Below are 256875 nucleotides of genomic sequence, written 5' to 3'. Positions count from 1 at the left end.
TGCTTGGCCACAGCAATGGGGCTGGGAAGCCCCTCAGTGGGTTCCCAACCAGCTCAGAAAACAGCCCCTCACTTTCCAGGGCAGGATTAGACCCGCCAAGACCAGGCACACGGAAAGCGGGAGGGAAGGGCTGGGGCAGCACGAGTGCAGCAGAGCAATTCCCCTTCGCCTCTGCACTGTACAATAAAAGCATCTTCAAGAGAAAGCGTTTCTTGCACTAGATGCTTTGAAGCGCAAGTAAAAGCTGGTGACCTTGGATGAATGAGACTCTCTCTATTGTGCCTTGGAAACCCACATGATACATTTATGTAAGCGGCAGGGGGATAATGGAGCCAGGAACAATAGGTGGTGGGAGCCAGGGAAGAACGAAGAATGACGGCGGAACTCAATCACTTCCTTGCACTAAACACAGCATCAATGGGAGGTTAACCTGACAGCGCTGCCCGTCAGCTCCCCTTCCCTGCCCCAATGGCACACAGGCCAGGCAGCCTCCACCAGTGTCCCCACACCGGCAGCGCTGGGCTTTGTGCTGCGAGGCTGGAGATGGCTGCTGGAGCGGGCACGGGTCCAGCGGGGCTCTATAGAGAGGCTGTTGGCTCTGCCAGACACCCCCAGCCAAGCCTGCAAGGGAAGGAGGATGCTCAGACACAGCGCAGGGATGCTGCTTCCCATAGGCACCATGGGCGGCTGGGAAAGGCTGGATGCAAGCTATAGCTCTGCCCTAGGAAGGGCACATCGCACATGCCACGGTCAGGCATGGGCACTGCACACAGCGGGGCAGAGCAGGAGCAGGGCAAAGAGCTTGAGAGGTCTAGGGCAGCCACGCTGCAAAGGCACAACTGGGGGAGGGCGCAGACAGCATCCATCAATGGTACAGTGAGCACCCATCAATGGCACAGACAGCACCCATCAATGGTACAGTGAGCACCCATCAATGGTACAGTGAGCACCCATCAATGGCACAGAGAGCACCCATCAATGGCACAGTGAGCACCCACCAGTGGGAGCAGGCACTCACCACCTAACCCAGCCCAAGCCTGCATTTCCTCTGGCCCTTCCAGGCACTCCCAGCCTCTTCATTAGGAGCCTGTTTCCCTTTGGAGCGCATTAAACTCAAAGAGAGATCAGGTGCCCATACGCCCTGGCCTCACTTGAATGACCCAGATGCAGGTGGGGATCAGCCCCAGCTTTCCTCTTGTAGCTCTTTAACCAAACACCCTGCAAGGCCTCACCCCTGCATCCCCCTGGGCTTTGAAGGATGAGTCCAGCCAGGCTCCTCATTACACCGCAGGGCATTTCCCCTCCTTCCTTCCACCAGCAACCCCGGAACAGCTCTGAGCATCCTAAAATTAACTCCAAAATAAAAGGAATAAGAAATGTTTGCGCTATTAAATTAGCAGCACTGGTGGCGTGTGGGCAGAAGGGGGGCTGTGATCATTACAACAAGAAGCCTCTCTCCTGGCATACCTTGCGGAGACATCAGCGAGCCAATTAAGCAATTGGCTCAGTTAATGGAGGCTCCGAGGAATAGACTTCCCTGCTATAGAATAACTGTGCCATAATAAATTGTCTCATAAATAAACAGCCTGGAAAAGCATTACAAGATACCCAGGAAAAGCAGCATTATACATAAGCAGAAATTAAACCTTACATTTCTAGCGTGGCATTGCCAGTGCTTCCCTAAAGCTGGGCTGCGAGGAGCTATGGGGCACAGGCAGCCCCTCCTGCCCTCCCTATCCTGAGCCATTGGGGTGGCCACAGCCATACTCTAGAAACAGCACCCCCAGAGCCCCAGCAGATGCTGCCTTCCCTGCCATGGCAATAAATGCCACCCCAGGTTATTTACAGCCCAGCAATAGCATGGGGCTCTGCCAGCTTCAGATGTTTGCACTCAAATGGGTACAATAAACTGTAGTGAGTCCTGGGATGGGGACAGAGGAACAGGGACCCGGAGGGAGGAAATAAGATAGAATAAACCGATCTCTTCTTTAGAGCGCTCTCCTTCCAGGATTTGAGGGGTTTGGTTGGGTTTTAATGACACAAAACGGCTGAGTCTGGGCTTCCCCCCACTCCCCTGCACCAGGGCTGCAAACAAGGCTCTCCCCAAGGCTGTGAGGTCCCCAGCACCCCTCATTGCACCCAGCTCCACAGCCCTACAACAGCCCCCAGCACCCCTCAAGGCCCAAACCCCTGGGAAACCAGAGAGGGACCTACCTGGCTCGGAGGCAGGTGGGGATGCTCAGCACCTAACCCTGCCTTCTGCTTTATCCTCTCCCATGCTTAAAGGGCCCAAACTCCTCATCACCTCCTGTCCCTAGGCTTTGATTCTGGGGGTGACCCAGGTCCCTGCCCTGGGTGAGCACTTGCTGTGGGTGCTCAGCCTCTGCCAAGGGACAAGGTGACCGGGGGGGGTGAAGCTTTGTATGAAGGAGAGGGAAAGGAGAATTGGTTTGAACTGGGATTCACTGTTAACCTGCTCCCCAAAGGAGGGAGCAGAAAGCTGGGGCTGCCCTGCAGCTGCACCGATGCTGTCCATAGACATTGAGTTCCCTCCCCGTGCTGCGGTGCTGCGGTGCTGCTCCAGCCCTTGCCCGGCTCCCGGGGCTCCTGCGAACGCACAGAATCAATGGTTACCTCTGCAAGTGTTCATTATCACTCGAGAGGCGATAAACAAAGGCCACGAGTGCCCTCTATTCATGGCACTTGAGAAGCACGGAGCAATTATTCCCTCGACTAAGCCAGCCCTGCCTGGCAGGAGGGGGGCTCTCCAGCACGGCTGCCTCCTGCAGGGTCCTCTTGCCTCGGCCAGGGAGGAGGAGGAGGAGGAAGAAGGGCTCCTTGCTTAAAGTAACCCTTGCAGCTGAGATGTGAGCCCCCGATGTGATGCACAGCTCCGATATGGATGCAGATGGATGCTGAGTGGGTCTGGCCATGGGGCTGCTTGGGCAGAGGGGCTGGGAGATGCTCAGCGGGGCTGGATCCAAGCTGGTTTTCCCAGAAGGGTGGTGTGGAATGGGCTGCAGGGCAGGGAAGCAGCAATGGCCATGGGACAGCGTGCAGCATCACATGTCAAACCCTTTGGAGGGCGGTGGGCAGCTGAGCAGCTCCACGCTGCTGCTGCAGCATCTTTACCTCAGTAAATGCATCTTGAAGTCGAACTGTTGCAAAAGGGTGTTCATCACCATCCTAATGGTGGGAAATACCTGGTTTATGGCTCTTTCCCTCCCATTGAAAGGCTCCTGGCCAGCCCCATAACCCCGGGCACAACCTGGGGTCCCCCCTCTGCCTGTCCCCACTGCCAGGTACATCCAAGAACAAGACACTTGTGAAGGGAATGGGCTGATAGCTGGCCTCCCCTGGTTTGAGGGTGCCCACATCCCCTCCATCAGCGCTGGCTCCACTGTCCCTTTGCATCCCTTGAGGAGGAAGGGGGGAACCTGCAGGCTTGGGGTGCGTGGTGGGAGCAGCACCAGCGCTGGGTGTCCCCCCCAGCATGCAGGACACCCCCAGCCAGGCCCGGGCTGCCTTGCAGTGGTCCCAGGATGCCTCTCCATCATCTCCAGATGGAGACTGGGCACTTGCCAAGCCCCTGCATCACCCTCCTGGAGAAGAGCACCCAACGAGGGTATCTCCCACCCGGGCTTTCTGTGCCGCCTCCCCCGAGGTACCCAGATTCCCTGTTGGCACAAGGGGTTCTGCCGCTCTCCTGCCCATGCATCCTCTCCAGCAAAAGCACTTTTCCCTCCTCGCTCACCTACCAAAGCCATCCAGCCCTGATGTTTAGGCAGCACAAGATGAAAAGGCACAGAGAACAGATAAGTGCCAGCGCTCGCAGGCAAAGCCATTTGCAGCTGCCGGAAAGAGGGGAATGAAAGGGCAGGCGCGGAGGGGAAGCAGCAAAGCCAGACCACAGCCTTTTCTTCCCTTTGGCTCTAAGAAAGCTCCAGAGCGAGAAGGGGGATGGAGGGATGGAGATGAAAACCCCGTTTCCCCCTGCGAGCCGCAGTGGCCGTGGCGCTGAGCCTGCCCCTGGGGACCATGCGGCAAAGCCGAGCAGCGCTGCGGCTCCGAGTGCCACTGCCCAAAGGTCACAGCGGCTGATGGGGATGGGTGATGCAGGGGCTGCAGTGTCCCGGCAGGAGAGGCAGGGCCCAGATTGACAGCAAGCGGAGGAAAGCCCTTACTGGGGTGCCAGCAGCCTGAAGATGCACGCAGGAGACGGGCAAGGTGAAACGCAGTCTGCCCTCCTCCTCATCGCCTTCCCTGCCTGGCACCTAGCAGCCACGACCACACAAGCAGCTCTGTTGCCTGGGGGGGTAATTACTAGCTAGCAAACTGGATCCCAGCCTCCAGCTTGGGATCTGGCTGGAATTGGGGATCCAGGATGCTCAACGTAAGTTTGTGCTGCAGAGATGGAAGGTTTTTGCTTCCAGCTTGGGAAGGGTGGGATGGGCCGGACCCGGGGTTCATGTCCTCCTCCAAGCTGGCACCAGGATTTTCCCATTCCCAGCTCACTGAGATCCCAGTGCCAGCACCTCCCTGTGCCTGGCTGTGCCTCACTGCATGAATCCAAACCAGGGCAGGAGGAAGTTTGGTTTCCCCAAAGTGCATCAGCTTTAAAACCCCACTGGGCTCAGCACCCCTCACCATTCCTCATCCTCCCTGGCTACAAGAGCCCGTACCCCCATAGAGCTGAGATCCGGATGAAGAGGGACGAGCTACAATCCCTGCTCTTTCAGTCTGGGCTCAGACCTCAAAACTCATTTCACACCATGAAGCCTCCTTCCCAAACCCACCAGGGATGGGGAAAACACTGCCCAAGAACCAGAGATGTGGCCACAAAGCCAAAGCTGTTTAACCAAGCCTGCCTGGGGTGCACCTATGGGGTGAGCATCACTGTGCCATCACTGGAGGCTTTTTCCCCCCTTCTGGATCACTGCACTGCAGCAGCAGCCATGGGCAGAGGACCCTTGTTCTGCCATGCAGGGCTGCACGTGCCATAGGGGAATGAAGCAGGAGGGAGCCAAGTGTCACGTTCCAGCTTTTATGGACTATTGCTTATAATGGAGAGGAACAAAAATGCTGTAAAGTAAAGCACTTGAGGCCATCAGCCTGAGCATTAAATGGGCTCAAGAGCTGCTCCGACTGGGAAAGCTTCCTGATTCGGATCAGAGGCATTGCCTTGCTTGTGAGAAAGCCAGGGGGCCAGGCAGCACCATCGCAGGGCAAGGCTATTGTTCTCCAAGAGGGATGCTCCTACCTCAGCTCCCTCACCCCAGTGCCTCAGGGGAGCACCCAGACCCCTAAATCCGAGGCTTCGCATCCCTGTGGAGCAGCAGAGCACGGGGAGCCTTTTGCCATGTTAAAGGCAGCACAATTGCTGCTAAGTGAACTTCCCTGCTCCGAGAACAAAGGGAGGGCTTTCGGAGCAGGCACTGCCCATTAAGAGGCACTAATGAAACAGGAAAACGTTTTACTCCGCTGTCCCTTCGTACAGGTTCGAGCCCAGCCGCAGCTGCAGCCGTGTCCCATCGGTGCCTAATTTAAGCACCGATTAAACAGGGCTAAATTACAGCGGCAGGAACTGATTCTGACAAGGGATGTGGCCAGGAGCCCCCAGTCTTGCTGACCTTGCTGCCACTGGGCAGGCTGGTTTGCAAGCCAGGACCAAGAGCTGCTGGAGAGCTGGTGGGGATTTGTGCTTCCTTTAGGGTGAAGGAAGGAATGAAACACCTAAAGGCTGCTGTGTGCCCACTGGTTTCCCCTTTGTAGCATCCCGAGCAGGGCTGGTCCTGGCTCCCTTTAGCAGGGATGGAGTCCAAATGCAGTGTGAGTGTGCCACAGCCTTGGGTTTTGGTTTAGGGTGCAGAACTGGCTCTCAGCACTTTAGGGTTGGTTTTGGTTAGCTGATGATAGCTTTAGGCTTTGTTCCAGCAAGGATAGCTCAGAGGGCTTCCAAAGAGCTTTTCCTAGTGCCTCCACACATAGATATGGGAGCAGGGGTGACTGAGGCATCATGCGCTGCCCATCAAACAGCCGAGGCTGATGGGGAAGTGACCCCCATCCTCTCCCTGCCAAAACACCCCCCTCAGTTCCTCACCTTGGGTCCTACCCCCCCTGAGCCCCTTGGCTGGCACAGAGCCCATCACAGCCCCTCTGCTGCTGCTGCCTCTTGGAGCAGCGTTAACCAGGCCATGCCTCATCAGCTCCAATTAGCACACAGGTCCTTTCCATCAGCCGTTATCAGGCTCCAGTGCCCACCATAGGGTGAGTGATAGCCCAGGGGAAGCAGGGCTGGTTCTGCCATCTCCTGTGGATGCTGGTCCAGCACCCGATGGGCACAGATCCCACTGCTGCACCCGGGGACAGAGCCCCCCAGCACAGCTGCTGGCTCCTCTCTCATTAATCTAATTACAGCATTGCCTTGGCAGCACAACCAGTGGCTTAACTGCAGTTTGCTCCAGGTAAATGGTAGGCAGAAAATGCTCCTGCGTTCAAACGGGCTCCGTGTTTGCTACTGACTATGAGAAGCCGGCATCACACCCAGCTGATGAGGAAACCAGTCCTGCCACCACCAGCATTACCCTCACTGGGAGACTCCTGCAGAGCCCTCAAGTTGCTCCCGAAAACCAAAGGCTGAAAAAGCAAAGATGAGGGGGACGATGATAGGAACAGGAGGTTGCTTGCTCTTCAATATATATATATGTTTTAATAAAATAGAAAGGGGTTTATTGGGAATAACTGGTCAGACTGCCTGCAAGTGTCAGGAGCAAGCAGATGCTGGTCACGATTCAGCGCTTGTTAAGGAAGAAGGATTCATTTCACATGCGTGATTACCTCCTGGCCACTGATGAGTTACACAGCAGACCATCAGAAGAGGATTAATTACTCCACACATCAGGCTGCTGCCAGCCTGGCCCCTGTCCTTGCCAGTGCTTGCCCATGGCACAGCCTGTGGTCCCCATGACCAGGGCCCCATAGCCTGCATCGGGCTGTGCGTGCCTGCTCCTGTCCCCCCATGTGCCCGCTGTCACCTGGCACCACGAGGACCTCCTCGGGCATTGCTGTGTTCAGTGTGGAAGGGGTTTTGTGCTGCTGTCAGCTCCCTGACCCCCAGGCCCATAATGTCCTCTGTTAGCAGTGATTAACCCAGGGAAGGGCTCTCTTTGCTTGACACCTTTTGTTTCCTTTGCAAAAGGAAGACTGATGGAGCGCTGGCTGTAACAAACGCCCGCTGTGACTGAAGGAAGGAACTCCACTCCCTCTACCTGATTTATTGGTTAATACAGTCCCCTTTTGATCTTGTCTTAATTAAATTAGGAGCTGTGAATCAACACCCTGGCACTAGGAAGATGCTCTGCCTCGCTTGCTTCCAAACCCTGTGACAGGGAATTGCTGAGGGTGACATGAAACACCAGCTCTGCTCTGCTCTGCTGGGGTTTATGAGCAGCATAAAACCCTATGTGCTCACAGAGAGCAAACTTGAGCCCCCAGCACTGGGGTGCAGAGCAGGGCGTGATTTCTTTGCAGCCACCCTGTGTCCTTAGTGGGTGATGGGGCAGCTGAGGGACCATGGCCCCATCCCAGCATCACTCTCCTGCTGTCTCCTAGCCCCAAGGAGGGGAAAGCCATGCCAGGAACAGCATCAGGGCTCTGCAGGGCTTGTCCATCATTGTGAGTCCTCAAAGCTCCCCCAGCACTCACCTGCTCCAGCGCTCAGCTCATCCTCAAGCATCCCCAGCGCACATGGTGCATCCCTGCCATGCCGGCAGCATCCCTCCTGTGCCATGGCACCCCAGTGTCCATGGGCTCTCCTGCACCTTCCCTGCCTGCTCTGAAACCAGGGAAGGGAGCCCACCGAGGGAAAAGCAGATGTCAGGCCCCTCACAGAGCAGAGCCCTTGGCCAAGCACCACCAGCCCATCATCTGACGTGCATCACCACGGCTGCTGTGCGGGGAACCGTGTGTCACTGGGAGCGTAATGGCCTCATAACTCTTTCCTGTGCAGTCTGGGTGATGACAGAGCTTTTAATGGAGGATAATGGTGTTTTGCATTTAAATCTACTGCGCTGTTGACTCATGACTGCAGCAGCCCCGGGACAGGAGGAGTAAATCAGAGAGGGCTCCTGGCAATGGTTGGAGCCTCATCCCGCTGGAGGCATCGCTGCAGCACCCCATGATGGAGGGGGGGGGTGGCAGAGACACCCTCTGCCTCCTCCCTCACCAAGTGCAAATGAGCCTGGTGCTGATTTAATGAACTTCTGATGATTATCACCTTTAAGTCTGAACCCCTGCAGGAGTCACCTTCAGCAGGGAAACGCAGCACCCCCCCGGGGGGGATCAGTTGATTGCCTGTGTCTGATTAGCAATTACACTTCCCAGTGAACGCTGTCACCCTGGGCTGGGGATGAGGTGATGGCAGACTGGGGGGGTCCCCGCAGAGGCGGGGATGCTGGGGGAAACGGGAGCTCACAGGGATGCGATGGGAGCATCGGCATCTGGATGGTGCTGGCACCCACTCTGGGCTCGCAGCCTGCAGTGCGGAGCAGGAGGCCACCAGAACCTCCCAGCTGGAGGGAACAGGCCCTGGAACCACCAGGGATGAACCCGCCGCCTCTCCTTCCCCAGGGATAACTGTGTCCTGCTCCCGAAGCGCCGGGCTGGTGCTCGGAGGCGTGTATGAGTGGTGTCTTTAATATGGTGCTGCAATATTTGCCCTATAAATTCTTAAGAACAGATTTATAGCTGAGCCATTACTGACATTACAGACTATTAATAAATCTGTTAAACCCACAGGGTAAACGCATTCCCTCCCTTTATGTTGGCACAATAAACATAAGGAAGGGCAGGGAGCAGCGCTGCAGCAGGGGGTGGTGATGCCTGTCCATGTGCTGTGTCCCCTGGACCACTTACCCTTCCCTGGAAGCCAGCAGCCATCCTTCCCTGCGGGAATGTGGGGGCCACATGGCTGAGCGAGCCTGTCAGCAAAGCTGAGCATCCCGAGCTGGGACACAAGCACCGGGACACACAGAGCCCTGGCACATCCCGTTGTGTCCTGGGGGAAGCGGAGGGTTTCTGCATGCTGGAGGGATGCTCCTGTGTGTCCGGAGGTGAGCTCTTAGCAGAGCTCCCTGTATGGAGGCTATTTCTGGAAGAGCCTTGATGGGGAAAATCCATCTGGAGACAGGCAGCAGCGCAGCCGTGTCCCCGGGAGCAGCTGGTCCTGCAGCGGGATCGGATGGGTTGAGAGAGCTCTGGTGTCCCATCCGCAGCCACCAGCTGGGCGTCAGGGGGTGCTTTACCCCCTAATTCAGAGCCAGTGAAACCCAGTGGCTTTATCCCCTCTCCCACCCTTGCCCGGGGCTGTTTCCAGCCTGGGATGATGCTCAGCTTCCGCATCACTGAGGGTCACAACGGGTCTATAATTCAGGCAGACAAGGTAAGACCTGGGTACGCTGTAAGAGCAACTGCTGGTGCTGTTGTGGGTGGTGGGAGGTGTGGTGGGAGGTGGGGTGGAGGGCTTGAATCCAACACAAGCTCCTGGGATGGGAGCACCAAGTGAGACCCTCTTCCTGCAAAGAAAGGGGCTGAGGAGATGGCTGAGTGAATGAGGACAGCCCCACCGGGACACATGGCCAAGGAGAAGGGCTGGGATGTGGTGGCCAGCAGTGGTCCTGCTGCAGTGGCCAGCGTGATGCTCCAGTTAACAACAGGGCAAAGCCCATGTGCTATAGTGCCATTGGAGCATGAGGAGCCCCAGGGAGAGCCAGGGTGTCTCCAAGGGAGAGGAACAAATAAAGATGCATTATTTCCCCCTGCCACCACGGCTCCATCAGTGCTGGCTGGCTTTGATTAAACCTCGCATTTATTACATTTGGGAACAGGATAATTGAGCTACCAGATTAAAAGCAAATCAGACCCAGATAAAGGGTCCCAGCGCATCCGTTTCCCCATAGCCGCCATGTGCTATGTCAGGACGGGCTGGGGGTGACAGCAGCACCTTGGGGTACCCTCAGCATCCCTACTGCCAGCTCTGGGCACGACCTTGTGACTCTAGCATTGCATGGGGGGGGCCTTCCCTGGGCATTGCAGACAAGGGGCACCATGCAGCCAAGGAGGGGACTTGCTCCTCCAGCAGGCAGGGACATCAGGACCCATCACTTGGTGAAAGGAGACCCATGGGCCACAGCCACCCAACAATGATCTGCCCATGCTGGTGAGCTGGAGCATCCCGGGACGCACTGCATCCCTGGAGCAGCCGATGTGGTCCCATCCCTGATCCAACCCAGAGCAGCTGCTGGAAGAAGCCCTGCTCTCCCAGATCATCTGCATACAGCCTGTTCAATAGGCACACACAAGGCTGTTGTCCTGGCAAGCTTTCAGCTCTTTGCTTATTACTTTTAGATGAGCTGGCTATTTAAACAGCACTTATGTATTACAACCGCTGGGCTGTAAAGTGTCCCTGTGACATGAGCCCCTGTTCCCAGGCAGGATAAAAGCCTCTGTGTAAAAGGAATTAATAACAAAGCAAACTGTACTCAAACAGCTTCTGGGGAGGTAAAGCAGCCATGGAGGAGCAGGAAGGGGGGGAGAGCAGTTGAACCTCCCCTCCTGCACACCCCAGCCAGAGAGGGCTGATGCCATCTTCAGGGCATCACAAAATGAAGTCAGGTTAAGAGCAAAATGGGCTGAGGGGTCACTGCTGCTGCTGCTGGAATCGGGTGTCTGATGGCACAATGTCAGACACTGCTTTGCAAGCTGGCTGCTTCCTGTTCCCAGCCCAGCGTTTGGAAGCCAGGAGGGATGGAGCTGCCTCCTGATGCCGGAAGGGTTTTGGTTGGGTCTCACCCAGCAGCCAGCAATTGATGCTCAACCCATGGCCAATGGAGCTGCCCTTGATCCTGGTGAGGATGGAGGAGGGAAACCCATGGCTTTAAAAGATGCAGGATTGTGAGGGACAACCACGATCACTGCCCGCTCTGTGGACACAAACAAGAGGCTGGCATGGAGAAAGAGCATCTCCCGTGGGCTTCGATCCAGAGGGGCACACTGTTTCTGCCCAGTGTTTGGCTGGAGCTTGCAGGGAGCAGAGTGCTGTATCCCTGCCTGGGGAAGCAGCAGCGATGGGAGCTGGTGTCACAGCTCCCGCAGACACCACGCAGCCATGGGGGTGATGAGATGTCTGAGCTGTCACTGCAGCGTGGCCGTGAGAGGGCAGGATAAAGACAGGCTCCTGCTGGCATCTGACTGCTCAGACAGGGAGCATCCATCCTACAGCTGGACCTCGCCTCAGCCGCATCCTTCCCAAGCACCGTTTTGCTCCTTATTCCTGAGGGATTTGCCTGGCAGGGACCCGAGGCAGGAGCTGCTCCAGCCTGCCCAGGGAGAGCAAGTCCATGCCATTGTGGGATTTTGCCTCCAAATCCCTCTGACAAGAGCAGAAATCACCCGCTCAGCCTTCAAACAGCAGTTCAAAGCCTGTACAGCACTCTCAAGATTAATTAGTAGCTAAATAATACGGGATAAGCCTTATCAAGGCATGAGAACCGAGACATGGGCAGGGATGTGGGGGATCCGAGGCAAGAGAAATCTTTATGTTCCTGGTTAAATCCACGCAGCCTCTTCCCATCAGAAAGAGCAGTGTCAGGAGCTAACCCTCACCACAGGAGCAGCTCAAAGAGGAGGCTCTGTTTGCTTTACCTCTGCTGGAGGAGGGAGAGGAGCAGCAGAGCTCTGGTCACCATTGGCCAAGCCAAGCACCAAGGCAACATGTGGCTGGCCCTATAGAACACAGGTTATGGGTGGCACAGAGCTGATGGTCAGGCAGGTGCTGGGCAGGAGGCTAAGGAGAGAGGCAGCTGAGGATGCCCATTAAATACAGGGACACTCCATCAGACCTGGGACATCCTCATATGCAAACAGCAGCAAGCAGAGAAGAGGCTCTGGGGGATGCCTGTGATTCCTCTATCCCGTTCTTACGTGCCATGGCTGGGCACTGAGTCCATGGGTGTCCAGCATGGCCAGAATGGCTGATGTCCTGCTCCAGTGACCATCGCTTCAGGGTGCTCCCCAAGCCATGGGTGAAACCCTCACAGCCCCACCAGCCTGGAGCTGCCATTCCTGTATTGCCAACCTCCCTTTCCCCAGGCACCTCCAACCACCAGGAAGGAAAGAAATATGGAATTGGCTGCAGCAAACTGCTGGAACCAGACCATTTATTTCATAGAATGCATCATTTATTTTCAATTATCGTGGTCCTTTCCCCCTGCCTCCATCTCTCCCTCCCCACACGCTTGGAGATCACTGGGGGGAAGTCTGCAGAGCTGCAGAAGAGCTGTGGCAGGAGGAGCAGCTCCGTAGCAAAGCAAAGGGGCAGACGTGGTGGGGACAGCACCAGCACCTCTTACAGCAGCTCAGGGCTGGGGGGAGGATGGCAGCCCATGGGAATGGGGTAAGGATGAGCACTGTGGGGCCGTGGGTCAGACGAGATGTCCTGGCCGTCAGCTCACCTCCAACTGATGCGATGGCAGTGAAGCAGAGGTGGAAAGTGGGATGAGAGCACCATTATGGGCATCTTCACCCCCGAGACACTGTTTCATACTCCCAGCCCCAGCCAAGCACTGACCTTGGCTTCCTTTCCTTTCTCTCAATGCCTTGCAAGCTGGAGCTCAGGGATAGAGCCAAATCAACCTCCAGCTCGCAGATGCCCAAGCCTGACCTCTGGGATGCAGCTCCAGGTGTGGTTTCCATAGAGCTGGCAGCTGAAAAGCCCAAGCCCACTCCAAGTGCTCCAGGCAGGACCAGAGCTGTGTGTGGGACCAGCACGTCCCGCAGCATCCCCATCCCACGGTGCTGCTGCTCTCGCTGTCTCTGCCCCATTCCTGCACACCACCGAGCTGGTTTAGCTCCAGCTGCATCTCAGGCCAAGCCATTTGAAGAACCCTGGTGCCCACGAAGGATTTTCTAATGGGGTTCAGCAGACTTTAAGATTTATATCAAAAAGCCTCAATTTATTGAATTAATGCTGCAGAGCAAAACCATGGCTGCTTAACTGGAGTATCAGTATTTTACAGGAACATAACTAATAAGGCCATTAATACCAACTGGGCTCACTCCTGACATTTATATCACTGTAAATCTCTCTCTCAGCACTGGAATTATTTATGCCATCCCAGGCACTCGAGGAGCGCTGTCATCCTTTATCAGGCTGAAAGATTTAAGCGGAGAAAGGATGGATATAAACACACTAAACACGAAAGGGAGCTTGAGGAGAGCTGGGACAAGCCCTTGATGCAAGCACAGCGCTGCCCTTTGCGTTCCAGCAGGGATGGGATGAGAGATACCTGCAATCCAGGCAGGTCCCTTGGGACTGAGCCCATCCGATGTATGTGGCAGATGAGGGCTTCATGGATAAACGTGATGGAGCGCAGGCAGGCACAGGGAGCAATTAGGGGCTGCGGTGGCAGTGCAGGGACATGGGGACAGTAATTAGGTGCTGAGCCTGTCCCTGCTGGGCTCTGTGTTGCTCGCTGCCTCCTCATTGACAACGGGCTGGAGCTGCAGTCATTGGTGATCTGTCATAGCAGGGCCTTGTTAAACCATCACCTGTGCTGGTTTAATTAGGAGATAAAGCCGGGCTTGGTACTGCAAAGCAAATGCAGGGGGGACAATGGGCTTGAAGCCACACTTTGAGTCCATTGTGATCGACGTGAAGGAACCCGAGAGGCAGGAGGATGGGGAAAGCCCTTGGTCTGCAGGTGGCATTTACCCCCAGATCCATTCCCCCTACACACTGCCTGTGCTGGCACCAGTTAGAGCCGTTTCCCATTCCCATCATCTCCTTCCTGCGCATCTCCTCCTCTCGATCACTCAAGCAGAAGGGAGCTCTCATGGTTTCCTCCAAGGTGATGAAGTGCTGCTTCTGCTGCAATTCCTGTCCAGAGCATGAGCTTCCCTGCAGCCAGCGAGCAGGCAGGGCATGGACAGGAGCTGCCCAGGGTCTGCATGGGACCCACTCCTCACCCTGGGTTTACACCAATGCAACCTTTCTCCAGACCCGCCTGGTAACAGCAGTGACTTGCTCTGCTTGGCAAGGAGGATCCAAAAGCAAGATTTCCATAGGCTATGGGCTGTTCATTATCTACCCAGAGGTCCCCTGGAACTGCCCAAGTGAGGATTAATGAGTTACTTAAATAACAGCTAAATTGAGAGTCTGAAGGAGTTTGGGTTCCAAACTAAAGGCTGGGGATTACCCAGCCTGCCCCTCCGTTTCCCTGTGCCACCCTCAGGACGTTTGTCTCTTTCTCAGGAAAGGGCCATTGATCAAACCAGCTGACGATGCTTCCCAACGCTGGGACAGGCTGGGAAAAGGCAAAAAGGAGGAGGAGGAGGAAGCAATCACCCCCAAGGGTTAGGAAAACCATCCCTAAAGCCAGCGAGGAGCAATTCCAGAGGCCATCTCCACAGGAAAGGCTGGACCTGTTCACCTCACAGGACACGAGCAACATCTCCTGTGACAAGCAGCACCAGCAGCAGAAGTAATTGTCTGTCTCTAAAGCAAATTCCCTGCACTAATCCCGGAGGCAGGGATTTGTGTCTCCAGGCTCACCCAAGGCAGATGTCCGAGCTGTCACTGCCTGCCAAAGCTTTCACCCATGAGTGAGCCACACACGTGTAGGACTCGCTCCTGCATGTCCCTGGGGTGCGTGCATCTGGGTTTATCCCTCTCCCATCCATAGGAACACCTCTGTGTAGGAACATCTCCCGTCAGCACTGGTGACAGCTCTGCTGGCACACGTACAGGTGCACAAAGATGGCATTCCATGTCTTGTTCCCTGGGAGAAGGAGCCCCCACTGCTCCCTTTATCCCTGGGCATCCAACCATATCCTGGGGATGGCATCACCCATGGGCACAGCACGGAGCCTGCAAAACACCTTCACAGCAGGCATCCACACAGGCAGGACCTTGTGCTCTCCCAGCCCATGGGGACAGGCACTCTGAGGCAGCAGTTCCGTGTCACAGTGGCCCCATCGATCACAGCAACCAAAGCAAAACCAGATGGAATCATAAAGGAAAATCCTGTTTCCTCTTGTCAGCTTTGTGATTCGTGTCCTTGGATGTGTTTCTGGAGCTGAAAACGCCTGGCATTGCAGGGGAATAACTGTTAGTGCTATTCAGTTCAGGGTGAGCACAGGGAATAGAGCAGAATGGAATGGAATGGAATGGAATAGAGAGGCGTCGGATGGAATAGAATAGAATGTGAATGGAACGGAAAGGAAATCAAATGGAATGGGATTGAGACACATGGAATGTAGAGCCATAGGATGGAATTGACAGGCACGGAATGGAATAGAATGTAGAGACAGAATGGAATGGAACGGGTTTGAAAGGCATGGAATGGAATCCTCAAGACAGGTGATACGCTCTCACTTTATACTGCCCATCAGCAGGATCAGACCTCAGTGGCTCGTTGCACTACAGAGAGGGTTTAAGCAGTGCTCAGAGGAGAGATCCTATTAGATAAGAGGGTGCAGCACACACGCCCACAGTAGAGGGAAGCCGCTACATCTCCAGGAGCCTTGGGTTTGGGTTACTTGTGTGCTGCGCTGCTGCAGTGCCTGAACTGGACAAGTCACTCCCACCATGGGCAAGAGGAGCCAAGTGGAAGCCATCTCTGCAGCCGTCACCCTGAGGTTTCATCCTTTGCCCACTGTGAGTAAAGAACCCACAGTGAGAGGGGCAGCCCCTCAGCCCAGCCTCCATCACCATCTCCAAACCCCTTCTCTGGCCAGGGGAAAGCGCTGCTGGATGAGGGCAGAAACTGAGCCAGCCTGGAGCCTGCCTTGGGTGCGCTGCTGCTTGTGAGCAAGGGAGGAAAGAGAAATCCGGATTTCCTGCCCCCAATCTGCTGACTCATTGATGACTCAAGGGGCTAAATTTAGCTCTCGAAGCATCAGTGTGAGCGGCTGTTGGCCTCTCCTTAACCTCCTTATCAGAGCTTCTAAGTAAAGCCTTCTCCAGCCCAGGCGAGATTCTGCTCACGATCCAAGGGGATTATAACCCACCTCTGAAAGGTGGAATACAGAACATCTACACACTGAGGCACACACAGCTTTCTGGTGGCGATGCAAGACCCGGGAGAGGAGAGACAGCACTGTGCGCATCACCGCGTGCTGAGTCGTCATGGCAACGGGGGATTTTACACACCATTAAGTGTGGGTTCATCTGCATCACACCCAGGGATGTCAAACAGCCCGGGATGGATGCGGACATGGTTCAGGCATGGTGGCACTGCCCAGACATAAAAGGCAGAGCCTGAATGGGTTTGCAAGGCAGGCTCAGCATGGCCTAAAGAGAGAGGTCCCTGTGCTGCAAGCCAGCCTGCTCATGGACCAGGGGGCAACACTTTCCAGCTGAAGAACACTGTATGTTTCTAACAAGGAGCAGCATCATCTGCAATACAGCCAGACCTGGCTGCAAGCTGAGCATGGTCCTGGGCTTTCATAAGCCCTGTTCCTGTAAGGTCAAGCATCAAATAACCTCCCACAGAACCTCCATCAACCGCTTCCCAGAGCATCCCATCCCAGGGAGCAGCTCAGGACTCAGCCAAAACAGCGCGTGTGATGCAGGGCAGGAGCCGAGGGACCCTGCCTGCTCCAAGCTGCCCATGTTTCCCAAACTTCCACTCTCTGTCACTCGGGCTGAAGGCCCCATCCTTTCTCCATGGGTAGCAAGCACCTCTACACCCTCTGCTTGTCCAATTCCAATAGCATCACTAGAAGCCTTTTTCTCCCCCCCCCCATGCTAAAAATCAGTTCCTCCTCCTCACTGCTAGAAACTCCTCTGAAGTTCCCATCAATCTTTTCACTCCCCTTCACAATTCCTACATTTTCCAGGCTCCAGGCTGGAGGAACTGCTGTTGATTCCCAATTTACCCTTCTACAGACACATTTTCTGCTCACTGTGGCCACTGCCTGCAATCACTTCTTTGGCTGGCCCTGACTGCTGCTAAAGCATGGGCAGTGCTGTGTTCATGCCCTATTTAGCATCCAACCTCTTATCTGTGGGTAGAGAAGGGGCTGTAGCACTTACTAAAGGCTGGGCTGGCTGCTGCCCCCGGAGTGGCAATAGAGGGGGGTAACACATCTGCAGAGGGGAGATAAGGTAATCAATTGGGCACTCAAACACCTGGGATCTTATTATTGGCTGGCAAGGCCCTATTGCTGCACAGGGATAGCTGGGACTGCAGCCTCACTGCAACATGAACCAGAACAAACTGAATGAGAGGGGTGGTCAGGCTGGGGGACAGTCCATAGGGACAGTACAGTCCCCAGGCCTCTTCCACCAGTGCCCTTCATCCCAGGGGCAGTGTGGCTGGGAGGAAGCACCACAGGGAGCTGATGAGCAGCTCCATGGAGCTGTTACTGGAGCACAGGTGAAGCTCTGGTTGCCAGCTCCCTTCTTTTCCTGCTTGTCCCTACACCTGGGAGCCTGATTTATCCCAAAAGCCATCCTGTGCAGCCCATTCCTCTTGGGAACAAGCTCGTTGCTCTTGGGGCAGGCAGCAGACACTGCCCACGCCAGGCCAATAGAAGCAGACCCAGTGCCACATCCTCCTTGCTGCCCAGGCAAAGCTGGTGAAGGGGGTTCGGGGAGCACTCAGAGCCTCACCAAGGGCAGGGACAGCAGCAAACAAGCTTGGAGCAGTTATTGCACACTTTGTGTCAGATTAAACTTGATGGAAGCCACTGGAAGAACAGCAATAACTCCTTCCCCCTCCCCTCCAAAGGGAAGGCAGGAGAGCAGGAGCCTGCTCTAAGCTCTCCAAGGAAGCAGAAGAGGATGCAGCCTCCGGGTACCCACCACGCTCCTGGGAACAGCCTGAGTCATGGGGAGCTTGGTGCCACCTCCACCCAGCCACGGGAACAAAAGGAGCCTCCTCATCCTCATCATCATCCTCATCCTCCTCATCATCATCCTCATCCTCCCGGTGCATCAGGGGGGAAGGAGGTGCCTCTGCTCATGGGGAAGAGGAGGGAGCAGATAGAGCCCCACAGGCAGGAGCGTGGGCAGAGCATGACAGCATCTCCCCCATGGGGGCTCTGCTCCGGGAGGAGCCGTTCCTGGCAGCAGTTGGGAATGAGGAGAGCACTGCTGGACTCGGGGCAGCAGAGAGAGGAGAGGCCGAGCCCTGCAGCAGGGAGCAGACACAGCCATCAGTGGCAGAGCCACCGCATCCCTGCAGGGATGCTCAGAGAGGCACAGCAATCTCAGGAAGGGGGGGGACAGACAGCAGTGATGATTGTGGAGGAGCAGGCACAGGGAGGCAGGCCCAGATGCACCAAAGCCACAGATGCAGGATGCTTCCATCGGCTCCTCTCTGTAAATGCCACTCTGGAATCACTGCGCTGGGGGTCACAGCACGAAAACATCAACACGGGGGCAAACACGGACCTGGGAGGGAATAAAGCATCAAATCACCCTGCAAAGCATGTCTGTGTGTTCCCCCTGTAGGGCTGACAGCTTGAGATAATACCTTGTGCTTCTCAAGACGGGATGAGTACAGAGGGCCAGAGCATCATTTAAAGCAGCCCCGCTGCTTCTTGACTCCACAGTTCCTCACCCAGAGTCAGCTCATTAGCTCAGGCACCTCTGCATCGCACGGAGCTGGAGGCAAGGAAGCCCCTCTGGCTGAAACAGAGACCTGGAAACCTTTGCATGATGCTGGAGGAGACATTACCGCCTATTACCCACAGCGGAAAAGATGCTACCTGATTTAACCAGGGCAACCACTCGCTGCATCGATCAGTGTGCACTGACAGCAGTGGTGTAGGAGAGGTAACCAGAGTGCTGCTGCAGAAGAGACGGGAAAAGGAAGGAGGTGAAAGTGCTGACAAGCCAGCCTCATCTACAGTAAGCAGGAACAAGGGCTGACATACAGCTGGAACAACATCTGAGCTAACACAATAAAGGAACAGAAAAAGCTCAGGGGATTAAGGAAGTAATCAGTTTCCTTTATAATTGATGAACATCCACAATGTGATGCTCTTGGACTTCACAGCATGAGCATATGGCAAGGTAAAGGGGCAGGGGTGGAGTAACTCTGACAGCAGGTGCTGGGAAAGGAGCTCCACACAGCCTATTGAAATCAGTTCCCTCTGTGGGTCTACAGCTGCCCCGATGTCCCTGCCTTGCCATATGAGGGCACCAGGGATATTCGGGCATTTAAGGATGGCAGCAAGTGCAGGGCAGCTCTGGCTTGGTAACAAGCTTTGCTTTGTACTGCATTAACCCAGAGGAGATTATCTTGTACACCCCTATATTTCAGCTAACAGAATGCACAATACAACCAGCAAGCAGCAGGCAACAGACCCTTTTACTGCAACCCCTCTGCTGCTGCTGAGCGGAGCCCTGGGTACCCCAGATGCTGCTGCCTTCAGCCTGTGGCTGGGTGAAGAGGAGCAGCCACTGCTCCTCATGGAGCTCCCCGCTGGGTAAGGAAGGAGAATTCTGTTTGAAGGAGTCAGAGCCTTTCAAGCTCACCTCCCTTGGAAAGGAAAAACCCATCTAAATGCAACTTTCCAGAATGAGAGCTTTTAACCTGTTGGCCTCCTGCAGCCGTTGTCTGGCGCTCCAAGAGCTGTTTCTCTGGAGGTTCCAATGGTAACCAATTGCTGTTTGAAGGCTTTCCTCCTGCGCAGCGGAGCGGGGCAGCAGCCTTGGGATGCCCACTCCATGCCCTGGCTGCTCTCTATACAACAGGCTTCCCAGGCCATTTCTCCATCACTCCCTCCCCTTCCTTACCCTCCCGAGCACCATGGAGACAGCCACATCAGCCCTGTCTATGGGGCTAAGTGTTGAGCCAGCATCCCCTTCCCAGCACAGCATCAGTAGGGTAGGGTGTGCAGGGGAAGGCAGTGCAGTCAGGCAGCAAATCCCCCCTTTTCCCAGCACAGAGGGAGCAGCATCCTGCATTAACACAGAGCTCCCAGCACCCTGGGATGCCTACATAACCCTCCCCAAGGAGGAACAGGGTCTGGCCCCCCTCACAGCCCCATGCAGGGTGATGAACAGCTCTTTCTCCTCAGTTTATCCCCTAGGCAAGCAGGATGTAAAACATTTCCCTGCAGAAGGCACCCTAGGGAAGGTGCAAAGGGGGAACTGCTGGGGACACACGGGGACTGACGGCTCCATTTCAACTGGAGGAAAAGCCAGTCTGATCTAGCATCGGGTAGATGTGCGTTTTGCATGAGCTGGGGAGAAGAGCAGGTTGTCAGGAGGCAGAACGGGCGTTCTAGTGACAGCTCTTGCTAAAGGCTCCTCTTTTAAAGTAATTGCTTCACCTCATGGAAACGTAACATGCCTCTTCAGGAGCCGAGCTGATTTTCCTTCACGAAATCCTTGAGGTTCGGCGTTTCCATCGAACGGGAACGGGAGCAGGGCTGGGGAGCAGCGTGGCACAGCACTGCCCTCTTTGGGTACCAGCCACCCGCAGGTCCCGCAGGCACAAGCGGCCTTGCCCCCTGCCGCCGCTGGAGATGCACACGCACAGCGGATGCGGGTCCTGCAGGCTTCACCCTCACCACAGAGCCCGTCCTCTGCCACGAGGCACCCGAATCCCGCTTCCATCCAAGCTCTGCCGTGCCAATGCATTGCTGCGGGGATCTGCTCCAGAAGCGTTGATCCAGGATCTGCTCCAGAAGCGTTGATCCAGGATCTGCTCCAGAAGCGTTCATCCAGGATCTGCTCCAGAAGCGTTTTCCCTGCTGTGCTGCCCTCACACCCCAGCCAGGAGGGGATCTCACAGCAGCAAAGAGCAGCAAGGACTCAAGGATGCTCAATGAGCATCCTTCTTCGCTGCCCTCTTTCCACGTGCCTTGGGCTTGTGCTGAAGCACAAGGAAGCAGCACCAGGAGGGCGAGATAAGGACATTAAACAAATGCCAGACCTAGGGAAAAGCAAGGCACTGGTGGGTTGTCCACTGTTCCCAGGGACAGAATGGGGAAGAAGGGGCTGTGTGCAGGAGCAGCATTAGAAATCATGCTGAGAGGGAGCAGGAACGTTAGAAACACGTGTGCCTACAAACCAACCTAAGCAGAAGCACAGCAAGAGCATTGAACAGCCTAGTGCAGAGCTACAAGCACTGCAGCTCGTTTTAGATACATAAAAGAGCCCAAACTATAGGCAGGATTGCTGTGAGGCTTTGGGAGAGGAATGGATCCAACACATTTCCCTTGAGGCCAAGGGAAAGCTCAGTGTCTTAGGAGAAAAATGAGGGAGGAAACACTCAATTTAGGCAATTTAAGAGGAAAGCAACTCTGCAACCCCCAAACTCACCCCATGGGACTCCATCGTCTACTCCCTTGGCTGCCCCACATTCATCACAGCTCTCCTGAGAAGCTGTTCTGTTGTCCCAGAGGAGGTGGTCAGCATCCTCCTCCCCTCTGCCGGGTTATTTGCTCAAGGGGCCATGGATCTGAAGGCTTGAATCCTGCTGTTTGTACCTGTAATAAACTGGGATGCTGTATCTCTTCTATATGAAAGGACTTGCAGGAGCACAGGGTAGAAAGCACATCCTGGGGCATGGTGGAGACGAGTGGAGGACAGAGGATGCTTGGCTGCTGCAGATGTGTTGCAGTGGTGAGCAACACTGACATGTCCTTTATCGGGGAGGATGGGGTTTATCCGGTTACCTGTGCAGAAGCAAGGAAAGGATTTCATTGGAAGAATGCCCTTAAGCCTGGAAGGAAAGGCCTAGGGAAGGAACAACCGCTTCAGTCTGCTCCAGCATCCCACTGGGACAAAACACAGGCATTATGCATCCATACCATGCCCCTGCAGCGTGACTCACACTTCTGGATGGGCGATGCTCCTTCAGCCTTGTTCTGCTCCGGCCCTTCCCAGTTGCAGCTCTGGTTGGGCTTCCCAAGCCACCTGCCTCTTGGCTGCGTTTGGATGGAGCCTGTTTTATGCCCCACTGTGAGCGGTCACTTTGGAGGTGACTGACAGGAGACTGTTCAGCAGGGCCTCTGGAGGAGCAGGATTTCCTTTCCTCCACATTAAGTGCTATTAGGACCACTCTGATGGGTTTTGACATGGCAGCAGCCCCGCGATGCTGTCCATCACACCACTACAGGCAATAACAGCGGGTCCATTGCAGGAGAGGAGGGGCGACCTGCAGAGACCTGCAAGGAGCAGAGAAAGCAGTCATAAGAGCAAGAACAAGGTTAGAAATTGCAGCTATAGCAGCAACTCCGGAAGTCACAGCCTTGCTTGTGCCCACAGCAATACACCCCATGGTATTAGGGTCAGTGCTGGCCACAGCCATCTCTCTGCTCGTGCTCCTGTAGATTTCATAGGGACAAGGGATGTCTTGGAGCTCTAAGAGGGACCACAAAGAGAGAGGAGTTACAGCCAAGGAGAGTGCTCTCTGCAGTGCAATGTGAGTGCTTGCTTGCAGAAAGGACCTGGCTCCTCTGTCCCGGAGCTTTGCAGGTGTTTGTTTAAGAGGCTGCATAACTTGAAGCTAATCACAGCTCGGGCAGGTGCCGAGGAGCCAGCAGGACACAGGCACGCTTATCTCCAGTGCAAGCTGATGGAGCTGCTCCCGACGGGCAGAGCTGATCCATTCAGCCGCAGACGGAGCAGCCGGGCTCTCACGCCTGCAGCAGCACAGGGGAGAGGGGGAGGACGGGGTCTGAATGGGATTAGTGTGGAGGGGAGGGGGGATTCAGGGCTGTGCTTTGGCTGCTGCCAGGGATGCACTTGGGAAGGGCCTGCCTTGGACGTCCCTGTGATGCTGAGGGCTGGGATGGAGGCCAGGGATGGCCCCTTGGGTCTGGTGGAGGAGTGAATGCAGCCCCAGCCTCATGTCCCTGCCAGCACAATGCAGGGGAGACAGGCACTAGAGGCAGCAAAGCCAGCGTGCACATAGAATCATAGAATAGTTGGGGTTGGAAAGGACCTCAAGATCATCCAGTTCCAACCCCCCTGCCATGGGCAGGGACACCTCACACTAAACCGTATTACCCAAGGCCTCATCCAACCTGGCCTTGAACACTGCCAGGGATGGAGCATTCACAGCCTCCCTGGGCAACCCATTCCAGTGCCTCACACCCTAACAGGAAAGAATTTCCTCCTTAGATCCAATCTAAACTTCCCCTGTTTCAGTTTTAACCCATTACCCCTTATCCTGTCACTACAGTCCCTAATGAAGAGTCCATCCCCAGCATCCCTATAGGCCCCCTTCAGATACTGGAAGGCTGGTATCAGGTCTCCACGCAGCCTTCTCTTCTCCATCCCACCTTGCTTCCATCTGGAGGGGAGGTGTGCCACAGGGAACGGGCACGGCACAAAGGGAACCAAGCACCACTGATGAACAGACCATTCAGATCTTCTTTACACAGCCCAACATGCATAAAGATGTGAATTATCCACCTAAAGCATAACTGTGTCGTGACCCCAGACTGCTCCAGCGCAGGAGGCAGTGCCATTCCCTAAAAGCACAGTGGATTTCCTGGCTCCATTCACCCACAGCTCTTTGTGACAGGGGACAAGGAGGAGGCAGGGGCTCGGCAGCAGTGGGTACCACTGGGCACAAGTGCTTGTGCCTTGGGAGGGAGTGCTGGGTAGGTCCCTTACCCAGGCATCCCCAAGGCTCTCTGCAAGCACCCCTTGGCCCAATGGACCATCCACCTTCACCCACTGCCACCATTTCACAGGAGAGGATGCTCTGCATTGCCTGTGTGCACACAACTCGAAACCAAGGGGAAAAGGCAGAAAGAGGCAAAGTCCTGCTCTCCACCCCTCTGCTAGACCATGACATCCACTGTGACCTCCCTGCCTCCTCACTGCATCTGCAGCCCTTGCTCCTCAGCCTCCTGCTTGACCCAGAAGGTGGTGACAAGTCATCCATCCTGCTTCCTTAAGGCCAGGTCCTCAGCCCATGCTGCCCGCTGGGGCCCTGCTTCCCAAGGGCTGGCAGAGCCATCACAGGGAGCAGCCCCTGCGTCCCTCCTGCCCTCTGGCTCCATGGGCATGCACTAAAACATCACCTGCAGGTGATCTCCTGGAGCTGCCCCGCTCAGCCCCTGAACACAGACCTGCAAAGGGCAGGGGATGCTCCGGGGCCAGACCCCTGCTCTGCAGCCATGCAGAGAGGAGGCCGTTCCCCACAGCCCCTGCTTGCTGCATCACAACACATCACCAGCGCACAAGGGAGAGGTCAGGTGTAAGAAACAAAACCTGAAGCCCCTCTGGCAGCATCCTGGCACGCTCAGCCTGGGAAGAAGCAGGTTGTGCTTCTCCATGGATACCTGGACCAGGATGCTCAAGAGGAACAGCAGAGCAGGCAGGCAGCTGTGCAGTGTGTATGTGAGGAGCCAGGGCTGCAATGAGGAATCCTCCCAGCAGCACAGGGGCTCTTCCTGCAGGATCCTTGGTAACAAACAGCCCAGCAGCATGCCAGGTGGCCAATAAATCCAGCCTGCACGCACCATCCAAGAGCTGACGGCTTCCTGTGCCTGCAGACAGGCATTGTAGATCACCCTCACCTGGGTGTGATGGCTATATCTGTTCTGTAGAACAACTGCTTCAGCAGGAGGCTGAGCTGGGGCCGTGCGCAGGGAGGTGGGAGGTAAACCAGGGCTGGTTTGCACTAAGAATCCAAGCCTGCACAGAACATCAGGTTACAGCAGAGCCTCTGGAGCTGGACCAAGACAAGGACCTCATCACTTGTAACCACACGAACTCAGCCCCCCTGCCCTGCGCAAGGAGAAAACAAGCATCTCTACAGAGCCCTTTTCAGATGGTCCTTGGGAAGTCTAAGGAGGTGAAGCCCCTGGATGAAACACCTGCATCAACCTCCATCATCCCTCCCCAAAGATGCTGCTGGTCCAGAGAGCAAGATGCAGTTCACGGGCACTGGTTCATGCACACAAGGGAGAGCGCTTCTCCATCCCCAGCACAGGGGCTGCCCCCACAGCCACAAAGGGAGGACAGGCACTGCTGCCCTGCGGCCCGGCCCCATGCCCTAGTGCACTAATTCAGACCCAGCAGTACTGAGGACACCTGAGGACATCCCTACCTGTTGTGTGTGCTCCTGCTCCAACACCAGGATACACGCCAGGGTCAAACTCCCCCTGCCAGCAGAGCAGCTCTGTTGCAAATGGCTTTTAAATACCAAGCTTCTAAGGGATACAAGAGAATCAAAGCAGATAGCATCAGTCAAGCCTGGGCCCTAGTGCATGAAGCAGAGCCCAGTGTCATTCAGTATTTGCAGTGGATGAAGGTCAGCGCTGCTCTTCTCCTCCTCCCCATGGCTTTCAGCCCTTTGGCGTGCCCCAGCACTGATGGGAAGCAGGTATGGACATGCTGTGGTCATTGGGAATGAGCTGTGTGAAGGGACCATTCTGCTTCAGCCTTTGGGCTGCAGCTCTCTCCCATGCTAGTCTGTGCTCCAGCCTTCCAACAATCTGTCCCCAAGGAGGGAGCAATGCATTGGCCACATCTTCCCTTGCCCGGAGCACACATGGACTCCATGCAAAGAAAGCCTGGATGCATTCATGCCTCTGGGTGATGCTGGGCTGTTGATGTCCTGCAGTTACTCCATCTGCCCCCCAGGCACCTCAGTGTTCCCGAGGGACTCCATCCCGCAGCCTGTCAATGGGAGATCAGGAGGCAGGGAACTGGCACAGGAGTGGCCTCCACACCTCCGGCTCACTGCAGCTTCTGCCCCGGTCCTCACCGAGCACCCCTCGGTGATGGGCACAGGGCCCCCCTTGCTGTCGGTGCCCTGCAGGGGCAGCACTGCTGCGGAGCCAGCATCCCGCTCCATACACAGGGATCCTGACCGGGAAAGCAATAACCCCCTCTTCCCACCCCACCAACACATCCAGGCGAGCAGCACACAGCCACAGAGCACTGCCTTCTCTCTCCTCTGACTCCTGGCGGGGATAGCACGTAGGAGCCTTTACTGAATGTGACCCAACTCCAGCACAGAGCAGCTCCACTGCTTGATGCAGAGCTTAATTTGATTTCTCACTTGAATAGCTGAGACATCCTTGATACGCTCCCTTCAGCTCCTTCCAGAGCAACCTGCTTCATACAGCCAGCAGCAGGAGCCACCCGCATCCCACCAGCCCTCCCTTTAAATCCGCTCCAGCCTCTACCTGCATCTCCCAAGGCTGCAAAGCAACCCCAGAGTTTGGAAAGGGCTTTCTTGTGTTCACCTTCCTCTAGCAAGGGGAAAGCTAAGGTTGAACAGTGGCCGGCATGGACCCGAGGTGATGAGCAGGCAGAGGGCAGGGCAGGTCCCCCCCAGCCATCTCTGCAGCACAGTCACTGGCAGCAGCATCTCTTCCTACCCCAAGCCGTTGTGTTCTTCCACTGCAGAAGCTGTATTTCAGCAGCAAGGCTTGTGTCAGCCGTGCAGCACTGCGGGAACAGCAGAGGACAATGCCTTAAAACAGGCAGCAACCGCTGTGATTGATACGAAAACAAGGGAAGCACACATGGGACCGTGTGAGTATAGGCAAAGGTTGTGCCCGAGACTCAAGAGCCCCTTGGGGCTGCAGCAGGTTTCTGTCTGGTTCAAACCCCACAACCAGCATTGGCTTGGCTGAGCCTGTTCCCTTCCCAAACCTCTGGAGCACAGGAGCTGATTGGGAAGCCTTAGAGCACACAGTGGGGAGTGAAGGATGGATTTGCAGACGTTAAAGCCCCAGACCAAGGAGCAGACAGACGCCTTTGATTGAGAAATCAATGCCTTGGGTTTATAGCATTTCACACTGAGCAGCAGCAGGGAAGAGCCCTGCATGCACATCAGACCTCCCGGGCAGGGGTAGAAACCACCAAAGAGCAGAGAAGCTGCTGATGCTCCCCATAGTCTTACCGAGGCCAGAACAGGCTTTGGGGTCCTTTGGTCCATGGGGCACAATGTGTTTTCTAAAGAGATCCCTCAGGTGATAAACTGATAGGGAAGGGTTCATTCCATGCCTCTTCCAGGTTGTGCCCAGGTTGGGGAGCACCTGAGCATCACACCGAGGAGCCCAGCAGACTGATGCATCCCAGCGCAGCAGACAGGAGCTGCTGCTGCTCTGCTCTGCTCTGCCCTGCTGCAAAAAGGTTGGCCTAGAAAGGGAAGAATTGAGGGGAGAAAAGATGCAGAGACTGGGATTGATGAAGGCACCGGAGGGAAGGAGCAAGTCCTGAAGGGAAGAGGAAGAACAAGTCCCGCACCCAACAGGGGTGCTGTGAGCAAGAGACACATGCTGACAAATTAAACCAGACCACGAGAACCCCTGGCAATTGTAAAGCCCTTTCTTTCTCTTGGCTTTCTTCCTCTCCTTTGTACGGTGAAAATTCATCTCCAATTGCAATCACAAAGCTCCCATAGGGAAAAATACCCCAGCACAAGGCAGACTTCCCCCTAGGCAACGTGAATGCACGTTACCGCAGTAGAAAGGCTTCCACCTCCTCATCATTGCCTTCCAGAGCACTTGACCCAAAAGGAAGACTTTATTTCTATAAGCTTGCTTTCTCCACCTCCCATGGCCTCAGAAGGGAGCTCTTCAGCAGTGTTCAGAGCCCTTCCCTTGCCTACAGCAGCAGCCGGTGCTGGGTCAGCCCCACAAGGGAACCTGGCACTGATGGGGCAGGCATCAGCCCCACTCTTGCGGCAGCAGAGCACACAGCCTCAGGGACCCCCCTTCTCCCCATAGAGCTTCTCTGCCCCAGCCAGGAGACAGTGGCAAAGGGAGGAGACCTTTCTCCTATGGCACCCATCCTTCACCAGGAGCCAACACTTGCAGTTGTTGATGCCTGACTTGGTCCCCATCGGATGCTCTCGGTCACAGTCAAGTGCTCAGGTCCTTATGGACAGCTCATTGGTGCCACACACTGTGCACGCGGTGGAGCGGGGACCTGGGGACACTGCTGCTGCCCAGGGAGCTGTGAGACACCGCAGGGGTGTCCCATTGAGACACCCACACCTGGAAAGGAGGGGGTAAAACAGCGTTAGCAGCTGAGGAAGAGGAAGGAGAAGAGCTTCAGATCCTGCCACTGACAAGGAGCTCCCAGCCCAGCACAGTCATTGCCTGGATGCTGCAGGCCACTGCTCCATGGGTGACAGGACAAGCTGAACACGTACACCCCTGCTGTCCTACAGGGCACTGAACACCAGCCAGCCTCGCTCATGTGGGACACAGCTCAGCAGCACAACCTTTTACTCAGTAATGCTCTCATCCATCAAAAGTCACTGCTTCAATGCTGAGCTTTGCAGTACTTGATGCGCAGCTTTAAAGGCCCAGCCGTGGGTCAGGGAAAAGACAACAGGGCCCTTGGTTTACAGCTTCTACCCCTTCAAGCTCAGGAGAACTCAAACCCCAGCCCCCTGTGCTGAAAATCCCAGGGGTTCCCAAGGCTACAGGAGAGCTTCAGTAATTCCATGGGGTTTGGGCATCACTTGGGGCTGTTTCAAGGGCCAGTTGTTGGGAACCCTGCGAACAGCTCTGCTCTCTCCTCAACAGCACACCCAGCATCCACATGTAACAGGAGTTGGCCATCCTGGAGGGAACAGATCTATCAGGCAGGACTAGCAATAAAGACAACGGCCTCGGTGATGATTCCTTGAGCTGAATTGCTCACTGTGCACCGGGAGGTGGTATCCAGTGCAGGATACAGCAAAGTCTGATAGAATAAATACAACCTGCTCCAATTTATAGGAACCATCTCTGCAGAAACATTAAAACCCACCAGTGTGGCACTAACAGGGAGGAAACAGGGGACAGGATACCTGAATTGCCTTTCCAGGAGGATGCAGGCTGTTGGAGGCACCGTTTGTACAGCAGGCGAAGGCAGCATGCACACATCGGGGTACCTCACTACATCAGGAGTGCTTCATTACATCGGGGTACGTCGTTACATCAGGGGTACACTACTACATTGGGGTACATCCCTATGTCAGGGGTACATCACTGCATCAGGGGTACAACCACTGCATCAGGGGTACAACCACTGCATCAGGGGTACATCATTACATAAGGGGTACCTCACTGCATCGGGATGTAGCAGCTTGAGCATCACAAGTCGATACCATTGCCTGTGGAGGCTCAGCACGCACTGACACAGCCCAGCAGCACACAGGGTGGGTTCAGGGTGAGTCTCTGAGGACAGTGCTCGGCCCCAGCTCATGGCTCTGCACAAAGCAAACCCACTGCAGCTCTTTCTGCAGGCACAGCCACACAGAAACCCAGCTCCCACTTCCCATCCTGGATATGCTCCGCATACCAGGCCATCAGGAACACATTCCCACTGCATATGAATTAGCAGCACATACAAACAAACCTGCTTCCTTCCAGGCTGGAGCAGAGACCCTGTGCAGGGTGAGGAGCCTGGTTCTCTGCTGAGCAGCAGGTTGAGCAGCAGATACAACAGCGTTTTACCTGCTCCATCCATGCTCCTGCAGAGGCTCAGGTGGGGGACAGCTATTTCAAACTGGGCTGATTCCAGTGTGCCTTCAGGGGGGAGCTTTCTTGTGTTTAGAAGCTCTCCATCCCCTTCACTGCTCCCAGCCCCCCTTTTCTGTGCACCCCAAGGAAAAGGCAATGAAAACCTTTAAGGAAGATAACTTCCAGTGTTCTCAGAGATGGAAAGGTCACTGTTGGACTGATGTGGGGGACAGCATGGGGGGCACTGAACAGGAAACTTAAGCTACACAGACTACAGTGGACACTTATCTATTAAAGCAGTGGATGCCATCAGGGAAGTGAGCAATGTCCTGTGAACCAGCAGAGCCAGATGCGTGTCTGCTAAAGCACATCTGTCCTGCCTGCCTGGCCCCAGCAGCCCAGCTCTAATGGTGCCATTCACCCCATTGCCCTGTTGGCTGCCCCATGGCACATTTGGGCAGCAAACAGAACTGTGTGAATGCATTTCTGGAGGCTGCAGGGCAGCCATGGGGCCGTTCAGGAGGCAGGCAGGGGGATGCAGAAGGCAAGGCTAAAGGATGGGGGAACATCACAGCCCTGTCCTGCCACCGATGACACAGGAGGCAAGGGTTACGAGGCAAAGCAGCACTTGGTCAAAGTCACCCTTTTCAGGAGCCTGAGCTCTGACTGTCTCCCCACTGTGCTTCATTCAGGTCAGCAGCTAGGAAGCATCTGCAGAGGTGTGAAGTTAAGACGGCTCCAAGCCTGGTCCGTGCCGTGCTGAGCTCCCATCTTCCCTTTCCCACATCGCCTCTGAGCTGGGCCCAGGCCTGCCAGCACAGCGTGAGAGCAGGCAAGAGGTGTCACAGCAAGAAACAGAAGGGAAAGCTCTGAACACCCTGAAGCAGTTCCCTCACATGGCTGATGGCCAGACCTCGGCTCTTCCACCCCGGGGCATCTGACAGCCTCTCCCCTCCAGCATCCCCTATGAGCACACCCGCTGCCTGCACCCAAGGCTGAGCTGCTGCACGACAGCTCACGGGGCCCTGTGATTGCTTGGGGTAAAAACAGGAGGCCCCAAATCTCACTGAGTTTTGGTCCCAGGGCATCTCCTAGAGGCTGCAGTGGAGTTCAAGTGTCAGCATTCCCCCTGAGCCCCAAGGCCAGCCCATCTGAGGCACCGCCAGCACAGCCCCCTCCTCTTCCTCCTTTCCTCCAGCTCTCTCTGGGTGCTGGCATCCCTCCTGCTCTAACGGGCTTTGGGCATCACTGAAGCACAGCTGAACAGAAATCTTCCTCAGAAAGGGGATGTATATATATAGGTACAGATATATCTGTATATTCCAGCCTTAGAGCCATGCTTCTAATATCCTGTTTTCATTTTTCTGCCAGAAGAAAGCAAATTCCTTATGTTGGCTGTGCTGCAATCTCACCCCCTGCCTCAGCCAGCCCTGGCTGCCAGCCCCTGCAGGCAGATGGTGAATGCAAGCCTCGCATCCCCTCCACACAACCCCTTCTGCTCCTGCATCCCCCCGGTGCTGGTCAGGCTGGACCAGGCACAGAACCCGAAGCAATTGAAGATATTGCCCTGCACTGAGCACCATGGGACACCCCAATAGACCCCCTGTGGTGGGGAAAGGTGACAGGTCAGAAGCCACCAGGCCACCCCAGTGACATCTGTCAATCACTGCCATTAAGCTCTGTCTCAAAGCCCCCGTCCCACACACAAACTGTCCATCAAGCATCACCCGCCTCAAGCCAAGCTGTATTTTAACTCTAACGCCTGTTAAGTGTTTTGGCTTTCAATTACTGTGCAGCCCCACTCGGTTCAGCAGCGCTTCCCTGTCTAGACAGCACAATCTTGTTGTCAGTGTAACAGATTCACCCTGACATCCCATGGCACGCAGCGATGCGGTTGCTGTTCTGGAGAAAGGATGAGAGCTAAAAAGCTCTTTCTCGTACAGTTTTGAAACATGATCCCCATCCATTCAACTTCAAACAAACACCTCGATAAATAATCCTGCTGTCTTTGATGTCATCTGTCTCTGTTAGGAGCCGGCATGGATGGAGAAATTGGGAACAGCTCAGCATCCGTGCGATGTGATGCGATGCCTCCCAGTGCTGCTTGCAGTGTGCCTGCCCTCCTGCGAGGAAGGGATCCATTCCTGTCCTGCTCTACCTGCTTTGGCTCTCAGCTCCGGGCTGCAGAGTGAGGGCTGCAGTGTGGAGAGCCTATGGCATCCCTCTGCAACAGCGAGATCCCTGCTCCCAGACACAGACCCTGCCTGAAAGAGACATTAAACCAAACCAAAATGCATTTTTTACACATCAGCTTTGACCCCAGCCCTCTGCCAGCTTGGAAGACTGCAGATGAGAGACTGCAAATGCTTCTGTTATGATTTAAAGAGCTCTTCTCCCCCATGCACCAAGGGAAACCAGAGCGAGCGCTTGGCAACACTCTGTGTCTTGTTCACTCCACTGCAGCCTGTGGTGCTCAGAGACAGGAACCTGACCAAACCAAGACCACCACAGTTCCCCTTTTAATCCATCAGTGACCGGTCCTTGACACCTGCAGCAAAGCAACAAATACCCATTGCAGACCTTCCCATCTCCTCTCCCAGTAATACACAGCCTCAGCACTGAGCCCACTGCACACGCACACCATCGCACAGGAACAGAGGCTCCTCCATCACAAGAGCTCAGCCCCAAGGATGCCTCGAGGGTACTTGTGGTGAGGTGCAGGTGGAAAAGAGCCTGAATGCACCAGGAGGCACATACACAGCATTGCAAAGGGGCATATTACACAGCTGGGCTTATTCCCCCAGTGCCTATGGACCCCAGAAGCTGCCTGGTTCAGCGCAGACTCTATCAGCACACTGGCAGCAACACTTAATCCTAGCGCTGGAGCATCACGCAGTAAACCAGCTGAAGCTGTACTACAGAGAAAGAGACACTTGCCTCTAAATATTCCAGCAGAACAATGCCTCTACGTGTTCAAACAGGGAAAACCAAATCAGGAAGCAAGGACTTGCTGTTTGCACGTCCAGCAGCGTAATGGGGAGAGAGATGCTTCAGGCCACCGCCGCATGCTGCATCATTTATAACCTGATGGATTCACCCTTTCCTGACCTCCACAGAGGTGTTAACCCACTCACAGGAGTAATCAGATGCTTCCCCCTGGCTCTGCCCTGTAAGGAGAGCCCTGCCTGGGTGCCTGCTTCTGTGCAAGAGCCAAAGCTGCTCCTGGCACAGCCCCAGCACCTCCACCACCAGCCAGGAGCCGCAGCAGATGGGCCGGGGATCCAGAGAGGCAAGGCAGGATCTCAGCATCCTGGAGATGCGCTGCTCAGAACCAAAGGACTGACTGTACCAAGGGAACAGCATAGAGGTACTGGCCCTTCCCTGGGTGCACTGAGAACATCCGACACCAGGTTCTCCACAAGCACATAACCTGATCCCTTAGCTGGCTGGAGAGCATCCTGCAGCAGCAGGTTCCACCTTGCGCCTCTTCTTACCTAACAGCATCGCTTTATCAGAATATGATATTTTATCAGTATATTTATAATGGTATTATTTTATCTCTTTATTTCAGTGGGAAGGTTTTGCCATGTCTGGGCTATGAGCTCCCTGGTGATGGAGAACAGAGCCGGCTTGCTGGGAACACAGCTTCTCTCCTCACCCCCTCTGCCTGCACCAGCCCTGTTGATGCCCAGATACATAATAAAAGGAGTTACAGTACCAGCAGTGTTCACTGTCCTCCTGGGATGGAGAGTGGTGATGCATGGGCTGTGGGGGAGCGGGGTGGTGAAAAATGAAGCACAAAAAGCCTCAGTATCGCATCCTCAATAGCCCTGGAACAACTGTGAGGGTTCTGTCAGTTCTCCTCCCCCTGGGTCATAAGGAGCTGGTCCCATCTGCCCCGTTCCTCACCAGAGCCGGTGGCCATCCAAGCCCAGCAGGCACCTCAGCACCTCTGCTCTAAAGCACCCAGCTCCAGGAGGGGCCACTGCCATCAAGCATCAGGTTTAACTCCTCTACGCTGCAATAGGTGGCCCCTGCCTCAGTTTCCCACCCACCTCGGTAAAGATCCCTTGGTTTCAGTTTCTGTTGTGCACTCACAGAGCTTCTTAAGGTCCTTCCCCACCCCGAACCGCTCTGTGATCCTGGGTCAGCTCTCCAACACCAAACAGCTCCGCTCTCAATGCAGATTTGACTGAAGGAGCAAAGACCTGGGGCAAACCCTTCCCAGCGTGTCCTGGGTCAGGATGGAGGCACTCAGCCACGACAGAGCGGCTGCACCTTCAAGCACTGAATCCCAGTTCCACTTTCCATGGCACCTGCACTGAAGGGATTTGATGATTCCCAAGGAATGCCAAGCCAGGATGCTTTCAAGAGCTGCTGAGCTGCTCTTTTAGGAGGCAGGGGACATGTGCAACTAATCCAGTCTTCAAACTAACGATTTAATTTACCTTAGAAGCAAACCAGCATAAATTAATGTCTCCCAGTAGTATAGCACAAGCATGCTGTACCTGGAGATGATGCTGATTAAATCATCAAGTGCCATAATCTTCCTACCTCAGTAAGATGGGGACAGGAAAAAAACCACCCTAAAAACACAAATACAGCCTTGTAAAGCACAGGAGGGAACTGCACATTCATCCTTCTTCAGCAGAGTGTGCACACAGGACTTGCCACCCTGGAAGAAGCTGGTGTGGTGCTAAGAGGTACAATGAACCTGTGTGTTCAGAGCTGAGATGCCAGGAGATGGAGGAGCTCAGGGGCAGCACAGCAGTTACACTGATGGGGTTTCAACTCTGCAGACACACCTGAAGAGATCAGATCTTTCTCCAGGTTATCTGTCAGTCACACAGGCTGGAAATGGAAGCGGTTCAGATCCACCATGTGGGAGATGTGCCTTAGGAGAGGGGAGGGAAACAGAAGCCCGTTTAGAACATCTTCCTCCTGCCTCCCCAGTGCCACATCCCCCTGTCCCACCTCTTTTGCGCTGTGCTGAAACAGAGGACAAAGCCACCTGCCTTGATGGGTGAAGCACAGGACCTGCCTTGACTTCGCCCAGCAGAGCTGTCACCCGCTGAGGGCCGTTTTCCAGACAAAGCCCATTCCCGTGGGACTCTACAAACACTCCTTGTGCCAGGTCCATCCCTCCTTTGTCCGCTGGCTGTTTGCATGGCAGTGGAGTGCTCTGCAGCCCCTTTCATTCAAAGCCCATTCAAAACCACAGTCGTGAGCTTGAAAGCTGCTCTGGAGGATGACAAAGGATCTCGGTGAGCTCGTGGAGAACAAAAGGGATCGAAGGCCAAAAGGGAGAACTCTTAACAACAGAAAGCTCCCGAAAAAGCCACGTTTATGAAAGAGGTGGATATTGTGCAGGAAGGGCAATGAACAGAGGTGGGTTTATTTGCTTATTGGAAAGCAGAAAGCTTCTGCCCTCAGTGCTGAGCATGGGCTGCAGCAGCCGCAGTTCCCTGCCTCATAAATGCGATGGTCACTGGTCCCGGGTTATGCTCCTATTCCATTATTCATCTCTGTGGTCCTGTGATGCTGCACAGGGATTCACAGAGCAGAGCTTGTTTCAAACTCAGACCCAAGCCCCTTTCTCACCCAGAAGCAATGCACAAAGCGTTACAATATAAAACTGGCTTCCATAAAATGATTTGGGTGGGGAAATAAGATTTCAGACTGATTCTTCACATCCTTCTGATGCAGCTTTACAGTAGAAATAACCTGTTCTGACCCTCTTCCTCCAGTGTCTCTGCCTTCCTTCCCTGCTGTGAGCAGCATCTCCCTTCTGGGCTTTGTGACCTCCTCAGTTCAACTCAAAGGGCTCCTGAGAGGCTGGGGACTTCAGGACTGCTGAATGAAACATCTCCAAACACATAAATGCCATTCGTCTTCTGCAGGACCCCTGCTCTAGACACAGCTGACCTTCTGACAGCACCTTCACCATCGTTTTCCCCCAGTAAAGGCACCATTACCCAAAGTCTCATGTTTAGGATGGTGAGAAAACCTCTCCCTCTGAGTAAACACCAGACAAACATCTACACAGGGCATGGAATTACACATCAAGCCACTCAATAAAAACAACTTCTCTGCCAGGAACAAGCCTGACAAATCCTTGGTACAGATGCCTTTCTCCCCCTGCTTTCTACTGCACATGGAGTCCTCACAGTTTAGAGGAAGGGAGGGCTTTCCACTCATTGCTCATCCTGCCAGCACCATGGGCTCGTGCTTCACCCTCCTGCTGAGATGCTGCCTCTGGGAAGGCAGGTTTTGAGGAGATATAAAGGGAAAAGCGGTGTGAAAAGCAGGCACAGATGCTCCTTCCCTTCTGCCTCACACGCAGGGCTCCAGGGGCACTGGAGATCAAGTGCTGCATGCAAACACCGCCTTGACCGTGTCTCCTGGCAGCGCAGACCCAGGAGGATGCTCAGCTCCTCAGTGGCACAGCCATCAGGTCACATCATCCTGCTGCTGCTCACTCACAGCACCTCAGCCTTGTCTAAGGAGAAATCTCCGCTGAGGGGCTTGCTCATTACTGCAGGGCTGCTGACAAACAAGACCTGCAAGTGGCTGCTGCTGCTTTGAATGCCTTGCTCCTCTGCCCAAGCTGGGGGCACAGAGTCTTTACAGCAGATCAAAGCCTACAGGAAGCTTTTCTTCCTTCCTTTTGCAGGCCCTTAGCTCCATGGTGCTGCAGGAAAGCAGAAGGTAGTAAGCAGAAAGCCTGTGGCTCCCCAGCAAGATGGACTTCACTGTCTCTAGCTAGTGAGACCCACCTTGGAGGGAGAGATCCTCCTTTCCAGGGAGCTCAGGGCCGTCCTAACCTGTCTCACACAGACTCCTGCTGGGGTCTCTACAGATGCCATCGTTCCACACCTAACATCCTGTGGGAGCAAGTGATTAATTGATCCCAGTGAGCTGCCATCTGCCAGCTGATCATGGACAGCTCTGATGAACAGCCCAGCCCCATGGTCTCCACCTACTGCAAAGCAAAACAAACTCTTCCAATGGCTTGTGCTGACACATTCTTACTGCACATTTGCACCCAGCTTCTCAAAGTCCACTACTAAATGTAGGAGTAACTCATTATTCAGATGTCTTGTGGTCATCTGCCTTGGCCTGTCCAAGCTGGATGGAGAAGAGACAAGAAGGTGATGCTGAAGGGATTCCTGATGAGAGGTGTGGATCAAGTTCTGACATAGCTGAAGCCCTAGAGCAAAACGTTACGGAAGGTTAAGTTGCCCTGAAGTCCAGGGAATAAGCTAAGTTATAGGAGGAGAAGGGTATTTCTGGCTGAATAACAGACACAGCTCTCAGTCTTTGGTAGACCATCACACATCTATGCCTTAGCCTCCCCAGCTGAGTGACCACTATGTTCTCATTCACTTGTCTCTATAGAAACCTTCAGCATCTACATATCAAAACCATTCTAGGGGTAAAATCACTGCCAAGACAGGCAGCAGCAGGCACTGGATGCCCTTCACAGCCCTGACCACAGGCAAAGCAAGATGCTCTTGCACTGATGCTGGCTTCTCCCCCCCTCTCTGCTCAGCATCAGTCAAGGTTCCCACAGCAACAGGAGATGCAGGAGGAAATACTTTCCTGCATCTTAGTGCTTTTTAGTGGCTTCACAGAAGAGTTTGTTTACAAATAAGTCAATAGCATGTCTGTGTGGAACTGGGGATGAAAGCAGACGGCAGCACGGTGAGCAAAGCACAGGGCTGGAGGAGATGAACCTCACAGCTTCCCCTGAGCGAGGCGCAGATGCAGAGACCTGAGGGAGAATGTGCGGGATCTCAGCGTTAATCAACTCCATTGACTGAGCAAAGGAAACCCTTTTCACTAATGCAAACAGCCTCCTGGTGGCTGTCAGGGGGCTGGAGGAGCCTCTGCCTCCAGAACACCCATGAGCTGCATCTTCTGTGCTCCCCTTAGGAAGAAAAGACCAGAGCACCCATAATGGCTGCTTTGCTTCCCACTGCTGCTCCATCAGCACAGGCACATAACCAGACAGGAACAGGGGTAATGCAGGAGAGGGAGGTCTGCCCCTAAGCAATTCAAGAGGCTCATCAAACCAGTGCAGGAGCACTGACACTGTGCTGCAGCGTTTCCAGAGCCCTTTGTAAGGAGATCCCAAGAGACTTGAGCACTGAGCTTGGGCGCTGTGTAGCACCTCAAGAGCTCACCCAACCAAGCCTCTCCCAGTTGAGCAAGGTGAGCAAGCAGGTAGGTGCAACTGTCCCTCCTCCACAGCACCCTGTTACCTCAGGCACATCAGTGGGCACCAAGGGACAAACGTCCTCCATCATCATCCTCACACAGAACCACACTCGTCTTCATCTGAGACACTGTGCTGATCCAACAAGGTATTTGGCAATAAGGATATCCAGAAGCAGGGAAGCTGCTCACTGTAATGAGATCCTTTTTAAAACAAGAAGAGTAGCAACACCTCAGGATTGCAGTAAATATGCAACAACAGCACTGACACAGGGGGCTGTAGCAAGGCACAGTCGGCTGGAAGGGCCATAAGGAGACTCCTTGGCTGTAGCCATCAATTAGATCCCCATTACAGAGGGGAAATGCACCCAGCAGGAGCACCAGGAATGTGACAGATACACCTCAGCTCTTTGTTGTAATTGAGATGAAGTGGCTGTCAGGTGTTCTGATGGAAAGGGAGAAACTCCTCTCTGCCCAGAGGCTTTGTGGATTAATACCTTTAGTCACATCAAACCATCAACAGGAACTTGCTTGTGCCTTGCGAAGGCTACAGCCAGTATTAGAGGTCGTTCACATCCATTACAAGGCAAGTCTACTGGTATGGTCCCCAAGGTCTTTAGCACTTGGGTAGCAGAGGGCAGCCACATGCAGACAAGCCAGTCCCAAACACGTGCTGCTGCATCCTCTATGGTCTCTATGGCTCTCAAAGTATTTCAGAGCAAACTAAACCCTTGGGCTTCTCTGAGCAAGGCAGCCTCAGAACAGAGAGGTGCCAAACCTTGCTACATGCTCCACAAACTCCTTATTACACCAATCCCAGCCATTCCCCCCAAGAACAGCTCAGAGATCCATCTTCCCACAAGCCCCACTTCCCTGGCCCAGACACACCACAGCAGTGGTCCAGGGAAGACAGCACCAACACAGCAGCTTTGCACCCCAGAATATCTGCTAAATACTCCCCTCTGCAGCACCTGGGAAGGACAAGCAAGCACTCACATCTCCTCAGATGGAAGGAATCCTCAGTGAGCAAAGCCCTGCCCCTTGTTGGATTGCCAGTGGGTTTTCCTCCTCAAAATAGCTATTTCTATGAAAGGGGAAACAAATCAACAGTTTGGAATCCTATTAGGGAAGAAGAGGACCAACGGAATGAGGCAGGGCTGGTTACTCTCCTGCCCTGAACTGCAAAACTTCATAGCTGGTACCAAATGAGACCTGATCAATACTCCAGTGCTGAAACACTATTATGGAGCATGCATTCTTGGGTCCCAAGTTACATATGAAACTCTTCTGCCATGTTTTACTGTCTTCAGGAGAGCCTTAAAGCCAGGGCTTTAGTAACTCTTGAGGTCAGTGGATCCCATGTTTAAGCTAATGTTGTGCAACTAGATGATGTGATTTAGTACCAGTAGGACTCTTCAATAACTCTTCAATATGAGGAACCTGACATGATCGGCAGCTACCTTCACTTATTTGTTTCAAGAGAAATCAACTCATTGCCTATGAAACTCCCATTTTTTTTCCCTAAAAAAACAACCAACCAAACCCAAAGCAACACCAGAACCCCACCAAATCCCTGCACCTACCTCTTCATTCAATAACAGAAGCAGACCCGGAGCTCCATCCATATGTCCTGTGCCAACCACACATCAAACCCAGGTTAGTCAGGGCAGTCAATCTGCTCCCTTCTGTCACCAATTTCAAACAGGATTTGAACCATCAAGCAGAAACCTTGATGTAAAGACACCAATTTTAACCTTCATTTGCACTCGTATTTATTTTCATTAAAGATCACTGGCTTTCATTAACTGGGACAGCCATTAAAACAGCAGAGATCTGTGGGCAATCATCACTATCAGTACATTCACTCCCAGCTCAATAAAACCAAGGAACATTAATAAAGTGAGATGAGAAATGCATGTTTCATCCCTATTCTGATTATTTTTTCCTCTCAAGATTAGGGGCAGAACACATGGATGCAAATTAGAGTCAAACGAAATATGATGAAGCTCAGGAATACAGGGCAACCGATATGTTTCATGTTTAAGACTGATTAAATAGCTCAGTAGCTGCTTCCTATGGGTTAGATCTCCAGTTTCCAAAGCCCTAACACCAATTGGCTTTGCTCAAAGCATTGCTACCTTACAAACAAAGGCTTCAGTAACTCTTCCCTTGTTGCTGTTTCTTGTTCCTACAAAAGGAGTTGAGACACCATTGAAAAGACTTCGCATTGATGCCTTTTGCCACCTGAATGTTATTTACATCTTGGTCCCAAGGTTTCTCAGTGAGGTAATATCAACCCAAACAGTTCTTCACACATATTAACTAGACTGTAACCAGTATCTTAGAGAAAAGCACTCTTGCATATAAAGGAGGGATGGAAATAACCAGCACTGGCTCCACTGTACTTAAAGCATGGCAAGATAATTGTGGCATCTCGAAAGTTAGAGCTGATCTTAAATGTTAAAGGTGATTCCCAGCTTCACATTAAAATAGTGGAATCAACCCAGTGGATGACCCACAATGTTTTGATGACAATGGTTTTCAATAAATCACAGAAAAATTGAAACATTTCCTTTGCTTTCTACATACTGCAAAATACATTGAATTTTTAGTTTGACACTTGGACAAACTGAAACTGGTAACAACAAACCTTCGACACCCATTCAGATTGTCCTAAACCGTTTAGTGTTTGCTATTTGCTTCTGTGGAACAAGAACCCAAAAGGTGTCTTCAGTTCTGAAAGAGGAAGAACCTCAGCTAGTCACAAAGGTCACAGGACTTTCCTGCTCTTTTAGGTTTTAGCTTTCTAAATCCCCCAGGAATGTCCAAAGCCTGCGAAGAATCAAGGCTGCTGCTGGTAAATCAGTTTATCCTTTTGAGCTCACGTGCTCTGTCTGGAACACTGTAATATGAGTCAATAACCAACTACAATTTAACCCTCAATAAGTCTCATTTGGCAGACATTTTGCCTGTCTTTACAATTACTCTAAATGGGGGTTAAAGCCATTTCTTAAATTCACTTTAAATGCTGCTCATAATGTGGATTAAACCTCTCCATACGTGTAGCAAAGATGCTTCTGGTCACTGAGGGTTTGAATTCTTGATGAGACTGATGCTCGACAGGCAAATAGCAGCCCTCAAAAGCCAATTTTCTCCTAGCATTTAAGCAAGACCTTGCCCATCTCCTCAAGTAACTTGTCTCTGTTTTCCAGCCAGTGGCAGGAAATCTTCATTTCCACAGCTGATGTCTGTGCTCTTGAACTCCACATGCGTCATCCTCGCCCCAACACATTTGGAGCATCTTTCTAGGATTAAAATGTACTGTGCTTCCCCGAGTGCACAATAAGACACTGCAGCTTTATCACTTCCAGCCTTGTAAATGGCACAGGCCATTATAGAACAGCCTGCCTGAGAAAAATCAGGGTATGACATTCATGTACTTTGTCAGAGGAGACAGATCTACTTTTTATAGTGATGGACAGCAAGAGACTTCTACTAAGAAACAAAGGATGAAGTAGCCTTTAAACAAAATACCTTCAGTTTAGTAGCAAATTTTGAGCAAAGGCTGTAACTCAGGACTGTCAAAAGCAGAAATCATAGTTCACAGGTTGGTCCAGGGTGTCCTGGGCCCAGCAGTAGCTGCTATTTTTCTCCTTCTTAGTAGCTGGTGCAGTGCTGCTTTTGACTTTAGCCTGAGAACAGTGCTGGTAACACCAGTGGTTTTAGCTGCTAAATAATGCTTGCTCCAATCAAGGACTTTCCAGTCTCATGCTCTGCCAGCAAGGAGGGGCACAGGAAGCTGGGAGGAAGCAGAGACACCTGACCCAAAACTAGCCAAAGGGGTATTCCATACCACAGCATGTCATGCCCAGGATAGAAACTGAAGGGAGGTACCCAGAAGGCCCAGATAGCTGCTCAGGTCGGGCTGGGTATCGGTGAGTGGGTGGTGAGTGATTGCACTGTGCATCACTTGTGCTTATTGTTTGCTTTTCCTTTTCCCCTTTCAGTTTTATATTCTCACCCCTTGTTATTTCCCTTATCATTATTATTATTGGTGGTAGCAGTAGTGTTTTTGTGTTATACCTTAGTTACTGGACTGCTCTTATCCCAGCCCGTGGGATTTACACTTTGGATTCTCCTCCCCATCCCCTGGGAGCAGCGGGGAAGAAGAGCGAGGAGCAAGCAGCTGTGTGGTTCTCAGTTACCAGTTGGCCTTAAACCTTGACACAGGGGCACTGGGAACCTGGCAGTGGACATGGAACTCTGGCAGAAGGAAGTTGTACAAACCTCAGGCACCATCTGCGCTCTAAGACCGGCGTGAAGAGTTTGAGATCAGGTCTGACAACTTCCATGCTGAAGCAGTGCCCTCAAATCAGTATCACTTCACCTAACCCATCTCTCCAGTCACTACAACAGCACACTTCAATTTCCTCCTTCTCACCCTGACCACTCACTGGACTCATTCTTTCTCAGCTTGCACGCTCCTTGATCATCTGCAACAACACAAGATGACTCCTTATGATGACAGGAACCTTCTCACCAGCTGAGGGTCCACAGGGGGGTTACAGAAGAGGGAAATGGTGCAACAGTCCCATAGGTATTCACTTTCAAGATGTCCTAAATTCCGATTATGACATGAACCAGGAATGTGTGTCCCACCCCACCTCCCCTTCCAACACCTGCAAGGTAAGACCACAGCTGATGGAAAGACAGGCTTTTGGCTGCAACAGCAGCTATTCTTTCCCTGCTTCTGCCAAGGAATAAGCATGGTGAGCAGATGATGTTGGTCCACATTAAGATGTGGTGTTGAAGCTATACAATTAAGCTTAGACAATGTGCATCTATCCCTTGCCTGGCTTGAAGACAGCCGCTGCACTTCCACACTTGTACCATTACCTTTAAAGTTACCCCACATCGGACATCACCACAGCAGCAGAGATCACCAGGCTGGCAAGGCATCATCCCAACACTGAACAAGCTGCTTCCCCAAACATATAGATTAATAAAATAATACAGGGAGGAAAGTAAATCCTGCTATTTACTTAGCACTTTTTTATTATAAGAACTATGACGTTCGTTTTAAGGCTCAGTGACAAATCCCATTTGGTACATCATCACCTTGTTAAAAACCTGTCACACGTGCAGAGAATGTGAAGTTACATTAAGTATGCTGTTAACTTGACAAAACACAGCCTGCTGCTTTCCACCTGACTAACGCTGCAGCAAAAGTGGCACATTTTAAAGGGGTGGGAAAGAGACACCCTCTCCTTTCCTCATCAAAGCTTCAGATCCAGTTGAAACTCTAAACACTGTAAAAATCGGTGCCTCAGCTGCAAAGGCAACCCATCAGAAACTCAGCCATAACACTCCACTCCAGATCCACGTACATGCATCAGTTATTGGGATGTGACTGCCACCCAACTGCAGTAAAGGAAAAGAAATGGAAGCAGTCATTTCAAATACTCCATTTATCCAGACAGGAAAGAAAGGCTCGACTGACACTGAACAAACCAAAAAATGCCTCAAAGTGACACATGTTGAGAAAGCCAGAAATTACAGTTTCTTGTCCAGGAATCAAAAGGAGCACAAAGTTCTTTCGCACGGAAGGCAAAGATGTGACAGCACTGCCGGGGAGTGCACTGTGTCCTTCGTGCCAATGCAGTTACACATGGTATTGGTGGATTCAGCCATCAGCAAAAGACTGGGAATAATGAAAGAATGACAGAGTCAGATCCTTAAGCATCTTGGGAGTACGTTTACATCATTACTTGAGCGTTCTCACTTGTGCTATTGAAGGGCAAGTGTAAAACCAGTTATCTTTAGTATTTAAAATACCTTTCAAAGAGAAACCTTTGTGTGGTATTTTAGGGAATGAAGGTTTCAGCTACACACCAAGAGCATATCAATGCTGCTTCCTACTTTGTAGCAAGCTCCTTTGGACGATGCAACAGATCTGGTATCTTCTGTCAGCAGGATTCCAGCATAACCTGTTACTCTTAAGCATCTGTGATGAAAGTGGAATTTACCTTTCATTTCTCTACATATGCAAGTGATTATACTCATCCATACAGTCTCACTATCTGCAAAGTCCAGTCAATTAATCTTTTGGTTTACTCTCATCTGCCTATTTCAGGTAACAGACATACTCTTTGCTTGTTCATTGAAGGGTTTTTTTAATCTGAAGAGAAAGGGAAGCTTCTGATTAACCAAGTGTGGCTGCTTAACCACATTAAAATCAACTGGACTTGCAGCACTTCTAAGCTGTTCGCACTCTCCTAAAATAGCCTCCACACTCAAGTCCTTAAACAGTTCATCCAATAAAGCTAATGTCAGATACAAGGTATTATGGATGCATCTCAGCTGCAGCTGAAGCCTGGGAAGATTAATCTCCTTTTGCCCAACATCCCGAGCCTTGAAGGATAACAAACCCAAAACCAGTAACTAACCGCAGGTCTTGACAAGCAAAGCTTCTTCCATGGTCTTATTCAAAACATAAATGCGACGTCTTCAACATACGAGTCCCATCTGTGCACCATGAAACAATGCTGAAAAAAAGTATGATGCAAAGTCTTCTTAAATAGCCCAAATATAAAGAAAGCATACGGAAGCTTGATGCAAAATCCAGGTAGGAGTCCAGGGCAGTGCTTTTGTATCACTAAAGATTTAAGGACTACTGGGGATTATGTGGCCAGCCACAAACTGTCTTGTAAGGGGTCATGACAGTGTCCTCTGCTGCTGAGTGGACAGACTGCCATTCCCCATCAGAGGTTTAAAAAAGAGAAGACCAAGGAAGAGCAGAGTCATGCAGCCGATCGCCGACGAATGACAAAGACTCCCCGCTGCAGCTGTCCCAGATAGATTCTCATCTTTGTGCTGTCACTGGTTTTCCTCACCCAGATCTGCATGAAAAGAAAAGGGGGGGGAATAAAGGCAGCAGGGAGATACATTGTGGGGAGAACAAGGGAAAATCCACAGTAAGCAAGACATAAATAAGACAAGGTATTCTTATCGTCAGATCTCTCTTACTCAAGGGTGCCCAGATGATTTAGCTTTATCCCTTCTCCCTCCACACAAGACCTTTGCAACCCAAGTAGACAGCCAAATAAGGTTTCCAACTTTATCACCTTAACTTCCTGCTCCAGCCATCAAGAAATACTACTCTTCCCAAGCATTACAGAATCATCAGAAAAGCAGGTTTCCTTCTGTTACAGTTAGCAACAGAACTCTGGCATTAAGCTTCACCTAATCAAGAAGAAGTCCCTCTAGATCCACAGATCATAAAATTATCTATCCTGGGATTTGCCCAGACAAGTAACTATGAGTCAAATGCAAAGCTTATTCTGATTTTGTTCAGTGAAGCATTTCTCACAGTATATGGAATAAATTGTATCTGAAGATAAAAATGCCTTTTTCTTTTTAACACCTGCATGGAAAAAGTATTTTTGTTTCCAGTATTTCCTACTGCAAAGAATTATAAAGTTAATGATGGCATGTGATTTGGGGATTTCTTTAGATATATTCAGATCTATCCAGATATATCGGCTGCAGTCCTGGCACAGTAGATTGATTTAACTTTATTTTAATTATAAATAGACTTCACCAACACAAGCCCTTAACATATTTAATATTTGCCTGCATTTGTACTTCAGTTATTTCCCCAGAGCAATCAAAATCCACAGTCATTGATATTCATCTCTCTACTGCAACACTCCCAAGAATTTGGCATGTTTTACTAACCAGCACTCCAGAACCTACAAACTCTGAGCAGCTGTAGAGAACAACCACCACGTACAGTTTGACACTGTACCACTAAACCAACTGTCCCACTATAGAGTGGATTAATGCCATGGTAATTAACAGATTACATCCCCATCAGGTTTCAGGTAAGATGTTCCCAAAAGATGGAGTTTTCATGTAGTAAGTTAAAAGTGATAACTTTGATCCAATTAGGAGTACTACATCTTTAACACATCCACATCCATCAGCACGCCACTACTACTTGAGATAAATAATCACGCATTGATCTTAACAACTGTTACCACAAGGGGAACAGTTGTGGTACAAAGCATCAGCCATATGCAACCCATTTTGTTGAAAAGAAAATATTTTCCCTTAGCTGCCAAGCCAAATTAAAGTTACTTTACTGGCTGATTGAAGAGAAATGCATTCAAGTCTAACATCTCTTTCCTTGAAGTGTCTGGAATCTGGAAGCAAAGAAACTGCTCCCTTTGCCTGACTGATGCACTGCTCAAGGACTGAGATTCTTTTGTAGCAAGATTCACATCAATTTTGGGCACACACCTCCCTTCACCTGCTCCTCTAAGCTTTAATCATTAGCTACAAGACAACTGTCTCAGAGCAATGACTCACCTGCCCTAGCTCCCACATAGGTGATGAACGCTGCCAGTTTACAGCACACATACTCGGGTTAAAGGAAGAATTTCCTCCACTTGTAACAACTAAATTTGGTGACAACGTTTTTCCTAATCCTCTTCTCAATTCCCAATGGGATATTTTGTATTTTATGATTTTTGCATTAACAACTCTATGTTCTTGAAATACTGAAAATGGAACTGACGGAAGGCAGTTCGAATGAAATGCAACACATCAGTTCTCCTCATTTTTCCTGCCTGCCAAACTACTACTTGCAAAGTGTAAGATCACTCTCTAGAAAGAGAGCGAGTCTCTTCCCATCTCAATTGCTCAGCTTGGTTTTATCTTGGATTTAGATTCTTTATACACCCAGACAGCTACATCTTTCCTGAAAGCAATACTGATTTCATCTTTGTCCTTAACTACCTGCCCACACTGCCCCACCACACCTTTCCCCACTCCCCTGAAAACCAAAGCAGCCCACTACCTCATTGGCACCCACAGAACTGATCACACAGCTGATCTTAGTGTTCTCCTTAGATTCCAGATAAATGGCCTGGCTCTTGTGGTACCTGCAAAGAGAAAGAACAAAAAACCCACAGGAAACACACGAAACCATTAGTTGCTTAAAGACTGAGAAAAGAAACGAGTAGTAAGATTGATAAAGCTAGGATTCTACAAGCATTTGGATAGAGTAAATATGAAGTCTGTCTTTCCACACCACTTTCCCCATCTTCACAACTTGGCGGGTTGATTCTACACACACTTTGCATTTAAATGATACTCTGAAATGCATGAAGCTCTCAATTCACAGTCCACTCTATATGCAATTACTGAAAACATTTCACACTGAAAGAGGGGCAGAGCCTCAAACCCCAGACAGGAGAACACTCGCCGACAGTAAGCCAGTAAGCCCATGATTCACAAGTTAATCAAACTGGCCTTTCACATGTCAAAGAACAGATTTCAGAAGGCAACTCCATATTGTGCCTGATAAGACAGAGCATACCACAGATGCTCAAAAGTTACCCACATTCCTCAACCCGAAGTTACTAGTGCACCACCACCAAAATGAATTTACTCAGTCAATGAAGTCTATGTGTTGTTTAAACATAGACTTCAAGCTTGTAATACTGTTATATGTTGTGAAAACACCCAAAATGTAAGTGGTGTGTAATTGGCTCTGTAAGAAGCTGTATATACCTGCCATATAGGAAGAGGCTTGTGTCTAAGCATATGCATTTTTGCCCCTGGTATGTATTTCTCTTGGTGTTACTTTGTACAGAACAAAGGAAAGACTTTGAATCACTTGATTTCAGTCTTGTCTTCTCCACAGACCATGTTTCTGGGAAGTGCTGCAAAGCGTGCTGGACAAAACAGCCCAGTCTCAGTTTCTTCTCTTTCATAGGCAGAACTAATTACACTGAAACAAGTCACTTGCAAGCAAATAATCAGAGCACCAAAATCCTTTACAGTTATAAAAGCAGATTTCCACCTTTACCTAAATCATGATGTGCTTCAGATTTAACTGAGCAATTCAAGTTGCAGAGTCACTGTACACGTTTCCCCTCAGTATGCAACTCCCTGCAGTCTGATTGGCTTAAAGCCACGTCAAAATGCACAGATCTGCATAATCTTTACCATCATTCCTACAAAAACCATGCTGTAAATATGGAATTCTTCCAATGGTTTATTCCACAATCTCTTCCTACTGGCTCATCTACTCATACTGCTTGCCAGTTACGAGAAGGATAGAGGCAGCTTTCAGCCTTCCAAACACACTAATTACAATGGGCTGGGTAAGGTAATGAAACCTCCCAGATCCTGCTTCCTTTAGACACCTGTGCCCAACCACAACCCCTTCTCCCTCATTTTAACAGAGAGGATATCAGTGGGATGCAGGATAATGCAATAGCAACGATCACCGAAGCCAAAAATCTGTTTGCTGAGCCCAGATGTCATTAATGGATCTTAAGGAATGGTTTAATCTACTACAAAACCCAGACCTCACTAAGATAAGACATAAAAGTCTCAGCCCAGCAGTGTTCTTACACCATGCTGTGTGTGCTTAAGCAAGGAGAATTGACGATCTTGATACCATCAGCGCACAAGCTACCGAGTGCAGAAGATGCCACTACAAACAACAACTCTCCAGTGTTATCTGTGCCTGCAGTTAATGAAAATCTTCCAGTCAAAGCTGTGAATGTCAGCATTAATGCAGGATCTCACATTACAAGTTACAATCCCTCAGTAAACCTGTGTTAGCTGTGGACAGCAGAAGCAAGGTAACAAGTTGGTTCAGCACTTTTTCATTGAAGACCTGTCTCGAGTGTCTCTGTGCACACAGAGATGGGTCAGCTGAAGGTACAGTAGCCTGGTACACCTGTACACTGGTACAGCTGCATGTTCTTGTCTCAGCCTTTTGACATGTTTCTATATACAAGGAGTACAGAGAAGTGGAACTAAGAATACTTCTGATGAAAAACATAACGGAATTGAAGTTGGCTTTCAAGAGCAGGAAAATGCCAAACAGCTCTTGCTTTTGCAGTAGATAAAATGCACTGCAATACTGAGGCAAGCAGGAATAATTCCACTTTCTGCTACAAAATATTTTGGTGAAAGGCCAAGATTTTCAACTGCATCTCCCTCAGAAGATCGAAAGAAATCACTCAGCATTAGAGTATGCAGAAAAAGCTAAAAGCAGAACGACAGCGAACTGTATTTCAGGATCTGATGGGGGGCATGGAGCAAACTGAGGATAACAAACCTGAAGTCTAATTACACATCCATCTGAAACTCCCTAAACAAAGACTCCACTTTGGAAACATGGTTGTGAAATGTCTCTGCAAGACCTTGGCAAGCCCACTACTAGCCTTAAACATTCTCTGTTTTGAGATAATGGTCTTTCATGGCTAACAGAAAGGAGTCGCTCCTGAGCTGTCAGCTTTATTATTGCTGGTGCACACCAGCAGCTACAGTCTTAATACACCTTAGGAAAAATTACCCTCCCATTATCAAGAGTTACTTCATTCTTTTAAACTACCAGCTACTTTGCACAAGTACTATTGCTATCAACCAAAAATAATCTCTTAAACCAGCATAAGAACAAGGCAGACAGGAAAGGTCCTGACTGGAATTTCTGGCAGTGAGACCTCCCATGACAACTGAATTCAGCATGGTGAAAATAATTTATGTGGCTTACATTCCAACTAGCTACCTTTCAGAGAGAGGTGATGCTACTGAGAGGTTCACCTGGGCTCATGGAAGCTCTCCCAGGTTTGAATTTGGTGGGAGCTTTACTGACAAGTTACTTCAGATTCCATCTTCCCTTTTCTTTTTAAACTAGATTAAGTTTATATTTGTGCAACACTTTTCAGTACTACACATGCTTAAAGTTCTAAGGAACAGCTTAGTCGTCTAAGTCACTTTATACACACAGACAAATGTATGAAAGCTAAAAAACAACTTCATGTATCTGTGAAACAAGCAGCCCTTCAGTTCATGCCTGCTTTATGCTTCATGGAAGTTTACTCTCTATGCAGCAGCTTCTCTCAGAGCTGTGTATATAGAGCCTTTGATGAAACTTCACTATCAGACCAGAAGTTAAAACTGACCAAATGTACAAGGTGGCTGTTGTTTAGAAAGCAAGCTTCACACCTAACCTGTGATAAAACTACAACTTTGTCACTTCTTATTTTGGGCCACTAGAACACTAAAATAAGCTACAAATAAGCATACAACTTGCAAATGGCTTTCTACTCAAGGAGTACTATACTGTCCCCTTGATGATCCAGTTTTGCACATCTCAAATTTAAAACCTAAGAAGATTTCTCTGCAGAAATTAGTATTTTCCTTGCATTTTGTGAGGCTTGTACAGCTATATGGCCATAACATTCCACAGAGCTAAAACCAGCCAGCAATTCTGAAGTTGCTTCTCCCATCTGGGTTTGATCTTTAAAGGTTATTTGGATTTATTAGAAACATTTTTCATTCTGCTCAGCTGGTCCATGACATTTCTTCTGCCACCTTGTGGAACGATGGGCTGCTGTTCTACAAAACTGAGCACCAGGACTGCAAATCCATCACTGTACCTGCAATCACAAAGTATCTGTATCACAGCTGAGTGGCTTTGCTGCTGCATCGCGCTGTGTCTGCTGGTACCTCTCTTACCCAACATTAGGTTTGACAAAAACCATTTCCCAAGCACCACTGGCTCCATGGGAAAGATTTACGTGTCCTTTTATTCAAGCCTGTAGTGATTCCTGAAAGTCTATGAGGTCTAAACACCCCATTATCACTTCTGATTTACCCAACTCACATGATTACCCTCAGAGGAAGTGGCTAGCCTCTGCCCAAAAGGGTTTTGTCTTTACATTCTTTTATTAAAGCAATTTCTCTCTGCAGTCTGTGTCTCCTCACTATGCTACACTCAAAACTGATAAACCAGAACTTACCATCTCTTATCATAGTAGAGTTTTCCATCTTCTATTCGGGCCTCAAACCGCTGTGCTGGAGACTCTGCTGGTGTAGCTGGGAGGTGCTCAGGAGAGGAGGGAGAGGCTGAGAACAGGAGAGAGACTATTTAAAGACCACCATACAAGCAGCACATCCGACTGCAGAACTGCAATTAGTAAAGTCATATTAAGCAGAAATAATAAGCCATAAACTGAAATTTTCCATCAGAAAAATATTCTCTATTAGGATGAATACTTCATCCCGACTCTGCCTTGAATATATAAATTGTAAGTCACTGAAATGTAACATTTATCTGAACAGAATGTTGATAGGGAGGTGATAGATATCCTTGATTTTAATTCTCATCCATAGTAGTTATATAGGGTCAGATTTACTTAGGCAAGTCAGTACCATTGTCCTGAAGTAGTGTGCAGACACATTTAGAGAGCTAAAGGCATGGAACCCAAATTTCTCAACACCTCCATCTACCTGACCGGCAGGCAAGCTGTCCAAATGCATCCAAATATAACAGAAACACCTCTTTACACACATTGTTCCATGCCCAAATGTTTCAGCCACTAAAAGATACACATGCCTCCCTTTCCAACCCTGACAAGCTTCAGAACAGGAGAGACTTCACACAGCATCCATTTGCTGCAGTAGCTGCACAAAGAACAGCAATTACACAGTCAAAACAATTATACAGTCAAATTCCACAGTCAGCAATTATATAGTCAAACAGCCTACAATATAGTTGGTCTATTCAACTGTGAACAAGTTGCAATGCAACTGCTAACTCACCTGGTCTCTTGGGTGATTTAAGCTGCATGGGAAGAAAGCAAAGAAGTGTTAGAGATTTGATGTAAGCTATACAAGTCTGCAGGTATAATTTCAGATAGCCTTATTTTAAATGCTTTTTAAAATGTACCATTAAATGATATAACAAGACCGGCATGCTGTAAACTGCCAGAGGTGTAGATGATCAATACCATGATACAAAAGGTCTGCAAACTTCAGAGAATTCAGATAATCCACTAAAGACAAAACCAAACCCATTTAACGCTGTTTTTTTAACATGATCCAACATTTCTCAGGGTACATGAAATACAGGAGATAAATCACTAGAGACACCTCAACAGCTGGCACAAAGCACATGCTCCACCACCATCCTCAAATGCCTCTATTAGAAGAAATCAGATAAGCCTTAAAGTGGTTAGCAAGAAAGCAGTAAGTTAATCCAATCCAGAAAAACCATCAACTGCACCCAGTGCAGTTTGCTGAAGTATTGTGATAGTGGGGAGAAAAAGGAAAACAGGAAAAACCCACCCCACATTAAGGCCTGGAACAAAGGCAGCCTCTGATCACAAAGAGAAACACAGCAACATCAGCTCAGCCATGCAGAGGAAGAAGCTCCTTAAGGCAGCTCTTCATTTGGCTCAGACAAAAGGTAACATTTTCAGATGACAGTCATTTTAATTAGGTTAATTAAACCTCTTGAAGCAAAAGGGAGGAGATACCATCTAGCTAAATCTTTATTATTTCTGAAAGCCTACTGGGATGAAAAAGCCCATCTCAAGGAGGAACACAAACCAGAAAGCTCTGTTCTCTTCAGGGGAAGGCATTAGCTTTCTCTTTCAAAAACAGAAATCCAAATCAAGCCATCAGCCCTACCTTGTTCAGTGTTCTCAGGTCCTCCATTATTTGCTCATCAGTCAACAAGTAATTTAGCTGAGGTATCCAGAATTAAGGTTCCCATAAGCTCTTGACAAGCAAGGTTAAATTAAAGGTCAATGACGTTCATTTCACTTGACTAAATGTAAGCCAAAAGGATTCCCTAAAGTTGCATACGATTGTAGGAAGTGCCATATTTGAGCTTTTTTTGTCATATGAGTTAATAAAAGTTCATCTCCACAGAGATTCCGATTTAGCAGCAAACAGAGTGCAAAATCATTTTAACTTATGCAGACATAACCATCAATGGAAAACCTTTAGTGCATTGACATTTACTTTATGGAGGCATCATCACTGGTGTTTTCCATGGGTTTCCTCTTTGCATTTCTGCAGAGAACAATGTGGGAGCTGGAACAGAACAGACTTGCTTCACGTTCTGTCCAATGAAGCCAAATCCCACCCAAACCTGGGAAAAGAAACCTGGCACTTTACAACTGAGAATGCAGAAATAGAGAGTTAGGGGAAAGAGGTAAAAGATCCACCAGAAAATAAGAACCAGAAAATAAAGCCAGATGCAAAACACGTCCTTGTGTGGATGAGGACGAATGGGAGTCTACCAGTGACCTGAAAACCAACCCAAAATCACAGAACACAACACTTACTATATTAGAGCTCTGCTGACATTTTGTGTACTTGCACACTCACATCTTCCTTCTTCCTTTGTCTACTGCTCCTCTGTCACTTCCCCACTAGAAGAACCTAAGAACACAGGAGGACAACACCACCCAGCAGTGGACCTCCCTCCAGCTTTAATCTACACTGCTTCTTCAAAACAGCCCTTAAGTCAAAAGTTTTCAAAGCAGTAAAGTCAACAATTGCTGGGCTGCATTTTAAGGCTTTTAGTTCTGATAAGACTTTAATCCTCTCCTCAGAGAGGAAAGGCAGACTTTGTTTCATGCTGTGGCTGCCGTATCATGCTCCATTACAAAGTCATGTTCACTGGGAAACTCATTTACTTTGGATGAAATAGGGGCACTAATAGATTGATTTTTGGGTTTCCTGAAAGAGTGAACAGAATCTCCAACCAGAAAGAGGTTAATTAAAACTGGTGACGCTTGTGAGCACCCCACATGAATGACAGAGTTCAAGGTGTGAGACTGCCTTAGAAAGTGAGAGTCACTCAGAAGTTGCAATATAAGGTTTTCTTAATCTGATTTAAGCCATATAAGTTTGGAAGCTAACAATAAGCCTCTGCAAGGCAAATATCACTGCCCTCCTCTCCAGGTGAACTTAAAATACAAAAAGTGCCTAGCATCACAGTGGAGCTAAAAACATACTTTCAGAAGCTAAGGAACATTTTACTTCTAAGAAACATGCAGTAAGGCAGCAGGATTACACATACGTGTTTCTCTCTTATGCATGATATATAAAAACAAGATGGATTTTCATGCTTCTTTATTCAAAGAACAAAGCTAGTCGTCATTGCTTTTGCTATGCATCTCTCCGGATTAGAGATCTGAAGCCTTTATCAGCAATGGAAAAACTAGTTTGCTATGACAAACATGAGCTTTCTGGCAAACATTTTATCACATCTTGAAATGAGAAAAGCTTTGGCTCATGTAGAAAGCCATTTATTATCAATGGAATCCATTTCCTCAGCATTTATGTTTAATGCTCTTCTAAAGTTTTTCCTTTGTGAAAAGAATTGCCTGAAGAATTGAAAGCGTTCTCACTAACAAAACAAATAACCTAATGAAATAAGTTATCTCATGGCACTGTGAAGCTGAAGTCAGGATACCAAGTGATCGCCAAAGACTGGTTGCGTTATAGTCGTTTATCACACATTATAGAGGACAAATTGTGCTTCAGTATTTCCTGGATTAAAATCTGCTCCAAGCACCTAATTTCATTTTCCTTGCTGTACAGAACACCAGAGGTGCAGTACAACACCCTCCAATGGCACTGTGAAAGGATATCAGGGGCAGGTTTCCTCCTCTTGTCTGGGATAGGAACTGGATCATTTGGTCGCCGCCTCAGTTTTCTTGTCATAATAGGCTTCACTTCCATTGAGTCTGTAGAGCAATGAAGTTGGAGAGCTGATAAGACCAGAGGGAAGGGACTAAGAAGCAGCAGCTTTCTACACAAGGCACTAGGAAAATAAATCTGCCCTCTTTCATATAGAAAATTGATTTTTTACTTTTGTGATAGCTTCCAGCATCCCGGCTGGAACTGCTGACAGCAAACACAAGTTCTCTTTCACACCAGGTCACTGTTTCACACACTGCAATGCCACAGTTACAGCTCTCATTTACAGGTGCAAATAAAGAGCAGAACGATGCTACAAGGATTCAGGGCAAATTTCTTTAAGGTTAAGCTGCTACCTGCTTTTGAACACATCATTTAAAAGGCAAAGTTCACAGAGTCCTTTGATAACAAAACTTGGACAGTTAATAGCATGGAAAACATTAGCTACAAATCCATTGCTCTTTTTCTTGTCTTCAAGCTGGAAAACTAGCTTTTTATCCAGGGAAAACAGATAATTACTGCTTTCAAGCCTGAGACAAGTCTGCTGGAGTCATTTTAAACACAATATTTCAATTCAGATAATCTGAAAATGTTTCAAATTATGATTAATGAAATGAAGCTAATTAATAACATGCAGAGCAGCAGTTGACAGGAACTAAACTGTAGCATATGCACTGGGAAAGAAGAAAACATCTGTTTAACATTGAAACACAAGTCTCATCACCAAGTAATTATGTGAAATTACAGTTTGTCCAAATGTCTACAGACAGTCTTAACTGAGCTACTTCAACCCTCACAAATCATTCCTTAATTTATGAAGATATCTTCAACTGGCAACCAAGAGACCACATCTTAAATGTTAAACACATCATCTCACCTCTCTATGTGCTGAGAAGTATTTGCTCATCTTGAAACACACCTGAATCACATCCTAAGCAGCACTTACGTCTATGAAGCCTCTTTGGCTGCCTCTAGATGCTGAAACCTTGAGCAGATACATATGTTCAAAACACAGCAGATGGGTTTTTTTCCTTATGGCATATGTGAACAAGAATGACCACGCTACACATCAAGGGAACAAATGCCACAATAAAAGCTTTAAACAATAATAAGATGAGATGCAACTAAGTGTATGCCAAAGGAAACCTGAACTCTAGGACTCAAACTTGCATCTGAAAAACACCAAACATTAACAGCCCTGCAAGACACTCACTGTGTTGAGTTGAATATAAACCACTCTCCCCATCTGTTAAGACCAACTTACAAGAGCCTAGGAAGAGGGGTTTAAAGAGTGTACTCAAGGTGATACACAACCAAGTCAAGACATTTTTTTCTCCTTAAAAACAAGCCTCAAATGAGTTGTCAAAGCAGCTCTCTATATTGCTTAAAATGTGAATAAGGTAGAGATCAGTTTTCTTCTTTATCTTAGCATCTTGAATGTCTTATATTTACTGATGAAAATTTGCAGAACTTCAAGCCTCGAGAGATTCATCAAAACTTCCTAAAGGAACTTTTGAAGAGTGACATCAACAGATTTAACCTGAAACACAGCCTTGCATGAGGCTTAAGAGTTAAGAACCACAGCATGTAATGCTCCAGAATGGCAGGCAACCACTGCAACCTAATGAAACTGCTGTGCTCTCCATTCTCACAGATGAGCCTCTTCATTAAAATTCATTAAGTTTAATGGGTTTAAACTTAAACAGCGGAAGTTGAATATAATGAAGAAGTTCTTTACTGTGAGAGTGGCCAGGTGCTAGAACAGATCACCCAGAGAAGTGGTAAATGCTCCATCCCTGGCAGTGTTCAAGGGCAGGTTGCACAGAGCTTTGGGTGATATGGTCTAGGGTGAATTCTCCCTGCACATCGCAGGGTGTTGGAACTGGATAATCTTAAGCTCCTTTCCAACCCAAACCATTCTATGATTCCATGATTCATCAGGTTGCTAACTTGTATCCTTGCATATGCTGAGCTTCCATAGGTTCTAAAACCCATCAAGTCCACACCAGTTCCAGCAGTTTTACTTCCTAGCCTCCAGGGCTTGTTCACAACAAAATCCCACTGCACTTCTGCTAGCCTGGAAGGAAGGAGGTGAGAGAGGGCTAACATACAGAGAATGAATTTCTTCTCCACAGTTACCTACCTGCCTTTACCTAGAGCTGTATTTGATGAAACAGCTCATCTCTGCAGGACATGTTTCCCTGAAGAGGACTAACCTGGTCCCCAAATCAGACTATTAAATACTTCTTCCTCCTCAGTCTCCCTTTAACATCAGAATTTGGATCTGCAGAGTTAACAGCTGATAGAGAAACTGAATTCCTTTAGACTCCTAAAACATTGGTATGCACACTTCCAAAGGCAAGATCTAGTCAAATTCTGATCTGGAGAACCTTTAAAGCCTTCACACTAGCTGTCTGTATAAACAGCATTGCTACCCTGATATCTTTCTTTTCTAAGCAGCAGCAGAGTGAACAAGACAAAAGGCAGAAGCCTCTCTTGTTTTTACCTCCTGTTAATTCCATGGTTAGCTTTTCATTCTCAATCATCTTCTTTTTCTCTTCCAACTCTGCGATCAGGTTTTCCTTAAGCTCAATTTTCTTATCTTCAAACTCCTTTGCTGCTGCCTTCTTTTCCTTGACATAATTCTTCTCCACCTGATCTGTCTAACGCAAACCAAAAGAACAAAAAAGTTAACTAAGGAACCAATAACGAGTTAATGATACCACAACAGCTTCTTTCAACTGCTGTATTGATTAGCTTTTCAGTTCATAACTGTAGCCAGTTCTAAAGATTATCAATATTCATAATCAACAGAAAACCATCTAAAAATTACTTAAGTTAGCAGGACTATATTGGCAAATGAATTATTTTAAGAAGAAAACATTCTAATGTTGCATAAAAAAGAGCCTCTCGCAGAGCTCTTCAGGTTTATAAACAGCACTATCATTTATCACCTGAAACAAGCCACATGCACAGCCAGCACACAACAGCCCAAAAGCAAATAATGCTTTTCATTCTATTTTAATGGGAAAGTACAGAAATTACCCATGGCAATACCAGAAGTAGACTGTAATACATTGCAAGTGTAACAGTGCTAGCTAGAGGAAGATTTAAGCCTTCTGGGAACTACTAGTTGATGAAACAGGAGGTTGATACCTCTCCCATCTAGTTAACATTGATTTTGATAAATTAGAGAGTACTTACTTCCAGCTGGAGGAACAGTTCTGAAAGACAAGACAGACATTATTTGTTAGCTTCAAAGATACACAAAATGACTTGCCTAACATTTTAAGTCATCGAATATCGCAGCCAAGAGTGGCAGTAAACCAAATCAGGTACATACTCATCTGACCTCTACTCTCACTTGGCAGTTTTAGGCTGAAAATAGAGTAACTATGAAAAAATCCCACAAAAATACATTGCTAATTGAAGTTTTCTACTGATTGTCAAGCAGATTTGCAAAGCTTACATTGCAGTGTTCCATAATACTCAGTTTAGCTTCTAGTCCCAGTGGTACTAAGCATATAGTCCATCTTTCTTGCAGTTTGATTACAATCAGTTATTACTAGATACAAACCCCCCAAGCAGAAGCTTGAATCACAGAGCTGAATGTGTGGCTGGCAAAAAAATAAAATCATAGTTTAAGCCAACTTCATGAAGTTCAGCAATGACCAGTTCAGGAATCATCCTGCAGCTGCTGGAAGATTCATCTGCTCAACTCACGTCTCATTTCAGGCTCTGTATCACTGAAGATTTAAGTTCTAACACAGGGCAATGTGTTAGAGTCAAGTCATACTTATGGATGAGGCAAATGGATTTCTGATGTCAAACAGTCCTGCTATTGATGGATGTGCAACTCCTACCAGCTTGAAGTTAAGAAGGACGGGACCCTTCCTGTGTTTCCTGGAGGACATAATGCCCAAAACAAAGCTTTCATTCAAGACAGTGGCAAGAAAAGCCAACTAAGGCACCTGATCAGTCCCCAAGGAACCATATTTCACCAGCATATTAAGCTTTAGCAAAACCTGAACTAGTAAAAACTGTGAAGATCACAGGTTTCAGGTATCTTGGTGCTGCTACAAAAGGCTGTAGTAGCAACACTGTACTACCGTGCCTTTTTATATACAACTTTAAAAACCACGATCATAGATACCAAAGATGATAATGGCCAAATTAAAAATAAAAAATAAATCAAACCTTTGCAAAAAGGCTCTATAAGTTGCACATGGAAGCAGTATTATGAAGGTAATCAAATACAGGTAAATCTGAATCTGTTGCTTTATATCTGCGAATTCTCAAACAAAATTCAACACCAAGCCCAAAACACACACACAAAAAACCAACCACCCAAACAAACAAAACCAAAACAAACCCAAAAGCTCAACACGGGAAGAACATAAAGAGATCGTTCTTCCTGCAGTACCAGGCAGAAAGTGATCCTCATCTGCCCTCCTGTGGAGGAAACAAGGAGCTGCAGCACCGGTCTTTGCCATCCAGAACTACAAGTTTGCAGTTAAATCTTATTTCATCAAAATAACCCAGTCTTGCAAGAATGCAGCTCTAGGGCACCAGGAATTCATCTCAGAAGAGACTTCTGTTAACAAAAAGTAGTTCAATTCGCTTCAACTCCTCAAGCAAATCCTTTACTATTACAAGCACTTTCAGAAAGACACAACTGACACTACTCCAAGGTTGGAGTTATGTCAGCTATCAGAAAAGTGCCACTGCCTCCCTGTCCTATTTACCAGAATAATGGCCCAGGCATTACAGGATTCATCCCTTTTTCTAAAGGAGGAACAGCTACATTTCCTGTTTGTACTTAACAGCTTCTATAAAAGGCCCTGATTCAGTATTTGAGAAAAGAAGCTACTAGAAAGAGAAGAAGAAAAAGGGAGAGTAAGAAAATGGATCTGATTTCTATGCCATTTCTCTCCAGTAACACAATAAAGGCTACCCAGAAAGGCTGAGAGTTAGGCACCTTAACTTAGGCCTTTGCTCCTGAAACACAGCAGAACACAAAGTGCAGGCAGCCCAGTCAATGGCACAGCTATACAGACTACCAGTTGCAGCAGCAAAACCTCTGCAGTCATTGTTCCAGGGCACAATCCCAATCTTTGGGAAAGCATGTAGTCCTAACCTGAAAGGAACAGCCCAGAAGGCTTTGGGCAAGCTGCACAAAAGAACAAGCTAAAGAGGGGGACTAGGGCAGGCAAAGTGCCAGATAAAAACAAAATCATTGTACTTGTGCTTTTTCACATAAATGAAGACTAAAACTCCTTATCAAGCATTTAGGAAACAATCAAACAATGCTGATGAAAGGTAAAAAAACCCCATCAAGATAGATCCAGTACACTCAAAAAGCCCTACACTATACCCTCAGAAGCAGAACCACCCTTTGCTCCACTAAGTTCCTTCTCTTTGAAGGACAGAACTATCATGATTTTCCTTCAGGTGTCATAAAACCCATTACATTTGTGTACAGTGTCTTAGAAGACAATTCAGCTTACCTGCATTTCGTATCCTTTCTTTGTACTGCTGGTCCAACTTCTTCATTCTCTTCTGATACTCCTGAAGAGTACCTAGTTGAAATCAATTTGTTGGAAGCAATGTTACATTTTCTCAAGGAGCCATACACCACTTGAAACACAAATACTAATGTCTGGAATCAGAAAACTACAGTTCTAGCTTAGCTTATTTTGATAAGCACATTCCCTGGTTTCTTGATTCACAAAGCGAATATTAAGAAATGCTTTAGCATACAGAGGCTTTAGTATACAGACTTAACTACAAGCGTTTATAGGGCAAAAGGATGAGAACTGGCAGTCCAATATCTGAAGCAGACCTACAACGATGCTAGAGAGGGGCTCTTCATCAGGGACTGTAGTGATAAGTGATGGGTTCAAACAGGGGAAGCTGAGGTTAGATATAAGGAAGAAGCTCTTTACTGTGAGGGTGGTGAGGTGCTGGCACAGGGTGCCCAGAGAAGTGGTAAATGTTCCACCCCTGGCAGTGTTCAAGGCCAGGTTGGACAGAGCCTTGGGTGACATGGTCTAGGGTGAATTGTCCCTGCCCACGGCAGCCGGCTGGAACTGAATGATCTTAAGGTCCTTTCCAACCCAGACCATTCTGTGATTCTATGACTTTTTCACTCAGCAGCATGACAGAGAGACGCCATTCAACAAAGGATCCTGCTTACATCTTTCAACCCCCTCATCCTTTTGTGACCTTTGCAAAGTGCTGAGAAGCGTTCAGGAATAAAAAAGCTCCCAACTTCAAAGCTCACCTTCCTGCAGTTGTTGCAACTGCCTCTTAAGAGATGCCAGTTTGTCCTGATACATCCTGCAAAGAGAGACAGCATGCAGCTTTACTCTCAGAAACAAGCATAGAGAGCTTATTTCACCATCTGTTTAAGTTACAACATGTTTACATGGAATTAAAAACCTTTCAGCAGATCTTCAGGAAACAAACAACAACTAGAAGAATATGATTCAAAAGAAAGGTTAACATTCTCTCTACAAACCCTGCCAACCCCACTGGTTGTACAACGCACCCAACCAATTATTTTGGGAGCAGTTCAGGGCAAAATAGGATTTTACTTATTTTTTTTTATGTTGACATCTAAAATGACATTTAGATCTACAGATGCCAGAAACTTTACACCAGAATCATTCTGCCACTTTGTCAAGCCTTAATAATTTGTGTGTTAGCTCCCTACCTATAAAACAGAAGATGTTTCCTCACATAGGTCTTGACATTATAAAAGACTCCAAAGCCTATTCCTGGTGCTGTTGCAAACTTGTGTTTCCTTCACCACATAGCCATACTTTAACACAGGCCAAGTCTTCCTGACCTGTCTAAAAACATGCCTCTGCCAGCTAGCAAGAGCACAAAATACTGCAAATACACCTGAATACCAAGGGAAGCTATTTCAAGTCACCCAAAACCCCATCATCTTGGGCAGCATTCTGTTGTTTAAGGGGTTTTAATAGGCATCTTGCTTTTTGCTTGGCTTATATAAAGTAGATACTTTATTTTATTTAAAGGATCTGTCTGCAGCAGGATTCATTTGCAGCAAAACTCAGCTGCTCCCAGAAACTCCTATTCCTGTGTCCAAAACAGCAGCGGCATTTGGTTTCTTGAATACATATGGTACAGAGAAAGTAACTGAGAAGATACACAAGTATATGGCCTCGTTAGCTATCGCATTGGGCTAGGCACTTAAAACCCCTCCATCTTGGCCCAAAACTTTGCAAAGCTGTATTAAAAACAAAACCCAAACCAAAACCCATCAACCAAATAAACAGATTACCTTACTTTTGATTACAACGGGTTACTTACTGCTCTTTCATTTCTACAAAGTCCTCTTCCTCATGCTTTGCCAGGTCGGTTTCACTGGCATCCTCAGTGTCTAAATGAGGTAAAGAAATGACTTGTTAAAAAAACCCCAAAGTAGTTTTATTTACAAACAAACTCCCCAAACCTCAGGCAGTTTAACCTCAAATACACAACCAGCTAGATGGGCCTCTGCAGAGATGAATTCAGAGGTGAAACGAATCTCTTGTCTCTCCTGGAAGGTAACCAATCTAAATCCTCTGGTAGTTCTGCAATGAACTGTTACACTGAGTCTAAGCAACCTCAGTTTAAGATAGTCTGGCAATTTCTTTGTGGTTTAAGACAGCAGGTTCTACATTAAGGCTCACATGCAAATGTGAGACAGAACAGTCTGAAGAGTTTGAAAACCAGTTCACAGGTTTCTTCCTATAGGTTCACCCAACATATCCGGAAGGCAATGACTGAAACAGCTGTAACTAATTCCGCATCTTGACCTGGACAAACACACTCCAACTGTTAGGGCTGACCATAAAGGTCTCATTAAAGGTAACAAAGTGACTTGATGGGACCTGAATTTGGCTTCTCAGCTACATGTCACACAGAAGTACTTCACCATTTACACACAAAGACAAGCACTACCATAGATAGCCCCAATTTTATGAATAGGTAATATAAACTACAACCAAATCAGACCAGTATGGGACTCCTAGTTTTCTGCTATGCCTTTTCAGGCTCTTATTTATAAGACGTGGGTAGCCACTAATGAATCAGCTTTCCTCCAGAACGACAGGTCTGTGCTTCCAGCTTGGAGAAGCTGTGGCAGGCACGGTACAGCTGTAAAGCCTGAACTACAGCTACATTCCCTACACATGGACAAGGGGGACTGGCCCCTTAAATCAAATCTTACTTGGTTTTCTTTAAAGATAGGAACAAATGCGTTTAAACTTAGAAGTATTACAATTCTATTTTATACACCAAAGATAAATCAAAAAGTTTTAGCTGCAAAACAAAAAAATATACTTAAATGTCCAAGTTACCATAAAGGGCTTTGGTTTATTCCCCATGGAGCTGCACACTGCTGTCCTTCAGAGAGATCAACAGGTCTGGCTTTGAGACCTCGTTCCTGAATGTCCCAGACGCAGTGAAGGACTGGCTGACAGAGCAGCAGGCACTGTCCAAGGGCCCTTCTTCATCTCCCTTGTTATTTTATGCATCCCACACCACAGGACACTCCGGGTTTTACTTCCATTGCCCCTTCTGCACCGCTGTCCTGGTTCTTCTACAAAGCCCCTCTTCCCTCTAACATCTTGCACTACCTTCTCTGCACACCTTAACTGCCTCCTTTCCCCTTCCCACGGCAGTTATCTCCCCAAGCTCCACACCCCGGCCTTCTCCACCCCTGTTGTCCCACACCCCCAGTCCCACCTCCTCAGTGGCCTCCTCCTCACCTGGGTAAACGGTTTCCATCCCACCTCTGCACCCGCTTTGCTGTTCTCCTCCTCCACAGGGAGCCCCAGCAACCTAACCCTCCGCGTGCTCTCCAAACCGCTCCCTCGCCGCTCCCGCACCCTGCCAGGCCACCACAGCCCAGCCCGCCGCGCCACCAACCCTCATCGGAGTCGCGGGCCCGAGCGCTCCGCTCGCCGTCCTCCTCCTCGGCGCTCTCCAGCTCCTCCTCCTCGTAGTAGTCGGGGCCGGGGGGCATGGCAGCGGCGGCGGGCGCCCCGGGCGGGGTGGGGGCCGGCGGCGTGGCGGACACCAGCCCAGCCGCGCTCATAGCGACGGGACGAGGCCGCCGCCGCGGGGTCGGCGCTCCGGTAACGCCGCCACAGCCCGCGCCGGCACTTCCGCTTCCGGGCGGACGTACCGCTGCCGGGGCGCTGCAGACCGGCGAATGCGGCGGGCACCTAAAGAGGTCCTGGGGGGGGGGGAGTGGAACGGATGGAGACGCTGGTTCGAGTCCCGGCCCCGCCGGACAAGGGCTGAGCAGCGCTCGCTCCGGGCTCTTGGTGCCAGGCTTCGGGATAAAGGGGCTTTGCCCCGGCCTCCGGAGACCGCGTTCTCCCTTTTTGCCACCAGGATGGCCCCATCTGCTATGAGAAGCCGGTACTGCAGGATGCAAACCCCCGCCAAGTATAAGGACGGTGGCGTAACTTGTAAGGACACTTAACTCCCCTCCTGTGGGTTGCTTTTAATACAGGAATTAACTCCTGTTCCTCCGCACTCTCAACAAAGCCCCGTCGCCATTCTGTGACCACGGAAAGTAGCAGCTTAACGCCAAGTAACAGCAGCTTTTGCAGAAGCGGGAACAGGTTATCCCCCTGACCAGGCACTGCCACACATTTAAGGACCAAGATACAGATCCTGCGGCGAGACTCACACACAGGAACCCTTCCAACCAGGATCCCACCCCATATGTAAATACCTCCCATTCAGTACTCATTCCCATTTCAGGCTGAATGTCTCATTTAGCCCCTTTCCTGAAGATCTAAGTCACCAGAGAGGAACTAAGTAGCTTTGCTGCCTCCAGCAGAACCATGCTAGAACTTCCCTTAAACAGTTGCGAGGTGCCTTCCTCAAATGAACAACTTGCTCACTGGGACACTATAAACACCTCACCAGGGAAAGAAAAGAGGTTTTATCTAAAGCAGGACTGAGCTCAAAAGCATTGCCACCCTTTTACAGGCTCTCTGAACCAGGCATTCAGCAGCTGCGAGGAGCTCCAGGTCACACTCCTTGTTCTGGAAAGACTCGTAACAACACAGTGTAGGCACTTTGCTTCCCTGCAGCTCGCCCCAAAGATCTGCCAAGCATGGTCAAAACCACCTTTTCCAGGAGAAGGGGCCAAAAGCCAACACCACTGAGGGCACCTCCCAGTACTCAGTGTCTGATTTAAAGCAACCCTTCACCTTTCCCCTTGGTCAGGGCTGCCCACAGCCGAGGGGAGAACAGGAAAGGGAGTGGCAGCAGCTGCCACATGGCACCAGTGAGCTGACTGGATGCCCACACTGCACCCAGTGCCCATGGGGCTGTCCTCTCCCCACCTGGCTCCAATTGTTCAAATAACTTTCTCAAGTCATAGGGTCACACAGGTAAAAACAGCAATGGGACTGGCTAAAGCCCTCTCTCAAAACTAACCAGAGCCCCCTTAGTGCTTTATAAACACTATTTCCCCCAGTTCATCCCCATTTCCTGCCTGCATCTCTTCCATCTTTCCAACATAAGAACATGGAGCTGTTGGAGCAAGCCCAGAGGAGGCTATGAAGATGCTCCTGCAAGCCTGGTTTGTACCACTGTGGATACCAAACTAGTTGCAGCTGTGTCTGAACCAAGGCTACTCTTGTGAGGTTAATTTACCCCACATGACACTGCCTCAGCACTCTGCAGAAGCTGATTTATCCCCTGAGAACATCACATAAAGGGCTAGTGCATTTACTAATGGGAGGGCACACAGGAACCCTTTGAACCGAAGGAGCTGTGTGCAGCCACTAACAAAGTGCACACAGCTGCTGATGCAAAGGTTTTAGCTCATTCTGTGGTCAGCAATGGAACTGCACTTGCTGCTACTCCCTCTGGACTAATTCCTCATGTTTAATATTAGCCTTCTGGAGACACCCTCTACTGTCATCTCTCAGGCATCCAGTGGGAACCCAAGGGAGGAGGTTCAGCTTTAAGGAATGCCCTGTTTCCCTTACAAATGCAAAATCTTAACTGTCTACACCCCAACGAGCTATCAGGGGAAGCTGGAACTTCTCTGGCAAGCTGTTGCTCTTGGCTCATGTTTTCATTAAAGCTGGTTCTCTCACCCCAACTTGTTCATTGCTTTATGTACATTTAGTCTGAAGAAAGATTCCTCCCTCCTGCTTTGTCAGCAGCAGCTATTCACAGAGCAGCTGACAGAGAAGTCACTGTCTTTTTCCTTCCATTTGTGAGAAAAAAAACAGAGAAAAAAAGAGTTACGAAGCTCAGCTTATAAACAGAGATCGTGGCAACTCATTTATTGTATAAATTAGATGACTGCAATGAGGAAACACGTAATACAGTACCTTGGCCTTTGAAGCACATAATGCATACCAACACCACCAACACCCTTTGCCTGGAACACATAGCTTTCAAGTTTCTGTACCTTAGGTTTCAAAAGGCTGTATGATGATGGTGTTACGAGAACAGCTGTTAGAAACAAGTAGTAGAGTGAGGTTGCATGAGGTGCTGATAGAAGATAAAGATCTGCTCCTTCAGTTTTCTTTAGCAGAAAAAGGCAAGCCATTAAAAAAGAACTAAAAGGAAATAAACCACTGTGAGTCTCTAACAGCTATAAAGAACTGTTTGCGTCTAGATTCAGAGGCTGTAGAGGAACACAGTGTGGCAGAAATCGCATTAAACCACCTTACCCTGTCTCTTCTCTGAGCTAAAACCAGACCTCTCAACCACTGCTAATGCTCCTTCTTCTCCTTTGGGGCTTTTCCTCCTTAAGGAAACATCACTGCTAAGTGAGACCAGAGCTTTCTGGGTGGGTTTTTTTGTTACTAGGAGTCTCCTGCTGTAACCCACCACAGCACCCACCGGCATTGCCGGAGCTCTCCTCACCCTCTTAGCAACTATTTAAAGCCTCAGAGCAGCCTTTTCATTGCGCCCAACACCACTCTTCACACACCTGATGCTGCCACAGACCCCTCACGTACCTCAGCGCGCTGTGGGCCCCGACACCACCCCACACGCACAAACCGGCCCCGTTATGAACTCGGACACCACCCGCCTCAGGCCCTGACGGGGCTCATCTGAGGGGCGGCCCCATGGCGGCCGTTAACGGGGCATGCGCAGGCCGCTGGGTCGAGTGCCGATACCCCATCGATGCGGCGGTGCCGCTCCACCGCCTCCCCTGCGTAGCCGAGCGCCGATGGCTGCTCCCTCCCTCCTTCCCTCCCTCCCCTCCCGCCCGCGGTGGGCAGGCCGTGGAGCCGATCGCCGAGTGCTTGGGCGCGCCTGGCAGGGGGAGCCGCACCTCAGGCGGCGGCGGGGCCGTGGCAGGAAGCGGCGGGACGGGCGCAGCTCCGTTCCGTTCCCCTCCCCTTCTCCTCTCCTCACGCCTCTCTCCGGACGTGTCCGCTGCCGCTGGCCGGCTCCAGGTGAGAGGCAGCGCGGAGGAACCGGCTGACAGGCGGGTCCCACCGGGGAGGGGGGGGCAGTGGTTTTTGGGACTAAAGAACCACTTTGCTACTGCCGGGTCGGGGGGGACCGGGTGTCCGGCAGTGCCTCCCGGCGCAGTCCGTCAGGGTTGTGCCTGCGGTGGGGGTCCCCCGAGGCTGCAGGCTGGGCATGGGGGGCAGCGGTGGTGGCTGCAGGAGGAGCGGCTCCGTGCGGTGCTGTCCCGGGTTCGCTGAGCGCGCTGTGGGAAGTTGGAGGTACCGGACAGCAGAGGGTAGACGTGAAGAGAAGGGAGGGGAACGCGTTTCTTTCAGCTGCAAACCGAGGACACTGCCCCAGCTCGGATAAACGGCGTTTGTTCATTGGGGTTATCCCTCGGATGTGTTCGCGAGCGAGGCGTTTGAACGGCGCCGGTATCGGCCTAGTGAAACTCCAGCGCGCAGGGGAGCTCGGTTGCTGTCAGCTTTCCCGAGGCTGAGTTGGAAGTAACTGCGTAGGTCTGGTGCTGGCAGATGTGCCTGTCCTTTTAATGACATCGAGAAGTGATTTGCTGTAGGTGCTGAATGTCATCTAGTAGTACTCGAGTTTGTGTGGCAAGAAGTAGGCAAGTACGAAGCCCTTCGTATTTCGTTTCATATATATATATAATCGTGTTTTCCCTCATGAATATAAGCAGAATTAACTCCCTAATCCTATAGCTGATACTTCTCAAGCATAGTAGCCCCTGAGCAGTAGCTTTCAGGTCTCTTCCTCAGCCCGGGCAGAGCAGTTCGCTGTGGGGTTTGCTGTCCATACCCAGCGGCCTCCCTTGGGCTGGGCTCCGGCGCTTGAACCCTGAGCTCGTAGGTGTGCTGTGCTGTGCTGTGCTCAGCTCCGCTCCGCACACATCCAGCGCCAGCTGCCATGTTTGCTTACAAACAGCCGCACAGGAGGTGCTGGTGTGGGCTCCTCGCTGGGGTTCACCCATAGGAGAGCTGTGCTCAGTTCCACTTCGTGGCCGAGAGGCTTTCGAACAGCCCCCCCCGCCGTACAGTGATCTAAAGCAGAAGCTGGGGGCTGTGGATGGATGCTCCTCACCTTTCCTGTTTTAATCACGCAGCCTCATTAAAAGTGAACTGGGTAAGAGCGCAGCAGGGCTGTTAGATTCTGCCACTGTCGTTTCCATGATAAACGCTGGCAGGTATGGTTCCTGCTGTTAGATTGGATATAAGGAAGAAATTCTTTCCTGTTAGGGTGGTGAGGCACTGGAATGGGTTGCCCAGGGAGGTTGTGAATGCTCCATCCCTGGCAGTGTTCAAGGCCAGGCTGGATGAAGCCTTGGGTGCCATGGTTTAGTGTGAGGAGTCCCTGCCCATGGCAGGGGGTTGGAACTTGGATGATCTTAAGGTCCTTTCCAACCCTAAACATTCTATGATTCTAGGGCTGCAGTTTATGGTGCTCCTGTTTGGGTGAGGGTAAGCAGGCTCCACGGTCCATTTACGTATCTTCAACGAGTGTTTTAAGTGCTGCAGTGTCATGTAGCTTATTTTGCTAGTGGTCATTAGTTTAATGTATCTTGTGTTAGATTTATTAGTGCACACGTGTTGGTATTGCTCCATTGATAATGGGTTGCTTGTGAAGTAATACACCACGCTTGTTCATCTCTGTTGATGTCTTTAAAACTGTGTTGTTTCTGGTAGCTAGCTAATTCTGAGCTCCCAGGGCATAATGTAACAATACAGAGAGTGCTTTAAATCTAAATACCTGTTCACAAACTCTTCTTTAACATTGAAATTCATACAAATATCTGACAGATACCTTTTCTGCACTCACAGTGAGGCTGCAAACTGTTAGTATCTTCATTAATGTGTGGTTTGTAGTTTGTCAAATCAAGTTGTCTTGTGTATAACTTTCTCTGGCATCTGATTCGAGGAAAACTTGAGCTAGGCTGTTTCCATCTTCCCAATAGGAGGCTTTTCAGGTTGCAAATGAATGTATGTGTATTCTTTACAGTGATTCTCTGTAGGTACTTTTGCTTTGTTGCATTCATTATCAGTTAAAAAGGATCCTTGTGAGTCAACACTTCAAAATGAGCTGTTTCTCCTCATGTGCATTCTCAATATGGACCTTGTGTCAAGAGGCTTTTGCTATTCAGTGTGTGTTGCAGGATGGGGTGGTTGTTCGACAGAAGTGGACTCAAATCAGCTGCCTTGCCTGTAGGAGAAAACCTTGGTATGGAGCTGGGCTGGAGTCTGTTGAGCTGACAGAGGCTGCTGAGGAACCCCTGAGGTGGGGAGGAGAGGGGCAGCAGTGTCTGCTGCACAAGGGGCAGGGGCAGTGACTTGGGACCAGGAACACAGGTTAGTTGTTTGCTCCAGGTTATTCTGCAGCCTCATGAAATGCTGCAGCGTTCAGGCTCTGAGAAATGACAGCGGAGGAGATGTTCGTGAATCACTTTTCCATTTTACTTATTTGTTGATTGTGCAGGAAAAAAGCTTAGTGTCTAAGGTTGGTGTTTTTAAATAGAAAAGTGACCTTTTGCTCTGAAAGTTCAGATTCTTTCAGCAGAACCACTCTGTGGTGCAGGCACAGCATTTACAGCAAACTGTGTTTGAATTCAAGTACAATTTTGATATCCCAGCTATTCAATTAGTAGACTTTTATGGAATTATACTTCAGCACATGCTCAGCTTTTTTAACAGATGTGCTTTCACACAACAGAGGGGGGAGGAAACAGAAAAAGTAAACCTAAAAGAGTGCTTTAAGCTTACGATTTTCAAACTACTTCCTTATTTGAAGATCATTGATTGAACCAGCCTGATTTGATTGCCGCTGGCTTAGTGCTGTGTAATAAACATTGAGCAAGTGCATTTCAGCTGCTTGTTCAGGAGTTCTTTGCAGGGTAGCTCAGGGAGTTTTCCTGACGCTGTCCTGTTATCGCTCTCTGAAGTCACTGGGTAGGTTTGTTTGACTTTATTGAGTGAAACATACTGTAGAAAGTATTGATCTGATAAAACTGGGGTTCCATGGATACTCTGGGTATGAAAGAGGAAACATCTCTTCCTATTTTTCCATAGGTAGGACACATTCTGGTGTTTCCCTTGGATCTGCTGCGTGCGTTCGCAGCACATGCAGTGTGATCGTACACTGCACACTATGTAAAATCATCATGGGTATTGCACACCAGGAACTGTGATCTGTGAGAACCTCAGCTCCTGATTAATGAGCAGGAAAGCTGAAACAGAAATTAAGGTAAATTAATTGGGTGTGGTCATCCAGCTCCTGAAGGATGCTGGAAATCCCACTGCCCTCCTGGTTGGTTGTGATACTGTGGCAGCTTCTCTTGACTCTTTGTAAAGCTCCACTTAGCAGCATTAAAGAGCAATGCTTCTAACATGGCATCTTCTCCTTATTCTGTAGAGCTATTACATCAGTATTTTGTTTTTACTTCCCCCTGGAAATATGAATTTTTATGTTTTCAAGCTGAGAAAGTTGGGGCTGTTCAGCCTGGAGAAGAGAAGCTGCGTGGGGACCTCGGAGCAGCTTCCAGTGTCTGAAGGGGGCTACAAGGATGCTGGAGAGGGACTCTTCATCAGGGACTGTAGCAATAGGACAAGGGGTGATGGGTTCAGACTTAAAAAGGGGAAGTTTAGGTTAAATATAAGCTAGAAGCTCTTCCCTGTGAGGGTGCTGAGGCGCTGGGACAGGGTGCCCAGAGAAGCTGTGGCTGCCCCACCCTTGGCAGTGTTCAAGGCCAGGTTGGACACAGGGGCTTGGAGCAAGCTGCTCCAGTGGAAGTTGTCCCTGCCCATGGCAGGGAGTTGGAACGGCATGAGCTTAAGGCCCTTTCCAGCCCAAACCATTCTATGATTCTATGTTTATAAAGGACCATAGGTTTTGCTGTCAGATAGAAGTAGCCTGGAGTACAGCTAATATTTGTTGTTGGGTTTTTTTTAAAGAAGAGAATGCAAAGAAGTTATTGAAATGAGGTGGGCTGGGTGGCTTGGGTAAGCTCATTCTTACTGAAGATGGCAAGGAATGCATGGGATTTGGGCAGTCTGGAAGTTGGCTTGTTTATATCCTCAGCCTTGTGTTTGTGTTGTTCTTACTGGACTTTCCCTTTGTGTCAAAAATTGTTCATTTGATTTGTAAGGGCAGGGAAATTTCATATTTAATCTAGGCAGCTTACAAAACAAGTTTGTCTGAGCTGTTAATGAAGCACTTATGCCCTTGAACAGGTAATAGCTTGATGTGGATGTAATTACTGTTTTTTCCCCAACCTTGAATATTAGGTTAAAATGGACTCTGGTTTCTGTCGAGTTTAATGAAGCCAGTAGTGAAGTGGGAACGTGTAGTTGCGTGTCTTCCTCCTGAGCTACAAAAGGCTTTCAAATAAGGACATTAAGTTCAAAATTAAGCTTAATTTCAGTCTGTCTTTCTGCATATTAATATAATGGGTCATGGTTGGATAGTGGGGGTTAATTGGGCAAAATCTCGAGAACATAACTCATTCAGCTGAACAAATCTTCATCGGGTTGCATTTAAAGTTTGTAACTAGTGAACCCCCCCCATCTGCACATCGTTTTTGCTGTCATTCTGTTAATTCTGATGCTGGGTTGCCCAAGAGACCAAGTTATTCCTCAGAAGAAGGGCACTTGGTGACCTTGGCGTGCCGTGCCTTCAGGCCTTTGTGACTGATTCAGCACAAGCAGCAGTGGCTTTGGGAAGAGAGAGAAAGCTGTTTGTCACTTTAAGAGTGGAGATGTTAACCCCCAAAGTCCTGCATAAACTTCTCTGTAGGAAGCTACCCACTGCCTGCTGTGTTTCCCTATAGCCTGACATGCAAACATGGGTTTGTTTTGGCTTTGTTTGGGTTTTTTACTTTTCTTACAAACTCCTCTCCAGAATGGCTGTGATGCAGAACATGGCAAATGCCATGTTCCAGAGTAGCTGCTTTGCAGCACTGGGAGGAATGAATCTTGTATGTAGTGTACATATTTTCACAGACATTAAGCAGTTTAGATGAAAGGTGTTATGACTACCAGATATTATCATTTTATGAGCAGGATGTCATTATTAGATTGGAATTGATAAATGGGTGCCAAATTTTGTGCTTGGTGAGGCTGCTTCTGGAGAGATGCAAATAGTGTGCTTACTCCTACATTAAAGCTCTTTTTTTCCCCTTAATTTTAACTAAATGATCTGCAATTCTGGTACACAGAATCTGGCCTAAAATTGAGCAGATTTATTTGGGGTTGCCTTTGAGCGCTGTGAGAGTTTAAGCCAGATTTACAGAATATAGTCACTGATGATTCATGTTGAGATGATGTTTTTCTTCCCTGTAATGGAACATATGGGACCACATAGCATATGGTGCTGCTGAAAATTGTTAAACGCAGAGCACTGATTTATTACACAGCAAAAAGAGTTTGGATTTTCAGTCTAACACTGAGCAGAAAGCTTTGTAAACAGCTCTGGCTGTTGCTGTGTGGTAGATGCACTCCTGTGTGCTAGCGGTAAATCTGCAAAGAATTCCTTTAAGTAAATTCAACTGGGGCTCTTCCAAAAGTTGTGGATGTGCCCATTGCACTGGGGTGAATATGGGAACTCACTGGGTGTTTCATTAAACATCTAGATGGGGGGTTTGTCTTTACAGGACTTCTGGAGGGGTTTTTGTGGTGAGGCAGGTGGAGGAAGAAAACTTACACCCTGATCCTTCCAGTGCACAGGGGAAAGCAGTAAAGTGCAGGTACAGAGAGCATAAATACCTATTTCCTTGTGCTCTCCTGTGTTTCTTAACTATTCATCTTTTAGATGATGCTAATCTCTTCAGAGCAGGCATCACTCCTGCTGTGGCTTTGTAGGTCTTACTGAAGCACACAGGTGCTGTAGTAATATAGATAATAAACAGTTGTTCATAAGGGTACACTGAGTAAGCTTTATCAAAAAGGATTTAAGCAACAACAGGAACCTTCATTTAAATCTTAGAATGGGGTTTGTCTCTTTTATTCTAGTAAAAACTTGACTGCAGTTTGTGAACAGTAAATCCCTGGTTAAAACATATTTATGCCAAATTTGGTGGTACTTTTTGGTGGTAAGAAGGTATGGAAATCCTCTCGTAACTCAGGGTTTTGCATATAAATCAGATGAGTCTATTTACTTCTTGGTTTGTGACAATCTGCCTTTCAGTTCAGGGCTTCTTGTATGTTCCTTGATGCTTCTTTTGACTGGTTCAGGTAAAGTTTATGCTGTATCCTTAAGGAAAAAAGTATGTGACAGCACAAAAATGTGCTGTTATTTAATAAAAGGAAGTAGTATCTATTGCTGAGGGAATTAACTAATGACCTCTTGTTGCCATCGCCTTCAGGATCTTAGATCCTCCCTTTGCTTGCCTCATTCTTAGTCATAGATTGGAAAAGGAAAACAGGCTATTTTTTTCTCCCCTCCCAACTCTTGAGCAGTTTGTCAACTTCAGATGAACTGATCGTTGACCTAAAGCATGCAAATGAACTGAAATCAAGAAAATCCTCCCTTTCCACTTGCAGAACATCTTAGTCTTGAATGAATTTTAACTTATTTTTAATCTGAACGTTAGTTGTCGTGTCAGTTTTAACACCAAGCTGCTTTCAAAAGAAGGGGGGGGGGGGGCATTTCTTATCTGGCAAGTATGCGAGTGGCAGAGCAGATAAGATAATGGAGCCCTAAATGTGACCTGGGATGGAAACAGTCTCTGTTAACAGGTCTCATCCGCTTTGCCCCAGTCAGGCGGTGCTTTACTGCATACTAATGCAAACAGTTTTGGCATCCTGGGGAGAACGCACTGAGTTTTTTACTCTGCTGCTTCTGCATGAAAAGGCCTGATCCTGAAGTGGGAGAGCCTCATGTTTTCATACCCAGGAGGTTTGGGTCATTTGGGAAGCAGACAGCCAAAACCAGGTGGGTTTTATGTACCCATAAAAAAGCCTCGAACCACATTTTGCTGCTCCAGCGAGGAACAGAAATAAAAGAAACATTCCACCTCCTTGTTCCGTTCAGGCAGCTGTTTCTCAATTTCTTGTGTGCATTTCCGTGTGGTGTCTTGTCTCTGTGGAGGATCCCCTTGGAAGATAACAAGCTTTCCATTTCCAGCTCTTCCCAGAGACTAAAAGATCCTGTTACAGTTGTAATAGGTCGTGTGTTTCAGCACTTCAGTAATGGCCCAGGTAGGTGGGAGGTAGTACTGCAGGTATCTAAAACCAAAATAACTACTGGAATTACTTTTTTAACCTCACAAAGTCTTATTTAACTTTTACTCTGCTTTTGCAGTTTTCTGTGTTGTATTTTAGGGGGTTTCCTTGCCAGGAATATGTAATTTCAAATGAAGTTAGACTCTTACAGAAGCACAGGAGAGGCTTCTTTTTTGTTACAAAATCCGTATTGGGTTTAGTATTTTGCTGCAGGAAATGTAGTCCAGGAATTAGCCCTGCTGCAGAAAAGAACCTGCTTCTTTTTAGCGCTCTATTAACATGAAATAAATCAAAATACATTGAACTCATGCATTCGAGAGCAGGAGAAATTGCAAGTAAATGTGTGATAGCCAATAGCAGCAGTTCAGATCATAAAGGCTGACCAAAATGCTCCAAAATCAAGGTCTGTTGGGGACCTTTTCTGTGTTTCATGCTTCCAGCTGCATGGTACAGTGAGATTTCTGCCGGGCTGGCTATGATCGTTCAGTGCCTCAGAATAAAGTAGCAGCAAGTTGCTGACTAAGGCCTGGTTCTTTTTCCTGCTACCTGAGTATTTTAGAACAACATTGTATCTTTGAGCAGTCTTCCTGTTTCTTGATGTGCTGAGCCCAAACCAGCCAGCAGTGGTCAGATGAGGTTGTGGTCTGATCTGTTGCGTGGTTTGGATCAGATTCAGGCTCTGGAGCCATCCAGAGAGACAGAGGGACAAGAACCCCGGACTAGTGACATGTAAGCTGGTGACTGGAGCCACAGGCTACCAGTGCAGCTCTGCTGGTGTTTTAAGGTCAGCTCCTTGCAAATACTTTAGGCAGGCTTATATTCAAATGCTATTTATAAGACCAGACTAATTTCTTTCTTCATAATGATGGCCTTTTGGCTGATGACAGGGCTGGAATCTGGAAGATCTGGATCCTGCATGGCACCAGTCAGCTGGGTATCCACAGGCAAGTCGTTTGCTAGCTTTTGCCTCAGTTTTTTATCTGTATTTAAATGAAAGGAGAAAAAAAAGATTGAGTAATCTCTGCCTCACAAGGCTGTGAGAGCACAGTTAGTAGCTTCATGCTGTGAGATCTTTGGAAAACACTATAGGAATGTTCAAGGGGCTTATTATGGTTAAGGCCCTCGCAATGAGAGAACTGGTTATGCCTGGGTTATTGTTAGACCATTCATTAAGGAGCTTTAATAGCTTCAGCTATGATAGGAGCTGTTCCTGGCTTCACCTGCAATTACTCTGGGTAGATACAGGCTGCTGCAGTACTGGAGCACAGTGCTCTGGAGCAGAACTGGAGCATCTGCATTCATGTTGGAGTCTGCCTTGAGCATTTCATTTCTGCTTCATGGCTGGGTTTGCATGCAGGTCATGCTGCAGCCTGAGTGAATTTTGGCAGTTTAGCAGCATGATGATTACTTATTCTGCCACTGGTGAGCCCTTAGCACTTTCTTGCCAGAAGAATAACTATCTGTTCAGCTGAAATTTCCCTGTGTATCTGCCTGGCTCTTTTAATCTGCCCTGTTTGCACTTTGTAAATTGAACTAAATGTTAAATACAGTAGGCAAGAGACATTTTAGAGCACAGTATTAGAATCAGCCACGTTGGAAAAGACCTTTAAGATCATCAAGTCCAACCTTTACCCCAGGACTCCAGATACACCACAAAACCATGTCACTAAAAGTGTATGAAAAGGTGTAAACCAAATGTTAAAAGCCTCTTAAGGGTTGGTGATGTTCAAGCTCTGGTTGTCTTTTGAGAAGCTGTGAAACTTCTCTGTGAATGCTCATGTCGTAGTTGTTAAAACCTCCTTTGACAGTGTGTTTATAAAGTACCTGTTAGAATTTGATCTCCTGGCCAGCAGTTAGGCAAGAAAAGGAGAAAAACCCCATTTTAGGAAGCACACAGGCTCGATATCAGGGTTTTCTAAAACTAAACCTTGTCATTAGCAGTGGTACCTCATTACACTTTAATGACACTCAAAACTCAGCAGTGCCACTCTCATGTACTTGAAAGTCAAGATGCAGCCTTGACAACTGAGGTCTAAACGCAGCCATTTTCATTTGCCTTTGGAGTTTGCTCTCTTCATGATTGTATCAGTAAGTTGTTTTCTGTGTCTTGACAGATCTGGAATGTATTGACTGAAGGAAAAACACAAACTCGTGTTCCTGTTGAAACACAGGGCTTGAGGAGGTTGGGATCAGGGGTTTGGGAGCATGGAATCAATTGTGAATGAACAGGAATTTTAAGGTGACTTAAACTCAGCTGTTACTTTGGCCTCTGCTTCCTCCCACTGAGTTGGGCTGGCAGAGACCTTTAGAGTGTGATACAGGTGAGAAAACTAATCCAGCTGCAGAATAGTTACCTGTAGTAAAGGCAGGGATCTGGGGTAGGGACAGATGGGGAATGAGGATGGGGCTGGAAGGCAGAAGCTTCCTGCTGAGGAAGTAGGGGCAGCACTGCTCAGTTACACTGTGAGTAGTCTTTCTTACAGAAATAAAGCACTATCTATCACAAAACCCACTGTGGAGTTTAAGTTAATGAGTAAACCAGCAAGTTTCACTTTCTGTTTCCTGTGCCCTAGTTGGGTCTAACAGCACTTGTGTCTTCCCCTGCAGTTTGGAGCCCAAGGTGATGTGAATCACACTTAAAACATCTCCTTTCCCTGTGTTTTACCTTATTTTCTGATCAGTGTTTTAGGGAACCCAGGTTTGGTGCTTTTCGTTCTTTGCACATGCTTTTACTTTAAAATGGGTCTGTGTTTAGATATGTGATACAAACAGGGAAGGACTTTGTGAGAGGTTGATGTATTTTGCTGTGCGTGAGTTGTTCAGTGTTTTTATAGTCCACATATAACGATATCCCTGCCTTAAGAAGTGGGGGGAAAACCCCAAGCAGAATGCTTGTCTCATAGGCACTGAAATACTGACTGGAAGGTGATGCCATGTAAGCAAATGGGTGTTGCCAGACACAAAGGTTTATTTCCTACCCAGATATGCAGTTGTAAAACATCTGCTTATGGCACCCTATGACAGGAATCATGTGAAGGTGAAAAGTTATTTCTTAAGTCCTATTTATTCTTGAGGTGTGAGAATTACTTGCAGTGTATAACCAAGAACCTACAATTAGACTGGGAAGCACCAATGCATGTTAATTTTGCTCAAATGGACTGTTTCATTAATGGAAATGAGGAAGGTTTCTGTTTGCTTGCTTTCTTTTCGGCAGATCTTTAGTTGAGCTGAGCAGTGCAGCACCAGAGAAACCTTCTTGAGCACTGCTGAGCTTCCAAAGCCATCCAGGGAACTGGAACCATGATGATGGCTTCTGGTGGCAGGGCCTCCCCATCCAAAAGGCATTTGCAGCTGCTCTCAGTGAAGTTGTGGGTGAAGTCTCAAGGGTGCATAGAGAGGAAGTCAAAGAACTTTCATGTTCATGATGTCTGTCTTCCTGGTTGCCTGAAACAAAAAAGGCAGCTTCATTTGTGCCATCATTCATAAGTTAAGAACACTTGTGAAGCTCAGCTGAGTGTCCGGATGAAATTCCCTGTGCTTTTGTACTGCTGCAGCTCGGAAGCTGTGTGGAAGCTGGTCAGAGTGTGGATGTGAAGAGGTATCTTCATCTTGGCTGCCTGGCAGGAGGAACTTCCTAGTGCTGACGTTGCAGAACCACAACTGCTTGCTAGTACTATTAGTAGAAGGGGGATGGAGGGTGGAATCTACCTACCTCCAGATGAGGTCTGACTTGAGAGGGCTGTGCAAAGCTCAGAACGACCTAATGAAGCGGATGGCAGCCACAGGGGGTCTATCCTGGTTGGAACAACAAGCAGGTTGGTTAGGTTGGTTTTTAAAAGCCAGGGTATTTAACCCTGTTTTTTTGCACTTTGATGGTTAACTGGTGCCCATTGCATGCAGTAAGGAAGGTGTTGGTTACTGGTTGGGTTTGTGGCACACCCTGCCCAGGCTGCTGGGCCCCATGGGGCTGTGTTCTCTCTTGGAGGTGGGTTAACATGAGCTGTGTGACCTGGAGCCATCTCAGTGGGTTTCCAGTCGCTGCTTTTAGTGCAAGGGTATCAGTGGAGCACAATCTTTTGGGTAACTGGAGTGTGATTTATTCTGTCTTAGGAGGAAGCTGTATATGATGTAAGGGGGGGTTATATTCCTGTGTTGGCGTGTGCTGCCCCTTTGTTAGGGCAGCTCAGAGGAGAGCACTGCCTTTTTTAGTGGAAGCTTGCAAAGACTTTGGAGGATCTTTGCTGCTTTTGTACATCCCTGTCATGTCCAGAGCCACCTTCTGAGTGGGACATGTGCACAAGGGAGTTTTACTTCTGTATTTTCCTAGGTTTCCTGTGTTTTTTCTCCTTCCCCCACTATCCCTGTCCTCCTTCATGCTTCACATTCAAAAACGAAGATGAAATACACCTCAAATGTTCTCCTTAATAGGCTGCATGTTTGGAGGGGGTTGATCCCCGTGTGATGAACGTGCTGATGTTCTGCGGTGAGGTTTAGTGACACATCTGGGTGGAGGGAGCAGACCTCAGAAATGAAAATTGCTTTTCTATTTTATGAGCAGTCAGGCCACTTTGGCATGAAAAGCAAAATGGAAGTGGAGTAAATTAATTGTCTTTTTTTTTTTTTTCTCTTAACCACTTGTACCAGGAGCTTATTTTATGTAATTACTGGGGTGTGACTTTAAATCCTGGGCAGGACTTTGCGGCTTGGTTAACATCAAGTGCAGCTTCTGATGTTGCAATGAAGAAGGAAGTGAGTGTGTGTGTGTGTGTGTGCTTGGGGAGGGGGACAAAGCAGCACTTCTGCCTCGTTGCATAAGGTGGGAATTGCAGCTGCCTGCTTATTTTTAGCTCCCAACTCTCTCATTGTCAATGTGAATCTTTTTCTTTCTTTTTAAGCAGCATATTTGGTAAATGGAGTTGTTGGTTACTGTTCTGAAGACTCTTTCGTACCAACATGCACTACACATAGGTAACGTCTTCCCCCCAGTTTAATTCATTCCACACAGAGGTCTGTTGAAAGCCCCAGAGCGGCGGGACTGCGTGTGATGCATTTCACAAGTGTCTGTTTGCTGTTGATTTTTTACAGCCCTACATCCATAGCTTAGAATATAAGCAGAGTAGGGATCTCCAGAAAGGGGAGACCTTGTGGATCTAGATGGAGACACAGGAGCTTAATTAAAGGAAATAAAGTAAAATTAATGGATGGTTTTGATTATTTTTCATCCATTTTGATTATTCATTATCTGTTTTGATCAATGGATCTTAGTGATTTTTCTCCCCCCTTGCAAAAAACATGCAGCAACGTGCTCATAAGGACGTTTTCATGGGTAGGAGTGAGAGGCAAAAGATAGCATCAGTTTCCATCAGTGTGTTTTCCAGTCACTGGCTGTAGTAGTGATGCAGTTTCATTTGGTGGCTCATCCTGAAGAGGCACATACAGAATGTTTCCATTTTAACCTCTCCAGCACACAAAGTCTGTTGTTTTTTGCCACAATGGGTGAACTCTTCTTCCTGGGATCAGGTTTGCTGCACTGGCCTGAACTCTTCACCCTCTGACAGCTCTTGGTGTGCTAGCAGAACAGGGAGGGAAGAAGCTGTTCTGAGCAACGAGTTTCAGGGTTGCTGATCTGAAAATGCACTGTTTAACAAGTTTTCCTGGCTCCCTGCCTCTTCCCCCCCATGTTAGATGCTACCAAAACTCAGCATTTCCTAAATGAAGTGCATAGCCATGTATTAGCATTAGTAGTGTGTATTCCAAGCTTAAAGAAAGCAAAGGAAGCTTTTCATAGCTGGAAACGCTCTGCCTGCCATAGTAAGTACCATGAGTAGTGCACGTGTGTGTTTCTGTATCCTTCAGCTTGTGGTAACAAGAGAGAGCCTGGGGATCCTGAGTTAGCTCCTGGTGTTTGGATAGGCCCAATTGTGTTGATGCTGATTGTGAGGAATAGCTGTGAACCCAGAAAGGCTTGTGAACAGTGCCTGTCTGTATCTGCTGCCCTGTCACAACAGCTCTTCAATCCAGCAGTGACCAGAAGAGGTGAAAGCTTTCTGTGTGCAGGGGAAGGTACCCTGCTATAGTTTTGGGTGTGAAGGAGCAGAGGTAGATGCGGCTCATGGTAACCTTTAATAGTGTGGTGCTGACATGACAGTGAAATGCTGCCACATTATCATAGAATGGTTTGGGTTGGAAAGGACCTTAGGGGTACCATTTCCATCCTTATTTACTCTTAATGTGTCTTGGGATTACTTTAATGCTGCATTAAGCTGTTTCATGCTGTCTGGCTGTGAAAGTCTGAACACTGACAATCTGGAGCAGGGTTTCTTCTCTCAGCTGAACAGGTACATTCTAGGTACTGTCTTTTCCTCTGTGTCAGTCTTGCTGGTTCTGCTGCTCTCACTGTCTTTGTCTTTCCTCAAAGATCATTTCATTCCCTAAGCTCATGTTAGGCTCCATCAGCCTTTGCAGATACGTTTGTGGTGGCTCTTTTGTGTCTTTGTGAAGAAGCTGCATTGAAATCTACTGTGTCTGATAGCAAATGAGAGAGACCTGATGGAGAATGCTTTCAATTGCTGCTTGCATAAACCAGCTCTAGAAGGAAGTACAGGGCCAGGAGGCATTTCCAGGCCAGCAAGTGCAGGAGTGTATGTAACAGTAGCTAAATTCCTAAACTGTAGCAATTCCAGAATATTTATATAGTAATCTGGGCATATTCCACTGTTTTCAGAAGCAGCTTTAAAATTGCATCCTCCCTCCTTAATTTTGTGCCAAATGATGCGTTTACTGAATTGAAACAGAAACTTCTGGTGGTTCAAAAGGGAATCTTGAACCCATGTGTAGGACTGGCACGTTTATCTGCTGAAGTGTGTAACTCACAGCAGGTAGTTAAGCAGCTCTGCTGTCTGTCTTGGGACTGACTTAAGCCCAGATCCCAGCCCCTCAAGGCTTCCAAAGACAACGGCACACCAGAGAACAAACCAGGTTTTGCTGTGCAATATGTGTGAATAGCTTCTGAGCACTGGAACATTGCTGGCCTCTAATTAATTTTATGATGTCTTTTGATTTGCTGTCACAGATGTACTTCAGATGATTTCAGTGCCTTTCCTTTTTGTGCCGCTCATCTTGTTCCTCATCCCTGTGCTCTGGCTGTCCTGTTTCGGAAAGCAGAACAGCCTTTTGAAGGACACTTTGGCTTCTGTGTAGCCTTTAGACTCTACCAGGTTTGTTTAGCATTTGTCTTGGATTACCCTTTGAGATTAACACAACATTTGGTGTTTGTTTTGACTGTTCATTTATCTCACTTTTTTTATAAGTCCTGTTTTTTGGTGATGCATGATAAGGATGGGAGGATTAGGATGTCCCTGGAGCCTCAACTTGGAATGCTGCACTTCAAGGTGCTGGCTTGGATTCTTTTTCCCTTAGGCTTTGTGTTGAGCGTATGATTGAAAGGACCATAATGTGATTATAGAAATGAAATAAATGGTTAAATGTCTTATTTAGATGTGATGTTGCTGCTTGAACTTCCCTTAGAGCTTCAGGGTATGGGCCCATCTTTGGTGACAAAATCCTTACAGTTCTGCTCCTGGTAGTGGTGGGGCTTCCTCTGCTTGGCTCATTTATGAACTTTTAAGCTTGACACTGACATTTCAGTTGCAGGTTTGAAACTATTTTACACTCTGCAGGTATAAACATCCCTGGTCATATTTACAGTGTAGTGGTTGGTTGATAAATACACCCATGGTGAGCTGTGGGGCGATTGCCTGCTGAGTTATTCTTAACATGCCATGGAAGTGCTTCTGGCTTCCTGAGTAACACTCATACAGCAATAATGTACATGAAATGTGTCTTAAAACACTTTTAAAATGCCAGTGCTCATATTCAGCTGTTGTCTGGATTGAGGAATGATGCAGTGCTGAGAGTTGGTGGTCTTTGAACTGAAGGATTCATGCAGATGCACTGGGTTTTTAAGAGCATTTTGAAGCTACATGTTCTGCATGTGGATAATAGGGTGTCTGAGTTGTACTTTATGGAGAAGACCAGCTTGAATCTACTTATTCATGCAATACCAGCACAAGTAAAATCTCTGGGTCCTCCCTTTATCCAGACAAAGTGAATATAGAGCTGCAGTGTAGGATTTCTGATGTCTGTTGGTGCCATTTATCCTAGACTTACTGAGCTCTTCCTGCATCCTGCAAGAGCCCCTCGGGGATGCTGTGCTGAGTGAGCACTGTCAGCTGGAAATGACATTGGAGCAACCACATCACTAGATGGATTCTGTAGATATTCTTCAGGTGGAACTCATTTTGGTGGCTGACATCAATGTTACTGCTTGGAGGTAATGCCCAGCCTCAAACCTTCTTGGTTCTGGAAAACCAGTTCTCGTGAATGAGGGGAGCATCCATAATTGTGCTTACAGTATAGACACTCCTTGTACCAATACCAACTCTTCTGCATGCAGTTGAGGCTGGCATTTTGGTGAGCAGGTTTCCTGGAACAGCCACCTGTGAGCTCTGCTTCAGACTCCCAGAGATCTTTTTGACAGATCTTGGGTTTGTTCTGGTTTGTGTTTCAGTAGTGCTTCCTGTAGCATAGCTTACCATACGTTAGGGCAGGTTTTTGCCTCCCTATCTCATGTGTTTTCCTGTTGCTTGAGGGAATTTGGATTTGTGGGATAGTTTTGCAAAACAGGAGGGACCTGGGTTTTGAATGGATTTACATATGTAAAAGTTTTGGTTATAATCCTGAGATTTTGTATCTTCATCTTGTCTATGTAGTGCTAATTAGAGCTAGAAACAAGATCCCGGATATACTAATATGTTTGTATTGATACCTTTTCATTCTGCTTTGATACTGAATGAGGGCTGCTCTGCAAGTGAAGGCCACGTCATGTGTGGAAAGAGAAGAAATACTGATCCAGTTGATACTCTCCTTCAGAACTAAACCCAGCTATGGGCTGCTGCAGTGCAGGGCTGCACCTTTGTTACTACCAACTGTAGTGATCTGGCACTCCAGCAAAAACCCATAGTAAATACTTGTAAAGAATTCCAGCTGGTTTATATCAGGTTCAACACAATGGATGGGGGTAAACGTCTTCTTGAGGTACATCTCATGTAGGTGAGGGGGTTCTGTGAGTGCTGGCACAAGATCTGTGTGGTGTTATAGTCACCTCTATCACCTGATACAGAAGATTTGCTTATGCAGCTTTAAATAAAGTTTAGACTAAACTTTATAATGAGGTGAAAGCTTCTATTTGCTGCTTTGAACTTGCTCTTACACTTCTCTTTACAGTGCTGCTGTGGTAATTAAACCCTTGTCAGCAGCCAAGTACTAAGTAATTCTCTTTGTCCTTGTACACATACTACTGCTAATTCATTACAGTAGCATTAAAGACTACATTTAGCTAAGGAATATATATTTAAGTTCATGCTTGGAGAAATCCAGTGTAACTATTGCAGATAAATGGGGTCTGTCCCATCTTAGAATCATAGAATAGTTAGGGTTGGAAAAGACCTCAAGATCATCCAGTTCCAGCCCCACTGTCATGGGCAGGGACACCTCCCACTAAACCATGGCACCCAAGACTCTGTCCAGCCTGGTCTTGAACACTGCCAGGGATGGAGCATTCACAACCTCCCTGGGCAACCCATTCCAGTGCCTCACCACCCTAACAGGAAAGAATTTCCTCCTTATATCCAATCTAAACTTCCCCTGTTTCAGTTTTAACCCATTACTCCTTGTCCCATCACTACAGCCCCTAATGAAGAGTCCCTCCCCAGCATCCCTATAGGCCCCCTTCAGATACTGGAAGGTCTCCCCGCAGCCTTCTCTCCTCCAGGCTGAACAGCCCCAACTTTCTCAGCCTGTCTCCATACAGGAGGTGCTCCAGTCCCCTGATCATCCTCGTGGCCTCCTCTGGACTTGTTCCAACAGCTCCATGTCCTTTTTATGTTGAGGACACCAGAACTGTACACAGTACTCCAGGTGAGGTCTCACAAGAGCAGAGCAGAGGGACAGCATCCCCTCCTTTGACCTGTTGCTCATGCTCCTTTTGATGCAGCCCAGGATACGTCCCAGGATCTAACAAGTGTCTTGTCTAATGCCTGGTCCATGGTTGTGCAGGAAGCTTCTGACTCAGAACTAAGTCTCAGTAAGTCCAAACTCCCACTTACGGATTACTGTTTGGAGCAGTAAGTAGGTTTTTGTACTCAGATGTAGCTCTGCAGCCACTCTGATGGTGAAGAGTGATGCATGTTACTCTGCTCAGTGCTCTGGTATGAGCAGCTGTTCTTCCAAGCACTTCAACCTATTGGGATAAGATGTTGCTGGTGTGTGGTGGATTCAAGTTCACTCCACCTACAGATGAGGATGTAACTTTCAGGTATCCTAAAAGGAGGTGGAATTTCTCTTTTGTCCTACTGGATTTTTATCAAGAGTCCTGGTAATTCAAGAAGGGCATCTTGCACACTCTCTGACAGTGAGGCTACTGCATTCAGTAACTCTAGGAGCCTGAAGGCTTATCTGGAAGTGTTATTAGTTTGCTACTTTCACACAGATGTTTGAGCTCTTGTTATCATGTTAGAAGTCAACCCTCAAAATGTGTCACAGCTGGAAGTACACATCCAGTGCTCCAACAGTATAACTGTGCCTTCATCGAAATCCCTTCTCCTCCCAGCTGACCATGGAGTAAAAGTGTTGGAATTGGCTTGAACAACATAAAATAACTTCATAAAACGTTGGGCTGGATCTTGAATTTGTGCCTGGCGAAAGACTCATCTCCTCAGTACCTACTAAAGCAAAACCAATCCTGTGTTGTCAGTGGAGTTGGATTCCTTCACTAGAAGGTAGCTTGACCTGACTTTTACAGTCCTTGTAGTTCTGTCTGACCAACCTCACACCTAGAACTTGGATAAAGACAGATTCTGCACATCCCAGTCCCTCTCTTGTAGAGGGCAGGGGCAGACTGTTTGGGAAGCAAGAGAGGGAAACATAACCAGGTTGCTGTTAAGGTCAGGACTGCTTGGGGTTTACTACTGAGGCCAGTCTAGAGGCGGCCGCTGCTGTGGATGTGTCCTTGGAGGGGTTTCCGAGGGGCTTGTCAAGCATCTCAGAGGAGGAACAGAATGAACCAGCTCTGCAGTGTGAAGGATCTGGCTGTCAGCAGAGGAAATGAGAAGTGTCTCTGTGATAGGGGTCGTGTGGGGACAGGGTAAGGAGTGTGCCTGTAGAAAACGAGGCTTTTCTAATGTAGGGTTTTGGAGTGGAAAGAAGCTGAAAGTGAGAAGGAGCTTGGTCCTTTGTAGTGTTGGACAAACCAGGAGCTGTGGGCAGGGAGCTGAGATGTTTTAAAGCTTGGGGAGGGACAGATGTGCTAAAAGATTGCACAGTTAATGTTGCAGTAGTGAAAATGGAGGCAAGTGCTGTGGGGTATTTACTTTCCTCCTTCATATCTTCAAATCCATTCATTTAAATGAGTTTTTCTTCCAATTTCCTCTGTCCTTTCCCGTATCCTGACAAAATTTATGTGGCATTCAGATTAAACTGGAATGTTTTCCCAAAAGGATTTTTCCAATTCTAATCTGTAGTCAGATGTTAAATATAATGTGCAGTTACTGATAGAAGCTATTTCTTCTCATTTGTGTGGGTGCATTACAGAGTCAGATCCCTGCTTCAGTCTTTGCCTGCCTAACTGGTCCCTAGAAAATACAGGGAATTTCCTATCGTGACTCATCTTACAAGTAGCAGATGCTTCGTGCTCTCAAACTATGGCAGTTTCTGGACTCTCAATAAATACAGTTGAGTGCTGGAGGCTCAAAACCATCTTGGATGACCTTCACGACCACACAGTGCTCCTATGGCTCCCTTTTTAATGAGGGCACTCAAGCGAGATCTTTCTGAAGGTGATTTCTTCCATTCCTGGGCTTTAGCACTGTTGTGAAAGTGTGTTTCCACTTTGAGGTTTTGTTTTCAGCCTCCTGTCACCAGGGAGCAGCTCTGGTCTTAGCACTGAACAGGTCTGAGAGACAGGAGACCTTCCCCATCTTTTCTTTCTTTATCTCATTTCTTCTACACCCTTTAACCCCAGGGGTTAAAGTGACTCTTGAGCCTTATGCCACTCACAAGCAATTGAAGCCCAAGTCCCTTGTCAGAAGTAGATCATGTCGCTGGCAATGGGTCTGTGTTGCTCTGAAGTTTATGGGTAGCTGCACATCTCAGGTACAGGAGTGAGCCTGCACATGCTGTGCCATTGCCTCTGCGGGGCTGAAGAGCATCTTGTGCTGTAGCTTCACGTTTGGTGTGCTCATGTCAGGGTGAATCAGAGACAAGGAGCTGCTTGGGCTCCAGAGAGGAAGCTCCATCCTGTAGCAGATGATGGGGATGCAGCCCTGGAACACATCTTCCCCCAGTTCTGCCATGTGAAGAGGCAGAGTGAGAAGAGAGGGTGGAGGAGGAGAGGACGGAGGCGGTTTGAAGGGATATCTAAGGGAGTGGCTCTCCTGCAAGCTGAACGTGCAAGATACAGAGCCTTCTTAGAGCCCCTAACAGGGCTGTTAGGATGCAGGGCTCTGATGATGCCCTTGCCTAGCTCCTTTGTGGAGGAGAAGCTATGAGACCTGGAGACGCGTGGCCTTCTCATGTTTAGGGAGTATCCCCTGAATTTGCTCCCGTGGCTATCCAGGACCTGCGGTATTTGTCTTCCTGATGTGTGTTAGGAATGTATTGTAATGTGGGGCAGCTCAGGTTAGGAAGGTTGCCCATCCTTGTGCTGGTAGCTAACATGGAAGTGGACAGAGGAACATCGGCTGGGCTTTCTCAGCCGCTGATGTTGGGTGCAGTGTTGTTAAGAGGGCAGCTCTTCTGTTCAGCAACACTAAGTGAGCACAGTGAGTACCTTATCTTGGGCACACAGTATCTAAGGAAGGATGGAATTATGTTGTTACTTGATGGCTTTCATGTGAAACAGACACGTCCTTTTAAGTGCTTTTCCTACTACCAATCCTACTGATTTTGCCTCCTCTGGACTGCAGAAATGGGCTTTTCCTGTAGCTGCAATAGAGCCAACAAGCAGCAAGCAGTTCTGGGTGGAAACCTGGGATGTTCCATTCATAACAAGGAGCCAGTTTTGCAGAGCAAGACACAGTTCCTGGCCCGTTACTGCTCTGGGAGATGGAGCAGGGAGGAAAAGGAGGAAGATGGGAAGCCTGGAGCTGCTCCTTGCAGCTGCAATTGCACTTCCTTAGCAGAGCGAGATGAGGAGGAGGAGGTTCCTCTGTTTGGCTTCATGTATGGTTAACAGAGTTTAAGCACAGTGTAAGGTTTGCTCTGTAACTTCTTCACGCTCTCTCATTCTTTGCCAAAGTTTGTTTCTGGTCAAGGGAAGATGCATTTGTGTGTTTTCAGCAGTGTCTGCATGCAGCATGGTTTCAGGTGGTTTGGAGCACCTTGTTTGTGTGTGCAGGATAACTAATGTGGTTATATATTGCAGTGGGATTGTTTCTTCTTGAGTCACAATAGACTGAATTTCAGCCAGGTTAGAAACGGGCAGCTCTGATGCACATCATTTGTATCCAAATATTTGGTGCTTCTCTTTGTAGTTACACTTCTGGAAGTGTTGATTTTTTTTCCAGCATTATGAATATTATGAGGAGAAACCCACAAAACTCTGTTATTTGGTATAAAAAGATTGACCAGAAGAGTTCAGTGCAGCTTCCCCTGAAGGGGAAGACTCCTTGGAGGCAACTGCTTTCAAACTGTAAGATATATTTGATATATTAAGTTGGATGGAGCTTGGAGCAACCTGTTCTAGTGGAAGATGTTCCTGCCCATGGCACAGGGTTGGAACTCGGTGAGTTTTAAGCTCCCTTCCAATTCCAGGCTGGGGTTCTATGATATACATGTAGAATTCATGGTTGGTCTGATAATCCTTATTAAGGCCTTCATTCTTATCATGTTAGACCTAGTTACACATTTATAGGATATATACATTACCTAGGAAGACCCAGAAAGTAGTTTTCCCTCAGTCTTTTTGTCTAGAGGCTGCTTTCCCTATGGGAGGCATCACTGGGTGCTCCAGTACAGCACTGACCATGGTACGAGCGCTTTTGAACTCATTTAGGATTTTTGAGCTGACAATAAAACATTGAACTGTGCTGAATTTAGTAGTTAATGATAGAATTTGTCCTTTTAATTCCTGGCATTATGCCCCAGTGTGCAAAAACCCGGACTTCATTCATAGAGCATCTCAAAGAAGTGCTTAAAATGAACCAGATCAAGCTAATGGGTGTTCCAAGCTAACCTGTGACTGAGAAGCTGCCCCTGGTGGAACATACTCATCACTTATACAATATAGTGTGTAGAAAACACAGAGTTATCTTTCAGTGTTTCAGTCAGCTTTGTGTATCTTGCTTAATATAGGAATATGTATGGAAACATAACTGAACTATGATCTTTTGGATGAGTTACGGATTGGATTCTTTCATTGTTTTGCTGCTACTATGCCCTTTGGTTCATTATGCCTTAGATGCTGAATCCATAAAGTAGGCCTGTTAATACATACATGAGGCAGCAAGAGCTAAAATAGTGCTGGAGCCTTCCAAAACCTGATAATTCCTTGATTTATTCATCAAGCAGGGAGCAGAACTGCTGAAAATTTGATCAGGTGCCAGTTCCTTCAGTAGCCACTCGAGTCAGAAACCTTTTTATAGCTGTGCTACATCTCTGAGCGCTGCTGGGCTTAATGAATGTTTAAGACTCTTGAACAGAACATGTCGTGGAAAGGGAAGCTTTTCTAAGGGAGCACAGGGAAGCAGGCAGGAGGTTTGCTAAGGGGATGGCAAAGGATGTACCAGCATCTGGGTAAGGTTGCGTCTATTCTCTCCCTTTAAAATATCCTGTTTGTGTTGGGCTTAGGGGCTTTCTGTTACTTGGGGTGTTCAGGTGATGGGTTGTGTGCAGAATCCTTCATGGGGACTTTTATATAGCTAAAGGCAATTCTAGCATTAAAAATTACCCAGATTGGCCTTGACAGAAGTATGGACCCCTCACAAAAAGCTCCTTTTCTGTGGTGTGAGTATGGCTAAAGCCTGATAAAATGGTCATGAAACTGCTCAGAGTCAGGCAGAGCATTTCCATATCTCCTACCTGCAAACCAAGGTAGTACTTACATTCTCTGAAGGGTGAAGTGTGGGAACCCTTATCTGGAAAACCGAGCATCTGGTGCATAAACCTGTTAGGAAAAAATGCTCATTTTGGGATCCATGAACACTGTTGTTTTCCTGCACAAATGCCTTCAGTGCAGTGCATTATCAAGCAGCTGAAAACCTTTATCCTGTGAGGTTGTGTGATGTTCTTTATCAGTAGAAGATTGTATTTCCTTGTGTTGAAAGGAACCGAGCACTCAAATCTTGTTCCTCTGCTCTTCCTCCTCGGCACATTCCCCCCAAAGTCTGAATTATGGATGGCAAAATATCAAATGGAAAAGAAACTAATCACAAGATAGGGATGTTTGCAGGGATGTGTATATAAATTTAACATGGGGAAGGGAAAAGTTGGATTATTTCTGAAGCATTTGCCTTAATTTTATGAAGGGTGTGTTTTGTGGTTGTCTTAGACCCCTGTATCCCACACAGGCACGTTTCTTAGGAACTGAAACTGTGATCCATACCCAAACAGGTGAAAGTCTGGCATCATGAACTGAGAAGAAAATGGCATGTGGGCATACAGGCGTTTTACCCAGCATTCGGATGGGTAAAGGACCTTGGTTTGACTTGATGGGAAGCAGAACTGGAAGAGACTGACAGAAATGCCTGACTTCTTCTGGTTTAAGTCCAGCACCATTGCCTGCAGGGGAGAATTCTCTTGGCAAAGAAGTTCCTAGTGATGAAAGCTTTACTGGAGCAGTTAAGCTTAGTTGTCTTTAGATAAAAACCTCATGTATTATTTAACCTTCATTCAGGCTCTTTTTTTTCTCCTGGTTGAAAAGGTAACAAGTAGGGCATTGAGATCCTATCAGTGAATGAACTTTAGATGTTTTATTCAGCAAAAAGCCCATTTTGGTTTCTGTTAGAAAAGTTTAATGGCTTCATTGCATGAGCTTTAAGATCATTTTACTACACTAAGGTTCTTCTTCAGCCTTCAAAGGCTGCTTTGTTTCCTGTTGCTGCCAAGGCAAGGTTTGTAGAAAAATGTACTGGAGGAGATTTTTTTAATCGAAAATGGACATTTTCCTGGCAAAAATCAAGCTCTGTTGTGTAGGCTTAAAATAAAGGATGTTCAGTCCTATCTGGTGGGCCTGATCTCCTCCAAAGACAGCCTGCCTACAGCGAAGCATGTAAATAAGCTATTTATAGCTAGGGCCTTGCTCACACAGTGATGTTAGCTTGCTGTTTTACCTCAATATCCAAATAAACAAAGCTTTAAGTGCTCAAGTGATGTCCCTTGAAACCATTAGGCTACTCATAACTACTCAAGTGGCTGTGTTTTAACCCAGAAGAAGGATGGAGCTAGGTCTGTGTGGTTTGTATACACAGGGAACCTTGCACCATGTCTGCTCTTAGTCAAGCAAAGCTGATGCTGAAGAATGAGGAGGAACAAGATGCTGCAGTGTGGACCCATCCCTCCTGGGTGCAGCTGCTCCTCTCTGCTTAGCTCCACATCAACATCATTTGGGAGAAAGTTGTGTAGCTTGTGGAGCACTGGGATGCTGAATCACAGCATCCTAGCCTGGTTTGGGTTGAAAGGGACCTTAAAACTCCTCCAGTTCCAAGCCCCTGTGTCCAACCTGGCCTTGAACACTGCCAAGGATGGGGCAGCCACAGCTCCTCTGGGCACCCTGTGCCAGTGCCTCAGCACCCTCATGTTAGTGTTCAATGGCTTTCATTTCAGGATGACCTTATTTCTATCCTTTTAGCTTTGGCAATGGTCAAATGTAGCTGTTTGCCACTGGGGACCAGTAGGTGAGGCCCAGTACTGAGCTGAAGCCTTGCAGGGGACAGGATCTGTGTAATCCTGCCTTATATGTTACGCTTCTACCTTGCATTTTGATTTTAATGTTTTATCCATAGTAACCAAACTTCAGGCAATAACTCTTATTCCCAGACCATCCTTGGAATAAGTTTGACAGCTCCAAGGAGCCTTAGAAAGTGTAACTGGAACTGGTCCATGAGATGAAAACAGATCTACAAAAGCTTTTCCTTTCCTTGTGTATCTAAAAGCTGGTGCCCAGGGATTTGCCATAGAAATGATGAAGAAATGGTCTGTTTCCCGTCTCTAGTTGTTGGCAAACCTGAATAGGCTTTAGAGCTTAAAATACACCTGCTTGTAGCATCTAACTCCAAACTTCTTGTTAACCTGACCAGTAACGAAAACTGGGTTTGCCTATGGAGGGGGCAGAAGTAGGTGACCTACAGTGGAGGTGCTCCTGGGTGTCTGCCCTGACCCTGGTCCTGGGCAGGCTGCAGCTGTCCCCTCGCTGAGGTGGAAGTGTTCTGTTTCAACTGTCTTTTATCAGAGCTTTTAATTCTGAGCTTTGCACTCAGTATTCCAAGTCACTGAATTCATTACTTGAGAAGGTCTTGATTCTGTATTCAGTTACAGGAACACATATTTTTGTGTCTGTCTGAATTGACTGTTGTATTTTTAAGTTGAAACTTGTCACTTCTTGGCTCTGTTCCTTGCTCTCTTCTCAGAAGGCAGAAGAAAGGGGACAGCCTTGTGTGCTCTTCACTCATTTTGTTGAATGCATCATTACCCTTTCTACTTGTCCCCTGTGTAAGCTGGCTTTATTTTCAGTTTACCTTTATTCCCTTACATCTAATGCTTCTTTTTCTCTCTCTGCTTTATTTCTGCACCCTTTTTCATGTAGGTTATTGTAGTTGGGTAATACAATAGCTTTCATCTTTAATTTCTGTTGCGACATTAGGACTTTTGGCATGGCTTTCTGCCACTGTATTTACACATCCCACACTCCATTGGCCTTTCTGAGTGCCTCTGCACATGGAGCAGATGTTTGCAGCAAGCCCCAGGTCTTTTTCCTCTGTGATTACAATTAATGTACAGTTCTGAAGTGTGTGCAAGTAGCTGAAAATATTACTACAACTGTGTGTTACCCTGCTGCTGTGATAAGTGCATTTATCAGCTGCTGCTCTGCTTCTGGCTCCTCTCAGGTCTGAGCTGCTCAAGCTGGACCTGTTTGGGGTTAACCTAACCATCACCTTTGCTATGAATGAATGTGACCTGTAAGTGACTGAAACCTATATGGTGGGGGTAAGTGTAATGTATACACATCTATGTCATTCCTCTAGATGCCTACTCAAAAAATAGCAAACAACTAAATGGCTTTCTTGGTGGCAATTCAAAATAGTGAATTATCATTAGAGCAAAAATAAACCTCAATCCTATCTTACAGCAGTTTCCCAATGGGCTCTTCCTATGCAGTGTTGCCCCATAAGCCTGGGTGTTGTTGCTGATTAGTCGTTGAACACACACATTCCACCATCAGCTGCCAGTTCCTTGGCTGCTGCTTCTACAGAAATATAGATACTTCTAAATAGTTCTTTAGGTTATGATGGTTTTTCATTTTCTTTGTTACCCATTTAGTTGTATTTTCTTGCTTTAGTGATGTCTCTGACCTGAATTTCTCTTGTCTGTCCCTTCCTGCCCTCAGATGCCCCTGTAAATGTCAGTGTCACCCAGAGAGAGACCTCTCTGGAGTGCTCCTTTGTCCCTTTAGCCACCCTGCCAAGTGCTGTCACCTCTTATTCTTGTGCAGATGGGCAATACTCTGATGTGACTGGGGTTCCTTGGGTAGGTGTTGGGCCAGCAGTAAGTCTGACCTTCCCCTCATCGCAGCTTTCTCTCACTGACTGTGTGAGTCTTCAGATGTCTTCATCAGGCAACCCAGCCACCAGAAAGCTGAATTTAAGCCATAATAATCAGTTCTGTTCCCTATCCAGTATCAGCATCAGTTTTTCAGTATCAGAAGTGACAGCAAACAGAAATGCACCCCCTGTTTTTGCTAAAAGCTTCTCTATTTGGTGCAGGAGGAGCGCTTTTTGCCTTATCTGTTATGTTCATAGCACATTGCACTACTAAAGCATCTCATAAAATACTCTGTTGCCATGGTGATCTACCTTCCCTTTGCCTAAAAGAACCCAGTAGGTCCTGGGAGACTGAGTCTCCTTTCTTTGCCTGTGAGAAGATGAGTCCCATCCCTTATTTTACCCTTATTTCTACCTTGTTTTCTTGAGAGCAACAAGCAGGTTTTGTTTACTGATCCTTTTCTTTAGCATTCAGAAACATTAAATCTTAGTACTTGCAAGCTCAGCTGCGGATCTGCCTGTACAGGAGGAGGCAGTGCTGGAACTTGCATTTTTGTATTTCACATGGGGAAAATCCCATTTATTCATTTAAAATTGGAATCAGTGTCAGTTCAAACAGTGTATTGGTCCTCCATGACTGCAAAAAGAGTATGCTGAGGGGACAGGCACTTGCCAGCTTCCATCTCCTAACCCAGGTGGCTGCTTCTATTCTCCTCTCCTGCCTCTGCTGGTGCCCCTTGGGTTGGAACCAGCATCTTTGCCTGAGGAAGGCACGTGCAGTGTTAGCTGTTCACCAGTGGAGTTGACTTTAAACATCCCATTCCATTGCCCAGAGGAGCAAACTCCTCCATCCCCCAGGTCTAATGTAAAGCTTTTCTTAGTTAAAGCTGCTAAAAATGTACATTAAAGCAACATTAAGGGCCTATTCTGCAGCAAGAAAATAAGACTTTTATGGCTGAAACAGAGCTGGACCTCTCGGTTGTCCAGTTATTGAAAGAGTCTGAGTGCTGTCATTGTCATGAGGATGTTAAAATAGCACCAGAGAATGGTGGAACAATGTGCTGGGATATCATTTCAGTCTGACCCAAGAATTGTTTTATCTGCTAAAGCAAAATAGTTGCTGCAGTTCAGCAGTTTTACTCCGGAACTTGGAATTGATGTGCTTGACAATATACTGAGCTGTTGGGAGGTTGTGTTTTTGTGTGATCTCCATTATTCTCTCCCAGCTGATAAGGAGTGCTCATCATTCCTGATTATATCCCTGGCTCAAAAGTGGCACCATTCACTGCAGGTTTTCTTCCTGCCTCAACAGCCTGCTCTGCAAGTTGGAGAATAGAGGATTTCCAACTTCAGGGTTGTCTTTGAGACAATTCATGTACCCTGGTGTCTTATACACTAGCAGCCTATTAGCAACACAATTAGCTTCTCAGCTTACTTGTCAAGTACAAGCAATGAGGAAAAGGTGGTAACAGTATATTGATTATAGGAAAATACAGTTGTCCCCTGGAGGGGTGACTGCAGCACTGCAGAACTGAGCTGCCAGAGTCATCCATAACCATCCAGGAGGCTCCTCCTGGAGAGGAAATGAAGTGTGAGAAGGCTTCAGGATGAGGGATTGACTTTAATTATATTTTGATAAATGGGTGGCCAAAAATTGCCACTTTCCTGGAAGGCCTCAGTGACTGAAACCTGCTGGAGATGTTCTGGTAGGAGTTACTTCAGCGTTTGTCTGATGCTGAGGGTACTCAGGGATGAGTAAATCACTCCGGCTTGTAGTGCTGAGGTACTGTGGAATACCTTGGAAAGGTTACATGTATTTATACATTTCATACACTTGCTTGGTTGTATTCAGATCTTTAAGGGAGGTAGGGTGGTTTATCCCTGCCTCATGCACCAAGCAACTCTCAGCTTCCCTGAGCCTGGGAAGGCTGCGTGGAGACCTCCTAGCAGCCTTCCGGTATCTGAAGGAGGCCTATAGGGATGCTGGGGAGGGACTCTTCATCAGGGACTGTAGTGGTAGGACAAGGGGTAATGGGTTAAAACTGAAACAGGGGAAGTTTAGATTGGATATAAGGAAGAAATTCTTTCCTGTTAGAGTGGTGAGACACTGGAATGGGTTGCCCAGGGAGGTTGTGAATGCTCCATCCCTGGCAGTGTTCAAGGCTAGGTTGGACGAAGCCTTGGGTGATATTATTTAGTGTGAGGTGTCCCTGCCCATGGCAGGGGGGTTGGAGCTTGATGATCTTAAGGTCCTTTCCAACCCCAACTATTCTATGATTCTATGATTCAGTGCCTATGGATGTGAAACAGACTGTTGGACCATTTTATAAGTGTAAAGCTGGATGCTCTTAGGGTGCATGGTGCTGTTTATGAGTGGTTTACTGGGTTGCGACAGATAAAAACGTATTTGGTACTTTCATGACTCTGTGATAACTGCTATGTGTCAGTAATTGCTGTCATTGTCATGAGGGTGTTAAAATCATAGCACCAGAGCATGGTTTGGGGTGGAAGGGACCTTAAAGCTCCTCCAGCTCCAACCCCTGCCACGGGCAGGGACCCCTTCCACTGGAGCAGCTTGCTCCAAGCCCCTGTGTCCAACCTGGCCTTGAACACTGCCAGGGATGGGGCATGATCCTTGAAAATGATCCTGAAGAGGAGTTATCCATGAAAGAGCCGTCTCAGAAGCACATTCAATGGCTGATAGAGCGAACTCCATTCTGTCTGGGTGTTGAATAAGAGCAGCACACTGCCTTTTCTTCTTACTGGATTTTGAGCCATCCAGTGCTCTTTTCATAGAGAATAATCATTCTCTTCTCGTACATAAGTTGATAATAAGGATGCTTTGGACGTTAGACATCCATATTTCACTTCTATGTGTCTTTTTTTAGCCATAAAAAATACATATGTTAGAAAAGAATCAACTTAGAAAGCCAGTGGTTAACTCATGTAATATTAATGACTGCTTCTTTCTCAGCTGCTATGCACTGGATTAAATTTGTCACGGTTTAATAACAGTATTCCCATATGAAATTGACTTTTTGTGGATTTTCTGTGTTTAATTCCACTCTTGAAGCACACTTGGAACACCTGAAAGTGGATGTTTTTAAGGACGTGTAGAAGACATTGCTGTTGTACATGGCAGTGGTTGTGGTTGTGCCTATAAATAGGTCAGGAAGAGAGCTGGATGTGCTGGAGTCGCTGTCACTGGGGGTGGACCAAGCTACAGTGATAAACCCGAGTAGACAAAAAGGCCATTTCCCAAAGTGTTACCTCTGGCTGGCACTAAGGGGCAGGAAGGAAGGAGCTCTGTAAAACAAGTGTGTGGTAGGGAGAGATTCATGGGGCAAAGAAAGGGGGAAAGTGTAACCCAGTGAAAACTGCGCTTTTGGGGGGCAGTCCAGTGGGGTGCTGTGGCTTCTGAAACCAGCAGCAGTGCAAGGTGAGGGTTCAGAAGCCTTTCTCTGTAAAGCCTGTCAATGGAGAGAGCAAACGTGATACACTGCGCAACTCTTTAGGAATTAGGAAGTTGGGGTTTTTAATAGTAAGCTCATAATGAAGATCCATGGATTTGCTTGGAGTCTTGAAGAGCGTGCATCCCTCTTGACTTCCCCTGTCTCTTCAAACAGAAGGAAATGATTAAAATCAGTTTGGTTTCTGGTGAGAGGTACTCTGCCCCCTGTCTACATCCATTCCCTTACTTATTGCTAAGGACCCTTTTGGCCACTTCTGTTGTCTTTTATTGTCCAGAGGAGGCCACGAGGATGATCAGGGGCTGGAGCACCTCCTGTACGAAGACAGGCTGAGAACATTGGGGCTGTTCAGCCTGGAGAGGAGAAGCTGTGTGGAGACCTCAGAGCAGCTTCCAGTGTCTGAAGGAGGCTACAAGGGGCTCTTTGTCAGGGACTGCAGTGATAGGACAAGGGGTGATGGGTTCAAACTGAAACAGGGCAAGTTCAGGTTGGAGATACGGAAGCTCTTCCCTGTGAGGGTGCTGAGGCACTGGCACAGGGTGCCCAGAGAAGCTGTGGCTGCCCCATCCCTGGCAGTGTTCAAGGCCAGGTTGGACACAGGGGCTTGGAGCAAGCTGCTCCAGTGGAAGGGGTCTCTGCCTGTGGCAGGGGTTGGAGCTGGATGATCTTAAGGTCCTTTCCCATGCAAACCATTCTATGATTCTACCATTTTGTTGCAGTCTAGCTTCTGGAAAGCTACATTCAGAGCCTGAGTTACATTTTCATGCAAAAAGAGAATAAACAGGTATTAAATAGAAAAGTACTTTTCCAAAGGCAGCTGGCATTGTGACAGAAGCTATGTGGCTACACTAGGACATTGTGACACAGAGGGTCTCACTCATTCTCTTGCACTTTACACAATGGAATTGTTTCTTGCCCCAAATGATATCACAGGCTTTTCGTATCTAAATGTCCCTGCACTGAAACACACCTTTTCCTTGAGTAGCACCAAGTAGCAAAGTTACACATGAACCTGAATTAGTTAAATCTCTTTCCTGCAGTTTTTTATGTGCTCTTAAGGAACAAATCAAAATCATGGCATCTAAGGTAAGGATAGCTAAATTACAGAATTGGAATTACAGAGAATCATAGAATTACAGCAATTCTTCACTTTCCTTTTTGTGTTCAGAGTTACTGGAACAGTCACTTCCTGTGTTTGAGGAAAACTGAGCTTGAAACGGAGATAGAGGCATGCTGCAGCCTCCTGACATGTTTACTATTGAAATGGGATTGTGTGATGGTCCAAAAATAAACTTTTTAGAGATACCTAAAAATAGCTTTCCACCACAAAATGGATACAGCTTTTTGGGAGCCGTTACATTACTAGGTAGGAAACTCTGAGTGTGCTGGTGTCTCCTCAGGCTTTCATAAACAAATGTGATGACTTATTTTTGCCTCCGAGTAGCTCACAGTGTAATACTTCTGAATCTCTGACTGGAGCTCCCTGCCTCTTCAGCAGTGTGATGCAGAGCCTGATAAAACCCTACACAAAAAATCTGATGCAAGCAGGGAGGCAATTTCCTCAATGTCATGACCCAGATGTGATGTGTTAGAGATGCTTTGATGAGAGGAGCTGATGAAGTTGCTGTTTCTTGGTGTCGTGCTATTTGGGCCTCTGTACATTAGGATTTAAAATGATTCATGTCTCTTTTCTCCCTTCCAGAGGCACTGCTGAACTATTTCAAGTGTGCCTTAGATTGGATATAAGGAGGAAATTCTTTCCTGTTAGGGTGGTGAGGCACTGGAATGGGTTGCCCAGGGAGGTTGTGAATGCTCCATCCCTGGCAGTGTTCAAGGCTATGTTGGACAAGGCCTTGGGTAATATGGTTTAGAGCGAGGTGTCCCTGCCCATGGCAGGGGGGATTGGAACTGGATGATCTTAAGGTCCTTTCCAACCCTAACTATTCTATGATTCAATGAAATACTAGGCAATGTTGTTCAGAGCAAGGGAAGTGTTCTTTCAGTTACTAACTCCACAACATTTGTATCGTGACTTCAAGTTTTGAACCTTGTCAAACCTGAAAAGCCATAATAATACAGTCTAGATTTTATGGTGGTCTAAGAGATGTAATAGAATCATGGACTCAGAATGATTTGGGTTGGAAATGACCTTAAGATCACCCAGTTCCAGCCCTGTGCCGTAGGCAGGGACACCTCACACTAGCCCATGTCACCCAAGGCTCTGTCCAACGGTGTTAATTTCTCCTTAAACAAAAAAAGGGCATACATATTTTCATTAAGTTGTTTAAAATTTAACTGGAAAAGCATGGGGAAGCATCACCCAGTGTCTCCTGCTGTGTAGGTTTGCTTTCTTATTTCATACCTAATGCGAAAATGATGCTGACTTCTTAAATAAAGCCCAGGCTTTACCTCCTGATCTTGGGTACTACTTTTAGACACAGTTCATAAAGAGAGAAGGTAAAGTTCTTGCCTTTTGCCTGTAAGACACTTGTCTAGGTACTAAGAGATGCCAGCATACCTTTTATTTCAGTTCATTCTGAAAACACCACTTGCAGACAACATTTGGGAGCTGTTGACTCCCAAAGCTGTTGTTGGGCCCATCACCTGAGGCTTTAACTCATTCACACTTTCCTCACTGTTTTGGCATGGAAGTGATTTGCTGACTTGTGAGTTCTGTGGGTATCAGGGAATGCTGCCTGATACTGACTTTGTTACGGATATTCCTTGAAGAGAAAACCCAAACCAACCCCTCAACTTGTGATTTATGGACAACAGCAAAGCAGGGCTGCTCCTGGCAGTAGTTTTGAAGCCCTGTTGGGGAACCCATCTAAAAAGGCACAGGAATTTTGAACTGGAATACTGTCTGACACTACATTTCCTTCTGTTTGTGCTGTTCCTATGCTGTGAACACAGCAGGTCATGTTATCAGTATCTGCTTCATAGGTAATGAAAATACTGGAGGTGTATAAAGCCCTTAGTAATTAGGTGGTTTTTGTTCATCCAGGGGGGAAAAAGGCCCCACTGTTACAACATGGTCTGTAGGGGCATGTTATTGGGGGAGACCACTTTGGTTGTCAGGTTTCTTTACCTGCCTTCAGAGGGATTTGTGGATCTGAAGGGGTGGTTACTATAGGGAAAAATTACAGATACCCTTTTCAAGCTGGGTTTAATGCTTCAGAAGAGCTGTACAGGGCTCAGAAGTAGGTATGAGATTAAGGTTTATGCTTGTGTTGACCTAAATGACTCTATCAGAAGCATCATAGCTATGTCTCCTTGTTCTCTTCCTGCTTCTTTAAAGAACCATTGGATGAAAATGTAAAAGGCAACACCGAAATGAAGCATTGCTGTTTCCCAGGCTTTAAAATTCTATGGAGTTGCATGAAGCAAATTGCAGTAGGACCAACAGTGCTGGTCCTTATGGAAATACTCATTGAGTTGTGAGCTTTGGATCAGGTGCTGAGTAGAGATGGCACTTTGCCTTTGAGCAGCAGGTTTGGGAGAGGCTGTTGCTCTCAGGGTGTTACCTCCATCAGCTGCTAACCTGGGACACAGCTGATGTTCACAAAGGACATAAACTTGCTGGGACAGAAGCATGGTGTCAGGATTTGGGGGATCAATGGTTGCAGCTCTTCATGGCGCAGGCTGCTGTGTGCCTTTGTGCTGTGGTTGCTGGATTCCTGTGTGTGCTGTTTAGTTCCTAGGGTATCTCCACAGCACAATTTGGAGTAATGCTACTCTTAGGAAGTATCTGACACTTTCCCATAGGATGCTCATAAACAAGAGCATAAACTAATTCTTTTTAATTGTAATTGCTGTCTGGCTGCAGGTGAAGGTAGATCAGTGCTGCAAGTGCTACTAGTTCCTCTTTTCAGTGCCTGAGCATCATTCTGCAGTTACTGGAGCTTAATACATCAGCCATAAGGCCTTTTTGGAGAGCAAGGAGAAAGTGTATCTATGGTTTTGATGCATTTACATTCTGCCAGGTCTTACAGTATCCCTAAGCTTGCAGTTGCTGGTGTGTCTTTGCCAGTGGATGCAGCTGGTAGATTCCTTCAGAACCCTGGTGTGTTGCTTGACTTCATACTTGTAGGTACGTTACCTATGACTAAACCAAGTTGTTTCTTGACTTTAAGCCCACTGGTTTTATGTTTTTAGTTTTTTAATAAGTTTATAGTCTTCGCATTACATATGAGACATAAATCCTGGTCGTAGAGGAGTTGCAGATGGAACATTTCCTTTAAAACTCCTGCTTTTAATGAGGAGAAAAAGTTGCTTCAAGGAAGGTGTGTGTCTACAGCAAGACCTGCAAGTTATTCATCAAATTTCATATCCCAGGGGCACTGTGCACTGGGATCACCTTAGTCTGTAAAGCTCTGATTCAGGGGTTTTTATTAGCATGAGTAATCTCATTTGTTAACACTCCGTGACCTGATGCTGGAGAGCACTGACTCAGCGTATCAGGATGATACTCCAGATGGGATGCTGAGCACGCAGCATTCTTGCAGTTCTTTGTAGAAGTTCTAGGTGGCGAGGAGCTGTGATTGCATCCAGATATCATGGAACCACAGACTGGTTTGGGTTGGAAAAGACCTTAAGATCATCCAGTTCCAACTCCTCTACCATGGGCTGCCCAAGGCTCTGTCCATCCTGGCCTTGAACGCTGCACTCACCACTTCTCTGGGCAGCCTGTCCCAGTGCCTCACCGCCCTCACAGTAATGTACTTCTTCCTTAGATCTAACCTGAGCCTCCCCTGTTCAGATTTAAACCTATCACCCATTAAATATTACTCAAATGTTAATAAAAATGGAGCATGGGATTAACTCGAACGGTCTAAGTGATTTGTTTGAAAAGCAGAGCAGAAAAAGTAAGGTTTGAGGAACTAGGAGGTGAGCTTCAGCTGCTAAGCATGTATCTAGGCACCTTTTGTGCTTATGTTCCCGTTCCGTTATCCAGCTTTCCTAGCAGACTGTGTCCTGATTCCTGAACCTGCTCCCCCGGCTGTGTGCCCTTGGGGAGAGCGATCCTGATTGCTGCCGAGCGCTTCCAAATGCTCAAACCCCATTTTCTGTGCTGCTGAAGGTCACCTTCCCTTTCTATTATGTACAAATTGGTTCATTTTGCTCCTTAAAAACTGCAGCAAGGACATGAGAGGACTTGCTGCTTCCAGACCAAAGTGCAGCCTTTTGTGAGTGTCTTGGAATCGGTGATTGATGTGAGCAAGCAAAGGCTGTACCATACGCTGTCAGCTAACTTGTAAGTAGCTGGAATTAATATACCAGATATGTGTATCTGACTGGTTTAAGCATTAAAGTAAATGAAGTGCTCATATACTAGGAAAAACCATGTATGGTGCTTTGCTACCTAGTGCTAGCTGGAAAAGTAATTCTGAGCAGTCAAAGAACTAACAGAGAAGCTTAAAATACAGAGGTTGAAGAGCCTGGCTTTAAAAGCCAGAGTACCACAGTGATGGACTGCAGTCTGCAGGGGAGGGAGGTAGCTGCAGAAGCACTTGGATGGAGGGGTTGTGTACAGCCATGGTAGCTGGCCAGATGTGGCTGTTAAAGGGAAGGGAAAAAGCTCCTGCTACTTAAAACACACACACACATCCCCCAAATCAAAGGAAAAAATATAAGCTCCTCTGTGAGGACTGCAGTGGAACTTGGAGCTTGAAGCTCAAATGGTTTCTTATTTGGGACAGCTTTTATCAGCTGAATTGATGGGCTTATTTCCTTCTTAATGTTGTATTCCAGGTTTCTTCGTTGGGACTGGACTGAAGAAAGGGGATTCTGTGTTTGTTGTGCTTGGGAAAAAGGATTTTGGTGTGAAATTATTCCCCCAAAATATCAGTCTAAAAATGAACGTGTGATTCGCGTCGCTCCTCCTATGAGTGGAATCTGCTGCTGTTCCACCCTGCTTCCTGTAGTTTGTTTTGCTGCTTGAAAGTGGAAAACTTTGGTCCTTGTTTTGGGAAGCTCCCTGGTGGTGGTAGGAGCTCCGGTGAATTTTGTGTGTTTCTGTAGGCATTTGAAACAGGCCCGTAGTGCTGTGAGGCACAAGTTAGGCTGTGTTTTACACACACCTGAACTTCATGAGAGGGAAATGGAAATGCTTGTAGGGAATGGAAACTCTGCCATGTGTGGAATCATAGAATCACAGACTCGTTTGGGTTGTAAAGGACCTTAAGATCATTCAGTTCCAACCCCCTGCCATGAGCAGGGACACCTCACACTAAACCATGGCACCGAAGATTCTGTCCAACCTGGCTCTGAACACTGGCAGGGATGGAGCATTTACCCCTTCTTTGGACAGCTTGTGCCATTGCCTCACCACCCTGACAGTAAAGAACTTTTTCCTTGTATCCAATCTAAACTTCCCCTGCTTCAGTCTGAACCCATCACCCCTTGTCCTGTCACTACAGTCCCTGATGAAGAGTCCCTCTCCAGCATCCTTGTAGCCCCCTTCAGATACTGGAAGGCTGCTATGAGGTCTCCACGCATCCTTCTCTTCTCCAGGCTGAACAGCCCCAACTTTCTCAGCCTGTATTTGAATGTCTTCGCCTGTGTGTTGAATGTGCTGTGGGCTACAGATGTGGGGCAGGTTCCTGGGTGTTTAGTGACCTGGATAAAGAAAGAAGTAAATACCTTGACTCTTCTGATGCCATGCTCTGACAAGACATCTCATTAGCAGCTGCAGAATAGGGCTCCTCAAGTATAACTCCCTTCTCCTCAAGCATAACTCCCTTCTTATACACGGATGTATCTTTAGGTCCATGGGATATTTGGAAATGTAAGTAGTCCAGCTGCTCTTATGGGCACTTCCAGTTATGTTTTGTTGCTTCCTTTGTATTCAGGTCAAGGTCTCTTCTGTGTTATTAATGCAGCACATGGAGGTCCTAATTGGCAGCAGGAGAATTCTTATACAAGCCTATGTAGGCAAAGAAAATGTATTCATTGTTTATTAATGTGAGGGCTGCTTATGAGTGAGGAGACTTTGCTTTTCTGTCAGCTGTTGGAAAAACACTTGTTTGGTGTAGCAGTGAGACCTGTTACAGCATTATCCAGGGCTCAGTCTATGAGGAGTCCTCACAACCCATCGCTAGTGTGTGTTATTCCTCATTCCATGCTGTACCTGCTTCCAGGCATGGCTGGTCCATACTCCCTACCCTCATTTTCTGGTGAAACTCCCATGGTGAGACCTGCTGTCCTCTTGCCACAGCCACTCAAACAACACTTTTTTGTGCTATTTAAAGTAAATGAAGAGTAGAGACTCTTTAAAACACTATGAGCTGATGGCAATGGGCCAGAACCATGGCAAAACCAACACACTCCATCGAGAGGGCTTCGCTTCGGCTGGGTTTTGCTTCTGAGCTGCTGTGTTTGAATGGGGGGAGAGGAGGGAGCAGTGCAGCAAACTGCTCCCAGCAGAGTTGCTGTGGTGGTTTAAGAGCATCCTCACCTCGCACAGGTAGTGTTCAGTGCAGCATTTCACTCCTGCTTTGGGCAATTCTGTGCTGGGCAGGCCACAGGTTGCTTGGTGCATTTCCCATAACAAACTGGATTTTAAAGTAAGTAGGGATTTTGCTTTCCTCTGCCTGTGCCATTACTGGGAAGCTGAGATGTTACCATATAGATGTGTCCAACATGGCAGTGTTTTCCCTATTACAGCTGGTGTAATCGTTGGCCATTAGGAAACTATTTGCTTTCTGTTTTTCACAGTGTGTTCTTTAAGTCTTCATTAGAGAATCCTTTAAATATTCTTGTTAGTATCATTTCTGCTGCTGAACTTACTCTCAAGAATTTAGCTTGGTTTTCCTCTTGCAGTATCTCAGAAATGGGGCACAAACACTTTTTCCTCCAAGATGGGGATTTCTCACTAGGAACTGTGGGTTGAGAGCTTTCATCTCGAGGTGAGCAGTGTGGGGCATCTCCAAATGGCATTGCTGAGCTAAATGCTGATCTCACAACTCTGAACACATGGAGTCACTCGTCACTTCCATAGCTCACCACCAGTGTGATTAATGCTGTTCTCACTGGAGAAGATGCAGAGCCTCAGATGCTGCTTTAGGTGCTTTTTGAAGGATGAAGAGTAGAAATCAGGCTTCTGATAGCAGTTGTTTCTTGATGTGTTAATTCAGTAGTTTGGTGAACGAAAGAACTTGTTTGAATTGATCATACCTTGAACTTGAGGTGCTTTTGTAGTAATAGTATTTGATTCCTGTAATGCTCTGCCATTATCACAGAATCCCAGCCTGGTTTGGGTTGGAAGGGACCCTAAAGCTCCCCCAGCTCCAACCCCTGCCATGGGCAGGGACCCCTTCCACTGGAGCAGCTTGCTCCAAGCCCCTGTGTCCAACCTGGCCTTGAGCACTGCCAGGGATGGGGCAGCCACAGCTTCTCTGGGCACCCTGTGCCAGCGCCTCAGCACCCTCACAGGGAAGAGCTTCTGCCTAAGAGCTCAGCTCAGTCTCCCCTCGGGCAGGTTCAAGCCATTCCCCTTGGCCTGTCCCTACAGGCCCTTGTCCCAAGCCCCTCTCCAGCTTTCCTGCAGCCCCTTTAGGCACTGGAGCTGCTCTAAGGTCTCCCCTTCAGGAGCCTTCTCTTCTCCAGGCTGCCCCAGCCCAGCTCTCTCAGCCTGGCTCCAGAGCAGAGCTGCTCCAGCCCTCGCAGCATCTCCATTTAAACATCTTTATTTCAGCCTTCACATACCTAGAAGAGAGTTGTGATATCAAGAACTCGTGACCTTACCAGTGTGCCTCAAAGGGGTGGGATGTTTCATGCTGCAATGTGGTTGAGCAAAGGATTCCCAGCGTTGGTACCAAGAAGCACTGCAGGCACTATGGCATCATGTGGAGGGGTTGGTGATTATGTCCAAATCAACAGGACTCAAGTTACTTTTGCTACTTTCCATCCAAAGTTTTCCTGATAACCATTACTGGGAAACAGCAGCCCTACTGAGAAGATATTCTTATCATATGGCCTCATTATGTATGTTTGTCCTAACAGACATTCTTACTAAGGCTTTTAAGTATTGACACTTAGTTTCCCATTTAAAATACTGATTTACCCTGGAACATTAGAGCTGCCCAGACTTTGTTGAAGGCAGAGAAGTTAATTTGACTGGAGATGGATAAATTGTTTTCTTCATCTGTTTGGTTTTATTGCTCCAAAGCCAAATGGGTTTTTCACTCCCCTGAAGAATGCCAGACCTGAACTGCTGCATTCTTTGTCCCTGGCTGCAGGCATGGAGTAAATATAGCACCTTTGGGTGAGGCCGTTCAGCTGAGGATGAATAATCCTGTCATTCATCTGGCTTTTGTTAGGAATTGAGATGGGGTTTTAGGCCTAATGTTGTAGGACTCTTTTTTATGGAGCTCTTCAAATAGCTTCTGACCAGCTCAGTGGTACTGTCCTGTGTGGAGAGGAGGAGACAAAAATACCTGGTTTTGGTAATGCTGCCCACTAGCAGGAAGACATCTGCTCGTGTATTATTTCCTAATAAGTGAGATGAGTTAACCTGTTTGTCATGAATTCAGGGTTTTGGCAATATAACTATTGCAGTGTACTTTCCTTGTAAGCATTTTTACTGTAGGTGTGGCTACATGATTAACTACATCCCCTTTTCTCTGAGGGCAAGCTCATCTCAACTCTGACTTCAGTGAGAGGACAGCTCTGGCTGCGAGGGGTCCCTTGCTTACACCAGTAGGAATGAGCGAGTGCAGTGAGTTGCATCCTTAGCTGTGAGCAGTCTAGACCCGATCTCAGCTGGTGGAGCTAACTGATTAACCTTTTTCATTCTTTCATTGCTCATTCTCTCCCTGGTTCAGTCCAACAGTGTTTGAGAACCAGTGCTGTGCCTTGTGTCCTGTTTTGTATGTCCTCAGGTACAGCGTGCTGCATGAAGTAATAGACTCAGCTTTGTGAGGTTTGTCCTTCTTATGGGCAATCTAAAATTGTAGTCTGAGAGCAAACTTTCCTGCTCCTCCTACACCTCAGCAAGTGTAAGAGTGTAAAAGTCAAAGAACTTTGGCATTTAACCTCTTTTCCTGGTTTCCTGTCATATAATGACATATAGTCCAAGGGCTATGGAATGCTGGGAGTGTATGCTTCACCTGAAAATACACCATTCACAGCCAGTACTCCTTTGAACTCTGCTTTCAAATGGTACCTTGATAACTGGTCTTTTCTAGCTGTAGTATTTTTGAGTATTACAACAGGATGTAAAACTTACTGCTTTCTCTCAACTCTGGTACTTGTTTTCCTTTGCAGAATAAAAGAGTGCAGAGAGTCTGGAGGGACAGGAGAGAGCACGGTACGATGCTGCTGAGAGGAATCTGAGCCACAGAGCATGCTTCGTGCTGCAGGGACCCAGGTACGCTCCAGCCAGCAGAGCACTGTGCACCTCTAGGCAACCAAAGCTGGTCGTGCTTGGTACTTATCCTGAGCTAAGGAGTCTCAGCAGCAGGCCGAAACTCTGCCCTGGTTTGATTGTGCCACCTGAATGGCACTTGTGGTCTGAAACCTCCTAAAATAAAATTACAAATAAATAAAATTTTGGGGATGAGCATTGAAAACCTTCGTTTAGATGCAGCTCAGTGCTGCCTGGTTATATGCTTATGCTAAAGAAAGATACCCAGGAGGTAAAGATGTGCCGTATGTGATGGAGTCTAGGATCTTTCAGAAGCAATGCTGTGACCTGGGAGCCATCCCAATCCAGTCACACTGTCTTATAGCTCTGACTAAATGGAAATCAAATGACTGTGAAGTGTTCCTGTGGAACAGAAGCTAACTCTTCTGCGAGCACCAGCTGGCAAGTGGGAGTAGAGAAACAAAGCAAACAGCAGAGAAAAGTAGGAGGGACAATAGTGGCAGTCTAAAAACTGACACATTAGGAGACCAGCATGAAGAACAACAAACTCGTGTCACAGGATGTTTTGCATGGCAACAGGACTCTTGTCTGCAAGTGGACTTTCGTGTAACTGCAGCACTTGTTTCCTGTATGAGATAAAGAGCTGTTGTACTCTGAATGCATTTTAATCTCTCTATCTAAATTGGACTAATAATTAAAAAGAACCAGCTGAAGGAAACAATAGTGAATTCTATTGCTCCTGAAAGTGTTTCCTTTGATTTTGCTGTCAGAGGAATGAGAACAGAAACATGCCTAAAGGAAACAGATTAAAGGTGAACTTTTTCCCCAGGTGCTGAATGCTGTCTACAAACTACTTTGTCGATGAAGGAAGAAACTGATTGGGAATTGAAAGCACAAACTAGTTTGTGATCCTGTTCAACATGCGCAAAGGGGTGCCAAAGGACCCAGAAATAGCTGACCTCTTCTACAAAGATGATCCTGAAGAAATATTTGTGGGTTTACATGAAATTGGACATGGAAGTTTTGGAGCCGTTTACTTTGTGAGTATAGTTCTTGACCTCCTTTGTGGAAAACAAGAAAGCAGTGCATGTGTGTTTAGAGGGATAACTATATAGTTCCTTAATGTGTAATCTGGTAGTAATGATGCTAAACAGGAGGAAGGGGGTGCGTGTTCTGCTCTTGTGATTGATGACAGTGGGACAGGCACTTCTAGATGTTAGAGTGACATGTTGGTGAAAGTATAATGTTAAATGTACTACATGTGTAAGAGGATGGGGCTGCAGGGCTTGCAATGCATGTTGATCCACTCCATAAGAGGAGCAAGCAGGTTTTTAGATGGAATAGGGAGGCACTAGCCAGTGTTTTCCAAAACCACTTATGCTTTAGGGTAAAGGTGAAGTAGTGAAAGTGCCATCTTCATCATTCAGCTTTGGTGTTCAGAAGTTCCTCATGCTTCCAGGGGAAGAGAGCAAGGTATGACAAAGGTCCAGCCTCCCAACAGCTTACAACTGAGAAGCCACTATGGTTAGGTAGAATACTTGTGATTCCCCAGTGATTCCCTTCTCTTCCTCCTTTCCCTGGATGCTTTCTTTAACTGGTCCATGCCTTGAACACCTTGGAGTACTTAGCCAGACTGCAGCTTCCTTCAGTACCCTTGCAGCACTGCATCCTCCAAGCCTGATGGTTATTGCAGTTATGCTTGTAGTAATCTTACTGTAGTAACACAGCAATTAGGTGCATCACCACTTTCCTGTAATACATCCACACCTCTTTGCCACTGTTTGAAGCTTAAGCTTTCTTTCCTGTTGCAGGAATCACTTGGCACCCAGTAAATTGTTCTTTGGTGTCTTATCCCAGGTTCCGTTCTTTCACCTGAGGAAGGCCTCTAGCTCTAGCCTGCTTTCTACAGGTCAGGCCAGAGCTCTTCCCTGGCACACAGGGATGCTGTCTGTCTTTGGTTTGGTTTTCCTCCTTTTGAATGGCTTTTGTAGCTTGTCCTACATCTTGATTCTTATGCATCTTATACATGTAAGGCAGGGGCTGTGAATGCAATCTCTGATCATCATGGCAGGATTACAGGGATCCTGATGTGCTTGGAATCAAGAGGAAAATATGTTAAAAAAAAATCACCTTTGAAGGGACAGTGCTTTCTAAGTCATCCAGAAGAATGGGGAAGAGACATCAGATGCATACAAAGGGGCAGGGCAGGGATTATTATGCCATTGCTGCATCTTTTTGCCCTTTCTCCTTAGATTGGTACTGACACTACTATAAACAGCAGATACATAGATGCTATTGTCACTGCTATTGTGGATTAATATGGTTATTCTAGTATAAACTTTAATGTAAGCTCCATTTTTGCAAGCTGTTTTGTTTTCCTGTGTACTGTTGCCAAGGTTTGGCAAGATGGTTTGAAACTGCCTTTCTTGCTTGGAAGAAATACCTCACATAGCAGAGAGCTAAGAAAAGAACACATTAGTCCTCACAGACTGATGCTGACTTGCCTTGAAATCAACTAATTTCAGATTTTACTTGAGAAAAAGAGTTTTCCTCAAAGCCAACCTACTTATATCGATGTTAGGGATACAGATGAGTGATAAAGCAGATGAGGGCAGTGGAAAGGAGGTTTTGCAAGCTAAATGTGCTTGTTTTCTGCCAAGCTTTTCATTAAAGATCTACAAGTATGGCCAAAAGCACTTCAGCAGGTGAATATTTCTGTCAAGTGTGCTTGTACAGCCCTTTGAGTTATTTCAGCCAAGAGGATCCCAAGCATTTGGTACAGCAGGAACTTCACCGGCACCTATGAGAGCATGTAACAGCCAGAAATACTTGGAAATTCCTTTGGAATACCAGTGTGAATTCATCTATCTGAGTAAAATACTCTTGTTCTTTTGGGTGCTGAATCAAGTTGGTGAGTGGTTGGGAAGGGTTTTGCCTTATCCAAAAGTTACTTGTTTTCAGCTTTCTCTAACTCATGTGAGGAGGCGTGTGCCCTGGGAAGAGTAAGTGTGTTAGCACCCTCTAGTAATTCCTGAGCTCTCTTGCTTCACCCAACATCATTTTTCTTTGAAGTCACTGTATATCTCATGAAATGTCTTCCATTCAGTATAGTACTCATCCTCTCAAACAGCTGAAGGAAGGATTTACCACACTTGGCTTCTGTTGTGTTCTAAGCTTTTAACTGTCACTAACTTTTTATCTCCAGTATGGTGACAGGTTGGAGGTAACAGGGTTTTCAGCACCTCTTTAAAGCTAAAACCTTCAAGTTTTCTATCCCTAACATGCAGAAATGAGGGCAGTGCTAATCCAAGCAAGTAGGGCTCATTCTAAAACTGACTTTTCAGCTTCCTGTCACCATCCCTGTATCATCCAGGCTGTAGAAAAGTGTGATGATAGAGGCATATTCATTGCAAAACTGAGATCTGGTGAAAGGAAAGTTTCTTCTTTGGACTGAGATAAATCCCATAATGAGGCATCCTCTTGAAACTGAGAAGTCAAATAGCTGTTTAAGAATATCAATGTTGTATGAGGGTTTTGGATGAAATGGTAAAGATTTTGATCCACCACTTTGTTTCTTTGGAAATCACTTTCCCAAAGGTTTATCTGAAACTATTTACTGCAATTCCAATCAAACTGCTCTGCATGTTCTCAGGAGGTGCAATATTGGGCCTTGGTTTGGGTGTCAATAGAGAGGTAGCAAGTGCAATGAGGGCTGAGGGAGGAAGAGCAGGTATGGACAGATGGGTAAAGTCAGGGAAAAGTGTCCTAATAACTTGCTGGTGAATCTTATCACAAGGAGGATGCCTCTGAAGTAGAGGAGCCTGTGGGGATGCAGACAGCCTGCACTTGCCAAGGCACAGCTCACTCCATGGGGAGGACAAAAAAGGAAGTTCTTTCAGTGTGTTTCATTCTCCCTTTTCCAGGCTACAAATTCCCACACGAACGAGGTGGTGGCAGTCAAGAAGATGTCCTACAGTGGAAAGCAAACGAATGAGGTAAAGAGGAATAAAGACAATTCCGAATGCAGAGCTGTTGTAACCATCATGTAAATCTGAACACTGGAATTAGCTGTGTATTTCATGTGACCATGGCAGGACAGGTTTTAATGTGAAAGTGTTGCTGTCTTCTATAGAAAGCATGGGGGGAAAATGAGTTGATGCAAATTTTGACAAGTAGCTCAGTTTAAGGCAGGGAATGGGAATTCAGAATGCTGCTATGGTGGTTTATGCAGTAATAATTTCATTACTGAGTGCATTAAGAGCTGCTGGCACCATAACCACAACTCTCCAGCTGAAATGTTTAGCTGACGTGAATGCTTTTCAGGATCTGTGATCTAAAATTGCATAGACCTTGTATTCAGAATATCAGGCTCACTTCAACTGCTGCCTGTTAGATGCTCCCCTTATTTTTGTGTTGTGGTGCTTTGGACTTGGATTGCCCCTGTTCAGTCAGACTGTGTTGATATGCAGTGGAGAATGTGTTTCTTAAGAGCAAACAGGGATGTTTAAATTCATTTTTCCATGCTTACCTCTTGGTCTCCCACATATGCTGAGGTGTTAACACCCTCTAGTAATTCCTGAGCTCTCTTGCTTCACCCAACATCATTTTTCTTTGAAGTCACTGTATATATCATGGAATGTCTTCCATTAAGCCATTCCTTGAAAGTATAGTACTCATCCTCTCAAGACTGTCAGTGGCTTTGTGCTGTGCTATAGAAGGAAGAGAAGGAGTGGAAGAGTACCATAGGGATCCAGACAGCTGACATACAGTTGTGCTTTTGCAGCTCTGACTCTTACCATCTTCACATTGTCAAATTGTTTTATGGCTGCTTTTAAGACTATGCTACAGTGTGTAGTGTGTGAGTTAAGCAGAGAATGTATTTATATCTTTCTGCCATTTCTGTTTTACTAGAAATGGCAGGATATCATCAAAGAAGTCAAGTTTCTACAACAGCTGAAGCACCCCAACACCATAGAGTATAAGGGCTGTTACCTGAAGGAGCATACAGCATGGGTGAGTGATGTGCCATTTGGAGGTCTTCATGAGCAGGAAATGCACAGAACAACAGTCAGATACTCAGCACACAGTGCTTTTTGCATGCAGCAGTAGGCATCCCATGCTGCCTGTAGTCCCTTTCATCTGAAGAAGCTTCCAGGGAATTTCAAGGGAGTACTTAGGATACAGGAATAAATCCTGGCTTCTCTGAGGCAGGCCTCTGTGTTCCTGCAGATTAAATAAGTATTATGGGACATCTTTGCAGTATCTCACCACAAACTTGTCAGTGCTAAACCTTCACACGAATGTCTTTCCAAGGTGGAATGTTTGGAGCTTTTTATTTTGTTCATCACTTGTTGCATTTCTTGCAACTTCACGTTTGATGTGCTGCTTCTGTTTGGCAGCCCCTCAGGTAGTAACTGCTTGGGGGGCAGTGTCTACCCTGGTGTTTAAAAGCATGCTTTTTCTTGCAGCTGGTTATGGAGTACTGTTTAGGATCAGCTTCTGATTTGCTAGAGGGTAAGTTTTATATAGTCTTTGATTTTCTGTTTGCTGATGCCCCTTCTGAGTATAGTGGGAGGCTGTTTTCTCACAGACTGGTATTGTGCAGATGGTGGAGGCAGTCTGTCTGCACTACTCCATTCTGCTGCTAGAATGCCTGTGTTTGTGATACCAAGGGTAAGCTGAGACTTTCTCAGGAGGCCAGTGCTACGTATAGTTGGCATGCACATGTATGTGTTGTAAAATGAAGGTGTGAATGTATATAGCTGTGTTCCTGTAATCCGTGCCTTCGAGGTGACTGAACCAGGCTGGCTGTTTTCTGAATATCCATGACAAAAACCTGCAGAGATCCCTTTTGTCCTTGCCCTGCAGTTTGGAGGAATAATTACAGATGGGTTTATGGAACAAGAAACTGATACGACCTCAAAACTAGAACAGCAGCACCTGCAGAGGAACAGGGAATCTAAGCCAAACGAGTCTTCTTTGTGAGCCATATCTTTTGTATCAAAGATGTGGTCAGCCAAAGACACGTGCTGATCATATTTAGGCATATATGGAAGCTTTGGGGTATCTCTTTTATAGCTGATATTCCTCATTTTTCTGTTTTTTTGGCTATTGGGGAAAAGCCAGTGGGAAGTTTTCCTTTCTAAGCATCAAATGAGCATTTCAGATACACTGGCAAGCTGCCCTTAGCCATACCTCCTGGTATTAACAGTTGGCCCTAGCAGGAATGTGAAGAAAACCTTGGTTTCCTATGCTGTGAAATACACAGGCTGTGATAGACTTGAACTAATGGCCATCAGGAAACTAATCTGGTGATGATGCTCACCTCCTGGCTGCAAACTTGGCAGCGTTTCTTCTCTTTAAAAGCACTTTCTCAATAAAAGATCACTCCTACTTATGGCTTTTCTTCATCTTTTTCCCCCTAGTTCACAAGAAACCACTTCAGGAAGTGGAGATTGCTGCCATCACCCATGGTGCCTTGCAGGGGCTGGCCTACCTGCACTCTCATTGCAAGATCCATAGGTGAGCCTAGAGCTTGGTGATGCTCCATGTCCTTCCATCTTCCCCTCTCTGGAGTCTGCAAATTGCCTGCTGTGTTTAAGCAACTTTGGTAAAGGTTATTCTAGCTAAAGTTTCTCTAATAGACAAGTCAGTACCCCTAATGGTAGGGTAGATGTGCAGCTAAAAGCTGTTGTTAAGGAGTGTGTTTGTTTCAGTAGCTCCATGTGGCTGTATCTTGTGCTGAGTTCTCTTCCATGTTAGCAGGAAAATATCCCCCTCAATTTGGCAAATAAAGAGAAGTGATAAAGCTGGTCTGGTCTCAAAACTAGACACTGTGAGAAGCTTTACATGGGAGTAAGTAAAATTTGATGCTTTTAGAAATCAGTCAATGAAAGCATAAGGAGTAAAACCACCATGGGAGAAATTGGAGCACACAGGTAGAAGATTCATATAGGAGGCTGCTCATGGAGGCAGTTCCCTGATTTGGCTTTCATAATGGGGTGTTTTTCAGGGGTTTAGCTGTATTTTTTTTGGCTGCTATGTCAGTCATGTGGTACCTTGTCATTTTATGGGGTTTGTTAGTTTGTCTTTGGTTTGTTTGGGTTTCTGTCTGAGTTGGGGTGTACTGGTATGTCAGGGCCTTGTGCGATGCCCGAGAACCAAGTTAGTGTAATGAGTGGGGAGTCATCACAATGAGGCAACTTGAGAGTAATTCAGGGGGCTAAAGGCCTCTATAGGCAAGCTTGAGCCAGAGAACTGGTGTATCTGAGGCTGAGGTGAGGGATTTTGAGACACAAATTGCTTGTCCCTTGTTAGAATAACTATTTGGGGCATATCTACACGTGGTTAGGAAATCAATTTTAAGTGAAACAGTAATTGAAATACAAATGCCAATTTATAAAATGAAAATAAGATGATTTTTGAGCAGCCCTTTGCAATATATGCTCTTATTTGAGCTTGAAAGTACCTGTTCTGAAATATTTTTCATGCTTTCAGAGTGCATTGAATTGTTATTTATAGGAAATGACTCCGTGTATGGATGCTGAGAATTGTTTTTTCTCAGTACTCATTAGGAGTTTCTAACATGTGTTGTAAATTCAGCTGTTTCACATCCTGAACACTAGCTGCTCTGTATGAGCTGTTCAGTAGCATGCTTACTGCATATTAGAAACAGAGCTGGCTCTTTCAAACTGGAACAAGTTACTTCGCTGTTGCTGCTTGCAGCGTAAGGACAGTCACTACTAGAAGCACCACGCACATGATTCTCATCTATCAGCTTTCCTTTCAAGGGGTTTCCTGCCTTTTAACTTGTGAAATGGGATGGCAAGCCCTCTCTTTTAGGAAAAGAGGACCATTGGGAGATCCTAGTTTCCCGGTAGAAGTTATGCCTTAAAAAGGAGAGGTGAGAGAGCCCTTTCCTAGCTTCCTAGTTTGCTCAGCTGCCCTGATGGGTGCAGCTACAGGGACAAGGTCCAGCAGCACTAAGAAAAGTAAAGCTGAATGAGAAGGGCTCAAAGCTGGCGGCTGGGACAGCTTTGGTCTCCCTTGCCCCACAGCAAGGAAGGCGAACCGAGGACCTGGAATGGAGGGACACCTTGTGGAGATGCACGACAGAGCAAGGCTCTCAGCTCTCCTGAGCTCAGTTAGCTCTAACATCACGCTGCGGGATGGCAAAGGATGAGGTTGTTATGTTTAGTTGCAGGCACAAGACAAAACAAAGTTCACAAGTATGTTTGCTGATACCTAACGTGGCTACCGAGTCCTTTGTAGGTTGCTGTGCAGTGGAGATGATAGCAAAGGGGATGCCTGTGCTGTCTCTTCTGTACTTTTGAGGTGTTCATTCTTGCATATACAAGACACCTTTAGCCCTTGTCCTCCTGCAGAAGTGACAGATGCACAGACCCAAACCATCAAGACATGTCAGGATGTATTTGGGTAGCAATAATTCCATAATGCTAGTTTTGAGTGGGAATGGGGGACTGGAGGTTCTTATGCTGGCTGTGCTGCTGCAGTACTGTAAGTACATGTCTGTCTCTGTGTTTCTCTTTGTCCCAGCTTTTCCTATCCTGTATATTGCCCTTTGGAGACAAAGGCACCTCACCAGGGTTTGTATTGTGTTAAATTTAAAGTGTCTTTCAGCTTAGCTGTTCTTTCAGTCTACAGTGATACCCAATTTGTGTTTGAGGCACAAATCATCCTGCTTCAGGAGTTGTTTGACCATCCAACATGGGCTCTTCCTCTGCAGCACATAGACAGCTTTGATTGCCTCCCCGTTTATCCAGTTAGCTCACTTTACACAGGGTCACAGTACAAGTGCATTTGGCAATACAGAGTAACTTGCTTGTGATCTTGAGGTCTGCCACTGCTGATAAGTGCCTTTGGTGTTTAAGAATTTAAGTTGAATACCATATTCATATTCATACAAGAAATTAAATTCATCTTCATACCACATAAGAAGAGCTGACATTTTTCTTGATGTATTGTTTGTATAAAGATGTCTTAGTTTTGGAAGAGATGGCAAAGAGACATTCCTGACTGTATGGTGTATACAGCCTGGCTGACAGGAACCTCTTACATGTATTCTGTTTATGTTGAGGGTCTGCTTTTGCAAAAGCCAGTACCTTTCCCCATGTAAAGACATCTGTGGTGTACTTCATGTGCAGTTGTCCCTTTGGTAGTGAAGTGCTGTATCAGGATCATAAGGAACTTTCACTATACTGTGATTTCAGCTGGCAGTGTGTGGGTAACTTGAATTCCTTAAAGCAATCATTTTTCTGTGTCAGGTGTTTTGGATATAACTGACAAGTTTGTCTCAGGCTTTGAGCAGGGTCATTGCCAAGAGCCTTGGAAGTGATGAGTTAACAGTTCTCAGCATTCCATGGGCAGCTAATTTGGAATTATCTCACTCACTACAGGAATTGACAAACTTTCTGGTGCAGAATGTGTTGTGCCTTTTGTATTTTAGTAGTGTCATTCCTGTTAATCTCTGAAAGGTGGGAATTGCCTGAGAGCTCTAGGAACGCTCACGCATCATTTGAAAGATGAAAACGATGTCTGGTGTTTGTTGTGTAAGGGATTAGGATACAGCTCTCCTGGATCCCAGGTTGAAGCCTCAACCTTGCAACCATGGTTCACCTCTTCCTTCTGTGCTTCTTGGGTACAGCCAGGCTTCCATTCCCCAGACCCTATGTATCTGATTTCTCCAGCTTTCTGTAATATTAGACTTCTGAATATTCTCAGGTTCTTAGGACTGAGAAGTCAGTGGGCTTCTCTGGGATTGAAAATCTTTGACTGTTATTCTACTGTAACCATAAGTATACTTTCCTCTTTTCTTTTAAAGGGATATTAAAGCTGGAAATATTCTTCTAACAGAACCAGGTCAAGTGAAACTAGCTGATTTTGGGTCTGCATCTATAGTCTCCCCTGCCAATTCTTTTGTGGGAACGCCTTACTGGTGAGTCCAGCCTTCAGTACTTCACTCCTTTACAAGCTTGCTCCCCCATTTCCAGCCTTTCCCAACCTGAATATCATATCTGGCATCAAAACTTTATTAACCAAGCAGATTTCTTAAAATCCCTGTGTCCAGCTCTTCAGGAAATGCATTCTTCCTCAAGGACCATAAGTAAAGGCCGTCCAGCACTTTGGAATGGCACCAGTTACTGTTTTGACTGGTATGATGCCATTGGCTTAAAAATTGCTAACACATACCATAGGTAATGGAACTACGACACGGAGAAAGGGAATCCTGTTAATCTGGTACACTGGATCTACTTAGAATCATAGAATCAGCTGGGTTGGGAAAGACCTTTAAGATAAAGTCCAACCATTCCCCAGCACTGCCAAGGCCACCCCTAACCCATGGCACTGAGGGGCCCATGGCACTGAGGGGCTCATCTACACAGTGTGTGACCACTTGCAGGGACGGTGCCTGCAGCCCTGCCCTGGGCAGCCTGTTCCAATGCCTGAGCACCCTCTGGGGCAGGAATTGTTCCTCAGCTCCAGACTACACCTCCCCTGTGCAGTTTGAGGCTGTTTCCTCTTGTCCTATTCCTTATTACTTGGGAGAAGGGACCGACCCCACCTCACTACTACATCCTGTCAGGTAGCTGCAGAGAGCAATAACACTGATGCTCTCTTTGGAAGAAACTTGCTCAAGGGTCACTGCAGTTGCTTGGCATTCCTCACATAGTGGACCAGCATAGCTTTATGCTCCATTTATTCTGTGGCAGACGCCCTGGGCATTGATGAGAGGTCACCAATAGCCTGAGCTCTGAACAAGCCCATTTGGCAGGAAGCCTCCTTCATTGTTGAAGAATAAAAGTGAAGAGGCTGTATTTTTGCAGCCTGGGCCCTCTGCTTCTTCCTGCCTTCTTCTCCCCTCCATCCCGTTATCCTAGACCACTGCATTTCCCCACTGTTCCAGATTTCCCTGTTCCTTTCATAGCTACACTCGTAGGCTGCATATATCTGCTGGAAAATTCTCCTGGTGTGCCAATGGAAAACCCACCATCTCTGGTGAGAGTACATGTGATGCCTTTAGGACTCTCCCTGCCCCTGCTGTCTGCCTGCAGGTACTATACCTTTGAAATTGGTCTAGGACTCCCATGTGCCAGCATGTGCTAACACCAAGATGGTCAGGTTGGCCTCTTACTTTCCTTTCTTAAACTGCCTCTTGAAAGAGATGCTAGCGCAGGCAAGCCTTGTTCCATTTCATCACGGCTTTACTGAGCTCCCTGCTGGCTCTTTCAGTTCTGCTGAAGATGATGAAACCATCTCATTTGAAGTTATGTGCTGGAACTCACAGTTTGTACCCCCTAACCCCCATGTTTTGCTCTGTGCTTGGTAGGATGGCACCAGAGGTGATCCTTGCGATGGATGAGGGACAGTACGATGGAAAGGTGGATGTCTGGTCTCTTGGGATCACATGTATTGAGTTAGGTGAGTAAATACTTGGCAAAGTTAATACTTGGATAATTCACTGTCTGCAATATTGGTTAGGAATCCTGAAAAACCTGAAGATTCATATTCCTCATAAGTTTGTTTGGGTTTTTCTTCATAAAGCCTGACTTGGGAAGCACTGACAGTTAAGTTAAATCTTTTACTCACTGGCAAATCATGAGCAAGCCACTGCTGCTGTGCTTTAATGTTATCTGGTGTGCTTAGTTATTCCCAGAATAACTAGAGGATTCTAGTCTTGTATGAGAGGAAGCTGTGGTCTGTATTTTCCAAGCTGGATTTGGAGAAGGATGTTCCAGCTGTTGTGTCAAGGGCACTGGTGTCCTAAGACTTGTGTGTCACAAGGGCCCTACACTGATTTTTCAGTTCCTTTTACTTCCCCACTCTCTGAAACCAAAACTCTTCCATCTCAGCTGGAAGTTTGTGACATGAATCAACATGAACAGGTTCTTTACATGAGAAGAAAAGCAGTGCAAAGGGCAAGTGACAGACATCCACACAACCTGAAACAGATGCAGATGTGAATAGCAGGTACAGAGAGCACACGTGTGCATTTTCAGTTTAACTGTTGACATTGCATGTGCTGAGCAGATTATAGTCAGAAATAGCTTTGATATGGATTATAGTTACCTTAACAGCAGTACATCAAGGACTTATTGTGAGGGCAAGCGCACCAAAAATGTTACTTATAAAGGTTTAAGCAGCAGAAATACATATAACAAAGAGGGGAACATACAGAATGTTGACCCCAATATGGATATGGTAACAGTGCAGATGAGTATTAACTTCCAGTGTTGTTTCATGTGCCAGCGCTACTGCCTTGCTGACACAGTCTGTATTTTGATGTAAAGAATACCCAAATCAGAAGTTTTAAACCTCTGTTCTTCCACATGATGTTTATTTGTGTATGTGTGTGGAGTTCAGGAGTGTTACAGCCTCTCAAGGAGTGAATCACAGTAGTAGAACAGATGCTACACTACCCTATGTAGGCACTGAGTTTTGATAGCAGAAGTCCAATGGCTCTTTTCCATCAAGAACCTCAAAGCCATTTGACATAGTTGAGGGGTTGACTTTTTAATATTACCTTTTGAGAAGTATTAAACTTCTTCTTTGGAAAGAACTTTAAACTTTGCCTTTGCGGGAGTCCAAATCTGAATATGGGGTCAGGTAGCAGTGGGAGGAAATGTCTTACTGAGCACCACTTGGCTTTCTTTCAATGCTGATGTCTTCTTGTCTAGCCAAAAGCAGTGTTTAAGGAAAAGAAAATGTGGTGGTTTGCATGCATGCTGTAGGTCAAGGACAGGTGATTGCTCTGGCCTGACGTGACCTTAGAAGTCCTGGCATCGTTGGCTGATGGGCATGACTGACCTTAGCTGGGGAAAACCAGCCTTTCTCCATCTCTGTGTGTGCTCTGCTGCACCCCTGCAAGGTCAGGGGCTGGGAGGGACATGGAAGGACTAGGAAGAAGTTTAGTTAGGGGGAGTGGATGGCACATCTGGCAAACTGCCCCACGTGCAGGTGACTGCCAATGCCAAATGAAGCAGGCAGCCACTCTTGCCCCTTAATTCAGATGCTACAGCAGCGCACCAGAGATCCAGAGGGGTTAATATGTACATTTTCTAGCCCTGATGTGCTCTGTTCTAGTCAGCTTCTGCTGAATTTACCACAGCAGCTCAGGTGCGAAATGTGGCAGTTAAGGTAAAAATTGCTGGAAACTTTTCCTTACAATTTGCATCCTGTTCTCCTTGGATTTCATCATCCCCTCTTCAAGTGAATAGCAGCTTTCCTGGAGTGGTTGTCCTGGTCTAACCTAGAGTATTAAAATAATTAGCTTAAATGTGATGACAACAGTAATGAGCTACTCATTGATTTAGCAGTGATACCCTGCTCATGCTTCCATATCTTTCTCCTTTTCTTTCCAGACTGCCTTATCACACCTTTCTCTTCTCTTTCTAGCTGAAAGGAAGCCTCCACTTTTCAACATGAATGCAATGAGTGCCTTATATCATATAGCGCAGAACGATTCCCCTACGTTACAGTCAAATGAATGGTAAGAGAGCTATTACCAGATATTCTTTGTTTTATTTCCCTGAAAAGGCTCTGTGACACTCTGCATGATTAAAGTCTGACAAGAAAAGTGTTTGTTGCAGGGTAGTGATTTGACTGCGTTCTCAGAAATGCTCCTGTGTAGGCAGGTTCAATTTTGACCTTCTGTCACTTTGGCTATGCTACAATCTGAATGTGTGGAGGTGTTAATTATGGGGCTGTAGATGCTGTAGGAATTACAATCTTCTTGGATGCATTAAACCCGCTGTAGCTCAGCATCAGCAAAGTTCCCAGCTGCACAAGATCCCTGGCAGAATTGTTAGCGTTGTAGTGCAGCTGAAATGTGGAGAGAAGGGAAGAGGGATGCAGATTATAGAGGTAATTAGATTTCTTTCTTTTTTTTCAGTGAGTGACTTCAAAAGTCATCAGAGCTCTGTGGCCAGTAAATGCTCCCCATGCTACAGGCTTGGTCCAGAATGGTACAAGAATGCTTTGTTATTGTGTGGGAGCCAAGGGTTTCCCTGATTCCTGTTCTCTGTGCCCAAGAGGGGAATGTAACTATGGAGTGATGCTTGGCAGAGTCTGCACGTGGCTTGAAGCAATAGCTCCTGACGAGGTGTGGAGTTCCCCCAGTTACACTGCTAGGCAGTGAAGCAGCATAATTATTTCATTGCTAATCATTTTCTCAAACCCACTCTGCTTCAGTTTCCTTATTTCATCATCTCTGTTTTTGTCCATTCTTCAAGAGTCAAACAACCTGGTCTCACATCAGCACCCATGTTCTGTGCAGAGTTTGCAATGCAGAGTAGAGGCATCTTGTGAATACAATGTGAGAATCATACTCTTGATTGCAAGCAGTTTGGTTAGAGTCACCTGTTTGCTCTCTGTGGCTTTGAGAACACAGGGAATAAGAACGGTGCCTTTTTTGCTCCTTCAGAGTTCAGTGGCACCTAGATCATCAGTTTTCTTTCTAGTTGGGGTACTACCTCATATACAGTTTAAAGTCATGTTAAACTAGGCATTGTAGCAAGGTGCTGTAGTGAGTCAGGGTTACAAGCAGTGGGAAGCTTCCAGAGAATAGAGTGCTAAGGCAACAAACGTGTTTCTGGAGTTACCAACAACTTCAGTGCCATCTATTTTTAAGTAGTCAAAGTCAAATTGAAACCAGTGACTGGTACACACAGTTCCTGCTTGGTTTTCGGTTTGTGGCTGGGGATAATTGGGCGTCCATGGTTGTTTCAACAGTCTTTAACTGGTGAGAGAACTGATGGCATCGACTTACTCGGAGTTTAGAGAAGTCCAGTTGATTTCTCTGCCCTAGAACTTAAGGACAACTCAGTCCAGGTTTTTCTTTTGCTTTGCACTGATAAGTTTGTGTCTGTTCCAGCTCCTGAGCTGCCCTTTCATTTAGAACTTTTGTTTCCTTTATTTGTTTTGTTTCTTTTTGATTTACAGGTCAGACTCCTTTAGGGGATTTGTTGATTACTGCTTACAGAAAATACCTCAGGAAAGGCCATCATCCACAGATCTCTTACGGGTAACTTTTCATGTCTTTTCCAGAAAGTTGGAAAAAAACCCTATTTGTCTGCCAAAAGAGTTGTACAGATGGGGAACAAATACTTACCCCTTCCAAAAGAAAGATTGGTTGGCTTTCAGTTGAATCAACAGAGTTTTGGGGTCTTCTAAAGTGTATTTTGGGCTGAAGTAACTTTGTTTCCTGACTTTGCTTGTTAGGGCAATCACAGTTGTCTTTATGTGATGCTTGAGTCAAACTACTGGGAAGAGTCGAGATAGGTTATGTGGTAGAACAGAGACACTATGAGTGAGGAGTTACTCAGGGTAGCATCCAAACACACCGCTCCTGTTACACCCCAGAGATCTGCAGAGCTTATACCTGTGTTAGAGAGCTTGCAAGCCTCATGGGATACTACTGTGAGTAACAGGGGGGGGGTTAGCTGAAGGAAGGACCTGTCAGCATGAGGGGAGAGAAGGATTTAATCTTGATTCTTATTTTTTAATGTGTTTCTTCCAAGACAATCCTGTACATACTTTACCTGAAAGTCTTATAAAGGACAAGCAGGTCCAGAGCTGGCTGTCCTGCAGAAGTGAATTCCAACCAACAGTTCTCTGTGAAGGCAGGATGGAGGAGTGTGTTTCCTCCTGCTGTGATGAAGGAGGTTTGGCCAGCCCCTCTGCTGCACTGAGCTGTCAGTAGGATGCCCTGAGTTGTGACTGTGCTGCACTATGTGGTCTCTGAACAAGCAGACAGAAATAAGGGATGAAACTGCAGGTGACCCCGTTTGCAGGGCAGAGGGAGTGAGGAAACTAACTTGGTGCAGCCTGTGTGAAAGCCAAGACCCTTTTGGAGCAGTTACACACTTTGGTGTACAGTAATGTAACTACCAACTTGCTAATGTTCCTTTCTATTCTTTAGCCCTGCTTACCTTCTCCAGTAAGGAAGAATGTTACTTTTCTCTTGTGTAACAGGCAGTGCTTGCTACCAAGCTTACATGTAATTAAGCATTATTATAATTACATTATATATGTAATGTACTACAAGCTTTCTGTGTGGAAGTGATAGAAAACCTAAAAAGTCCTTTTAATTGCTACTTAAAGTCTAGACTTAACCAGGCTTCACAAGATGCCTGGGCAATATCAGCTCTTCTGCAGAGCTGGTAGTACTTGGAGCACTGTTCCACATGAGCAGATCATTGAGCTCTTAATAAGGATTTACAGGTAGTGGCTGATTATTTAAAGGAATGTGGGTGTTAGAGATGAGAAGAGACTGCATGAGTTAAGTTTATCTCCTGGCAATGCAGGACTGTGCTGTGTGGGGTGCTCTGAACTGCCCTGTCCTGTCTTTTGGGGGCTTTTTATAGGGTTCTCTTCTGACAGACACAGGTGATGCTCAGGAAGGTTGTCTTGGCCCATTTCTTTAGTAATGCTGATGTAAGCATGGTGAATTCTTTATTCATACCTTTTGAGTATGTATCTTCTAATGATTCTCAGTTCAGCCCTTGGTTTTGCTCTATTGTAAATCACTCATTTGGGCCCTTCTGATGCACTTTTTGGTTTAGTGGGGGGTTTTGTCTGTAGTTCCTGTGGGTACATGGGTGCTTCTGGCACTACTATGCAGATAGTGAGCTGGGCCAGGCTGGCTCTGCTCTGTGGTGTTACAGGAGGAGGTCCTGATGCTGTGTTCTTCTGATTGCTGTCTGGTGCCCATGTCCTGACTGATTTATTGGTTAGTGCCAACTGTAGTTCCCTCCTCATGTTATTACTTACCAAGCATACTCTGCATCTCTCTTTTTGCATTGTGTGTTTCCAGGCATCACACTCTTTAAGCTGCTTTCTGGTCATGTAGCACTGTATTTTCATCTGTGTTTCTGGTCTCCATTTTCCAATGATTTTTTTTTTGTCCTAGATGCATTTTGAGCAATTCCTCTTGATTCATTAACATCCTGTAACATGCTTGCTTCTGTTCTCTGTTCATATATTTATCTGTTAAAAGCAGCACTAACAGTTTAGGTCTAGGTTAGCATCTTCCCCTAATCGAACCACCATAAGCAAAAGTTGTTTATATCCCATTAATAGGCTCTATACTGAACCAAATTAATTAGGATTTGGTTTGACAGTAACAGCATGGTTTTGGAAAGTGCCTTGTACAGGTTCATGATAGCCAAGAGCATGTAGGAGGGGGACCTGTGCTGGGAGTGCCAAAGCTTTGTCTCAGTGGACCATGAACAAGTTCCAGTTGAAGTCATTTGGTTTCAGTTTACCTGAGAATCAGAGAATGGTTTGGGTTGGAAAGGACCTTAAGATCATCCAGTTCCAACCCCCTGCCATGAAGCATAGGAGCTGCTTATAACTCCAAGTGTTTTGTGTTAGGGAAATTGAGGAGCTGCCTTCCTTGAGAAGGTGAGGATGTGTGAAATCCCATCCAGCCCCTTTTCCATCAGGCTTTAAGTGTTTCCTTTCTTTGGAATGGATGAGTGCCCCTGCTATTCCTCTGCTTGCTGCATGGCATGCTGCTGTTCCACACCATCTAAACAGGAATCAGAGCTGCCTTAAACATTCGAGCAGAGGAATTGCTGCTTCCATCGGGTGTTCCGCTTCATTTCCACAGTAGGTTAGATTGCTGCTCAGTGTCTACCTGACAGCCTTTTCATGCTGATTTCTGTTCTAAGGCTACCATTCAGCCTTTGTTTTATGGCTTCTCTTGTTGCTCTTTCAGCTCAGTAAAATGCATTTTCATGGATGTTTCTGAGGCTCTTGAGGAGAGAACTCGAAGCCCTGCGCTCTTTACTGAACAGCTAGCTGTGCGCTCGCTTCTGTCCTTGCTTTAAGCCTGGACCACAGGGAATATTTAACACTCAGGCCTTCACTCTCCAGGTAAAGGCTGATGAACGAGCTCATTTGTACTCCCTCTTCAGCTCCTGGTGTATTTCTTGTCCTGTGATGCATTTGTGCTGTGGCACAGCACCAGCGTTTTGTTCGCTGGTTCTGCTTGCAGCACCCTGACAATCTGACCAGCTAATAGGTTTGTGTTGTGGCTTTCAGGAATGATTCATTCATGTGGATTGGCAGCCTCTCTTGCTCTCTAGGAACAGTGTGAGTTCACTGAAGGATATGATTTCATGAGTACCTTAGGTTGGAGCCTGTACAAACAATTGGGGCCGAGATCTTAAATCATGTATATTCAGTCTCTTTAGTTGGTTTTAGGTTTTCAGAACAGTAGCCAAGATGTTCCCTCCTGCAGTAGCTCTCCTTACAGCTTCTTAGATGAGAAGATTCATGATGGTTTGTCCTCTGAGAGCTTTCCACTTGCATGCAGTAAATGGGGATAAATCAATTTTTTTGGGGGGGGGCACCTTTTCTTAAAGGAAACTGAATTTTAAATGATGTGTTTGAAAATTAATCCCATTTCAATTCCCTGTCCTGGATGGAAGCAGTCAGATGGTTGTGGGGAGATGAAAACGCAGTTGACATTTAAAACTCACAACCAAAAACTCTCACTAATGGTTTTCCCTTTTAAAATTAAAAGTAGTTATAACACTTGCATGAAGCACTTTTTTTTCCTCCTATTTTCCTCAGCTTGCATGACATTGCCAAGAGATGTGTGTTACTCACTCAGCCACCATAGGATCACAGAAGGGTTTGGGTTGGAAAGGACCTTAAGATCATCCAGTTCCAACCCCCTGCCATGGGCAGGGACACCTCACACTAAACCATGGCACCCAAGGCTCTGTCCAGCTTGGCCTTGAACACTGCCAGGGATGGAGCGTTCACCAGTTTCCATGTGGCTCCTTCTAATACTTGAGTAGTGTTTGAATATGAAGCAAATCCTCTTTCCAGTTAAATGAGTATTTACACTGTTAAAGAATCCACATAACCAAGCAGACACTGCACATACAGGATGGATTTAAGTACAGGGTTCTTGATCCAAATGCATTACTGCTTTCTAAATATTATCTATAGTGAGATAAAGCTGAATACCTTTTCTAATCATAAATAAGCTGCAGATTGTTGCTCTTTACAGAGAAATACACGCTGATTTATCTGCATTGAGGAGCAGAAATGATTCATTTTGCTTCTGTGTGAAATGATGTTTAGAACTTTGAGCTACAATTCAAACATCAACACCACCACTACTAGCAAAAAGAAATGGCTAGAAAAGGCTAGCAGCCTTCCAGTATCTGAAGGGGGCTTGTAGAGATGCTGGGGAGGGACTCTGCATTAGGGACTGTAGTGACAGGACAAGGGGTAATGGGTTAAAACTGAAACAGGGGAAGTTTAGATTGGATATAAAGAGGAAATTCTTTCCTGTTAGGGTGGTGAGGCACTGGAATGGGTTGCCCAGGGAGGTTGTGAATGCTCCATCCCTGGCAGTGTTCAAGACCAGGTTGGATGAAGCTTTGGGTGCCATGGTTTAGTGTGAGGTGTCCCTGCCCATGGCAGGGGGTTGGAACTGGATGATCTTAAGGTCCTTTCCAACCCCAACTATTCTATGATTCTATAAGGGGTGAGCTGTCCCCATTAGCAAAACAGTCTGAATTCATTTAAAAGCAAGAAATAAGCCTGTGGCATGATACTTTCCATGTTTATTTGGAAATCACTGCAAGATCATCAGCTCATCCCTTTAGGTGCTTTGTACACCTGACTCCTGGTCTTAGGTGGGCTGGGCTCATGGAGTGGTTGCTCCAGCTACTGTTGGATGTATCAGCTCCTCAACTGGAGGGATGGCCACACACTGAGGGTAGAAATGCTTTTTCCTGTCCTATGAGGCCATGAGCACACGGAAGAGCCAGAGTAGAGAACAGGTTTTTCCCACATTTCTTTCTTTCATTGTTCATGTTTCTAGAAATGTTTCTAGAAGATGTTTCTAGAACATCTGATGTTTCTAGAAGATGTTTGTGCCTTAAGGCTATCTCACCTGGTACACACTAGGCAACATACCCAACTCTACTGATGCCATGTCAAAGATTGGCAAGTGTGTGCTTGGGCTGTCTATAATCAAGTCAGAGGTTAAATGGGAAAGCTGTGAGGCTTTCATGCTCTGCTGCCAGTGCAGGAGAATGTCTCTGATAAGAGAACAGCTTTTAACTGTGTACTTTAATTCCATTGAAGAATTCATTGTTACGTCTGCACCTAAAACCTGGGCTTAAAGTCCATCCTTAGCAGTTCCATCCTTAGTACATCCTTAGCAGGATGTACTAGAAATCAGGTAAGAACCTGACTTTATTTTAACTCTGCCTACAAATTATGCTTCAAGTTGTGTATATAACTAAACCTTGTAGTCTTCTTACTGGCTTTATGTATGCATTGGGATAGAGAGATGTAGGATAAATCTCTGCATGTAGCTTAGGCGGGTAGACTTGAATACTTAAGGTTGATCCATCTTTGTCCTTCAAGTGTTTTGTTCATTCTGAAGTCCTTTGTAAGGTTTGAAGCGGCACCATCTTGTACCTACTATCATAAAGTCATGGAATGGTTTGTAGTGGAAGAGACCTTAAAGCTCATCCAGCTCCAACCTCATGCCACAGGCAGGGACCCGTTCCACTGGAGCAGCTTGCTCCAAGCCCCTGTGTCCAACCTGGCCTTGAACACTGCCAGGGATGGGGCAGCCACAGCTTCTCTGGGCACCCTGTGCCAGCGCCTCAGCACCCTCACAGGGAACAGCTTCTGCCTAAGAGCTCAGCTCAGTCTTCCTCTGGCAGGTTCAAGCCATTCCCCTTGGCCTATCAGTTGCTTCAAGTGAATGAACTCATTCATCAGCTGCATTGTCTGGAGAGCTCAGAAAACCTGACCCTGCTCCAAACTGTTCCACTTGAGACAGAAAAGTGCACTGGGGAGTCAGGACTAGAGGAAGCTCGCAAAGGGTCAGCCAGGTCTCTGCCTCTCCATCCAGTACCCAGCTTCTCCATGTTCTTCTCTACACACACATGGGTTTCAAGTAGCAAAGGGATTTTGCCTTCACGTCTCTGTACTCTGCCTTTGGCTTCAGTTCTGTGCTTAAGGGACCTTCTGAATCCTACACTTCAAAACTCAGTGTGTGGCGTGATCAGTTTGGTTATTTGCCATAGTGATGAGCACAGGCAGTGTACTCAGTGCTCAATGTGTTTGAGCTCTTTCTTCATGACTATCAGTAACTATTGAATATGAACAGCCCAATTACTGAACAGGAGCTGTCATTGCAGGTGTCTCAAGTCACTGTGTTCCTGTTTTGACATCAAACATACCTGTGCCATGTCTGAAGTGATGCCTTTTCCTTTCATCCAGCACGATTTTGTCCGCCGGGACCGACCACCGCGGGTGCTCATAGACCTCATCCAAAGGACAAAAGATGCGGTGCGTGAGCTGGACAACCTGCAGTACCGGAAAATGAAGAAGATCCTTTTCCAGGAGACCCGGAATGGGCCCCTCACGGAGTCTCAGGAGGAGGAGGAGGTACTTTGAGTTTGTTCCCCCATTTGCGCTGTTAGAAATGATGTCCAGGCAAGTGAGATGTTCCTTAATGGGGCAGAACAAGCACAGCCTAGGAGAGGCTGCAGTCCATGCCAAGAGACAGCATAACCTGAGTTAGTAGCCCTTTTACTCACTGTTAGCTGTACATTTAACAGCAGCTTTGAAACTCTGGATGTTTTTCCAGTGGTGGCCTTTCTTCTGAAAGCTTTAGGGAAGAAACTCATCTGGAGGGAGAATGAAGTGGCTCACAGCCTGTGTGAAGGAGGGTCTGTGACAGCCCGAGCTTTCCTTGCTCATAGGTGCAGGCAAGGCCACTTGGTTAGTGTTTTTTCACTTGCCATAACTTTACTATAAGGTGATTGGTCTCTCAGGAGCTGAAAAGCAAATCACCAAAGTAGGAAGACTTCTTCTTTTAAGTTCTTTAATGTTAAAGAAAAAGGTTAAAGACGTAAAATTTAGCTTCAGTTTTGATCTTGTAATAACCAACCCACTTAATCAGTGTGTGATAAGTGACACTAACTGTGGCTTAGAGGAGGAGCCAGTCATTTTACAGTGTCACTTCATGCAGGCACCTTGGATAAATAAATCTGTGCCTGCTTCTCCACAGAATTGACAGGCAAATTGATGCTTGTATTTCTTTTTGCTCAAAATGGCCAGATAATATACAGTGAGATGTCCAAGCTCAGCATATATACAGGGACTTGGTTTTGAGGTTTGTGGATGGCAGCTGTTCCTTTAAAGTTAAACTAGAGCTCTGGTTTAAGAAATGGGTGAGCCTGGGTGTCAGATGCAGAAGGAGGGGACTGACACTTAGCACTGTCCTTCACTTTGGAGGAGATGCCCAGGAGTAAGAACAGCAACCACTGTGATCAAAGCTACAAAGGGCTTCTGTTCCAACCCTCCAGATAGCCAACTTCTAAACCTCCAGCTGAGTTGTGGGATGGGAGGATAGGCAGACTTCTGCACTGAAACCTTCAAGCTTTCTCTATCCATGTGTGAAAAGCTGTGGGGGGTGACAGGGTATAAAAGCCCAAGGGAATGTATTTCCCACTTGGCTGTTGGTCCAAGCTCAACAGCGAAGTGGGATACATGTGGTAGTAGTTGACTTCAAGATGTATTTTCTTCTGTTCTTCCTGTCCCTGCTCCTCCAATAAAGAGGGGGAAAGATATTGTATCTCCAGGAATTAACACTAATGAAGCTCACACTACTCTGCATGTGCACAGCATGCTCTGCACTGTTTTACCACCGAGCTTGTGGACCATGAAAGGAAGTTGTATTGCTCATGTTTATCACTAACTTGGCAGTGAAAATGAAACATAGCACGTGCTTCAGTTACTACTGAATGGGTTAACAGAAGCTGCTGAGCTGCAAGTGCGATGAAACAGTGCCTTTTTCAACTTCAGGCTTTCTAAGGTGGGAAAGGAGCATTACAAATCTGTAACACTTAAAATATTACTAATGCTTTCCTCAGTTCTTGCAAGAAACTTAAGGTCATTTGGAAAGGATTCAAGTCAGGAAGCCAGTGTTAAGGTCGGACATGTGATATCATCCCTGTCCTTTGTGCATATACTCATCAATTACAGAGCCATATCCTCATCTTGGATGCTTGGTTATTTCTTCTGCAACTGCATATAAGCATCCTGGAAATACTTTAATTCTCATGTGGCCACGTTCTCTATAAACCAGTGCTCTTGGATTTGAAGTACTCTCACACAGGCTCTGATGATCTGCTGATTGCTTCAAAAATAATCACACAATCAAATTCAGATCTGTCAGTTTGAGCTTTCTCTCAGTGCCCAACAAAATGAGTTCCCTGTTAAGTGATTTGTAATGTGATTCTCCCCAAGCTCACTCTGGAGGCCAGGACAGTCTGGGTGCAGTAGCAGGCCATTCATTTTGGTGAATTGGAGCTATTTCGGGCCTGAAGGATGCTGAAGGATGGTTGGACTTCTTGGTCCTCACTGTGAATTCCTTGCAAGCCTCTTCAGTGCCACTAGTTAATCACAGAACTCCATAAATTCTCCTAAATCAGGCCGGATTAAGTGCATACTCTGGGATTACTGTGCTTGTACGAGTATGCAACAAGAAAAAAAGCTGCTAACTTCTGATGTTTGTCTGTAGAATCAAAGCTATATATATTTACAACAGTTTCAATGCAGGCTCTTCTGAGTCAGCTGCTTAAAGGTGGATGAAGAATTTATCTTGCCTAAAAACACAAGGCTAAAGGGGTTTTTAGCGTGACAAAATGTAATTGCTGACTGCTTGGGATATGGAGGTTAAAACCTCTGCGCCTGTTAAGCACCACGTGCTATTTATCAAGTAAGAAACCAAACGGATTCATTGTCTTTTGTGTTTTCTGAAGCACAAGATGTGTTGTAGCTTCTCCTGACTTGGAATATTGTTTTAATACAAGCTTAAATCACTCCTTTTAATTATAAGACTCCTTCCACCAGCCATCCAGTATTCCTGGATCTCTCCTTTTCAAGCCAAAATCCATGCCCAGACTTATTGATACATGAAAAGAACTGGCTTGAAGCCTGATGCAGTAAGATTACAGGGGAAAAGGCAAAAGCTAACTGCCCCACGTGGAGTGTTTCATAACCCAAGCAGCTTTGGGAAATGTAGTTGCCAAAATAATGAGCAAAGAACGTGTAACTCTGCAGAGTCACCTGTAAAAGAAGCTCTGGGCACTGCAGGCACGTGCTGGGCAGGTGATCTCCTGCAGTGTTTGTAACTGATGCCCCTTGTTTCATAGGACAGTGAGCATGGATCAAACCTGAGTAGGAAGATGGACAGTCTGGGCAGCAACCATTCCATCCCAAGTATGTCTGTGAGCACAGGCAGTCAGAGCAGCAGTGTGAGCAGCATGCAGGAGGTCCTGGATGAGAGCAGCCCCGAACTGGTCATGATGCATAGTGATGAGAGCACAATTAATTCCACTTCCTCCGTTGTTCATAAGAAGGTATGTTCTCTGGTGCTCTCTGTAGCTTCCTGCAGTCCCTGCTATTGCTTGTGTTGGCTCGCCTGCATAGGGCCCAAGCATCAGTGTGTTGTGGTCTTGTGCTGAGCCATCTGCTGGGAGCAGGAGCTGGTGCTGGGCTTGCCAGAATCAAGTTCTGTGGTTGGGTTTTTTCCTGTTTAAAAGCTAAACTGCATTTAAATAACCTCTGGAAGTAAACCAGAGGTCATTAATGAAAGGTAGTGCTCTCAGCATCTAGGCAGGGTCACACTGCATGCCTCCTTACCCAGCCCTGCATGTGCACTACTTCACCTCTGCTTGTAACAACAGTCCTTGTTTCCTTGTGAATGATTGTACTGCATTATGTAGTATGGTGACAAGTGGTCGTAGCAGCTAACTGTTTACCAGTCACAATGTGTGATTAAAATCTCCTTGCACTTGGATTCCCCTCATGAGAAGTGGAAGTGTGCAGAGCTTTGGACCCTTCCCACGAGGTATGTTTTGGTCAAGTTCCACTCAGTGCCTTTCTGCTCCTTTGCTGCATGTTGTGATCTGTTGCCTTTCATTTCCTTAGTGTTAGATAGCAATCTGAAGTTGTCTAGTTGGTAAGTTGGCATCTAATCTAAGGTCATTGGACTAAAATAGTTTTGGCTTGGCCTTAGCGGTGTCATTTGCTAGCGGGCAGTAAAATGTAAGTCGTTTGTGTGATTGCATATTGCAAAGAGCTTCAGAGCGTACATGTGCTTTATGCCAGAGGAATTAAAACATCCCAGCAGCAGGAAAAGTATGAATTTCTCATTTGTAAGGTTCCAGTGAAGCCTGGCTTTAACTAACAAGTATTTGTAAGCAATTTTTCCTCCTGAAACAGCGTTTGTGTAATTGAATATTGAAATGCTTATAAAAGGGATTACCTTTTTTGCCAAAAGCTTCCCTTTCATATTTAAAGATACTGGCAGATCAGCTGCATAGTTCTGAGGGCTTTACATCTTCCTGAAATACACTTGTAATAGCATTTTCAGAGAAGACTTTATTTCCACTTTTCTGAAGAAAACAGTGAGTCCAAACTGCCAACCCAACAGCATCCTTAAGTGAAGAGCAGTGCAACTGATTTGATGCTCTGGGTGATGGTAGCTGGAGCTCCTTCTCATTCTGTGTAGGCTTCAGAAACCCACATTAACTTTGATTTTACGTTGTTAAGTAGTCATATGCATTAAAATAGAAGCTTGAGGGACTGATTTACACAGGAGTCATACATTGTGCTGTTACTGGGTGCTCAGTATAGCTCTCATCAGTGTCATGACAGTTGGTGAAAACAGAATGTGAGCCACTCTCATCAGACATTAATTGTATTGGGGAAAGAAGTAGAGTTCCTGCTTGGTTTAAGGATAGGATTTTGTTCCATAGTGGTTGTATGACACTTCTAAAGTACAAATACAGGGACATTCCTGAGGCTACAAACTCAGGCCTCTTTGGCTTCTGCATAACTGCTGTTTTCTTGAGGTTAAGACGTTCAGTTGAGGAGAATGCATCAGCATGACCCCACATGGAAGCTTTTGTCAGCTGGTGTAAAAAAAACAGGGTCTCCTGCACACTCCAAACCGAAGTATTGTAAAAGAAATCACCTGTAGATCTCTTAACACAGGTTTCTTAGGGTAATTTGGGAGCAGAAACCCCAGTTCTGTACTGATGGCCTTTACAAAACAGTTAATAACTGGCTGTGCTTACCAGTTCCTGCAGTGGAGCAGGTACCTTCTCAATTGGCAAATGTCACCTTCCAGCATATAGATGTGTAAGGCAGATTTGGACTGTGAGTAGCATGACATTCCAGTCTGTAAACATATTGCTTTAATTTAGTATGTGCTTTCTGTATTTTATCTTATTCTCAGTTACTTTGGGGACTGCCATTTTAAATGGAAAGTAGCTTCGTGTATATATTAACACACATGAAAGGCCTAAAATCAGAGCAGGACACTTGAGGGGGTTTAAATACACATACATCCCGCCCTGGTTTTAAGATGAAGTTTCTTATTCTGAAGACATTTCAGTTTGTGCTTGCTTTAACTGGTGGAGCTGCTCCACACAACTTGGTTTTGTTCTAGCAGGTGAGGAGTAGGAAGATTGGTAGCACTCTGGAGCCTAATCCCAAACCAAATGGAAAGAACCTGAGGTTCAGGTTTAAATTAAGCTTGTGATTTGTGTTTAATCAGCCTTTAAAGGCCAAAAGGAAAACACTGATGCACATACTTAGTCAACTGTTTGCATTATGTGGGCGTATTGGTGATGATGCTTTGATTTTTGCCTGATGGAGAATAGCGTTTGTGATAAACCCTCCATAAAAAGCAGGTACAGCCTCACCCCTTCCATAATACAGAGGCTTTGGGGCAGCAGTAATGCTCTATGTTTATAAACTTGTACTTAGAATAAAGGTGATGCCCACCTGTCAGCAGAGTAAAACTTGTAGATAGGAAGAAAAATCACTGGACAGAAAGAAAATACTCATAAGGCATAAGTGAATGTGTAGCTTTTTGTATAACCTAGTTTATAGCTATGTCCTAAACTCCTGGGAGAAAGAGAATTGCTATAATGTCTGCTGCTGTGGCATCTTTCCTTTCTGGAGTCCCAGTCCATCCTTAGGATGTTTCTTCAGGAGGATGCCTTAATCACCAGCAAGTTCTTTACAGGAAGTTCAGGCGCCCAACTTGGATGAGCTGTCCTCCTGTCCTGCTCAATGCTTTTCCTTGCCCCTTTGCAGGTTTCACATTGGTGACCTCCTCCATGTAAGTCCCAATACGCTCAGTGTAAGAGCTCTGGTTTTCTACCATTTGTCTTCTGAAGACAGTTAACTGTGCTCCTCCATCCAGGGGTCATTTTTCCTATGGATAGACATTCTCATGTCCATCTCCTGTTGAGAGCTAATTCAGCTGTTCAGCTACACAGGTTAAGAACTAAAGAGTAGATTGAAGAGTAGATGACAGCTCTAATGCAAACTCAATTGTATCACAGAGCAAAGAAAACAAAGACAAAACAGGGCAGGGACTTAACCTCCAAATACACTGTGCGTGCTTCAAAGACACATAACTCAGCTTTAAAAACTAGATAGGTATCAGTTAATTCATCTTAAAGTGAGGGTGAAGATTTTGGCTCCCTAAGAGTATAAGCATCAGTTGATGCGTCACAGGTAGTTTGCCATCTGCTTTGTTCAACTGCTGGTACATGTCAGTGGGTGTACAGGTGGCTTCCCAGAACTCCTGTTTCGTTGTCCTAAACGAATATGCCAAGTGGTAAGATGGAGAATGCTCCTCCATTGTGTCCTTTCATTTCCATAAAACTTTATACTAGTAAAAAGGTTGTTCTCCTTTACTCTAAACAGAAGGCCCCTGTGGTATGGCTTTGTTCAACTGCAGTACAGACTTGTTGGGGTTAATTTGATCTTAAAATGATCACTACTTAAAAGCATGAAATTTGGGCAATAAAAATGTCAGGGAATCATAGAGTAGCTAGATTGGAAAGGACCTTAAGGTCATGCAGTTCCAACCCTGCTCCCACTGAACCATGGCACCCAAGGCTCTGTCCAGCCTGGCCTTGAACACTGCCAGGGATGGAGCATTCACAACCTCCCTGGGCAACCCATTCCAGTGCCTCACCACCCTCACAGGAAAGAATTTCCTCCTTATATCCAATCTAAACTTCCCCTGTTTAAGTTTTAACCCGTTACCCCTTGTCCTGTAACTACAGTCCCTAATGAAGAGTCCCTCCCCAGCATCCCTATAGGCCCCCTTCAGATACTGGAAGTTGCTATGAGGTCTCCACGCAGCCTTCTCTCCTCCAGGCTGAACAGCCCCAACTTTCTCAGCCCATATTCATACGGGAGGTGCTCCAGTCCCCTGATCATCCTTGTGGCCTCCTCTGGACTTGTTCCAACAGTTCCATGTCCTTCTTATGCTGAGGACACCAGAACTGCACACAGTGCTGCAAGTGGGGTCTCACAAGAGCAGAGCAGAGGGGCAGGATCCCCTCCTTCAACCTGCTGGTCACGCTCCTTTTGATGTCAGGGAATCCTCTGATTAAAATCTAGTTTAGAACAGAAAGATGTAAAGAGGATTTTCATAGAATGGTTTGGGTTGGAAAGGACCTCAAGATCATCCAGAACCGACCCCCTGCCATGGGCAGGGACACCTCACACTAAACCATGGCACCCAAGGCTCTGTCCAGCCTGGCCTTGAACACTGCCAGGGGTTACAGTTGATCATCACAAATTCTTGCCCAGTGTCTGTCATACAAGCATCCTTCTGTAATAACTGGTGGATGCTGGGTGACTTTCCAAACCCATTGAATTAACCTGCACGTGTCACCTATCACTGCTGTAGGTAATGTGCAGCACTTGCACTCAGTTGGAGAGGACTCTGGCACAGCAGCTCCACATAAGTTACAGCTGAGGCAAAGCTGAGGGTGTTTTCCTCCATACCAACGCTTGTGATTCATACATGCAAAAGATGTTGTTTTTATGAGATGTAAAGGAGATTTAGGTAATGATGGGGTGAGTTTTGGCTCACGTGTGCCAGCAGTGATGATCCTTCACGGACCCTCTGGAATGATGTCAGGCAGGTTGGTGACATGAAGCCCTTTCTTGAAAGACTCCCAGTTCTTAGACCTCTCTGTAGATTATCCAGGCATTTAGTGCCATGTGTTAAAGTGAGCAGTAGCACACTGTTGTTCTCCTTGCTCTTTAAATCCTTAGAAGGAAGGGATTTGCTGCAATTCCATTAAAGTCCTTACTATGGCTCAGAAATTGCCTTTCCTGTTTGTCTAGGAGACTGGCAACCCTTTCCTGTTAGGGAATCCTCTTGTGTAAACAGTGTTTGTGATGGTTTTTCTTCGGTGTGCATAACAGAAACTGCAGTGTGCAAATGAATGTTGCCTTTGAGGTGGAAGTTGAGATGTTTCAGCTTCGGGATAGTCCAGTGTGCTCAGAGTTTGAGGTTGAGGTCTCTAAATCAGCTGCTGAAGGTGACGGGACTGCTTCCTCTGCTTTGTTAACTTGTTTGATGCTCTGTCAGTACAAGGAGTTGCTGCAGCTATATGGCAGTGTGATGTACTGAAAAATGTAAATACCAAATGCAGTTTATAGATGTGTCTGCCTGGTTTTGGTGTGATGAAAGAGCCAAAATCCTCATTGATTTTTCCCATAGGAAAACAAGCAACTCCTATCTACCTACTGAAATGTTTTCTGGTTGCTTCCATAGCTTGCTTGTTGCAGTTGTCCTCTGAGCAGGTACTGTATTCACCTAGAGGGTTTTGTTGAAGCAATGAGTTTGTGTGGGGTGGTTTCCCCCCTAAAATTCCTTGGGACAAGCTACTTCTTGCTCTGAAACCAAACCCCCAAATTCCCTGCTCGGTGTAATTGTTGAGGTTTATCAGGAAGGCATCTGGTCAGAATATCTTGAACATAAAATGAACGTGCTGTTGGCAACATGCTGTTAGTGTTGCTCTTACAAATGCATGGCAGTGGTGGTGAGCAGATCTTCCTCAAGTGCTGTGCTGAGGGCAGGACGTGGTGAAGGCTTTTTTCACTGAGGAGGATGGAAAGATGTGGGTAGAACTGGCAGGGGACTCCAGGGAGGAAGGTCCAGGTTCTTACTCTGTAGACTGACACTGGGGCAAGACTCATGGGTTTGAGCATCTTCCATGTGCGTTGGAAGATGCTCCAACAATGCACCAGCAGTAGCCATTTAGATATCTAGGTGGCAGCTTTTATATCCAGCTTTTAGATATCCAGGGATTAACTGCCACAGGAACAGGTTTTAGTTACTTGTTTATTTTAGCTTCTTAATCCACAATCCATGCAGGGGCACATGGCGGGGTTTTACTGGTTTTGAGTGACTTGCTCTTTAGCATCACTTCAGTAACTGGAAGCTCCCCCAGGGCTCTGAGCAGTGCCTAAAGGGACCTACAGGAAACCTGGAGAGGGGCTTGGGACAAGGGCCTGTAGGGACAGGCCAAGGGGAATGGCTTGAACCTGCCCGAGGGGAGACTGAGCTGAGCTCTTAGGCAGAAGCTCTTCCCTGTGAGGGTGCTGAGGCGCTGGCACAGGGTGCCCAGAGAAGCTGTGGCTGCCCCATCCCTGGCAGTGCTCAAGGCCAGGTTGGACACAGGGGCTTGGAGCAAGCTGCTCCAGTGGAAGGTGTCAGGGACTTGGAGCTGGAGGAGCTTTAAGGCCCCTTCCAACCCAAACCAGGCTGTGGGTCTTTGAATGTGTGTGTCCAGGTGGGAAGCAGCTGGAAATTCAGGACAGTATAGAAGGAAGCAGGGGCCTGTAGAGTGGGAAAAGCGCATCAGTGTGACAGCAGTGTCATGGTAGGGATGCTCCTCCATACCAGCTGGTTTGTCACTATAGGGATTTCTGACCTTACTGCACTGGCATGGCAGGGTGGCAAAGCTGCTTCTGCTCACCAGCAAACCCCCAGTGCACAGGGGTTGGTGCCTCTCTGCCTTCAGACATAGGCACTTGCAGCCTTGATTGTGCACCTCTGACAGCTGGGATCTTGATTTCAGTCAGGGAGGATCTGGTTTTTGTCACGTTGTTTTAGGAGCTTGAGGATGGGAGTCATGCAGCTGCCTGTGGCAGATGTGCCAGCACTGGGTACCACTGCTGCTACCCCATGGAGCCCACGCCGCTGGGCCGGCTGCGGGTGTCCAGAGGCTTGCTCCATGCTCAGGGTGTAACCTGTGGATGCGCTGACTTTTGGCAGTCGCTGTTTGAAGCAGGAAGCTGGAGGTGGTGTTTTTCAGTGCCCTTTGTGGTCGGGGTCTCTCCTTTCTGTGCCTGGTGAGAGCTTTGTTCCATTGCAGAGCTGGTTTGGCAGATGCAGAGCCGCTCCTCGCGCTGCTGTGCAGGGAGCAGGAGGCAGGTTGGACCGGGAACCGTTCCTGCTAAAACCTGGGAGCTGTTGCTTTAAAAGGGGGGAAAAGAATTAAATCCTTTGTGGGCTGTGGAGAGAAAGTGCTAGAACTGTGCAGGATCATGACTGGAAAGCAGGATCCCTGAGTGGTCACGGAGGCTTTCCTGGTGCTCTCCAGCCTGCCATGCTTTTAGCCAGAATGCTCGTCCTCCACGGCAGATAGCAAACGAGAGACAAAGAAACCCAGTCACTCGGCAAAGGGAATGAGGCAGGATGTTGCTCTGGTGTTAAAAGGGAACAGCACCTTCTTTGCTAGACATGGGAATCACGTTTGTGCTGGGATCGCTGGGTTGCAGTGCTTGAACCCGACCTCTCCGAGGAGTCCGACCGCTCTGCATCGCTTCCCGCTTCTCCATCCTTTGGGGCTCTGCACCTATGTAACCCTGGAGGGTTAGAGCAGAGCCAGAGCCCCACGCCAGCCCCAGCGAGGGACTCGGAAGCCTCCCGATCAGCTGACGTGCCGAGCCTGCAATGTGTTGCTTATTCATTTCGTACGGTGGGAGCTGCCGGGGCTAGCAGAGAGCTGAACTATGCCTCTCCAACCGCCGCGCTTGTGCAGACAGAGGGGTGAGAGCGAGGCAGCCGCCGCGGGAAGAGCACAGCCGGACTTTCTCCTTGTTTTTATCCATTTCTGCAGGATCATGTATTTATAAGGGATGAGGTGGGCCACAGGGATCGCAGGCCTGAGGTGCGGCCTACCCAGTCAGTGCAGAATCAGGCCCTCCACTACCGGAACCGAGAGCGCTTTGCCACAATCAAATCAGCATCTTTGGTAAGCAGCCACCGCACCCCTCATCCCCTCTCCCGCTGCAAACGGGTCAGCGATTCCCTGGCTTTCCTCTCCTAATATGTGCTCTTTCCCTGTTGTTGGCATAGCAACGAGATATTGCACTGAAAGATGCTTTAGCTCCGTGTGTGTGAGATGTAAAATGTGATCTCTGTCTCATTTCCCTGTGTGTTTCCAATACGCGCGAGAGAAGCCACCTTCCAGGGTGAAGTTGATATCCCCCATCCTCCACACCCCTTCCCACTTATCCCTTTTTGTTCATGTGTTTATCTGCATGTGCATAAAGTGTGTCTCTGTGCTCGTGTGGGATCTGATCTGCTTCAGTGCCGTGGGGATGCAGATGCCGGTGGGGTTTCAAACAATGAGCTTGCTGCTGCCGCCACCGCCGCCTGGGTTTTCATTCATTCATTTCTTTCCAGCAGCTCTGGCTGCGTTTTTGAGCCGGATCCCTAGGCAGGATCCCTGGGTTGGGATAAGGGAAGCGGGGCTGTGGGCTTACAAAGAGAGAGGAGGGGGATGGGGTGAATCCATCAGGATTTGTACTATTGCAAATGTGATTGCTGTGGATGCCTTTGTAGTAGGGAAAGGGGTGTGTGCCGGAAGAGTTAGTTGCCGTGCCGCCTCCCCCTGGGCACGGGCTGCAGTGGGCAGCAGCCTTTCGGCAGCGAAAGGAGCGGAAAATGGGGTTTTAAAGCCAAAAGAGATGTCACGGTCGGCACTCGAGGGTGCTGGGATTAGAGGTCAGATGGACGGGGAGCGGCAGAAAGTACCCACGGCTCGGCCATGGCACTTGCTCAGTGCTATGACATCATCCCAGACCAACCCCGAAACTCCACCAGCAAGCCCTCCCCTTCTTGTCTCACCCTGCCTCGGCGCTGGGGTGTTTCCTCCTCCACCACCATTTCTCCAGCCCCCAAAGCGCTTCCCGTTCCTCCATGCACCAGGCTCAGTGTATGCGTGACTGTGAGGGAGTGCAAGGGGAAAAGGCAGCAGCAGCGGTGCCAGAAGCCCCGGTTTCCCCTGCGTGGTTTTGCTGCCGATGCTGTGGCATTCGGGGGTCTGGGCAGAGGCTTCCATTTGAGCCCCATGTTTTATTGCAGGTGTACCCTGCGTGCTCCTCGGGCTGCTGTCCTCTGCTCCCCCTTCCCTCCCCAGCTTAAAGAGTGACCTAGAAACGTGTGCATTAGAGGGCTTGGTGCAGCAGACCTGACCCGGGCAGGATCCCTGTGCTCCTGGAGCCCCTCTGCCTTGTGTGTGTCTGTGTGTGTGCATGCACCCAGTGCAGTGCCCACACTGCTGAATGCACTGAGCAAAGAAGTGTCAGATCCAGTTAGGTTAACTGGAGGGAAGAAATGATGAATGACTCAAGTGTTGTACTCCAAACAGATATCCAATGGGATGGATAAGTAGATATGCACCTTGAATGTATTCATCTTCTTTTATTCCATGGGGAAAGCTGCTGCACCTTCTCCCCTGCCTTCAGCAGCAGAGTCCATAGCTCCTGTTCTCCTTGAGCATGTCTGCTTGGGTGGCTTGAAGGGGTTGCATGGCAAAGGCCCCCGGGGAGCTGATGGGAGGTGTTGCTATGAAGGTACAGACTGTGAGGTCTTCCCGCACCTCTGAGCTCTGGGGAAGGCAGCTGATGTCCCAAGGTCACTCCTGAATCCCACAGCAGCCTCCTGTGGGGCTGGGACTGGGATTTAATTCCCTGCACACTTGGGTTTGCTACATCTCTCTGCTTCAGTGACCCAATACTGCTAAAGGGAACACTAATACAGGGTGGGGAAGATGGTTGGCTTCCTGGAGAACTTCTCTTTTGGGTTTCTATGGAACATGCTCTGATAGGTAGCGTGTCTGGGATCGTGCTGGGAGGACTTAGGGTGAGCAGTACATGCATAGCTATGGGGGGAGAGGGGAATCCCACTCCTAAGCTCACTGTGTCAGCCAACAGGTCTTTGGAGAAGCACGTGGGGGTATGTGTCACGTCAAAGCTCTGCTGTCCTCAGCCTGTGCTCACACATCCTCTTCCCAGTGTAGAGGGAGGTTCCACAGCACCACCTTGGTGTGCTCCAGGAGGTGTTACCACATCCATAGGCTCTGGGAGAGAACAGAAATGTTCCATTTGATTTCAGTGAACCTTGCGGTGGGCCTTCCCTTTAATAACCTTCCATTCCCACCTCTTTGTGTTCCAAACTGGAAATCTAGGGGGGGAAGCTGACTTGAAACCTAATTGCCCAGGAGGTGAACACCACCAGGACCCATGATGGGATTGAGTGCTGGTGTGGCTGGCTCACACTTTGCCACCATGCATTCAGTACTGGGTGATGCTGGTGGGCTTCTCCCATGCCTGCCCCCTTAGCACCCATGGGGAGGTACGGGCAGCCGTGATACAGGGACCCAAATGTGGGAATTCAGGCTTTATTTCCCTCCCTGTGTTAATTTACTCTTTCAGCAGCATCTTGAAAAGAGTAATCCTGTAGGAATGTGAGCACCAGAGCCCACAGTGTTCAAAGCTAAGCAAACCAGCATGTCCTGATGTTCCTGACCATCAGTTGGTTCCTCAGCGGCTGGGTGCTGCTTCCTGGCCACAGAAAGGGTATGCAGTTGAGAACATCCAGTGATTTGTGTTGCAGAGAACCAGAAAGTGGGAGTTCTGGCCCCAAATTCAACAGTATGGAGTAATATTTGGGTGGAAAAGCTTGTGTTTGTGGGATTTGCTGAACACCATCCCTCAACATGAGAGCAGGACAAAGCACTGAGGTTAGGGGCCGGGGCTGTGCATGTTGCTGTTCTTACTGGTGGAGTCCAGAGTCTTGGGCTCTTCAATCCTTGTTATTCCCCCTTAGATCAGGATGCTGCAGAGGGGGGAGAGGCTGCATTGCTGGAAGGGTGCTCTCAGTTCTGAAGCTGAGTCTCTTTCCAAAACCAAGCTTGAGTCGTTGCAGTAAGTGCAGGGGTCACAGGAGAGCTCCATCAGAAGCTCTACACTGCACATGCCCCAGTGGTTTTTAAGTGTGATTCCACTGCCCTGTTGCTCTGCAAAAGCATCATGTGAAGAGTGAGGGAACCGGACAGGATTCCAGGTGAAATAATGAGATAAGGTGGGAATGTTCTTGTCTTTCAGTGATGCTTTGGAGTTAGGTTAAAACCAATGATAATGGCAAAATGAGCCCATGCAGCTAAGAAAGCTGAAGGAGCTTACCTCTGGTTTTCATTCAGGCAACAGTTTTAATAGCCACTCTTGTCTGGACCACCTTTCTCTGCTCTTTGTGCAGACCAACGTCCCCTCCCCTCTTATTCCTCCTTGTTTTATGGCACTCCCTTGGCACTGGTGAGCATCACTCCCTTGGAACAGTGGTGGAAAACCTGCTGCATGTTCCTGCTGTTGCAGGGGAAGTTGCTGTCTGAAATGGAGATCAGGTACCTGCTGCATCTCCATGTTGTTTTGCAGACTCTCACTGATCCACCCATTGTAAGCTAGGAACTAGAAATCTAAGCCTTGGAGCTTAAAGAGTTGTTGAGAAAGGAAGGTGCAGGTTCTTCTGCATGGTAAGACTGCACCCCTCACTGTCTCTAAGTGAAAGGTGTGCTGTAAATAAGTGCAGTTTCTGGTTGCCTTTCATGCTTTGACCCCTTCCCTCCCCAGCACCTCATGCGTTTCCTCAATAGCTGCTTTGACAGCTCTCAAATGAACTGATCTCACAGTTAACATTTCATAGAAAGATCGAACAGGGGGGACTCTACCAAAGGCCTTGGCATCCTCTTTGACATCCACATGCCAGCAAGAGAATTGTGTCATCTCCTCTAGGAACCACAAAGCCACATGTCTAGGTTGGTGTGAGCAGGTCTGACTCCATAACCAGGTACATCCACACGATGGCTGTTCTCTTGCACCCTCTCCTGCTGAAGCAGTGACAGTTTATTCCAGATGGCTGAGTTTCTCCCAATGGATTCCCCTGGCTGCTGCCTTTATAGTGCTCTAAAGGTACTGAGCTTGTTCTTTCTCATCTCAAAGTTCTCCTGCTGTGAGAGGCTCCTGGAGGCGTCTCACTCAGTGCTCTGCTTCATCCAGCAGAAAGGAGCTCAGTGTTTCGTTTGGTGATGGAGAGGTGAGAACAGCCATGCTCTAGGAAAGAGGTCAGTATCCTGGTTAAACAGTGCAGGGAAAGGAGCTCTGAGGAACTGCTGGTTTGGAGGAGCTAAACCCAACTTCCTTATGTAAAGCACAACTCTTGGAGAGGTGGAAGGGAGGAAGTTTGGATTTCATGGCAAGGGATCTGCCTGTGGGAGTTGATTGGAAAAGACATCTCTCTTCTCAGCTCTGTGTGTGCCAAAGACAGAGAGGTAAGAAGCTGAGAAGACGTCATACCTCAATAAAACCCCTTCTGTTTGGTACAGATATTTTGGGTCTGCTGATAACCTGATGGATTATTGCATGCTGCAGAAAGAGCTGCAGGGTTCTGCTTCAAAGCATCCCAACATTTTCCTGGTGATGTGGACAACAAATGTGCAGTGAGCAATTCCATTGTCATCTTTCTTTTCCATGATAACCACTGGGATTATGTTTGTGAAAGGCTTCATCCAGTTCCAAGTACCTTTGTCCAAGAGCAAACTGGATCACTGGAACTTACCCACATGCTTTCTAACATGGTTGCTCAAGCTGTTCAGTCATTAGGGGCTTAATCTGTACCCCTGTAGTCCTTTATCCATTCATGTGCTGCCATGCTCAAGTACTTCTCTGGCACTGAACTGCTCATATTCAATCACTAGAGTTAATTTCTCCCAGTTTCCTCCTTGCCCTGAGATCATCATCTGGAGACCTTGTCCCAAGAGATGGAGTTCTGAACACTCTTGGTCTTGAGTGGAGATTATGGTGACAAATGAGGTCCATAGCTGAGCATGCTGAATGCAGACATTACATCTACACGATGCCCAGTGAGGCTCCTGTTCTCCTTCTTGCCTATCTTTGGGAATGGAATGCTGCTTTTGGTTTTCCTTTGGCTTTTTCATGTCCCATCTTCTTCTGTGACTGGCAAGTTTTACCAGCCAGTGTTACAAAGAGTAATTGCATCCTATTGCTGGGGATAAATATCCCAGACTGAGTGTGAAACCTTTCAAAGGTGGAATTCTTGTCGTGGTAGGGATGAGCAGAACTGGAAGTGAGATACACGCTTTGGAGCAGCCAGGGCCAGCAAGGGTAGAAGTTGAATGGTGTAAATAAAAGGTGCATGTTCTAACTCTGATCAGAGGTGAGACCAAAGGGGAGAATGGCAGAGTCGCTGGTGGGTTCTTACATTCAGTTTTTCAGATGCTCTCACTGTTTGCTTTGTTCTGCCAACGTGTTGGGATGGAGCGTGCCCTGCAGGAGGTCCCATGGATCACAGAATGGCTGCAAACCTGCAGAGCCCATGCTGCATGATGCTTACCACGTCTCCATGTCCCCAACCAAGGCTGTTCTCTCCAAGTCACATCTCATTCAATATAGGAAATGCTGGGGGTTTGCCTTGCCCTGGATGACTTCTCAGAGGAGCTCTCATCACCTGGAAGCTGCTGGCAAAGATCTAACTCTTGCTGAACTTGACTGGAATGGTTGAGTTCAGGATGGGTGTCACTGGTTGAGCTACAGCAATACACAGGGCTAATGCTGGGTGTACATTCTGCACTCGCTTCTGCAGCCTGACTTACCACGGTATCTGCCTTAGATCTGTTTAATTACCTTGTCTCAAGCGTTTGAAGGTTGCTCTATCACCAGTTGCTGAGGTGTAGGTACGGATTTAACCCAGCTGCCTTCAAAATAGCATCCCAGCCTTCCTTGTACAAGGAGGATGTCATCAGTCCATGTTGGACTTTGCTGATGTGGTGAAGCCACCGTCACCCCTTCCTGGTGCTGGAGTCAGACACAGCACTGGAGACAGGCTTTGCAGTCAGATGTTCCCTTTGCTCTCTGGGGTTGTCTTTGGAAGGGGCAGAGGGAAGACAGAGCCTGTGCACTTCAGTACCTTCATCCTTTCACCTCTTGTTTCTGTTCTGGACTCTGGCTACAATCTTGGTAACCATTTACTGTGAATTGCTGTTAACCTGTTTCAAGGTGAAGGCTTTGGAAGGCTCCTCCTCATCTCTCTTCACACTGCTCCCAGGTGTTGGAGCTCTTGATCGCTGCTTCCCATCAGCACAGGGCTGCTGGTGAGTGTTGAACTCGAGGTCTGTGGGTCCATCCCATCCTGCATCTGAACCTCGAATTGCTCTGACAAACAGCCTTCCAATGCCTGTGGTGGGGGCCTCTTCCTTCTCTGGGCTCTCATGGAAGGGTTTTGCAGGTCTGTTGGCTCATACAGCTCCAGTGATCACCCTCCAAGGGCTGAGCTCTTCGCTTCACACTGAAGTGTGAAAGGAGAGACCCAGAAGGAGTCTCTGCACACGTTCTGTGGCTCCCAGCACTCTCGCACAGGAGATCAGGTCTTTATACGTGAAGTTCCTGGCGCTGCATGAGAAAGAAAACCCCGTTTTGGCCCCTTTCCTTCTAGAATGGGAGCATTCCCATTCAAACTCCTGACCATTCTTGGCACAGCTTAACTGGATTTTGTGCCTTCCTTTCACAAGGCCACGCTTGGGCATGGAAATGAACATGGAAACTTGTGAGTTTGGTTCGGCTGAGCGGGGTTTAAAACCTGCTTGAACCATCTGATCAGTGCTGTTCAGAGCACACAGCTCCAGGAGGGTGTTCCCGTGTTGGGAATCTCCCAGTTCTGGTAGGGAATGAGCTCTGCTGCCATCTTCTTGGGTTTTCAGAAGCCATTTCTTAGGAGGAATGCAGGGGATGGGTATTGACTTGGAACCGTGGGAGGGGTCTTAGAACGGATGCAGACTTTAAGTCCGTGTCACCCTCAGGGTGTGAGTCTGGATCCACAGAAGGTTGCCCAGCAGCCACCTCTGTTCCCAGATCTGCTCTGGTGCCTCCAGCAGTGATCAGTAACCTGCTGCTTCCTTTAGCTGTGCCGTGGCACCGGCAACACCCATGGAATCCATGGGGACAAGACCGGGGTCGAGATCAGGAGAGGGAACCCGCGGTGGCCTCATGGGTGATGTTGAACAGCAGCACCCTCTGACACCTGGAACAGCCGGTTCCTAGGGTCTGCTGTGCGGGTAAGCAGTGGACATGGAGCCCCCGTGTCCATGACGAAGGCCCTGTAGCACTTGTCCCCCTTTTCCCACCCTCAGGTTACAAGACAGATCCATGAGCATGAGCAGGAGAACGAGTTGCGGGAACAGATGTCAGGATATAAGCGGATGCGGCGCCAGCACCAGAAGCAGCTGATCGCCCTGGAGAACAAGCTGAAGGCCGAGATGGACGAGCACCGCCTCAAGCTGCAGAAGGAGGTGGAGACCCATGCCAACAACTCGTCCATCGAGCTGGAGAAGCTGGCCAAGAAGCAAGTGGCTGTGATGGAGAAAGAGGTGAGGAGGCTCCTTTAAGCGTCCATGAAGGCAGGGGGAGAGGGGTGAAGCAGAGCTCTAAGAGAAGGCAGTGGATGTACTGCTTAAAGCTCCCTGCATGGTCTCTGTGTGGAGCTGCCTTGGCCAGTTCCATGCAGGAGCTTCCCAGCTCCAAGCCTCATGGCTCCATGAGCATTGATTGATGCTGCAGCCAAGCGATGGCTAAAAGAGACTGACAGGCCCTGTGGAGGCCTCAGAGGGAGCTGCTGCCTCCTGGCTGAGGACAGGTCAAAGCTTGCCTCTGTTAGTGGGCCTGTTTAGAGCTCAACGTGTGAATCCATATGGTAAAGCAGTGGGGTTTCAGCCTCTGGGCTGGTTTTGGTGCAGAGAGGTAAGAAGCATGAGGGAACTCTTAAAGGCATGTGGGCATTATGGGGGTTTTGTGCAAGCAGCTTTCGTGTGGCTGAATACTCAACGTGGCTTTGGCTAGCACAGTGCTGGGAGAATGGCAGCCCCTAAAGCACCACCGAGCACTGATTTGGGCTGGATTCCTGACCTGCTTCCTCACCCTCTGTGGTTGCTTCCTCTTTCCCCCCCCCTCTCTCTGTGCCTCGCAGGCAAAGGCAGCTGCAGCAGATGAAAAGAAATTCCAGCAACAGATTCTGGCTCAGCAAAAGAAAGACCTGGCGACCTTTTTAGAAAGTCAGAAGAAACAATACAAGCTTTGCAAGGAGAAGATTAAAGAGGCAAGAAACCATCATTTCCAGGGCTTGACGGGGTGTGGAATGAACAAGAAGCAGCCTTTCCTTCTGATAAACCTGGGCCAGCCCAGGGGTTTAAGGGACACTCTCAGGCTTGGAAGCAGATGTAGGTTCCTGAACCAGTCCCTGAGTGTGTGCTGGAGGTGCCTTCACATCCTGCTGTAGAGCAGGAGCTTTGGAGCCAAGGGGAAATGGGACTTCACAGAGTTCTTCCTCCCCTTTTTCCTCATCTGTTTTTGGGGGGGTTTGAGGCTTTTCTGCTCAAGCTGTAAGTGAAGAGCACCCATTTGGGTGCCATTTAATGGTTCACTTACAGGGATCAGACAAAGTAGTAACTAAGTTTATAGCTTATCTGTCCAAAACTGCATCAATGAAGTCCAGCATCCCAGCACACACACAAATCACTTGCTGTTCAGAGCATAAAGGTGAGCAAATGAACAGCAAGGAGCCCCATTGGGTACCTGCTTCAGTAGAGAACTGAGCATCAGTCCTGCTGAAATAAAGCTGAAGCCCAGCTGGGCTCCTGTGTAGAACAGGGGCAGAGAAGGGAGGGGAACCCAGTCTCTTTCCTGGACAACCAGAGGGTGCTGATGTTGTTTTGCTGCTGCCCATGGGATGTTTAATCAGGACTTCGTCCTCCTCCTCCTCCTCTTGCATTTGAACAGAGCTCTGGAGGCAGCAGGGCTGGGCATGGCCAGGGATGAGCCTGGTTCTGGTGGTGGAGTTGGGGTTTTAGTGTCCTTTCATGAGCAGAGGAGGGGCAGTGAGCACAGGTCTCAGCCCTGTGTCACTGATCCTAAGGGAAGGCTATTTTTGTGCGGCAGGAAATGAATGAGGACCACAGCACGCCGAAGAAAGAGAAGCAGGAAAGGATATCCAAACACAAGGAGAACCTGCAGCACACACAGGCTGAAGAGGAGGCCCATCTTCTCAGCCAGCAGAGACTCTACTACGACAAAAACTGCCGTTTCTTCAAGAGAAAAACCATGATCAAGAGGCACGAGATGGAGCAGCAGAACATTCGGGAAGTAAGGCATTCCTCCCTGCCTTCCCCAGGCACTGCAGCAAGGGGTTCAGCTTCACGGCTGCAAAGCATGGGCATGAGGTTTGGGGGGGGTTCTTCTGTCACAACCCAGGGCACTTTGTGCCATGGTGGGTGCCACCCAGTGGGAATGGCTGGAAAGGTACCATGGGAGGGGGTTCTGCTTGGTGGCTGAAGGGGAGTAACGCAGGTGAAACCTGTGCTGAACCAGTGATGGTGATAAGGGGCAAGGAGGAAGTGTCAGAAACACCAGTTCAGTCCTGTGTGTCTGCATCCATCACCCTCAGATGCAGCCAAGATCTTCCTTTGCCACTGGGCTCTGCTCAAGGTGGTGCACAGAATGGGGATAGCTTTTAGTGGGAAGCTGTTCACCATCCTGCTTGGGTTCCTCCTTGCCTCAGTGGCTGCCTGCAGTCAAAGCCCACCTTGGGGAAGGAATTGTCACTTGTAGTGACATCACGATAGTGTTTCAGTTCTTCGTTGATGTTAGCTTTGGATAAAGACTGTTCTAGTGAAGGCTGAGAATGAGTGAGTGGTCACAAACCTCTCCTGATCATGTACTTGGTCTGCCACTGTCCCATTTGCCTGCATACACCTAACACTGCCCTGCATTTTACCTGCTTGGAGCTATCCCACCCTGACATCAGCTCAGACACCCTGAAAATGAGGGGCTCTGAAAAGTCAGATGTAGGCACCCTTATCACAGTGTGTAAGCCCTGTGGCATGGATGAGAACAGAAAGCAGGTACCTGCCGTGTGTTTTAACCAGGAAACACTCCCCTGAGCTCCTGCATTGAAGCTCTTCAAAGAGACCTGATGTTCACAGTGATCCAAGTGTTTATCTCCTGGAACTAACACCCCTACTGACCTGTTCTAGCTGGATCAGACACCTGAAGTAAATCACAGCATCCCAGACTGGTGTGGGTTGGAAGGGGCCTTAAAGCTCATCTAGCTCCAAGTCCCTGACACCTTCCACTGGAGCAGCTTGCTCCAAGCCCCTGTGTCCAACCTGGCCTTGAGCACTGCCAGGGATGGGGCAGCCACAGCTTCTCTGGGCACCCTGTGCCAGCGCCTCAGCACCCTCACAGGGAAGAGCTTCTGCCTAAGAGCTCAGCTCAGTCTCCCTCTGGCAGGTTCAAGCCATTCCCCTTGGCCTGGCCCTACAGGCCCTGATAAACCCCAAACCTTTTTGAAAGCCTCTTTTTTTCCTTCCTATTTTAAGCAATCCCAGAGGTTCTTCCAGTGGAAAAGTGTTCTGAGGGCAGTGCCCTGTTTGTTCCCACTGTGTGAGCTGACCATGGTGTTCCCATGGGGATCGGCACACAAGAGGCTGCTGCCCTGCTGTAGGTGAAGGCACACAAGCTGTATCTCTCCCCATGGGTCCCTTGTGCCTCTGTGTGAGCAGGGATCCGTTCCAGCACACCAGCAGGACTGATTTATGACCCAAGGTGGTGTTTTGCGTAAATGAAACGTGTGCAGCATCCTCACAGCTGAGAACAGGGACAAGACCTGGCCCTGTCTCCTTCCCTGCCCTCCTCCCTAAACCTCTCACAGGCACAACAGCCACAGGGGCTGAAGAGCCTGCTTCCAGGTGCTGGTGGTGTTGAGGGTTACACCAGGATGACAACATGCAAGCAGCAGCTCAGAGTAGAGAATAGATTCAGAGCAGCCCTGTGGGGAAGGACTTGGGGGTGCTGGTCGATGAGAAAATGAACATGAGCAGGCTTCAGTGTGCGCTTGCAGCCCAGAAAGCAACCGTATCCTGGGCTGCATCAAAAGGAGTGTGACCAGCAGGTCGAAGGAGGTGATCCTGCCCCTCTGCTCTGCTCTCGTGAGACCTCACCTGGAGCATTGTGTGCAGTTCTGGTGTCCTCAACATAAAAAGGACATGGAACTGTTGGAACAAGTCCAGAGGAGGCCACGAGGATGATCAGGGGCTGGAGCACCTCCTGTATGAAGATAGGCTGAGAAAGTTGGGGCTGTTCAGCCTGGAGAAGAGAAGGCTGCGTGGAGACCTCATAGCAGCCTTCCAGTATCTGAAGGGGGCCTATAGGGATGCTGGGGAGGGACTCTTCATTAGGGACTGTAGTGACAGGACAAGGGGTAATGGGTTAAAACTGAAACAGGGGAAGTTTAGATTGGATATAAGGAGGAAATTCTTTCCTGTGAGGGTGCTGAGGCACTGGAATGGGTTGCCCAGGGAGGTTGTGAATGCTCCATCCCTGGCAGTGTTCAAGGCCAGGTTGGACACAGCACTGGGTGCCATGGTTTAGTGTGAGGTGTCCCTGCCTGTGGCAGGGGGTTGGAACTGGATGATCTTAAGGTCCTTTCCAACCCTAATTATTCTGTGATTGTATGATTCTAATCACACCTTTATTGGCTTCCACTCATGGGACTGAGCCAGTGCGGGGCCTTCCCTGTGCTGGGCACTGTGTGTGTGCGAGGCCTGTCCTGTGTCACTGTATGAATACGTGGTCTGTGAACTCTTCCAGGGATGCTGATTCCAGCACTGCCCTCCTCCTTGGCTTGCAAGGAAGGGTTTCCTTCCCCCATGCAGTGAGCTGGGGCTCTTCACCTCTGCTTTGGCCATTCCAGTACCAGTGATAGGAGGGAAGCCTCATCTCACAGTGCCTGCCAGGGGCTTGGGGTGATTTACAGCAGGCAACCAGGAGCCCCAAACAAACACATCACCCCAGGATGTGTGTGTTCACAACTGCTGACCCCCGGCAGTCACAGAGGGCTCATGTGTGGTCCCAGTGCCACCTGCTGGAGACTCCGTGGGGCAGCCAGGAGCTGGGTACAGGGATGGATGGATGGATGGGATGGATGGATGGATGGATGGATGATGGACAGACGGATGGATGATGGATGGATGGATGGATGGATGAATGCATGATGGACGGATGGATGGGTCATAGAATCAACTAGGTTGGAAAAGCCCTTTAAGCTCACCCAGCCCTGCCAAGACCACCCCTAACCCATGGCACTGAGGCCTCGTCTCCACGCTGTGTGAACACTTGCAGGGACGGTGCCTGCAGCCCTGCCCTGGGCAGCCTGTTCCAATGCCTGAGCACCCTCTGGGGCAGGAATTGTTCCTCAGCTCCATCTAACCCTGCCCTGGTGCAGCTTGAGGCCGGTTCCTCTTGTCCTGTCCCTAGGGATGGACGGATGGATGGTGGTCACTTCACCATTCCCCTCGTGCTGCTGGGTTTGTTTCCCCGTGGCACATGGAAGCCCTCGGTGTTGCCTATGGGCACCAGCTCCACAAACCCCAGCACTGCTGAGCTGTGTCCCCGTGTCCCGCCCTGCGCAGGAGCTGAACAAGAAGCGGACGCAGAAGGAGATGGAGCACGCCATGCTGATCCGGCACGACGAGTCCACGCGCGAGCTGGAGTACCGGCAGCTGCACACGCTGCAGAAGCTGCGCATGGACCTCATCCGGCTGCAGCACCAGACCGAGCTCGAGAACCAGCTGGAATACAACAAGCGGCGGGAGCGGGAGCTGCACAGGAAGCATTTCATGGAGCTCCGGCAGCAACCAAAGAACCTGAAGGTGCCGGGAGCTTTCCTTCCTCCTCCGCCAGCCCCTGGGCCTGCTGCCTCCTGCCTTGCACAGGGCCTCTCTGGTGTGAGGAAGCTGGGAGATCTTAGAGCAAAGAGCTCGCTGAGGGCTTTTAAGTGCTGTGCTGGTTGAGGCTGCTGGGTGAAACCAAGCTCATCCCCAGCAGATGGTTCAGTGTTGGCTTCTGATGAGCTGTGTTTTCCTCAGGCCCTGCTGGTATCAGCATGTAAACCTTGATAGGGAATGGGGTTGGGGGATGCTTCCTGCTCTCAAAGGGAAGAGAGAGCATGGGTGTGCTGAGCGCTGTGCTCTGTCCCAGCCTGGCTCCAGGTGGATCAGAGCCCTCTGAGCTGCTTGTTGTGGGGATGCCTGTTCCTCCTGTGAACACCCAAAGGCACACTGCTTCTGTCTGCTTGTCTCCCCCTCACCTGCAGTCAGCTCCACACCCTGTGTACCCCAGGGCTGAGATGGAGAGACAGCAAAACTTGGGGGAACACTTTTGGAGGGCAGGAGGCAGGGTGATGGGCTGGGACCCAACCCACCCATTGGGATGCCCCGGAACCTCTCCATTCCCAACGCTCTTCACACCGTTCCTTCCTTGGCAGGCTATGGAAATGCAGATCAAAAAGCAGTTCCAGGACACATGCAAAGTGCAGACGAAGCAGTACAAAGCACTGAAGAATCACCAGCTGGAAGTAACTCCAAAGAGTGAGCACAAGACAATTCTGAAGAGTCTGAAGGACGAGCAGACGAGGAAGCTCGCCATCCTGGCCGAGCAGTACGAGCAGAGCATCAACGAGATGATGGCCTCACAGGCGGTAGGTGCAGCATCCTGCTCGGGGGGGGGGGTCTCATGGATGTGGGTACAGTCAATCCATCCATCCCTGCAGCATGTGGTGTGGTTGGGTTGGTAACAACTGCTTTGTAGTGCACCAGGACACGTTTTCCCCCTTGTAACAAGCACTTCCCAGAATACACATCCATTCCCAGCTGGGGATTTAGGAATGGGTCTGCTTTGAGGCTCCTGCCTCTGTGTGTGCAGTAGCTGCAGTAGCACCAGAGGCTCTGGTGCTGAGAAGGAAGGGGCACTCCGAGAAGGCAGAGCCGCGTGTCCCTGCTGTCAGAGCAGGGAAGTTACACGTGGAGATCCCAACGTTGTTTTCCCAACGCTCCCACAGCTGCGACTGGATGAGGCCCAAGAAGCAGAATGCCAAGCCCTGAGACTGCAACTGCAGCAGGAGATGGAGCTGCTCAACGCGTATCAGAGCAAAATCAAGATGCAGACAGAAGCACAGCACGAAAGGGAGCTCCAGAAGCTGGAGCAGCGGGTGTCGCTGCGCAGGGCCCATCTCGAGCAGAAGGTACGGGCTGGGGGGTGCCTGGCTGCGGCCGTGGGGTCGGGGTGGTGGTGCTGTGCTAAGGGGGCTGCTGCCTCTGCTTCCTGCAGATCGAGGAGGAGCTGGCAGCCCTGCAGAAGGAACGCAGCGAGAGGATCAAGTTTCTCTTGGAAAGGCAGGAGCGAGAGATTGAGACGTTTGACATGGAGAGCTTGCGGATGGGCTTTGGGAATTTGGTCACGTTAGAATACCCCAAGGAGGACTATAGATGAGATTAGATTGCTTTATGCCATTGAGAACACACACACACACACACAAAAAAGACAACAAAAAAAGAGGCAAAACCAAGGAGCAAACTTGCAAACCCAACATTCCCCATGTCACCGGGAGTGCTCTCTCTCTTTCTGTCTCTCTTCCTGACATCGTGTCGGACTTAGTGCCTGTATCTCCTTCCACCACCGGGGCCCGTGTCCCAGCCCGGTGCAGGACAGCTCCTGGTGGTTCTTCTCCATAGTATGTCCCAGTATTGATGTCTCTGTGCAATGATTCAAAATGTGACAATTTTAATGGCAAAAAAAAAGCAAAAAAACCCACAAAAAAAAGGCTATAAACCCCCTCCCCACCCCCCCAAGTGGATGTTTGTTGCTTTTGAGCAATCACTCATTTTACCACCAATCGATGAAAGTACAAAGCAAAAAAAGCACCCAACTCGGTTCGAATGGCAAGCTCCAAGCCCAGGGGGAGAGAGACAAATCCGCAGCCTTACCTGAACCAGCTGCTGCATAATTTAATTTTAGTCTTTATTTTTTTGGTATTTATTCATCAGGAATAATTAAATAATAAAAAATTTTATTAAAGTTGAAAAAAAGAAAAAAAAAAAAAGAAAAAAAAAAAAGATTTGATACATTTTACAGGACAAGGAAACCACACAAAACCTTAACTCCTGCTGTACATATCAGTGGTGACATTGAGACTCTGGGGACGGGGCGGGGAGGGGGCAGACGTGGTGATTTTTAGCAGCGCCGAGGCGGGGACGGGGCCTCGCTCCTCGGCATCAGCTCTTTGATTGTATCATAAACCCTTTTCTGCTGTCGCAGAGAATGGGAATTGACACTTCAGAAAAGGAGCCCACAGGATTCCCGGTAGCACAAATTGGGCTTTGTCAAATCGTGTATTTTGTGTATAGAAGGAAAAATTTAAGGAGAGCTTTTACTTATTTTCATATTGTATTTTAACTGGTTCTCTGATCAGGACTTTTTTTACTTCTTTCCCCCCTTTCCCCTCTTCCCCTCCCAGCGCTCGGGGCTCGACCCCGGCCTCTCGGCTCATCCCCAGCCCCTTTCTGTTCTCTGCTTTACTTTTGGCTTTCTTTGCTTTTAGTTCTTGGGTTCTCTTTCTTTGTCCCTGCCCCCAGCCCACCCCCCCCCCGATCTTGGTCACGAATCTTGCATTCTCCACACTTTCAAACTGTGTATTTTCTTACAATAAAAAGAGAAAAAAACAAGGCTTTACTTCTTTTGCATGCACTTTAAGAATAAAAGAGAAGAAAATGAAACAAAAAAACACCCCCCCCCCCCCCCCCAACGCCCCCATTTTTCAGGTTCCGAGAAGAGCATGAATTAACTGTCAGAGCTTTTACTTATATTTGTAAATAAAAGTGTTCATCACAACGCGTGCCTGTGTCATTGTGGGGCCCGGCCCAGTGCCATGGGTGTTGGGAGCACAGGGAGGTCACCCCCCCACCAAACCTGCTGCTCCAGGCAGTGAAAGGGTTGAGGTTGGGTTTAGTCCCAGGATGGATGAGCTGATGGGTCCCTGCTGCCTGATCCGCTTGGTCATGGGGATGTTGGGCTGGAGCTGGTGGAGATGTTTCCCCTCTGGATTGCCTGGTTTAATGGCTGGGTTGACAAATTGCCTTGGGGTAGAAACCAAGCCTCTTCCTCAGTTCCAGACTCGCTTCCTTTGAGGAAGGGACCAGTTTGAAGCTTTGAGTTCCATGAGGTAGGATATCACAGCATCCCAGCCTGGTTTGGGTTGGAAGGGACCTTAAAGCTCATCCAGTTTCAAGTCCCTGCCACCTTCCACTGGAGCAGCTTGCTCCAAGCCCCTGTGTCCAACCTGGCCGTGAGCACTGCCAGGGATGGGGCAGCCACAGCTCCTCTGGGAATGACACTGGCCCCATCTTTTAACCTTTATAAGATGCCAGACTGGACCAAAGGCTCGTTCTCCACTTTAAGCGCTCAGGAGGCAGCACCAGGCCTCACTGCTGGCGCATCAGGAGGACAACCAGGATGCTGGAGCCTGGCTGCAGGTCAGTAAAGCTGGTGGAGCCTCCTGCCGTGGTGCTGTGGCCTCCAGTTCTGCACCCATGTGGGACAGCCCAGGGGTCACCTCTGCAGGTGGAGGGGCTCATCAGCTGCACAGGTTCAAGGTTGGTGATGGAAGGTTCTCAGGGGGTCAGTCACCCTGCTGATGAGTTAGAGCGGCTTCAGCAGCACCCTGAGAAGTGTCCTCTGCAGCTGTAAAGCCAGCACTGTTTGCTGTGACAGCAACCTGAGCCTCCAGGTGAGTGGATACAGATTAAACGGATCTAAACAAGTTGTTGGATAGGACGTGGCTGCTTGGAGCTGCACTCCTCCAGCACCTCCAGTTCTAGGGTGCCCTGCCAGGAGGCTGCATCCCCACTGCACACCAGGAGGAAAGGAATGGTGACACCATTCCCCCCCACACCCCCCCAAGACAACAACCACACCGTCCACCTTGGTACGTTTTTAATTGCACTGTGAGCAAACAGCACACTGACATCGGGTCACAACAGAACTCCAACAAAGGAAGTGGTCTCTCAGCTTCGAGTGGCAACAGAGAACAGAAGGCAGTGCTATAAATCAGCTTAGCTGCACCCTCGCTACTTTAGTGGTTCGCTGCAGTGGATGCACTGGCCAAAGGCTTGAGGGTAAAAGGAATACAAGACAGAAATGAGGGTTTCCCTTCACCTGCCCCCTCCTATACTGGAAAAGGGAGACTTACGCAGCCAGCACCACCCCAGAAGTGGTTCTGTACCCACACCACCTTCAGTCCAGCAGGGACATAACGCAGGTCTGGTCAGCCTGGGGGTGGTAGCCCTTACAGTGATCACCTGGACGTGCAGGAGCCAGCAGAAGCGCAGCACAGGGCTGGAGCACACCGCCACGGAGCAGGCTCAGGCAGGACAGGGGCAGGGGCAGGTTACAGCTCCAGAACGGGAGCAGTTAGGTTGGATTCACTAACGAAACACAACTACAGCCACGTGCTGCGACCAGCCCGGTCCCTGCGGTGCCGCACAGTGCTTCCTCCTCCCCGCCCCGCGCCCTACTTGCCCGAGAGCTGCTCGTACAGCTTGGGCACGTAGTCATCCCACTCGGCCTGGTAGCACGTGCCAGCCACCGGCACCCCCAGCTCGTACTTGCTGCGGAAAGAGGCCACCTTGAACTTGCCTCGCTTGTCCCCGGAGCGGTTGGAGAGGATGGGCTCGTTGCAGGACAGCGGCTTGGGCTGCTCGTACACCAGCCACACGTAGCGGTGCAGCCCTGCGGGGAGCAACACAGCGTTACCATGCAATTCCCAGGGCCAGGTCTGCTCTGAAGTGACCCTGGGAACGCTGGGGAATGGATGCCTGCATTCCCCGTTCTTGGAATGCAGCCTGAGTATGCTGTAACTGTGATGGCCTTGAACCAGGCAGCTATTCATAGCGTCCATGGCCACATGCAGCCATTGTGCTGTGTGGGCCATTCCTGCAGCATGGCATGTGCCAAGCAGGCAGCCAGTTCCCTGCAGAGCTCCCACCCTCCTCTCTGCATCTGATCCACACAGCACCACTGTGCCTGGAGCATGGGAATTGCCACATGGAAGTACCAACCTGTCCCTTTGGGAGGGCCGGAGCCGACGTAATCCGACAGCACAGTCCCGCTGCTCACATTGTTGCCTTTCATGTTGGTCACCAGGAAGTGATGCCATTCCCTGGAAGGAGAACGGCAAAAAGCACTGAGGGTGCAAGACCCTTCACTGCCCCAGGCTGCTGCTCTGCTGCAGTCAGCGCAGGGTAACTGCAGCTGAAGAGCTGCCCCTCCTCGTCTGCCAGTCCTAGAGCAGGGTCTGCCCCCCTGCCCTGTGGCTGTGTGATACCCAGAGCCTGGCTTGAGAAGGGCGAGCTGGCCCCAGGTTGAAGCCTGCACTGCCGCCACAGACAGCCCTAATTCTAACTTGCACACACACCAAATTAAAGCAAGCAGATGATGTGCTTCTCTAAGCTACAAGAGACCTTCAACCACCCCTGGCAAAAGCAGCTGCTCCTCCCCATGCTGTCCCTGTCTCAAGGAGAGATACAAGGGCACAGACTCGCTGCTGCACCTTAGCTGGAGCACATTCCTGACCCCCTGCTCGGACCAAGAGGGATGCTCCACTTTCCCCACTCACCCCAGGGAGCTGCCCCGTCCCCGTTACCTGAACTTTGGGTCCTTCCTGCTGGGCGCATCTGGGTCTGTGAGAACCAGGGTGTAAAGCTTCTGGGGATCACATCCATCCCACTCAATGCTGGTGGGGCGATTCTGCACCTGGAGGGAGGGCAGCGTTAGCAGCTCCACGCCAGCCCTACTGCACGCACGTCTGCCCATCGCAGGCACCAACAACCGCGCAGTTCAAGGCCGTTCCTGACGGCTCAGGCCCATTAGGGCCGCCGGGGTTTCTCCGGCAGCACGGAGCGGGGCCGGACCGCGCCACCCCGCTACAAGAGCCGGCAGCAAAGCTCAGCACCCGGTGAGGCTCCCATAGGAGCTACCACAGAGGAGGCCCAATAGACCCGGCCACCTTCCGCCATTTTGCCGCGCCCCCCTGCACCACAGGCCGGGCCCTCACTCACCTGAGTGGGTGTGAGCACCTTGCCCAGCTCGTCTATCTCCACGGAGCCATACTTGACCCGCAAGGGCTGCGCCGGCTTCTGCTCCACCTCGGTGAGGCTCAGCGGCCCGCTCCACAGCGCCAGGTCCACGGGCATGGCTCCTGCTGCACCGCGCTGCGCACTCTGCCCCCGCCGCCCGCCTCCCCGCTCCCATTGGCGGAGGCGCCGCCACGCTCCGCTCCCATTGGTGGAGACGCTCCAGCTGTTAGGGCGCCCCCAGGCGGTGCCGCCCGAAGTTGGCGCAGGGCGGGAGGAGCCGAGCTCCGCTGCCCGTGTTAATTAGGTTATTAATGATGAGGCGCGGAGCTGGTCCTTTAGGACCCTGCCTAGGCGGTCCTAAAGGAACCCGAGGACACCAGTTGCAGTGGTAACACCAGGCAGCGCCACTGGGGTCACCTGGCATCGCTTAGCACAGAAACCTATATACTGGGACGATTTCTCCTCAAGCATCCACTGCTTTAAGTTAGCAGCACGCTGGCTGTGCTGTTACCTTCACATCCAAGGGACGCCTTTAAACATGACAGCAGTCGTATCTTTCCTGGTCGCCTCTGTCCTTGGGATCCCTCCAGCTGCAGAGCAGCTCATCCTTTGCCCTTTCCACCTGCTTCCTACTCCGTGCTCTGCTGCTGTCCACTTTTGCCTCAACCTGTTACCTGCCTCTTTTTCAACCCCATCCCCAAGAACCACACAGTTTGAGGCGAGGCTCACAGCCATTTACCTCAGTGCTTCCTGCTCCCGTTGCTCTTGGGGTGTCTCTAAGCGGTTGAATTAACGGCAGATCCTCTGGGGGGGGGGGTTCGCTTACTACCTGTGCTTCGCTTTGCTGTGGAAGCACCATCCTCCTTGTGTTAACCATCCGCGGCCATACCCCGGCTCCCCGGGCAGCAGAACCGGCCCCGGGCCCCCCTGAGGAGGGGTACCCAAGATGGCGGGCGTGGCCTTGGGGGGCGCCCAAGATGGCGGCCTCTAAGATGGCGGGCTGAGGCGGCGGGGTCTGATCCAGGACCCCCGGCCCCGGCCGGCGCAGAGGGAGGCGGGCGGGCCCGTCCGGAGCTGCCCGCCTTCTTCCCCTGCCCGTTCGCCGGGGCGGGGGCCGGGCAGCACCGCCTCTCCGAGGCGGGAGGCTCGTTGCGGCGGCGATGCGGTTCCCCGGCGGGACCCCGCCAGCGCGGTTCTTCCTCGCCCTTTGTGTGTGGAGGCTGGTGCCGCGGCGGGACGCCACAGGTAGCGGGGGCTGAGGGGAGGAGAGCTGCGAGCGCCGGGCGGTGGCCATGACAGCCCTTACCTCAGCCCGGCACGCACCTGAGGGCCGGCCCCGGTGCGGGTTTCTCGGTTTAAAAAGGACTTTTTTTGGTGCATAAAATAACACAATTCCCATTGGAAACAAGCGGGGCGGATGCTGAGGGGGGTGGTGGAAGGGGGGACTGCTGCAGAGCCCTGGGGGGTGCCATTTGGCAGAGGAAGGTAGGAAAAGTATGGGGGGCTGTCAGCAGTTCCTGAGTTTTCCATCAGTTTTCCAACAGTTTTCCATCTCCGTCATCACCAATATTGGTTGGGGTGGCTTTTGTCTCCTTTTCGGAGCCTGAGCTCTTGCAGGGATGCGGCTGCATGGGCAAGTGGTCTCCAGAACATGTGCCAAGCGTGGCCATTGCTGTTGGCTGTATTGATGCGCAAACACCGCTCTCCTTTGGGTCTCTGGGTCAGAAATGCTTGGTTCTTGCTTTCCTGCTGGGTCTTTTGAGCTGTGTCCCTCCTCTTGGCCATGGCTACAGTGAACATCGGTAGTTGCCAAATGGGTATTGGGGATAGTTTGGCAGCAGGGCCCCTAACAAGTGCCTCAGATGGTTGGTATGTGTCACAGAGACCTGGACAGATACCACGTCTTTGTGTAGGTATATATGTATCTCATATATATATACACACACAGGTCTTTGTGTATAATATATAACATATAGATATACAGGTCTTTGCATATATATCATATATATATATATACAGGTCCTTGTGTATAATATATATCATATATACATATGTACAGGTCTTTGTGTATAATATATATCATATGTATACAGGCTTTGCGTGTACTATATATCATATATATGTATACAGGTCTGTATATAATATATATATCATATATATGTAAACAGGTCTGCATATAATATATATATACAGGTCTGTGTGTGTAATATATATCATACATACATATGTACAGGTCTTTGCATATAATATATATATGTATACAGGTTGCATATAATATATATACAGGTCTTTGTGTATAATATATATCATACATACATGTACAAGTCTTTGTGTATAATATATATCATATATATGTATAGAGGTCTTTGCGTATAATATATATCATATATATATGATATTGATGTAGATAGATAGATAGATAGGGGTCTTTGCTGTCAGAAGAGGGCTTTGCCGGCTCCCTACATCCCTAACACTGCCCCTTCCATTTTGCAGGAACAGAGGAAGTGGTCTTCGGGAAGGTTGGAGGAAGCATCCTCCTTTTGTGCCGCAATGTCTCCAAAGAAGCCACCGAGGTGCTGTGGTTCCAAGGGGATCCACGCTCTTTCCCCCCACTCTTCTCCTCAAGGGTCGCCTTCCCCCCGGATGTCCGCTTCTCCCTGGTTGACAACAGCTCTCTGAGCATCACAGAGCTGCGTGCTCAGGATGAAGGCAACTACACCTGCAGGGAGGTGCTGAACAAGACGGACCATGAGCACAGGGTCCAGCTCCTGGTAGCCAGTAAGTTTGTCCTGCATCTTGAATTCCCTCCCCTCAGTCCCGCAGGAGCCCACATTCATTTGCAGTGCTGGAAAAGCAGTGTCAAATAGGGCAAGGTGGCCACATGGAGCAAGACCTGTAGGCAGGCTGGTGCTGCTCTGTTACAGGTTCACTCACAAGCACCAGGATGTGTATCTGTAAGGTCTGTCAAGGACCAGTTGTGTGTGATGCTGAGGATGAAGCGCCATCAGTGAGCTCTTCACTGTGTCTCTTCAGCTCCTTCCTCGTTGGTGATGATGAACTAGTTTTTGGACTGATCTTTCATGTCCTGTGCCTCAGAACATGGCTGACTTGAGCCTTCATCTGTCTTAGGATGGGGGCTGCTGCTCACTGCCTTAAAGACTGTTTGAAATCGGTGTGCTGTGCTGTTCATTTCAGTGAGAGAATGGAGGAACCTCAGCTCAGAAGTTGTCTGTGCCAGGTCTGAGAGTGCAGCCTTCCAAATTTGATGGAAACACCCCATTCCTTAATTTCCTGCTGGGAGCGTGCCAGCCTTTTGGTCCTGTTGTGTGTTTTGGTGCTCTCTCCCACCTCTGTTTCATTCATTCATCCCCTTTGAACCCTTCACAAGCACAGGCTGGAGAGCTCTCAAGTTGCATTGCACACTGCTGGTGCAGGACCATTATCCTCCTTGGGTGCCTCATCTCTTCTGTGGAACAGCCTCATCCAGATTAGGAGGTCCTGTGGCTGGTGCCATTCTTGGACCCTTCCCCAGGTCAAATCAGCTGTGAGCTGGGCTCTGAGCTGCTGGCCTCTGTGCCAGCCGAGTCCATGTTACAGGGCTGAGGAGAGGGAAGGGCTGTTGTCAGTCTGTTTTGGTGACACTCCGTGCTCTCTAACCCCTTCCTTTCGTGCTGGGCTTTCTGTCACTGCCTGCTGTATGTGAGAGGTGTTTTCTGTTTGCATTCAGGGTGCTCCTTCCTCCGTGGTGTTTGTGAAAGTTGTGCCTGTTCTGTAAAGATTCAAGCTCGGAAAGGTCACATTCATTCCTGTGTCAGGGCACTTGCAGGCAAGCTTTGCAGGGTCACAGAGAGCTGGAGTGAGGGACTCAAAGCCCAGATTGCTTCAGAGGATATATATGTGTAGGCACAGCACTGGGGAGGGTGCCAAACCCACATGAGCAAAAGACACCTATGGCATGCCAAGTGTTGATGCTGCGTCTGAGCTTCAATGATTGGCCTGGAATTAATGTGTAAATTCATTTCCAAAGGTGATCTGGGACACTGGTATGTCCTGAAATAGGCAAGAGAGGTGTTTCTGGCAGTGCTTTAGATCAGCAGAAGCAGCATCAGCAAACACTGGAGGTTGAAGCTTCTCAGCTGTCTCATGGGTCGTACTAAACGTTCTCTGTTTGCTCAGCACTGCATTTAAACCCCCCCCCCCAGCAGTAGAGTGAACGTTCTAGCAACACATCAAAGGTGCAGCCCTGCCTTGAGCTGCTGGTCTATGTTTGTTCTGAATGGGAAACTCATGGTGTGAATTGCACACCTCCAAGGGATTCCTTGGTATGGTTGTGTCCAATGTGATACAAGCTGCTGTGGGCATGAGATCCTTTTTGCTGGTGTTTTGTGAGGGTTTTTGGTTGAGGGAGATTGGAGGTTTTTAGGTGTTTATGGTTTGTTAACCCTTTGGGAACAGATCTCTGTTGGCATTTAGGCACTGGAGTTGTACTGGGAGAGCCTGGGAGTCCAGGATGGGAAGCATGTTCCTCCTGTGCTGGGTCTGCCTCTCGAAGTGGGGTGGTTTGTGGTGGTCAAGGCTGACAGGTTGCTGTTGTTATCCACAGCCAGGGTTTGGGGTCAGCTGTGATCCCCCCAGAGCTGAGGCAGAGGAAGTGGTGTCGAGAAATTCCTTGCCAAAGCTGGGTGGTTTCAAAGATTATACGAGCTGGGTGTCTGTAGTTCCTGGAGAGCCAAGCCCCAGGAAGGTACGAGTGGAGCTCACAGGGGTTTTGCCATGATGATGAGTCGTTTCCTTTGCCATTTGGAACTCACTTGAGTAAACACTCCACAAAATAGACCCCAGGCATCCCTCTGACACCTCCTGTGTGGGGCTGAGCTCTCAGTGGTGCCTGCTTGGCTCAGGTAAGCCAGCCACAGGGGCACAGTGTGCTCATGCTGCCTGGATCAGAGTCCAGAATCCCTGTGGCTGTTGAACGGACACGTGTGTCTGTCTGAGCATGGGAGTGTGCCTATGAAACCATCCCATGGGACACACTCAGGAACTGCTGCTGCATCAAGCCCTGCTCTGCCTGAGGGCTTGCTCTTGGGTTTCTATTGGCTTCTGACCTGCTCCTGAGGGCATGTCATGGTTCCTGTATTTAAATAACAAACACAGTCGTTGGGGTGGTGAGGTGGCCCTGGCACAAGGCCAGTGGTGACTTACCCTGCTTCTGTTCTCTGCTGGAGTTTGTCCCCGCTGCTGCAGCATGGTGTGGACACAGTGTGCTGTGCAGGTGAGCAATACCATGTGGCAGTGACAGTGGTGGTGGGCAGGAGCAGAGCACGCTTGCTTTGGCTTCAGTGGCACGTATCTGTGGCCCTGCAAGCTGGAGTCACACTGTGGGGAGAGCATCTTGTACACTAGGAACAGCCTCTGCCTTCAGCATGGACTGGGGAAGTGCTCCAGCTTGGAGCTGGTGGGTTGTCCCTGGGCAAGGGCCCTGGTGCTTTCCTTGTTCCCTTGAGAAATCTTAATGCTTGTCTCAGTGATGGGGACAGGTAGAGCCTTGTCATCAGGTAGTGTGAATCGGTGTCACCTGTTTGTAGCTGTGGCATGAGGACCAAGGGCAGGGTGGAGATTTGGTTCTCCCACTGTGGTTTTAGGTGCTTGTCTTGTGCTTTAGGTGCTCCATTGGATAAAGCTGTGGCAGTCATCTTTTTCCTCCCTGTGCAATAGTCCCTCAAGGCTTGGCTGTGGCTGCTGTGACAGCCCCTGCTTGGTCCCTGTTGGCTGTCATTCAGAGCTGTGCTCTCCTGGGGCTGTGGGACACAGGTCAGGGAGAAGATAAGCAGGGAAACCAGGAAGGTTTTCAAGGGGAATGATGTCAAACACCAGCCCTTGGGGGCGTTCCAGCCCCTGGGACACCAAGAGCTGTGACCTGAAAGTGTCTCTAACCACGTGCTGTCCTTTCTGATAGATCCACCACAGTCAACCCCAAAGTGCTGGGCTCAGACCTCCGCATCGGGGCTGATGCTGCAGCTGGTCTGCAGCTGGCCTGGGGGTTATCCCCACCCCACCCTGCACTGGAGAGAAGAGGGACAGGACCTGGAGAACTCGAGCTGGGTCCTCAGCTCCACGAGCTCCTCGGACACCCATGTGGAAACGCTCAACAGCTCCCACCTCTCCCACCGCAAAGTGTTCAAGTGTGTGGGGAGCCACGTGGTCAGGCAGGAGGAGCCCACGTGCACTGTGGAGATAAGTGAGTTCTCTTGCCCACCTTAATGGCCATTCATGAGCCTGCTGGTGGTGGGGCAGGCACCAACCCTGGTCACCCTCTGCCCTCCAGAGCACTAAAGCAGGGCTCAGGCAAGACAGGCTTGCAGGCACTTGCCCGCTGCAGGGGGTGATGCTAGGAGTAGCAGGGCTGGGCTTGTGCAGAGGTGACTGCCCAAGGCATGGAAGTCGTGCAGCTGAGATCCATCAGTTGTGTTTTGGGTACATCTTCAGGGGCTGAATGGCCCCACATGAAGCTTTTCACCTGTGCAAGCACTGTGAGAAAGTGGGAGGTGGTTTTAATGCCTTGCTCAGCTTGACATTAAGTTTGGTAGGGCTGGGTTTAGGGGAGGAAGGTCATGGATGTCCCCAGAGACCCCCATCAGGCATCTGAGGGATCTGACTAAAGCTGCTTTGGGAAACCTGAGCTGTATTTATCCTCCTTTGTCAGAGCTACACAAGAGCTCTGCTGATCCCACGGAACAATCCTGGCCTTTCTCCTCTCTGCCATCTTCCCACTGGCAGATGTAAATCTGTATATCCCACTGGGGGTACAAAGATGGGTGTCAGAAAAGCAATGCTCAGATTGTCCTTGGGAGGCTGCTGCAGTCCTGTGGGTGAGCTGAATGCCAAACCCTCAGTGCTCAAGCCCAGACTCCTGCCTGACCTCCTCCTGTTAATGATTATGAATCAGTCAGATGCTGATTGCTCCTTCTGTTAAACCCCTCCATTCCCTCCCTGCCTCTTTCCTTGTTCCTCTTGCCTGGGGCTGCTCAGCAATCCCTTCACTGGAATCAGATCCCCCAAAGACCTGCTTTGTGGGTGACAGCGTGACCCTGACGTGCCGAGTGACCGAGAGCACCCCCTCAGCGAGGCTCACGTGGCTGCGGGGCATCGCACAGCCAGGGGCAGAGGCAGAGATCCAGCCCGGAGGCAGGTACCTCATCACCCAGGAGGACAACGTGTCCCGGCTCACCATCCAGAACTGCTCCCAGGCCACCGACGGGAGCTGCTACGTCTGCAAGGCTCAGAACCCCGTGGGGCTGAGGGAGCTCTTCGTCTGCCTCACAGTGAAGGGTGAGTGGGGACTGTGGGGACACAGCTCACTGGGGCTGTTTGCCACTGAGAAAGACTGAGGGAGCTGGGTCTCTATAGTTTGGAGAAGAGGAGATTGAGGGGTGACCTTATTAGTGTATATAAATATATAAAGGGGGAGTGTCACGAGGATGGAGCCAGGCTCTTCTCAGTGGCAAACAATGATAGGGACAAGGGGCAATGGGTACAAACTGGAACACAAGAGGTTCCACTTAAACTTGAGAAGAAACTTCTTCTCAGTGAGGGTGACAGAACACTGGAACAGGCTGCCCAGGGAGGTTGTGGAGTCTCCTTCTCTGGAGACATTCAAAACCCACCTGGACACGTTCCTGTGTAACCTTATCTAGGTGTTCCTGCTCCGGCAGGGGGATTGGACTAGATGATCTTTTGAGCTCCCTTCCAATCTCTAACATACTGTGATACTGTGATACTATGCCTTCCATACATCCTTTGGTGCATGGAGCCGGCCTTTGATGCTTCCCATGCTCTTGTGGCAAGTGTTAATGCAGGGCTGGCTCCCTTCAGCCCAGGGTGAAAAGGACCAATTCCCCTCACCTCAGAGCAGAGAGGTACATCCTTGATGCTTGGGGGGCTTGTGGACTCAGAGGAGCACCTCCAAGAGCCAAGCTGCTCGAGGTGCAGTGGGCAGGGGTTGATTCACTGTCACTAAATGTATGTGGGCACAAAACCAGTGGCTGCACTGGTCACTTCTTTCTAAGTCAGTGAAGCTTGAGTGGCCGAAACCCTCACCCTTTGTGCTGGTGAGACTGTTGCTGGGATGGGAAACGGGAGCTGGGACCTGCTGTGTTACTTGCACTGAATATTCCTCACCCATCCATGTCTCTGACAAGCTGACCTCCTGTGTCTCCTCTCCACAGAGCCAGTGAACATTGTTGGGGTCGTGGGTGCTGTGGTGGTCCTGTCCCTGCTGGCTGTCCTCACTGTCACCGGCGTTGTCCTGTACTACAGTCCCCTGCTGTGCCTCAGAGGTAGGAGCTCTGCTCTGCACAGGGATGGGGTTGATCTGGTTTTATCCCCAACCTGCTTGTCCTTCTTGGTGTGCTGGAGTCAGCCACTGATGGTCACCTCAGCCCTTGGGCCTCACCCTGCTCCTGGTCATAAACCCTTTTGGATGGGTTTGAAACAGCAGCTCTGTTCTTCCCCTCGCCTTCTCCAGGAGCTGGACTGTGGTGGGCCTTCTCCCCTTTCCTTGTGACCCCTCTGATGCTGCTGTTGCATACATGGGCAGGTCACCTTCCTGTCTGAGCCTCCACGTGTGGCTGCCAGGGGCCATCCTGCTCCAGGCAGGATAGACAGGGCTTGTGCAGTAAAACCAGTACTGCCCTGGGCTGGTTTCTAATGCTCTTTTCCCTTGCCTTCTCTCCCATTCAGGTGCTGCTTTCAGGTAAGTGCTGATGTTCCTCAGCCCAGTCCCAAGAGGCCTCACTAGTGATCCACCTCTGAGGCAGGAGCCATTCCCAGAGCAAAGCTGTTCTGACCTGGGAGCTGTGCCTGTGCAAGGGGGTGGTGGGGCTGGCATGGGTGCAGGAGCCAGAGCTTGAGGTGAGAGAGGGGGATGCTTGGCATCAGAGCAGCAGCAGGATCCCAGTCACTTTGGGATTGCACAGGGACAGTGCAGTTGAGGAGTAACCGGTCTGCACCATGTCCTTATCCCCTCAGGAAGGATGCACATGAACAAGTGGCACCTTGGGGTTTGGGTGCACCACATTCCTTCCCCGCTTCCAGCTTGCACTCCTCCTGGCCCTGCTCCTTCCCTTGCCCCTCTTCCCACAGCTCTGGAGCTGTGGCATGGGAAGTCTCTTCTGGGTGCCATCATTTCCCCATCCGTACAGGAGGGAAGACAGCTCCTCTCTGGAGGGGCTGGTGAAGTGTAGTACATGAATGTTTGTGAACTGGTTGGAGGACTTGGGAAGTGAATGGGAAGCAGTGCAGAATGTGCTGATGGTCTGAAAGCAGCTGGTTTTGCCCATGGTTAGTGCAGGATTGGAGGAGTCCATCAACATTGGTCATTTTGGGGTAGAGGCTGGTCAAAGCCCAGGGGGCACAGGCTGTCCTCAGCCTTTTAGCATCTGCGTGCTCTGCTCCTCACAGGAATCAAGACTCAGATGATGTCCTAGTGCTGGTGGACTCAGATGATGACGATGGGAATGGGGAAGAAGACGCCATGAGCAGCTCTGCCAAACAGGAGGTGCTGGCACTGGTCAATGGGAGCAGCATTCCAGCTCCTTATCCCAACTGCCTTATGGAAGGTGAGCCCTGGTGCCTTCTGCAGCCTGTGCCTGCTGGGAGGGAGGAATTCCTGTTCTCTGGCTCCTTGGCTCCTCTGAGATGCTGCTGCTCTGTGCCCTGTGCAGGTGACGATGGCGAGCAGCATGGCAGGGGCTCTGCAGAGGAAATGAGGGGAGAGGAGACACAAGGCTCATAGTTCCATGAAGCAGAAGCACACAGAGCTCCAGCTGGATGCCCAGCGCCAGGCACATCCTTGCTGTGTGGCTGAGCACAGGCTGTCCTCAGCGGGCTGGATCGGTCAGAGCATCCTCACTGCCTTCTCCACTCACCCCTTTCCCAGCCACGTGTCTCCATTTCCCCTTTCACCTTCCTCCTTGCCTCAGGTGCCTTTTGAACAAGGTGGCACCCAGTGCAGAAAGAGCTCACAAGTGGGTGTCTGTAGCCTGCTCCCCTTGATGGACTCAGATACCAGTATGGGGCCGTGGCTTGGTCCCCATGACCAGTGCTGGGGTTGCAGGAGTGCGATGGAGAAAGTCACTGCGGGGCCACAATGGTCCTGGGATGACAGAGGAAACAAGTGGTGCATGGGCAGGACGTGGGTGCTGCTGACTATAGGGGCCTTTATTGGTTTTATTATAAACATTTTTCCCTAATCCTTCTGGAATGCTGCTCCATGTCTAAGTTGGGAGTTAGCTGGCAGTGGTTTTGAGGGGGATGCCTGGCTGTGGTGGGAAGCACAGAAGGAACTCACACAGGGAGGGGATGAGGGGAGCAGGATCCGCATGGAGAGGAGCAGAGGGCTCTGCAGGAGGGGACCAGCAATAATCAGCTGTGTGAAGTGGGGATGATGGAGAAGGGAGGGCACCTGAGGACATCTGAAGGGTAATGGGGGGGATGAAGGGGATCTGATGGAACATGGGGGAATGAAGGGGATGTGATGGCACATGGGGTGGAAAGGGGAGGTGTTCTGGGCACACAGAGAGGAGGTGAAGTGTGCTGAGAGCAGTGAGAGATAGATGGAGGCGGGATGGGGACACCCCTGAGCGCTCCGTGGGGCAGTGGATGGGATCTGTTCATGTGCGGTGCTCTCTGAAGGGGCGATGGAGGCTGGGGCAAGGTCTGAGGGCTGGGGCCCTGCAGTGCAGGGTGGGTTTAGAGGCCTGCAGGTGTCCCCAGGAGCCTCAGTGCAGTCCCTGTGCTTGGAGCCAGGCCCGGAAAACCCCAGGGAGCGGCCGGAGCCTCCGGCTGCCCTTGGCAACGGTGTTGTGCTGCCGCCATCCCAGCTGCCTCCAGTCCTCCGTGCTGGGAAGGCACCAGCAGGGATGGCCTTGGACCTGGAGGAGCATTTGAGCAGGGCTTTCCGGGACAAGCTGCGGCTGCCGTGAGTGAGATCCCCCGGGATGGGCAGAGGTGCATTCCCCCTGCTCCAGGAGCACAGCTCCTGCTGCCTCCCTTGGAAGGAGGGATGTGCAGAGCTGCTGCCCTGCTGTGGGCTATGGGGAGGCAGAGGGGGATGCCCCAGGGTCTAACCAGAGAGCTGAGGCTGTGCCAATGCCCACCCCCTTCCTTGGAACGCTGCTCCAAGTGGGGTGAGGCTGAAGCGGGGAGGGAGGGTGGATGATAACCAGGCAGGCAGGGATAACACCACCACCACCAACTCCTTCATGGAAAAGCAGGCCTGGCTCCCGGTGCTGAGCCCAGGCAGGCAGCGGTGGCCCCTGGGGGTGCTGCTCCCCCCTCCTGGGCACGGTGAGCTCCACACAGCCCATGGCAGGATGGTGCCGGTGCCGGTGCTGGGCAGTGTCGCACCGCAGCCCTCCATGCGCTTGCTGCTGAAGAGACGGGAGGTGGCAGAGGTGGAACAGGCGCTGCAGAGGCAGCGGGAGGTAAGGGCAGACCCCAGCCTCTCCATGTGTCCCCTGCCCGAGTGCTGCACCCCTGGCACAGCACGGGCTGTCCATGGGATGCTGCCACCCCCAGTGTTCCCGCAGGAGTTCCGGCAGAGGATGGAGCGCCTGGAACAGCGCCGGCAGGAGCTGGACCAGAGGGAACAGCGGCTCCGGGATGTTGCCCTCAAGTTCGCTGCCTTCCTCAAGGTGCTGTGCAGGGGTTGGGGCTGGGGTGGCCATGGGGGTCCTGCTGACCCCATCCCCACCCCACAGGCTTCAGCAGCGAGGCAGGAGCGGGTGCAGCAGCGCGCAGCAGAGGCGCAGGCACAGGCAGCAGAGCAGGATGCTAAGGCCGCCCGCCTGCACCAGCAGCTTGCAGGGCTGCGGCAGCACAGGGACCACCTAGCCCAACGCCTCCGGAGCCTCCAGCGCTTCCATGGCTACCTGCAGGATGTGCTGGCCAGGATGGGGCAGGTGAGCGCGTCCCCAGGCTCCTTGTGTGGGGCGCAGCGGCCCCCATACCCCTGCAGGCTCTGAGCCCCCTCTCGCTGCCCAGTTCCAGGATGTCCCGTCCATGCTGGCCCATTTCAAGGCACTGTTGGCCCTGCGGGCAGCCCTGGCGCAGGAGGCAGAAGCGGGGCAGGAGCGGCTGGCACGGGGCTGGGCACGGCTCCGGGGGTACCGTGAGGAGACCCTCAGTGAGCTCCTGTGCATCGCCACCGAGCGGGCCCAGCTCCACGCGTGCCTGGAGGCTGCCCACCGTGAGGTGCTGCAGGGGGTAAGGAGGGACGTGGAGGGGGGCAGCAGAAGGACCCACACCTCATGGTGAGGGGAATGCCCAGTGTGGTGGTGGTGGGAAGCTGGCTTGCATCCACTTGGCTGAGCCAGCGCTCCCCATGCACCCATAAAGCAGCATCAGCTGTGCATGGGGGAGACACAGCCAGGACCCCCGGGTGTCCCTGTCCCATCAGGGGAGGGGTTGCAGGGGATGTGGATGGAAAGGGGGCAAGGGCTCTCTGCTGTTCTGTGCCCAGGAGTCCTGCTGGGCCCATGCCCAAAGCACGGCCACCGAGAAGACCCTGGTGCTGGCGCAGATCAAGCTGGCAGTGCTCAACCTCTTCCACCTCGCTACTGCACCGCTCAAGGTCTGCACAGACGTGGCCCTGGAGGACACCGAGGCGCAGCTGGACACGGTCAGTGCAGCCTCTCCCCTGCGCAGGGGCACACGGGGCTGTCCCTGTCCTCGGATGGCTGTGGCATGAGGCTCCTGTCCGCAGGTGCTGCTCTGCATGCAGGACCTGGCTGCCATCTGCACCGAGCTGCGCCCCAGGCAGCCGGGGCCGTGTCCTGCAGCCACCAGTGTGCATCACAGGGGTGCAGAGGTGCCACCGAGCCACCAGTAACCCCCTGGGACTGCTGCCATGGCCAGCACGGAGCCACAGCACTGGGAATGGGGGTCACTGCCTGACACGTCTGGGACCCCTCCCAAGAGGCAGCAGGGGTGGCAGTGGCACAGACACAGTGGGTTGGCACTGCACTGGGGTAGGGGATGGGACACCCCATGGCAGAGCCTGACCCTCCGGGGTACCCTCCTGCTGCTCATGTTCAGGCATCTCCCATCAAAATATATTCCCCATCCCTGGCAGTGCTCAAGGCCAGGTTGGACACAGGGGCTTGAAGCAAGCTGCTCCAGTGGAAGGGGTCCCTGCCCATGGCAGGGGTTAGAGCTGGGTGAGCTTGAAGGTCCCTTCAACCCAAGCCATTCCATTATAACCCAGCCACATACCCGCAACACTTGATTTAGGACTGCACCTGGTGGTGGCCCAAAGCAGGAATCACCCCATGCACAGTGCTTTTAGCAAGGACAAAGAGGACCCCACATCCTCCAAACCAGCCCCGTATTTAATGCCCCTTTCCCCAGTGTCCAGCCCAGGTGAGGGGGGAGCCACCGGGGCTCAGCCCCCACCCCTACACCCTCTTCCTCATCTTGCCCTTCTTGGTGCCCTGCACCCTGCGCCCGAAGGCCATCTGCCGCAGCTCCTGCACGCGCTGCCGGTTGCGGGCCTTGAGGCGCTTCAGCCCCCCGCTCTGCAGGAACCGCTGCTTGGCCGCTCTCTTGCGCTGCTTCAGGATCTGCTGCTTGTTCTTCAGCTCCGAGCGCACCCGGGCCGGGGCCTGCGTGGGCCCTGCAGGGGGTGGCTTGGGGTGAGGCAATGGGGGGGATGATGGGGGGGCCTTCACCCCTTGCTCCGGGTACTCACCATGTCCACGCCGGTGCTTCCCGCGGAACTGCCCTCGGCTGTGCCCCTCTTCCTCATCTTCATCCCGCTCATCAACCTTGTACTTCTGCTTCCACTTCTCATAGCTGGCCCGGTGCGTTAAGGGGACGTGCAGTGACTCCCCACTGCGGTGTCTGACCAGCCTCCCCCCCACCCCGCCGCGGGTAGGGGATGGCCCCACAGTCGCAGGGCACAATCACAGACAGGATACAGGTTGTTCTTGTAGGAGCTGCTGATGTAGCGCCCGCTCTCCGTCTTCACCTTCTTCTTGTCCTCCTGTCCTGTCTGCCCCACAAAACGCTTCTTCTTACGGTCCCTGTGAGAGAGGAGAGGGCGGTAGAACCCCCCCCCCCAAGCCTTCATCCCACCCTCCATCCCATAGACAGTCCCCACTCACCACTTGAGCAGCTGCTTGCTCTTGTTGAGGTTGTGGTTTTCATCACCCATGAGATCCAGCACTGCTCCGGCCGCCTGCTGCTCGAAGGGGCTGCCCTCGCCACCAACACTCAGCCTGCAAAGGGCGGGCGGTGAGAGCGGCCCCGCTGGGGCAGGGCAGCAGCAGGAGCCCCCCCAGACTCACCCCCTCTCGCTCTCGAAGTCCTTGGGTCTGTAGGGGATGTAGAAGTCCTTGTCCTGCTGTGCCGACTGCTGCAGCTTCTTCCTGGGGCCACCTTCTCCTCCTCGGCCTCGCTTTCTCTTCTGGCCTGAGACGTTGGAGAACACGTCCTGGAAGGGATCAAGGACACTGCAAACCCCTGCATCAGCCCCCAGCACAGCCCAGAGCTCCCACGGGCATCCCCTATCCCTGCCCCATTACCTGGAGGTCTTCCTCCTGGTTGCCTTCTCCTTCTCCCTCCTCAGGGGCAGGGGGGGCCGGGCATAGCCCCTGCCCTTTGAGAGCTGCTGCCCGCTTCTCCTGCTGCCCGCGCTGGTACTTCTCAATGAGGGCATGGTCGTGGCGCCGCTTGGAGCGCATCACGGTGCTGGCCAGCGTGCGGGACGTGGCGTTGATCTCAAAGATGGTCTGATCCCAGAGCGGGAATGGGATGAGCGGCACGGCCCTTCCCTCCCCCCCAGCTCAGACACAGAACGGGTCTCCACTCACCGCCTTGGACTTGTAGCTTTTAATGCTGTCCACAAACTTCAGCCTCTCCAGCTCCGTGTCTTCAAAGCGAGCGCCTGAGGACCACAGTGGGGGAGAGGGGCACAGATCAGCTCCCTGGTGATGGGAATGGGGGTCCCCTCCCTCAGTGTCCCCAAAGCAACTCACTGAAGAGCGGGTGGATGCCAAGCTGGGACACGTCCATGTCTTTCGCCCTCTTGATGGACTCGGGCGAGGGGCCGGGCCGGGACCTCAGGTACTGCTTGTGGGCATTGTCAGCCACACGGCGCAGGCTCCGCAGCTCCAGAGAGGCCTCGTGGTCCGTGAGCAGCAGGCACTCCTCATCGTCCACCAGGCTCTGGGGGACACGGCCCAGGACCCCACCAGCATCTGCAGTGCCAGGAGACACCATGTCAATGCACTGGCATGGCAGCAGTATAGGATTTAATAGAGCAAATAGCCATGGAGAGCTCAGTGGTGTTGAATCAGCATCCCCAACAGGCCTGGGGAAACATATCCCTCCATGAAAGGGATAAAACCAGTGTCCCAGTTTGGTCCTTACCAGCAGGCATCTCCTGGGTACCAGCGAGGACAAGCGGGTGCCCCAGGAAGAGATGGAGGTCAAAGACATAGGGCATCTCATCGGGAGCCACCAGTGAGTAGGCAGTGCCACTCCGGCCAGCTCGGGCCACACGACCTGGGAAGGGATGGAGCAGAGTGGGAAAGCAGAGCTGAAGCCTGATGGAAGCCCAGCAGGGACTTACTGGTGCCATTGGGAGCACATGCATGTGACATTTACTAGGTGGGCATGGGTGGCAAGGGGCTGTGGGTTGTTGGGAAGGGGGAAAAGGGGAGCTCATCCTGGTGCCATAAAGGGAAGGCACCAACCCTGCTCCAAGAGTCGAGGGGGGGAGATCAGGGATGTTTCTGACACTGCTTTGTCCCCTGATGTCACCTCCTGCCCCAGAGATAACCCCATCGAGGCAGGATCAGCAGAGCCAGCCTAACAGGCAACAGGGACAAGGGGTTCAAACTGAAACAGGGGAAGTTTAGATTGGATATAAGGAGGAAATTCCTTCCTGTTAGGGTGCTGAGGCACTGGAATGGGTTGCCCAGGGAGGTTGTGAATGCTCCATCCCTGGCAGTGTTCAAAGCCAGGTTGGACAGAGCCTTGGGTGCCACGGTTTAGTGTGAGGTGTCCCTGCCCATGGCAGGGGTTGGAACTGGATGATCTTAAGGTCCTTTCCAACCCAAACCATTCTGTGATTCTATGGGGACAAGGGACTCGCACCCTCCTTGTCACCACGAGGGACCCCCGGGTTGCAATGCACCCTGCACGGGGCACCAGCACCCACCGACACGATGCAGGAAGAGCTTGGCCTTGGCGGGGAAGCTGTAGTTGATGACATTGTCCAGCATGGGGATGTCGAGCCCGCGGGCGGCCACGTCGGTGACCAGCAGCACCGGGCACTTGCCGTGGGAGAACTTGGCGATGTTGATCTTGCGGGCGGTCTGATCCAGCGAGCTGTAGATGTGCGTGCAGCGGATGCCCTGCGCCGTCAGCAGCTGCGGAGCGGGGAACAGGGGTCACGTCCCACCAGGGAGAGCACCCACAGGCAAGAGACAGGGCTCAGGGTGCCCACCCAGACCCCACATCCAAGGGGTAAGTGGATGCAGCACCTCCATGGTATCACATCATGGGATTTATCCTGCAACCCAGCAAAACAGAGGCAGAGGCTCCAGCGAGGACATGCCCAGGGAGGTTGTGAATGCTCCATCCCTGGCAGTGTTCAAGGCCAGCCTCGACAGAGCCTTGTGTGCCATGGTTTAGTGTGAGGTGTCCCTGCCCATGCCATGGATTGGAACTGGACGATCTTCAGGTCCTTTCCAACCCAAACCATTCTACGGTTCTATGCCCACCAATGCAGACCCCATGTGGGCCTGGGAATGGTCCCAGCCCCCTGCCCTTTAACAGGGGTACAGGCTCTGCACCCCCAAATGCCACTTGCCTCCTTGAGATACTCCGTGTGGTGCTTGGTGGCCACGAAGACGACCGTCTGGTCCTGGGGCTTCACCACCGTGCGGAGCAGATGGAGCAGCACGGCCGGCTTGTCATCCCCGCGCACGTGGAAGAAAGCCAGCTGCAGAGGGGGGGCCACAGCTCAGCCCCATTGCAACCCCACACCACACACTGCCCCTCTGTCCCCTCCTCGCAGGGGCTGGGGGCACAAAGCCCATCTCACCTTGAGCTGCTCGCTCAGCTTGGACTCCACATCCAGCCGGATCAGCATGGGCTCGGTGAGGCCTGCGGGATGCGGTGCCACACGGGGCACGTGTCACACGTGGGATGCGCCACCAGGACCAGCCCCACTGCTCTACTCAGGGACACCCGCTTGCCCCAGCGCTATCCCAGCTCTGTTTTGGCAGCCCTGGCCCCATCCCTGTGCTCTCACCAGCGCGGGCAAACTCCACGAGCAGCTTGGGCAGCGTGGCGGAGAAGAGCACGGTCTGGTGGCAATCGGGGAGCCGGGCGATGATCTCCTGGAGCTGCTCGGCAAAGCCCATCTCGAAGAGCCTGCAGGGAGCAGACCCGGGACATGGCAGCGCCCGTTGGGTCCCCCTGTGCCCAGTTCACCCCACGGTGGGGACCCCACTGCGGACCTGTCGGCCTCGTCGAACACCACGTACTCCACCGTGTGCAGCTTCAGTTTCATCTCCACCGCCACGTGCACCAGGCGCCCAGGAGTGGCAATGATGCTGCAGGGACAGAGCTGGTGACGGGAGCGGGTTTGGGGGGCACAGAGTCCCAAATCCAACCCAATCCAGACTCCGCTGTCCCCCATGGGGAGCCAAAGATGCTCCAAGGGAACACCAGGATGCATCCATCAGGCGTGCTGGCTGTAAGCACCACTGATGTCCCCGGATGGCTCTCGGGGTCACTTCCCCACTGTGTCCCCTCCCCACGGCCCCACTCACATGTCGGGGTTCTCATGCAGGGCAGCGAACTGGTCCTCCATCCTGCGGGAGCGGGGAGAGGCTGGGATACAGCGGGTGGTACGGGGCAGCTCAGCCCCTCGCCAGGCTCCGGGGAGGCTTTAGTGGGGACATGGGGACAACTCACTTGTCTCCTCCCAGGATCAGGGCTGTCTTCAGGCCTGTGAACTTGCCCAGCTGTGGGGTGAGAAATAAAAGTGTTGGGGGGGGGTTAAACCAAACCCCTTCCCCTCGTTGTCCTCATTCACCCCATTCACCCTGTTGTTGTCCCCATTCACCCTGTTGTCGTCCCCATTCACCCTGTTGTCGTCCCCATTCACCCTGTTGTCGTCCCCATTCACCCTGTTGTCATCCCCATTCACCCTGTTGTTGTCCCCATTCACCCCGCTGTTGTCCCCATTCACCCTATTGTTATCCCCATTCACCCCACTCTTATCTCCATTCACCCCGTTGCTGTCGCCATTCACCCTATTGTTATCCCCATTCACCCCATTATTGTCCCCATTCACCCCATTGTTGTCCCCATTCACCCTATCGTTATGCCCATTGACCCCGTTGTTGTCCCCGTTCCCCCGTTTTTGTCCCCATTCACCCTGTTGTTGTCCCCATTCCCCCTGTTGTCCCCATTCACCCTACTGTTATCCCCATTGACCCCGTTGTCCCCATTCATCCCGTTGTTGTCCCCGTTCCCCCCGTTGTTGTCCCCATTCACCCCGTTGTTGTCCCCATTCCCCCTGTTGTCCCCATTCGTTGTTGTCCCCACTCACCCTGTTGTTGACTCCATTCACCCCGCTGTTCTCCCCATTCACCCCACTGACCCCATTCACCCTGCTGTTGTCCCCATTCACCCCATTGTTGACCCCATTCACCCCATTGTTGTCCCCATACCTCTTTGGTGAACTTGAGGGTCTGCAGGGCCAGCTCCCGGGTGGGTGACAGGATGAGGGCGCGCGCCCCGGCCTGGCTGGGTGCCTTGAGGCGCTCGAACATGGGGATGAGGAAGCACGCCGTCTTCCCGCTGCCCGTCCGCGCCATCGCCACCACGTCCCGGCCGCGCAGGATGGCGGGGATGCTCTGCGGGACACGGCTCCGTCACCGTCCCCATCCCCGTCCCCATCCCCATCCCCATCCCATGGTGGGGACCCACCGCACTCACCTTCCTCTGGATGGGGGTGGGCACCTTGTAGCCCTTCTTCATGATGCCCTTGAAGACGGGGTAGCTGAGGCCTGCGGGGATGGGGATGGGTGAAGGGGCGCAGGTGAGGGTTGGTCCCCACTTGGGTACCGCTGCCCCCGGCCCCGCACGCACCCATTGACTGGAAGCCACCGGATTTCTTCTTCTTCTGGTTCTGGGCCCGCACCAGGGCCCGTGTGTCCGGCACGGCATCAGCATCGGCATCAGCATCATCCTCCTCCTTGGTGCTGGGGAAGGCGGGCAGCGGAGACACAGGGACCTGGGCATGGGGGGGACATGGCTGCAGCTCTGCATTGCCAGCATGGAGGGCACAGACACTGGTACTGGGGACATTGATACTGGGACAGCAATACTGGGGATACTGGCATTGGGACAGCAGGGTGGGAGGCATCAGTATTAGGAATGGTTACTTACACTGGTAATGGGGATATCAGTTCTGGGACACTGGGACTGGGACACCAGTATGGGGGCTATCAGTACTGGGACACTGGTACTGGGACACCAGTACAAGAGACAGCAATACTGGGACACCAGTAGGGGGATATCAGTACTGGGACACTGATACTGGGGATACTGGCACTGGGTCAGCAGCATGGGAGACATCAGTAGTGGGAATGGTTACTTACACTGATAATGGGGATATCAGTACTGAGACACCAGTCCGGGGGCCATCAGTACTGGGACATTGGTACTGGGACACCAGTACGGAGCATATCAGTACTGGGATACCAGTACAAGGGACACTGGCACTGGGACACTGGCACTGGGATACCAGTACGGGGGATATCAGTACTGGGATACCAGTACAAGGGACACTGGCACTGGGACACCAGTACGGGGGATATCAGTACTGGGATACCAGTACAAGGGAAACTGGCACTGAGACACCTGTATGGGGGACATCAGTACTGGGACATCGGTACTGGGACACCAGCACAGGGCACACTGGTACTGGGGACCCCGGTACCAGGCCCGGCAGCACGCGGTGGCCGCGGAACACGTGCACCGGAAACACGTGGCGCGGTACCGCCGGCGCGGGGGACGCGGGAACGCGCGCGCCGTGGCCCCCCCCTCCCTTTCCCGTTTCCCCCTCCCCCTCCCCGGTACCGGCGCTTCCCGGGTCTGTCGGCGGGCACGCGCAGGCGCCATGTTGGTAACGGCGGCGGAAGCGGAACTAACCCCACGCACGGCCCCGTTCCGCTCCGCCCCGCCCCTTCCGGCGGAGAGGAACGGTGCCATGCGTGCAGCGGCTGCCCCCCGCCGCCGCCGTCCTCGGGCATCCTTCGTGGACGAGTCCTTGTTCGGGACCCCTGCGGGCGCTCGTCCCCCTCCGCCCGCATTCCCCCCTCCATGGGCCGATGCTCCAGGTACCGGCTCCAGGCCGAGCGGGCAGCGCAGGTGAGCGGGGCCCCGGGGGCTGCGGGTGTCGCTCTATAGGAACGGTTGTACCGGTACCGGATCTCTCCGAGCCGGCTCGTGGGTGATGTGTGTTCGTTGTGGACATAGGCCTTATAATGCCATGGAGTGCCCGCCCGCTGCCGTTCTTCCGTCATTCGGGTGCATAAGGGTGGTGTGAATTGGAAGAGTGGTCTCCCGGTGCTCTTATGGAATTCCGTTAGTTAAGGACATCGGGATGTGTGTTTGGGTACAGAGGCACAGCCTGGTTTGGGTTGGAAGGGACCTTAAAGCTCCTCCAGCTCCAAGTCCCTGCCGCCTTCCACTGGAGCAGCTTGCTCCAAGCCTGTGTCCAACCTGGCCTTGAGCACTGCCAGGGATGGGGCAGCCACAGCTTCTCTGGGCACCCTGTGCCAGCGCCTCAGCACCCTCACAGGGAAGAGCTTCTGCCTTATCTCCAACCTGAACTTGCCCTGTTTCACTTTGAACCCATCACCCCTTGTCCTGTTGCTGCAGTCCCTGATGAGCTCTTGCCAGATTAAGTGCATATCCTTGTGTGGGCTGATTTACAACCCTGAGAGGCTCCTGGAGCTGTTTCTTTCACAGCCATTTACCTATGTGTAAGGCTCATCAACAGGAGGAACCTGCACTGGTTTGAGAGGAGACACCTGGTCCTGGTGTTGCAGCTCTGTGTCTTCTATACACAGTAAAACCCTAGCTCAGGAATTCCTATAACCTCGCCTGAGTTTCTATATTCAGATCCAGGGGTGGGCGAGTGGCTCTCAGGAGGGTCCTGGGTGACCCTGATGCTTCCCCGTGTGCAGTGCCCGGTCCTGGTGCATGGTTCCTGTGTCCCGCAGGCTGCGAGGCCACACTCCATCCTTCTGCGATGAGTCCCTGTTCGGCCCTACCCACGCCGCTCCTCGCATGACCAAGGAGGATGTAGCCAAGCTCCAGCCACTGCTCTGGAGCCCCCCGCCTGCCCCCCGCGCCCAGCCTGGCCTCTCCCGCTGCTGCAGGGGCTCCCCGGTAAGCGCTGCCCCTCCACCGGCCGCAGCGGGCTCGGGGGTGTCGCGACAGGACACATCCTGTGTGTGGAAGCGTCCCGAGAGCGAGCCTCGCTCCACAGGCAGAGCACGACCCCAGTCTCTGGGCTGGCCCAGCACCCCCTTGGATGGGCCCTGCCGGGCTTTGGACAACCCCAAGCCAGGAAGGTGTAAAAACGGGGGTCCCTCAACAGCCCCCACAACCCCTTGGGTGCTGGGTCGGTCACAGCGTGTGTCCGGACCTCCTTTGGCCAGGAGCAGCACGGCAGAGGGTACCTGCAAGGCCAGGCCTCCCTGGAAGTGAAGCCACACATCCCTGTGGATGCCTACCCAAGACCTCCTGATGGGCAAGTCCATAGGGACCCTGCACCTTTCCATGGCTGGACGTGAAGGATGGGGCTGCTCTGTGCTGGGAGCTGTGCATGCCCACAGTGCCAAGCAGGCAGTGACCTCCCTGTGCAGGGCACACTCCTGCAGCACCGGAGCGGGACAGCCTTGGTGGTGACAGCAGCTTCCATCGACTGCCCGGTGGCCATCAGAGGTGCGGTACTGGATCAGGTTCCTTCTGACTGGGAAGTCCAGCTGGGAAGCTGGAGCAGGAGGAGACAGGACTGCCTGCAGCGTGGAGGCCAGAAGGACCAGGCACAGGTACTGCTATAACAGCGGAGCGTGGTGGGGACGGGCAGGGACAGAGCTAAGGGCAGGTGAGGGTCCTGATGGCACCTCCACTGGCCAGCTCCAGGAGAGGCGTCCTTCATCCTCCCTCATGCGTACAGCCACAGCATCGCTCATGCTCAACAGGCCTGCAGGAGATCTCTAGTCCAACCTGCTCAAGCAGGTGACTGGGCTTGGGCTGCTCTCCTGTCAGTGAGGTGTGGGAAACCTCAAGAACAGAGGGGCAGGCACAACCTCCGACCCTACTTGATTGTCCTTGGGGTGAAAAGTCTCCCTTGATATCCAGGCAGAGCCTTTCTTGATCCGATTTGTGTCTGTTCTCATTCTGCTCTGCACAGAGCTTGCTCAGTCCTCATGGTCACCTCCTCTTCACAGGTAGAGGCTGCTCTGGAGCCCCCCAGAACCATCCCTGCTCCAGGCTGAACGAGCCCCAATCCCTCAGCCCCTGTGCACAGGATGTGCTCCAGCCCTGGCCAACCTGGGGGCTCTCTGCTGGCCTTTTACCAACGCTTTAATGGTCTCCTCTGGCAAGGAAGGAGAAGGTGAGGACTGGCATCACCCTGCGTCCTGCTGCTGGTGGGATGCCCCGGGACTGGGTGGAGAAGGATCTTCCACAGGGATTTCAGCAGCTTCTGGTGATGAGGACGTGCTGAGTGAACGCGTGATCCTGCGGGGTGTACTGAGGGTCTCAAGGTGCTCTCACAGCAACACCACGCTCATCACCAAATAAATGGTTCAAGGCAAATCTGCTGCACCTTGTGTTTGGACCACGGGCTGCTGCTGTGTGATCTGCACACAGGCAGTGTGTCCAGAGGCTGGCTGAGCAGAGCAGCTCCTCCGTGTCCATTCCTGAGGTGGGGAAGTGCAGCTCGGTCTGAGGGAATGCAGGTAGGGAGGCACATAAAGGACATGGGCTGGGTGACCTGGGGGCTGCTCCCCTGGGCAGGGAGGATGAAGGGAAATCACTGGGAACTTGGTAACTCCCACACAAAGGGAACCCTTCCCTCAAGTTCACCCAAGGACAAACCCAGCCAGGGTAAGGGCATCACTCTGCCCCCAGGAATGCCTTTATTGCCACCTTGAGCAGCAGCAGGACTGGGGTTAGACCCACCTGAGCACACAAAGGGCACTGGAGCTCAGCCAGCCAGGGACCTGTGTTTCTGGTCCAGCTTGTTGGCAAGAAGGGTTATTCTTGCTCTTGAAAGGCAAGCGAGCTCAAGGTGAAACAGTGAGTCTTGGCATGCCACTGCTCTAGTGTCCTCCCAGCCAGCCCTGGCAGGCTCTGCCTTAGTGCAAGTGCTGTCCAGATGGGTAAAGACTGCAGGGACACGAAGGCAACTGGAGCATCAGGGGATGCTGATGGGGCTGAGGCTGTTCAGCTTCGTGTGGGTGCCAGCACGGTGCCAAACAAGCCTGCAGGTGTCTCAAGTGGGCTGGGAGAGAAACCGAAGTGTGATTTGGACACTAGGTGGAGACAAGAGGGTTAAGGATTGACACAAGAGCCAGAGCCCTGTTCCCTATCAGTGTGTGGATGAATGGGATCCACTGAGGGGAGTCAGGAGCAATCTGGGCTAACTGCCCCAAAATGTGAGCCGTGGATAACGTCTCACTCCTTACACCACAAGGACCGTATTGCTTACAGCATAAATGGGTTGTATGGATTTTGTCCTGTGGTTCTCACTCACATTTGACTCTACTGCTGCCCTGTCCTCTTGTTCTACCGGAGCTGTGATCCATCACATGAGCCAAAGCTGCTCGGTTACTGCTTTGTGCTGCCAACACCAAGCGTTCATTAATGAGGCTGGGGTTGGAACTAGGTGATCTGAAGGTGCTTTCCAACCCTATCTATTCTGTGATCCTGTGATTCAGATTCACCCTGCCCATTGCCACTGATGCTCAGTTACAGATGGGGTTCTGCCTGCTGCTGCTCTTAGTTCTCATTCCCCATCTGCTCAGCACCCTCTGCACCACTGACTCAACCCTGGCTCCTTGCCTTGTGTCTCAGCAAAGCACCACTCATTCTGAGGGCTGCTTAGCTTCCCAGTCCAGCTGTGCCCAGCCCTGGTGCCGCACTCAGCTGTAACGGATGGCTTTATGTGTGGTCAGTGTTACCTGTGCGCTCTCAGCCTGCACCGGCTCCCGTGTCTCTCAGCACCTACCTCACCTGATCCACAGCAGCCTCACTGCTCTGTGTCCGGAGGACCACGCAGCCTCTCCATGCTGTGAGGAAACTGCTTGCTCGGTGGCTGCAGTTGTGATGGTGGAGGGTTGCTTTCCACTGAAGCCAGTACTGTAATGAACAGCATGTGCAGCCTGCAGGAGCCAGGTAATTGTCCTTATGGTGGCCAGCGGCCTGACATGAGAGCATGGCGGCCGGTTCCTCCTCCTCTGTGGGCCCGGCGCCGCGCCGCACCGTTGCTAGGCGACCGCTCCTCGGGGTCCTCAGCGTAGCCAATGGCAGCCAGCGCCCCTGTCCCCGAGAGCCCGCCTCTTCCTCCCACCGCCGCACCCTGGAGCCAATCAGCATCCTCGCTTGGCCGGACTGACAGCTCCGCTACCCAATGACGAGGCCAAGCGCGCGTGTGATGGGGAGGCGGGAATAATTCAGCGCCTCTCGACGGGGCCCAGGGCCGGCGGTGGGCGGAGCGAAGCGTGCGCGGAGTGTGGATTGGCTGGAGGGAGAGACCCGCGCTGCCCGCCGCCAATGAGAGGCGGAGGGGCGGGGCCGCGCGCACCGGGCGCTGAGGAGAGGTGTCGCAGCGGGCGCCGGTTCGGCGGGGCCGGGTTGCGGTGTACTGGGGTTCGGGGCCGTGCCTGAGGTCCGGCGGCGGGAGGCGCTGCCCGGGGTGGGCTCCGCAGGGAGAGGGGGAAAAGGACGGGATGGAGCCGGTTTGCGCGGGCCGGAGGCGGCGGGGCCTCGGGGAGGGCTGAGGAGGGGAGCGCGGCCCCCACAGCGCGGTGCCAGCCCCGTCTCGGTGTCCCTGTCTCCCGCAGGCCGCGGTCCCGGCAGCTCCGGGAGTTGTCCGCCGCGAAGCCGCACGTCCGGTGCCCCGGGGGGGCTCGGCCTGTTGCTGAAAGGATGCGGCCTCCGCCGTGACGGAGATGGGAGAGTGACGGCAGCGCGGCGGCACCGGTTGTGGAGCGTCCCGTGACGCTGTCCAGGCCCTGCTTGAGTTTTCTCTTCCTCCATCTCTTAAAGAGACCCGAGACCTTGTGCCAGTGGCATCCCCCAGTAGGAAAGCCCCCCGGAACTTCATGTGTGCGGCCTCAACCCGGCCTCTTTCCCCTCCCCACCTGGAGCTGAGGCGCTTTGGCATGGCAGGGGCCAGAGCCGTGTGTGATGGTGACACTTAGCATCATGCTGGCTCTGGATGCGTCACTCCCGCTCGCTTCCTGCGCCGAGCGCTCAGGAGTTTGTCAAGAAGCACTTTCTTTTGCTTCCGTGCTGCGGTGCGAGCTGTGTGCTGACAGGAGCAGCCTGGACCTGGCTTTCTGCGTTTAGCTTTAGCATAAATCCTGCCGTTGGGTCTGGTGGCCTGTGCTGCCTTTTGAAAGCAAATCTAGATCCTTTTTGAGCTGTGGTCAAGAAATGGGTCCGCATACCTTTGTGTTCTTACGTACAGAAGACACCCCTGATGGAGGAATCCCTGGGGAGAGCTTTTGACATCAATGTTACAAGTGGAACTGAAACAGGCATCATTTAAAGTGCTTGGAGCACGGGCCTCTGAAGGGAGAGGATGGCTGTGAGCATGGATGATGACGTTCCCCTTATCCTCACCCTGGATGACAGTGGAAGCAGCGCCTCAGCCCCCCTCGATGATGCTGACCGGGAGGAGCTGCCCAATGAAAGTAAGATCACTTTGTCGTTGTTTCCTGCCTGCTGTGCTGGCCTCTGCTGCTTTCCCTCTTTGTGGTGGCTGCTTTGTAGTGCTTGCCAGGCCCTGAACCTCTGGGAGCTGTCACTCAGCGTCCCGGCCGCCTGCCTGGGAAAACCAGATCAGGAAGTTGCTTATTGTGTTGCTTGTTTACTCCCAGCACCGAGGGGAAGGACACTGGGTAGACAGGTCCTTCAGTGCTGTTTCTGACACACATTTTTGTGGTTTCCATTTAATAACCTGGGACCTCATTATCCTTAAGCTCAAATCTCCTGCACACTGGCATCCCCTTTCCTCAGCAGTGGCCACTGTGCTGTACCTGTGGCCTGAGCTGGCAGATACAGTGGCTCTGATGATGTTCTGGAGTATCTTCCTATTCCTTTGCAACTCTTGTTTTGCCTGTTTCTAGTTTATGCTCTGATTTTTGCAGCCAGGAAAGTGGTACATGGTGCTAAATCACTTTGACATCTTTAGTGTGTTCTTATCAAAGAAGCTGGAGTACTTTTAGACAATACACTTGTGTTAGCCCCAAGGTATTCAGTGGGACAGCGCCAGGCTGTGCCTGTCAGGAGGGGGGGAAACACAAGCCCATCTCTTGGAAGCATTGCTTTCTCCTCAGCATATCTCTATGGAAGCCATGGTCCTGCACTGGGAGAGATGGGAACAGCAGATGTGGTTGTGCACATTCAGTGAGTTTCTGGTTTATGTTATACCTCACTGTATGTATTTGAACAGTTTGGCTCAACAGATCCCCTGACTTCCAATCTACATTGCAGGTGTATGCGCAGGTCTCGTGAGCCTGTTCAAGCCCTTGCTGCCACGAGCTTAACATTTGTAACACATAAATAATTTCCTGGGTTGGCATCCCTTTCCCTCCATTACACCTCTAATCCACGCTGCCTCTGTGATCCTGTGCTGTGATTCCTCTATCACAACCGTGTGGCTTCTCTTTCTCCTCCTGCAACTTCCTGAGCCAGGGGCTGGCTCCTAACAATCAAGATTCCTTTTCCCTCCTCTCCTCTCCCACCTCTCCAGTACCCATCCCTGGCTAAATTGCCCAGTTGACTTTCTCTCAGCTCTGCTGCATCTTTGCTCCATTACATCTCTTTGTCTTTCAAAGTTTAGCTCTCTAATTTAAAGTTAAATGGGAGAGAGAATGCTTCCTCACCCCACTGGTGTATTTATAGGCTTTCTTGTGAGTAATTTTAATCCCTCTTCACTCATCTTTTTCTTCCACCCACCTCCCATCTCTTTAACCCAGTGATAAACCTCACACTACTTCTTTAAAGCCACCATGTTAAAGCACAAGTGTGAGCATGAGCATATCAATAAATAAAACTGTTCCAGTTTGCTTCACTTGAAATACAGCGAAACTGTTTAGGGACCAATTTTGTGCTGCTTGAAAGATTGCTGTGTGGTTTTTGAGAACTCATTTCCTGGGATTCTTTGCATAAAGGGTCTTTTGGCGTTGAAGAAGTTTTGCTGTGTTTTAATCACTGTTCGAGTTGAATTTGCTGAGAAATTACAAAGCTTACTCTGTGCAAGGGATACTGGGTGATACAGAGCCCTGTGAAGCCAGGGAGTACTGGGAGACAGGGATGAGAGATTAGAAGGGGAAAGCTGGAGAAACAACTTGAAAGGCACACTTATTTATCTCTGAGAAGCGGGAAGCTTGAATTAGTGAGTGAACAGGCTGATGCCATTGCTCGCAAAGTAAGCTTGTTTAGGAAGCAGAATGTGTGGTCCAGCTTTCCTCTTCGCCTGCAAAGGAAATCCACTGTGAAATGCACAATGTCCCATGGAGGCTGGGAGCAATTCAAACGTTTCCCTTCTGTTCTGCCTCCACTCCTCTGCTGAGGACTGAAATGGCATTAACAGAGCTGTGTGATTTCACGTTTTTATGCAGCTTGTCTTTTTCAGGGATGTGAGAAGCCCTTTTCAGGAGAGGGAGTGCTGCCAGGGTGATGATGAAGGCATGGGACAGGGCTGTTTCCTTCTCGTTCTGTGTTCCTTATGCCTAAACTCTCATGGTTCAGCCAGCATTTGGAGGAATAGCTCACTTGTTACTGTGCCCAGCCATCAGCTCTTGGGGATGTGGTGGCAGGTGAAACACAAAGCTGTTACTGAAGTCTCTTCCCAGATGCTAGCTGGGACTGTTTGCAGTGAAGGACCCACCAGCCTCTTCCCAGGTGACACGGAGGGAAAGACAAAGTGAAGTGGGTGTACAGGTGTGAAGCTCTGTTAAATCACACACCCAGAGCTGATAAGAACCAAGCTGTTTTGTGTTGCTGTGTCAATGAACCTCTCTAAATACTGATCCATATTCCATCCTGAGCACTATGTATCTGTGTGATTTCAGTGTCTCAGCTCTCATGGCTTTTAAGGAACTTCTTTTGCTTTAGAAGTCAAACAAACAACTTGATCCATAATGTGGCTTTGTTACAGTCGGGTCCTTGGATAAATGAATTTATAGTTTTGGACTCTTGATGTTGATTGTCAATGCAGACAAGTTGCAGTAAATAATAACAGGGCTTTTTGAAAACAAGTCTGTTGTTGATGTCTAAAGAAAGCACTGAAGTGCGAGAGTGAACCTTGCAGAAGAGTCCTCTTCTGGGTAAGTGAGTGTCTTGGGTTAGAATAAATGAAAGCTAAAGGAGAAAACTGGGTGGAAAATTATGTTCTTAAATAAAATGTCCAGCTGCAAAAAATAATCTCCCTAATCACACTTAGCAGGAGAAAATCCTTGCATGGAGAGGAATAGTAAAGCTCTGCCTTGATTTGTGCTGGAGACACCTGTTCCAGGGAGCTCCCATTTATAGCCACAGCAGGTCAGAATCCTGTAAAGGTGATGGGAATTCAGACCACATCCAGAAAACCATGGTCCTTGTGGTGCTGATGGTTTTCTGACTACAACACATAGGACTGTGGTGCTGGGTAGTTTTCCGTTCAAGCTCCAGCAGCTGAAGGAGACAGAGGGAAGTGCTTTCATCACTTGAATCCATGCTAATGATGCTGCCCTTCCCTAATCCATTTTACCTGAAAATCTCCAAGTGCTGCACACACTCTAATTAAGCTTTCCAGCACCTCTCTGGGTGAATGACCAACAGGAACTGCATTTCTGTAGAAGGCAGACCCAAGGGATGCAATGCTGTGTGACTTCTCCCAAAACGATGTGCTGAAACCAGTGAGAAGCAGCCAGGGTTTAGTGACTCCCATCCCTCACCCACACTCCTGGGAAGCATTCAGATGGGGTTCTCAACAGATCTCCAATGTTTTCCCTAGACAAAGGCAGCATGGATAGCCTTGAAACTCTAGGACAGTGTCTCTCCTTGAGCTGATGGGAACTAGAAGCAATAAATGAGTGCACATTGATTTAGCCTGTATTAGATCGGATACAAGATCCTCCTTTGCCTCCCGCATGGAAATTGCTGTAGCCTCAAGTGGAGTTTCAGTGTGTTCAGAGCAGAAAGTACAGCTCAAAGTGTCATACAGGGAACAATACAATATTGTCTGTTTCTCCCACACAATGGATTATGGCAAGTGGAAGAAGTCATCTTTAAACTCTGGGTTTTTACAAGAAAGCAGCTGCATCTGCTGTTGAGGTAAAAATGAATTATTGGACATGGGGAGGGGAGGGAGCAACTGCAACAGCCAGGTGAGATGCTTTCTAGAAGGGATGTTGGAACATGGGAAGTTAAAACTTGGAAGGCTGAAGTTTCAGCTGAACCTTTGTGATCTCAGGGTCTGCTGCCTGAGGAGTGAATTGTCAGGACTAGAGCTAGCCTGCCCTTTTGGGTAGGGGGAGTGTTGTTAGTGTGCATTGCTGCAGAAGAGCAAGAGGCCCAGAGTCCTTGGTGAGGAATGTGGCTGTGGGTAAGGAAAGCAGTGACTGCCCCAGAGCCTGTGGGTTGTGTCTGTGGAGCAGTGTGTGTGGTGTGTGCTGTGCTGTTGGAGCTCCTGAAGGAGGCCTCCCCCTCGGCCCCATGCTGTGATGGGATGTGTGAAGAGGCTTCCAGCAAAGCTGTTCTTTGTGGAGGTGGCTGATGGAAAATCATGTTTCTGGACACAGAGTCTAATTACAGCATTAATGGGTTCTCTATACAACAGACAATTCATCTCCCAGTCCACAGGTAGACATTTGTACATGGATCGAGGGCAGTTAATGCTGTTCTTTTGAGACATGGATATGTTGACATGTGCAGTGACCAATGCAACCTGAAGTGATGCAATTCTCTTCTGTATTGGATCAGGGTCCAGAACATGTTTGTATCAGCACTGAGGGAAAGTAAGTCTGTCCTGGTAACCCGCAGATCACCTGGGCAATGAGTCCCTGCTCCAGAAACATCTCTGTTGCCTCATTCCTCCCACTGCTTCCTATAGTGCCATCCGAGGATGAAAGAGCTCTCCAGGTGTAAAACAAGTGTGTTTTCTGATGGACTGAGGGAACAGAGCATAAATACCTGACCTCTGGGGAGATGCTGCAGCCACACAAACTCAGTAGCTGTGCTTGCGGAGCCGCTTTAGTTGCTGTGAAAGCATCCTGGCTTTGCTGCCTGTGAAGGAAAACAGGCATTTTAAATGTCAGCCATCTAACAGATTTAATGAATCCTTCAGGATCTTGTGGGAAAGTGAGGATTTCAAAGCTGATGTGGACTTGGGCTCTGATTATGAAACGCTGCAGCTAATTGGTGTGAAGAAATAGGGATGAGGGAACAAGTGAAGGCTTGCAATGGAGCTGGATCTCTCACAGCCAGGCTCTCCAGCAGCCTCTTTGGTTATCTGGCTTCCTTGGATGCTGGGCAGGATATTTTCCCACCTCATTGCTCCTAGGCTCGACTGATTTGCCTTTAATTAGTCCCAGTAGCAGTGCTTCCATTGGAGCCTGTAGGGGTGAAGCATGGCCAGAGATCTCAGTTTTGGAAGCAGTCTGGTTCTGCTGTTGAAGCTGCTCCTCCTCATACCTAGGTATGTCAGTTAACGTCAGTGTGGTCAGCATGTCTCATCCATAAAGCACGGATGACACCTCCCTGGAAGTGGGCAGGAAGCCTGGAAGTGGGCAGGAAGCCTTCATGACCTGGTTCTGACAAGGTGCTGCTTTGCATTGCTGTGCATGATTTGCTTTTCTTAATATATACCTGCTTAAAATGTATAGAGAGAAGAATCTTCTGCTGAAGCACAAGTGGTAGCTGGGTGTTGGATTGCTGTTTATGCTTCTGAAAGTCTCATTTCTCTCACCTAACAGCCTTGTTGCATTTTGCATCTTCTGCCAGTGCTTTTCTAATCCTTTCCTGGCCTCGATGACTTGTAATGAGTGTTTTAAGCAAGCAAAGCAAAGCAGAGCTGCCTCTGAGATGAGTGAGGGGTGAAGATGTTGGAAAGGGATGTGAGCACCCAAAACATAAGCAGATTATTGTTTTCTCCTTCAGTACAATTTGTTTCCCTGGGTGATGAGCTCTGGGTACTCAGAGGAAGGGGGTAAATGCTGCTTTTTAGATGTTGGGTATCTTTCAAACAATGTTAGAAACAGTGGAAAATACGTTTCTGCTTTTAAGTTCCAAATGGATCACCCTCTGGAATGTCATTTATCCTGAGAATTCAGGGGTTTTTAAGGCAGGACCAACCACCTCAGCTATGCTTTAAGTACTTGTACAGAGAGGGTAGAGCTGGTACCTTTGATGCAAGAGAAACAACACAGTGTTGTCCAGACCTCACAAAAGTATTTGTATCGAGATCTTCTCAACAGGACTCTGTAAATGTGGTACCTAGAGAAGGTGCAGAGTAAAGTACCAGGAGGGATTGGGGGCTGCAGTCATCATGTGTGTGTTTTTTCCAAGGCTGCCTTGTTTTCCTCGCCCTGCAGGAGATGGGTTGGCACAATGCACACATTGTGTGTTTCACAGTAGGAAGCTTTGTCCTACAGAATCTCTGCACTGTTGACTCTTTACTGCAGTAAGATATAAGAAGTCCAAGTGATTTGGTCTTGAATGCCCCATGCTGTTCAAATGTGAGTGAGTAAAAGAGGATACAAGGTAAAGAAGACTTGGGTTAGTGTTCTGTTATCCTGCAGTCAAATGGGTCTTTCTCCTTTGTCATCTCCCAGAGCCCTAGCAATGAATATCATCCTTCAAACATTCTCACTGTAAATTAGGGAGGATGCTGTGGAGTGGGGCAAGGAGTCTGGAAGCTGCTTCTCCTTTGGTGAACACAGGGGTAATGACCTTGATGCTTTGAGGTGGGAGCCCCTTCCTTTTGTGTGCCTCTTCTGTACTACATCTTTTTGGTGTGAGAGCAGAACAGGCAGAGCCAAGTGGTTTCTCCCCAAGGTGATGGCTTTAGTTGGAAGATGCTGAGATAAGGGCATGTGCTGTGGCGTCGGAGGGCTCCGCTTTTGGAACAGGCAGTCCTGGAACTATAAAAGATGTTAAAGAGCTTGAAAGTGTTCAAGCTGCAATTTAAAACCCACAACTTTCCAGCTCTAACCGGTCACTCCTCAGCCACTGCAGCTGACTTGGGAACATTTGGCTCGGGAAGCGGAACAGCAGTTGGAAGCAAACAGTGATGAGTTTTTTCATGGCTTCCCAGGGAACGCATCAGTTTGTTCATTTTGGTGATTCCTGTGGATTTTTAAGGCACTGTAGATGCAGGATGTTCAGTTTAGCCAAGCTTGCTTAGTGGCAGATTAAAATGAGCAAAGGCTGAGCACGCTGAGTTCACTCATCATAACCAATATGATGCTTCTCAGAACTTCCTTTGCCCTTGGTATCTTCAGCGAGGAATCCTGCCTGCTGCCGTCAGCCCCCCTGCGTTGAAATCCCATTTTACCCATTTGAATGCTGTAAGAAGTGCTGTATAAACTAAACAGGAGCATCTGTGAAGTGGTTAGAGTTGTTGTTGATTGCCTTTTCCTTATTGCCTTCGGGGGGATTTAAGCTTGAATTTGCTGGAAGTAGAATTTATGAGCCAGAACGCTCCATTTCTGATCCTTAAGCTGGGAAAAGTGCGGTGAATTTGATAGGTCTTTCTCTTGCCTCCAACCTCTCTGGCTTTTGATCTGGACCTTGCAGGGCTCTCCCTGTGTCTTTAGCATAATTGCTTTTTGCATGTGGAGAAGAAGCCTGGTTTTTACATGGCTGCTTTCTTTACAGGGAGCTTTAGGAGTTCATCCATCTGCTGCCGGTGCGCGGTTCAGCTGGAAGCTCACGCACCACCACTGCTGGTGTTTGCATCTGGGAGAGGGGGAGGCAGGAAAGGTGTGTTCGTGTGGATCCACCACAGCACTGTGCAGCTGACAAAAGATCCTGAGGGTGACAAGAGGAGCGTGATGTGATTCGGATCATAGTGGGGTGGGTTGGAGCTTGTATCCAGAGCTGCCTTTATAATAGAATCATAGAATCCCAGCCCGGTTTGAGTTGGAAAGGACCTTAAAGCTCCTCCATTTCCAATCCCCTGCCACGGGCAGGGACCCCTTCCACTGGAGCAGCTTGCTCCAAGCCCCTGTGTCCAACCTGGCCTTGAACACTGCCAGGGATGGGGCAGCCACAGCTTCTCTGGGCACCCTGTGCCAGCGCCTCAGCACCCTCACAGGGAAGAGCTTCTGCCTAAGAGCTCAGCTCAGTCTCCCCTCGGGCAGGTTCAAGCCATTCCCCTTGGCCTGTCCCTACAGGCCCTTGTCCCAAGCCCCTCTCCAGCTTTCCTGCAGCCCCTTTAGGCACTGGAGCTGCTCTAAGGTCTCCCCTTCAGGAGCCTTCTCTTCTCCAGGCTGCCCCAGCCCAGCTCTCTCAGCCTGGCTCCAGAGCAGAGCTGCTCCAGCCCTCACAGCATCTCCATGGCCTCCTCTGGCCTCAAAGATTATTGATTATTATTGTTATCTGTAGTCACAATCTGGTGGTGTCTGCTTGGAACAAAAGGCTTTTCCTTTCCCAGTTATGTGGGGGAATGAAATTTAGGATGTATCTCTCTGCACAGCCTTGTTAAAGCCCCTTATTCTATGGGGCTGGACTCTCTTGCATTTCCTACATGACTGCCTTGCACACGTGTGTGCATACATTGTCAGCTGGGATATCTCATCATCTGTGTTTTATTCCAACTGTAAGTGATTTTCCGAGAGCACTCTCACTATCCTCAGTGGGTTTGGGAAAGTTCATTGTACAAAAGCAGTGTAGCTGCTAAAGGATTGCACTAGAATGCACAAATACATTCCTGCTTTTTGTTAACTAAATGAAGAAATGCCTGTAGAATTAAGCTGAAGTGATCAATCCTGCAAGTGGGAGCACTGGGTCAAAATGTACTGGTGACCTGGCCATGCCTTTATAGGGTAATCAGACATGGGAGAAGGAAGGAATGCCACCCTCCAGAGTAAGTGCTTTGGGGCTGCTGGCTGGGGGTATGAGGCTCTAAAGGAAGTATTTCCATGTTCCGTCCCCTTTTTCCTGTGGCATACTCAGCCTGGCTGGGGGCATCCATGCCTGGTGAGAGGCACAAGCGCTGCTGTGTAATCCCTCTTGTCAATGCAGTGTTCCTGCACCACCTCCCAGTGATGTCCAGCTGGTTATTCACTTAGCTCATGGTGAGTCACTGCAGAAATAGGAAAACACTGCTGGGCTTGTTTTCATGGTGCTGAGGGGAACATTGTTTTGCCAGGGTGCTGAGCAGAACACAAGTACTGGAAATGGGATTGAGGAGAGGAATTCTTGCTGACTGCCTTGCTCTGTGTCTCTGCCTTACTGCCTGCAAGTAGTAATAAGTGGTGTCCTTTTTCTGACCTGCTGCAGGTGCTTTGGTCCTGCCGGTAAAAGCTTCCAAGCAAGTTCCTAAGGAGGAGTTTGGCCTCGGGGTCAGGAAGGGGGAAGTGAGCAAGGCAAAGCCCCTTCCTTTCAAACACAAAGCTGGTGGCAGGACCTTATCTCTGGTGGCTGCAAAGGGGAAGACTTCAAAACATGGATAATTACTGATGTACTTTGAGAGAGCACAACTAAATGCTCGTGGAAGCTTTAAAGCTATTGGAGAGGTAGCAAAACATGGTACAGACATGCCTGTGGTGGCTGCACTGCTGTACAGCAAAGGAAGAAACAGGAACTGGGAGTGGAAGAAAATCATGGAGAGACATGGGAAGTTCAGGTCGGATGTAGGGAGGGATCTCTTCCCTGTGAGGTTGCTGAGGCGCTGGCACAGCGTGCCCAGAGAAGCTGTGGCTGCCCCATCCCTGGCAGTGTTCAAGGCCAGGTTGGACACAGGGGCTTGGAGCAAGCTGCTCCAGTGGAAGGTGGCAGGGGCTGGAGCTGGATGAACTTTAAGGTCCTTTCCATCCCATTCTGTAATTCTATGACTTCAAGGTGCTTTAAAGGACTTGAGAAATGTGAAGCGATACTGACCTGGTAGGAATTCAAGGTTGACCACTGGTCAGTAATGCTATGGAGAAGCTCAAGAAGTCCTCTATATAGTGTGTATTTGTTGTGAAACCAGATAACCTGGTCATTGTGTGATCTGTTCTTCCATTCCTGCAGTAAATAGAGTTTAAACAGCTGAATCTAGAGGTAGGCATTTAAAAGCAGCAAATCACTTGTTATTCTCCCTTAGGTCTGCAGTGTGAATATTGCTGTGATAAAGACTTCCTTCTAGCCCCCAAAGAGATTTTGCACCAGGCAGGACATTGCAGCCAAACAGGGTTTCCAGGCAAAATAATGGGAAACCAGCAACAGCTCTTCTAAGATCTGGACTTACAGGGCAGTTCTCCATGTTGGCCTGTGTGGGTTTATGGAAGGGTGAGTGCCATATGGACCTGAACCCATGCTCCGACTTATTTGGTGAGGTTACAAGAGAGCTTGATGCTGTTGTGAGAAGATATTTACTTTGGCACCCACGCTGCATTTGGATTGAGGAAGTGAACAGTACAAATCAACACCGTGTAGGCAGTGACTCTGCAAAGAGGCTGAGGAGCAGGTCTCCAAATCCAGCTGGTTGTTAGGACTGGTTAGTGAATAGGTGTGTTATTAGCAGGGGCTGTCACAGGGGTTACGTGTTGTCCCTGTGCCAACTGCAACATTCCTTGCACGATCAACTGAGCTGAAAGTGAGCATGTGGGACACTTGTCCAGTGTGTATATGGGGTGTGTATTCCTCAGACCTTACAACTAGAATCATGTTTAGGGTAGGCAGGTGATGGTGCCATTGTATTCATGCTTGGTGTGGTTCTAAGTGCCCTTGCTCCTGCTCATCCAAGACCCATGAGGCTTGGAGGTAGTTTCAGTAACTGGGTAACAGTGAAATTGTGTCTGTTGGAATAAGCACCTATTTGACAGTGTTTGGAATCGCTTCCTGAGAGTTGGAGAGGGTTCTGCAGTGCTGGAAGACCTTAGACATCAAAATTACCCCTTTTCTGAAGATAGGGTTAAGTATGAGAACTGCAGCACCTGGGTAAGGACCAGTTGAGGGAAAGCCCCCTGGCTGCTGGTTTGCAGGTGTTTAACTCCTTCTTTCCTTCCTCACTAATGGTTTAACTCCTTCCTTCCTCTACAGCCATGTAACCTCTTCAGTTCCTGCCACATGTGCAGAGATCTCTTACCAGAGGGCAGTTACACAGCACCAGAGACTGGGGGTTTCCCCATTCCTTTATGTGCAGCTTCCTCTGAAGTTGGCAGCTTCTCCTTCCTGGCTGAGGCACGATGGTGAGGCAGAGGAGATGTGGTTGTGTTATCATTGAGAACCAGTGTGGTGGAGTTGTGTTCTGACACCACAAAACACAATTACCTTCTTCTCCCTACTGTACCACAACAAATAACTGCCATCAGTCTCAGTTTGTCATGGCAAGGCGTTGGAGTTTTGCCATAATCTTGTTATTTAACTGCATTTATCTCATTTTCTTGCTATCCCTCTCTCTTTAGGGCGGTATGGCACATGCCTTACTGCTGCCTACTCTGTTCTAGTCCTGTTCCAGCTCTGGGTGGTCATCCAGGAGGTTTTTGCCCAAACTAATACTGGTTTCCTCACATAAGGAAAGTCCTTCCCATTGCTAACTGTGACTTCCCTGGAGGGCTGGAGCTGGCAGTGGGACCTGGCAGCACAGTGCTTTGGGTAAAAAGGCCAGATTGCAGCTAAATCAAGCATCTTTCCAAACGGCATCAGGCAGATCCAAAGGCTCTGCATTGGAGAATTGAAATGAGGAACGTGCTTTTAAAATGCTGACATTGTTGTTACTGGTGCTAAAGGAGATCTTTTAATGTCTTAAAACCACGAGGCATCAGTTTCCCTTTTTGGTACAAAAAGAGGAAATTCCTTCATGTAACAGGATACGTTAAAGAACTGCTCTATCTGAGAGATTCGGATATTGTGTCTTTCTGTTGCTTCCTCCAACAGCATGCATTAGGATTTGTGTGTATTTCATGTCTGGCCTCTCATGAGCCATACCCTTTGAGCTTCTCTCTTTGTTTTGGGGGGTGGTAAGTAAAAACTTTATTATATGCAATTGTTTTTATTCCATTCTAAATCAGCTGTATCATAAAGCCCCTCAGTGGCTCGGGTATTTAATTCCAGTTCTATTTCTGTGTCTGTAAAGCCTTTGTTGCTGTGATAGGATCAGCCTGACAAGATTACGGCGCATATAAAATGATCGGTGATGTAAGGTGGTAGATGATCCTTCTGTTGTGGTTTTGACTTCTCCTTTTTTGTGGTATGGAGGTTTGCTTGTGAAGATCAGAAATAAAGGATATGAAACAGGCAGCAGTTTGCTTTAACACACTAGCAAGGTTCTTAATTGTATTTTCCTAACACAGCCTTTTATGTGAGTATTACAGAATAAAACTGCTGTGGTTGGACTTTGCAGCTCTCTTAAGAAGCAGGTACTCTGGTGTTACACAGTCTTAGCTTGTGGAATGTCAGGTTCTGGCTCTCTTATGGTATTTCATGGACTTTCTCATGCAGGAGGATTTAGTCACACATCTGGCAGAAAGCAGCTTTGTGGAAGAGGGCTTATGCATGCAGTGGTTTGTGTGAGCTGCCTGAAGAAGATGCAGTTGAGGAGCAAGAGCTGGTAAGGCAGGTAATGTTATTGCAGGATGCAGCTCTGGGACACAAGGAGGGATCCTCCTTTTTAGGAGGCTTTTGGTCTGGTGTGTATCAGTGAGCTATGGGAGGCTTAGAGGGGTCAGGGCTGGCCTCTGTAAGGGTGACAAAGCATCTGTCAGTTCATCTCCAGCCACTGAAGCCTCTCACTAACCTGAGTGTGGATCCCAGGCATCCTGAGTGGAAGAGATCTGTCCCTCTGCCTCTTGCTGCTACATGTTCAAGAGTGACAATTGGCCAGCAATCAAGCATTTTCTGCTCAAAACTCCCAACATAGCAAGAGGAAAAAGAATCAAGCCCAGAGTGAGTCAGTGTTGAGATCAAAGGAGGGTGGGTGCCCTAAGAGACAAGGCAGTGAGCTGCATAGATGAGGATCTCCAACTAACTGATCCCTTATCCTTATTTTCTTAGAAGCCTTTTGCTTTTTCTTCTTCCTTACAAATGTCCCTTTTTTCCCAGTAGGGTGGTGCAGGAAGTAAATGTCCAAGCGAATTGTCATAGCTCATCCCTCATTGAATGGTGAGTGAGCTGCAAAGCAAAGGGTTAACTAACTATTGGCTCTCACCCATTCAGAGCAATTGCTGGCTGGAGCCATGGCTTCTGCTGAGACAAAACAGTTTCCTCCCAGGTTTTAGCTGCTCTGTCCTTGCATTCAGCTTGTGCATCAGAGTTGTTACATGCGTACAGTGCAGATGTTAGCAAGGATGCAGTGGTCCTCTAATTAAACAACACAGGGCTTAAGTTGTCTTCGCTGTAAGACGATAGGCAGCACAACTGATATAAGGCAATAATAGATAAGAAGTGGCTTACCATGCTGAGGGACATCTGCTCCTCCTTCATGTGGATTCAGCTCCCTGGAGTGTGGTGGATGATAACATGAAGGGAGCTCGTGTTGATGCTGTAGGAACGAAGGTGAGGTCAGTGCTTCAGTCGCTTCGTACCACTGACAGGAAGTGGCAACATCCATATTTTTACCAATAAACTTTTCTGTGTTAAATAGGAAGCAGAAGTGACTTTATTCGTTGAGCTTCACAGCAAGTGAGTGCTGTGAGGGTATAGTAAGACAAAGAGCCCTGAGGCCTTTGCATATATTTCTGCTCTGCAGTCGTCTCTAAGGAAGAGCGTGACTCAGTTACACTGACTTGAAACACTCACAAGTAAATGATTTCTCTTGCAGCAGAAGGGCTTGGCACTGTACTCTGGAGCTGCCCTGCTTTTCCTAGGCAACAAACAGCTAGTAAATTGTTTCCACTTCCCCATAACATCTCCTGAAAGCAGGACAGGCGCTGGGATGTGCTGAGCTGCAGAGCTCGCTCCTGCGATGCTGAACTGGCAATCAGGCACTGAAGGCAGTGATTTCGCTGTCTGTATCTCTCACCTCTGAGATGTGTGGCCGAATGCCAAACCAGCTGTGCTTTCCAGGCAGCTTCCAGCTTTTGTTCCTCCTGGGTAGGTGAGTCTGGCCTTGAAGAAGCCAAATGCACACATGTTCATGCTTCAGCACTTGAAAAGGAGCAGTTTCTTATCAGCTGCAATGGAGCGGGGAGATAAATCCTCTGGAGGTGAAGCTACATGGCATGTAAGCAGTTGGAAGGGAAAATGCCATGGTTGGTGCTGGTACAGCTCCAGCATACTTGACTAATATCTTGGCTTTGGGACTGCAGGCGCCTGTACAGCTTGTGTAGGGTAGGCATCTACTTCATTTCCATGGTTTTTCATGGATTTGTGTCTTCTGTGTGGGCACCTCATGGAGTTCCTGGCTTTCCAGGAGAGAGGAGTGCTGCTGCTTGTCTTCATAGATAAATGCTGTCCTCCTCCTGCAGCCTTCTTCATCCTCACTGCAGCCTCAGAGAGCTGGCAGCTTGAGCCAGCATGGGCATCCTGCACTGGGACAGGTCAGGAGGTCCAGGAAAGCATCTTTGATCCTGTTGGGATCTGCCTTCTTCCATGGCCTTCCAGCATTGCTGGGTGCCTGGTTGAGTTTCCTTTTAATGGAAAGCTTGAGCTCTGTGAGTTAGGGTAGTTGGGTACAAATACAGTCAAGAGGGATGGTGTTAAGAACAGAGGTGGTGTGATGAAGGCAAAGCCTGAGAAGAACAGCTCTGGTTAAATGGTGCAGCAGTGATGGTGATGAGGGACTGAAGCCAGGTCACTCTCAGCCTGCTTCATGCCCTTTCGCTGCTTGCAGAGGGGTTGAAGCCTCCCAGTGAGACCTTAGTGGTGCTTACACATCCATATGGACTCTTACAGCAGACTTGGGAAGCATTTGCTCAGCTCTAGGGAGCCACATTTGCCTTGGACAGCCTGCACTCTTGGAAGTGTGTCCAGCTCCAACAGGAAAAGACAGTGCTCCTGTGAAGAAACAGGTGGCAAGTGTGTTCTGTAACAGGGCTCGTGAAGAACAAATTATGACTGTAAGGGTAGGGGTAAATGCAAGACAGTTCTTACAAACAAGATTGAAAGAAAGGACAAAGTTGGTACTAGGTTGTATTTAATGAAGAAGGGCCACAGAGATGCTGTGAGGGCTGGAGCAGCTCTGCCCTGGAGCCAGGCTGAGAGAGCTGGGTTGGGGCAGCCTGGAGAAGAGAAGGCTCCTGAAGGGGAGACCTTAGAGCAGCTCCAGTGCCTAAAGGGGGTGCAGGAAAGCTGGAGAGGGGCTTGGGACAAGGGCCTGTATGGACAGGCCAAGGGGAATGGCTTGAACCTGCCCGAGGGGAGACTGAGCTGAGCTCTTAGGCAGAAGCTCTTCCCTGTGAGGGTGCTGAGGCGCTGGCACAGGGTGCCCAGAGAAGCTGCTGATGTCAGGCTGAATGACAGATTGAACTGTAAGGATATTTTTGCTGCATTATGTCACTTGCTCTGCCTTCCACACAGCTTGCAGAGTTCTGTTATCACAGGTATACGTGCTAAAATAGCATTATCCTGGCAGGATGGCAACGAGCAGCTCCATCAAGACCTTCCTCAGCCTTGCAGGAGAAAGCCCTGGTGAGTCCAGTAAAGGCACATGGCTTTGGAGGCAGGCGAGGTAATTAGAAGCATCTCAGTCTGTTTCAGTGTAATGCCATAAAAAGCGTGTGCTATCTAGAAAGCAGAACATCTGGCAAACAGGCTAATGAGAGCCAGACTGGGAGAGCTCGGAGGCAAATGGGAGAGCTACCCTGTAGAGTTTGTTTATAACTCTTTGAATCTCTAGGAGGTTAGTAGTTTGGATTAAAAAATACATATATATTATCGATTAAAACAGATGCAGACACCAAAGAGCAAACAATGAGAGTCTGAATTGACTTAGTTTGACACGTAATAGCCTGGCTGGGAGGGTGGTGTATTCCTGGGAATGTGTTCTGTCCCTTCTTCCCCTTCCAGCCCTGCTCTCGAGATCCCCCATGAGCATCTCCGAACCAGAGGAGTGTATTTGCTCTCTGAGCCAAAGGAGACTTTTCCCTTCCCTTAAGCAGGGAATTTGTTTTGCAAAGGGAAAAATTTGGGCTCTGCAAAGTTTCTGCTCCTGCTCTTTTTCTTTCTCTTTTCTTGGTTGTTTTTTTTGTGGTTTTGTTTTTTATTGTAATGATGACATATGGAAACTATTTACACAGGAGCATGCTCTGCTGCACTGAATGGGAATGTTGGAGTCCCGGCAGTATCGTTCCGGATGCCTTGTGTAAGCAGCCAGCTGGTTTTGCTTTTCCTTTTTTTCCTTCCCCCCCCCCCCTTTCCTTCCCTCTCTCCCTTTTCAGGGAACGCCTGGGATAAGTTACACCAGTGTGGAAGGAAGCTTTGCCATCTGTGAGCAGCTCAGTTCGTTTACTTTGTCATGCCCCTTGTACTGCGAGCTCCACAAATATCTGTTTTCCTTGCTCGCTGGGGGCAGGGGGGAGGCTCCTCGCTGTGAGCAGTCAGCACTTGGACTCCTTTCCCCTTAGCTGCTCACGTTCAGTGGTGAGCAAGCTCTTGCTCTATTCCAAAAGAAGAGAGCGTGGCACACGAAACCTGGCTTCCCCACCACGGTCATGCTTAAAAGCTCTTTGTCCCGCAGCTAAGCCTCCCAACAACTTGCACTTAGAAACATCCTGCTGCTTAGACAGCGATAGGGAAACGATTTCACTGAAGTCTGAGCCACCTTCCTCAGAGGGGAGGGGAGAAAACGTTTAGTTCTGCAGAGAGCAGAGGAAAACCTTCTGTGCTTTCTGTAGCTTCTTCAGGAGAAAGCTCTGCAGCTCTCCCCTTGAAGGAGCTGCGAGCTGAGGATCGGCGTTCGGAGGGGAGGGAGGGAGGAACTTCACAATCTGACTTGTCTCCCTGGCCCCATCCCTGAAGCCAAGCGTGCCTGCTTCCCGATGTGGGAGCTGCCATGCAGTGGAGAGAGCAGCCTGCCATCTACTTCGAGGATTACGGGAGTCCTGTGGAGAGATCCTCCTATCTCATTGAGCTCCATACTAATGGTAAATGCCGTCGGGGATGTTCTGCAGCACGAGCGGAGCGGAGTTGGAGGTTGCATTAGTCTGTGTCATTGTTATCATGGGAGCAGCTGAGGAAATTAGCTAGCTGGAGGGCTGCCAAACAAACAGGCAGAGGGTTGCTTTTCAAATGTATTATTATTTTTATTATTATTTATTATCCAGATGATGCTCTTGCCTCAGGGATGCTAGATCAACCTTCTGGTACCTGATGGGGAAGGAGCTGAGCCACAAAACGCAGCTCCCCACTTCAGTGCATTTTCTGTGCCTAGAAAGATGATGCCTGCTTGAGACAGGAGGAAAACATCTTGGGTTTCTAGAGTTATTTTTTGTTGCTGATTTGCATCTCTGAGTGCTGTTTTGTGTTCACAACCTTGATCTCATGGGACATCTCTTCTGTTTCAGCTGCGAGTCCTCTGTGTGAAGTGCAGAAAGGGGACCTGGGTTTTTGCTGGGGTGTCTCTTTTCCTAGTGTTGATCCTTTTCAAAGAGAGGTTGGTCTGTGTGAAAAAGGGTAAAGGTGTTTTTGGCATCTTTTGATTTAATGCTTGATTTGTTTAATGCCACAGACCTTCACTGATTTGACCAGAGTATGCTTTGGTGTTCTACTGTAATGCTCCAATAACATGGTAATATTGTAAGGACCTGCTTAATATGTCCCTCCTCCCCAAAATTGCTGGTGCAGCCAAGGTGTGGATTCTGTGCTATTTCAGTGTCTCCTGAATGCCCCCCCTGCAGCCCTGATCCAGCTCTGGGGCAGCAGCACAAGAGGGATGTGGAGCTGTTGGAGTGAGTCCAGAGGAGGCCATGGAGATGCTGCGAGGGCTGGAGCAGCTCTGCTCTGGAGCCAGGCTGAGAGAGCTGGGCTGGGGCAGCCTGGAGAAGAGAAGGCTCCTGAAGGGGAGACCTTAGAGCAGCTCCAGTGCCTAAAGGGGCCCAAAAGAAAGCTGGAGAGGGGCTTGGGACAAGGGCCTGTAGGGACAGGACAAGGGGAATGGCTTGAACCTGCCCGAGGGGAGACTGAGCTGAGCTCTTAGGCAGAAGCTCTTCCCTGTGAGGGTGCTGAGGCGCTGGCACAGGGTGCCCAGAGAAGCTGTGGCTGCCCCATGCCTGGCAGTGCTCAAGGCCAGGTTGGACACAGGGGCTTGGAGCAAGCTGCTCCAGTGGAAGGTGTCCCTGCCCGTGGCAGGGGTTGGAGCTGGATGAGCTTTAGGGTCCCTTTTAACCCAAACCAGTCTGGGATTCTGTGATTCTATGACAGAAGGAGCACTGAAAATGCAGAAGGGTTTTTGCTGTCAGGCTGCAGTCTGTCTCTTTGAAACACACACGTGGTAAAAGCCTCACAAATACTAATATTTCAGAACTCTTTCGAGCTCACAATATAATGCGTGTTGCTGACATCTTTGAATTACAAAGCAAACAAACCCAGAAGATTCCAGTCCTGGACATAAATAAAAAGCTCCGTCATTCACTTTGTTCAAGCAATGTGATCATTCAAGGTGTGAAAGGGATGTGGGCGAGGAATCAGCCTCATTCAAACACTTGTCCAGATTTTGAGTGGTATTTTAAGGCTCTGGGGGAAGCAAGGAAGAGAAGTAGGCTTCATGCTGCAGGATTCTCAGCAATCTGAGCATGCAATCTGGACAGGCTTCACAAATCCCAGAGAAATGTTTTCTTCCTTTGATTTAAGGGTGGAAAAGGCAGCTGGGGCTCTGTATTGGCGAAGGGGTTTCTGCTTGCTTCCCACTCCCTGCCTCTGTGCCAGGAGCACGGTGGTGCTGTTCCTCTTGGTGGGGGTAGGTCTTTTTGGCATTGGCATTTTATCCACTCCGGAGGGTGTTCTAAAGAGACTGAATCACTGATTCCATCAGGGTTACTTTGTCCTAGCACAGAGATGCAGCAAATCTGCAGCGTGCTGTCACGAGAGAGGAAAAGAAACTCATTGTCATTTTGCTCCCACCCTCAGATAACTTCTCATAAGACAGAGAGAACAAGCTACCACATCACAGCTTCTGTGCTGGTGAAAAGCAGGAAATCAGCACTTCTGCACTGGCAAGATCCATTTTACATGGGCTGTCTTTGGGAACATGAGATGCTGGAGGAGGGAAGTCTCTGCTGAGAGCAAGAACTGTGTGCTTTGGGTAGTGATTGAAACTCTGGAGCACTGAGTGCATGAGCAGCTCCACCACAGGCTTCATGCTTGGTCTAAGCAGGTCTCACTGAGGTATATCCTTTGTCAAAGGTGCAACATCCAAATCCCAATCCCAGAAGCAGCAACCAGGTGACATTCCCTTTTTGAACAGTAATTGTCTTCATGCCTGGGTTTCACGTGTTTTCATTTCTTTAATGAAATCTTTAGTTATGAAATCTGGTACTAGTGTTCAGTAAAGCAGGTTTTGGTAGGGTTTTCCTGGTGAGACCTGAAAGTTCCAACATCAATCTGTTGGATATGAAGAGAAATAGGAAGAGAGAAACTCTTGCTGTTTGTTTCCATCAGAGGGTATTGGTATTAAAGAAGATGCTGTCTCTTTTGCTGATCTGGGAGCATTCTTGGGCTGAAATGCAGGGTTTGAGTGTGTCCCTTAAGCTCTTACATGCAAAGAATCAGTTTGTCTGTGTACAGGTTGGCAGTGTCCTGAGTACTCTGCCACCTCTTGATGCTTGTCTGTGATCCTGGTGCCTGCCTTGTTTCATGCCTCCTGATCAATCTCAGCTTGCTTAATTGTGAATCAATGTGTCTCTTATTCTACTGCTGCAGATGGAGGTAGCTATGATGTTATTAATGACGCATCCAGCCCTGCTGTGGGGGACTGCTGCGCGCAGCAAAGCTCTGCCCGACACAACTGGGAAATGAACTACCAAGAGGCAGCAATCTACCTCCAGGTGAGCCCTGCTGTTGGGGTGCTGTGTGAAAAATGGACTGCTCAGACTCTGGTAGTGCTTTGATAGAAGAAACATGGAGCTTCCATCTTGAGGTTAATAGATTGGCTCCTTGTGAAGGAATCCGCTTGAAGAAGAGAAGCTGCATGGAGACCTCAGAGCAGCTTCCAGTATCTGAAGGGGAGCTACAAGGATGCTGGAGAGGGACTCTTCATCAGGGACTGTAGTGATAGGACAAGGGGTGATGGGTTCAAACTGAAACAGGGGAAGTTCAGGTTAGCTATAAGGAAGAAGTTCTTTGCTGTGAGGGTGGTGAGGCACTGGCACAGGTTGCCCAAAGATGTGGTAAACGCTCCTAACCATGGCAGGGGGTTGGAATTGGATGATCTTAAGGTTGTTTCCAAACCATTCTATGATTCTAAGAACAGGACAATGCTGGAAGTACCTTCACATAAGCTCTGGCAAGTCATTTGGGAGCAACTGAAGAAGCTACCCATCCTCTCCCATCTCTTCTAGTGTCAAGGACTGTAGTAGTTGAGGGATTCAGTGTGTGTTCAGTTCTGCCACCTTGCCATGGAGATGTCTGTAACTTGTCACAGATTGTCATGTCATAGAATAGTTTGGGTTGGAAAGGACCTTAAGATCATCAAGTTCCAACCCCCCTGCCATGGGCAGGGACACCTCACTCTAAACCATATTACCCAAGGCTTCGTCCAACCTGGCCTTGAACACCGCCAGGGATGGAGCATTCACAACCTCCCTGGGCAACCAGTGCCTCACTACCCTAACAGGAAAGAATTTCCTCCTTATATCCAATCTAAACTTCCCCTGTTTCAGTTTTAACCCATTACCCCTTGTCCTATCACTACAGTCCCTAATGAAGAGTCCCTCCCCAGCATCCCTATAGGCCCTCTTCAGATACTGGAAGGCTGCTAGGAGATCTCCACGCAGCCTTCTCTTCTCCAGCCATCGCAGGGTGAATGGTCAGTGCTTTCCTGGAGACATCTCCTGTTCTGGAAGTGCAGGCCCTATTCCTGCCTTGGCTGCAGGTTGGGTGGGTGGCCCTGGGGTGTTTGTTTAGCATCATTCAAGCCCTGGAAGTTGTGTAAGACACAGGAGCAGCCCTGACAATGCACTGGTAGCTCCAGGCCCTCCCAGGCTTTTGTTTAAACTCATGATTATTGGAGCTGCTCTGCAAAGTGTCATTGAGTTGCTGCAGTGGCTGATGGTAACGTACACAGCAGGCTTGGCCCTTCACATGCACATTATTCTTGCTGCTGCCTTGACCAGTGGTCATAATGACAATGTCCTTGAACTGAAGTAGGCAGAACTTAAAGAGCATGCAGCTTGTTTATTTGAACCAGTAGCTGCAGGCAAGAGTGTCTTATCTGAATCAGAGCGCTCTGCTGTCCAGCAATGTTTTGAATTGCTTGGCTACCGAGAGGCAGAATTGAGCCTGGTTTTCATCCTGCGAGTGTGTTTTGTCAAGCGTGAATGAGGATGCCCTGCTGCTGGGAGCTGCAGCTCTCTTGGCGTGAGGGATATGGAGCTCGCTGCTGGGTTCTGTCCTGCTCACAAGCTGCCTGCCTGACCTGGCAGCGCTGCCTTGTTCTTCAGCAGAAAGCAAGATGAGTAAATGAGAAATGTTTGAAACCCTCTTCTGAATTAGTCTCGAGAATGCTTCACTTCTGAGAAGAGATCCTGTTTCCTGACCTTGGTACCCATTTGCAATCGCAGTTACTCGCCTTTGATAGCAATAGCTTGCTGTCCTTACAGTAATTGCCTACCTGGAAAGATGTTAATTTAAAAACCCACAAACAAACCATTTATTGTGCATCTGAGTGTCCCAGCGGAGCAAAAATGGTCTCTTACGATGGTTTCCAAGAGGCTGCAAGATTCCTGTGAGTGTCAAAGGCTCCCTTGCTTAAACCACTGACTCAAGAAAGAAAAGAAGCTGTTGGGTCCTTCTGCATGAAAACCCTCTAAATTCTCCCCAAGCAAAGTTTCATCCTAGAGGTAAAGATAGCACTGATGTAGCTCTGTAAAAATCAGTTGCAGCAGATTGCTAAGATGGAGTACCTGACCTTTTCCTGTTAATTAAGCTTTCTAGTTAAGAGGGAGTGACAAATATGCATTGAGGCTTGTTGATTTTACATGGAGTCTGTCTTCCCACATTCCTGAAGCAGAAAACACTGTGTGTGCTCCAGTGTTTTCTCCCAGCCATTTTGCAAGGCCAAGATAAAGAGGAGCCCCTGTCAGGCAGGTGCCCTGGAGCTTATCTCTGTGTTTTGCTGGTCTGTCCTGAGGAAGTTAATCAAAGCAGTGTGTAAACATGTGGAAGTGATGGCAAGCCCGTGCTGTGTTTATGCTGGGGTGTTGACTGAAGTTTCTTTGCCTACCTTTATAAACTCTTTCAGCACTCTTCATTTTAAGGCTCTCTGAAGCAGGAGTTTCTGGATGTTAAGGAGTTTCCTTACTGAAACGTGCTTATGAACAGAAGGGAGTGTCCTGTGTGTGTAGAGCTCATGCCTCGATAAACAGCTCAATGTTAGGCTGTAACATGGGGATAGTCTGATGGGAATTGTATCTAACCCTTCAAACAGTCTGTGTTCTTCATGTGGAAAGCTCTGTTACAATACCGAGCATCACTGATGCTGTTCTCTTCTTTATTCCTGCTGCCCTAGGAAGGAGAAAATAATGACAAGTTCTTCACTCACCCCAAAAATGCCAAAGCACTTGCTGCCTACCTCTTTGTACACAATCACCTTTTCTACCTAATGGAGCTGAGCACAGCACTGCTGCTCCTGTTGCTGTCTCTCTGCGAAGCACCGGCTGTTCCCATGCTCCGTCTTGGCATCTATGTAAGTACTTTGGGGCACAGTGAAGAAGTCTGCCTGTTCTGCAGTGCTGGGTGAGAGGAAGAAGAAGGCTAAGCATAGAGGAAGAAGGGAGCAGTAGCAGGAAGAAAGCCACCTGGCTTGTTCTGTAAATTGGTTGACAGCAGAAAAGCCAGCCAGCAAAACGTCCTTTTTTCATCTGATGGGCAGAGACCACAATGAAAGTATCATTTATTTCATATTCTCCATTTGTGAGGATGAGAAGTGTGGGGGCTTCCCTTTTTCTTGTGATAACTCAAGAATCTGTGTGCTGTTAAAGTCATTTTCAGGGTTAGTGCCCTTAGCACCATCACTGGTTCCTAAAATGCAAACAGATCTCAGCCTGGGGCCAGGTTGCTAAACCTCCTCCTGGCCTCTCCTCCCGGTGTTGTGAGCACTCTTTTTAACCTGGGAGTGACTTGAAGTTTTATGTCTAACCTTCCCAAAACACTGCCCTCAAGCAGTACTCTCTTCCAGAGCTTGATAAGACCCTGTCTGTGGTTGTCCAGAAGGTCTGGATCAAGAGAAAACCTTTCCCTATGGAAACCCTCTCTGCCCAGCAGCTCTTCTTCCTGCATTACACTGTCTTACTTCAGTCTCAGTCTTCTGAAGGTGTTTCTGCTCAAGTTACTGGGGTCTTGCCCTTTTGTTTCAAATGTATCAATGCATTTTTGGATGTGTTCTTAAGTCCAAAAGGAATGTGGATTTCAGGAAATTCTGAGCTCATACTGATCAGGGGACAATAATAAAAGCACAAAGCAAATCAGTGCTGTGTTAGCTCTGAGAGTGGCCTTGGGTTTTCCTGCCTGTGTCAGAGCTGTGCTCAGACTATTGTCAAACCCATGTGCTTCTTGAGAAAGGAAGGGCAGAAGCTTGGCCTCTGCTGTGCTGCTGCTTTTAACCAGAAGCTTTGCTGCATTCTGACAGGTCCATGCAACCCTGGAGCTGTTTGCGTTAATTGTGGTGGTCTTTGAACTCTCCATGAAGATGAGGTGGCTGGGCTTCCAAACCTTTATTAGGCACAAAAGAACTATGGTAAAGGTAAGCTGTGTGTTTGAGTGTTAGTGTTTCTCCTTCAGCATCTTCAGGAACCAAAGAACCAGGTTAAATATTGGCCTATGCTGTAGCAGAGACGACCTAGCCATGTGTCCCAGCTGCCAAGTGATGCATGTGAGGTCTCTTAAGCTCTCAGGGACAACTCCCATGCTTCAAGTGTCCAAACAAATGGGTGGTCAGTGAGAGCTTTGCCTTTGCCAAAAGGAGACTGAGCTGTGCCCCTCATTAACCCTTTCTTTGCAGACTTGTGTGCTCTTTGTACAGTTCATCGAGGCCATCGTGGTGCTGGTGCGCCAAACCTCGCACGTGCGCATCACCAGAGCTCTGCGCTGCATCTTCCTGGTGGACTGCCGCTACTGTGGGGCTGTCAGGAGGTGAGTGGGCAGCTGCATGGGCTCTCTGCTGTCATGTCTGGCACTGAGGGGGTAGGAAAAGCACACTGATCCTGCAGGCATCTCAGGATGTGTCTTTAAGGGGCATTTCAGATCTTGCATCAATCTTTTGTAATTGTGACTGAAGTGTACGTGGTGTCTTGGAAATGCAGGGAAATTTCATAGTTAGTAGCTTTGGATGTGCTCATAGAATGGTTTGGGTTGAAAAGGACCTTAAGATCATTCACTTCCAGCCCCGTGCCGTGGGCAGGGACGCCTCACAGTAGATCATGTCACCCAAGGCTCTGTCCAACCTGGCCTTGAACACTGCCAGGGATGGGGCATTCACAACCTCCCTGGGCACCCTGTTCCAGGGCCTCGCCACCCTCACAGTAAATAACTTCTTCTTATATCTATCCTGAACTTCCCCTGTTTAAGTTTAAACCCATTGCACCTTGTCCTATTGCTTATGTGTACTGTCCTCAGCTGTATAAACCACCTCAGAGAGCACACGTGGCTGTATTGTTTCTGAGTCCCAGGTTTGTCTGTAAACTGCACCATGAATCACAGAGCTTGTCTTTAGTCTGGAACAGGAAAGTTGACAGGGTGACATCAGTATTGTTTGCAGTACCTGAGAGCTGCCTGCAAAGGACAGATAGGTAGCTTGGAAACAATCTTCTACTTCAGATCCTTGGAGGGAGTGGGAAGGAAGTCCTCAAGTATGGTGTGTTGTCAGGGTTTTCTTTCCTTGCCAACCTGGAAGAGAAAACATGCAAGTTTTACTTCATTGCTGTTCTATCTTCCAGAAATCTGCGACAGATCTTCCAGTCCCTCCCACCATTTATTGACATTCTTCTCCTCCTGCTTTTCTTCATGGTGATTTTTGCCATCCTGGGTGAGTTGTATTTATGGAAGGTGAAGTCATGCTCTTAAACCAGACACACAGCCTGGATGAATATATAGCTGATCAGGCTCAAAGTCCTGCCAAGTTCTTCCATTTATCCCAGTTCATCTGCAGTCATCTGGAAGGCAGAATTAAAGATCTAGAAGCTGAGTATTTGATTTTGAGACAAAGGTCCTTTTGACCTCTGCTAAAGGATAGCCTGTGCTCTGTGTGTTTGTGGTTCCATCAACTATTCCTCAATCCTTGTAAGATAAGTCTGCATTCCCACAAATACATATATCTGTAGTGTACCTGTTACAAGTCCTATACTCAAACAATCCCCAGAAAGTTTGCTTTCCAAATGGGTTGGTACAATGCCAATGTCATGTATTGGCAAATCTGTATGGAGAAGGCCTTCCAGACACTCTCCTCTTCATGGTTTCAAAGAGGGCTCACTCTCAGTGTGACCTTCTTTTTGGGAACAGAGACTCACTAATGTGTGACATTAAACAGACTGGTTTTGTTGTTCTTTCCTCCTTTCTTCTCTTCTCTTCTCCCTTCCCTGCTGCTTCTCCAGGTTTTTACTTGTTTTCTCCTAACCACTCGGATCCGGTGAGTATCCCTGATTCTTGTTGCAGCTGAAACTTCAGTCCCATTTTAACAGGCTGAAGAATCAAACATTGTTATGTAGACATAGCCTGGTCCTGGCAGGCCAGATCCAAGCTGGTCAGAGGCTGCTTGGCAGCATTACCCTACTTTGCCCTCTGCTCGAAAGGAAGACAGCACAGAGAACTTCCTGAAAGACAGGATGTCCCAAAGGGAACATTCACCGAGTTGCTCCTTGTTCTTGGTGCCTTAATTCAGTCAAATGAGCTGCCTGCCCCTGTCCCCAGGGGAGGAAGGTGTCTGGGTGACAGCCTGTGGCTGTCAGTCTAACAGCCACTACTTCCTGCTGCTGCGAGTCTGTGACTTGTTGGGAGTAACTGCTCCAAATGGATGAGCTTTTAATTGGTTTAACTCTTCACGTGCCATCTGTTAGAGACCTTTAAACCAGATCAGTGCTGAAGTACCCTTCCCTAGGGGAGGCATCAGGGAGTTGCAGAGCTGCCTGTATTGAAGGGAGGAGGGAGAGGGTTGTTTGGTTTGTGAATGAAATGCCACTGTGAAATTCTGCTTGCGTTTTGTCATGGGAGTGTTTTCTTTCAGTACTTCAATACCTTAGAGAGCAGCCTCGTGAATCTCTTCGTGCTTTTGACCACTTCAAAGTAAGTTTGCGCTTTCTTAGCTCAGGATTTCACTTTGTCCTTAAGGAAACCTGCCAGAGCCGTGAGGTTGTTTGCAGAAATACTCCCTCTCTTTTCCTCTGCATGAGAGGGAGATTCCCTGGGTCAGCCTCATGGGAAGAGCTGGTATTTCATTTTAGCTGGACACTGTGACCTCAGATGCAGAGTTATCTCTGAGCAGCTCAGCCTGCTTCATCACTGTAAGGGCAATAATGGGGGAAACACCTTTACTAGGCCTTGCATCAAGAAGGGAAAGTTTCTCTTTGTGCTCCTTTGCCAGCCAGCAGGTTGCTGTTGGGAAGTAAATTCCTATTCCTCTGCTTCAGTTCGCCTATCTACTAGGAAAGGGGGATAACAACAGTGGGTCAATGTTGATCCACGGTGAAGGAGAGCTCTGAGGGTTAGGAAATTAGCAAAGGATGGACTAAATCTTAGGTCGTAACCCCCTCACACTGAGGGTGTGCTGCTGTTGTTGCTACGTGTCAAAGCACAGCCCTTAGCCCCGTTCCAAACCCCTTTTGCCCATTTGGTTTTTGGGATGTGCAAGGAATGTGCTTTTTGTATTGATGTTTTTCACCGTGCTTCCACATTCCTGCTGCTCGTTGCTAGGCACAAACCTGTGCCTACAGCACAGGTAGCAGCCCTGTTAGGCAGAAATGTGCAGCTCTTCAGCTGTGAGATTACACACACCCTGTGCCTCTTGTCTTTGCAGTGGGATGTGTAGCATGAGCTATTTGGTGCTTAGATCTATGTCTTTTTTGAATGCAGTTTCCCTGATGTGATGATGCCATCTTACGCCCGGAACCCCTGGTCCTGTGTCTTCTTCATAGTGTATCTCTCCATTGAGCTCTACTTCATCATGAACTTGGTGAGTCCCCTGTTGAAGCGTTTGAATTCTCTCTGCCTGGCTTCAGAGCTCATTACCCAGCAGAGGCTTCCTCATTCCCAAAAGTCCTCTATAATAACCTGAGTCCCTTTGGCAGAATACTCCTAGAAATGGCAGCTTTGCTACGGACAGGACTCTCCTAATGTTTAACCACAAGGAATTGAACTAAATCACACAAAATCAAAATGATACCTTTCAGCTTCTCTCACATTAATATCATGCTTGGAGTGACAACACTGGGTTGCATGAAATTTATTGTCCTTTTCTGGCTTAATTATTTATCATAAAGTGGCATTTTATGATCTGGCCTTACCTAAAATACTTTCTAAATCAGTTTGAAGGAGATGGAATTACTAAGGATGGCAGGATTTGAGTGCTGCCAACTGCATTGCAAGAGCATGGCTGCTGTGCTGGCTCTGCTTCTTGCAGCATCTAGGGCAGGGCCAGGACCAGCTCAGGGCAGGATGTGAGTGGTGGAAAAGGGCTTGCCAAAGGAGTTGAGGAATTCTGCAACCCAAAGTGAGTGATCTGATGCTTAGTTTTCACTGCTGCTGTCCTGGATGGAAGGTTAGCTTTGACGTGGGTTTGCCAAAGAAGGGTGAATCCAGAGAGAACCCTCAAAACCTGCTTTCCAGGAAGAAATCATGGCATTTTACCAAACCTTTTAATACTGTTCTGTTGGCATGCGTGAGGTTTAGCCTTAGCTCCTAGAGCCACTAGCCACAGACCTGAACCATCTGGATCTCTTCCAAAAAGAAGAGATCCCTTTGTGGGATCCCTTATGGCCAACAGGCCCTCACTGACTCCACTTGCCTCAGTGTAGTAAATGCCTCCTGCAGGCAATGCCTCTCATTGCCTCTCTATGCTGGATGCTGCCTCTTTGAAGACGCAGTGCCTCGGGGAGCTGCAGAATATAAAGATCAAAATATGACTTTCTCTCTTGTCTTCTCTCTGCAGCTTCTGGCTGTTGTGTTTGACACCTTCAATGACATCGAGAAGAGGAAGTTCAAGTCCTTGCTGCTGCACAAGCGCACAGCCATACAGCATGCGTACCGCTTGCTGATCACCAAGCAGGTACAGGGCTCTGCAGGCACTGAGGTGCAGCAGGAGGGAGGTCAGCAGTGTTCTGACACCACCAGTGCTCTGGAGAGTTTACAAAGTATGTTCCAAAAGAGATGCTTGGGGTCTGTTGCCTGTAGTCGCACCAAGGGTTACTGGGGTTTTTCATTCATGTAACTTGTGTGCATGTTTCTGGAAGAAAACCAAAGCAGCCTGAAATTCAGTGTGAGATCATGGAAGTGTCGTGATAAAATGAGTGAAATCTGTTCTGGAGTGCATGCAGGCACTGTTTTCTTTCTGATTCAGTGTGGGTCATTTGACTTGCCTCTCAAGCACCAGTTCTGAGAGGAGGGGTGGGTCATACAGGTAAAGATCTGGGTACTGCATGAGTAAATGCTTCAGAAACAGAGCTAACACACCTACAAACAGCTCTTTATGAGGACAGAGCACTTGGGGAGAGGGCTGATTTCTTGCTTAACCATGGAGCAGCAAAAGAAATAAGGCCCCAAAATAACTAACCCACTTCTAGTAGATTAGTTCATGTTGAGGGCACATAGCTGATAGTCTTAAAGTAGTGCCAGTAATGGGATCTATTAGGCTGCCTGCTAATTTCCTATGAAGAGGGGTTGAACTTGGTTGCTTGAGGTGTCTGGTTGGACAACTTTCCCATGATAGGACAACAGGGAAGAGTTCTGCATTTGCTGTGGGGGAGATGATTGCCAGAATTCCTGATCTCTGTGCTCTGGGATTAGCTCAGCACGTTGAAGTAATAGCTTAGGGTACTTCTGGGGCTTAGTTCTAATGGCATCTTACAGCGATGGAGAAATCCTGCCTAAACCGAATCCAGAGTGAGAACTCAATCTGTTAGCCTCTGTGTGCTTCTGCCTCATGTTGCTGCTTCTGACAGCATTCCCTTGTTTCCAGAGGCCGTCTGGAATCTCCTTCAAGCACTTTGAAGGGCTGCTGCGGTTTTACAAGCCTCGGATGTGTGCCAGAGAGCGCTATCTCACTTTCAAAGCACTGAATCAAAGCAATACTCCTTTAGTCAGGTAGGATGGGATCTTACTGCTGCACCCAGAGCAGGGAGGTGGCTTTACTCTCTGAAGCTATAGGCTGTGTTTTGGAAGGGATGGCTGGGTTTAGGGTATGAACATTGAGATGTGGGAATAGAGTTAAGCGATTGAAAGGCTTTGCCTGGAAAGCAGCTTGGAGGGGTGGGTACCCTGAGAGCTGAGGTTTCCCTTCGGAGGCGATGGAGTTCCTGCGTGCCCTCTTGTGGATACAGCGCTCTGCTGGCAGCCTGCTTCCCACCTCCCCTGCCAGAGCAGAGCAAGGAACTGAGGAACAGCATCAGAGCCTGCAAGGAGCATTTCTGCACACGGTGCAGCCTCCCAGCTTTACAAGTTTCTGTGCTTTACCAGCAGCTGGCTGCATCCCCTGGGGCTTTGCTAATTAAGCTCTGGTTCTGCTGGTGCTTTCAGGACTGCCATCCTCTGTGTTATGAGGCAGAGAATTGCCATCCTGGTGGGTGGATGGGGGCAACCAACTCCAGCCAGCATGGAAGTAGAGGGAAATAGAGCAGGAGACCTTCTCTTCCTTTTCCTTTGTTCTGGCTGCAGATAGGTTCCAGGTGAGTCTCCCATGAAACTGGTGCTGATGCTTCTCTTTAAAACCAAGTGCCACAGAGAAGTATTGAAAAGGGCACAGGGAGAAAAACTGAGTTTTAAAGACAGGCACCTAAGGACACCAGTACAAGTCTGAGGAGTTCAGCATCCTCACTTCCAGACAGCTAAAAGCTGTTAGAGACCTGACCCTGAGCACCTAGACAGGCATTCGTGGTTTATGAGTTTCTTTGCTTTCATGTCCTTGCCCAAATACCACTGTTACCTTGAAAAGAAAATGTGCAAAGATGATAGAAAAGGACTGTACAAGGCATTAAGACAGTCCAAGGCTTCTTCATGAAGAGTAGTACAAACTCCATCTCAGTTTGCTGTCAAAGCCTCAGGGCTTCCCTCTCAGTGGCAGAGTTCTGGAGGTGAGCAGGATCACAGTTTCCTCTAAGAGCTGTAGCAGAAGAAGGTTGGCTTTGCCCCTCTTGTGCCTATTGTCAGTCAGTAACCCTTGGCCAGGCTGGGAAGAGCTCAGTGTTGAGTTCTATCAGCTGTGGTTCAGCTCTAATAAGGAGTTAATAACTTCCAGGGACTCTGTGCTGCTGCTGCCTGCCGAGGAGAGCTAAGGATGTAACCAGCTCCAAGGCTCTGATCAGATGCTTCTTTCTGTTTTGCAGTCTGAAGGATTTTTACAATTTCTATGAAGTTGTTGGCTTAAAATGGAAGGTGAGTATTTACTGGGTGGAAGAGAAGGGAAGTGTGTGGGGGAGGCCGGTGATTAAAGAGAAGGTGGGTAGGAAAGCAAGGCAATCTAAAAGCAGCAGATGATGGAGATAAGGTGGGTGTCCATCACTGCATGTTTCTGTATGGGTGTAGCATCGACTGTTTCTGATTGTGGCTGTTCTGTTTCCAGGCAAAACGAAATCGGGAGCACTGGTTTGATGACCTTCCAAGGACAGCATTCCTTATTTTTAAAGGTAACAGGCTGTGCTTTCATGACAGCGTATGTTCAGCTAACAGGAAGAGCGTTTCTTTACAATGACAGAGCCCTCTGAAGGGGTCTTCTCTTATGTCCCTGGTAAACCACTGAATGAAGGCCTGCTAACCTACACTCTCTGTGTTCAGGGTCTCCAGGGAAGATTTCTATCATGTAAAATATTCCCTGTGCTCTGATCCTGGCTTCCTTAAAGCAAGAGACTTCTTGGCAAAAGCAAACCCTGAGGTCATGGAGGGCTGTGTTCCTTTCTGAGCACAGAAGTTAGGTGGGGAGTTATGATTCCCAAATCCAGTACTTCATAGTTCTGCTCCATACCCCAGGCAGCAACTCACTGCAGTGACTGTGGAGTGGGATTTGTGTGTTCACAAAACTTGGGCTTCCTACTTCCAAGATGTGGTTGCAGCACTCATACAAGTCAAGTTGGGGTTGGAACTGAATGAGCTTTAAGGTGCCTTCCAACCCAAACCACTCTATGATTCTCTAAGTGCAGCTTAGGAAGGGGAAAGAGGTCCAAAATACCCAAAAGTGTGATCTGCCTTGATAACGTGATTTATCTCTCATGTCCCAGGTTTCCTGATTGAATGTAGCCATTCACAAATAAGAACTTGTCTGCAGTTCTTTCTCAGCCCTGCATGCTAGTGGGAGACAGTTAACACCATCATGATCCAAAGACACAGCTGCCCTGGGGGTCCTACATATGATGCACTCAACCCTCCTTGACAGGATGTGTGTTGTTCCAAACACAGACAGCGCTTCAGCAGCTGCATTTACCTCTGTCCACACCACAGAACTAGGATATAGAGGGGGTAAAAAAAGGCATCCTGGGGATTAAGGATAGTGAGTTCATTGCTGCTAAAATCCTAGAGGAAATTGGCACTTGGTCCCAAGAGGTGCAAGTTAATAATCTGCTAATCTGTGTAGCTTCAGTGCTGAGCATTGCTATGAAAAATGTCTCTAAGAAGATGATAGAGGAATCTGTGTGAGGTCTGGAGGATCATATAAACATGTGTTTTGTCATACTTCCCTTCATGCAGGCATCAACATCCTTGTGAAGTCCCGTGTGTTCCAATACACTATGTGTAAGTAGAAGTAACAGTGTCTGCTTGGCTCCCTTGGGGCTGGTATGCTGTGTCTGCCAGCCATTGCAAGGTCTTCGGTGTGGTGAGGCCTGGTTTTTGCTCTGAGCCATTGCTCAGGTACAGTTTTGGTAGAGAGGGAGGGACCCTCATACTTGTACCAAGCACTACAGCAGCCTGGACTCAGCTCTCACTGTGTTGAGTCTTCTAGGGAGGCTCATCGGTTCACTGCTTCATAACACACTTGTGGGTCTGAGTCTGCAGGAGTCAGCTGCTTGTGCTGAGGTAGGCTGGTGGGATCTTTCACAAGCCTTGTGGGTTTTATCTTGCTGGGTAAGGAACTGCCTTGGCAGTCAAACACCTTCTTCTGTTTGTACTTGAGAAGGTGCAAGCATCCTTATCGCTGGAGGGATCCCTTGGCAACTGCAGGAATGATTCTGTGCTCCTCTGCTCTAGAAGAACATGGCTGTGTTTGGAAAGATCTGTTCCTACTCAGTCATTTGGAGGTTTTGAATGTTGGAGGAGAAGGTTTTTTGTAAATGGGGATACTAAACTGAGGAGGTTTGGTGGAGTGAGGAGATCTGAGTGAAAAGGAGAGGTCCTGCACCTCCAGTTCTCAGGATCTGAATGTTGGAGAGCAGCGATAGATCCAACAAGGCTTTGTCCTGCACTGCTGCGGACTCAAAGGTCCTTGAGATCTTCTTCCAGAACTAGGAGGAAGCTGAAATACACAGGTAATAACATGGCAGAATGTAAGATAATTATTTGAGCTCATTCAGACCATTGGTTTCTTTTAGTTTTGTTTCCTTCTGAAGATAAAGGTACCACATCTGTTAAAGACCTGGGAACACTCAGGATGGAAGAGTCTATAAGTGTGTTGGTTGGAAACAATGACCCTGCCACTTGTTCTCTATTGTGCTCTTTTTATTAGCCTAGGAAATGTATGACCTCTGCTCCAGCAGTGGTTTTGAGGTGAGTTTTTACTTTGTTTTCTAGATACTGTGGTGGCTGTGAATGGAATTTGGATTCTTGTTGAAACCTTCATGCTGCAAGGTAGGCAACCTCACAGCTTGTTTCTTGCCTGTGGTGCTGGGGTTTAAAAACCAGGGGAGGCTAGACAAAGCTCTTCTTGTGTCTTGCAGGAGGGAATTTCTTCTCCAGAAACGTCCCATGGAGCTACATAGTCTTCCTCACAAGTAAGCTGATGGGTCCAACAGAGGGATGCCATTTCATAAGGAGTTGGGAAGGGAACAGATAGCTCTGTTCCTATGTTAAGTTTGAAGTTAAAACTGAACCACACATGTACAGATTCCATCTAGAGCAGTGCTGTGCCTAGCAGGGATTGTCAGCATCCACACAGACCCATGTGAACTCTGCTGCAGCTCTGCAGAAGCTGCTTTCTTACTCCTCTGGCTTCAGCCCTGGGAGCAGAGCAGCCTCATTTGTTAGGCACAGTGTGCAGGGTGATGGGCTCCTCCGGAGCTGGAGCTGTGTGGAGTTGCTCACATTGCTCTGTGCTGCCCTGGCTATTCCAGGAGGCATTACCAGCTCTGATCTGCTGCAGATCTGCCACACAAAGCAAGGCAGTGCTGTTGGAGTGCAGAGTGCAAGGGGCTGAGGAGAACACTGAAAGGACTGGCTGAACTAATTGATGAGTTCTCTGATTGAATGCCATTCACATGATACAAGCAATTGCTTATCTTCATGTGCTGGCTCATTGCCCTGCTGTAGGACTCCCCAGTGATGTGAATTCACTTCCCTTCTCCTGCCAGTGTCTCTCGCTTGAGGAGAAGCAAAGTATAGCTCCATTGAATGAAAATAGCATGACAACTGCAAAAGGAGGTTCTTCAGAGAATCTAGGAGAGGTTACTCTAAAGGATAGCTCTAGTTCCCTGCCATTAGGCTTCAAAACACTTGTTAGGGAAGTTTGAAGGCAGAGGCACCCTGCAATGCTTCTTTTAACAAGGGTGTTGTCATCCAGCTCTTCACTTCTCTCCAGCGCCCTCCTTGGAACCTCAAAGAGGGATTTGGGAGTGACAAACAGGGTATCATCACGTTGTTGTGGTGTTCTTTAACATACAGGGCCACAGGGTGCTGCCAAGACAGAGGGGGAAAGTAGAACAGCTTCTCTTTGAAAGCATCTCTCCCTGCAGGTCAGTGCTAGGCTATGGGATGTCAATATGTTCCAGTGAGATAGAAGGAAATGAACAGGCAGGACTGAATTGCCTGCACCACTTTCTGGCCTTTCCTACAGGAGCTTGTGCCTCAATGTTTATAGGATGTCAGCCAACTGAGTGGTTCTCTGGAGAGAAATCGCCATGAATACAGGGAAATAGGTTGATTTGGAGGGGAAATGTCTCTTTGGCATCACACAGAGAATAAGGAAGATGGGTGGGGGTCTGTTAAACCTATGTTCAGAAGTCCTGTACTTAAAGCACCACACATCTTTGAGGGCAAACCTTTGCATAAGCCCTCCTTGTGATGCTGCTCGTTTCTGACCATGGCTGTCATCTTGTCTTACAGTCTATGGCGTGGAGCTGCTCCTGAAGACCACTGGGCTGGGGCCTGTCGAGTACCTGTCCTCAGGCTGGAATCTGTAAGTGTGCACTGATACTGTTGAGAGAGAGGTGGTGGGTTAGAAAGACTGACTTCTGAAGTGAGTTTTCAGGCCTGTAGACGAGGCCATCAGCAGGCTTTGTGTATCTTGCTAGGCTGGAGCAGCACCAAGTACCTCTCCCCTGCTGAAACACTAGTGCCATATCATTGCTCTTATTTTATTGTGGTGTTTGCTCTGTTTCCTCTCCAGCTTTGACTTCTCAGTCACCCTGTTTGCATTTTTGGGGCTCATGGCACTGGCGTTTAACATGGAACCCTTCTACTTCATTGTGGTCTTGCGACCCCTTCAGCTGCTGAGGTGAGATGGGAAGGCTGGAGGGGGATACAGAGGGGAGAAAACAGCCAGGCTTGTTTTCCATCAATCCAGTTGAGGACAGAGCTCCTTACCAGGAGAGGGCAAGGATTGCTCTGTGGGTACGTGATGGTGGCAAGCAGGAATTGCGTGGGGTAATGAGATTAGCCAGAGTTATCAGAATGAATGATAACAAAAACTTGGGATGGCATATGAAACCCCGTGCTTTGGAGCTTAAGCTGATCTCTAATAGAGATCAAGGGATTTACCGGGGGCAGATTATCCTGTGTCTGCCTTCGTGGGGTTCTTACACCTCCTCTAAACGGTCTGATGCTGTTCAGAGGAAAGCTGTTGTGTCAGGGTGAGACAGCCTGAGCCACTTTAATAATTTCCATTGAATTACCAGAAATTACAGTTCTCAAAGGATGCTGCTTTCTAGGGTGAAGTGCAGCCCTGCTCTCCCTGCATCTCACACACTTGAAGCGAGACTGTGGCCTGTAACCTCCCTGCAGCTCAGTTATTTGGGTCTCATTAACCCTCTTGTTTCGAGGCTGTTGGGATGTACCTCTGCACAACAGCACGAGGGCCACAGTGGCAAAATGTTGTTGTGTTAGAAACAAGCTAATGTGATTTAGCTCTTCAGTGAGGATTTAAAGAACCCTTTATGACACTCAAGGGGCGGGGGGGGGAAATACTGTTTTCTCTGTTGCTGCCCTGCCAAAGGCTGTGTTTGGCAGCTGTGCTTCTCTGTAGAGGCTGATGGAGTTGCCAACTCTTACATTAGCTCAATGTAGTTTTTCTTCCATCAATTTTTATTGGGTCATGGGGGAAGCAGAGAAAGGAGTAATGAGTCCTGACCCTGTGCACGGGACTAGTTTAAGTTCTTATAATTTATTGTTGGTTAAATTGCTATTTATGCATCGTGCTGTGTAAAAAGACCTTGGCTTTTCCTTGAGATTCCTCAGTCCTGTGAACACTTGGTTGAATGTGGCATAAACATTCAGATGGGACAGTGGGACACCGTTAGGTGAGCAGAAAGAGCGGATCCTGTGAGTTTGGGATCAGGAAACCTTGCTGTTCATTGAGCTGGGAGGTAGAGAGGACTGTGGTACCACCACAGCAACATTGCCGTGTGTAGGTAACTCCTCCTTTAAAAGCTTCTCCTTTAAAGGCTTCTCCTTTCAGGCTATTTAAATTGAAGAAACGCTACAGAAACGTCCTGGACACTATGTTTGAGCTGTTCCCCCGGATGGCCAGGTACTACTAGAGCTGGGGTCTAGGATAGGGACCTGTCAAACCTGCTCAAGATTTGGTCAGTCTGCTCTGATCTGTCCGTAGGTTGTTACTGATCCCTCAGTGAGCTGCAGTGAGGTGTTCATCTTCCAGTTTCTTGGAGCAGTGTGTGATAAGCAACACTCCAGCACCTTGGGCCTCCTCCTACTTTTGTGTTAGGAGGATAACTACAAGCCAATGCTTGATTTTTCTCCCCAACCCCAGCTTTTGATGAGAAGGGAGGTCCATTTGGGAGGAGCATTGACATGAATATACTGAGCCTCAGATGTTTAGTACAACCACTGAAGAGCATTATTGTCAAATGGTGGGGCAGAAGGAGCTTGGTGTTAGAGAGGGGCATCCTCAGACTTTATTCCCTTGAAGCAGGTCTTAGCAGACTGCGTTAGTTAGAGAACCCTGTTCTTGGCACAGTCCCTGCATCCAAGGACATGGAGAGGGCAGAAACAGTGTGTGTTGTTCTTCAATAAAGAAACTGGAGAGGCTTTTGTTTACCAGAAAAAGACAAACTGGGAGGGGATCCAGGCTGCCCTTTACTTTCTGTTTTCAGTGAGTGCCAAGCTCCTTATCCTAGGGCTTCTTGAGTGAGAGCAGGCAAAGAACTGCAGAGCCACAGCAGCAGGGAGGGTGGTCTGGGGGTCCCATCCTTTGGAAATGCTTTCCAGAGCAGCCAGCCTGTGACTGTTTCCCTGCCTTAGCAACTCTCCAGTAACACAGTGCTCTCTCTTTTTGCCTCCAGCCTGGGTTTAACCCTGCTGATCTTCTACTATTGCTTTGCCATTGTTGGCATGGAGTTCTTTGCTGGCGTGGTCTACCCGAACTGCTGCAAGTGAGTAGTGCAAATCTTCCCCTCTCTGCAGTGGTTTTGGGGCATAGGCAGCAGCAGTGAGCTTTGGCAGCTTATCTCCCTGTGAGAAGAGGCCAGAGAATGGGTCTGAATGGAGTTTTGCATCTAAGGCTGTGAAAATCTAGGAGCCACTTCACTTCTCTATGTATGTAAGATTGGATGAAATGGCTTTTGAAAAGGTTTGGAAAGGGAGAGAGTTCTGTGGTAGGTTGGGTGGTTTAAATGAGCTCTAGCTTGCTTCAGGGAGCTGCACTGGGAGCACTCCTTCACGCTGCTGTGACTGGAAACTCTGGTAACATCTGCTCTATCTTGGTGATGCCAGAGTTGCTTGTCCAGGCATGTTACTTACATAGTTAAGGCCTCACTTTGTACCAAGTTATATTCACCTGGTCTTGGAAGCTAAGCTGTCCTGTACCCTTTTTATCTTAAACCATGGCAGAGCACTTGCAAACACCGAGCTTTAAGGGTGTGAGCCCAGGAGTCCAACTCAAACACTCAGTTTCTCTGCTATAATATTTGCTGAATGCTTAGAAAGTCTCACATGCTCCCTGGGCTTGTGCTGAGCTGTGAAGGAGAGAGGCTCTTGCTTTCAGAGGAAAAGGCAAGTGTTGGCCAAGAGGCAGAAACTGCTGCTCAGCGCTTTCAAAGTGTTTTGGTATTTATAACCCTTGAGATTTGCCTTGCCTTTCCAGTCTCATTCTTTGTCCTGGTTTCTCCAACCAGCACAAGCACAGTTGCAGATGCCTACCGCTGGGTGAATCATACAGTTGGCAACAAGACGGTTGTGGAGGAAGGTTATTACTATCTCAACAACTTCGACAACATTTTGAACAGCTTTGGTAAGGGCAGTTTTGTCTGTAGCAAAGATTATTCCTTAGTGCTTCTGTGTTCCTGCAGAGCTGGATGGCAGGACTGGGATGCTCATATAAGCCCAGGACTCTCCCAGCGTCCAACTAATGCAGCTCAAACACTCAGCATGCTGCTCTCTCTGTCTGGAGAACTCCAGCTGGCTAATAGTGCCATGAGTGTTTTGCAGGGTAAGCCATGGGGGCTCTTAAAAGCCAGCGTGAAGCCAGCAGATCTGTTCTGACTGGTGATCAGACCAGACTTCCAGAGATGTTTAAGGAGGGCTTTAAGTCACTACTCTTCTAAAGAGCCAATAGTGATGCTAATGCATTTATATAAACCCACAGATGAAGAATAACTTGAATATGTTGGTTACTCTCCATGGTTTTTCTTAGTGTATAAGCAGAGATGGTTATCTGCTGGAGATTGCAGAGGTCTCTGTGCTCTCTGGTGGAAAGAGCCAGGTCTGTGTCTGATTCTTTTAAGAAACACAGATTAAGCCATGCTCCTGGTTCTGTAGATCTAATGCTTTTTGTCTGAAGTAATAGCAGTGATGAGGGTTCTGCCTCTGGATTTCCTGCTGTGTTTAAACGTTGGTGTCTTGCCTCAGTCTTCCCTGTCAAATACTTTATCTAAGAATCACTGTAAAGTAGGTCAGGATGGATAAAGCAGTTGTCTGTGGTTTTCTCCCACTTGTATACAGTGACGCTGTTTGAGCTGACGGTCGTCAATGACTGGTACATCATCATGGTAAGTAAACCTTGTGTGCATAGACAGCTCTTGGCCACTTGAGTTAGATCTTCCAGGCCACCACTGCTTTCTTCCCCTGGTGACTGGAGACAGGCCCAACATTGTCACTTGTTGCCAAACATCTTTTGGTCCTGATCACTGGCTGGCATTTGAGTGCTGGCATGCTGCTGGGCATGAGTCTGGAGCAGCCTTCAGGCCACGTTTCTTTCACAATCTGCACAAATGAAGTCACTCTGTATTCCAGCTTGTCACCCTGCTGTCCATGATGTGTTCTCACAGCAGCATCTCCCGCAGCCTCAAGCTTTAAATGCTCTGTGTGTCACATACAGGAATGCCTCCTAGCCTGAGAGGCAGATTAGCTGCAAGGAGCAGTTGGGGCATTGAGCATTGTGAAGGCAGTTCCAGGGTTAGCTACAGAGCCATGAATGAGGGAGAGTGTTTATGCTGCTTTATATCTGTTGGCAAACAGTTAACAGCAGACTCTCCCTTCTTTTGTGCACTGTTGACTTCTTCCCTCTCCTCTTTAGGAAGGGGTGACATCCCAAACCACTCACTGGAGCCGTCTTTACTTCATGATCTTCTATATTGTGACCATGGTAGGTTTCTGGGCATGCTTCCTGCATCTAATAGTGGGAATGAGGAAGGGAAACAGCTTTTACTGTGTTCAGAGAGAGCTTCCATCCCTAAATGAGGACAGCTTTGCACTTCTACCTAGACGTCTTGCAGAAACAAGTGTGAGTCCACATGACTTGCAGAAAGTTGAATTTATGGGCATTGACAAAGCTGATGCTGCACAAACCTGGGCCTGGGGTAAGGACTAGGGCAGCATGTCCCTGTTGTAGTTGACTGTTAGTAGTTTACTCACAGGTAGATGTGTGATGTGCATCTCCTCTGCCATGGAGGAGCATTGAGTTGAAGCACAGACCAAATGCTCAGCTTCCTGTTGGACTGAAAGAACCCCCCCCAGCAGCAGCCTCCTGATCCCTTCTGTCCACATCTTCTCCCAGGTGGTGATGACCATCATCGTGGCTTTTATTCTGGATGCTTTTGTCTTCCGCATGAACTACACTCGGAAGAGCCAGGATTCAGAAGGTCAGAACTGGTTGACCTACAGTGTTGTGTCTTCTCTCCTTGGCATCTTATGTCTGTAAAAGACAATAAGATAGGCCAGCAAAGATCAAATACTTGAGCCATTTCAAGCAAATTATTTGAAGGTAGAAGTCTGACACATTTCAGGAAAGGAATCTAGGAAACACTAGAGCAATGATGTAGCAGAGCTCAACAAGAGACCTTATAGGAGGAGAAGGGGATTCTTTGTTCTCTTTAAACCAATTTCCTTCCTCACTAATACACCCACTGGCACCAGAACGTGTCTCCAAGTGGCTTGTCCAGCATTCAAGTACCAAAATGCTGTGTGGTTTACCAGCACTCTGCCATGACAATGGAGGACAGTGGACTCTGTCTGTCCTGTTCTTCCCAGTTGTACTTAGGCTGGTGACTACGAGCTGGTTTTGGACATGCCTTCCTGTCCCCTTTAGGAACTGGCAGGGACTGGTCTCTGCATCCCCTCACCCCCGTGAGTCATCACTGTCCTTTGTCTCCTGAGCTGGCTGTCTGAACTGCATGTAACTCCATGACCTGCTAATTTAGGTGCCATAAACACATTAATCTCTCACGGCCCTTCTCCTGCTAGTCCTTCAGGTGAGCTACACCCAGACTTTTCTAGCCGTTCTCCCTGCAAACTAGTCCTTATAATTCTTGACACTTCTCTGCAGGAAGGAGATTCTGCGCTCATATATTTAGTACCAGAGAATCCACCACAGCAAAGTGATGCAGGCCCCAGCCACAGGAGTACCTTAGATCAGCCCCTCATCCTTAGGTGCCAGAAGATCAAATCTGTGTGCCACAGGCCTATAGGCACCAGGCATTGTTAGTTACAGCAATACTTCCCATCGTAATCCCTCCTGCACCCTGTTTGCAAGGTGCACTGAAAGACATTGGTTAGCACTGAACTCCCAAGCTGGGTCAGGCAGCTGAAGGTCAAAAGGCAACAATTCCCCTGTGGTTACTTGCTTTGCTACTTAATTTGCAGGCAAACAAATAGCTACAAGATACTGAGGAGCATGATGTTTTATAAGGCTTCGATGCTTGCTGGCCCTACACACTGGTTAACTTCTTCCCTGCCTTGTTGCAGGACAAAGACATTACATGTTCTAGTCACAGAAGCAGGTACAGGCTGCCTGACATCTGGGTTGGTCCTGTGTGCTGTTAAGCTTTGCCTTCCAGGGTTATAATAGTGGCTGATGAAGCAATGCTCATCTTGGAGACTTCTCTTTCTTCTTGCCTCTCCAGAAGACAACGGCATTGTGCTGGAGAAGGAGATCTCCAAGGAGGAAGTGGTTGGCATCATCGAGCTGTACAAGCGGATTTCAGGTGCCAGTGAGACGGCTCAGCTGCAGAAGATCGTTTTGCAGATGGACAAATATGGGGTAAGAGGAAATACTGGGTGCAAGCTCTCAGCTCCAAGGGAGGGAGGCGTGCCAGGGCCACAAATGCTGTCTTGAGAGACACTGCATGTGTCTTTGTATCATTGAGAGCTGAGCTACTGGAGGGACCCTGCACCATGGGCACAAAGTTTTGCTGCTCTAGAGAAGTAGCAGGTGAATTTCCCCAATGCTCTGAATAGCCTCAACAAAGACAAAGGCTCATTGCTGTTGTCTGCAGACTTTGCTTAGAGCTGTCCTGCCCAGTATTGACTGGATAAAAGTAGGTTTGTTTTTCCCTAAGGAAGCCACTGGCTTGTAATTCTGCTTCCCTCTCTGTGCCATCCCAAAACACTGTGCAGCAATATGGTGATATTGATTCCAAGCACCATGGCACTGTTTTATACCAGGGTGGATGGCTTGGAAAATGAGCTGACCTCTTGCCTCAGAACTGTTGTCTCATGCATCTGGGAAGAGCTTAAGTGGTTGTTTTAATAATAGCCATTATATTCTTGTATCACCACTATAAAGTGCAGGTGCTTTGGTCTCTTAAATGACCTTTATTTGCTTTGGTTGGCTTGGTTAAAGGCTGAGCTCTTGTTCACACAGACAGAATTCAGAATAGCCATGCTGATGCTGCTCAGAAGCAGTTGTCAAGACAATAAAGCAAAGGAAGAAAGTCGCTGTGCTCAACCTTGCAGTGGAGTACAGAATGATGATAACATCTCTTGCTTCTCAAGCCTGTGCATGTAACTTATGTGGTCAGAAAGCAATTCAGATTACAGCTCTCTGTGCACGTGATTTAAGAAGTCCAGGCCTATGCAATAAATAGTGTGGTCTAGGCAAGTGAGATCTGAGATTGGTCTTAGACAGGATCTTACTTGGAAGCTTGAGCTTGAGGCCTTGTTCCAGGCACTAAATGAAGCACCACTGACAGTCACATCCATCTGAGCCCCATCTCCCTCTGTAGTCTTTGGGGATCTGCCCAGTGTGATTTGGCTCAGCCTGCAGTAGATGCCTGCATTTGTTCAGGTGGTGTGCCCCCTAAAACACCTTTTTCCCATGACAGCAGAAGGAGCCCAGGATAGCCTGAGCTCCACGGTGAATGATGGGTGTCAGCATGAAGGGTGTCATCATGAAGGATGCCTTTCCAGGAACTGACCAGGTGAGCTGCTCAGTGACTAATGAATGTCTTTGTCTTCGTTTTCTCCTCCTCCTTCCCCCAACACTTTAGCAAATGTCAACAGTGTTTCTGGGACGCAGATCAAGGACCAAGAGTGATTTGAGTATGAAGATGTATGAGGAGGAGATCCAGGTATGTGGGCCTCAGCTGGAAACACCAGCAAGGCTCTGGTGAGGCAAACATTACCTAGAGGAACAAACCATCCTTTTAAACACTAGAGGCCTCCTTCCTCCGAGTCCCAGGCAGCCATGGAGGGTGGCCAGTACATGAAGTGTGCTCCAGATTGACCAGTTCTTGTGCTCAGGGTCTTCTTTAACCCCCAGAGCATGTCAGAGCCTGCTCAGCATGGTGTGTGTCAGCCCAGCTCCATGCATTCATTCCCAGGGTGTGTAGGCTCTGAGCTTGGACTCACTGAGGTGGATGTGTCTGCTGGGGCTATGAGCACACGTGTGCTGTGTTCCTGGGGCTTGGCTGCTGCAGGTGGATTTGTTAAGCCACTGGAATGTGGTTGTGTGTGAGCTTGGGTGTGTCTGGCTGACAGACACAGTGTTCTCCTGCCTGGTTTTCCTTTAGCAAGCTGACAAAGATGGGGAACACTTAAATCAGGTCATTCTCTAGATTGTCTGGGGGATTCTTGCTAGCACCCTTCGTGGTCAGGAGCTTTATGCCATGGCTTTGGTCACTGTAGTCCTCTCCAGGTATTCACCTCCAGGTTGAAGGTCATGGGCTAATGTAATGATTAGTACTGAAAGAGTTACTATCATACCCATTTAAACCTGTCCTCTGTCCCTGGGCAGCTTGCTTGGGGATGAGTCTTCAAACCCCTCCTAAAATTAAACATGTTATTTACCATGGAGGTGGATGGAAATCTGCAGAGAAGCTCCCCACCCATTCAGCTTGGTCTCTGATTCATAACAGACTGCCCAGGATCGGGAGCAACTCCACAGATCCCAAACATCCCACAGACATCAAAGCTAGAGAGGTTCAGGAGAGACATCCTGAGAGAGGGATGTTTCCTTGCTCAGGTTTTATCAGTTCAGCCAACTGTAGCTGGTGCTTCCTGCTTGGACTGTGGGTGGGAAAGGCTTGGTGCATCCATCACAACCATGCTGCAGTTCACAGGGCAGAGCAGCCAAGCACCCTGCCCTCAGGGACCTTTGAGGGGCTGCAGGGCCAGTGTAGGGCAGAGCCTTATCTTGGTGTGTTTGATCTCCTGTTGCAGGAATGGTATGAGGAGCATTCCAGGAAAGAGGAAACTCAGACACCATTGCAAGAGCCTGCATCTGCTTCCAACAGCTCTGTGAAGTCCTTGAGCCTCCGACAACGATCCCAGACTGTCATTTAGGCCTAGCTAATGCAAGCCACCTTCTATGCAATAACCTAGAGTATTACTTCACAGCGTATATATTGGGATGGTGTATATAGATCTCTTCAGTGTTTGGCTTTAGGGTTTCAAGCTCTTCCCCTAGGCAGTGAACTGCTGGAAACCAGAGGCCCAGGGGACTCTGTGTAAGGCTGCTACACACAGACTGAGCATGATGGCCGTGCTCAGCACAGAGCAAACAGCTCGGACAGGACAGAGACCTTCTCCCCCTGAGCCACTTCCCAGGCTCCAGCCTGCTGTTTGTCTTACCACTAACAGACCTTGGGGAAAGGGATGTGTAATCCATTAACAGCAGGAAACGCGCCAGAGCTACCTGCTTAGTATTAAAACTTTAGCCCTTTTTGAGAGCTCTTTTGCTTAAAGGGTACCATTAACCTAGGAATAAGAGATCAGGGAATGAGCTTTTCTTTCTTCTCCACCTTTCCTTATGCAAAAAAGGAGAGGTTGTGTGAAACTTCAGCACTTTTGGAAGAGCAGTCTGCCTTCCCCCTCCTTTTTGGCACAGTTAGATGCACCCCCTGTAGATCCAGCTCTGATGATTGAATTTGGCTGCCCCTGAGCAGTTCTGTGGCAGAGGGCCAGCATCTTACTATGTTATGACCATGGGTTGGACAGGAGTTTGGGGAGACAAAGTCTGTCTCTGCTGCAGCTATCCGATACCTGCATCGCTGCTGCTCAGTTCAGTGGTACTGCCCGGGATTGGGATCACCCCTGGAAACCCCAGAGCTTCTCCCTCTTCAGAGGGGGGATCCTGCAGGGTGATGGTGGCTGTTGACCTCTGCCACTTAGTGGCAAGTCTCTGGCTGGTCCTTAGCTCACATAGATGGCTCAGAGGAAGAAATCAAAGAGCTTGCACCTCCAAGTCTGACTTGTTTCTGCTTGGCTCTGGGTTAGGAGAGCTTATGAGCATCAGCTAACTGCCAGGTCACTGCTTTGTTCATACAGTGCAGCAGTGCTGCTCCTCCCGTGCTCTCCCCTGTGCAGAGATGTTCCTCAGCCTGGCAGATGCTGACTGAGTCAGAGCTTGGGAGGATCCACTGAAGAGCTTTTCTGTTCCTCTGAATGTTGGATGCAGGAGGAGCACGGAAGACAGCGATTCCTTCCTGTGGCTGCCAAGGAGGCTGCCAGACCTCATAGCTGAGGGGTGGGAAGGAAAGGGGAGAGGGATCCCTTCCCATCCTGCCACGTTTCTTCTGTGATCATGGCAGGTTGCATCACTGCTCGTGTTTCATTGCCCACAGCGTGGTGAGAGCCTGTCTCTTGTAAGTCCCTTTTTCTTCTTCCTGACAGCACAGAGAGTGAGGCTGTCCTTGCCTCTTGCTGTTTGATCTTTCCTCAGGCTCAAGCTAAGAGTAGAGCTTGCAGGGGAGGCTTTCTCCTTCCTCCAGGCAGATCAGGCAGTGGAAGATCTGTGTGTCCCCATTCCCCTTGTCCCACATACCTGTGTTTTCCTTGGTAGCCTCACAACATGGCACAAGGACAACGGGAGACGACTGATCCTGCCCAGCAGCTCAGGAGCATCCCCTGAGTGGATGAGCCTTTCAAAAGCAGGGAAGAACAGAGCTGCTTCTGAAACCCTCTCCTTGCACAGAGCACAGAGGGGAGCATCTGGGCACTGGGATGGAAAGAGCAGCTTTCCATGCAGTGTCTGCTCCCAACCCTTGCCAGATTCCCTGGGTGCCTCAGGGCAGCTCTTGTTTCCTTCCTGGGTCCTGCAGGTATGAAACTGCTCCTGAGCTCAACCGAGAAGGATCTTAAAGGGCTGTTTTCCAAACCATAAACTCGACCACAAATTAATGAGCAGTGCAGTTGTTGCTCTGCATGGAGCCACAGCCTGGGAGCCTTACCCAGGTTAGTCCTGGGGCTGGAGGAGGTGGTGTTTATTAAGCTGTGGGCAGAATGAATGAGCACTGTGAAGGTGAGGGGGGAAACAAAACGTGGCTGTGTTCAAGCACTGCATTCCCCTACAGCTTCTTTCTCCTCACAGGGCCGTCAGGGATGCTTTTTGGGTGTAAAAGAAGCTGCAGCTTTATTGAGGTGGCACTAACCTGCTTACCATGCAATAAGGAGGCTGTCACGGAGGTGGGAATGCTTGGATGGGGTTCAGGGCTCAGGAGCTGCTTCCACAGCTCCTGAGGTGTTGAGCTGCCCCCATGTACAGACTGTATATTTTTGTACACCAAGAAAGGGTCACAGTTTACTTCTTCCATGTGGTTTTGGAAGGAAACAGAGTTCGAGTACGGGGCATCCCCTTCTATTTCTCCTCCTCTCCCCACCTGACACACAGACTGACGACAGAGACAATCACGCTGTAGGGAGCAAGGGAGGAAGCACTGCAGGGTTTTGTATGCTGGGGTTGTTTAGCACATGATTTTATGGACACAGCTGTAAAATGTTCTCTAGATTGGGTTTTTTCTTTCGGAGCGCACTAATAAAAAGCATCCTGGGCTTTGTAAAAGCAGCAGCTTCCGTCCCTCCTTCCCGTGGTATTCCATAAGTGGGGCTCGGCTGCAGCTGAAGCACTTGAAGAGGTCTCTGCCCTCTCCACTGGTGAGTGCTTATATGGGCACATTCCCCATGTGTGCCCTGGATTCTTGCCCCTGGACAGTGCAAAGCTTCCCTTTCGCCCTCCCCCTGCCCTATTATTAAGGTAATCCCTTCAACTGCCTTTTTACAGCTGCCCCAATGCAGTGTTTAGGGTGAGGAGGGCGTTCTGTGACCCCGTGCCTCTGCTCGGCTGCCTTGGCTGTGGTTTGCATTGCTTTAACCCTGCTGTGTGTAAGGAAGCGGGGCTCCTCCTGCCCAATTCCAGCAACTGCTTGTGAGTTGTGAGCAGGCTCAGGGCCAAAGCCCGTGTGTGGTCAGGGAAAGGAGGAAGGCTCCAGGAGCAGGAACCGGGGCTGGCCGTTGGGCCTCTTGCGAAACAGCACAGATGCGGTTGTGTCTCTAACAGCCCTTTGCTTTCCAGCCCAGCTTCCCCAGTCCCTGGGGCCACCCCAGCGCTGTCCCCATCCCGGGGAGCAGAGCAATGTCCCCTGTGGACCCATGCCAGGAGCAGCGTGACACCGCAGCCGAGTCAGGCGCATGTGACCGGTGTTGGGAAATCAACTGCTGGTGAACCCGGAGGAAACCAGGGCTGCTGGCTCAGCTCCACAGGGTAAGGGCTCTGTGACGCTCCCCATGAGCAGCAGAGAACACCCTCGACACAAACAGCACGAGCCAATGCTGGGGTTGGGGGTTTTATTGCAGTTCGATGTAGTTTACAGTGCTTAAAGGCCAACACTGCGTGTGGAAACCTCCCAGTCCTGCCCTACAGCCCTGCTCACCCCAGGAGGGGGGAATTAGGATCTGAAACTCAAGTTGAAAAACACAGCTTAAAAAGACAGGGGAACCCAGGTTCCTTGGGTTTGGTTTAGCTCCAGTTTTGCTTGCAGTGACCTTAACCCCACCTCGCTCTGCCTCAGCTATTTCAGGCCTGTGGCATGAACACATCTGCTTTGCAGTGACAAAGTTGTTCTCAGACCTGCAGTGTTACCCCATGGAGCAGAAGTGCCTGGCCCGGAGCAGCCAGGATGGAGATGGGGAAGGGAAAGTGAAGTGGCTGAAGAAGTAAAACCTCTTCCATTGTGACCATGGGCTGGAGCTGGCTTCTCCTCTGCCACTGAGACCAGTGGAAGCCAAGGTCTTAACCTGCTCAGAACAAGCTGAAACAGAGCAGGGAGAAGATGTAGCTCCTCTTCCTTTCCAATAGCTTCCAAGGGCTGGCAGTGATGCCTCCAGCAGCACAGTTGGGATTGAGGTGCCCTTGTCCCCCTGTCAGGGATGGAGAGAAGGGACAGGATTCCCAGTGATCCGGCCGGGAAGCAGAGCTGGATGCGCATCTCCTGCCAGCAGTGGGGCTGCTCACACTGTGGAGAGCCGGATCACCCTGAACTCGGTGAGCAGGGCCACGCAGAGGAAGGCCAGGTAGTAGAGGATGAGGCAGATGCCATAGGCCTTGCCCAGCTGGAAGCACTGCGCGGGCACCCACACGAAGGAGAAGACCAAGCTCAGCCCCAGGGCCCCGGCCAGCACCCACACCAGGAGGCTGTCGGGCTCCAGCTGCCGGAGAGAGGGGCAGTGATGTAGGGTGACCCCAGCATCCTGCTGCCACCCCAACCCCTGCCGCTGTGTCCCTGCAGCCTTACCTTCACCACCATCTGGCTGCTGGTCATCTGCAGCAGGCACCCCAGTCCCACACCAACCACGATGTCTGCAGCACGTTCAGGAGGAAGACAAGCAGAGCAGGAGACCTCGGGAGTGATGGAGCTTGGCCGCATCCCTCCTCCCTGGCTGCACCCCATGGCATTGCCAGCTTGTGGCAAATAGAACCTGGAGCACTCTAGGAGGAGAGGCTTCAGCCTGGTCCAGGGACCACGGAACGCCTGCTGATCTGACCTTTGGCAGATCCCAAACCTGCCAGTTCCAGCCCTACTGGGGCTAGGACAGCAATGGGGATGCTGCTGGCTCCATCATTGCAGCTCCTCTGCTCAAAGGTACCACACTGGGAAGGGCATAGGGAAGGCTGCCAGCATCCCAGGGATGGATCCTGCTCAGCTCCTTCCCAGGAGCCTCAAGTGCCGCTACCACCTTCCCCTTACACCCAAAGGATACTGAAGATGATGCCCCCGAAGCAGGCAGAGAAGGCCATGCGGGGATAGCCCTGCCGTGCCATGGTGAGGTCCGAGAACGTGTCTGCAGGGGGACAAAGGGAAACCTTGGTGTTTGCCAGGAGGATGTGAGCCCATGGGGTGGCACCGGGGCACAGCAGAGCCCTCACCCCCGATGCTGTTCCCCCAGGCCAGCAGTGTCAGGCCCAGCACGGTGTTGCTCAGCTGGAAGATGATGCCCAGGGTCCGGAGGATGTTCACCAGCTCCGTGGCCGCGGCGTTGATCCACATGGCACTGGCCAGAAACCCAAGGAAGGCAAATACCTGCCCAGAAGAGGGGCAAGCTGGGCCCTGGGTGCATCCCTTGGGACCCTGCACAGCTCCAGCCAGCTGTGTCCCTCCTGGGGCACTGGGAAGGAGGGCCTGGCTGGTCCCCAGTGCGCACTCAGGGCTGGGGGACCCCTTACGCAGTGGTACTTGGGTGGCTCCTCGTTGCTTGTGGTGATGAAGATGATGATGGCCAGGACAGAGCCAACCAGTGTGACCAGTCCCCAGACCGGGAAGACGCCCTGGATCTGGTACAGCCCATCTGCACATGGAGGGAAGAAGGAGCATCAAAGTGGGCTGGGGCAGGATCCAACCAGGCTCATGGTACAAGGTAAATCCTTCTCCCTTAAAGCAACCTCTGCTTTACTCTCTCATGGGGCTGCTCCCCTTTGTCCCCTCAGGACCCAGCCGCTGGGGGCCCCAAATCCCCACCCCTATGGGGAGGACAGAGCCATCCCCCTGCAAAGCACTGTCCCACCCTCATCTCACCAGTACTCCAAAGGGCTCCTACAGTCCCCAGGGCTTTGATGGCCATCCCAGCCCCATCCTATCCTCTTTTGGGTGTCTGGGGCTGTTCAGGGCTCTTACATGTGCCCGACTTGAGGGTAAGGATGCAGAGCAGGGGGCTGGTGACGATGTGCAGGCAGTTGAGGGGTCTCTTCCAGTTCAGGTCATCCTTGTCAGGATCCACAACAGGAACGGTGAGCAGCAGGACCAGCTCCACTGGCACCTGGGATCGGTGCACAGCCGTGAGCAGGGCACCCCGAGATCTTCCATCCCCAACCATCCCCATCACAAGGTCCCCCCTTTGAAGGGCTCCTCCTGGGCTCCTGTCCCCAGTCACTCACCTTGAGGACCTTAAAGAGCCGCCAGTACCAGGGCTTCCTCCTCCACTTGCGGCAGTCCAGGGGGCTGAGGGCAGTGGTGAGGATGCGCAGGGAGGGCTCCTGCGAGGGCAGCAGGGGCCGGTACTCCTCACCTGCAAGGGGATACGGCACCTGAGCGGGATGGGGGCTCCCCAGACCCCTTCTATACCATGGGGCTGTGGTCACCTGCATGGCCCCTGCACCCGGCCATAGCTGCCCCATGGGCTCAGTCACAACCTCAGGACAGAGCAGGGCCCATTGGGAACCACATACCATAGTCCCCACTGTTTGTGCCTGAGGACTCCGGCTCTTCAGCATCCGTCGGCATCTCTGTGGGGAAGAGGAGAGGAGAGGAGAGGAGGGAGCAGTGGATGGAGACCCCAGCACAGCAGGGCTCCTGCTGGCATGAGCCTTACCTGGCTCCCAGGCTCCGGGGGGGCCCGGCCCATCGCCCCGCTGCCACCGGTGAATCCACGTGCACAGCACCACGGTGAGCACATAGAAGATGTACAGCCCCAGGTACCCTGCATGGGGACCCAATGGGGGTTACAGCACCCCCAGGATGCTCCCACTGCCCCCCCAGCCCCACCAGCACTCACCCAGAGCCTCTCCCAGTGTGATCCTGCCGAAGTAGAGCACCAGGAAGGTGAGGAAGACGGCCAGCATGTAGAAGATGACATCCCTAAGGAAGGGCCTGGAGGCGGCTGTGAAGGGCTTGACCAGGGCGATGCCACCGGCCACCACCGTGGTCACGAACACACCAGCACCTACCAAAGCAATAGGTCCCTGTGAGGGGCAATGCCCCACAGCGATCCCACCCCCTGCTATGGGGGCCTCCTTACCAAAGACAGCCCCAATGGCCAGCCCTGCCGTCCGTGGGTTGGAGAAGGCCACCACGGCACTGAAGACATCGGGCGCCCCATTGCCAAAGGCCAGGAAGGTGACACCATGGAGAGAGGACGTCAAGGAAAAGACCCATTTCCATGGGGACATGGGGTGTCTGCCTGCTCTGCGCCACAGGGCTCCATCCCAGAGCCAGCACCCAACCCCATGGCTCATGGTCTGCATGGGTTTCCCCACACAAAGTGACCCCATCACAGCATCCCCTTCCCCATCCAAGGATACTGCCACGTTGTGAGACAGCCTCAGGTTGGTGGAGATGGCCGACAAGTTGGGGCAGAAGCTGGAAAGGCAGAAGAGGTGGGGAAAGGTGATGAGGCAGCCCCGGGACACCGGGATCCCCCTCACCGCAGGGACCATCCCCTCTATGGGGCTACTCACAACTTCTCTGCTGTCACCCCAAGGATGACGAACAGGTACAGGAGCCACAGAGCCTGGGGGATGGAGCGAGGGGTCAGTGCCACTGAGTGCCCCTAACACAGAGCATCCCCCCTGCCCATCCTTACATAGAGGGTGACGGCGAGGGGCAGCAGCCGGGGGGGGAAGGTGCAGAACACCCCCTCCAGGTAGCTGAGGAAGCCGCCGTCCAGCCGGCAGTCGGGGTTGCTCCGGATGAAGCGGCACCACTCGGAGCTGTTGTGTTTCCGCACTTCCCAGCACTGTGGGGCAGAGCAGGGGGGGGCTCAGACCGGGTCCCATCCCCATTGCCCTCCAGTAAGGAGCACCGCTGGGCACTGTCAGCCCTGCCTCAGTTTCCCCATCCCTGGGCCCGCATCGCCCCCCTCCTACCGGGAGGAAACCCTTGTGAGACCCCGGCTGCAGGGACAGGACCCCCCCAAACCCCGCCTCATCCCTCCCTGCCCCACACTCACTCACATCCAGGTCCCGGCCGTGGCTCTGCGCTTCCCCCCCGGGTGGGACCGTGGGCCCCGGGTCCAGCAGCAGCGGGGGGGACCCGGCCGGCTGCGCCCCGGCCAGCCCCAGCACCCCGGCCAAGCCCAGCATCCCGGCCGGCCCCACAGCACCCTGCCCCATAGCGGGCTGGGGGGGGCACCTACCGCTGGTAGCGGCCCCCGGGGAGGGGGAACGGGGGCAGGTCGCGGGATCCCATCCCCGTATCGGGGGGGGGGAGGAAAGGTTAAAATAAATAATTAAAACTCAAATTATCATTAATAATAATTGATCAAAAGGAACGATAAAAAACGGGGGGGGGGGGGTGTCAGCCCCGAGCGCAGCAAAAAGAGGGGGGCACAGGAGTGGGTTCGGGCTCAGGCACCCCCCAAGGGAGGGGATGGAGGCCCCGGGGGATGCTGCGGGGATGCCGGTGGTACCCGGGGTCCCCTCCCGCCCCGCGCACCCACCGTGGCGCCGCGGCTGTGCGCAGGCAGCTGATCCCGCACCGCCCCGCCCGCCTCTTAAAGGGGCCGCCACCCTCCGCTCTTAAAGCGACCGCACCGCCGTGGACTGGGCACGGAGCTCCCTCTGTGCGGGACGCGCACCCCGCGTGATGCGGCCCTGTTTTAGAGGGAGACACCGTCTCTGAGGCCGGGCGAGCTCATCGCAGGCAGGGGCTGGGGATGCTGCCCCACTGGGGCCCTGTGACCGCACGGCGCGGCCCAGGTCCTGCTCGCAGTGGGTGCGGGTGTGCGCCGCTCATACAGCACCGAGCGCAGGGATGCGGGAGCGCTGGAACCGGGAACGGCTGAGCCTCCACCCGCGCAGTGCCTTTGGGTGCTGCCTATCCCGGAATAGCTTCAGGCGTGTGGCACCTTTTCCAGCTGATCCAATAAAGGGCGTTACTGGTGCTGCTGGGCACACGGACCCGCACTGGGAGCCCCAGTTTAACCTGGGCTCCGGAGCAGTGGGGTCCAGCCCCATCCCTCCCTCCCGCTGTTCCATGGCACGGCACGAATGCACCAGGCCCCAGGCAGGAGCCTGCGGTGATGCTGGGAGGCTGCGGAGGGCTCCGGGGCCCCGAGGGACTTCGCCTGCAGTAAACAGGGACTGCCCACAGGGCACTCATACCCAGCGCATCACCCCAATGGGGTCCCCACGGTGGGAGACACACGGGGCTGCGGGCAGGATGCGGGCACCCGGCGGCGGGCAGCGGGACCCGACGGGGCGGCGCGGCCACCTCAAGCCCCTCCCCTATCCCTGCCCCTGCCCCTCGGTGCCCGCCATGGCGGTGCGGGCGCTGCTGCTGCCGCTGCTGTGCGCGGTGTCCGCGGCCATGCCCGGGCCCCCCCCGCCGCAGCCCCGCAACGTCTCGGTGGTGCTGGAGCCCGGCTCGGGGCTCCGCGTCCTGCCCGGCCGCCGCCCCGCTGCTATCGCCTGGGCCAGCCTCGACGACCGCATCCCCGCCGTGGGGTAGGGACGGGGCGCGACGGGGCTGGCCCGGGGGGGGTGCCCCGGTTCTAACCCGTGTGTGTTCCCCCCCCCCAAGCTGGGCCTTCCTGGAGGTGAGCACCAACGCCTCGTACAGCGACACCCTGCAGGCCTACGCTGCCGGGCTCGCCGAGGCGGCCGTGTCCGAGGAGGTAAGGGGGGGACCCCCGTGGGGTTGGGGTCTGTCTGGTTCCTGAACCCCCCCCCACCCCGCCTCGCTGAGCGGCGCCGTGCCCCGCAGCTGATGTACATGCACTGGATGAACACCATGGTGGGCTACTGCGGCCCCTTCAAGTACGAGAGCGAGTACTGCGAGAAGCTGCGGAGCTACCTGGAGGCCAACCTGGGCTGGATGGAGGAGCAGATGGGGAAGGGGGAGGACCCCGAGTACTGGCACCAGGTGAGGAGAGGGGACCCCGCACCCTGGGTGACCCCCGTGCTAACATAAGGACACAGGGCTTGGAGCAAGCTGCTCCAGTGGGAGGTGTCCCTGCCCGTGGTAAAGGATGAGGTTTAAGGTCCCTTCCAACCCACATCAGTTGGGGCTGTGATGGAGGCAGAGGTGCCTGGGTCCTGGCTGTGCTCCATGCAGGATGACAGGGATGGGGATCCTCCTCCCCTGCATGAGCAGATCCCATACGTACCCCTGTTGGGGTGCCCATGGGGTGGCTCAGCACCTCCTGCCCCCCCCACCCTTGGCCACTGGTGCTGAGTCACAGCCACACTGATGGTCACGCTCCCCCTGCGCCTCATCCTGCCTCTGCAGCAGCACCGGAGCTGCCGTGTCCTCCAGCATCCCTCCGGGTGCCCTGTGGTACCCAGCCCTGTCCCTGTCCCCATAGGTGCGCCTGGCCCTGCTGCAGCTGAAGGGGCTGGAGGACAGCTACAACGGGCGCCTGGACTTCCCCCGGGGCAGGGTCTCTCTGTCCCCCTTCGGCTTCCTGTGAGCTCCTTTTCGGGGGTGATGGAGGGGGAGATGAGGCTGGGGGATGAGGGATGCCCAGCTCCATCCCATTCAAACCCCTCTGCTGCTGGGGCAGGATGGAGCCAAGGCTCCTCCCTACACCATGGGCTGGGTGGTGGGTGCCTGCTTCACCGCCTGCCTCAGTTTCCTTCCCTCCCTGCTGAGCGCTGCTGCCCGTGCTGGGCTGGGATGGAGCAGCACCCCCCTGGCCTGGATATTGATGTGCAGAGAGCTCCGGATGCGGCCCTGCTCTGGGGTTGCAGTGCCCCCCATCTCATACCCCCAGTCCTGCTCCCCCTCTCTCCCCAGCCTGCTGCAGCTGGGGGGGGACCTGGAGGACCTGGAGTCAGCCCTGAACCGCTCCTCCCCACGGCGCATCCTGGGCTCGGGCTCCTGCTCTGCCCTCCTGAAGCTGCTGCCGGGACACCGGGATCTCCTGGTTGCCCACGACACGTGGACCTCCTACCAGTCCATGCTGCGCGTCATCAAGAAGTACACACTGCCCTTCCGCACCTCGGGTGCTGGTGAGTGAGGTTGGGGGGGGCTGTGTTTGACACCCCCCTGCTGATGCTCCCATTGCCTTTCCCAGGCAATGCTCAGATCCCTGGCAGCATCCAAGTGTTCTCCTCCTACCCCGGCACCATCTTCTCCGGCGATGACTTCTACATCCTCAGCAGCGGGTTGGTGAGTGGGGTCTGGCCCTCGGGGACCCCTCCCCGACCCCACCGCCTTCCCAAAGCCTCCCTTCCTCGCAGGTGGCGCTGGAAACCACCATTGGGAACAACAACCCGGCGCGGTGGAAGTACCTGGAGCCGCGCGGCAGCGTCCTGGAGTGGCTGCGGAACATCGTGGCCAACCGGCTGGCGCGCAGTGGTGCCGAGTGGGCCGCCGTGTTCCGGCGCTTCAACAGCGGCACGTGAGGATGCGCTGGGACCCGGAGGCTGGGACCGTGCGGAGGGATGCGGCTGGGTACCACAGGGATGCTCCCTCCTCTCCCCGTGCCAGGTACAACAACCAGTGGATGGTGGTGGATTATAACGCCTTCACGCCGGGGAGGACAAGCCCGTCGCAGGGGGTGCTGACCGTGCTGGAGCAGATCCCGTGAGTAGCCCTGTGTTGAGCCCATGGGGGGAGCATCCCCTCTCCCATCCCCATGGGTTTGGGAAAGCCACAACTCCCTCGACCCAATGGGTGGGAATTGGGTGATGGGGATACAGATACAGGCGGGAGCTGCCTGTGCGGCTCTGGGATGGGGTGGGAATCCCAACACATCCACATCCATCCCAACTCAATGCTCTTCCTCCACACAGGGGCCTGGTGGTGGTGGCCGACCGGACGGAGCTGCTGTACCAGCAGGGCTACTGGGCCAGCTACAACCTGCCGTGAGCGCCATCCAGCCCCCATCCCCTTAAAGAGGGGCACAGCCAATGCTGGGCCTTGCCCCCCAACCCGCAGCGCTGGGGGTGCTGACTGCCCCCCAAACCCCAGGTACTTCGAGGAGGTCTTTAACGCCAGCGGGACCCCGGAGCTGGTGGAGAAGTACGGGGACTGGTTCAGCTACGACAAGAACCCGCGCGCCCAGATCTTCCGCCGCAACCAGACCCTGGTCCATGACCTGGACTCCATGGTGCGCCTCATGAGGTGGGTGCTGGCGGCACCCCAAGGCCTCCGGGTGCCCCACACAAGGGGGGATGCAGGGGGATGCATCGAAAGGAGCGGGTTGAAGGAGGGGATCCTGCCCCTCTGCTCTGCTCTGCTTAGACCGCCCCCTGCAGCGCTGTGTGCGGTGCTGGTGTCCCCACACAAGGGGGACATGGAGCTGTTGGAGCACATCCAGGGGAGCCCACGAGGATGCTCAGGGGCTGGAGCAGCTCCCATATGGAGCCAGGCTGAGAACATTGGGGCTGTTCAGCCTGGAGAAGAGAAGCTGCGTGGAGACTTCAAAGCAGCTTCCAGTGTCTGAAGGGGGCTACAGGGATGCTGGAGAGGGGCTCTTCATTAGGGACTGTAGCAACAGGAGAAGGGGTGATGGGTTCAAACTGAAATGGGAGATTTAGGTTGGATTTAAGGCAGAAGCTCTTTCCTGTGAGGGTGCTGAGGCGCTGGCACAGGGTGCCCAGAGAAGCTGTGGCTGCCCCATCCCTGGCAGTGCTCAAGGCCAGGTTGGACACAGGGGCTTGGAGCAAGCTGCTCCAGTGGAAGGGTGCAGGGGTTGGAGCTGGAGGAGCTTTAAGGTCCCTCCCACCCACCCCATGCTGTGCCTCTGTGTCTCAATGACGCCCATTCCCCTCCCTGCCATCACCCCCGCTCACTCCCCAGGTCCAACAACTACCTGCAGGACCCGCTGTCGCGGTGCCGGGGCTGTGACCCCCCCCAGAACGCAGAGAACGCCATCTCCGCCCGCTCTGACCTCAACCCCCCCAACGGCACCTACCCCTTCCCTGCCCTGCGCCAGCGCTGCCACGGCGGCACCGACATGAAGGTGGGAGCCAGCCCCCCCTCGGGTCCCCTCTTTAGGGGTGCACCCCTTTGCTGATGTGTGTCCCCCCCCCCTTGTTTTCTCTCCCAGGTCACCTCCTCGGGCATGGTCCCCACCTTGGGGCTGGTGGCTGCCAGTGGTCCTGCCTGGGATGATGTGCCCCCGTTCCGCTGGAGCACGTCCCCATGCAGCGCCCTGCTGCACATGGGCCACCCTGACCTATGGACCTTCCCCCCCATCAAGGTCCGCTGGGATTGAGCAGGCACCGGGATGATCCCATCCATCCATGGGCATCCCTGTGTGGGGATCCCTCTTGGGGGGGCTGCAGTGTTGCCCCTGTGCCTACAGGACTGGTTTGGGTGCAAAGAGGGGGGGTCCTCTGCACCCCAGGTTCTTTCTGCTTCTGCCTCTCGCTGCCGTGTCCCCATGGTGCTGAGCTGCACCGGGACCGTGTCCCCTGCCAGCCATGGGGCTCTGGGACCTTTCCCTGGATGTTGACACTGGGTTTTGGTGGGAGGCTGGTGCTGGCCCGCAGGCAGAGAGCAGGGCAGTGAACTGGTTGGGCTGTGACAAATAAAGTGCTCTGCGTGCAGCAGAGGGGGTGGATGTGCTTTGCACGCTGCTGAGATTCTCTGGTGTCTCGTATAAGGGTTGGGCTCACGCAGCGACCTTCTTCCTCCCCCCCCCTCCAACATTAACAGGATGCTCCCTGCTTCTTGGTGCTTCTTTTGGGGTGCTGAGCTTTCTCTGGGTACTTGGTGTGGGGCTGAAATAGGGGGGGTCCCCACCAGGATGCAGTGTCCCTGTCCCTCCTCATCCCTGTTGCCTCCTCCTCCCTCTGCCACCTGTGTTCCCCCCAGCCCCAAAACCCCTGTTGCAAAATCCTCTTAGGGCAGCCCCCTTGATCCCGCTGCTTCGTTAGGAATAACGAGGTCATTACCGGGGGATTAATGAGCTGCTGCGGCTCCGCTTTGATGGCTCCAGGTTCCCACCAGGCCTGGGGGGCCCTGCAGCTCCCTGGGGGCTGCATGGAGCTGGGATGAAGCAGGGGACCCTAAAGCTGCGATGGGAGTGCCGGAGCCATCCCAAATCCCACTGGGATCCGTGGCTGCATCCCTGGTGTGGGGGCTCCCTATGCCCCTTTCCTGGGGTAGGAGGAGGGATAGGTGCATCCATGCTGAGGAGGGCTGAGCTTGGCTCCAGCATCCTCCCTATGAGCAGCAGGGTCTCCTTGCACCGCTTCCCCAGCGCTGCCTCCAATGGTCCCACATCCCTGTCCCATCCGCAGGGAAGCATCTACGGACCCTGTGACATGGGGGGGCTGGAGCTTGTGTCCCAGTGCATCCCATTTGGCTGTCTTGCCTATGCCAGCCCATGTGCAGTTGGGACCTTCATCCCCCCTGACCCCTCCTGCCACACAGGGGCTTGTTCCATGAGGCTGGGATGGGGTGGGGGGGGTGGCAAGGCTGCTGTGGGGCTCGGCAGGGCTGGCATAGGGGTGCAATGGCTGCTTTGGGGGCAATGGGTTCAGGTTGAATGGGCAAAGTCCTCCAGCCTGCTGGGACATGGACCCGAGGGCTTGTGCTCAGGTGCAGGGGTCTTACCCTTGGGGACCCCCAAAGTCATTTGGGATCTGCCTCCTCTCTTCCTCCCCCCATTCCTGGCCTCCCAATGTCCCATCTCCTTGGCACATGAAGGCTGATCCTGGGCCACCGGCACCGTGCCCGTACCATGGCCTGGGTGCTTTAGGCACGGATCCAGTGCTGTGGGTGCCAAGGCCCATGGGGCTGTGAGCAAACAGCCAGGGCAATGTCTAACTGCTGCCGGCTCACGTGGGGGCCTGGGCACATCGGCACGGCCCCCCAGAGTCACCTCCGCTGTCCCCAGGGGCTGCTGTGGCTGCAGGTGAGGAGCTGAGCACACACACTGGGGACACGGGACATTGGGTAACCCCCCCGTGGGGCGCTTGGGGACAGGGGGGACTTGGGGATGGAGGATGGAGATGGGGTGGCCCCGCTTGCAATGGGGCTCTGGCAGGGAGGACCAATCGTTGTGGTGCTGGGGATGGAGCTGGGGACCCCCTTGTCCCAACCAGGGGGCTCCTGGGGACATACCCCAACCTGGCAGGGAGGACCAATCGTTGTGGTGCTGGGGATGGAGCTGGGGACCCCCTTGTCCCAACCAGGGGGTTCCTGGGGACATGGGGGGCTTGGGGATGGAGGATGGAGAGGGGGTGGCCCCACTTGCAATGGGGCTCTGGCAGGGAGGACCAATCGTTGTGGTGCTGGGGACGGAGCTGAGGACCCGAACCATGGGGCTCCTGTGGTCCCCATGGAACCAAGGCAGTCAGCAGGGCTGTAGGGAATGGGGGGAACCCATGGGGAGCAGCTGGTGCCTCACCCTGCTCTCCACGGCAGAGCATCCATCACCCCCGAGGCCATGGCAGCCCAGCCCAACGGGGCCCAAAGGCCCTTCCACATCGTCTCACCCCTCCTGGAGAGCCTGCCCCTGTCCAGGGCCGCGGGTACCACGGTGTACATGAAGCTGGAGAACGTTCAGCCCACCGGTTCCTTCAAGATCCGGGGCATCGGCCACCTCTGCCAGGAGGTGAGGGCTGTACCAGGGCGCTGCTCTGATGGGGCACAACGAGGGGATAAACCCCATCCCTTCCCCTCCTTCCTTTCAGGCTGCCAAGAAGGGCTGCGGCCACTTCGTTTGTGCCTCAGGTAACGGGAGCTGGAGCAGGGGGCCCCATTGTGAGGGCTATGGGAGAGGGGGGGGATCCAGCCCTTCGTGACCCCCGCTTCCCGCAGGGGGCAGCGCGGGGCTGGCTGCGGCTTACGCGGCGCAGAAGCTGGGGATGCCGGTGACCGTCGTGGTCCCCAGCAGCACCGGCCCCGGCACCGTGCGCAGGCTGCAGGAGATGGGGGCAGAGGTGGAGGTCTCGGGACAGGTACCGCAGCCTGGGGGTGTGCGGGGAGCATCCCTGTGGTGCGCACGGCAAACCCCGTCCTGCATCACCTGCGCCCTGGCACTGCAACACGGTCACCGTGGGGACCCCACTCCTCAACCCAGTGCCTCTGTGGGTTTATGGTGATGGTGGACCTATTTCGGGGGGGGGCTGGATGCGGCCCCACGGAGCCCCTATTACTTCCCCAGGTATGGGATGATGCCAACAGGAGAGCCCTGGAGCTGGTGGAGACCAAGGGCTGGGTCAGCATCCACCCGTTCGACCACCCCTTGGTGTGGTGAGTGCTGCCGGCGCTCAGCTCCCCATCCCCATCCCCACGGCCGGGATGCTCTGGGCTGCATCCTCCCCTCCTCACGCCGCAGGCAGGGCCACGCCAGCCTGGTCCAGGAGCTGAAGGACTCCCTGGACACCAAGCCAGACGCCATCGTGCTGGCGGTGGGTGGCGGGGGGCTGCTGGCGGGGGTCGTGGCCGGCCTGTGGCGGGTGGGCTGGCAGGACACCCCCATCATCGCCGTAGAGACATGGGGGGCTCACAGCCTGCATGCAGCGCTGGAGGCCGGGCGGCTCATCACCCTGCCTGACATCACCAGGTAAGGCATTGCCATGCGTGCCAGGAGCCGCTGGGTCTCACCCCAGCTCCATCAAGGGTCTCTCGGGACCAACCCCATCCCCTTCTATCCCAAGCGTGGCCAAGTGCTTGGGAGCCAAGACCGTGGCGGCGCGGGCGCTGGAGTGTGCCCGGGAATGCGAGGTCATCTCCCAGGTGGTGGAGGACGCGGATGCTGTGCGGGCTGTGGAGCGGTTCCTGGGTGAGCCGGGTCGCGATGGGGATGCTGTGCTGATACCTGTGCTGTGCGGGTGCTGCGCGGCTCAGGGTGGCTCTTGCCCCCGCAGAGGACGAGAGGATGCTGGTGCAGCCGGCGTGCGGCGCTGCCCTGGCCCTGCTCTACACGGGGGGGCTGCAGCGGCTGCAGCGAGAGGGGCGGCTGCGGACCCCGCTGGCCTCCGTGGTGGTGGTGGTGTGCGGAGGCAGCAGCATCCGGCCCGCACAGCTCCGCGCCCTCAAGGACCAGCTGGGGCTGGAGTGATGCCCATTGAGGAGGGAGGCACTGCAGAGCCTTGTGTGACACGGTCTGGTGTGGGGCATCCTTGCCCATGGCCCGTGTGGGGTCCTTCCGGAATCATGGAATGGGTTGGGAAGCACCTGAAGATCAGCCAGTTCCAACCCGCTGCCGTGGGCAGGGATGCCTCTCACCGTGTCACACAAGGCTGGCCTGTTCCCTGAGCTGGACCCCTCGCCTCCTCCTGCAGCCCAGCACACAGCATCTATAGAGGATGGGGAAACTGAGGCACATGGGGCGGATGAAGCCAGGGCTCACGCTGCAGGCAGGGATGGAGCCAGGGCCCTTCCTGCCTGTCCGAGGGCAGGACTGGGGTACACACACCCCTCTTTGCCCCTTGGATGAGCTCCTGCTCCGCACCCCCTGCTCCCTGCTGGATGCAGCTCCCCACCCCAATTAGCACGCACTCCCTCTCGGACTAATTACTTTGTGACTGTCTTTATGCATTATTATTCTAATGATTATTAATTATTACAATCTTCTCCCGTTCCTTCCGCTCTGTCTGTGGTCAGAAGAGAACACCACGCACAGACCTGCTTGTTACAGTGATTGATGGAGCTCCCTGGCTGTGGTTAGCACCCATGGGCTCCGAGGTGCACTGATGATTGGGTGTGTGTGTGTAGACCCCATCCTGGAGCCAGAACATCCCCCTTTCCTCCCTAAGCACTCTTTTTCCTATTCCCTCTTTTCCTCCAGGCTTTCCTGCTTACCTTCTCCTGCTACCAGTGCACCTCCTATGGGATGTTGTGTCCCCCAGTGCATTTCTCCCCTGTCTTTCTTTCCATTCCTGGGTGATCATGGAATGATGGAATCCCAGCCTGGTTTGGGTTGGAAGGGACCTTAAAGCTCCTCCATTCCCAACCTCATGCCATGGGCAGAGACCCCTTCCACTGGAGCAGCTTGCTCCAAGCCCCTGTGTCCAACCTGGCCTTGAGCACTGCCAGGGATGGGGCAGCCACAGCTTCTCTGGGCACCCTGTGCCAGCGCCTCAGCACCCTCACAGGGAAGAGCTTCTGCCTAAGAGCTCATCCCAGTCTCCCCTCGGGCAGGTTCAAGCCATTCCCCTTGGCCTGTCCCTACAGGCCCTTGTCCCAAGCCCCTCTCCAGCTTTCCCGCAGCCCCTTTAGGCACTGGAGCTGCTCTAAGGTCTTGCTGGTGCCCCCCTTCTCCCCTTGGAGCAGAGGGGGCTCAGCCCCTCGCTCACTGGCAGCCCCATTAAGCACTTTCTCCTGGCCAGGCCCCCCCAGCAGCACCCTCCCTGCCTCCCCCCATCTCTCCCAGTGTCCAGGCCTGCTCCCCCATTGCCTCTTGGGGGCCAAACCCCCATCAATCAGATCTCTGCCACTCCATCGTGAGCAGTATCTTGTGCAGAAAGGTGTTTCCAAGGAGCACCAAGGGCTGGAGAATCCTATCACGAGGCACACTATTAATTATAAGGAGTCAGCCCAACCTACTCCAGCTACTTTTTATCCCGGGTCCAAAACCTGGTTATTTTCCACCTTCTGCAGACTTTCCCCTTCCCTCTCCCCTCCCAAAAAGGGGGAAAAGTCAGAATACAATATAAAATAGCAACGATGCTTGTCCAAAGGCTGGAAATGGGAAAGGAATTTATCCCCAGGGCTAAGGATGCTCTGCTGGACCTGGGGGGAGCCGGGAGCTCACAGTGGTGTGTCCCCAGCATGGTCCCATGGGGGGGTTATTGATATAGGCTTGACCCTGGGTTTGGGGTGACCCCAACAGGGAGCTTTGCCCCCTTTCTTGCCTTGAGGGAGCATTTGGTCTTTGGGTGCCAGCTGGGGAGGATTAGGCCAAGGCAGGGACACGGGGGTACAGGTTATGTGGGGGACACCCCACTGAGGATGGAGTGGCCACACTTGGCATCCCCGTCTTGGCTGTGATGTTGCTGTGGGGGGGATCCTTGCCTTGGCTGTGACATGGCTGTGATGGGGACCCCCATTTTGGCTGTGAGACTGGACCCTGACCCCAGCTGCAGAGGAGACCCTGGCAGTGATGAGGACCCAGCCCTGGCTGTGGCTCGGGGGCTGAACCCATCTGCTCCCTGCTCCATGTCCTGGATCCAGCCCTTTCCATGATACCAAGCCGCAGGTGGGTGCTTGCAGGGATGCGGTGGCAGCAGTGAAGTGGGGCAAGGCTTCACCCCTGCACCCAGCTCTGAGCTCTGGGTCCCAACCAGAAACACTCCTCAGTGCCAGTGGGTCCCTGCTTGGATGGGTGCTGAGCCCCAGCCTCCTGCATGGGAGGAAGCAGCGTGGAGCATCCCAAACCCCTCCTGCAGGCTGCTCCCTGTGGGTACCAGGGATGGGATGCCCCCCAGGGCATAGCAATGATCATCATAATGGGCAGCGTGCTCACCCACTGAACGACCTTGTGCTTGCATTTATAACCCTCAGAACGATGCCGGGAGGGAGCTACCTAACAGTGCAATGCCCCATCCTTATAACAAGCCCTGATAACCCCAACCTGGCAGGGGTGGAGCAGGAGGGAGGGCCCAGCTTCAATCCTGCCTCAGTTTCCCCACCTTATAAAAGGGGAGAAGGTTCTTTATGTGCTGAGCTGTTGCGATGGCCTTGGGCTGAGGGATTCCTCAGGGCTCAGCCCGGCTCGTTTGCCACCCCGTTATTAATGCTGGTAATGGCATAGGAAGGATAAATTCCACCACTTGGCTGAGCAGAGGGAAATATGCAGAGCAGCGGTTGGCTTTCCATAAATCATCAGTGCTCCGTGCTGCAACCCAGCCAGGACTTGAAATTCAGGTCAGGAGAGAGGGACGCTGGTAAGCCAGGCAGAGGAGGTAATTCATTCTGGTTCTATCGGTTTCCTGCAAGCCAAGGGAAGGGGGGGGAAGCTCTAAGCTCTGCCATGATTGTGCACTTTAAATATTAGCTCAGAGCTGCAGCCCTTTGGGGGCTTTATTTGGTTTGGGATCTTGGAAAATAAGAGAGGGAAAAGCAGGAGAGATGGGGATGGGGATGTACCCCTCTCCTGCCTGCCCTTGCTGCCTGCATGGTGCAGGTGGGGTTCGCGGTGTGTGTCCCAGTATTCCTGTAGGGATGCAGCATCCCGTGGTGATCAGTGTGGTTGAGGGTGCCTCTGGACTGCTTGGGGGGGGGGGATTTTGGGGTGTCCATATGATCCATGGCCCAGGTTCTCTGAGATGGGGAATGTGCCCCCCCTCCCAAGTGATGGAGAGCTGGGAGGATGTGAGGGTTCTGGGGTACCAGGTGAGTGATAGAGCAACACTGAGGTGCCCGTGGTACCCATCCTATGCAGGGGAGCGCTGGTAGCGGCTCCTCTTACATCACACAGTGCTGGGGGAGAATGGGGGAGCCCAACCATCACCTCCCGTGGCTTTGCCTTTCTCTGCAGTGATCACAAAACGAAACGAAAGGGACCAGGTGACCGAGCAGTAGGTAACTAAAAGGTTCTTTATTCACATCGAACAACAAGAGCCATTCACACTAACAGCCTCCGCAAGAGGCAGCGGGGACAGGAAACCCACGGCGCTTTCAGCAAACAACTTTCCTTTCCCCCCTTTCCTTTTCCATTCTCCTTCCTCTTTATTTTGTCATTCCCACTCTATATCCAACCCCCCCCCCCCCCGCCTGCGGAATAGAAAACCCTGGGAGCCTCCCGTGACTAAAAGTACAATAAATAATCAGTAAACACAAAACCATACTTTATTTGATTCTCCTTTATACAAAATAAAGAAACTAGAAGCAAAAACTATGATACATCCGTAAATCGGCGGAGCCGCTGGGCATCGCTGGGGCGGAGCTCGGTGGTGAGGCTCAGGGTTTGATGGTGGTGCTTGGGTTTGTCCTGGGTTATTTGCCTGGTTATTGTGGGGGTTCGTTTCCTGTTATTATGGGGGGGAGGGGGGGCGCTTTTTTGCCTCTTTCTGTCTTTGCCACCCTGTAGGAGCCCAATCTCAGCCAGTCACTGGGGGCAGCCCTGGACACCCCGTTCCGCACCCCCTCTGAACCAAAGACCGGGTCCAAACCCACCTTCTCCTTGGGGATAAAATGCGAACAACGGAAAACCAGGGCAGGGAAGGAGCTGGGGTAGGGGGTGTGTTATTCCTGCTCTTCCCCATTTCCCCCCTGCTGCGATGTGGTAGGGGATAATTAAAAAGGATGCTAATGAGCAGGGGGGAGCCCTGCCAAGAGCCCCCCCATCCCCAGGAGCCGCCGGGGCGGTGGGACCTGTGTGTCCAGGCAAGTTCAGCTTTGGTCCGAGAGGCGGGGGTCCCGCTGCCAACGGGGGTCTTCAGGGCTGGGCACCGTTCCTTATCCGGGAATAAGGATAAGGTGCCGGGAGGGGGAGGTAGTGGGGCGGCCCCAAGGTCCCATATGGAGGGAGGGATCTGCAGTGATCGGAGGGGATGCAGGGATGCGTTTTGGCATCGGACGGGGGTCTTTATCCGTGGGGTGTGTGTGGGGGGGACACGCGTGGGGTGGGAGAACACGGGGGGTGTTTTCCCCCTCCCCACACACACACGTGCCCACACCAGGCCTACCACACCGCTGCCTCGCTGAGCTCCGGGTTGGGGTGCGAGAGGGCCCCGCTGTAGCCGCTATTGCTGGACATGGAGAAGGGTGGGCTGGGCCCCCCGCTGAAGACCTCCCCTGGGATGGGGTGCAGCGAGCCGGTCATCCCCGGCTCGGGGCTGGGGGTGTCGGGATGCGAGATCATATCCGTGTACCTTTGGTTTTCTGAGGAGTGGTGTCCGCTTAAGGGGGGCTCCAAGGGTCCCAGGGGTGTGGAGCCGGGTCCTGAGTTCTGAAGGTAGCTGGAGTCGGCCGGGGACTGGGCTTGGGAGGGCGGCCCGTGGGGGAAAAAGTCATAGTTGCCTCCCGGTCCGTAGTAGTCACCTTGGTAATCTGTGGGGAGGGAGGGAGAAGGATGGAGCTGGTCCCCTAGGGATGAAACCTCCGCTGCGCCCCATTCCCAACCCCGTCCTCCCCGCTGGGCACCGATCTGGCCCCGCATTGCCACCCATGCCGAAATGTTCTGCTGGCTCCCGAGGTGTGGGGCTCAAAGACCCAACTGCGAATCTGAGCTCAGCCTAAGGGAGAAATAAGCCGGTCCTCAGGGCTGCGGCGCTCACCGTGCTTCCCTGCCTGGCCAGGAGGGAGGAAGGGGATATAGGAGGGCAAGGAGCCGGGGCTGGGACAGCTCAGGGGGAGGATGGGCTCAATTTAATGCTTATTTAATGCATTAAATAATATATATCTACATAAAGGGAAGGGGGAAAAGATATATATAAGGGAATGGGGGAATGGATGTATAAAGGAAATGGGGAAAAACATATATATAAGGGAATGGGGAAAAGACATGTATAAGGGGACACGGCCCTCAGTGATATGGTTTAATGGACTTGGCAGTCCTGGGGTAATGGTTGGACCTGATGAGCTTAAAGGTCTTTTCCAACCTAGTTGATTTTAGGATTGTAGGAATGGGGAAAACATGTATATATGTATATAAGGGAAGAGGGGAAAGATATGTATAAGGAGAATGGCAAAAACCATTTATGTATAAAGGAACAGGGAGAAGATCTATGAAGGGAATGGGGAAACATGTAAAGGAATGGGGAAAACATATGAGAGAAAAAGAAAGAAGTATGTATAAAGGGAATGGGGAAAATAAGTATTTAAAGGGAATGGTAAAAAGCATATAAGGGAATGGGGAAAAGATATATATATATATAAAGGATATGAGGAATATATATATATAAGGGAATGGGGAAAAACATAAGATTAGGGAATGGAGAAAAGGTATGTATAAAGGGAATTGGGAAAAAAATATAAATGGAATAGGGAAAAAAAACTCAAACATATAAGGGAATGGGGGAAAATACATATGATGTGGAAAAATCCATATAAATAAAATGGGGTAAAATATATTTATAAATGGGGAAAATATGCATATATGTATATATATATATATATATATATATAGAGCAGCCTAGAAGGGATGTAGAAACTCACTGGGGGCAGCAAGGGGTGCTTGGGAAGCCCCTCTTAGGAGGGGAGGCTTTGAAAATGCGGCTTCGGGGGGGGCTCTGCCGGAACGGGGGAAGAGGGAAGGCGGCGGGGCCGCCCCGCTGCGCCCATCCCGTCCCGTCGGGGCGGCGGCCCGGCGGCAGTGACCTTCCATATGCTGCGGGGCCGGGAGGTAATTGGAACAAATGCGGCCTGAAAGGGGCACAAAAGCCCCGCAGCTGGGGCTTTGTTCGGGGAGAGGGGCCGCCGTAAGGCCCGGGGGATGGGCGTGGGTGCGAGCCTGCGTGGACGTGAGCAAGGGGAGAGCCGGGATGCTGCGGCAGCAGAGTGTCTCCCCCACACACACCTCGGAGAAGCGGGATATGGAAGGAACAATGGGAAAGAGGGGAGGAAGGAGCGGGGGGCCACGGGGCAGCGGTCCCTCACCTCCGTAGTACGTGTAGGGCGTCGAGCCGAGCATCTCGGACTCGTCGAGGCGGCCGCCGAGGGGCCGCATCCTGCGCGGGCTGCGGAAGAAGGCATGCCGGCGGGCGCCCAGCGCGCTCAGCTGCTTCATCCGGCGCTCCTTGGACCGACGGTTCTGGAACCAGACCTGCGGCAGGGCCGGCGTCAGTATCCAAAGGGAATGGGGGTACCGGGGACACCCCCTCCCCGTGTTTGGTTAGGGATGGCTGGAGAAAGGGATGGGAATCTTGCAGCCACCTGGGTTTTCCCATGTTTTTATGACAACCCACTCCTCCTGCTGCTAGTAAGTCCCAAAACATGGATAGAGGTACACACATCCCCCCGCCCAAATAACCAGGCTGTGCGCATCCTCAGCCTATTTGTGTCTACAAGGGAGAAGGCAGCCAGAAAATACAAGAGGGGGAATTTTCCTCTATGGGTAGGAGGAAAAGAGGGTAGGAAAAAGCGGGGAGGAATTCTGGATGGCAGCAAAAAGCAGGTTGCAGGGAGATGAGACCTGCTGCAGCGGGAGGAGAAGCTGACCGGTGAGGATGGAGATAACAGGGAAGGGGAAGATGAAGCCGACTCTCTATGGGGCATCGTCTCAACCACGGCCCAGGCCACCGGCCGGGTGTGCTGTCTGGATTATGGCTCCTTTCCCCTCTGTATCCCTCGGGATGGGGCAGCTCAAGGGAACGAACGCATTGCTGATCCTCCGGGGCCCTTCTCCTGCTTCTTCCCTCTGCTGGGAGCCAGGAATGGGCAAAGCCGGAGAGTCCTCCCCTATTAATGCCTTTATTAAAGCCCATTAATCCCTATATTTCCGCAGGGATTTTCTTCACGGGGGCAGTGCAGTAAGGAAGTGCCGGGCTGCCTGCAGAGAGCAATGGCTTCTCCTTGCTTTCCCAAGGCTGGAACATCCATCTCCTGGGCACGCTGGAGAGTCCTGACGGTGAGGCCTCAGACTGGCTTGTGTTTTGGGACTGATTTTCATCTCGCTCCATGGGATCGGTGCATTATAGCACAGAATGGGGGATCCCTGCAATCCCACTGGAGTGGGGGGTGGGAGCAGAGGTGTGACGCTGTCAGGGGGTGGATGGGGTTTGCCTGACCCCATTTCCAGAGCTCATGGGATCAGCCTCAGTGTCCCAGCACCTGGGGGAGACCGTGACAGCCCTGAGCTATCGGGGCTCCTACAGCACCCCTTTTCCTTCCCTTCCTATGTGGGTTTTTTCCCTGCCATGGGAGGAAATGGCCCCAGGAAGCACTGATGCTGTTCTATGATGGGAATGATGCCACATCACGCCATGGGGCCATGGGCTGGGGCTGCCCTACCTGGATGACTCTCATGTTGAGGCCGGTCTCCTGGGCCAGCTGCTCTCGGATGTGGCGGGTGGGTTTGGGGGTGGCAGCGAAGGCAGCTTTGAGGGTCTCCAGCTGCTTGGCTTTAATGGTGGTGCGGGGCCCCCTCCTCTTGGTGCCCGAGTTCTGCTCCTCGTTCTCGTTGTTGGTGGTCTCCTTGTCCGAGGAGGTCGAGTTGTCCGTCTCCTTCGTGTCGTCCTGCATGGGGTCCTGGAGATCCGGGGACAAACTCCTGTCTGTACATGAGGACACTGTAAAGGAGACCCAGAGAGGAAGGGGGGGGGGGGGGCGGATGACTTAGGGGAGACATCGACCCCTTTTCTTCTCTGCCCTCCCCAGCCCAGCTGCTTTCCAGGAGAGGGGTTGCGGGGTGCTGGAGAGCATCAAGAGGTGCAGATCGCCTCTGCCCCCCTGGTACCCAGAAAGCATCAGCCCCCCCCAACATCACACAGAGCTCTGGGTAAACTCTGCCCTACCGGGCCCTGTGCACCACGTTGTGCTGTCCGGGGGCAGCTGGGGGCCCCCTGCAGCCCCCCCCTTGCACACCGGGAAGCCCCGCAGGGTAAAATGCGGCCGGGGCTTGGGAATGGGGGGGCCCCAGTCGATGCCTTGAGCCTGGCTCACCCCCCCCACGCAGCCACCCCTCCTCCCGGGGCCCCTGATGCCAGCACCCCCCCCAAGGCCATGCTCTACTCGCCTCGCTCACAGCAGCGGCCCCACTGACTGACGTGGCAGGATCCGGCCCCGGGTGCTGGACGGAGAGAGAGCCCACGGAAGGGGGTGAGCACAGGTGCCCGGCATGGCTGGGACAGCGGGAGTGGGCCTGATCCTGCTGTCCTGACGCAGAGACAGCTTCCAAGGAAGTCAAATGGGAGCTTTGCCTCTGGGTTGAAAGGAGGCCAAGGATCAGGCCCGCGGCGCGGGGGGACCGGGCACACTCGCAGGGGGATGAAGGGGGGGGCACCGGGCTAGGCCGGGGTGTGTGTGTGTGTGGGGTCCTGGTTCCCCACCGCCGGGGGATGCTGCGGGGCTGCACCTCGGCCACCGCTTATCCCATGCGCATCCGCATCCCTCGGGGGTTGCGATCTCTTCCACCCCGATTGAAGGCTTCCACCCCACATCCCTCCCTCTCCCCGCGGATTAACGATGGGGGTCGGGCTGGCTGCGGGGTGCAGCCCCTTACCCCCCCCCCCCCTCAACCCCACACCAAAACCCAAAGCTCCGGGGGTCGGGCGGTGCGGCGGGCAGGGCCGCTCGTACCTGAGTTGAGGCTTCCTTCCTTCAAACTGGGAGAGTTCAAGTAATCCTCTTTGCAAACAAACTTGTTCTCGTCGATGATGTAGAGCTCCTCGCCCGTGGAGAGCTGCTTGTTGCAGACCATGCAGGTGAAACAGTTCAGGTGGAACACTTTATTCCGCGCTTTCCGGACGAGGTCGCTGGGGGAGATGCCCTGGGAGCAGCCGGCGCATTTGGTACCAAACCTCCTGCGGAGGGGGAAGAAAAGCGAAGAGCTGGGAGCCCCGGCGGCGATGGGCCCTCTGTACCGAGCCCCCCTGCTCCAAATCCCACCGCGGGACTCCGAGCGCAGCATCTCCCGCTGGGAGATTTGGGGGAACAAGGGATATCCCCCCCCACGCTGTGCCTTTTGGGGGGAGGATGAGGAAGGTGCAGGGGGTGCGGGTTTCGCTCCAACCGGTGACTCCGGGAAGGGAACGGGAGGTTTCAGGTGCCGGCCTGGAAATCCCGGCGAAGAAACGGGAATGGTGGCGGCCGGAGCGACGGGGAAAGGGAGCGGCGGGGCCGGGGGGCACTGAGCCCCCAAGACAGAACAACAACGGGAGGCGGCGGAGGAGGCAGCTCCGCTCCCCGAAGTGGCCCCGGGGCCCGGCGCCGTCCCGTTCGCCAAGGGGCGGATTTCTCCTTGGTCGGGAATGGCGCTTTGGGAAGCTCCGGTTTTCCTTCCGTTGGCTGGAGGCAGAGCCGGGTTTGTTGGCTTGGTTTGGGATTTTTTGTTTTTGTTTTGTTTCATTTTTCTTTCCCCCAAGAGATGCTTTTTTTAAAAAAAAATTAAACTCAATTCCAGGGAATTCGAACGGGCTGGGAACGGTTCCGAGAGGAAAAAAAAAATAATCCAAAACCCAGCAAAATAACTGACAAAAAAAAAAAAAAACAACAAAACACCCCAAAACCAACAGCCAAAAATAAAACATCACAAACCCCCCCCCCCAAAAAAAAAAACAAACCCCCAAAATCAAACAAAACCCAAAGCCAACAACAAAAACCAAAATAATCCAAACCAAAGAAAACAAATGAAAACAAAACACCCCCCAAAATAACAATAATAAAAAAAACCCAAAACCCCCAAATCAAGAAAAAAAAAAGCAAAACAAAAAATGAAATTAAAATAAACCAACACAACCCCAAACCAAACAATAAATCCCCCCAAACCCGGGCGCGGGGCCGCCGCTGGCGGGTCCCCGCCTGCTGCCAGGCCCTATGGGAAGGTAGGGGGGGGCCCATGCAGGGTCTCCCCCCTTTTTCCCCTCGGGTCGTGGCACAACTTCTGCCTCCCTCGCTGCTCCCCGTGACGTTGATGTAGTGGGAGCATTAGGAGTCATAAGTCATCGCCCCCCCCCTTCTTCCCACCCCGGCCCCTAATTTCCTCAGGGGAACCTTATCGCAGTCATTAGGGGCGTTTAAGGACCGGTAAAAGAGAGGGGGGGAAGGTTTTGGCCACCGGCTTCACCGGGGCCTGGTGTCCCGGGAACGGGGCGAAGAGCGATACCGGTGCAGCGGGGCCCGGTGCTGGTGGAGGCAAGGTCATGGGGAGACTTGGGTGGGGGGGGGGTACGGCCTCGTCGCCCCCCACCTCCGGCTGCAGCAGCGGCCGAAACGAAGCCGCCCCCCACGCTTCCCCTTCCGGAGAGGGCTCGGTGCGGGTGGAGAACGATGGGCGGGGATGCGGGGAGCCCCCCGCAAAGCTCCGTGAGGCCGCGGATGGTGAGAACCTCCGCACCCTTCGGCGAGGTGCAATGAGGGAGTGGGGGGGGGATTCTCACCTGAAAAAGTCATTTTTGCAGTAGAGTTTGCCTTCCCTGGAGAAGCATTTCTCGGTGAGGTTGCACTTGCACTCGCAGCACTGGACGCATTTGATGTGCCATGCCCTGTCCAAGACGTTCAGCAGGAACCGGTCCAAAATCGGCCTCTCGCAGCCCGCACAATGCACCATCATAACCTCCGCCGGGGATGGAGACGCGCAAACGAGAAGGAAAAAGGAAGGGGGGGGAAAAAAACCAACCAAAACCCCTCGCCGGCACACGGCTCAAAAATGCAGGGGGGAAAAAAAACCCAACCGGATAATGGTCAAATCACAGAGAAATAGAAGAGGATAAGGAAAAGATTTAGGGGAGGGCAGCGAGGCGGCTGTCAAGTTCTTCCCCTTCTTCTCTCCGGAGCATCGGCGGCGGGAGGGGAAAAAAGGATGCGCCCCCCCTAAAAATAAAATTAAAAAAATAAAAAATAAAAAAAAGGGGTGTAAATTTCCAAATCGCCCCCGAGAAATAATAATAATAATAATGATGATGATAATAATAATAATTAGAATAAACCCCCCAACCCAACCCCCCCCCTCGGTCCTTCCGGAGCGTCCCGGGAGCCGGCGGAGCGGCGGCCGCGCTGGTGGCGGGCTCTGCGGCAGCGGGCGCGGCGGGAGGGGTGCATGAACCCCCCCCCTGCAGCCGGCAGACCCGGTGCCTCGCTGAGCTCCGCCGCCGCCACTCTCATGCTGTCCCCATCGCCAGCTTTGTCCCCCGCCTTAGTAATTCGCGCATCCTTATTCAGATTCGGTGACGTCGGGGGCCGCGTCGTCCCGGCCGCGGCCAATGGGAGCGCGGTCGCCATGGCAACCTCTTAATTTATAGCATATCTAAATTGGCTCCAGCCTTGTGCTTGGCACAGAGGGGAAAAAAACAACGCGCCTCTATTGTTGAGGGTGGTTGTACCTGGGCCGGCAAGTGAGTACGCACCTGGCTGGGCCGGGGGGGCCCCCCGCGAACCACGCTTCCCCCCAAAAAAACCATTTTCCTTTGCTTGTTTTCCTTTAAAAGCGGATTTTAGGGGGTCCCGGCGCAGAGCAGAGCCAGGTTTGGGGCTTGATTTAGTCTTTTACTTTGATTTCATTTTAGGGTTGGTTTTGGGAGAGCAACAAGCTGGGAAAAGGGAGGAGGGTGGATTTTGGGGAGGGGGGGGAGGCGGCCATTCCGTGCAGCGTGGCAGGATGAAAAGTTGCTCTGGCTGCGCGCTGCGCGGAGGTATGCGCACCCCCCCCCCTCCAACAACCACCCCCTTTCGGCCTTTGTCCCATGGGCTTTCCGCACTCCGCGTAAGTCGCTGGGGACCCCCGGGGGGGCAGCGCCTCCGACACCGTTGTTTCTCCTTAATTCCAGGTGCGGCGCAGCGGTGGTGCTGGAGGGGACGGATGGAAGGACTGGAGCCGGCACAGCGGTTCTTGGGGGGGGGAGCTGCGGAAGGGGGTTATGGGGGCTCTCCTGAAGCGGCGGGGCCGGTGTGCGGGGCAGCGCGGCCGCTTCTCCCTCCAGTTCCCCCAGGTTCGGGGAGGAAATGGGGTTGCCCTGGGGGTCGCGGGGGAGAGGAGGAGGAGGAAGGCGGCGGGGCAGGTGAAGGCCGGCTCTCCCCTCCCCTTCCCGTCCGTTCTTCTGCCGAAATGCCTTAATCTCTAATTGTCTGTGTTGTTGTTCCCCCCCCACCTCGCGGAAACGTGTCCGGTAGAACCAAAAAGAAGAAAAAAAACAGGAGAAAGAAGAAAAAAAAAGAGGAGAAAGAAGAAAATCCACCCGCCGCGATGCGAGGAGACCGGAGGGGAAGTGATGGAGGTTTTGTGTGCCCTCGGGTTAGGGGGGTGTGGAAAGAGCCAGAATCGAAATATGAAAATGCAGAGAGAAGAGGGTGGGGGGAAAGAATAAAGAAAGGAAAGGGAAATAAGGAGAGAAAAATAGCTAAGGAAAGAGAGAAAACGTGTCCAAAAATATTAATTTAAAAATTAAAGAAGGGGAGAAAAGAAAAGGAGAGAGTGAAGAAAAATAAATGAACGAAAACGAAATAAAGAAAAGGAAGAAAAGAAGGGGAGACGGAAGGAAAAACAGACTGAAAACGAAGGAAGGATAAGAGAAAGAAAAAGAAGGTAAGAAAAAAAGAGATGAATGAACGAAAGAATAAATGAAGGGAAATGAAGAAGGTAAGAAAGAAGGCGGAAATTAAGAAAAGAAAAAAGGAGGAGGAAAAATGAACGGGGAAAATAAATAGGAGGAAATGACGGCGAGAATGGAAAAGAAAGGAAACGAAAAATCAAAGCGCGGAGGAAAAGCACCAGAGCGAGAGAGCGAGGAAGAGAAGGGAAAGG

The 256875-nt window shown here is 50.3% G+C and overlaps 12 protein-coding genes and 1 long non-coding RNA gene across 27 annotated transcripts; 7 read left to right on the top strand and 6 right to left on the bottom strand.

Annotated features, from left to right (window-relative positions):
- Nucleotides 1–42694: 42694 nt before the first annotated feature.
- On the bottom strand, nucleotides 42695–63366 carry SUDS3 (SDS3 homolog, SIN3A corepressor complex component). Its single transcript, XM_061370562.1, has 12 exons — nucleotides 63130–63366; nucleotides 61528–61597; nucleotides 60473–60528; nucleotides 59697–59768; nucleotides 57394–57413; nucleotides 56696–56852; nucleotides 54141–54236; nucleotides 52165–52226; nucleotides 51295–51316; nucleotides 50493–50598; nucleotides 46526–46610; nucleotides 42695–44564 (listed from the first exon to the last, which is right to left on the bottom strand). Exons 1-12 carry the CDS (start codon nucleotides 63296–63298, stop codon nucleotides 44466–44468), a joined length of 1014 nt encoding a protein of 337 aa, XP_061226546.1. The 5' UTR covers nucleotides 63299–63366; the 3' UTR covers nucleotides 42695–44465.
- A 3203-nt stretch (nucleotides 63367–66569) lies between these two features.
- TAOK3 (TAO kinase 3) lies at nucleotides 66570–153125 on the top strand. Of its 5 annotated transcripts, XM_061370551.1 has the most exons (21): nucleotides 66570–66647; nucleotides 106420–106522; nucleotides 107349–107559; nucleotides 110443–110514; nucleotides 111431–111532; nucleotides 111988–112033; nucleotides 112945–113041; nucleotides 116361–116474; nucleotides 117867–117958; nucleotides 119933–120026; nucleotides 121478–121559; nucleotides 127802–127969; nucleotides 130744–130950; nucleotides 138544–138678; nucleotides 145912–146148; nucleotides 146745–146873; nucleotides 147713–147916; nucleotides 151243–151482; nucleotides 152097–152309; nucleotides 152670–152852; nucleotides 152939–153125. In XM_061370551.1, exons 3-21 carry the CDS (start codon nucleotides 107440–107442, stop codon nucleotides 153098–153100), a joined length of 2697 nt encoding a protein of 898 aa, XP_061226535.1. In that variant the 5' UTR covers nucleotides 66570–66647; nucleotides 106420–106522; nucleotides 107349–107439; the 3' UTR covers nucleotides 153101–153125. The 5 variants fall into 5 exon arrangements, with proteins under 5 accessions (XP_061226535.1, XP_061226536.1, XP_061226538.1 ...); XM_061370552.1 differs by lacking the exon at nucleotides 116361–116474; XM_061370554.1 differs by lacking the exon at nucleotides 130744–130950.
- On the bottom strand, nucleotides 70615–77615 carry LOC133221590 (uncharacterized). 2 transcript variants are annotated; one of them, XR_009728032.1, is made up of 4 exons: nucleotides 77171–77615; nucleotides 74630–74851; nucleotides 72806–72900; nucleotides 70615–72531 (listed from the first exon to the last, which is right to left on the bottom strand). It is a non-coding gene; the product is annotated as an uncharacterized LOC133221590 (long non-coding RNA). The 2 variants fall into 2 exon arrangements; XR_009728031.1 differs by lacking the exon at nucleotides 77171–77615 and having other exon boundaries at nucleotides 74630–76172.
- Nucleotides 153126–156126: 3001 nt separating the features above from the next.
- Nucleotides 156127–157918, bottom strand: PEBP1 (phosphatidylethanolamine binding protein 1). The gene is made up of 4 exons (XM_061370550.1): nucleotides 157723–157918; nucleotides 157308–157417; nucleotides 156724–156824; nucleotides 156127–156394 (listed from the first exon to the last, which is right to left on the bottom strand). The coding sequence occupies exons 1-4, from the start codon at nucleotides 157855–157857 to the stop codon at nucleotides 156177–156179; spliced, it is 564 nt and encodes a 187-aa protein (XP_061226534.1). The 5' UTR covers nucleotides 157858–157918; the 3' UTR covers nucleotides 156127–156176.
- A 967-nt stretch (nucleotides 157919–158885) lies between these two features.
- Nucleotides 158886–167672, top strand: VSIG10 (V-set and immunoglobulin domain containing 10). Its single transcript, XM_061370566.1, has 8 exons — nucleotides 158886–158985; nucleotides 160234–160518; nucleotides 163697–163978; nucleotides 164770–165069; nucleotides 165966–166076; nucleotides 166480–166492; nucleotides 167200–167357; nucleotides 167463–167672. The coding sequence occupies exons 1-8, from the start codon at nucleotides 158901–158903 to the stop codon at nucleotides 167531–167533; spliced, it is 1305 nt and encodes a 434-aa protein (XP_061226550.1). The 5' UTR covers nucleotides 158886–158900; the 3' UTR covers nucleotides 167534–167672.
- A 765-nt stretch (nucleotides 167673–168437) lies between these two features.
- On the top strand, nucleotides 168438–170683 carry CFAP73 (cilia and flagella associated protein 73). Its single transcript, XM_061370920.1, has 7 exons — nucleotides 168438–168718; nucleotides 169139–169223; nucleotides 169329–169433; nucleotides 169500–169700; nucleotides 169783–170004; nucleotides 170261–170419; nucleotides 170504–170683. The coding sequence occupies exons 1-7, from the start codon at nucleotides 168438–168440 to the stop codon at nucleotides 170627–170629; spliced, it is 1179 nt and encodes a 392-aa protein (XP_061226904.1). The 3' UTR covers nucleotides 170630–170683.
- A 466-nt stretch (nucleotides 170684–171149) lies between these two features.
- DDX54 (DEAD-box helicase 54) lies at nucleotides 171150–177964 on the bottom strand. The gene is made up of 19 exons (XM_061370564.1): nucleotides 177904–177964; nucleotides 176911–177055; nucleotides 176758–176828; nucleotides 176490–176675; nucleotides 175729–175778; nucleotides 175584–175625; nucleotides 175269–175364; nucleotides 175061–175182; nucleotides 174851–174912; nucleotides 174617–174748; nucleotides 173963–174173; nucleotides 173170–173304; nucleotides 172776–172997; nucleotides 172611–172684; nucleotides 172323–172529; nucleotides 172086–172231; nucleotides 171903–172016; nucleotides 171717–171821; nucleotides 171150–171591 (listed from the first exon to the last, which is right to left on the bottom strand). The coding sequence occupies exons 1-19, from the start codon at nucleotides 177943–177945 to the stop codon at nucleotides 171195–171197; spliced, it is 2559 nt and encodes an 852-aa protein (XP_061226548.1). The 5' UTR covers nucleotides 177946–177964; the 3' UTR covers nucleotides 171150–171194.
- Nucleotides 177965–178033: 69 nt separating this feature from the next.
- On the top strand, nucleotides 178034–180657 carry RITA1 (RBPJ interacting and tubulin associated 1). Its single transcript, XM_061370919.1, has 3 exons — nucleotides 178034–178194; nucleotides 179052–179885; nucleotides 180288–180657. Exons 1-2 carry the CDS (start codon nucleotides 178034–178036, stop codon nucleotides 179539–179541), a joined length of 651 nt encoding a protein of 216 aa, XP_061226903.1. The 3' UTR covers nucleotides 179542–179885; nucleotides 180288–180657.
- A 2224-nt stretch (nucleotides 180658–182881) lies between these two features.
- Nucleotides 182882–227365, top strand: TPCN1 (two pore segment channel 1). Of its 5 annotated transcripts, none has more exons than XM_061370560.1 (28): nucleotides 182884–183761; nucleotides 199437–199501; nucleotides 203056–203180; nucleotides 205862–206038; nucleotides 206981–207094; nucleotides 207353–207483; nucleotides 208287–208375; nucleotides 208941–208975; nucleotides 209570–209628; nucleotides 210415–210514; nucleotides 211490–211606; nucleotides 212516–212640; nucleotides 213879–213927; nucleotides 214115–214178; nucleotides 215233–215277; nucleotides 216271–216327; nucleotides 216417–216470; nucleotides 217798–217870; nucleotides 218081–218188; nucleotides 219368–219439; nucleotides 220212–220301; nucleotides 221043–221158; nucleotides 221869–221915; nucleotides 222443–222511; nucleotides 222923–223007; nucleotides 224268–224404; nucleotides 225633–225713; nucleotides 226804–227365. In XM_061370560.1, the coding sequence occupies exons 2-28, from the start codon at nucleotides 199441–199443 to the stop codon at nucleotides 226924–226926; spliced, it is 2403 nt and encodes an 800-aa protein (XP_061226544.1). In that variant the 5' UTR covers nucleotides 182884–183761; nucleotides 199437–199440; the 3' UTR covers nucleotides 226927–227365. The 5 variants fall into 5 exon arrangements, with proteins under 5 accessions (XP_061226541.1, XP_061226544.1, XP_061226545.1 ...); XM_061370561.1 differs by lacking the exon at nucleotides 182884–183761 and adding an exon at nucleotides 198712–198828; XM_061370559.1 differs by lacking the exon at nucleotides 182884–183761 and adding an exon at nucleotides 200043–200282.
- A 3342-nt stretch (nucleotides 227366–230707) lies between these two features.
- On the bottom strand, nucleotides 230708–234836 carry SLC8B1 (solute carrier family 8 member B1). The gene is made up of 15 exons (XM_061370549.1): nucleotides 234584–234836; nucleotides 234214–234366; nucleotides 234089–234141; nucleotides 233933–233990; nucleotides 233650–233755; nucleotides 233407–233574; nucleotides 233224–233331; nucleotides 233081–233137; nucleotides 232790–232920; nucleotides 232530–232671; nucleotides 232082–232203; nucleotides 231785–231938; nucleotides 231619–231699; nucleotides 231153–231217; nucleotides 230708–231066 (listed from the first exon to the last, which is right to left on the bottom strand). Exons 1-15 carry the CDS (start codon nucleotides 234740–234742, stop codon nucleotides 230869–230871), a joined length of 1755 nt encoding a protein of 584 aa, XP_061226533.1. The 5' UTR covers nucleotides 234743–234836; the 3' UTR covers nucleotides 230708–230868.
- A 1050-nt stretch (nucleotides 234837–235886) lies between these two features.
- Nucleotides 235887–240150, top strand: PLBD2 (phospholipase B domain containing 2). Its single transcript, XM_061370548.1, has 12 exons — nucleotides 235887–236074; nucleotides 236151–236244; nucleotides 236334–236492; nucleotides 236935–237035; nucleotides 237366–237580; nucleotides 237646–237740; nucleotides 237812–237972; nucleotides 238062–238157; nucleotides 238367–238438; nucleotides 238545–238697; nucleotides 239376–239538; nucleotides 239626–240150. The coding sequence occupies exons 1-12, from the start codon at nucleotides 235887–235889 to the stop codon at nucleotides 239791–239793; spliced, it is 1665 nt and encodes a 554-aa protein (XP_061226532.1). The 3' UTR covers nucleotides 239794–240150.
- Nucleotides 240151–241450: 1300 nt separating this feature from the next.
- SDSL (serine dehydratase like) lies at nucleotides 241451–243619 on the top strand. Its single transcript, XM_061370427.1, has 8 exons — nucleotides 241451–241481; nucleotides 241953–242142; nucleotides 242222–242261; nucleotides 242349–242488; nucleotides 242695–242783; nucleotides 242869–243096; nucleotides 243191–243315; nucleotides 243401–243619. Exons 2-8 carry the CDS (start codon nucleotides 241975–241977, stop codon nucleotides 243592–243594), a joined length of 984 nt encoding a protein of 327 aa, XP_061226411.1. The 5' UTR covers nucleotides 241451–241481; nucleotides 241953–241974; the 3' UTR covers nucleotides 243595–243619.
- Nucleotides 243620–248076: 4457 nt separating this feature from the next.
- On the bottom strand, nucleotides 248077–254772 carry LHX5 (LIM homeobox 5). 6 transcript variants are annotated; one of them, XM_061370424.1, is made up of 7 exons: nucleotides 254516–254772; nucleotides 252717–252940; nucleotides 252154–252339; nucleotides 251430–251707; nucleotides 250077–250242; nucleotides 248351–248528; nucleotides 248077–248273 (listed from the first exon to the last, which is right to left on the bottom strand). In XM_061370424.1, the coding sequence occupies exons 1-7, from the start codon at nucleotides 254686–254688 to the stop codon at nucleotides 248222–248224; spliced, it is 1257 nt and encodes a 418-aa protein (XP_061226408.1). In that variant the 5' UTR covers nucleotides 254689–254772; the 3' UTR covers nucleotides 248077–248221. The 6 variants fall into 6 exon arrangements, with proteins under 6 accessions (XP_061226408.1, XP_061226405.1, XP_061226404.1 ...); XM_061370421.1 differs by having other exon boundaries at nucleotides 248077–248528; nucleotides 251430–251688; nucleotides 252150–252339; XM_061370420.1 differs by having other exon boundaries at nucleotides 248077–248528.
- Between the last annotated feature and the right edge of the window lie 2103 nt (nucleotides 254773–256875).

The sequence above is a fragment of the Neopsephotus bourkii genome, unplaced genomic scaffold (genome assembly GCF_033783945.1).
Source record: "Neopsephotus bourkii isolate Nb327-2 ecotype Australia unplaced genomic scaffold, CSIRO-AGI_Nbou_v1 NB_1542, whole genome shotgun sequence".
Lineage (NCBI taxonomy): Eukaryota > Metazoa > Chordata > Aves > Psittaciformes > Psittacidae > Neopsephotus > Neopsephotus bourkii.
The sequence above is the reverse complement of the archived record's forward strand: the minus strand, read 5'-3'. Positions and strand labels throughout refer to the sequence as shown.

Bases quoted from the DNA above. Each gene is read 5' to 3' on its own strand.
- SUDS3 (XM_061370562.1), bottom strand. From the start codon at position 63,298: ATGAGCGCGGCTGGGCTGGTGTCCGCCACGCCGCCGGCCCCCACCCCG. The intron at 60,529-61,527 runs GTAAGTAACCCG...CTCTCTTTGCAG, and splicing joins TTTGTAGAAATGAAAGAGCA to GATGTATCAGGACAAACTGG. The intron at 59,769-60,472 runs GTGAGCTTTGAA...GATTTCAACTAG, and splicing joins GTTGCAACAACTGCAGGAAG to GTACTCTTCAGGAGTATCAG.
- TAOK3 (XM_061370551.1), top strand. From the start codon at position 107,440: ATGCGCAAAGGGGTGCCAAAGGACCCAGAAATAGCTGACCTCTTCTAC. The intron at 130,951-138,543 runs GTATGTTCTCTG...CCATTTCTGCAG, and splicing joins CCTCCGTTGTTCATAAGAAG to GATCATGTATTTATAAGGGA. The intron at 147,917-151,242 runs GTAAGGCATTCC...CGCCCTGCGCAG, and splicing joins AGCAGCAGAACATTCGGGAA to GAGCTGAACAAGAAGCGGAC.
- PEBP1 (XM_061370550.1), bottom strand. From the start codon at position 157,857: ATGCCCGTGGACCTGGCGCTGTGGAGCGGGCCGCTGAGCCTCACCGAG. The intron at 157,418-157,722 runs GTGAGTGAGGGC...CCCTCCCTCCAG, and splicing joins AGGTGCTCACACCCACTCAG to GTGCAGAATCGCCCCACCAG. The intron at 156,825-157,307 runs GTAACGGGGACG...TTCTCCTTCCAG, and splicing joins AGGAAGGACCCAAAGTTCAG to GGAATGGCATCACTTCCTGG.
- VSIG10 (XM_061370566.1), top strand. From the start codon at position 158,901: ATGCGGTTCCCCGGCGGGACCCCGCCAGCGCGGTTCTTCCTCGCCCTT. The intron at 160,519-163,696 runs GTAAGTTTGTCC...CCTTTCTGATAG, and splicing joins GGTCCAGCTCCTGGTAGCCA to ATCCACCACAGTCAACCCCA. The intron at 163,979-164,769 runs GTGAGTTCTCTT...GGGGCTGCTCAG, and splicing joins CACGTGCACTGTGGAGATAA to CAATCCCTTCACTGGAATCA.
- CFAP73 (XM_061370920.1), top strand. From the start codon at position 168,438: ATGGAGGCTGGGGCAAGGTCTGAGGGCTGGGGCCCTGCAGTGCAGGGT. The intron at 169,224-169,328 runs GTAAGGGCAGAC...GTGTTCCCGCAG, and splicing joins CGCTGCAGAGGCAGCGGGAG to GAGTTCCGGCAGAGGATGGA. The intron at 169,701-169,782 runs GTGAGCGCGTCC...CTCGCTGCCCAG, and splicing joins TGCTGGCCAGGATGGGGCAG to TTCCAGGATGTCCCGTCCAT.
- DDX54 (XM_061370564.1), bottom strand. From the start codon at position 177,945: ATGGCGCCTGCGCGTGCCCGCCGACAGACCCGGGAAGCGCCG. The intron at 177,056-177,903 runs GTACCGGGGAGG...CCCCATGCCCAG, and splicing joins GACAGACCCGGGAAGCGCCG to GTCCCTGTGTCTCCGCTGCC. The intron at 174,749-174,850 runs GTGAGATGGGCT...CCCCCTCTGCAG, and splicing joins AGCTGAGCGAGCAGCTCAAG to CTGGCTTTCTTCCACGTGCG.
- RITA1 (XM_061370919.1), top strand. From the start codon at position 178,034: ATGCGTGCAGCGGCTGCCCCCCGCCGCCGCCGTCCTCGGGCATCCTTC. The intron at 178,195-179,051 runs GTGAGCGGGGCC...TGTGTCCCGCAG, and splicing joins AGGCCGAGCGGGCAGCGCAG to GCTGCGAGGCCACACTCCAT.
- TPCN1 (XM_061370557.1), top strand. From the start codon at position 183,650: ATGGCTGTGAGCATGGATGATGACGTTCCCCTTATCCTCACCCTGGAT. The intron at 208,376-208,940 runs GTGAGTTGTATT...CTGCTTCTCCAG, and splicing joins GGTGATTTTTGCCATCCTGG to GTTTTTACTTGTTTTCTCCT. The intron at 221,916-222,442 runs GTAAGTAAACCT...TCTCCTCTTTAG, and splicing joins ATGACTGGTACATCATCATG to GAAGGGGTGACATCCCAAAC.
- SLC8B1 (XM_061370549.1), bottom strand. From the start codon at position 234,742: ATGGGGCAGGGTGCTGTGGGGCCGGCCGGGATGCTGGGCTTGGCCGGG. The intron at 233,575-233,649 runs GTAAGGAGGCCC...TTGCTTTGGTAG, and splicing joins GGCCATTGGGGCTGTCTTTG to GTGCTGGTGTGTTCGTGACC. The intron at 231,067-231,152 runs GTAAGGCTGCAG...TCTCTCCGGCAG, and splicing joins GCAGCCAGATGGTGGTGAAG to CTGGAGCCCGACAGCCTCCT.
- PLBD2 (XM_061370548.1), top strand. From the start codon at position 235,887: ATGGCGGTGCGGGCGCTGCTGCTGCCGCTGCTGTGCGCGGTGTCCGCG. The intron at 237,741-237,811 runs GTGAGTGGGGTC...CCTTCCTCGCAG, and splicing joins ACATCCTCAGCAGCGGGTTG to GTGGCGCTGGAAACCACCAT. The intron at 238,158-238,366 runs GTGAGTAGCCCT...TCCTCCACACAG, and splicing joins ACCGTGCTGGAGCAGATCCC to GGGCCTGGTGGTGGTGGCCG.
- SDSL (XM_061370427.1), top strand. From the start codon at position 241,975: ATGGCAGCCCAGCCCAACGGGGCCCAAAGGCCCTTCCACATCGTCTCA. The intron at 243,097-243,190 runs GTAAGGCATTGC...TTCTATCCCAAG, and splicing joins ACCCTGCCTGACATCACCAG to CGTGGCCAAGTGCTTGGGAG. The intron at 243,316-243,400 runs GTGAGCCGGGTC...TTGCCCCCGCAG, and splicing joins GGCTGTGGAGCGGTTCCTGG to AGGACGAGAGGATGCTGGTG.
- LHX5 (XM_061370420.1), bottom strand. From the start codon at position 254,688: ATGATGGTGCATTGTGCGGGCTGCGAGAGGCCGATTTTGGACCGGTTC. The intron at 251,708-252,153 runs GCGAGTAGAGCA...TCTCCTTTACAG, and splicing joins GGGCCGCTGCTGTGAGCGAG to TGTCCTCATGTACAGACAGG. The intron at 248,529-250,076 runs GTGAGGGACCGC...CCCTCCCCACAG, and splicing joins GCCCTACACGTACTACGGAG to ATTACCAAGGTGACTACTAC.